This window comes from Pelecanus crispus, chromosome 8 (assembly GCF_030463565.1).
Source record: "Pelecanus crispus isolate bPelCri1 chromosome 8, bPelCri1.pri, whole genome shotgun sequence".
In the NCBI taxonomy this organism is placed as follows: Eukaryota; Metazoa; Chordata; class Aves; order Pelecaniformes; family Pelecanidae; genus Pelecanus; species Pelecanus crispus.
In genome coordinates this window covers 43,236,816-43,510,002 of record NC_134650.1, presented here as the reverse complement: position 1 = coordinate 43,510,002, position 273,187 = coordinate 43,236,816, and the positions used below count along the sequence as shown (strand labels likewise).

Sequence of the window (273,187 nt, the reverse complement as noted above, 5' to 3'; positions counted from 1 at the left end):
GCATGTACACCCCCACCACTACAAATACAGATTTCCATCTCTAAAGTCTCAGCATTATGACAGAAAAAAAGCAGGGAAAAAACCCACCAAGAAAGAAGACCTGGAAGAAATACCAAATGGAAGTACACCTGAGTAATAAGGACAAAAGAGCAAACCACAAAGAACGCAAACCACTGAAATGCCGGAGAAAATAAAACCTAGGTCATGACAAAGAGAGCACTTAAGCCTAAATAGAACTAAAGAACACATCAGATACATGGGGGGTGGGGGGGGGGGGGGGGGGGAGGGAAAGGTGTTCAAACTAAAGCATGTTAAAAAACACTTCTGAAGGGGCAATATTTGGTATCTCTGTGGCATTTTCTGCCACATTTTCTACACCCTCTCTTAACCAAAAAGCAGCGTAAATGCAATTATACTGCACAAATTGCTTTGACCAGGGCAGTTTATTTCACTTACTAAGCCTCCAAAATTTTTGCCAGTATAACCAGCAGCCAAGGAAGGATTACTTCCTGGGACGGTTACACAAGCAACTCTTGACTTGATCACCAAAAACGGTACCTAGTACAATTATTAATAGAATCCTTTTCTGTAATATCCAGCAGGTTTTCTGTAGTAAGTATATCACAAATTATACATGTACATCAAATGTAAAATGTAAGCGTAACACACCACACATGCTGTTCAAATGCACTCTTACCAAAACAGCACCTCATAGCACTAAGAAGTAAGAATGCACCTGGGAAGCCTTCAAATAGCTATACTGGTTTTTTCCTCAAAATAGCAACTGTTACTTGTAGGTCCAAAGTAAGATAGACTTCCTCAAAGAAAGTTCCAACCCTGACTGTATTTACCTTGATTTGATGACTTCCAAGAGCCTCCAAAGACATCAAAAAAAATGACCCTACCAAATTCCTTTGAAGCATCAGATCTGCTTTTATTTATTTTATACAGAGTGAGATACCTTTGCTCACACAGACTTTCTCTAACTGACGTACAGACAGAAGTAGCTCTTATCAGAAATCACCATTCCTATAGGAATTTCTTTATTGTTTTAGGGTATTGAATTAAGTTCCATAAAAACTTCATGAGTTCTATGCAAGCTGGAAGTTAAACTTTTCATTCTTGAAACTGAGGATAATTTAATTTCCACTCCTGTAAGAAATATCTGGAAATCCATCTTGTCCTAAGTATTGACAATCTAGGTATCAACACGAGAAAAGAGATATTTGCAGCACTTTTGAATCTTAGTCAAAATCCTTCTACTCTCCCAGGATTCAGGTAACCAAAATGCTGTCCCCATGGTGAACTGCAGCAGGTTTGTTCTTCTTCTTGCCCTGTATTACTAAATAAGCATCACTTTGCTGCCCGAAGAGACCTCCGAAATCTTGGAAGCCTCACAGGCTCTGCAGCTATTGTTGCTGCCTTCTTGGTATTACATTAGGAGGAGCAAAGAAGTGCTCATGATTGAAGCCTAGCAATCCAATGACAAGGTAACACAAGAAATAATGACATCAGCTTGCATAAACTCTTGCACTATATGAGAATTTAAACCTATATGAGAATTTAAGACTAGCTAACTGTCTTTCTGAGAGCTGTAAAGAAAATGAGGGGGAAATACGAGTAAATACAAATACTGAAACAAATGGCAGCTATGTCTAAAAAGTCTCAGTTTATGCACTTTTAAAACTTCACGGCTGTGTTTCTCCTACACAGTCTACTTTTCCTTACTCACATCTCAGGTGGCAGGTATTTGTGTGCATACACTTGGGACGCATGTTGGCACAAAACAGCCAAGAGAGATGCATACTCAGCAGCTCTTACAAACATTAGCAAGTTTCTGTGCTTTGGTCTCCCACACGTTGCATCAAACAGCTAATTACAAGCCTGATCACTCCTCAGTGAGATTATTTACAAACAGCATGCCCTGGAACCTGCTCTTTCATCCATGCACAAAGAAGGAAGTGTATCATTTTAACACGAGTAGCAGGAGCTGCTGCCACACAGTTCCCAACCATCTCCTTAACCACATCCCTGCGCAGAACGTGTTCAAAGAATCTCTGTGCACATGCTGCCACCAGCCACAGCATCTCCTCTGGTTCTCTTCCTCTCTCTTCAGTCCACTACTCTCCATCACAAGCAGTTTCAGTTTTCGTGTTGATAGCTAATTTGACCATGCCACTTCTCGCTTCCCCTTCGTAACTTCTTCCAAACCTCCTCCCCCTCAACCCCGTGTCACTATCTCCTGACCTGCTCTTCACTGAAGAGAGCTCTTTTCTGCTCTCTCTCATCAATGCCACAAAACTGTCTTTCAACATCGTGTCACTAGGTGCTTTCGGTGCAATCTGTCCGACTTTGAAGCTGTCCAGTGCAATCTTTCCAATCCCTTTTTAAGTTCTACCACTTCAATAAACACTTTTTTTTGGCAAGCTAACAGAGAAGTAAACAACAGTGCCTTCTTACCTGCAGGGTGGCCCCTTCTGCATTGCCCACAGTGAACCTGGAGTGCTCTACAGCAGCAACCGTGTCTCACTCCATGTTTTGCAAAACATTATACAGGTTATCTGGTGTTTAATATCTATAAGCTTGTTATTGTAGTAAGAAAATGGAGTACTCCTTCCTTATAATACTGAAAAAATACATATACCCCACTCCTACAATTGAGAGGGTGCAGACAACTTTTAAGGGCAGTAAGCAATGGCAGATTTTAGCCAGAATGTAACTGATCCTTTTTGACTCCCTGGAACTAATCAGATAATCATTTAAATTATCACAGGCTTGCATCTAACAAGACAGCCATAGTCATCTTATCTTGCTACAATGACTTGTAATAACAGAAATGAAAGGAGGGGAAAATAAAAAGTTAAATTAATTAAAATCTTTATACAGTGTCTGGTTTTCTGACAAAAAAAAGAAACTCTGTCTCCTCACTTTGTTCTTTTCATTAAGAATTGTAATAAAATGAATACGCCATGATTTGGAATGAGGTTTAACCATTTTAGTAACACTTCACTGCAATAATAAAACCCTCAACTTTTAAATGAGTATAGTTTTTCAAAAGACTGTAACAAAATATACATCTGCTCCGCCTTTTACAGCGCAAGGCGTAACTGTAAAATGAAATATGACTTAGAACAACAAGAAAAGGAGTTTCTAAATATAGCTATTTAATAAAAGGCAATGCAGCAGTTTTTTGAGATTAGTCCCTTAGTACATAGGAACTGCCTCTGAGAGGTGGCTTCTTAAAACAGTTTCCGCTGAATATAGTATACTGGACTTCCCCTTTTAAAGTAGCTCACTCTTCCAAAAACAGAGCAAATGGTGGTTTTAGTCTAACTTAAATCCTAAGTCATAAGCCAAGTTTTTAACTTACTATGAAACAATACTGTAGCTGAAGATATCTACTTCATCAGAAAAGGCGGAAAGAATATCGTAATATTTGATCAGTCTAACTGACAACTTCTGCACTGTTTTGGCTACCTGCTCCAGTTTAAGAATAACATCACAGAGAGCTTCCTAACAGTAAAACACGTTAGACCTCCCAAAAGAACTAATGGAAGCCCTTGATATTAGACCTAACCTGTTAAGTATTAAAAGTCTTCTTACCCTTACCCGCAGGTGCCCCTCAGCCTTCTTACACGCATCACTGCACAGCTATTTGAATCAACAATGTACCTACCCCTTCACGCAGCAGAACTCCGTAATGACCCTCATCGCCCCATTATCTGGATACCTCTAAACCAGCGGGGTATGAGCTACAAGAGACCCTTATGTGCAATAGAAGCATTGCTGCTCTTCTACTGAAGAGCTACTGAAGCCTAAAGTAGAAAAGTCCAGCACCACTTAAATGATTCAACAAGTGAGCTAATAGTCACAGAAACGTATCATAATAAGCTCTAGTTTAGACACAGACACCGATACGTGACTCTCCCTTTGATTGCAGGCACTACAGGAGCTAAGCTGTGATGGTGTCCTGGACCACATGCAGAATTGGGATCATTTGTTACTGTTTATGTAAGAGTCATTTTGATACTGTTTTTTATTGAAAGCCTGACTGATTTGGACTAGAAAGTCAGAAAGACTCACTACAAGTAACCAAGAGAACATGGACATGGAAAAAAACCCCTACTTAATCTATCCAAAAACCTATGTATTTACTTTTACTTTATTACAGCACTTTGGAGTTTCAGAAACAAACCCTTCTTAGCTGAAGATCAGTCTACAACTCTTAACTCTCCGGTAACACAAAGAAAGAGAGGAAAAACTGCCGTAAAGGCAAACTATAAGTGTACAGACTAGCAGAGAGCATCTCAGATAAGCACTGACGAATCCATAATCCGTTATAACTTCACCCATACAACACAGCAGGCGCTTTTCAGGCACATAAGGTCAACCACGAAGTGGCAATCCAAAGTTTTACTCCAGTCAATTTCTAAGTTTTCCTGCGTGCTCTGGACACTGCAAAGGGTTGTTGCACCCTCTGCCCCTAGCTCTGCCTCCGGATGCATTGAGGATGTCAGCTCACCCGGGCAGGCACCGCCTCGGCGCAGCACCGCCAGCACGGATACCCACCAGCAACAGCAGCTCAGCACCACTGCGCTAATCATTAATAACAACCAACGCACGGGGCTTTGCGCAGGGCTTTGCGGCGCAGCGGCTGCCCTCGGAGTCCTGCGGTCTGGCGAAAAGCAGGGGAGGGGAGCCGCGGCGAGATGGCCGCCCACCTGCCACGGCCTGGCGGGGAGCGGAGCCCTGGCCCCCGGCCGGGGCCCTCGCCCCCGGGGCGGGGCAGAGCCGCGCACGGCGCCGGGGCTGCTGCCGGGCACACGCCGACGCCGCGAAGGTTTCCTTCCTTCCTTCCTTCCTTCTCCTCCTTCTGCGGCAGGCTGGCCTGCGGCGGAGAGCGGCCAGCCACAAGGTGCGGGGCGGCAGGGCCCCCTCAGGGAGCGCCCTCAGGGAGCGCCCTCAGGGAGCGCCCTCAGGGAGCGCCCCGGCCCCCGCGTCCCCTCCAGGCCGGGCGCCCCCCGCCCCGCCCCGCCCTCCCCCGCCGCCCCCCGCCCAGCCCCCGAGCCCGCTCACGCCGCCCGCCCTCGCCCCCCCGCCCCCAGACCCCAGACCCCTCCTCACGCCCGCCGCCCCCGCCGGCTCGCAGCCGGGCGGGACGCGGCCGCCCGGCCCCGGCCCCGGCCCCGGCCCCAGCCCCGGCCCCGGCCCCGGCCCCGGCCCCGGCCCCGGCCCCGGCCCCGGCCCCGCCGCACCTGCCGCCCCCCGGGGCCCGAGCGGAGCCGGCGGGCCGGGGCCGCCCCTCAGCGCCGCGGGCAGCGCCCCGCCGCCGGGGCAGCCCGGGGGACGCGCTCACCTGCGGCAGCGGCGGGGAGCTGCCTCCTCCCGCCGCCCGGCCGTGCCCGCGGCTGCCGCTGCCTCAGCCCCCCGCGTCCCGCCGCGCCGCGCCGGGGCTCCCACTTCTGCTTCTGCCGCGGCCGGGAAGGGGCGGGGTCACGGCCAGCCGCCTCCTGGCGCGCGCGGCCGGGCGGGCCGGGCGGCGGCGGGGGCGACCCCCAGCCCGCGGGCGCTCGCCCAGCCCGGGGGGCCGGGCCCTGCCCCGCTCCCCGAGCGGGGAGGCCGGGCCGGGGCTCTTCGGGACTCCTCGGCCCTTCCCTCCGCCTGCCGCGGGGCCGGCTGCAGGCGACTCCCCGCTGCCGCCGTGCCCCCGGGGCCCCGGTGCCCGCTCCTGCCGCCGCCCGCCCGCCGAGGTGGACGCGTTCCGCCCGGCTGGGGATCGCTGCGTGGTGGAACGGCACCTTGGGAGAGCGAGTTTCGGAAAAGGCGTTAAAACTGCAGTCACCGGCGTTACGCTTCCAAAATTGATGGGATCCACTACAACGTGCCTTATATCACAACCACATCAGCTTACGGTTACTAAAAGTACTGCCCGGTTTGGGATTCAGAAGGGTAGTGATGGGACGTGACCGGCTGTTTTCAGGTCGAGCCCAGATACCGCCGTGGAGTTTGAGGTATCGGTCTTCTCCCAGACCTATTCGATACAGCTGGGGGAAATTCCTACATCCCTAGGCAGAACGTCAAAGCCATCGCAGGGAACGAGTCATGCCAGTTCAGAAGACTACAAAACAAATGCTTAGGAACCAGAGCTAGGGATGGTACAGTGCCTGCGCGGAACAGATTTCCCCATGCAGAGGAAGCTCTTGGCCATTTCTGCAAGGGCTGCTCCACGTTCCAACGGCAGAGCAGAACCCGTGTTCCAAATGCCGGTTCCCAAACACTGAGGTTAAGTCTGGTGGAGATAGCTCTTCATCTCCCCTCCTTCCAACACTGGTAGCTGGCACAAGGGAGCAAAAAGGACGTGTCTTTAACAGACTAGAATCTAATCTAATCTATTGAGAGGAAAGAAAGTTTTCCATAATTTCAGCCAGCTTTATAAATGGTTGAACAGCAGTCAAACATTATTTTTGATTAATACTTTCACCCTATACATGCAGAAACTACTGAAACAAAGTGATACCTGGAATAGGGTAGTGACAACAAGTACTGCAACAAACACCAACAGCGATACTACCTAGATGCTTAAGTCAGAAAGAGAAGAAAATGTCCATTGTATCCAGCAAAGCTGTAGGAGTAATTTGTGAAACTCTTCCCAAAAGCAAACTAACAAGCCTTTATCATGGTTAAAACCTTCAGAGGGTTTCAAATGAGTATGACTTATCAGGAACAGAACTGAAGAGTGCATTCAGAATACACGACCACAAAAGGAAAAAAGCCTAAAACCTCAATGCCTGTGAAGGGTGTGGATCATTTTAAATGCAAAATAAAAAGATGGCCATTACAATCGCGTCATTGTTCACTATTTTCATGAACCACCTTGCTAAAGACTCTTCACATTTTTTCCAGAAAAGTTTCCCTCTTCATAACATGTGTGATGCAGTTACAAATTCACAGAACAACGTCCTACAGGAGACACGATACTAAAAGAATGAGAACACCAGAACATGTATCAATCACACCAAAGTGTCTCTCCCATACTTTATTTTTAGCACTTCATCATTAAAACCTTCAATGTTTCATGCTGAAGCTGCCTTTGAAATTGTATGAACAGTGACAGAATACTAGTAGCCAAGCAGTTGGCCAATACTAGTTGGCCAAGTAGCCAACGTCCCGAATACCACAACATTCATGGGGTGGAAGCCACACAGCACAGAGAGCTGAAGGGTGCAGGTGATCCCAGGCATTTTACAAGCAGGAGATAACAATATTCTCTGAATTCCGGCTGTCAGATCCAGGATTCATCTGGGTATGTTGACAGTGAATCTAAGTTCCAGCAAACAGCCTCAGCAGCCCCTCCTGGTTCTGCTTCACTAGGCCAGGTACCAACAGTCTCGTCACCAGTCACATGGCACAGCTTCAGCACAGGAACCACCCTTGAACAACCCGCAAGCTGCACAGGCACAGAGCTGACCATCTTTGTGATACTCAGAGGCTTTGCTGCAGAAGTTAAGCACTGCTGCAAAGTGTACCAGCCTTTGGTCTAGACATACTTCATAGAATCATAGAATCGTTTAGGTTGGAAAAGACCTTTAAGATCATCCACTCCAACCACTAACCTAACACTACCAAGTCCAGTGCAGTTGTGCCTCAGTGGTTGTCCTGGAAGGAGACTAAAACCTGCCAACTCCCAACATTTCTTGCACAACCTTAGACTTACCTGATAAAACTCTCTCTCTTAAAGCTGAAGAGTCATTATATAGTCAAAGAAAGTCCACTACACCAGAAGTAAGAGTACTCAGACACCCTCGCAATCACAAAAGATTCAAGTTACTGTCAGAATCAGCAGCTCTATGATCCAACTTTCAAACCTCAGAAGCGGGACATTCCAGGCAGACAACAGAATTTGTTGTAAAGAATATGGGCCTTACAGTCACAGATAATTATCAGGTGACATGTTCAGTCCTTCCTTTTTGTAGCAAAAAAGCCTGTATGCGTGTGCTGAGGAGAGGTGTGGGAAAATTAGTTCTCTGAGTGAAGAATCTGGCCCTAGCAAAGCCTGTGTGTTTAAAGAGGAGAAGGTTAGCCACTAGAATAAAATCTTCCTTCCTTTTTTTTTTTTTTTCAGTTTAACTTTCTTCTTATAATTTTAAAAGGCACTTTTTGTTGTTAAGAAATACAATCACTATTCATACTATGAGATCTGAAAAGAGAGTTTTTCAGCCGGGAGTACATTTTTACATTTCAGTCCCTCAGAAAGGGAATTTATGGTGTTGACACTGACACTCTCTTAATTACAGCATTGGAAACTTCAACCCTGTCTTATTGTCGTATTTGGTAATGAAGTGTTGATTACTTCCACTGAAGAATAAAGGCAGGCATGAAAGAGAATCACAGGGCTGGCTGGGTGGCCTCATGGATCTAATAATGGTCACAAAACGGGTGCCACTTCCTCACAGGAGCTACAAAGAAAATATATATTTTGTGTAGAATGTAGAGGTTGAATAGCTTTATTCCATCAATTGTAAGAAATGTTAAAGAGTCATTAGGCAGGACGAACAAATATTTTGGAGACTGTCACTGACAGTCTATCTAACCTAAGTATTGACTGCACCATCATAGCGTTTGTGCTCCTTAGCAGGATGTACATTAGCTCAGCTAGGTTTTCTGGTTAGAGGTGCAAAACCTGTAAGCAGAAGTTTTGTAGAGAAAAGTTAATTTTCAAGCTTTTCTTTTATGACCTTTTCATCTGCAGGACTTTGAAGCAGATTTTGCACTTGTCGTTGAGAGAACTTGCACACCACCATCTCGGGATTAGGTGTCAATTCAGTTTGCTATCAAGCAAGTGCCAATTTGTGAGGGAGAAGGCTGTGATCATTCAGGACTAGCTGAAGACAGTTCCTGTAAGTGGAATGGTATTACCTCCGCAGAACTGTTCACTGCTGCTTGGATGGATTTATGAGCTGGCACTCGCAGACACGTCCACACAAACTGTTTGGTTGCTGGGATTCTCAGGACCAGTGACTGCAAAGGACATGTTGCTTTTTTATAGCTTTTATTCAGAAAGTCATTTGTTTTGTCAAAGTTTTTTCCCTTGCCAAAGAAAATTAAATTGCTTACATACAGGACGTAGTAATCAAAGCTAGGCCTAGACTTGAGGTTGCTTGCGGTGGCCCAGCAGCCATTGCCCAGCTGCCCTATTCCAGAGGTGAGACGGCAGCCACTGCTGCGGTCTGGAGCCAGGAGGGGAAGGACACCCCTTCCAGTGACTCTTGGCACTGGCAGAGCAGTCCTGTACCATCCCAGCTCCTCGTGGCAATAGCTTCAGCTACGCTGGGTTTTTGATCACGTTTTAATGAGCACCTTTAGTGTCCCAAAGGGCCTTCGTAGCATGAGGCTGACCTTTGAGAATATTGTCCAGCTGTAGCAGCACAACTCAATGAACAAACTTTACAGGGCACCCACCTTCAAACACAGTCATACCGTCTGACGGGTCCAACACCCTCAGCACATCTTCTCAGCATAACGGAGTTCAGGCTCCATGCAAAGTGTGTTTCTTGTAAAAAGTGTTCTAGTGTATACTTGGCTCCATTCTTATCAGAGTTTCATTGTAATCTTGGTAAATTATTGTCACTTAATCATAATATTTACAGCAAATATTGATTTAAAGTAAACTACTTAGGTTGTTAGCGGAAAAGCTGACATGAAGGAAGGGAGGTTGTACTTTTAAGTGGCTGGCCTGTTGCCTGCTGCAATGTTTGTCTGAGTCCTAAAACGTTCAGCTACTTCTCATTTCAATCACCCTGCCCCTTGTTATTTGCAAGCACTACATTTGAAAAAACTTCTGAGGAGTTACTGCCCTCTGTCCTCATACACACAATACAGTACTATCCTTTAGCATTCCTGTAACACTTTTCATTTCTAGATGTCAAAACAATTGAAAAAAAAAAAGAATGGAAATCATTATTTCCCATTTTCAAATGAATCAAGGCCCAGAGAGTGAGGTGTGCCAGAGACCTCACAGCAGTAGCACGCCTTGGGCAGAACACGTCTTCCAGGTTTGATACTAGTGTCCTGACTTAGGAATGGTATTTCCTCACAGCAAAGCTAGCTATGCCAGAAGAAAACTTTTCATTTGTCAGAATCACATTTTTTAAATTTTCGGTCCAGCAGAAACTCCGCTGTGTGATTTGGGATGATCAATAAAAACCTAAAAATACATGTGAGGACATTTGAACTAAGCGTTAAAGTGTGGGTTTTTTTATAGGCATGCTAACTAGCTATTTACTCAGTGTCTTGGGCCAGTTTTGCTGGCTGCACAGACACCAGTGTATTTAAAGGGCCGGCAATCACACCTTCAGAGCCACTGCATCCACAGCGATAAAATGACAGCAGCTCGTTACCAGTACCATGAACAGTGAGAAATTCAATGTTACCAAGGCCTCAGCAGAACAGGAAAACTGCAGGAGGCTCTGCAGGGAACCAGGCAAACTTTCTCCTGTGCTTTTTAAGCCAATAAAATGAAAATCTTTCATAAAAACACAGTGATTGCAGGTGGGGAGCACTGGAAAAAAAAAGGGGGGGCATCTGACAATAGTTTTGAATTAAGTGAGTTGCAACTCAACAAGAAAAACCCAGATCTTTCCCCCAGTTACCTTTCAGCCTTTCATTTCTGTCCCAGTACAGAGCAGCACCACGGGTGAGTTTAGGAGAGAAGAGCACTCTGTTATCAGCTGCTGTAGCCTCCCGCCCTCACTCATTATCCCTGTAAGCTCTGAGAGGCATAAGGAAGGATAACTTAAGGCAGGCTGGGCAGAGCGATGAGCAAGGCTGAACTGGAGCATTTAGCCCCTGCTCTGAGCTCGTGACGGGGAGCCATGGTGGGATCTTACGGTGCGCTGCACTGACAGGAAGAGCACACACCGAGCACTGCTGCAACATGCTCTCTTGCAGGTCATTGCCCATTTTCCTCCCGTTCTGCTGAAGTCTTCTTAATGTTGGCTTTGCTACTGCTGGTGGAAGATCTTCTGGGACCATTAAACAGACATAGCCCAGGTCTTTCTCTGCTTCATACATGGCTGATTGCAAGGATTTATTATTGTCTAAGGCTTTCCCTCAGGGCGCACAGGAAGGGAGGAGAAGTTCTTGCATCTGTGCTCGCTGATGCAAAGATCAGCTTTAATCCGTCACATGCAACATCAGCAAAGTTTAGAAAAGCCCTCTAGCTAATCGAAGCACTAGAATTAGCTTATCTGGTCCTAATACAGATAAGCATGCAATCATGTAAAAACACATGTCAAAGATCTCACTAAAAAATCAAAATCTGATTGAAAAATTAATGATGTACTTGAGCGATATTTTCTGAATAGGGGTAAAATGAGAGACACTCTTCTGGGGTACGCATTGCAAATGCATGTGCCTTGGCAGAGCGTCCATCTGGTGTATCTCTAGGATCAGCATATTTGTATAGAATGCAAATCGTTATTGCAACTGCCGTTATCTTTACGCACTGTAGTCGTAACTGAATGAGTCACATAAAAGGGTCAAAACCTTCTGTTCTACTTTTTATGATAAGCATCTTTTTAACATACAGTGTTGGAGACCCTGTGCGTCAACAGATCAAGGTTGGAGTTGGTATTGGGTGAAGTACGACAGACCTTGGCATAGGCAACCAATCTTACTAACATATTGGTTAACAATTTAGAAGAGGGAATGAATGAAGGGGGAGAAAATTTAGATAATATATCAATTAATGGCTAAAATCCTGAATAAATTAGATATTTGGGATAGGCTGCTTAAGTTTTCTGGTCTCTCAAACTGCCTTCTGGCTTGCAGAACAAATCAGAGTAGCGGTGTTGGAGTCTGCTGGGTGCTTTGCTCTGGGGCTGGCGGGTGGAGAAGACATGATACTGCAACATGTGCAAATTTGCTGAGGCCCATGGTCTGTAATAAGGGACTTCTGAGTATCATGCAGAGCAAATTTAACTTTGCAGCTTCAGAAGAACCTCTGTTGACAAAGGACCATTTTTCAGAAACTCAAGGAAATGCCAACCTCCACATGACATGCTCTATTTCTCAAATATATGTTGTCATATGCAGGTAGAGTCATATTATTTCACTGATCATATTAAAAAACATACATAAGAAACCTTTTGCAGCCCCCAACAGATTTTATTTGTGCTACAAAATTCAGAAACTTTGCAATATGTTTGTAAGTACCAGCTACTGACACCTCAATCAGTAATAATTGACTGAAAATCTGAACTTATACCCTGTGTAACCTGTTTAAAAAACAAAGATTAAACCTGAACTTTTCCAACAGAGAGAAAAACTTAAAAAACCAACCAACTTTCTTTCAAAGGAAAATTTCTAACATTTCTCTCATTTAACAGGAGACAATGTCTAGAATGAAGAAAGAACTAGCAATGTGAATTTACAAATGCTTATTTAGTCTGATCTCCAAATTGGAATGAATTAAAAATAGCTCGGTTATCTTCAGCTGAGCATCCAGGCCTTGTTTGTGTGCGTTCCTAATGACATTAAAAATTTCACACACACAAAAATTGTTTTCTCCACCTTTTTTTTTTAGACTGAACTAGTAATTTTAAGATACCATTCCTTCTTTCAAAGCAAATTATTTTTACATTTGCTTTACAATCAAGAAGTCCTTTTATTCTGGAGCTAAGCTACAGAACACTTTATTTTACAGGAGAGAAGACAAAAGCTAGAACACAGAAGGCTCTGCCAGGTAATTTAAACCCAACTGTCTTCTCTCCAGAACCTTTCTGCTACACATCAGGAATTATTTAACCCCATTTCTGCAAAGGATAGCTGCCCTGCTGAGTCTCAAAGGCAGCAATACAGAGCTTACCTTTAATCCTGTGCAGAATAATGAATGATATACTGCTGAGATTAGCGAGTCAGTGTCAAACGGAGGTTTCTTCCTCTTTGTACTCCGATTCCACCTGGGTAAAAGCACACTGTTAAGACCCCTTAAGCATACAAAATTTCTAATCAAGATTTCAGCAGCCTGGGCCCTTTACTTAATTTAAAATTTCAAAAAAAAAGCTGTCACCTTTGATGACACTCTCTTCTCCTTCAGAAGGACAGATTTTATGGCTGTTGCTAACAGGAAAAAAAAAAAAAAAAGGAAGTCATAAGAAAGAAAGTGGAACACTAATCTGAAATATGTCACTTCCAACAAGCAAGACTCTCTCCTCTTCTACCGTCTTGATGGGCTGACCTGTTTTCATGCTGTGTCACTTGCAGCACACATTAATTATGCCGTAATGCATTAATAATGCCTCCACCTGAGTTCAATGCAACAATTGTTACGGTTTCTGGTTTGTCTTAGGCAAATTTTGAATTCTTTGCTTTCTGGTTTCTGAACCTTTGGGATGCCCTCTCTTCCTGTTTTTAAGTTTTCTCTGTAACCAAGGGAGTTGATAATTTACCGTTTTCAACAAACACTAAGAGTCTCATGGACTCTGCCGATTCCAGCAGCTGGGCTTTAAGGTAAACATCTAGTATCTTTAATCCTTAGGGAAAAAAAAAAAGAAACATGAGATTTGAAAGCACTCATTTCTGTTTTGAGATATGCATGTATAATATATATATATATATGCAGCCTGTGTTCAGCCACGTGCTGTCAGGACAAAAATGGCTTACATGTGGAACTGAGGATTTAAAAGTTAGACCAGAAGACAACTCCTGTTTTATTACCCCAGAGGGAAATAGATTAAAAGAAGGTTCTCTTTGTCAACAACTGCTAATTTGCACAAATTTTAGGTTTTATTTTTAAAATAATGAAAATGTTGAAAATGTTGAAGCTGAATAATACCAGAATAATCTATTTATAAATAAGTATCATGTTTAACAGATTAAAACAAATCCAAATATTTGTATCAAAACAGTGTTCAAATATGGCAAAACAGTTCATTTTTCAAGTTATTTTATGAAAACAAAACAACACAACGCCATTTGACCAAAAAGAAAACGTACAAAACTGAAAAAAAAACCCAAACCCTGAAATATATCTGGAGGTGTGGATCCTTGTAGGACCTCTAAAGAAAGTAAGAAAACCCTCCTCCCTGTATGTGACAGGCACCAGCTTCCACTGGTCTGGCAGCACAGATGGAGGTAACATGCAGAGCTGCTGACTTGATGACAGAAGTCTTCAGCGGGACGAGACCTCGCCTACTCCCGTGGAAGGAAAGCCTCAGCTTAAAAGCAAAGACAAGAGCTCAAGTCGCTCTTTGAAGATTTCTGTAGTCTAACAATAGCCAGACCGTAGCACTTGGCATTGCAAGAGCAGTATTGTTGCAGAAAGGATACTTTTTTCTAAGAAAATAGCCAAACTAAAAAAGCAGCAAAAGAAAATTCTTGCTAATACAGAAAGAGAAAAACAAAAGGTTTTCAGCCTCCTCCTATAGTGGATGTCAGCGAGGTACTTTGATGTCAGGGGGAGACCAGTCAACAGAATCACAAAAGACCGCGGCTGGAGAAGCGGATGTCTCAAACCCTTCTCATCATGCATCACACATATGCTCTGTCTTTAGCTTACCTTCTTGGTAAGAGCAGCTTGCTACCCCCAGAAGATGAGAGATAAGGTCAATGGGAAAGCAAAGTATTGCCAGACTGTGGCTAATTTTTAATTTTTTTTTTTTCAAAGAGAGGAAATAATGTGTGCAGAGCAGCAGTGGTTCATACTGGGTCAGTCAGGAAGTGTGGGGCTGGGTATTTAAAAGACATATTTTTGTTTCATGTTTCTCTCAGACAACAAAAGCATACAAGAGAATTTTTTTTAGCTAAAAAATGCCAAGTTTGAGTTCACGTATAGTTAGCTAAGTTATCAATGGCTGTTGTGTTTCACACTGAAGAATGCCACTTCAAGTGGAATACTTTGCATCTGCGACTGCAATTATTATAGAAATGCAATTATTGTAGACTGCAATTATTAGAGAAATGCAATTATTATAGCTAAAACCAGTGCTCCTTTGGATTATAGCACAGATAATAGCAGAAGACGGGATGGGAAAACAGTGAGAGATTAGTAACTCTATTCCCACAGGTGAAGAGCTGAGGCGTAATTGGTTTAAAGCTGAAGTTTCACGTACATCTTCATCCGGCACTTATAATGCAAAAAGGCAGTCCCCACTTCTGCTGTCCTTGTCTGCCTCTTGCCGTCTCTACCCCAACTTGGCCCATGTAGGTAAGAAAGAAGAGGGCTAAGGCATTTGAAAACACGAATCCAAACCTGACATTGTGAATATTGCAAGTAATGGAAAAGAGAGAATCAGATGGAGGTATGTCTCTTTAAATTACAAAACAGCTTTTACTTTGGCCTTTCATGATCATTACTTATTAGCAGTAAACTAGCTGATAATCTGTACTGCTGCAAATGTTCATGAAAAACTAATGCAAGAAAACCACTCAGAAGCTCACAACAATAGTCCTTGAACAGCATAGTTGGCTGAAATACCTGGAATTTGATCTGCATGGTTACACAGTTAGTTACATCTATCTTCTGATGAGGAAGCTGAAAAAAGTGACTCTGTAATTAAGCAAAGCATTGTGTGTTTTGAAATTTGTTAATGAAAAATCCACCCAGCCAGCGAATGGCTGATTCTTGTGATGACAAAGAGAAAAGGAAAAATCTATTGTGCCAAGACATCTATGAATACCTTAAAATACATTAAGACGTATCACAGTTGATTTGCAAAAAAAAAAGAAAATAGAGTAAGAAATTTGTCAATGATACACTAAAAGAAGAGCATTTTGCAAACAGAAGAAGAATCACCAAGTTTTGTGAAAACCTCCATGATTAAAAAAAAATCCACGCTCATAATTTCTGTTGAAAAAAAATGTTGAGAGCAGAGCTGTATTGGAAAAGCTTTTTCTTGCTGACATACCTTTTACAAATTTTTTTAGACCTTCAGACATCATGGCTTTATTTATGTGTGTGCTGAGAACAAATTTGCTGCCTTCCCAGGCCTGTTCAAAAATGTGTTTAATCATTCTATCAAAAATCAGGATCAGCTGAAGATAAAACAAGCTGCAATTGCTCCTCGGTGTTTGTGGAGCTCCTACATCATGCTGGTTTAACCATACCTTCTTTTCAGTTTTACTGTTCAAAGGAAAGATGACTGGTTTGGGGATAGGCTGGTTCTACCAGCATAATGAAAATGTTTTCTAATTAGTCTTCCCTCGAAGTGGAGAAGATCAGCAGTCTTTCTGGATATGTTTTAGTTGAGAAAAGAGAAGGAAAAAATGGCTGTACTTCTTGTACAGAAGTGCTGGGTTACTGCAGAAGGAGAAAGCCCAGGCAGGGTGACAATCCTAGCAGATTTTAGAGGAAATGTTTTTTTTTAAGAAATTACGGACACATTTTTAGCAGCTGATTTGCAACAACTTGTTAAAAAAAAATACCCTAAAATCCCAAACACAGGCACTGTATCTCTGTAGGGTTTGCTACAGGCCCTTGAGAAGAGAGAGCATAATAATAAAAGAAAGGACATGTCTGAGGCTGTGCTGTGGTTTTGCAGCATCAGGTCACGTTTCAGACACCACCATCGGACGGGCTGCCGTTGTGTGACCGCTGCCGGGCCATTTATATTCACATGAGAGTGGTGGTGGCTCATTTGCTTTTTCATACCACTACAGGCAGAAGTCAGAGTAGGGCTAAACAAAACTCTTGCAAATCATGCAGAAGAAGCCAGGGAACTCTATGGAAAGCAGCTGGCCCTTCATTTTCTTTCCTCATTTGACCTCAAACTGTTTGGACAGCAAATATGCTGCAGGTCAATACAGCAAAGAAGGCAGGGACAGCTTTCTGCAGAAAGCGCTGCATCGGCATCCTGAGACGACAGCAGCACTCAAAAAGACTGTGAGCCTTTTCCAAGGGACTCAAAACGTCTTATCGCAACGTGGTCTTCCCAGTCCCCTGGCCAGAGACCCTGCATGGGTGCCGACGGTCTGCACAGCACGCGTTTTGCATGTCGGGGCAGACTTCCTCCTGGGATCGCAGCCGCAGCTGCACGCTTCTCTCCTCAGCTCTACAACTGCTCCTCGGTGACTTTGGGCAAGCCACTCTGTGCCTCAGTTTCCCCAGCTGCAAAATGGACGATACTTCTCTTTGTTGAGCTGTTCTTGCTTCAGGAGTAGGGAACAGGAGGCAGTATCTGTGAATACCGTATTTATCAGCAAGATAACACCGCTAATGCTAGCACTATTGTTACTATTATTTTACTACTGGAATGGAATCTACGCTAACAAAAATTACATTGCTGTATTTAGAAACTAAATCTGTGTGAATGTAGCACTGAAAAAACAATTTGTAATTCTGAGGCCAATATGCCAACTATACTTATCTATATTTCTGTTTTCTCAGTCACCACATGATAAAATCATGTTGGCAAAAAAAGAAATGTATTTTAAAACATCAGTAGTTTATGGCAACTTTAACATCTTCTATACTGGTTTCCTGAAGGCAAAGGATTATGTAATAAAAAGAAAGTCAATATTACAGCACTAAGGTTTGAAATTAGCACGATAAATCAAATTTTAAAACAATACTGGCCCTATCATGTACTTACAGATAATAAAACACAACAGAGCAGATGATTTATAGGTGCTGCCACTGAGAATATAACACAGGAAGAAACTGCCAAAGTAATATGCCTATTCATATATGTCACATTACGTTTATATGTCCCTTCTGTTGCATTTCCTCAAGCCGGAGGCTGTGGTGTGTGGCCTGCAAGCCTCAGTCAGCAAACTTGCTCCAGCTCCAGGTCCACTCCTCCTGCCTCGAGCTCTCGGTTGTGACAAATCAGCAAGCCTTCCGTGAGCTCCTGCCTGCCGTGGCTTCAAGCCAGCGAGCCAGAAACACCAGTGAGCATCTTTGCATTACTCAGATCCCTGAAGTTCTCCTCTCCCAGGGGGTTAAAATATCAGCTATGCTGTTTGTGAGCACTCTGACCCTTGTTTTGTTACACATACCCGGATTCAGGCCCTTTCTGCTAGTGCCATCTACACCCTCCCCGCTTTTAATGTTAAACTAATAATGAATGAGCGCAAACGTACCAGGTGTTTCCATCATCAAGATCTGTCATTTATGCTGTGCATTTCTGCGAGCCATGAAGAAGGCACAGCAGTTCACAGGGGGAGAGGAGAGACGTGACTGCTTTTCTTACTGCTGGGGACTGCGGGGCAGAGAGGAAGGAGCAGCACGAGCTCCACTGGCAAATGACTTTAGTTCCATGAGCTGCAATGTATACTTATCATGTTCGGGCATATGAACAGGTCACTGAAATACAGGTAGGATCCCCATCCTGAGAATAACCCCACCTAAATCTCTCATCTGTCTCTCTGCTGTGTCTAATCTTGGTTTTTTGCTCTGCTGCTTCTTCTGTGATACCACGATGCCACTCACTGCCTACATCCAGTATTAGCAGACTTTCTGCTCAGGATGCATTTAGTAGAAATGTTGCTACCTCAGCAGAAGCGTACAAGATTCTGGCTTGGCTCGTACGCACCTTTCTTCGTGCCACGCACCCACTGAATCTTTTTGACTGGTCTCTTTCAAAGGGGAAACATAATTGAGCCGCTATGCATCAGCAAAGTCACCTCCAGACACCCCAACAGCCACCGGCACATGGTCTACTCCTGCTCTCTGACAGCCATAAAACCTTACAACAACCAGAAGACACTCTCTTTCTGTCTGTGCCACAGACCTTCATCCATCCATAGAAATGAAATTGCACAACACGACCAAACACTTTCATCCCACCTTCACCGGTTACATCTGCTCTTCCCAAAGGTGCTGCAATTGCATGGACACGTGGTAAACCAGATCAAGGAACTAATGCAGAGTAACACCAGCTGTGTTTTGTTTGCCTGGCACCAAGAAAAGAGGGCTGCCTTTCTTCTGCCTTGCACTTTATACAATTATGCCATTACAGTAGTTTTTAGGCTTCAAAATCTTGACTTTCTCAGTGATTTTTCTCAGGTTTTGTCATTTAACTCATCCACACAGACTACCTAGCGTCTCTTTCTAGATAGTTTACAACAAAGATGGATTAAAGATCAACTTAGCTATTAGCTCAGCTGTTTTAGTCTGCCAGCTTGACTTTCTCCCAGAGATAGGCCAGTTCAGCAGCTTATCTTCTCAAATCTGCTCTTGCACGTGACCTATATTTGAATAAGGCACATATCCCGTGATACAGCGGGTTTAGTCCTTTGCATGCTGTATGTTACTAGCCGTTGTACAACAAGCTTTCTTTTGTTTTAGTAATTGCTACAAGAGCGCACACACAGTTGTGCATCATATTGCAAATATTATATTGGGACTTAACAACAGGGAGGTGAACAGTAAGAACAACCTTGTACTAAAATTAAGCTTAAGTAAAATGAAAGCAAAGGTCTGCTATGTTATAACCAGAAATGGATGCAGGATACCATACTGACCACATTCAGAGTACCAGAGTTTCTCATAGCTGAGAAGCAGACAGAATTCAGCCTTTCTTGATTGTTACATCTATAATTTGGTACTTTTATAAAATAAAATGTTTACTAGTAACAGTAGGAAGAAGACCCTAATGCAAACAAAATTTTTACTATTACCATCAGGTTGGAACATCCTTCTTCTGTGTGTATTCAAAGCAGGGCTCAAGGCTGTGTTTGGTCTTCAGGATGAGTAATATTTTCCTAGGTAATGATTTGCTCTTGGGAGGTCTAGCTGATTAGCTTCCTGATAACCTTGGATGGAGAGCATTAGTGAAGAGCAAAATTACATTATAAAGAAGAAGAAAAAAAAAAAGACGCTTACCAAAGAGCAGACAAGGATTCCGTGCTTGGACAAGTGTAGATCGATTGGTTGGTTGGTTTTAGGTATATATTTCAAGACCTTTCTTGCAGAAAGACTTTCTGCAGAAGCTCAGATTTATTACTGAACACGGCTTTGAACGTGCCGAAGTCCAGCGACAATCCATTGTCAGTATTGTTACTGCAGAAAGGGTTACATCAGCACTTGCCAAACTGCCTGCGAGCCTGTATTAGCACTCACAAATCAAAGACGTCATAGTCAAACCATGCCTTTGAACTTGCCCAGACCAGGTTCATTTTCTTTCCTAGACGTGCCATGCGAGGGCAGCAGAGATTGTGAAACGGGGAGCTGCTGTGCCGGGGCTCTGCGGGGACAGGGGTGGCCCTGACGGGGGGTGGCCCCGGCCACCCTGGCCCCCGCTTGGCTGCCTTGACGGCTGCTGGGGACAAGCTGCAGGGACTTCTGCAAACCGTGCTGGACACCTCACGGGCTGTGGAGGCCATGAGGAACTGGGCCAGCGTCTGGAGAATCAGACGATAACTCTCTGCTGAGGCCACAATAATTTAAACTTTTATGTTTTTGATTTGGTTCTGATGGGAACGGCAAGAAGAACGCACAAAGTGCGGCTCTGCCTCAAGACGGCAAATGTCATGATCCCGAGCCGAAACATTAGCACAAAAGTGGTGGGCAAGGAAAATAATAAAGTCTGAAAGCCTGTTTTAGAACAGGTGCGCGTTCGCATCCCTCTCATCCTGTGTCCACAAACAACAAGTTTACTTTAGCAGCAAGTTTCTCCAAAGCAGGCGCTGGACCTGCAAAGTTTCAGCCTCCCAAAAATTTGTAAACAAGTATTTATAAAGCCATGAAAGCAGAGTAGGATAATGGGAAGCATTGGGTGGCCTTTACGGCAGGCAGCACTACTCACCCCACCTGCAACGCAGAGAGGGGAAACGACACAGAGCAGCCAAAGCCCGCCGGCCACTTTCACACCTTGAGTAGAAAAAGCTCCACACTGAGATTTTGGCTGCACCTGACCCTGATTTCCAGAGTCTCGGTAAAGTCTGTTAGACTTGGTGACACTCGGCAATTATTTTACGAAGAAGGAAACAGTGTCATTCACCACCCCATAAGGCCAAACCACAGCGCCAATTCTTTCCTTGCATATTTGTGCGGTTGCCATGAGGTGGAGCCATGCACCAAATCCCAACCACGAGTAAACGGCTACCAAAAGCTTTTAGTTCTTTTTTTTTTTTCCACTTCAGCCAGGTTGATCCTAAGCCTCCATCCACAGTCAGCTGACTGCTTACAAGCACGGATAAATCAAGCAGAAAGCGCTGATGATAATGCTGCTCATTATTGATCGGGTGCTATAGGTGATGTTCAGGGGAGGGTTAGCCGTTCCCACCAGTCACTAGGTAACGGGGCTGCCTCGGGATGCAGCCAGCTACCGAGAACAGAGCTGATGAGATAATGTTTTGGGTTTCTGTTTCAGTGGCTGTGTTGTGCTGTCCTGATTACCCTTGGAAAGGCCACTTTATTCTGAGGCTTAAAGAGGGCCATACAAGTTTGAATGGATAAACCCCAATATGGAGAGGCACCTACGGGTCCTTTTCTCTCAGCTGCCTCTCGACCTTGTAATCTTCTTTTCCCCTACAAACTGAAATCTTCAGCTTTTCCTGCAAGGCTACAGTGTGCTTCCTTTTACCTCTGTGCCCAAGGGACGCTGTGTTTGCTGGCTGCCAGGGTGGATTGCATTGCTCCAACCAGTAGCTGACTGCAGGTGCCTTGGGAAGCCAAGCCTGGTTGCAGAAACTGGTGGGACAAAGCATCTGAACATAAATCCCACAGATCTGGCGGCAGCACAGGCAAGGATGGCTGGATGTTTTAACTGCTCCAAGCCAAGCACTGTGATTTGGTTTCGTTTGGACCACTCCACCTTGAAATAGCTGCTCCATTCCCAGTATAAATTTCTTGAAGGAAAATTGAAAACCTGCAAGATTTTAATTTTGCAGAGATGCTATTTTCCACTTAAAAACAAACCTCTTGGAAAAATTCCCAGGAAGGTCTGAATAATAAGGCTGTAATACTGACAGGCGTAAACCCTGCGATTCTATGTCTTTCAGTGCCTGGGGTCTATTTAAGCTATAAATCCCATCTGTTATGCACAAGTATGGCTACTGAACAGCCTGACAAGAGAGGTGCAATTTCTCTGGAAGCAGATCATACAATAATGTTTTCTAATATTTGGTGTAATAAAGGAAATATTGTCATCGGTTACCTCACTGATATGTAACTTTCTGTTGGCAAGTCTTTCACAGTAAGGTTATAATAACATCACTCTTTGGCATCTCTGCCAGATACTCAACTCTTTATTTTCTGTTCTGTCATATAAGCTGAGTAATTTATACGCCTGTTCAATACAAAAGGTGGTTATTATATGTTTGAAGAAAGAGATTTGACAATACCTGCCTTGTAAGAAATACCGAGTCGCAGAGAGGAAAGGCAAAGGAAAATGCTGTAAATCAAAAGGTGACAAGGCAGTTTTCAGATGGAAGATTAGAACATTGTTCAGGGTTCCACAAACAAATATGTTGAATTATAGACAAAAAGCCACTTTCTAGCATTTGTCCCCTGTTGCTGCAGTCCTTTTAGGGACATAAATCCCACTGAAGTCAAATCATGTCTATAAACTAAATTCCAAAATTAATCCATAAGTAGAGTCTGTCATGAAAATGCTTATTATTAGTTTGATTTGTACAAGATGTATAGATATGATTTCAAATAAAAGCAACATTATGGAAAAAATTACGTCAATTGCAGTTTTGTCTGAATAAGGACTGCACAGTATGAATGCTCTCCCAAAATAACACATCTGCAGTGATCTAAGCGAAGCTTAGCTAACATTCCCTGCACTGTATTTTTACACAGGTAATTTTTGTATGAGTGCTCAACCACAGCTCTAAAATGACTTCAGTCCCCAAGCCCTGACAAATGTATAGCAGGAGAGCCCCTTGCTCTGCCCAGCGAGACAGAGCAGTGACGGACGCTGGCCTGGTGCCAGCGCTGCTCTTCAATCCATATAAAGATGCGAGTAGATGTATTTCAGCTGAGGGAGTAAAAACACTTCGCCATTTGCAATCGCACAGAAACGTGCCATTACAGGTCTGCCTTCTGCCATACAGGCCAGCAGCCGGGCACACGCTTGGAGAGCTTAAATAAGGCAAGAGCAGGGGGTGACAGAACTCCATTTGGGTGTGGGACTGGGTGGCAACGCAGCTGCAAGGGAGCTGTGGAAAGCTCCTGCCCAGGTCTGCTTTCCTGCAGATGACCAGGCTGGTTAACCCCAGCCCAGCAGGCAGGATTCAGTGCACAAAATATCAGAGCTGGTAGGTTGGGTGCCAAGAACTGATCGTGTGAACTGCCTTAATCCCCCTGAGCAAGGCAAAGGAGAATGCCTGAGCACCGTGGGAAAGAGCAGCTCGTCGTGGAGAAACATCCAACGTTGTCTATCTAATGCTGAGCTCCTCTTAAGAGGCTCATAGGACAAGCCCACCCTGCTTGTGCTGGTCCTTACTGTCCTGCTTTCCAGGGCAGTGCTGCTCTACCAAGCAGCCAGCTCCTGGGCCATCTCCATGGGGACCATCCTGTTGTCCCTGGGCCCTGGACACCACCGTGCAGCCCGGTGGCCCCCGGCAGCCGCAGGGAGCAGGGCCTGTCCTCCTCCTGGGTAGCACCTGGCTTTCATGGCATCGCAGAAGATCTGCAGACCAAGGCATGGGAGGAGAAATTCATCCTCCTTCAGCTTGCCCTTCCAGCAGAGACATCGTTTCCCACTCTGAGACTGGAAGTCGAGACCCTGATTCAGAGAGCAAGGCGAGCTTATCATTAGTTCTCAATTAAAACAGGAAGATCATTGCCACTGAAGACGGAAGGGGAGATTCCCTGTCTCAGAGCAGTCCACATGGAAAAGGAAAAGCACTCTCACGTTGCACCGGGGAGAAGAACGCGGGTCGCTGCTCTTTTGAAGAGGCGGCTTGCGTAGGAGCCTGGTGGCAATGGATGCAATCCCTCCTCTGGAGGAGCTGCTGAACTGTGAACACGCAGAAGTGGATTTCCAAGCTGAGCAATACCTGCTGTCTCGAGTGACCTACTTTTTTGCACGCTACATGAACAGGGTTAGGCAATAGTTAAATAGGTGCTGAAAACTAAAACTGCTGGGTGGCAACAATTATCCCATCTCTGATGGACCCCATGGAAAACCCGACTGCCCTGTGACGGCAGTTACGGGATGATACCCCATTTCAGACCTATGTTTTGGGTACATATCTAGCAGGAACACAGCCATTTTCTAAATTGAGCATAATCATTCAAATTCATTTATCAGATCCAACAGGAGTTTTTCTTATTACTATGCACAGTAATTTACCAAATGTAGAGTTTCTAATGTTACCTCATAAATCACAAAAAATGACAGGCACTTTCATGCTGAGGATCCAAGCAGTCCTGTGCCTCTGGATGAGCCGGGCAGAGTGAGTGAGGCTGTCAGCAGGATGAGCACACCAGCAAATCCAGCTTTTCCAATGGCCTTGCCGCATATCACAGATCACACCAGCTATAACATCCCACCCTACGTCACGTATCACTCTGCGCCTGGCCCTGTGCTCGCAGGTCTCTCACGACTCTTCCCTGCCATTACTTCATCTCATCCAGGCCAGGGAATGCTCAGCTAAATCCGTACTGAACCATCACTAGCTGAGTTTTAACTGAGATTTTAAACATCATGATCCATTTGGGGAAGAGAAATAAATTAACAAGTTCATCACTCATTTGGACTTTTAATTAGTTTCTAATGCCTGTGCTAAATGACTAACAACTGTTTCAGACGTTGGGATTTAGTATACTTGCTGATACTTTGACTCTATGCAGATTTTTATTTTTGAACAAAGTCTGATTTCTTGATACATTTGCCAATTAAATTAAACAGCTCTCATCAAAACGACCCCCAGTTACCAGCAAGAAACTTGACCTGATGGTTGCAGCTCAAAAACCCAGTCTGTTTTATCTCCCTTTTTCTCCCAGAATGAGATCCTGGCACCCTAATTCACAGGCACCGGAGCCGATCTCCACAGAGAGTTGCAATCAAGTCAACTCTTTCTTTGCAGCACAAAGGAAATCACATTTCTTTGAAACACCGAGGAAATCTGAATGTGTGTTCCTGTTTAGCATGATTAAGGTGTCACATAGCACTCCCACGCACCCCGACACAGAGAACTTCTTGCCGGCTGCTGATGTCAAAGCAAATCAGCTGAAAACACAGAGGGGTTCTAAGAAACACAACTAGGACACGCCAGGCAGGCTGCCAGTGAGCCACCCAGCGTAGTGGGGACCGGGCAACCTCAAGGGTCACCTCCACGCAGGGGATGGGGATGATACAGTAATGTCCCCTGCCCTCCCAGCAGGTTTTTAATACAGGCATGGGGCACATACCTTTCACCATGTATGAATTTCTGCACGTGAGCTGCTTGTTGCTGGTTACCCTGATAGGTAACAGCACATGTACCTGTAGCATTTGGGAACATCTCCAAGGGGTGCGCTTCTTTGCTTTTGGATTTGCCCCAAACCTTCTTTGCTTGTGCTCTGTCTTGGTCCCAGTTACCTGGGACATTTCTCTCTATCCCACTTCTGTCTCTCATCATAGAATGCTTTGGGTTGGAAGGGACCTGGATGAGGTGATTGAGTGCACCCTCAGTAAGTTTGCAGATGACACCAAGTTGGGTGGGAGTGTCGATCTGCTGGAGGATAGGATGGCCCTGCAGAGGGACCTGGACAGGCTGGAGCCATGGGTCGAGGCCAACTGTATGAGGTTTAACAAGGCCAAGTGCCAGGTCCTGCACTTGGGTCACAACAACCCCATGCAACGCTCCAGGCTTGGGGAAGAGTGGCTGGAAAGCTGCCTGGCCAAAAAGGACCTGGGGGTGTTGGTAGACAGCCAGTGGTGTGCCCAGGTGGCCAAGAAGGCCAACAACATCCTGGCTTGTATCAGGAATAGTGTGGCCAGCAGAAGCAGGGAGGTGATTGTTCCCCTGTACTCGGTGCTGATGAAGCCGCACCTGGAATACTGTGTCCAGTTTTGGGCCCCTCAATACAAGAAAGACATTGAGGTGCTGGAGAGTGTTCAGAAAAGGGCAACAAGGCTGGTGAAGGGTCTAGAGAACAGGCCTTATGAGGAGTGGCTGAGGGAACTGGGGTTGTTTAGCCTGGAGAAGAGGAGGCTGAGGGGAGACCTTATCGCTCTCTACAACTACCTGAAAGGAGGTTGTAGTGAGGTGGGTGTTGGTCTCTTCTCCCATGTAGTTAGCGATAGGACGAGAGGAAATGGGCTCAAGCTGTGCCAGGGGAGGTTTAGGCTGGAAATCAGGAGAAATTTCTTCATGGAAAGGGTGGTCAAGAATTGGAACAGGCTGCCCAGAGAGGTGGTGGAGTCACCATCCCTGGAAGTGTTCAAAAAATGGGTAGATGTGGCACTTGGGGACATGGTTTAGTCTAGTCTACCCTTGATTGGTTTAGAGTGGACTTGGTAGTGTAGGTTAATGGTTGGACTGGATGATCTTAAAGGTCTTTTCCAACCTAAACGATTCTATGATTCTATGACCTTTAGAGGTCATCTAGTCCAACCCCCCTGCAGTGAGCAGGGACAGCTTTAACCACATCAGGTTGGTCAGAGCCCTGTCCAACCTCACCTTGAATGTTTCCAGGGATAGGGCCTCCACTGCCTCACTGGGGAACCTGTTCAAACCATCACCCTGATGGTTCCCGCTGCCATCCTCTTGCTTTTCTTCAGCTCTTTCTTCTGTATATTTTTGCTTGTGTCCTGTGGTTTGTCTACTATTAACATTAATAATTTAGGGAATTGTCTGCTTCTGCTGAAATCAATTCCTGTGCTACTCCTGCTAAGTGCTGGGCCTGGGCACAAGAACCGCAATGATGGGGCCCAAACAAAGCAAGCAAAATGAAATGAAAGCAAAGGAAAACAGGTGCTTCATCCTCCACCACCCAATGAATTTAGGTGGGGATGCCCAAAGCCTAAGAAACATGAGCACCAAATTCCAATTCAAAACCCATCTTTCTCAAAGCTCTCCCACATATGTGTTATGGTCCTGGCGCTGGAAGAAGTCAGCCTCAATGCAGGAGCCCCACAAGGTCCGTGTTACCCCCAAAGGCAGAGCTGCTTAGATACAGGCAAATGGGACTGGCTCAGTGGAAAATACATCGCTCTGTGCCTCTGCAGGTGTTCGCCTAGTGAAAATGGTAAAGGACCAAAGTGCTTGTGCGAAGCTATTGATCCAAGTAGCGCTCTCTAAGCCCCCTGTCATACCTCCATCCCACTGCTAGGGACCATTTCCAAGAGCTACACCAAACTCATGCAGAAGACCTTAATTTTAGTCTGTTTGCTATCTTGATGGCAACCCATTTCCTTGCAAGTGGCAAAGGGAGAAAAGCACCTTGTGTCTCAAGGCTTAAGCCAGTGGGAGCCAAGTTCTCCTTCTTATTTCCTTCTCTGGCATACACAGCTATGCTGCTGAGGGCCACACGTGGTGAAACTGTCCACAGTAGAGGGCACGGACTCTTGTCTTGGAGAGACATTTTATGTTCTTCAGCCCAGGGCTTTAGTAGCTCTGTGAGGGAGACAGAATAAATAACAAGACAACACAGACGATGATTTAGGGACCAGGTATGCAGACAATTTGACTAAGGCTGAGAGGATAAATTCATCTGATATAACATCACTGAAGCTCAACTCTCATCCATGTCACTGAGCCATACAGCTGGGCTTCTCCATCCTTCCCTGAGCAGCATTTTAGCAGAAGAAGGACTTTTTTTATTTTAAGTGGCCAGATTAAGACGCTGCCCCCAAACACATGCGGGCTGCAGCTCTCCTGATGGCAGCAGATGTTGGCTGGCCAGGGGAGGACTTGTGCAAGGTCTGGAGCTCAGCTCCCACCAGGACCTGCTAGCACCCCACAAAGGGACCCAGCCCCAGCGCGCTGCGTAGCCTGGCTCTTCCCGCACCCCAGGGCCGGGAGGATTACCGGGAGCACAGTGAGGACGCCAGCGCGCAAATCCCAGCTTGCGCACCCAGGGAGCAGGCATGCCGAGGAGGGTGTGGACACCCAACACCTCCGCCCGCCTCCTCCTCAAGGGCTTGGCTGAAGTCCCCCTGGGGCCACAGCCCTGGGGACCCAGCACTTCACTCACCGAGCCCTCAGCTGGAGTCAAGTTGTGTCCTTACTTCGGTGTTTGCCAACCACTCACAGCACCTGATAGGTAGAGATGCGAGGACGCGCTTCCCTTTCCCACTGGTGTTTGAAGTACTTGGAGGCTGGGCAGGAATGTGGTGCCAGTTGTGATGGGTTATGGACAGAAGCCAGAGCAGCGTACCATAGTCACGTAATTAAATAACAAGAACAGATTAGGCAATCTCTGTGCTTCATGTTGACAAGCCTGAAGGAAAGAACAGAACATGTAATCAAATGAGGGGGGGGTTCTTTCTTTCTTTGTTTTGAAAGAAAGACAATATTACAGCAATATAAGAGGTGGCATTGCATGCAGTAATTATGCTGCCATGGATATTTCTCTCTTGCAGGTTTGAGGACAAGACTGAGATTTTTATTGAAGCCCAAGGGAGCAAAGAACTGGAGGAGCTGGCATTCACTGGGAACACCCAATTCATTTAATGCTTATTCAACAGCTATTGCCCCTCCGCTTGGCTAACCTGCGCAAGAACACGTTCAGCTCTCTCGCATCAGCAACCTGCAATAGAAAAATCGCCTGTAATCCAACTTCCTGCAGGAACAGACCGATATCTACGTGGTCTTCTTAATGACAGATCAGGCTAAATAAAAAGCACAAATTCACAATCTGCTATCAGGAGATGTCTAAGGCTTCCTTCTTTTGGTGATTTCTGCAGAGAATCCTGCTGAGTCACTGGGTTTGCAGCATCATGTGCTAGCGGGAGCTGTGAGAGCGAACCCAGGGCAGGGGCTGCCCGCTGCTGCTGCCTGCGACCGCCGGCTGCGGGGGCTGAACGGGAGATGCAAGGAGCACCCGGGTACTTTCTTTGGGCTTTTTTGGCCAAAGCCACAAGCCAGGACTGGAGTAAAATTATACCAAAGAAATCATCTGACCTGCACGTGAGGCTTTTTAGCTGAATTGCTTCACTGGCTTAACGGGCAACTAGACATCTAGTTACCTGGCTACCCATTTCCCCAACCCAAGGGTGTAATTTGGTGACTCACCCCATTCAGGTACCAGTAATGACAGCTGGAGTTTTTCCCCAAACAACTGATTTCAGATATGTAATTCGTTTAGATCCCGTTAAAAAATCTGTTCCTGATTTCTGTCTCTATGGTACTAAACATCAATATCAAGCAATGCCTTCTGCAGCAGTGACCTGGCTTACCCTCATTTTGGGAATCATCCAGACAACCGAGGCTCTTTGCCTTTTCAATCACCCTTCTGAAGCGATCTGCAGAGATAGCCTGAAAAGTGACAACCCCAGATTGCTAATAAATGTCTCCAGGCTTTAGCAAACCTGCTACAAAGCTCGCTGAAATTAGCCCAGCATCTTTGGTTTAGTAAAGACCTCCTGCGACGTGCAAGACAGCAGGTACCCGGGGCCGCAGCGAGACTCGTGGCATACGTGCAAAGAGGCATTTTGCCCTATTTAGGAAATTGCTGTCTAAGTTATAGGTGACACTATTGACTGGCAGCGTCATTTGCCCGACACCTTTTCAGTGGGGAGGCAACTTGTCACAGCCGAGATGTGTGTGGAGTTGCCTTATTTAATCTCCTGGGGTGGCATGAATCAGAGTTGAAAAGTGCAGTATGTTGAAGCCAGCCCGTATTCCCATGGTGTGCGAGCGTGAGTCACTCAGCGGGGAGATTCTGCCAGGGTCCCTCCTGGGCGACCCAGCTCTGCTAAACGTGCCGGAAAATCCGTGGATAAAAACAGGCCCGCTGACGCACAGGAGCTGAGTGGGCTCCGTGCCTTTTTGGGGAAGCTTCTGAAACGCCGACGTTTCCTCTTGATCAATAATCTGGCTGGCAGAGCAGGGCTTTGAAGCAGTCCAGAAAGCACAGCTTCTGCTTGCACGGTCACTGCTGTTTCTCTCCAGGAAGGTGACAGGCTGGGTAAGTCCAGGCGCAGGCAGGGGAAGGATTTCTCTTCCATCTATATTTAAAGCCGGCTCTCCTGTAAGAGCTCTTGCTTACAGAAAAGATAACGCAGGATGTGAAAGGGCTTTCTGTGGCATGTGCAAAAAAAAAAAAAAAGTCCCATCCCAAGGTCCCACACCTGATTTCTGTTTTTCCTCATCATCTCCTTTCTCTCCCCAATAAATACCACTTGTGGGTTTATGGTGGGAATTAGGGAGCAAACAGGGCTGCGTTCTGCAGCAAGTGGGCCTGAACATTCAGAATGGGGTTTTTAGGCCTTAAAACCCATCACCCATCTGATCCTACACTTACCAGAGCTGATCCTTCTGTCCCTGCAGCCATCACAGTGCGTGCCGCTGTCGTCGGTGATGATTTCCGCGCTATTGTCCTGACTTGGACTACAAAGAAAAGCCACTGACAGGAATATTTCCAGATAAATATCTCATTAATTTCAGCCACAGGCAGCCATGAGTCACTTCCCCTTGACTACACGCCTCTCTTGTGACCAGAAATCGGGTAGTGGAGATCTGGTACTGTGTAAAATTCGTAATTATTTTGAAAGGATATCAATAATTCGATAATTAGTCTCAAAAATTCAGGCCTAAAAAAATCCTTCATTTTCTCCAGAGATTTGCTATTAGTTAATCGCCTTTGCTCCTACCACAGCTGTAAAATAAAACTGAGTAATTTTACTGCAAAACTATTACATGTTTTTTTTAAAGCATCTTTTAGAGTTCAAGCAGTGGGTTGGGCTTTCCTTGAACTGCAGTTCTGCCTCCTGGTAAATTGTGTCTTTTTCCCCCCAAAATAAAAAGAGCGTGAGGCGACGCTCACCCTCGGGCACCCATTCTGCAGCCGCCGCAGTGAGCCCTTGGTGGGGGCTAACCCCACCGGCAGGCCGGCTCCCGTGTGCCATGCCAGATTTGGTGGCTGTGCCGTGCAGGATTTGGTGGCTGTGCTGTGCCGATGCCCAGCAATTCCTTTCCTTTCCAGCAACCGGCTCAACTCGGCCATGCTCTCGGCAGCAGTGCAGCTCAGAGCCTGATTAATCGCAGACCCTGGAGCCTGAAAGCCAGCAATGTCTCGTGTGCCAGCAGATGTTTCTCCTTTAGACGGATTGGTTCTCCTTTTTTTTCTCCCCTGAAATAACAACAGCTTGACCAAATTCCAAACCCCCAACTTCTAAAATAAAAGCTAGAGCAGTACCTCAGCGTGCAGACAGGCAACCGCAGGGTCTCTGCTGGGGTCGCACGGGGCTGGCCGCTGCCCCATTTGGAATGATGCGGTAGCGCCATTTGCCATGATAAATCACTGGAACTGTTAAGTCTGTACTCAATATCCACTTAAAAAACAAAACCAAACAAAAGTCCCCAGACTGCTTAATAACCACTCAGGCCTGCTTTAAAAATACGTTGAAAAAGAACCTTTTCCATCAACTTTGGTAGGCTTTGCGTTCTGCTGTTGCAGTGGAGGTGAACTGACAGCAGGGCAGAAGCCCCTGGCCAGCAGCCACCGAACAACTCCAGCGATGCTGGCGAGACCCCGGGGGTCCTTCCGGGCCGGCAGAGCCGCGGGGGAGCTGGGGGAGCGCTGCTCAGGGTGTTCACGCTTGGCCAGGCTGAGCACGGCACTGAAAATGGGGCTTTATTCAGACCCAAACTTCTCGCCAAATGTTTTCCTCACTTCAGTTGTGAAGTGGTTCACCCTGGTGACTAATGACTGCTCTTGCCTGAAATCCGTGGATTAGGAGGGAATAACCAAACTTTAAAGTTTCTCATTTGTACTGATGAAGAGGGGGAATCTGTGCTGTGCTGGCACAGCCTCACGGCAAAGAAATGGCTGCAGATGGGCTTGTTTTGTGCTGTGTTTCAAGTCACTGGGGAATGCAAAATGTCCGACGCGCCTCCTCCTCCGTGGGTCACCCCACCGGCCACTCGCTGCCGCGGGGACGGGGCCAAGCCACGTCGTGCCTTGTGGCTGGCGCTCGCCTGGGAAAGGAAGGGGCCCCATGCCAGGCTGGGCTTCCCGCGGCTCCTGAGCCTGGCATCGGACCAGACCAGGCCCCAAAAACTCAAGTAACTTCGCCCGTCAGCAGGTGGAGGTCAGCAGCTTTGTCTGGGCCTCCATGAAGACGCTGGAGTCCATCAAGAGACAGGAGCGACTCGCGGTGCCAGCGACGGCTGGGTGCAGAGCCACCGCGTCCTCACGTCTCTGCTGACGGCAGTTCTCCCTCGTCATCCTCGGGGCGTGCCAGAGCTGCCGGGACAGCAGCAGGGACGAAAAGTGGAAGATTTCTCCAAAAAACTTCCATGAGGGACAGGGAGCAGGGTGCAGCCCAAAGCCCCCCGGCGGCAGGGCAAGGCAAAGAGGAGGAGGAGGAGGAGGAAGGCCCCAGGGCCGCCGCGATGGCTGTGTGCTGGAGCTCGGGCGGGTTTCCTTGGCAGCTGCAGGCTCAGGGCGCTCACCATACCTAAGTGAAGATTTTGTCGCCATGGCAACATTGATGTCATCGGCTCTGCGGCGGAGAGCGGCGTTAACCTCAAGTGCAACTTTTTTTTCTTTTTTTTTTTTTTCCCCCCCCACTCTGGTTTGGGGGTTTTGTTTCCTTCTCTCAGGAGCTGACCCCGCCGCCGGGGCCTACAGCAGCATCCATGGGTGTCTGCCAGGCCTGGACCCCTCCTCACGCCATTTTGGGGTGCGGGGAGCCCCGTCGCTGGTCGTGGAGGGACGGAGCTCTATTTCAGAATCCGAGCCGTCAGGACCGCACTCTGCCCTGCGCACACCCACCCATTTCCCCATCCTCGTAAACTGACTGTATTTCCAAGGAAGATGGTTTGGATGGTCCCGAACTGTGAAGGAGGTGACCAGGGGAGAGGTTTCACCCTGAGGAGGTGCCTCACGCCGGCAGACCTCCCTCTTCAAATGACACCTGGCGCGTTTTTTGGGAGAAAAGATTCCCGGGGGAGTGGGACCTGGCTTCTTCACCAGGCTCGAGCAAGGAGACTCAGGCCTGTGCCAGCCCAGTTCCAGGGATGGATACAATCCCGTCTGACAAATCCTCGGCTCCCCTGGAGCCTCCTTTAGCTTCCACGTGTCAGGGCTACTGCCGCTATAAGTGGACCACTCGCAGAAGTCTGGGTCAGGCTGTTCCAGGCAAAAATATTCTACACGTTACCCAGTTCACCGCAACGTTAAAAGCCAAGCATTTCACCTAATTGACAGGGCAGGAGCAACGCTGCAGCTGAGCCTGGCTTCCCTGGCTGCCCCCCTCATACACGGCCCTTCTCCCCGCGTCGTGGGGAGCCTTATGTTTTAGCTGTGGCTGGAATTTTTATAAAGGTCTGATTTGGTTTTGTTTTTTTTTAATTACACTGGATGAATTCTGCTTCTACAGTAGCTCATCGTGCAGAGAGAGTGGGATCTGCTCTTTTTCTTACCGGGAAGGAGATCTCGATGAGCCTCATCCACCCAGCCCTGGGCACGGGGACGCTGACCCAGCCCCGCCGCCGCTCAGCCCATCCGTCAGGACTGGAGAAGGCGCCACATGGAAGGGAGATGGCTGGTAAAATAGGATCAGAGAACGACATAAAATCCTAGTTAATAGACTAGTTTTAGAATATTTTTCTCTCTTTTATAAATAAACAACAATCAACCCAAACTTGTGTCTTTCTAACATTAGGATGCTTAAACTGAAATTCAAAGCGTTCCTGACAGATGTGTTTCTGCAACCTTCAGGGTTCACAACCCTGCCTCTTAGTGCAGCAATAAATAACAAAACCTAGCTCCAAGATCTCAAAGCACCTGGCAAATGAGTCAGTAACATTAGTTACCCTTAATGTCATCATAATTGGTAAAATATGGAAAGAAAAGTATCCCTGAGCCAAGGTTTCTGTATTTTAAATATAGTGAGATATACTGCATACCAAAGACACTAGCAACACTTTTATTTCAGTGAGACAGTCGGCAGGTTTCTGACCCCATATTCAAAGCAAACTTTTCTTTTTAAAAGAACTTCATCTAATTTAGTACAAAGGCACTGATTTTACAGTAAAGGCACGTGTAAGAATGGGAGATTTGGGGTGGGAGAGACTCTGCTTGGATTTAAATGTACCTCAGCTGCTGTGAACAATTCAACCTCAAATGTATGCTGTGCTAAAATTAAAGGATTAATGTTTGATATTATAGCCTGGCTGGAACAAAAATTAGGAAGAAACTGCTTACAATATCAACTGCCAGATCTGTGAAGCAAACTGGTTAATTTAGGTGTTGAGACCAATTCAATGCTAGTAACGAACTGAACTTGAGCTGCGAGCTGTGTGCTCATATACAGACCTCTGTTTTGGTCTTTGTAGAGATTGGTAGGAGAAGGACACGTATTTACATTGGCAGCGCTATATTGACGAGGTTCTTGCATGACCATTGGAGTGACTGTGAGATTTTTGTACGTATATATTTAAAATCTGATAGGGCCTATTTTAAAAATACAAATATATTACGGGTTTCTTCTAGCTGGTTGATGAAAAGCATGCAAGTCAGACCGCCTAAAAATATAATAATAAAAAAAGCAGGTACCAGGCTAGCAGGAAGAATACCTGCGTGTTTAATATTACTGGCAAAAAGGATATTCCAAGATCTGCTATTAATAAAAATGGCTCAGCTCAAATATTTACTTAAGATGTTCCCCAGTCAATAGAAAAGAAAATGGAAAAAACCTGGATGATAACATCCACTTGAAACAAGTATGTTGATGTGTGTACTCCATTTAGTTGGAAAAAGTCATTAAAAATTGAAGGCACAGCAATATAGTTGACTGATGTGTTCTAATAGGTACAGCTGGTTGGCTTTACAGAGGCTGGGAGAGGTCAGCATTGCCTTTAGCGTGAGAACGATGGTAGCACTACGGTCTTACTGCTTCTAGATGTGCAGGAAGTTTCAAGGAGCTTTTTCCACATTAGAAAGCTTTGTACATGTGAGACAGGAGGTTAATCCTGCTCCCAGCTGTCAGGGGAGTGGAAATCCCAAAGATGGGAACAGCCCCAGCTCCTGCTGTTGTCCAGAAGACGGCAGTCCTGGACAGATTTGGTGTCCATGCTTTGCTTTTGAGCCCATCGTTGCTATTTCCTACCGTTGTTGCATTTAGAGATCGCTAGTCCGGAGTCCAGGCCCTACCTCCGTCTACCAACAAGGTCTTTCTGCTCGCTCCAAAGACCTTCCCACTATGTTTCCAAGAGGACTTTACCTGAACAGAGGCTTGTTGCTCTCTGGGAAGTCTAAGGAGTGAAGAATATCAGAGACTTTTTGTGCTCAGCGCTGAGGCTCAGAGATGGAGCCTCTCCCTGCTTGGCAGGGGCGGCCCCGACACGGGGACAAAGCTTGGCACGCCTTGCCTGCTCTGGGGACACACAGATGGCTCTCAGAAGATCAGGATACACAAGAGACCTCAAGGAGCAACCTGCAGATCTGCCCTGAGGACAGCCCAGGTGCTCCACACCCACCCTGGTGCCACCATCTCGCCATGAGGCCCCCCAGCCAGGGTCGGGCAGATGGTCTCAGGTCCTCACCGACACGACTTGTAGATAAGCCAGGCTCCACCTTGTGTGAAAGGCCCATATGAACATGACATAGCAAGCTCTTACCTGATAACAACAGGACCAGACGGCTCTTCAGGTCAGCAGCTGTTTCAGCACTCCCCTCCAAGCAAATCCACACTTAATTGTTGGGATTTTAGGCATATATTTTACTCTCTGAGCAACAAACAAGCTGCACCCACCCAGCTGGGAAACTGGAGGCGACTGGTACTTTGTGAGATTCATCTCTGCATTTGGTCTTCTGAAACTCAAAACGTAGCTGCGAGTGGTGGAAGAAGCAATAGGAAGGTAGGACAACCGCAGGGTTTTAACGAGGACATGAGAAAATTGCCCCTGAAAGAAGGCAGTGCTGCAGCTTTGTGCTCTTTGGACTTGCATCAAAGCTATCGCGCTAGTTCGGGTTGAAAGCCAAAAGCTGTGGGTTAGACAAACCCCTGGCATTCAGTCCCTGGGAAGACGGGCTGCAGTAACCTCCCAAATGAAATCGGGCAGCTTTTTAACGGCTCATATTATCAGCAAGCAGCAGCTGAAAGGCAAGCAGAGGCATCATTATCCAGGTGAGACCGCCGCAGCCCACCACGAGCCCTGTAGCAGAGAAAACTCAGAAAAACCTTTCCGAGCGCAAGCCGCGATACCGCATCTCTTATTACACCACGTCTAATCCTCCCCTTTTGTAACCAAGAATCCCCGGCCTGACGCAATCCTCAGAAATTTCTAACAATGCCGCTCTCTAATTGCGGGGGCTGGAGGCCAAAGGCACCTGCCCTGGTGCAGAGACAACTCCCGCCAGGTGGGACGGAGCACAAGTACCGTTTTATTTAATAACACATTGGTCATCTTGGAGCTCGCTCCGGTTTTGTTTAGCCTGCTGCCGTCGCAGGGATGAATTTTTGCTGGTTTCGGAGAGGGGACGAAGCACAAGGAAGCGATTTGTTGGGGGTCGTGGCAGAAGGCAGGACCGGGGCAGGTGCTGAAGGGGGAACCTCACGCACGCCGTCTCCCTGCTCACTCGTCACCCGCGTGGCATTACAGCGAAAGCGGCGCACCGGGGACGTCCCGGCTCCTTCCGCTGCCGGTGAGCCAGCTGAGGTTGCAGAAGCCAACCGGTCGCCGATTCCCCAGAAGGCAGAGCCTGGGGAGCCGCAGGAGAGGCGCCCATTGCCCGCAGGAGGAAGAGAAGCTCTCCCCAGCGCGTGCCTGCGCTTCACCAAGGCCTAAAGCTCTCCTTCCTTGGGCAATTTCTCAGTCCCTCGTGCAACTACGTGAGACTCATTTCTGGCCGTTCAGGGCCCAGAAAGGCTTTGTGAAGTCCCTGCTGTTGCCACGGAGGACAGCCCACAGGCAGCAGTGACTGCTCAGGGGGAAAAGACTCAAAAAGCCTGACAGCCTCAGCTACAGCTGTCTTGTTTCAGTGGGGGAAAAAATAAAGGCATGGTTTATTCTCTTTATCAAAGGCCATCCTGTGAGCACCTCTTGCCTTGGCTGGAAACAGGGTACAAACGCTTGTGTTTCTCCATGTCCTAAAGTCTGTTTTGTGGAATAGGACAGAAATACAGATAAAAATATGAGTACAGAAGCCAGGTAACATAGGTGATGAAGGTGGCTCTCAGAACATCTGTGGGAATCGGGTTCAAGTGGGGCCCATTTGTTTAAAAGCTAAAGAAGTTTAGTAATTGTCTAGACGATCAAAGCGGAGTTGTGAAGCTCCAGCTGGATTTCCTGCTGGTGTCCAGCCCACAAACCAGCGTGCTTTATCAAGGACAGCGAGCAGAATGCAAACGCAGCAGATCCCTCCATTTGCATACTGCCCTGAAATGCACCTTAACATACAGAAACCCCTCTCCAGTCTGGAAATGGCCCAGCGCTTCCAGTACTGCCTACTTCAGGCAACCAGTGCAAAAAAAAAACCCCAAACCCACCAATGCAACTCTTTTGATGGCCAGTGCAAGAACTCCTGGAGCCTGTGAAGGGCTAGGAATCGTGCAGAGATAAATGGTCTCGGGGAGGGATGCAAGAACCGGACGTGCAGAGACTCGGCTGTCCTCCTCCTCCTCATCCCTTCTAGGTGACGGTGCCTCGAAAGCCGGCGGCTGGTGGAAAACACCCCCGACGGCTGCCTGCCAGTCCCCCTGCGAACAACGGGAGGCACGGGTGTGCAGAGCGGAGCCGTGGCACAGAGCGAGCTGCGAGAGCGCAGCTCTTCGGGACACCGTCCTCGGACAGCCGTCGTCCTCCGGCTCTGGCGGCTCTGCACCTCCCGCAGCATCCCCGCATCATCGGGCCGGCGAAAGCTTCCTTCAAAGAAAACACAAAGCACGCAGCTAAAAGATATTCACTTACAGTTTATTTTTGCCTGAAATTATTTCACATCTCTTTGTACACAGCTACAGAACAGTAGTAGTAAACCATTGGTAAAAGCAACAGTGCTAAGGAAAATGTTGGCATAATTTTTCTTCTTTTTTTTTTTTTTTTTCTTTTTTTCTTCTTTCTTCCCATACTGCATCCACATACAGTTTGGGATTTGAAGGGGAAAAAAAACCCTGGCACACTACATGAGTTAAGACTCAATTTCTGTTTCATTTATTTAAAAAGAAAAAAAAAGAAAAAAAAAAAAAAGAACATCATTTGGGTAGGGGTTGTCTACATAGCAACAAAGTTAAAAAAAAAAACAAAACCAAAACCAAAAAACAAAACCAAGAGCTTGGCTTCCATTGAATAAGATTAAATATATATATATTTATATATAAAAAATTACATTGGCTGTATGTGAAACCTTGAGGTGCTGAAGAATAAAATAAAGGTGTTAAACAGAGGAAAAATTTCTTTTTGTTTTTTTTTTGTGTGTTTTTTTCATTTTTTAAATAAGCAGCTCTGTACAATGAAGGCTCATTATGAAAAAAACAAAAGTCAACAGCATAGTTATAAAAGAAACCACAATTTTTAAAAAATCATCTTCTAAGCAATTGTGGAATTTGAAAAATGTAGCAGTCACATTTACAGACAGGTCAGAGCTATCGGATCAGCAACAACGCTATTTTTTCAGTCTCCCCAGAGGAACATGCAGAACAATGCGTGCACAGAACAGGTAGGGGGAGGGAGGGGAGGGCGGAGAAGAGGAGGGGAAAAAAAAAAAATAGAAAAAGCTGACGCACAAAATGGAGGGAGAGCTTTTTTTTCTCTTTTTGAAATATCGGACGTAAACAGAAAACCGAGGCAACTTGTAAAATCTACAGAGTTTTGCGAATAGCCCATTGGCAAAATAAATGATGTCTTTTCCCCATCTCCCATGTTTAAACCTGACATGGTTTGAATGACTAAAGAAAGTTTTCAGACTTCGGAAGGAAACGTGACTTTTATTAATCCCTGCACCCTCTCCCCCACAGCCATACCCCCCTTGATAGATATTTTCCTTCCTATTTGATAACGTTTGAGGCATTTTGAAATCAAAAAGACAACGCGATGAATGTTGTGACAGAGAGGGAGTATAATACAGTATGCATTACTAAAAGGCAATTCTTCAAGGAGGACATTTCCTTTTAAAAAAAATAATAATAACAACAAGACAGCAAACTAGTTTATACAGTACTATACGCAAAAAAAGGGTAAAAGAATTAACAATTCATAAATAAAAGACAGGTCCCAGACCTGTTATTTGTGAACCATTTTCTTAAATAGGTGCATTATGTAAATCTTATGTACAACAAAATTACTTTGCATAACAACTGCAAGAACGCGGGGGGAGGTGAAAATCATATTGGTTTTGGTTTTCTTCTCTTGAGATTTTTGTAAGTTTGATTTTCTGGAGCAAAACCGGTGAAAGAGTTCTGACTGGATGGGTGCCAGCCAAGGAAACCCAGGTAAATAATGACAAATTAACGTATTTTTTTTTTCTCCACACAGCATAAAACACAAAGGCAAATAAAATCCACAAAGGTGGTTTTTTCCTCTTTATAATCCTCTTGCTGCTACAAAGTCTTTTTTTTTTCTTTTCTTTTCTTTTTTTTTTTTTTTCCTTTCCTTTCCTTTTCTTTTCAACTTAAATTATGTTGATTCCGAAATCACAAAGCTGAAAGAATCCGGCCGAGTCCAGGCTTGCCCCGTCCCCCCCAACACACACAACGTCACTCCTCTACCCCACAACCACGACTCCTACCACCAAGTCCCAGGATTCGTTGCTCTATAGGTATTAGCCAAAAGTTATTTTCCGTTTTGTTTTTCTCTGTTTTAAAAATCTTTTCCTTCTCGTGAGAAGCAAAAGAGAAGAGTCAGAGGCAGGGAGAGTTCACCATGCTTCGGTGTAGCGGACATCCACTTCTTTCAGATTGGGTAGTTTAGCCTGTGGAGATGGTAAGAAAAGGTCAGAATTAATGACATGCGTTCAGGACTCAGGGAAAAAGTTCCTGTCAAATCTGTACCATCAGCAAACCGGGAGGATTGATGTATCGGCCACAAGCTGCAGCAAGATGCGCCACGACCTCAACCCTGCGCAGTACCAGCGCCGAGTTCAGCAGCGAGCCGGAGCATACAGGTGTTAATGAAGGAACAAGACGTTGAGCCTTTACAGACACACAAGACTAAGTCACACCTGTGGCAAAAACGAGTGGCTCTAGTAAAACCCATGCATCAGCGATCAGGTCCAGATCAGACCCTGATCTTTACTTCTGACACAAATGCTGAGCAAAATTTGTTTGTCAAACTCCAGCCGTGAAGGCAGTGGACTCAAACTGCAGCAGCAAGCCATATGTTCCTTCTTCAGCCTCCACGTTAAGTCATTGCTTGATTTTTCCCTCCACGTATTAAAAAAATTTGGAGTGTTAGCAACTTTTGGTGTCTTTGTGGTCTCCTTTCCATAACTGGACTGCATTCGGATGTATCGTTCCTGAACTACCCTGCACGAGGCAGATGGGAATCGGCTGTTTGCACTGTTCCTACTTGTCGATCCCTCTTCCATGCTCTCTGGCCATAACTGTATGGCTAATTTTCTCAAAACAAATAAACACGTTTAATTAGGCTAGGGCATAATTGAGGAGTTGGAAGTTTCTAGGAGTCATTATTACCTCACTCCCTGATTTATGTGCACGCATATTTTGATAAGAGCTAGTCATAATCCTACAGACACTGCCAGCAAATAATTTTTCAGTTAGGCAATAATGACTTCAGTAGTGGGTGTTTATTTATTGTCTGGTTCAGCCTGCCTGGTACATATGTGGGTGTCTGTGTGTGTGCAAGCGTGTTTCGTGGGGTGGGGGATGGAGCGGAGAGGAAATGTCATCACTGGCTTGTGCCCCGAAAGCTCTCGCAGACCAAGGGGAGAAGAAGGAAAGATTTGTATCAAAAATACGTTCTTTGAAGTCTGAGCTGTTCTCAACAGACCTACAACCATGTGCCCCAGGGAAAGAAAGTATTACCCTCCCTTTGAACACACACAGAGCTCTCAAAAAATGGCCACCAAGATAAATCTCGATGAAAGAGGTGAGAGGGGAAAAAGTGACGCCCGCCTGTTTTCTCAGCTTTTTTAATTCTCTGCAATCATCGGGACTTTGCTCACAGCCAGTTTTGCTGTTTGCCCTGGCAAGTCACTTTCTTGTATTGCTGCTAAGGACTGTTAATGCAATACCAGAGCAGAGGGAACCGGTTAGGAAAATATGAGTTTTGGTCTGAAGTTGGTGGCAGAGGGGCTCAGAAGCAGGGGTAGGACTGGAGGAGCCTTTCAATAGACTCGATTTCAGAGCCCTGGGCCAAATACAGCACTGACCTTGATTGTCTGTAAATGCTTGGGGCCTGATACAAGCTCCATTGTCTGAACCCATCTGCAAGCCAGCTGTTAATTCTGAGGACTTCTTCTTTGCATATACAATTGTGACACAAGTTTTGAAAACTTGATCTTGAAAAATCTGTGCTAGCAGCGTTGCAACCAAGTCCCTGGGGGAGCCCTGGCTCCACAGCCAAAACCGAAGATACACATTTGCAGTGAATTTTGAAAGCAGAGCAGTTTCAGGACTTGCCTCAAGTTTGAAACTCAACCCAAGGTTGTGACCTTTTTGAATAAACCTGGCACAATCTAAGGTTTCAACACACAAGACAACATAATGTGGAGTTTCATCTTGAGCGCTTGGGTTTATAAGGTAAGATTTTGGGAGATGTGACTCACGCAACGCCAGAGTGAAGACGAAGTCCACGTGAAGTCATGAAACCCAACGCATCTCAGGCAGTCTTTGTCTGAAACCACCTGGGGCCATTCCCCTCCCACAGCTACATTCTAGTTCTTTACACCATTTTGCAGAAGTGGTTGTAAATTCACAGTACACCAGACATCTTACATGTCAAACTTGGGAACTTAGCATTTGTGCAGGTGTTTCTCTTTCAAGACCAGTTCCAGTCCAACAGGTGTCAACATCAACTTGCACCTTCCTCAATGCGTTTAATTCTCCCTTTGCATTCTGAATCAAAGCTCCGTAATGCCGTTCACCCACGTTACTTTTGGTCCTGTTAACAGTACAGGACATGGCTTTGGAGGTGTGTGCTAGATTTTACCTCTCTGTGTATCCTCATCGGAAACAACCAATATGTTCCTATTTATGAAACCTTTACTGTTGATAGCACTGGCAGAAAGATTAAGTTTCTGATTGCATCTCATACTTGTCCATTCAGCATATTAAATGCTTCTTGAGTCCATCAAAGCCAGCAACCCCAGAATGCTGTTTTCAGTCATTATCTCCCCCAAATAATCCACTTTACCCTCTTCAGATGACTTTCATGCTACCCATTGCATGGGACCAGTTCTCTCTGCACTAGCTAAATCTGCAAGTCCTCCTGGGCCAGCTACTTCTCATCTTTAGTGGATGCAATTCAGAAATACCTTGAGATCTTCATAGGTGTCTGCTGAAAGTTTGGTGCTGTTCATATTTAAACTACACAGGCTCTTCATGGCTAAAAGAGAAAACACACAGGTATTTACTATCATGCAGCATTTTCTTAAAATATCAGGCTTACAGTCGGCCAAAGCATAAACAAGACATGACTATGTGCAGCACACTCGGGAAAAAGCTGAATAGTGTAAAATATAGAAGTACGAATGGATAAACAGCTGTTTGGGCCCTCATCCAGGAAAAAGTCCCCATTTAGGAAGGGCCATTAAGCATATGCTTAACTCCACTGGCTTCAAAGGAGTTCAGGCAACTTCTCACAATCGGTCTCCTGAACATTATTCTGAATAGTGCCCGTTCTCAGTGCTCTGCATGGGGCACGCAGGGGCCATGCTGATCTAGCAGTCCTCCCTCTCCCCTCCCTCCCCCCCATTTCCATTTTAGGCTCCAGTACTTGGCAGAATAGTTTCCTAAGGTGAGCCATAACTACTGGCCTGTCTGGCATGTCTGTGTAGGATCAAGCCTATTAAAGGAGCCACTTAAACCCAACAGGCGAGGTTTATAATACACTGTTGGATGTAGGAAAGGGTCTCGTTCTGGCACATCGAGCAGCTCTCACTGCACAAGGGAATCCTGAATGCTACTTAGATGGCCCCACACTGCCTTCCTTATTTAAATTAAGAATAGTGAGAGTTTCACCTCCCCAAAAAAGAAGGAACAAAAAAATGCCCAAGAGGGTACGAAACCTGCTGTGCACGGTTGCTAAACTCACTAATAAGTTGCTACATGGCTTTGCAATCTTCCCCTCCCGCACCACAAGATCAGACTCCCAGCCAGAGGGGACACCCATGGGAGGGCATGTGAAAAAAGCCGGGAAGTCCCAGGGCAACAGGTCACCACGTGAGATTAAGACAAGTGCCATCCATAAAGTCAGAGGCAAGAGCTAGAGTACGGTGTGGGACAACAAAGCCCACACGAGGCCACTAAGCATCGGCAGGCTCAGATCACTGTCCCGCTTCCCTTGCCTGCAGCTGAAAGGCCACTTGAGTGGGCAGGGAGGAGGGAAGTTTAAACCCAAACACAACCACGGCCTGTCCTAAATCCCTGCGGAAGCAGCGCTGTGGCAGCCAAGAAATCAATCTTCTGTCTGAACCCACGTTAAATTCCTCCAAACCCACGTAATTTTCTTCCGTAGCTTATTTTGGTCACTTACAACTAAGTGCCAGCAGCCCAGCATCCGTGACAGGAGTTTCGCAGAGGTTGAGCACTTGCAGCATCGTGAGGTGTTCAGACAGAAGCCGCAACCCTGCATCTCCGAACTGTGGGGTGCAAGCAAAGTTGTTTTCGAACAATGCATGAACATCATGTGCAAGTACCTCAGTGCAAACAGGGCACATTAAAACGAGGTTTGCAGATGAGCCCTCAAAGCCACACTCTGATTGCCTACCGCAATCTCAAATGACAGGAGAGAAAGCAAACAGTTTTATCCCTATTTTGCAGACGGGGAACAGAAAAATTAAGTGACTTGTGCGCACTTAACCGCAGGCCATCATTTAATTAGAACGGTGCCTTTGAAGTCTGGACTTTGTATGAGAGCGCTCCCACCCAGGCTATGCAAGATGGTTATGGCAGTCTCAGCCAGTTCCCAACCACATCACACACACACACAAAAAAAGCATAATGCAAGTGGTATTAATTAGCTATTTTGGTCTCAAGAACAATGTACTATTGATTGGTAATTGTTCTATTGACCCACTTTGTTTCTGCTGTTTCTAAATTCTAGATTAATGGAAACCAGGATATCGCAAAATAAAATGAATCTAAACTCTTTTTTTTTTTAAATTAAAGGGAAAAAAAAGGTCATACAAAAAGCAGGCTCTTTGTCCAGTGAAATCAAACTGATTTTGAGCAAGAAGCATCAAAGCTTTAAAATCCAAAAGTCACATTGTTAGGACAAATCTGGAGGAGATACAAGACAGTCTTAAAACAAGCAAGCAATCAGATTCTACTTCATATTCCCCACACAAAAAGAGGAAATTTCTGTGATACAAAAGCAGTTAGGAAACCAAAACAAGATATTTACATGACATTTGAGTGAAAAAAATGCTGCTTTTTGTGGTTGCACTGAGAATAACCATATTTTCAGCAAGCACTACAAATAGGTGCTAACAGAAAATGGAGAAAACCTATTCAGTGGAGAACCTCAGAGACCAAAACCAGCAGGGAAATGTAGAAGAAAAATTTAATTTTAAAAGCTCTTTCAATTAACATCTGAATAATTTATTCAGTTAACTTGGCCTCTTTTTGCTTACAAAATAACCACATTCTCATTATAGTTTCCTTCTATTTATTCACTATTTGAGTTTCTTTTTGCTCCTGTTGTTTTAAAGAAATTCTAGCTGATCAGCATTCAGGGCAAATCACTGCCTACACTGCACAGACTCTGTGTTTTGCTTGACCAGATGAGCTGCACAGCACCATTTTTTTTTTTGTCCTAAATGGGTGAAAGCATAAGCACTTCTCAGATGAACAGCAGCACATATACTGTAAAGTATGCAGTATCAACAAATGCCTAACTGGAACATTCAACCCAAGATAACAGCAACCCTTTCATAATTAAAAATAAAATAAAATTTAAAAAATTTTTATAAAAAAAAAGAAGAAAAAAAAAATCAGCCTCCAAGATGAGCTAGACCACAGAAAGGCCCTGTAAAAATAGCACGAGGACAAACTCATTCTAAGCAAGCCTCTTCACACACTCTTCTCGTGCTGACGTAATGTGAAATTTCAGAATTAGTCAGCATTGGTTCTCTGAGTTCAGTCTGCAAAGCACTTACCTGAGTTGACCACAGGTTCAGCTGCTTGAGTGAAGGCAGTTTAATGAGGTGCTCAGCACAAGCACTTGTCACATTGGTAAAGGCCAGGCTGAGGTTTTCCAAATTTCCAAAAGATCCCGAGCTTAGCAAGCGGGCCAGGTCTGCATCCTGAAAGCAAACAACAGACTGATAAGCAAGATTATTGACTCCTCAGCCTGCAACCATCTGCAGTGGTGTCACTGATACTGTTAACCAGCAAGAGTTGCACAATTATACCACTTGTTTACAGTAAGACAGAACCACACAGAGAAGTTTCTGTTTGTTTGGCAAGCAGCTGGGCTCTTGTGGCAGCGTTGCTTCACACACCCTGGGAAAAATGTATCCAGACATTAGGACAAAAATTTTCTTTGCGTGTGTCTCCTTATGAGACACGAAGGCTTCAGTGTCAGAACAAATGTCAAAGATGGGGTTTTTAACTTAATGAAGATTTCACTGCAAGTTCTAGATCCGAACTATGTTCAGGACCGTTACCTGGCCTCAGTGAAGTTAGCTCATGTCTACATCAGGCTTAACTGCAACAGTGATGAGTCTCTTTCAGACTTCGATGTCTAAGATCCAGAACTGGACATTGTGCAGTCTGCTTTTTTAATGCAAAATTCTGTCCCCAAATCTACCATTAGATCCTACTGTAAGTTCCAAATCTGCACACCAGTATAAATCTGACAGTCTGATGCTTGTACTGGCATTGGAAACTGCTGCACAGACCCAAGAGCAGAAATGTGCCCTTACTTGTGTAAACTCCAGTTGTGTTGACAAGTGGAATGGCTTCCCTCTCAACTGGCCAAAACTACTGTGCCACATGGCAAACATAAATCAAATGTTTAAATATGGAAAGATAAAGCTTGGTTTTTTATTGACACGATTAACTTACTGTAGATTTGGATGGCAGTGTTAACCTTGTGGGACCACCTTTTCTTTGCTGTAAGAGAGAAGATATTTTGGTCAAACAAGTTGCCATTCCACATTTCAGACCAAGTGAAGGATAGCAAGCTCTTCACTAGAGCAAACCCTGCTCCGATTTCAAAGCTCCCTGCCAGCCCTTCCACCTCTTCCCTGCTTTTTTTGCACTGACAGATTTTTTTCTGAGTGTGCTAGATGCAGGCCTGTTGCTACCCAGGGGACATCCACTAACCGCAGCTAGCGGTCTTCGTGCCATGGGTCAGCCTTTTGACCGATTCAGCCTGCCATTATTTGGTTACTTTCACTTTAAAGGAAACAACCTTAAAATGCTGGACTACAGTAGCAAAGGGGGCGAGACTGCACAGCTGATAAAATCATTTGTTTGACTTCAAAAAAAAGCATATACTTTTCATGCTGGGAGCAGGGGTTAAGGAAGACAAATATAAATGTGAAAGACGGAAGAGGAAGACTGTGGGTATTGTTTGCATAGGTGAAAATGTGCTAATTACAGCAGATCTATCTTCAATCTGTAGATCCTGTCTTTAAAATCAGGAAAAAAAAATTTTCTCATAGGCTCTAACTCTGCGAGCTAGACCTAAAGACCATCTCAGCGAAACGCTGTGAATGTCAAAGCATTAAGAAAAGCTGGCCAGCACTAGACCATTTGCTACTCGTATGTCAAAAGGTGGCAGAATTTGACAAGCTGACTTGTAAGATCTTAAGACAGCAGGATTTCACCTTTATTCTTTCACACAGATTCTAAGCAGGTTATTGAATATCATTCATAAACATAGTATGGGATTAGACACATCAGTAAATATCACACAGTATATATATTCACAGTAAAATCCTCCAAATACTGCTCCCATCCTGTTGTTAACTGGGAATTTCACACCCTACTTGTCTTTCTTTTGTACCTCCATTTCTGGAGAGTACAGACCACAATGTGCTATGGCAATACTGCATGCAGGGCGACATACCAGCTCTTTTAACTCCCTCTGCCTGTCACACAGCTGTTCATACATTCTCTTTCCCACGTCTGTGCTTTCCAGGGTAGAGATGATCTGGAGCTGGGTGTCGTTATTATCGATGATGTTGTATTCCAGCATCAAACACAAAATCTAGCAGCAGAATGAAAGAAGAGTGGTCACTGCAGTGCTTGCATTCAATTTCTTCCAAATATCCTATACTGGGCATGCTAGTTTCAATTAGTGGGTAAGTTTTTAGAGCACACATTAGGCAAGCTAGATTAGAGGATCTTAGCAACATTTACTGACCTACTGACAAGAAACCAATTTTTTATTCGTAAAGAATGAACTCTAATCTCAAAGTCAGCCTATCTATCCTGTCTTCCATTAGTGCTCATTCCTTCTGACTGAGAGGTGCAATTACTTTGCATCAGTCCGGGAAGATGGCTTCATGCCACAGCCCTCTTCAGAACAGGTACAATCGATCCAGTGTTTCCCAGGTACACCGGCTAGACTGCAGATTGGCAGACTTGGGACATTACACGCAGGAAGAAGAGCCAAGCAGTTCCTTAAGTGCTGGACTTTCTGTCCCTAAGTGCTGGGGTTTCTGTGCAAGCAGAATGCATGTGAAGTGTATCCCATCTATGAGGCAGGATGGTGAAAGGCCAGAGAGGCTCCAAGAGGAGACGATGCTGGAGCTCGCTGCCGTGGCCAGGACACCCTCCATCTCCTGGGGAACACGCCTGACTCGCCCCTGCGCAAGGGTCTGCCAGGGGCAGGTTAGGCACCGGGGGATGATTCTAGTGGGTCACAGGGGCTTAGAACACAAGCTGCCCCCTCCATGCTGCCTTTCCTTTTCAGCTACATATCATGCCATTGCAATTAAAATGCAAAGCTTTTATTCCCTCCATAATTGTAATTATTTTTAATGAAAAAAAAAAATCAAGCAATATTATATTCAAATTCATGCAGCACACTCTTTTATTTACTGGATTAAATTAGCATGCACAGATCTAAGTCAATGAAAAATTGTAACTCTTCCCACCTATTTAACCACCCTCTATTTTAATTTAAAATATATGATGACTTTTACCAAGAAACTTCTCTAAGGAAATCCAGAAAAATATGTATAAACTATTAGTGCAACAAAAATAACCAATCATAAGCACAAAAAAATGTGTATTAATGGAAGTAAATAAGGTTTTGTAAATGCACTTCTTGTGCACTGCTCATTTTGCAGGTGGCAAGACAAGCATCAGGCATTTAGTCATGGAAAAACCTGGTGGTTCTGCATTCTGACCCCTCGCCACAGCCTATACCATCATGGTCACTTATTTCCTGTCTTAGCCTCTTCAACTGAATTATAGCAAACAACCTCTCTCTCAAAAAATTCTTGCACCCACCTTTCATGTAATTCACACTCGTATCTGCAGAACACCAATATTCCGCTCCACTTAAGAGAAACGCAACTGCCCGCTGCTGGTGTTTGATACGACACAAACCTGAACTCGTCTTCTCTAGTTCCACTAGATCTAATTCTGGGAAAGGCAGTGTGAAACCAAATCTGAATACTGCTCGTAAACCCATATGGCTACGTATGTTTAGGGCTTACCTCTACCATCGTCTGGTTACCCCTCAAAGCCAGTAGCATGCAAGGTCCTAATTTATTTTCAGCCAGTGAAAGCAGGAACTTCTTTGTTTTATAGCAGGATCCCATTAAAATATGAACCTATTTGAGAAACAGAGCTAAAATTAGAGGTGTAAACCTAAGAAACACATATACCTCTGGAAAGGACATTGTTACACAGTCAAACAAATGTAAGTATTTGCAACAAAGCTAAAGAAAAGGAAGCCCTCATTATGATTACAGTTGCAGTCTCTCAACATCTTTCTTGCTGATTGGAAGTGACTTTTTGAAAAAGGCGATGCCTAGTGAGATCTGAGGGAGCGGGTAGTTTTCCTCCATAAAGGAGCTCAGCTGACAGCCCAGAGGCCTGATACAGGCTCCCCAGGAAACGTCAGAGCAGCTGTGCAATTGCCCCCATCCCTAGTAACATGATGAACCCAGCCCCAGGGGAACCACAGGAGATTTTGCTTTCGCATCTGTTTGTGGTTCAGTTTCTCTGGAAATGCCAGCTGGTGAGCAAGGGTTGTGGGGGCTAGATGTCTAGGTAAAAGGCAGCGGGGCTGGCAATCTGCTGGCTGAACGCTAGCCTTGGTTAAGGGTTCATGTTCCAGAATGAACAGACAGGAGCTGACTGGGAAAGGATGGAGTGCCTTAAGAAAAGTCCTGAGTCCTAAGTCAGACATGACTTCACGTGCTTTCATGCTCTTCGGTCATTATCTTGCTTTCCCCTTTGCTCAGTTTTCCTGAGAGGAAAGAAATGCTGAGAACACTGCCTGAGTAAGACTCCTTCGAGTCCACTGGCTGACAAAAGTGATATGCAGATTCTCTCCTAGCTCCAGAAAGCATCAGATGGTATCACATAGTAACACCTATGGCAGAAATGCAAAGATACTTGTACAAATCAAATATAAGAGTCTCCTCTCACAAAAGAGGTTGGCAATATTCTTTCCCATTTAAAAGCCCTAGAGATTAGCTGCAGAGAATTTTGGGTTCCTAGGCGAAAGTCTTATTTTATGGCCTAGACGGCTGATTCACCAGCTTGCTGGCAGAGCACTATGTGAGAATTTGTAGTTTCCAATGACCTGGGCAGTAAGAACTCCATTACATAGACTCAACATCAGTACTACTCTACGATAAGCTTGTAAATACGTTCTGTGGTCCCCCTGGTTCATGGTGTATTGTGTGGACTATGTTTAATACTGCTGAAAAATATTGCAACCATGCCATGACGGGGTCAATTCTACACAGATCATGTGCTACCATGCAATTCTTCTTCCTTGTGGCTTCATTACCAGCAAGGCCTTTAGAAAAAACACAAAATCTTTTTTTCTTAAGTATCCATCAGCTCAGGTGGCCTTTAAAAACAGTAAGCTTCAAGCCGAAAAGGATTTAATTTCATGCTGTTATCATTAAGCTTTTTTGGAGGTTTTCTGGAGTGACCAAAAATACTGACACTAACAGTAATGTAAGGTTCATCTCAGAACAGGATGTTTTTCAAACTTGATGGTTAGTCGTTAGTAGCTCTTTAAGTATTTATCAACATCCTTGCAAAGGGCACAGAGTACTGCATATTAATGTGTGTTAGCATTGTGCTTTCTCATGCACGCCATCTCCTGATGCTCATAAATATCTTGGACCACAAAAGCTCTCAGGAGAAATGATACAGTTCTGAAGAAATTCTCTTTTCAAACACAGAAAGACATAGAACCAGCGAAGAGGGATGAAACCTTTTGTGAATAGTCTTTGTCCGTTATCTGTTTCAAAGGTATCTGGATCCATCTGAATTTAAGAGTATAGACAGACATGCACGTTCTTTATGTCCCAAAATGTTAAGCATGTGGGAGATGCACAAAACGTAGATCCCCCTGCCAGTCACTTCACTGCATACCCAGCAGCCAACTTCAACAAATGGTTTTCCCCTTACCAGGGAAAGGAAGTAATATCACTTCCATCTTGTTATATGGAGAATTAAGACACAGTGAGACCTATGTGAGTTGACCCAGGTTGCATAGGAAGACAGTGCCAACATCAGTGATTAAAACACGTTCTTTTCTGTCTAGTCCTCCTAAGAGTTACAAAAGAAATAACTGCAGGAAATGGAATGCTGGTTTCTAATTATACCTCCCCACAACAATGTAATTGGGCAGAGAAACTGCTAACACATTTTTAGATCTATCTAACCATCCTTTGATTAATTCAATGTTACTGTTGTTTTTAAATTCCAGGGTAGCCAATAAATGAAAACTGTAGGTGTGGATGTGCAGAACAGCCTGTCTCCCCTGTCTGCCAGTATTCCATATTCTCTGAGAGAGTTTTTTATACAGTCACACAAACACACATATTTATAAATACAAAACTACATACATACATATGCACACACATACATAAATGCATGGTTTTGTGCATTACATCACTGGTGAAAAAACATGCCAAAGTTCAAAAAGAGAAAGCTAACATGTTAACCAAATTGGCAACTGCAAGGAAGTTCAGTGGATTTGGTGATAGAAAGATTTCTATTTCCAGGTAAACACTTGCGGTTTACAGAACCATGGTTTTGATAATTTTTTGACAAAAGCAAGTAAATCCTGTTACTGCTGACTATGCATTAGCTACTTACTGCAAAGTTACTAAACTCACATTATTGCAGACACGTACCATACTGGCAAACAGCTCTCCATCATCATCACATGCCACTCCTCCAGGGCTGTAGAGCTGGAACCAGCCGTCTTTGCCAGCCCGCACACTCAGTAAACATGAGTGGACCTGCCAAAAAGTGAAGACATTGGGAAGGTTACAGCTCCTGCCAATAATCACCAGCATCTCCCACACTGGGCCAAAAGAAGTAACTCTGCAAAACCCAGGACTGATGGAAATTTCATGGTTAATATTCCAATCTACAGAGCTGCAGGCAAGTCTCCACTCACAAAATCCATTCTTTCAGTATAAACAAGAAGGGAAGCTGTATCATCGCTAATTGCATGGCCTTTTTCATTCCCTTTACACAAATCAAACATAAAATGGCTCTAATCTAGAACAGCTTCTTTCACTGGGAAAAAAAAAAAAAAAACCACCAAAAAAAAACAAACAAAAAAACCCACCCTCAAATTTATGAGCTTCTGCCATTTTCTCCCCATCCTCCCAGCATGTGTGTCTATACTTCTGATGTGATCTGCATACCAAATGCAGTGGCTGATGGCTTGCTCATTCCAATCATTAAAAATTCCTATTATTCCTGCTGTAATAAAACTAGACCAGAGTCAGGGTGAAGGAAGTCCACAAGGAAAATTCAACAGGGATATGTAAGGCAGAAGTTGCACACAAGAACTGGCACCAGTGAGCAACCATTAGTCTAAATTTGGCTCACTGTAGAGATTACTATATCTAGTCCCACAGTTTAACAGAAGTCATAATTAAGACTTCCCCCCCTCCCTTTTTCTTTTTCCCCTTGAAGAGACAGATGTTCTATTTCAATTTGCAGGGAGGGGAGACAGGAAAAGTCCATGTTCTTTCCTTTGGGCATGTAACACTAGTGACAGACGAAATCCTGGTGCCATTCTAAGACAAGAAGGTGTCTCTTATCTGAGAAGGATTAACTACTGCTCACAAAGGCTAAACCCACAAAAACCAGGAGTTCTGGGCAATGATGATGATGACACAGCCTCCTCACCCACAGTTTGAGGGAGCTTTCTTCCCTTTATGCCAACACCAAAAATTAATGCAGAGAGGTTCCCTCTGACTCAGCCAAAGCTGATGATGTTGAACAAGCTACATGTGCAGCTATGAAGCAGTCAGCCGCCATGAGGCTACAGCTATGCACTCATTCCAGTAACACACCTCCCACCCGCTTTCTCCTGCTAATTCATGAGAATTATGGTCATTTGCACACAATGTAACTGAAACGCAGCTAAATAAAACCTGTTATTTTGTAAGCTGTATGGATCCATGGATTTTGCTTCCCCTTTTTTGTACAGAAGAAGAAAAGCTTTGAGAGATTCAACAGAGTGGGAAAATCTTGCTGGTTACAGTTTACTGTGGAGCAAGGACATCAACTGATGCCAGACAAGGAGGTCACAACACACGTTTATACATAAGGCACAAAAGCATTCATACTAAGACCGTGTGCCCCGAGTGGCTATTACTCCCCAAGAGACTTAAGCACAGCAAAACCACACCGTGTTTTGAAACAAACTACTTGAGGAGAGGTCTTCTGAACAAGTATACTTGCAATCCCTCCAATTAATACTCTGTAAACTGGCAATAAACTCACTTCTTGCCTCGGGTCTTCTGCAAATCTCTGAATCACGTATTTCAGCTCCCTGAAAAAAAAAGTTAGAAGGACAAGAATAAGCAGTTGCCGGTTGCAGTATTCACAGAAGTGTCACATTTCTCTTGGATTACACTTTGAACAATATATATGCATGCACTTTAGAGAGAAACAAGTTGAACTGCTTCCACGGGAAGGAATCTAAAAGTGATTGCCAAGGACAGTGTCTATTCACAATAGTCTAGAAAAGCTTTCAGAGATGTGCAGTGACGAACTGGTTTGTAAATTCTATCAGCATCCAGTGTCTTTGGTCCTTGGGCTCCTGCCGTCACAGTAAATTACAAAGAAAACTACATCTCTTTATTGCTAACAGAACATGCTCACAGCCTCTCCTCTCACAGCTAAAAAACATTAGAGGTACAATATTGAATAATGCATCATTGCTATTATTGACTAGTACAAGTATTTTAAGTAATGACCCCCTTTAATAAAAAGAAAAAAAAAAAAAAAAAGCCCCACAAACTTACTTTGTGAATTTCTCATGTGCAAGAGCCCTGAAATTTAAAACAGAAAACAGAAGAAGAATATGAGGATTTGGGGTGGGGGGGGAACAACCCAAAACCCCAACAACCACTTTTTAGTTCTTTCCAGATAACAAAAGGATTTGATAAGCAACTGCAGCACACAAGACAAAAAGAATAATCTTTCCAAAAAAGATCGGGTAAAGTCTCCTTCATTAATCTAGGGGGAAGAAAAATGAAAGGGAGGGGTATGTAGGGGGGTGGAAGTCACTCAGAACAAATCTTGTAGCTCTTCTGAGTCCTGTCTTAGACAAGGCTCTGACTAACGTCAGTGGGAGCTTTGGGTCAGAAGAAAGTAAGTAAAAGACTTACAATACAGCTATATAATTAAACCCAGAATTTTGGCTACCTCCAAGAGCCAGGTGAATTCTTTAATTGCAATGCAATTAAGGCATGGTCACAACTAATTAACATCATACATCAGTAAAGCAATTAATGGTCATTCTGTGAAGTGCCTTGCATCATGGTATGGTTTACACCTCCCCCAGGACTCCCATTTGACTTGGGTAAATGATGTCTCTGTTGCCTATCTCGAAGCTCTCGCTGTAGCCCAGGTAACCTGGCACAGAGGATTAGACCTCTCTGATTCAAGACATCAGGTCATTAGGGGATGTGATAAGCTAGCAAATTGTACAATTATAGGTTGTAATGTTTGTCCGTGGAGGTCTGCATTTTATAAACACTACTGTTCATTAATAGGTTTCCGAGGGAGCTTGGCTGATGTGTAGGGTATCTTCTTCATTTAACACAAAATACAAATGATACAAGTCTCTGTGACGCCAGTAAAGCATCCTCCTCCACTAAATCTCTTACTTTACTCTCCTCCTCACCAGCTTTCGTTCCTTTCTTGTCTGCCTGTCTCTAGTTAACTATTTGTCTCTTCAGGATCATCTCAGAGAAATGGGGAAAGAAGAGGAAGATGGGGAAGTCTTTGCGTCCCTCTGCATCAGCCAAAATCAACTCTAGATTCTAAATCAATACTAGAGGCACAAAGCGCCTATTACCATCAGTTTGTAGATGACATTACATTTCCCCATAAAACAACAGTAACAAGAATAACCCAGTAAATACTAAGACAGTGCAAACTTACTCCTTGGGAAATGGGATAGGTTGAAGCAAGCTGGCCAGTGCTGGTCTCCAGTCATCATAGTCTGACCTGAAAAATGAACATTTTATTAACAAGATACGAAGTATTGAATATGGTTTGTCAACAGCTAGTTCAAGGAGTCAAAAGCTTTTTACGGCAGGCACCAACAACCCTTCTGTTTTACTGAGACACTCTAAAGATCTATGGTGACATTTCCCTTTCCATTTTCAGCACATTCTCCACTGAGGCACGATAAATCTGGTATTTACAATGACCTCCAGAGAGGCCTTCTTCATGTCAACTTAAAGACATTCCCTGCTTATGAAACCTGTTGACATTTAATCACTAAGTAATACTTTCGTCTAAGTTGGTACAGCAATTACCAGGCCATTGCTATTTACAGCTCTGCTCTGCATTTAATTGGAATTTTTTTTTTTTTTGATAAGACATAAGCCCATTTGTAAATACAGACACCCCCCCGCCCATTTTTGACCTTGGCACAAATGAATGGGTCAGTTTAAACAGTATAAAGCTGTTACTCATGAGGGCGGAGACTAGAGAAGGAAGCACTGTCAAAATTATTAAGAGTGAAAGAGGACAGATGAGGATAATCACAGCTGAGAGCTCAGACCAGTGGACCCTGTAAGAAGTGTCTCCTCTCTGCTGTGTTAGCACCACAGATCCCAGCTGATGCATTTTGTTTTCATCTCTGCTGTCAACATACAGAACTGGCCTTCTACAAGGAGCCATCTATAAGGAGATGCTCATGTGAACTAGGATAAAGAGAATGTTTTGCTTTACAGCATGCACTGGTCAGTGCAAACTAATCAGCAGTGTATCATCTCAAAGTACCTGCAAAATAAACGCCAGCTGCCTGAGCACACGTGGTGAAGCAGGTACAGCTTCTCATGTAGGAATGGCACTTTGCACACTGCCACCGCTCCCCTTCAAATGATCTCAAACATTTAGCGGTTAGCACTAATTAGCTGCCATCCCAATGCACCGCACAAAGGGTACAATCATTCTAAGATGGATGACGTGAAGAACACAGAAGATAAGAGAATTTGGCAAGTCAGCACCAAAACAGGGCACAGAACAAACCAGCCAAAGCCCAGATCCTGGCACTGCCTGCTCGGCCACTCTCACTCCAATTAATACCAATGAGTACACATGGAAGTAAACGTAGTAAACTTCATACAGGGTGAAACACCTTGGGATGTCTGTAGAAGACAATGTAGAAGGGTCTACCATCTCCTCTTACTGTTTACCCTTTGGATCTCAGTTCTAAAAGCCAGAGTATTGGCTGCAGCTTACTGCAAACTTGGCACAAAAGTATGGTGTTTCTTTAGGAAGGAACGAAGTGTAATGTTCTCAAATGGACAGTATCTACCGATAGCATTAGAAACAGACAACACGCACAGGAAGTGTTCCAAAATAATGCAATTTTTGCAAAGAGAAGGTTCTAGCCCAGAGAAATGGAAGATGGATGCATTTCCAAAAGTCTCATCCATTTTTGAACACATAAAACAGAGCTTTCCGTAAACTAATAACACACATGATGTTGGACAGTCCACAACTGTTCGTAGACACATTCATAGACACGTTCATGGACACAAAGAAAACTTACGAGCATGAGCAGTATACTTAAGAAGCAACATGCAGAGAAACTTTAATTGAAGGGTTACTCTTGATGTAAAAATCAACCAGGGAGGCAGTTATCACTTGCCCAAGGGTAGTATGAGTTCAGGTTACAAAAATATGTAACATCTCATGAAAGAAACCAATTCACAAGAACAACTATGATCTGATAGTAGCTTAACGTATTAAAAGAACAGATGAATGCTGTACAAAAGCACTGTGGGATGGGTTAGTAGCTCTTCTTCCATACTGCTGTGCAGAAGTCCCAAGTTCAATACAGACAGTTTTGTTTTCCATGCTAGGTGGAACCTAGCACAAAACTGAATGCCTGTAATTTTGGTAGGCAACTTCAGCAAGTAGTCCTGCCCTTTTCATGGGTGCATTACCAGATAATCCTTGCACGCACTTTCCAGTCATTTCCTGCAATGCCTTTACCAACAACCATAAAAGCACCTACGTACAAGGCTGGGGCTTAAAGACAGGCAATTCAGCAACGGAGGTGGCACTGGCCAAGCAAAAATCTCAGTGCTGGTTCTCTTCAAAACACCAAACAAATAACATTTGAGAGTCTTGGCTATGTCCCCTAATAAACAAACAACTTGTTTGCTTGTTGTTGCTAACAACAAGTTAGCACTTGCGGCACAAAGCATCGCTCATGGAAGCTACAGTAATCCAAAAAAGAAACCTCATGCCCATGCCAGTTGCGCTAGAAGCCTAATTTTCTCCTCCATCAAGAATTCTTGTTCTCTGGTCTAAATTAGCAGCATCTCTGAGATAAGGGGTGTTAACACTGACCTAAAGCGAATGCAAGTCCATCGCAGATAAGAGCATTCTGTGATCACCTATTCACAAGGTTCTTTCCAGAGACAAAAACCCCTTATGTGCTTAGACACTAAACAAATAAGGAAGATGACAAACTTTCTTTAGTGCCTCAGAACAGCAAGACATGAAGTAGGACTTCATTACAAGGGGTTGTTTTTCCACTTTGTCTGTGTAAAGTCAATACCATGAAACACCTGAGGATGGGGCTTGTCTCATAAACTGAAGTAAGTCAAGGAAACCTCTGATGTAGCACGTCTAGGATGAGCGATCTGGGTTCTTTTAACAAATCTTTGATTAGTTAAGGCTCTCTACAAGACTATTTGTTGTTTCTGACCTACAGACAAACTGAATGGATCAGTGACACAGAACTCTGACCTGTGTTCAGATTCATCTGAAAGTCTCCTGTTTACCTACCAGGTCTCTGCAGCAGACAGACAATGCAACATATCTATAGCTGCAGCCATGAGAAGTGCCAGAGGTCTCTGATCCACACAGCCTGAGTTTCACCTCGTTTGTTAGGTGCGAGAACACAGTCCAGACAACAAGAAGTAGTCTGACTTTGAGCCAGCACCATACTTCCACTCAGACATCCATCTCTGTACTCAGGATGTTGTGTGCTCCTCCTGTTACCATTTACATCCGCAGAAGCAGTCAGTCCTGCAGTGCTGTCCTCTTCCGATCACTGCTGTGCCCAAGCCTCAACTCGCCCTCCACATCACAGCCCTGCTTCTCGCAAGAGACCGCTGGGTGCAGCCTGAACGCTGGCCCTGAAGAGCTCACGCATGGACCTCAGTACCAGTGCTTGGGTCCTCAAAGAAGTCTAACGGGCAGTCTTTTTTCTTTCTTTTAAACATACATACCCTTTGGAAAGTCCTACTAAACCAGTAGCTGATTTTACTCTAAAAATGACACATTTTTATTGGTAGATGTGAACAACTTTAAAAGCAGATTTTTGAGCAGAAGATACCTGAAATCCAAAAGGCCGAGTCAGGAAATTCAAAGGTATTAAAGGTGTTTCACATCATATGAGATAAAGCACCCACAAATAGAAGCTTAAAAGCTGAGACCCACTTGGAGGCTGTGACATCTCAGGTTAAGTGTTACACCACTAAAATTCCTCCTTGAGGAATCTGGACAGTTGTGATTAGTAATAATGTGAACCAATCAATTTTTCATGGCTGATCTTTAAACGAAATTGCAAGAGGAAGAAAAAAGCTGCTTTGTAATAGACTGAGTGAAACACTGCAGACAGAATTGGACTGTATCACTCTCTGACTTTTCTTGAAGCTGGGAGTTACGTATGGCATCCATTTGCAGAGCAGGTCTCTGAGAGGGCAGTGAAAATAAACCATAGCCTGTTTTCCCAGGAGAAGAAGAAAAAGAAAACCGTCTCCTATGAAATATATAGTTTGGTCACATGAGTGGGACCTGAACATAAAATCTACACAACCTGTAATCCCTTCAATCTGAGCCAGGAAACACGAAACAAACATAGCACAAGAATAAAACTAAACTACTTATTAAAAGCCTACGGTGTGTCTCCTCCTCCCACCTATTCCCTTTTCAAAAACATTTTCCTTCTGTCTGTGCTCATCTCATCTGCACTCTCATTTCAGACAGTTGCTTTTTTCTTTTTTCTTTTTTTTTTTTTTTCCCCTGGTCCATTCAAAGCTCTAACACAAGACAGAAGTGTTTGAAGCAGGGAAAGAAAGGGAGCTAGATTAGCTCTGGCTGCAGTGAACAACCACCACGATGAGCCAGACAAAGAGACCATGCCAGGAGGAGGAGGGAGCACAGAGCTACAGGGAACACTCAGGAGAATGCCTGTGACAAACTCCCTTTGGAGCTCTTCAAAGGGTGCTGGGCTGAACGCTCACGCTCATCACACAGCTTAAATCCCAGGATTGGCCTTATAAAAGCAGAGGGGGAGAGCGACTCCCTAATGTACTCACTGGCTCTGATTTTTGCGGGATTTGCAATTTTAGGTGAGTAGCACAGCAGTCAACCTGCAGCCCGATCTATGGGTTCCTGGGAAACGCGTGCTAGGCTGGAGGTCAGGGTGCCAAGCAGGTGAAGGCTGTCAGAGCAGTCACCTGCTACTGCACACAGCTTTACTTACCCAGAAACCTTTTTTAAGGGATTGGCCAGAACATTGGCCAGCCATAATAATTAAATAATCCCCAACTGCAGTGACTTTGCCTTTGGGCCATCGCCGCTATTGGCCTGCCAACATAATACATTTTCCTTCCCGGGGATCACCTTTCACCAAAATGAAAACCTGCCCATATGTCATGTGCGGCACAAACAATCCAAAACATATTAGCAGCCCAGGGCAACCCTGATAAACATGACATAAGAGAATCCACTTGGGATATTCAGAGCATGCCACTGACCTATTGGGGAATGCAGAGAAGGCAGGGGAAGCTCCAGTGGCCGCCAGTGTTCGGAAGGCTGTCTGTCTTATTACCGAGAGAGTGCAAGCCCCGAGTCCTCTCGTTTTAGAGGATAATAAAGAAACACGGAGCAACTGCTTGGAAGCAGCTTGTTTCTCCAGACTGAACGGCTTGACAAGATCAAAAATCTTTTAGGTAACTCCTCTGTTATCAAATAATAGTAAGACGACCCGGCACCCCAGACCTGTACCTTATCCCTTCTTTCCCTGGCTCTAGGTCCAACTCCTCTGAATTGCAGGGCACAAGGTTTAGCTCAGGGCTCCAGGGCAGGCTGAGAAGAAGCCCCATCAGACCCCCTGTCATGTAAGGCATAAACCGGCTATCTGCAACACAGCGAGATGTCTTTTCACATTCAGCTTTCTTTTGAGCTGGGCTCGTTCATTTTTTTAAAAGAAGAAAATTTAGCACCACTGACAGGCCCTAGAAAGGTCCTGCCCTGGCCGCCGACAACAGAAAAGGCCTCCACTGCTCGCAGTTGGCATGGCAGCGTCAGGGAACAGCAATGCAAGCTTGCCCAGAGGAGCCGACTCTACCCTGGTCACACAGGCCCCAGAGAAGGGCACAAGTATTTGGGCATCTGGAAGGACCCTCGACACTACAGGCAGCCATGGAAACAAAAAAATAACACAGACGAAGGGTGACAGCTTACGACACAACATCATCACAGCCACAGCCTCCCTTCTTGCAGCCAGTTTAGTTTGCTATTTGTTGTTCAGGATTTCACTACAGGCGCAGTTTAAGTGTTCTCCCCATACACTGGGTGTTGCCAGGGGAATCAGTGGGGTCCTTCAGGTGACACGCAGACTGTGAATTTACCCGGTCCAAGGAAGAGGACACACAGCCCCTTTTACTGCAGCTTTCTCTAACTGCAGTTGTGCTGTTCAAGCACAAGATTGGCTGTATAAGAAATTCTCTAATGCATGGAAACATTAACATGCAAGTAGGAGCTGGACAACACTAAGCAGCTCTCAGAGCCTCTGATTTAATATGACAAACAGAAGGATTTCAATTAATTTCGTGCATTTTTGACACACCAGTTTAAGACTTGTAGCATTCAGGAGGCACTGACTGGCATCGAGAACACTATCAGAGCCCAGAATGCATTAGAGAATATTGACACAGAAGTTCGATTCACTTTTGAGTGCAGGACAAAAATACCATGTTCCACTAGAGATTGTCTCCTTTAAGATCTGCCCAGACTTTCGGTCATCTACCAACACCTTTAAAACCACGATCTCCTGTTTTCCTTTAGAATGCAATAGTTGTGTTCTGTTACTTAACTACATTAGAAAAGGCATCAAAGACGTTCTTGGTGCTATGATAACAGCCACGCCGATGAACTTTCTAATCTGCACATTTAGCCTTCCGTGCAAAAAGTGAGGTATTACAGTGGTTATTAAATAATTGCTGTTACATTTTTAGTAATATTGGAAGTGCTTTTTTTCCCAAAAAAAGTAAGTATTGTGTAGGAGTTAGGTGAACAATAAAATGTCCTCTGCTGAAGATACTGTTAAGAATTCTTATTTGCTAGACTTTCAATAATTAAAATCTGCCTAAATAAATTACTCCCTGCTGCCCTAAGTTAATTATGTAAAAAAGATATCATTGTTGGTGACTCTCTTGTTTTGATGATGATATTGAGTCAGACACCTAAAAGAACAATTAAATTCAATGCTAAGCAACTTATTTATGTTTGGCTTACCACTGTTATTAATAAGAACATTATTTTAGTGACTGCCTGCTGAGAGCTCAGCTCCTGGATAGCAGTTGTTTTATAATTAATGTTTTCTTCCTACTGGCATGTTCTTCAACTCTCTATCTTCATTTTCTTAGTTTTTCAAAGTACAGTAATAGTATTTAGTGCATCAGAAAGCCTTTGTTCTAGAAGAGTTTCAGCATGCAAGGAATCAGCATCATAACAGCATTATCTTTCATTTTTGTTAATAACTACTAGTCTTTCTACAATGCTTTTCCATCACTGGTTTCAGAGTTTAAAAAACAACATTCAAAATCTTTACATATATTTTATGGATAAGGAAACTGAGGCACAAAAAGAAGCAACTTATCGAAAACCTCTTAGTAAGCCAGTGGCAGAATCAGGAGCAGAACTCATTTATGCATTACAGCTTTCAGGTCCAAAAAAAAATCAAGGGATGAATAGGAATGGAAGGGAACCCAAATCAGTGGAGCTACAATATATACCAGACATGGCTCTGCCTTAGAAACTGTCCTATATTCTCATAGGTTGTGATTTCTCATGCAGGGTATGGGCTCTGGCAAGGCAATCTGAGGAGAGTTGCACCGATTTTGTTGTATCGCTGGTCCTTCACTATGCACATCCTGTGGGTTTCATCCCTCAGAATCACCACTGTACAAGCCAAAAAAGGGCACAAAGCTGCTCCACACCTACAACTTGTGTGATAACCGTAACAGATTCCCATTTTCACTGTTGCTATTGAAGAGCTTGATTTTTAAAAAGACAGCAAACACATCAAAAAAACCCCGTTATTTTAAGGTATGGAGTGAAATAAGAGCTCTTTGTGTAGGAAACTATATGGGAATTGAGACTTTGCATATCAAATGCTTAAAATGTGGAGAGACCGCGAGGAAGAACATGCCCATTCGTGAATTTGTTTATAAGTGTGTGTCAGCTGCATGGTGAAACCAAAACCGTCAATGCTTAGTCAGTCAGCATCCAAGCCAGCATCAGGACTGAGTTCACAGTGTTTATGGAAAATATCTAGAGTCAAGGGGACAGGCATAAATACATGATGTGTTTAATGTAGCATCTGGGTGCGTGAAGACTCAGAAGTCACCAGGCGAAGCAAAGTCAGATGCTGTGCTTTTTTAATGCAAACATTTTTAAAGGGGAAACTGTTCTAATGGGAACAGCATCTTGGATTCACCTGTCCCATCTCTAGTTCCAAGTGTGTGCTTACATATGTATTTGCAAACCAGCTCTGCAGTGAATGAAAGAATTATGTTGAAAATTGGTACTATGTTTTTTGAAATAAATTAAAATGTGGGACAAAACTTTCACAAAATCCTCTATCACAGCAGTTGGACTTCATTTAATTCCTTGAGAGTGTACACCCAGATTTGCATTTGACTTCAGTGTAGCCACATGCTCACAGTTTACAGCAGTCCAAATTTCACCCACCATGTCTTGTATTCTAAAAAACTCAACTATTACTTCATTAAGCCTTACATTGTTTAAAAATAATTAATGTAGAAATATAACAGTTTGCCCAAAGACAAACTGCAACTCAGCAGCAGAGCTGGCTGTCAAAGTCAACAAAGTTGTTTTGCGTTGTTTTACTGCACTTCTATTATAGAAGCACTTTACTGCTTCCATTCTGCAGTCCACCTTCTGTGTTACTCCTTTTCATTTACTTATCCAGGACAAAACCAAGCTTTTCCCAAAGAACTTTTTGTTTTATGTTCCTCTGGAAGATATTCAGAGGATGTGCCTCCCAGGAAACCATGGAGCTATCATTTTGTAAAGGCTATTGGAGCACTCCTCCACTAATACGGGTCCGCTGTACCAAAGCAACTGGTCAACAAGTAGAGGCTCCACTCTAATACAAGTAAATCTGAACAAGGCATAAAACTTCTACAAATATGTGAAGGGAGAACACCTAAGCGAAAGACACTGATCTCATCCAACTCCTGCTGAAGCCAGGGGAGCAGCACTGCCTATCACTGCACAAGCACTGAGCCTAGCACAGACCTGTCTTTTCTAGCTCTGTCTCGGGCAATCCCAAGAGCCCTGGAGGAGACAAATGGATTTTTTTTTTTTTGGTGGGCAAGAACAAAAGAGAAGCCACTGGCAACAACATCCCATCTTCCGTAATATGCCTGAGGCTCACTGTACAAATAAGCTTTCCGTTTTCATCTTCCTAATGCTATTTTTAGAACATATTGGCAGTGCCAGATGTCTCTTTCAGAGGCTGAACTCCAGAGCTAGAGTTAGATTTATAACCATGTGCTTGCTGGCCACAGATGTTGAAGATGACAGGCCTGTGGGAAAAGCCCCTCATTGTTAAGATGACATTGTTCAAAAAGCTGTTTAAAATAGTTACTCACAGCATCTTGAGTATTTCAACATAACAGCCAAGGATCCTGTCTGCCTGGGCACTCAGCTCAATGCTCATGGTGCTGCAGGTAGGACTGACCATCAAGCAGTCAATCAGGTTGGGCTCGCTGTCATTGCCAACGTTGGCTGTCATCTTCTGATTAGCTGTGTTGTTGCGCTCCACTTCCACGTGGATCTCATTTGAAGTGACAATAACTGGTTTGAGACGGGATTCAGTCAAGGTGGCCTCTTGAGAGACCAGGTCAGGACTTGTGTGAAGAAGGCGAAGGGGGAGATTAGGCTTTCGGTCACACTGCTGCTGACAGCCATTCCGAATTTCCTTCAGGCTTGGCGAATTGTCTCGACTGAATTTTAAAAATAAACCAATAATTTCAATAGACAGACATAACAGCAGAGAGCAGGGGAGAGAGTGCAACACTCAGAAGTCAAGATCTTTTGCAATCTCCCACTGCATTTCACCCCAGCCCACGAGATTGCTTTCTCCTGTGTAATCGGATTACTGAAATCAATTAAAAACATTAAAAGGCTCCAATAGGACTGTTCTGCAGCCCCTACTCTACAAAGATTCAAGTTTTCATTACTCTAATTAACACACCAATTTAGTACAAAGGTGAACTTTCCCATCCAAGTTGTGCAAAGCTGTAACAGAATCCATGCCCAAGTATGTATCTGGCTACAGTACATGCCCAGACATTTGTCTGCAGCCCTCGCGTCTGGAATTTTTGCTGGACACTAAGCAGCCCCTGTCCGTGCTCTACCATGAGGAAAGTCAGATAGGCATAAACAAACAGGAAACATAGCAGAGGGGAACCCTCAGTGTCTACTGGAAACTGGCTCGTGTGTCAAGAACTGCGGCATCTATTTTGCAGTAAGCCAGGAATCAAATTTTCCACAATAATGGAGACAGCATTGTGAAACCAGCTCAGGTTCAAAGCTGTAGATACACAGGGATTTACACACAACCCCTTCTTCAAGATCTCATCCTTCCCTTTGCTTTAGGTGTAACACACACTTCATGGGCCAGAAAAGGAGCAAAATGGACACTGCTCTGGGTAGTGCTTAATTCCCAGAGACTCTTGTGTAGCACTTTCATCTTTTGCTGGCCTGAAAAGGCTGGTTACAGCTGCAGTCTGTCTTACAGGAATATCTCAACAGTGGCCAAGATCAGCATGCAGCTGGTTATTGAGCTTCATCCTGGAAGTTACTGCAGCTTGCAGTACTTCTGTGCTGGGAACTGCTGTGCTTCTTGCATCACCAGCGCTGCCCCCATTTCCAAGCATGGGAGCCATAGATGTGCAATTACAGATTGTCATGCTCTCTGCCCCAAATCAAGCCACAGTGAGTACAAATGAATGAAGGTTCATCATTTTTCAGGTTTTCAAGCACACAAAGTATAACAAACGTAGTCACATATCTCCAAAAACATGCATGTGATTGACCAGAACTCCCACATGTAACACTAGCAATGAGCAGAGTGAGAACGAAGACATGCTCTCACATACCCACACCCATGCTCACATCGATCTTGTTTACAGATGCCATGGGTTTGGAAGTGAGTAACATGCGGTCAGCTGGGAATTCATACTGACCTGTTGATAAATTCCTCGTAACACGAATAAATGGCTGCTAAGCACACAGCTACAAGATTTGGCAGGACCCTGGGATGGGGGCATTGTCCAGTTGGACCATGCATGCTGAAAAACAAAAACCAAGATGACATCATTGTGAGGAAGCTTTCTGTGGGCAAAAACAGTCAGACAGAACGGGGTGATAGAACTGGATAGACAGCCTTGGGGAATCTTCAGAAGGGCCATAACAGAGACTTATTTTAACCCTGTAAATCCCTACCCAATGGCCCTATTTATGAATAAGGCTAAGCTGCATCCTCAGCTTATTTGATGTGGTATCTCTACAGTCCCCTCAAAATCTCACACATGACTGAGCATTATGTGGTCTAAAGTTAATGGGAATCTCTCTGTAGAGGTTCTGAGTCTAAATGTATAAAAAGAATATACACACAGCAAAGTCCATTTGCTTCCACTGTGTAACTAAGCAGAAAACCCCAGCCATATTTAAGAATTAGGTTTTTTTTAAAAAAAAAAAAAAAAAAAAAAAAAAAAGAGAGACTTCAGCAACATTGCCTCATGGACTCTTCTAACTTATTTGCTGTTTACCAGTACCAAAACCCACCAGCTACTCTTAACAGCCAGTAAAGAGATGAGCAGGGTTGGGAGCAGTAACACAGCAAAGCATGTACAAAGGACTGGAAATATGCCATAAATGAAATGTAACTAACCTATGAATAAACTTCTTCACCACCTCCATTCCAGCATTCAGCTCATTCAAAGCCAGAATATACTCCTGAGTAAACAGCCGCAACCGAGGGCACTTCCCAAAATCCTGTCCAAAAAGGAGAGACTCAGTGAAGACGGTGAAACATGCCTGCAATGTACATCGAAACTGTGGGTTTTCAAAAGAAATCAACTCAGACACAACTGAATTCACTTTGTTATTATGCTGACAGCTTCAAGAGCACAGTATCACTGCATGCTGAAGTAATGTTCTTTCCACTAATAATGACATGCTTTCAAATTATCCTCTTTCCCCCATGCCCACACCTTGAAACAAAAGACACATTTAATGAAAAAGAAAAAAAATCCTACCTGCACTTACATTTCTTTTGTACATTTCACTTTATGCCTTTATTTTGAAATGCATTTTTTGTTGTTTGGCATTTCTGCTTCCACTCATAACTGCAGCTTATTAGAAATGCAACTCTAAAAGTAATTTTGTACTTCCATGTTTGACATCATATCTGTTCTGGTTTTAGAGAAAATCTTTTTGGCATGCGATCAATTAAGTGATCAAGTATAAAACCAGAGATCAGTTCTTCCTCCAGGGATTTACTCCAGCTACAATGTGAGTTCAACAGGTGAGCTCAACAGTCACTTTCTTTAAATCCTGCAGTCGGAAAGGCACCTGCTAACTGAAATCCTGCATCTCCTCACATCACCTGCTATTTTTAGATGTGAAAGGAGTAAAATCTGCTGTGTTGTGAGTGTTACTCCACAGCACATTTCTTCCCATTTACACAGGTGTAACCTTATTACACAGGTGTTACAGAACTGCAAAGCTACATTTCCAAGCGGTGAACAAGGCCCACTGAGGACAAACAAGCCCTCCCAGTTATCCTTCAAGCAGCTGACTGTGGAAGAAGAGTAACATTGAAAAAATAAATGGCAACTGAAATTTTAAAGAAATGCCACAAGTGGTAACGAATTGGTGGTCTGTGAAAGGGAAGATACACTCCCAAAGCACTGAAACCTTCTATTACTTGTTTTGGTTTCAGGCACTTCTATAGCACAACCTATATTAACATCTCACAGGTTTTGCAGCTAGAGAAACTTACCAAAAATGTGGATACAAGCCTAGGCAGAACAATGTCTCCTTCAAGTGTAAAGTGTCACTCTTTGCTAGTACTGAATGGCTACCTGGTAACTTCACCCAGCAAAGGGACTGAGGGCGATTCCACAGTTGGTATTACAATTAAAATCATTAAACTTCTAAAAACTTCTTCAGGCAGGTGCAAATACACTTGGTTCAAGGGCATGAGACCATGTGTGCTTCCTATATCATTTGGTGCCATTTGATTTCATGAACACTCCTTGCAAGACAGCTTTTGCAGTTGCAATTTTTTAATGAATTTTTTTCAGCCCATGTAGGTTTCCTAACTCAAGTTAAATGAAAGTCCAAGAGATCGTAAAGAGGATGTCATTGCTGACCTCTCTAAAATAAAATAGCTCTCTAAATACAGTATGATGCCCTGTCACCATACCAGGTACAGAAAAATACATACAATCAATATTGTTTGCTCAAAAAAAAAAAAAAAAAAAGAAAGAAAAAACCCAAACCCCAATGCAAACCACAATGGTGCTTATATTCAAACATTTGGGCTAAGCTTACAGCCAGCTGAAATCCAAAGGTACTGAGAGGTTGCTGAGCCCTCCTCAAACAACTCAGCATATAATAGTCTCCAGTCTTGCACGTAACCGGTAATATCAGCAAGACAAAAAGCTGTCCTCATTCTTTTGAGATTTCAAAATGATAGATAAATGAAGCACTCTTTCTCCATTTTATAGGTGGGAAACTGTGGAACTAAACTTGTCGTGAGCTTATCAAAGACCACAGAGCAAATTAGCAGCAAAGGTGGGAACACACAGCTAGGTCTCCTGCTCCAAGCACACCGAATTGCATGGGGCCTCCTAAGGTTATGAAGTTTACTGCCAACAACACTGTCCCCCTAAAGGATAACTTTATTTACATGCACACACACACACATTCTCTAAAAGACTATTCAGTACAGAAGTCCCTGGAGAGCAGTAAAGTGCCCAAATCCACTCCAATTAATATATGACACCGTAAATTCTCTGACTACACACTGCGGTACAGACATGTTGATTTTCAATCTGCAAATGTTAAGTATGGTAAATATACCCAATTCTCTGAAGCTAATCAAATACAAGCATTACACTATGCATTTAGATTTTATTTGAGACCCCTCAAGAGCTCTGGATGCTTTAAAAAAATCAGTCCGGAATCCAAGAACAACATTTACAGAATATTTCCTTGAACACTACAGAATATTCAAAAATGTTTACATGTCTGCAGAGTGCAGGCACAGAGCCAGGAATATGACCTTTTTGCCATCTTGGGCTTTCTACTTCGTTCTGTAAACTCAAGGAGTTAAATAATAATAACACTGTTGTAAAAATAAGAAATATGAACTGTTTTCTACTGGGTTCATGCTGTACACAGCAGGGCAGCAGATGGTCTCTAAAATTGTATCAGTTAGTGAAAAGAAGTTGATTTTATAGTTACAGAGGTATGAGACCCTTGAGATCACAGCCAAGTCAACTGTCTTAAATATTTTATTTTATTTATTTGTTACTCTGCCACAGCATTGTGAAGTAAAATGTCTTTATGTAACCTAAAAACCATGGCAGAAAACTTAATATGCCACAAAGGATGGAGGGCTGGTAAACACCCAGACCTCTCTTAGGAAAGGAATATGGATCATGTAAGAGCATCTTCAGACTCTGCAGGGGGGGAAATCCGGTATACGGGGTAGAGAGAGAAAAGCTGGTAGGGCAGTCTCCTAGCATTTATTTCAATCACTAGCAAGGAATTGATCAGCAATGAGAAGAGAGAAAGCAGCCTGGGAGAGAACCACCATAAAATGAAGAGTACACAATTCCTGGAATGAGAAGGAAGAATAGCAGAAAAGCATAAGGAAATTCAGGAAAACTAGGTAAGAACTCATTGGACATGAGTCTAAAGAAAAATGGAAATCCAAAGAGCAAGGGGTGTCTTACAGAAAAAAAAAACGTTGAGGGCCTCAGCTTAAAATCAATGAAGCCCCTATTCTGATTTTGTTATTTAATTGATTTTAAACCATTATAGCTACAAGGATGGCATGCGGGGAGTAAATAAGGAGCCAAGAGCCAGGTGGGAGAGAGATGGAGCTGCATATGCTGCCACTGCTGCCAAAAAAAATGTTCCCCAAATCATGGCTTTGCCTAGATGCTTTTGAAAGTCCCACCGAACGCTTATTAGTTCTGCATTTACCAAGCAACACACAATTACATGCAGCATTCACAGTTTGGGGGGTTAGATTTAGATATCACAGTGCTTTGTGCATTACAGGCAATAGAGCAGCTGCTAATTACAAAAGGTATCACAGTAAAACTTCTCCAAACTGACACATACACTCACCATGTTGTGTTTGAGAATCCTCTGTACCACCGGTGTGAACACTTCTATCACAACCATGGACCGCGGGCGCTCTCGGCAGTGCTGTAATGAGCAACAAGTCATTTTGGTGAGCTGCAGAAATTATGAAGATGGGTCTCCTCTGGCTTCACACCCCATGCATGGATTACCCAAAGGTTAACAAGATCCAAGGGCTAAATTAACCTTTCCTGGGATAAGGGTACTCATAACACTGCTCTCTCCTATGTATTTGCTGGCATCTAACAGAAGATTACCATGGGAGCTCACGAACTACACGAGTTCCTTTCCGTACTGCCTGTTCTTCACAAAACTCACTGGAACGTAGTATTTTTGGGACTTCTACCCCTTTTGTCAAATTTGGTTGAAACTTGCCAACAGTTTTAAAAGTAAAGGGGTTGGGGACAAAAAGATATGTAGACACAGGCAGTGTAATGGCACAGACCTCCTTTCCTTGGGATCCAGACTAAAAACCTGTGGTGGATCTTGGAGGGTACCAACAAGCCACTCTCCCATCACAAGCTAAAACATACAATCATAATATATCAGTCAGAGTAATTTAGGTTGGGAAGGACCTTTGGAGGTCATCTGGTCCAACCCCCCACTCCAGGCAGGGTCCATTTTGAAGCTACATTAGCCTTCTCATTAGCCTTCTCCATTTCAGTTCTGAGTATCTTGGAGGAGGAAAAGTCCATAACCTGTTTCCCTTCCTGCAACTATACACAGCCCATCTCACACATTTAAAGATAATTAGGTGCCCACCTCTGATGAAGACGAAAGGCAAAAAAACCCAGGAATAAAAGTGCCTTGAGTCCGAGGCTAGACATGACCCTAAGAGTGGCTTATAAAAATGCAACGGTCAGAGGAGGTTCTGAAACTTGATTTAATTTCTGTAGGAAGAAGCTGCTGAAGAATAACTCTGGATGGGAATTATAAGCAGCATCCAGAACATTTGACAAATGTATACCCAGTCATCAGTAAGCAAATTTAAGCAGACTTGAAACTGAAACACAAACAGGCCTAGAGGAAAAGTAGTATTTTCAAATCTAGAAGCTCTGCAACCCAAAGTACTCAGAAGTTTACGGAAAAGATGCAAAATGCAGCACAAGCATGGATTTACCAGGAAAGGGAATGGGTCCTTATGATCTTTCCACTGCCGTTACCCAATTACACAATACCATTAGGGCTGAGTTGTGCATCACATTACCAACTCCTCTGAACACAGTGGCTCCACTGATGTTTGCACTAGCTAAATAGAAGATGCAGCAGGACATCTCTTGTACCCAGACTGGGGTGTGGGAGTCTGAAGATTTTAATTCTCACAGAGTATCAGGACTATGCAGTCTGATGTACTAAAGATACTGTTCTACTTATCATAATGGTGCTGTTAGCTATTCCAATATCATTGGTTGTTGACAAAAACTGAAATCATAAGATAAGGAATTAAAGAAAAAAAACAACCACCCCCTCAAAGAATTACACTCATATACAACTACGAGATTTCAGAAAGCAAAGCTGTTCTGATACCTTGCAGAAGAATTCACAGAGGTCAGGAGGAGGATGGTTGTTTTCCAGCAAAGGTGCAATTGCCTTTAAAAAGAAAGAGAAAAAATTAATTAGAGGACTGCAACTGGAGTAAACATTTTGCAGGGAAATATTTTTCTTGAAAAGCTCACTTTTAAAAAAGAAGGACAAAAGCATCAATAGAGAAATTAAAGGTGGACTGTGTCTTTATTTTACATGTAAGCTCAAGCACACCTCTGTTATGAATCCTCAGGAAAATTTTGCTTTTAACTACATCAGTGTAAATACATAAAACACAGCAAAGGAGTACAATTTTTATAATGGTTTAAATGAAAACAGGAGCAGACCAATTGTTTTAGGATGTAAAACAGCAAGGATGAATCTGGCTCACTGTTTCAGTTACAACATCTCCCTAAAAGAAAAAACTGAAAAGCACCACACACACACACGTCCTTTACAAAAGAGTTCGAGCTCTTTGTGAGAAATAACTCACTGAAAGTAACATAGCACCGTTCTTACCTTGGAGGACCCTATTCATCAAAATCAAGCATCTAACTTTATGAAAGTTGAGATCAACCATTCCTTCTTTGTTGCTACGCAAACCAATGTGCTTATGCTCGGTAAATAGATTAGAGGTCATATCTGCCACTGAGTGTGTAATGAACTTAACGTTGTTGTTACTTCCTTTGTAAATTAGAAAATGGTACTAGAACAATGTATTCTCTCTCTGTGATGGGTGCCTTCGGGCTTTTCCAGTCTTGAGCTAAAGGGATTCCCAGTACCCATTTAAAAGTAAGACTCTAAACACAGCAGCTAGGACATTTTGTATCAAGCAAGTGAACACCAGATATTTTATCTGGATGGCATCTGGAGTTTTACTAAGGCAGCCTGCTTTGGTTTTGCTCTCCCTCTCGTCTCCTTAAGGACTTCAGCCCCGGTGAGTCTGCTTGCAATGACTGTGTTTCACAATAGCCATTTTCACACAAAAACAGGTCAAGATTCATGTAACTTTTAACAATGAAACCGCAGCACATCTGCAAAGATCTGTTTCTGGTTTGGTTACACGTAACATCTGTAAAGTTTCTGTTCGTCACTGTGTGCCATCTTTCTGCAACTGTTCACTCTTCCTCTGGTGGTGGTCCAGCGACTGTGGACTGATGGAGAATGCGACACTGTTCAGTGAGACTAGAATATCCTTGCTACCCATCCAACACCTGAGCTAAAGATCTTCCTAGAATCCATCTTTTGGAGTGTTTGCTATAGGACCTGCCAAACCACAGGAGCCATGCATGGCAAGATCACCAAGCGTTTATACCTGTCTGCTAACTGTCAGAGGATCACTGCATCAGAGGTGTAACTGGCTGGTTGTCAGCCTAAGAAAAATGAGTTTTACTGTTTCAGCCCAGTCCTTACTGAATGTAGGGAATAACCACAACAGACACTATCAAGTGGATCACAGCTCCACCTGTACAGTCAGCGTGGAAGCGTGACAGCATGAAAACAGACTCTATTCTCCTTATGTGCGCTGTGGTTAAAAGCAGAAACTTGCATTGCCCAGTCATGGTAACACGTGCTTCCCCTTCCTTACTGGGAAGGGATCAGTTGTAATATCGACCTCTTCCAGCACCATCTAGAGAAGGAAAGGTGGTTCCATCTGCATGGCAAATCACTGCATACTTTTAAAGACACTACATAAATACGCAGTATTAGCAATACTTCCTAAGAACAGTACAGGTTAGCTGTGTAACAGCAGCGAGCTCTGAATGCCCAGAAACTGCCATCTCCTTAATGGTTTGGGCACAACCTACAGAAGGGCAGGACTTGAACTGAAGAAGCCATCACACAGAATTGCTGAATAATGTAGGCTGAAAGGACCTTTGGAGTTCACCTGGTCCAACTTCCCTGCTCAGAGCACGGCCACCTTACACCTTTTATTAAAAAAATCCTTCCCCCAAAACGACCAGTTGTAACCAGAGGCCTGAATTACTCTTGGCATTAGAGTAAAATGAAAGCTATAGCAGATCTCAGAAAAAAGTAAATGCACTTCAAAAACTTATCTCGGTGACTGATTCTAGCTAAAATGGTATCTTAAGCAGCAGTCAAACACAATTCACACCTACTGGCAGCTACATATCACCTTGTCATTTTGCAGAAAGAGTCACGGAAATGTGATACGATCAGGTGGTGGTGAGGTTCTAGATTGGATTACTGGGAAAATCTCCTGGAAATTGCCAGCAACTGAAATTAAATTACAGTGATGGGGAACCAAATTCCACCTCTCTGACAAATTGTTGAGATTTTACATTTTGTTGCACAAGGAAGAGAGCTGCCATTTGATTCACTTATTTCTATGTCTAAATAAATGAAACCTACAGAAAAGAAAAAAGTTGAAGAGGGTATTTTTATAAATCAAGTAAGCAGGGGGTTAAACTGCAGTGACATACACATATCCACACTGAGAAAAACAATCATTTGCTCACATACCATCAGCAATGGAGACATTCTGTATATGGCAGCATTGGCCCCTCAGGAAACTACTAAGCCTAAGGGTTTTATATGGCACATCTGGAAATGATGTTTTTTCACTGTTTAAAGTACATATATAGATAGGAACATTGCACTGTGTAGCCTAGTAAGGAGGCCATTTTGGGACACGATTAACCCTCAACATGCTGTGCTGTTTCATATAAGTCGACAAGGAACTTTACTGTTACTCATCTATGAAACAAGAAAAGAGGAATGACGAAACCACACAAAAAACAGTAGAACAAGTGGGTTTGATCGTGCCTAAGTTCACCAGCATTGGTGGAAATGCTTTCATATCTGCCGTACTTTACTGGGGCAGAGGCAAGCATTAACAGAAGTGTTATCAAACAATACAGATTTGTCCTCAGATTTTGACAGAAAGATACTCACCACAATAATGCTCTCGTGGTCTTGAGTGGTTAAGTTGTTGTTCTGAAAGAGTTGAATAGAAGAAATGAATGAGCAGAGTACTCTGAGTTGGCACACCAGCATACACAGTTCCTAGCTATCACCAGACACAGGCAGAAAGGCCCAAGACTGCAATTCCTTATTTTCAGAATAAAATTAATCAAATTAAAATCATTCTCTTAAAGAAAGTAGTACACTGTCTGCTATGAGGGGTTGTGCAAGCTTCTGTTTCTCCTCAGCACCTTCTGGTTCAAGCCACCCCAGCCATGAAAGCTGAGCACACAAACACCAGGATGCCAGAGGTCTCAATCAGTTGGAAAATTAAAGCTAGCAATAAATTTCTTAAAAATGTTTTCTTAAGACAGCCTGTATGTTTCTAAGAAAATTACTAAAAGGATTGTTGTGGTGGTGTATACCATTTGTTGGTAGTAAACTAACTGCTGCAGTTTTCCTGAAATTCCTTCTTCAAACACAGAACCAGTAAAAGCCAATAAATTTACTGAAGTCACCTATGCTACCACCTATGCAAAAGAGTTTGCTTTTGGCTTTCTCAGCAGCATGACCCATTCGGAGGTTACAAAGTTGTGAGTTGCTAAGATCTTTGCCTACTGCAAGAAAAAAAGCTAGCAACTTTTTTCTTATCACAAATCTTTGCACATCAGAACTAAGACATGAAAAACCTGCTTGGCATTATATTTCTTGTCCATGAAAAGTTAAGTATTTGAAATAGATGCTACAGAAGGAGGATAGATACCTCTGAAGAAGGAAAATATTTTTCTCTGACAGAACTGGTAATAATAAAATAGCTGCACAATAGCTTTATTGGCATATACATATTGCTAACAAGACTTATCAGTCATGCAAACAAAGCCAATGGAATATAAGTCAAGGCAAGCCTCACCATTGACTTGAAATAAGACAGGAATCAGACCCAGAGTAAATTTACCATAAATAATCAACAACAACAACAAAAGGCCTCAAGAGGAATGTGGTTTGTTTTGGTTCTAGAAATCTACCTAACATGGGTCAAATTCTCCTTCTCCCCAGCAAGTACAAATTCCACTCAAGTCAGCAGAAGTCACGAGCAGACTCAAAGGCAGAATTTTGACAGCCCAGTTAAAATAAAACCCAGCCACAAGCTTTTAACTGTTTGTCTCTTGTCTAAACATGACTGTTTTGCAGGAGCGCTGCTGAGGTCATACCTCTGAGAGCAGTTTTGAGACGATCTCCAGTGGTGCTTGGTGAATAGAGTCATCCTGAAGTGGAGACGTCAGCGCCATGTCCACCAGCGTCCTGATCTCCTTCAACACCACCTCCCAGCGGCTGGGGTTACTGAGCACCTTCTTGTACTTGTAAATCTTTTTCTGCACAAAAAATGAAAGGGTCACACTGACACTACCATAAACCCCTTGAAAAAAAAGACTGGATATGTGCTTCCTACATGCAACTGTCAAGTGGGTTGCTTTGTATTTTGAGTTTTGCCTTTTCTGTTTGCTGAAAAGTTGTACTTAAAACATTTAAATGGAAAAGAAAACCTTGTATGTCTAAACCAATGTCTTCTGTGGAAACAATGAAAAACTGTGACTCCCTTTTTTAATTTTAAAATAAGTTTTTAAACTCCAGAGCATCTTTCTTTCCATCATCTCCTCTTGCGAACACCTTATTCCTCAGGCTAATAAGAGATACCTGCTATTACACTGTTTCCAAACCTGTAGGTCCTTTTAGAGGGAGTTAGTCATTAGGAAAGGGGGGGAGAGAGGGGCCATCAAAACATCGTTCTACAGATACTTTACTCCGCATTGCCAATTGGCGAATTCACATTCAGAATGAATTAAAATCAATTTCAAAGTGAAAAATTCCAGTAGACCCACAGGCTTTCTTTTCTGTCTTGAAGGATCTTGAAAAGTTGTTGTTGTCACCCTCCAGTTGTAACAGAAACTAATTCGTAAAGTCTCCAAGGTTCCACACAACAGCATTTCCAATCTCAAGGAAAGCATTCCTGACTGCCTAATCCCATCTGCCCCGGTCCTCTGCAGGCCCCTGCATTACTTCTGGCCATGCCCAAGCTATTTCACCAATTGCCCCGTCCACACACCAGCTGCATAAGCAGAAGACAGTTCTTACCTCCTCAGCAGCCATTCTGCCACAAATGACTGGAACAGAGGCTGCTCTGTATTATAAATAGTATTCTTTAGAGAAAACCCACCCTCCCAAATTCCCCAAGGTGGCTTGATGAAACCATAGCATTTCAAGCAAACAATGACGAGCATTAAAACAGCACTCCCGACAACACGAAGCGTGTGCTAGCACCAGGAGAGGCGTGCCAAGGCGGGCAGCGCTGGAGGCAGCGCTGGAGGCAGCGCACGGCCCCGCAGCTGGCAGGGCGGGAGCTGTGCTGGCTGACGGAGAGCAAGCGCCGGGACCGCAGCGTTTCGGTTAGTTCACGCGCCCTTCCACTCCTCTCTGTGTGCCAAGCTGGTCCTCTGGTCAAAGGGATGTCAAGAAGTCTGGGTACATCCTCAGGTTTATTAAACAACACAGGCTGGGCACTTCTCCGTTTCCATGAAGCGTTTTGCACTAAAATAGACCTTACATTCCTCCGCAGCATTGCCAGGGAAGTGACAAAAACTACCCATGTCATGCAGTTTGCAGATTCAGCTGCACATTTTGGGCTACACATCATCAGCGTAATAAAGGCAGAGGACTTCGCAAAGGGGAGGTCTGCTTTGTTTTGATTTGGAGCTTTGCCGCTACCCGGCATTTCCCCCTCCACTCGCGCAGGGCAGCCCCTGCAGCAGCCGTCTGCACAGGCCGGCTCTCTGCTTATCGGCCGCTTCCTTCCCACCATGGCAGCAGATCTAATGCTCAACAGAAAACACAGTCACCTCTGTACCCTATCCGAAACACAAGAGAAGAGAAAAATACAGATTTCGGATGCCTTGGGTTTGTCGACGTTGTTAGAGGGGGGGAGAAGAGGGTGGCACTGGGCTGACATGTAAAGGCTGATAAAGCAATCCAATTATCTTTTTAATTCAATTCATGCAAGTACAAAAGCATGCTGGCAGTAGTTCACACTTTCAGTGCATTTTAAGCCACAGAAAAGCTAAAGGAACATAAAAACACACACTGCGGACACTATCAAATGTGTTTGGGATTTCAGAACTGAGCAAAAATCGTTGTACTTCTGAGCTCCTCGGGGCAGAGAGGGTCCACCAGTGTTTTGAAGCTACCAGCACTACTTCTACCATCATCACAGATTTCTTGGAGTCTTTAGGAAATTTGAATCACAGAGTTTAATTTCTCTTATTCATGTAGTGCCTTTTCTTAGGGTCTTTTTGTTAGACCCACTCCAGCACTAAATAAAATCTAAACTTCAAAGCCAACCAGCCAGCTTTGTAACTTGAAGCAACTCCTTTCTGATTAATTGAGGACACTAAACAAAGCTAGCTCAATAGATACATTTTCCATGCTGACATTTATTCCTTGGTTCTGTACAATGAAGAAATCAAACTCAAAGCAGGATTCAAAGCTGGATAAAAAGTGGGGGCAGGGGGAGCACGAGAGCTGGACCACCGGGTTATTGTATCCCTGCCTGCTCCGGGCTGCCCCCTCACTTGGGCGAGTTACAACATGATTTTGGAGAACAGCTCCTTCAGCCTAAGAGACAGCTGCTGAAGGAAACCCTCTTGCCTAACAGGACGCTGCTCAGACAACCCTACCACAAATATCTTTCTTCCGCTGTCAAATCCATTCTTGCTTGGGGGAAGGGAGGAGCAAGGGAGGTTTCCTTTCCCTTTTAGAGATGTCCATTAAAAATTAAAATTCTGATGATGCTGACGTCCATCGAAGACAGCAGGAGCTGCACTCCCTGCTACGCAAAGGAGACCTACAAAAGCTGCTGCTCAGACCAGGCAGGCAGCGACTCAAAGGGAGCATCAGGGGACAGCTACCTTTGCAGACACGCTGAGCCCACTGCAAGCTGAAAACCCAGACTTATCAGTCTCTGCTTCACGTTTTCAGCACAAAGGATTGGACCACACTGACATACTGAGCTGTAATCTGCAAGCAACATTACAGAAGTCTTGAATAATGGTGGGAAAGCAGCAGAAAATAAATAAATAAATAGAGGAGTCATCCCCAAGAGGGTTGAACTCTGCTATCCTGAACCTTTGCCCATGGTTACGCTGCTGTTTTTCTCAGCAGAATGCTTTTCACTGCTGAGCGCCTTGCTGAAAGCCTCAATTAAAGCTTGAAACCTATCAGTCAGTTACAGAAGCAATTTGCTGTGTATCAGCAAGCACTCAGCCAACACGGAGCCATCTGCTCCATTCTACCTGCGCTGACTCCGGAGCAAGGAGAAACAATCACTCATGAGCTTAAAAGCAAAGCTGCCTGGTAGAGACCCATATCGGAGAACTGGCACGGCAACACGTGCGAGGAGTTTGTTCCCCCTGGATGTAGGTGTAAAAGATGCCTTCAGTTGCTGAAAATACTCACACAACATTCATCATTAATAGCATGCACAAGAAAAATACTGGGGTGGGAATCCAGTTTCACTGGGATTTCACTAAAAGCAGCAGCTCCTGCAACAATTTATGTGAGTGAAAATAACACATGCCAACTTGGAATTTGACCCTCCTAGTTACTGACCAGCCAGAACCACACAGCTAGCATCGTTCCAAAATCTTGCTCTGCTGACTTTAAAAGCAAAACCACTGAATTTAATAAGTACCCAGAAGATGCAGCATGGGGAATAAGTGACACTGACAGGGCATCCTTCATTCTCAAATCACTCTAATTAATTAAGTCTTGCAGAAACCCAAACACCTAAGTCTCAATCCTCTTTTAGAGGAGGAACTGCAGTCCACATGTGAAAAATTACTTTTCCAGTGTTATTAAGCAAGCAAATGTGACAAAAATCTGTAAGCAGTGGTTTTTGCCACCAGTGCTCAAAAGCTCCCGAACACTGCTGTGAACAGAAAGTTCAGGAGAGCCTAGAAACTTTCAGCTTTTTTAAGTAACATCTCCATGTGTTTTTCTGTCCCATAATGGCCTCATGCTGTAGTGCTTGCTCATACACCACCTCCTTGGACAAGAATGATAACACTGATGTAGTTGACATCTAACAAAAATGGAATCTAATGCACAAAATTGGACAGCATGGGAACAACTGCCTTTTTCAGCCCTAGCAAGACCTTGCCTGTTAGGAACATCTCAAAGCAGCCAGCACACCTGATCCAAAAAGGGCAAGATGAAGTTAGCCTTCCTGATGACCAAATTTCATCCCTGCTTTGCTACTGGTGGCAAGGAAACGTTCTGTACTCTTGGGAACCTGTCTTCCCGTCAGCAAATACTATCTTTGTTACATTAAAAAAAAAACTAATTGCCAACCCTAAACCAAAATAGCCTGTTAAATTCTAGCTCTCTGCTCTTCAGCCCTTTACTGCGCAACAGCATGCAACTAATCGCTTCTTTATTGGAGAAGCTAGAGCTACTGCAGGAACATACGCTGACTTTGAGGGTTGTGTGTGCCAGCAATTGTTTATTTCTTGCTGAGCAACGACGGCAGTTCCAGCAAAAGGGAAAAGGTCAACCTCCCGCACAGAGGTCCTCCCCAGCTCATTGCGGGGATGGCTGAGCCAAGCTAGTGTTACAGTTTAATGTTGACAGCACTTATGTAAAATGGAGGTGCCTCTTGCTAGATGCAAACGTACAGAGGAAAAAAAACCAGAGAGAGCAGATTCCTGAACAGTTTTCTTCACTGCAGCAGAATATTTTGTTAGAACGCTGCATAAGAAGAAACAGGAAGAGTTGCTTGTGATGTTCAACACATGTGCATGGCTCGTCCTACAAAGCCCAGGAGCTGTACCATGTATTCTTGAGCACCACCTGCTGGCATTTTGTCTATTAACTCATTACCTTCATGAAAACAAAGACAGCATGGCATCCCCAGAACTCAGCGAGATCCATATTCTGCATTTAACACTAGCAGGCATCACTTCCTTCATGGTATTCTGAAAAGTACGTAAGAATAACTTGTTGCTAACAGAAGTTTCCCTGATAGCCATAGGTGGGCTTAAATCACCAGGTGGATCTACCGAAAGCCTTCTGAACTAAGTTCCTACCGGCAACATTTACCAATATGAAGAAAAACAGCAACTTACCTGAAAAGACTAAGTCTATAAAAAGTCCCATTCTAGGCAAAGGACTGGGGCCAGGATGAGATTAGAGAAACTTTTCTAAATGAGGGACTTCAGACTGCTCATACGGCAGTAATCAAACTCTTCACGATCTTCTGAAGGTTTTGCACAGGAAGACTAATGTGCTGCTCTCTAAAATAGCTGCGAAACAGCAGCAGCAAACTTTTGCACTCTACCGTGTTTTCAGGTCAAGGCATTTTCTGCATTTTTCATTCTACCCAGTGCTACATGCAGAAATACATCAACTTCTCTGTTTCAGTTGCTTCTCTGAATGCAATCGCCTTGGTCAAGGCTCACTTGCCCACAGGCTCCTTGCCACCGGCCAGAGAAATTGAGGGAAATATTGAGCTAGACACTTCCTGATTCTCACTCAGTTAAGGTCTAAATAACACTTCATTTTTTGCCAATTCATTTAAAAAAGATCCTGACGAAATCACCATAATTTTTTGCACTGAGATTGGCACCCATGAATCTATGCCCTGAATAAATACATCAAGTGACAGTCTCTGCCCTGAGCAGCTCACAGTCTTGATGATTAAAGGCAAGAAGGAGAAACGGAGCAAGAAAACTGAGGTGATTTCCTTGAGGTCATATGGCAAGTCGACCAGAGCAGAACTGAGGTCTTCTGATTCTCAGGCCTCCAGGCTAATCGCTAGATCATGGCACCCCTAAGTAAAAGCACCACTGACATGCGCTGGGGCCGTAGCAAGCAAGCTGAATGTTGATACCCTCTTGCTGTGCTTCCCCATCACATCGTCTTCCCTCACCTCCTTTTTCAGTCTACATTTGTTAACATATTTTTTATCCCACCAGTGTTTACCACCTTGCTTCAGACCTGAGCTAATCCAGGCAAGAACCCCCAAACACTCAGATAAGCGCTGTTTCAAAGCCAAGGAAGTTCAAAGGGTTCAGCCAGTGGTGATCTGGGTTCAGCTGTTACTAATGCACAAGCTGGAACAACCACACAGGTACTTCCCACAGACGCAGAGTTTGTCCTTTGCTCAGATACCACTGGGACAGTACCACTGCAAAGTAGAAGAATGCTGAAATAAACAAAATATTACAAGGATGAAACACATTTCTGCTTGGACCAAGAGAAGTGCAAAGTGGAAGTGGGACCAGGGGGCTCACAGGGCAGCCTTCTCATTCACCTCCCAACATGACACTGGGCAGCTGCGCTGAAGAACTTGCTCCCAAAGCGTATTATATATCTATAGATATATATATATCTCTCTCTCTCTCTCCACCTCCTTTGCACACAGCTGTCACCTGACTGACTATCCTTCTGGGCTTCTGCTCTCCGAAGTGCTCAAGACTACTGCAAAGATATCCTTCAGCAGCAAGGGGGAGATGAGAGGATGGGAAGGGAAGGATATTCTATCCAAGGGGAAAAAAGAAAACTAAAAACACGGGACAAGCAGATCTTAAATTTATGGGCTGCACTGAAGACAAACCTGCATGCAAATACAGTGTGTGTGCCTCCAAAAACTGAAAGCTACTCAAAAATTGTGGCTTCCTTCTAGTCCCCTAAGCGGGGAGGGAAGAGGTCATCTTTGGTAGACCCTCCCGCTACCAAGCGGAGAAACTGGGCTTTGGTTTTGCCGGTGTTTTGCCTTTCTCTCAAACCCCTGCATACAGCCCTTTGGTCCCTAAGATGCAGGAACACAGCTGGCTGATCCAAACCCAGCTCTCCCTTAGCTGTGCATTCGAGATGCCGTTTCCCCAGCTAGAAAACGCAAAAGGCCAACTGTGGCTCCAGCTGCACTTTGCATGGGCTAATGCGGTTACTGTCGTAATCAGACCTGTCCACAGGGGAGACATTTTTTGGCACGGCCGACGTTGATGCATTCCCCGAAACCCTCCATCCCTGCTTCCATTTCCTTTTGGCAAACACTCCCATTCTTCAGGCCCCAGTTCCAGCACCAGCTTTACACTTCAGGTTGGCAAAACATCAGCTTTCATCCTGCACACAGCAACTGCTGTTCCGTATTTTTCGTATTGGAGCCAAGCTGGGGTTTGTTTTTAATGTTGCTTTGGCTATGCGGAATTTCACTATGACTGCAGATACATTTCTAGCAGAAGCACAAGCCACTCCCTACTTGCAAAAAGCATAGGTAGAGACGCAGCTGTGATCTTGGGTCACAAATCCCATGTAACATCTCCCCAAAAGCAGAAATATTTTAAAATATGTTGTCCATGGGCATTTAGGTGTTTTGGTTTGTTTGGGTTTGGGTTTTTTTTTTTTGTGTGGTGTTGTTTTTTTTTTTAAGCAAAAGTCACACACCACCTTTTCTTCCTGATCTTGGGCAGGAGGAAAAACTTCAACAACTTCAATACAGTTGAACAACACAGTTGTCCCGCATGTACAGGAAAGATCTGCTGTAACTACAGGCGAGTGGGGTTTACAAACCCTCCTGAGTCGCTTTAAACTCTTAGGCAGAATGAGTGAGAAAAACCTTCACACAGAGGTTGCTGGACTCACACAAATAGGGCAGGAGCCAGCCACCCTGCTTGATCTACAACACTTCAACAGCCTCTGACTCATCATCAGACGGAAGGTTTCAAACATGTTTAGGCACAGCTACCTCCTCCTCTCGCAGGACCTCACTGCTGCCTGCTGCAGCATTTTTGGCTCTTTTCTCCAGAGCAGCAAATGTTCAACATGGACACTGTCTGGAGGTCGGGATCTCTGTGTTCTGGCATAACCCAGAGTTTCCAGAGGGGTGGGAGTCTGACGTGTCGTGCTCCTGTATTTGAGATTATGCAGTATGAACTGGAGTCAGCAAAATCACGTTCCATGTGAGGAAAAAAAAAAAAAAAAAAAAAAAAAAAAAAAAAGGCAGACTACTAGATGAAAAGCAGGAATATGTGTACCATATATATTCCACACTTTCCAAAACCTTCAGTGGACTGACTGCATTGCAGTGCATGGGGGGTGGGGAGAAATAGTATTAAATAAACTACAGCAGACACTGTATGACTGTGGAGTTTAGCATGCATCAAACAGAAAGCAGAAGACACACAGCACCGTGACATTAACTGCCACCTAGGTGCGGTCCTTGCTGTGTGCCTCTCTGTGCAGACACTTACCATTACTGACTGCATTACAGAATGCCTCTGACACCAAGCTGAACTGATCCAGGTTCCTAATACCCTTACGTTCACGCACTTTATATTCCACACATGATGGCTGTGTCTGTAGAGCCTAGTCCTTGACATCCACCAGCTCTCAGCCTGCGGTGGGAATAAATGACTTTGCCACTGCAGAGAAGAGACAGTGTGTAGGAAAAAAAGAACACACACAATCTTATAGTCATTGCACTTTGACCAGGTCTGCCAAAGAAAAAGCTGTGCACAAGGCCACCGTGGAGAATAGCCAGGCAGCATACCTGCTGTGCAGAACCCCCCCACTCTGACACTACACCCTTCAGATCCCACTCAGGCACAAGAGAGCTGGTCGTCAGCCGGAAAACAGGACGCTGCCTCATCTGCAAGGCTGCAAAACATATGCCAGTAATTTCAGGCATGTAAGAACTCTGATCGGAAGAACTTGCCACCTGAGAAATCACCTCAAATTGGGATTAAGCAGCTACTAACGCTACACATCGTAGTAACTGCTAACAAAAGATAATCTCTGAAAGATAATCCATCCCCCTTCTATTTTCCGGGAAATGACAGGAAGCTTTAGTAGCACCGAGTAGCACACAACGCAATTACTTCTTCCCAGATATGCAAACCGGATTAAAAAGCCACGTCATCCCTTTTCCTTATTCCACTGGTAGCAGCGGGCACCCTCGGCTTCTCCTGCCCTCCTCCCCTCTCACCAGTCAGCAAAACCTTCTAAATGGACGTTTACCCACCTGCTTCACTTTCTCCTCCTTGGCAAATGTATTATTTTGCTGAGTTTCTAGCACTTCAACACCATAAATGGCTTTCAAATTGGCTTCTCTCTCTTGTGCACCTGCATCATCAGTGTCGTCAGCAGGAGAGATGTGCACGGCTCGAGGAACATGTTTGTGTCAGAAAGCTGCTGCAGAGCCTTAGGGAGAGCACAGATACTGGATACTGATGTGATGCTTGCAAGCATCTTAAAAGGGACTTCAGAAAAGCAGGGTATTTCTGTCTTCAGCTCACTGGGCTTTGGAGCTCTGAATTTTCCAGTTTCTCACAGGGAGATATCAGATTCAGAGCAGCATTTGCATCTGAAACAGTCCCATCACTATGTTCCATGTTTTTATATTGCATCTTATTGCACCACATCAGCACAAAACCCCAAACCTCCTGCAACTCTTCAGCCTACCAAAATGCCACTGAATCTCTGCAGTTTGCTTGTTTTCTTTCTCCTTTGTACAAATGCTGCATGACAGGCAAGACTGAACCAAGTCTCGCAGTGTTTGGTTTTCTGATCCCAAGGCTAGCTTCCTCGCAGAGGATCAGAGATTGCTGGGATGCTACCAAAACCGCTGCCCGCCCCACATTCAGGGATGGGCCAATGCAAATAAGTCATTCACAACAAGCCCGCTGTCCTTGATAGATCTTGCTCCGGTCACACAGCCTAATCTAGTATTCCCATCTTAAAATACTACAGTAAAGAGCACTGGCGACCAGGCTATGGTAAATAGCTGTGATGCAATGGCTTCTGAATGAAGACAGAAGAATGAAGGGCATACTTTTACTAGCATTGTTTTCTGTTACTTTTTTTTTTTCTGACTTCGAAACAATCACTATTCTGGGGAAAAAAGAGAGAGGTGTGACAGACAAGCTGAACACGTGACTTACAGCAAGAGCTAGGGCAGGTGATACAGGTTGTGACACTTGCAACATACTGTTTCAGGTTTTCTTGTGGATATTAGCAGCAGTTTTGTAATCTTTTAATACATTATGTAGACTATGATGCACTCAACACACTAATTATATTGGAAGAAATAAACATAAGGACAAAACTGTGCAAGAAAGGAAAAAGAAATTTAAAACACCACCTAGATCCCCTTTGCTCCTTCAGGCTCACGTTGGTCTTCTGACACCGAGAGTCCTCATAACATCCATAATGCAGAACTGGGCCCCAGGACAGCAGCTTAACAAGGGTGTCAGCTCCCAGAGTTAGGCTTTCACACCCCGGGCATCGTGCGAGGAGGATAATTACACTCCTGGGAAAGACTACCAGTCTTGTCCTGCCTTCATAAGAGATCTCCTAAAACCAGATTTTTCTGCAGCTAGGAATCTGAACGAGACACAAATTTTGGTGCAGCTCTATATTATGACAGCTATAGAGGAGAAGTTGTAATTTGGTGAAACTAGTGGTCACCATGACCTGGAAGTCCTGAATTGCAAAGAATTAGTCATAAGGTCAGCCCTGGAATAATGAGGAGGAGCAATTCGCCAGGACAAAACCCAAGGATCCTTCTTGGCCAGCAGTTCAGCATTCCTGAGAAGCAACATGCTCCAGCAATTGTATTTATTCCTCTTCAGAGCTGAGACCTAAGTACACAATAACAAGCTGACCTGTTTATTCAGCTGTTTTTGACACCCCTCTATCTTCAGACCTAATATTAGTTTGAATAGGATAGCATCCAAGTCTAGAGGGGAAAATTTAGAGCTGGTCCCGACTTGGCTAAAGCAAGATAGAAAATAACTATCTAGTTTCCACTCAGATTTCACCACTAGACCATCAATTGGCTTGAGTTGTGTCTCCTTAAAAAAGCCTGTTTTGGCAATGCAGGAAGCAGCTACGGGTATAAAAACCACGCGTGTGTATGGCTAGATGAGGGCAGAGCAGCTCAGAGCAGCAGCTCAGATCCAGGCTGGCATCTCAGCATGTTGCCGAGAGCCTCTTTTGGTTGGACAAAGTGCTGTGCTGACACAGATATGCAGCTCCCAGATTTAAACTGATTCATGTTAAGCCAATGCAGAGCACAGACGGTGATCAGCCGCCACCGCTGCAGACGTACTTTATGGGAGGAACCTGCTCCAATGTCCCCCAGAAAGAGTGAGGTGTTTTCCTAATGCAAAGGCAGTGAAAGTGATTTTGTTCAAAATGCTTGAAAAAACCTAACCACACTACCTGTTCCAGTTCCTAAAATAACCACCAGTGATTGATAAAAAAAAAGAACCACCTTTCTGTCTAGATCCAGTTCTGTCAACATCTTGTCTGTTTTCATCTATTCATTTCCGCTTCCCAAAGTGAGATCAATGCCCTTCTGCTGCCGACAGCAGTTACCTCTAGCAAACTGAGATCTCAGAAACAGAAAAGAAGGCCAAGATTTTTCAAGCAACTTCTGATAACAGATGGCCTAAGACCATCAAACTCGCATGGGAAAATGAGGGAACCGATGGACTTCATGCGCTCATGAAGATGTCTTAAGCCAAAAAAAAAAAAAAAAAAAAAACCACCACCAAACCACCCTCCTTCCCCCAAAAAAGCAGTAGGGGAAAATACTTAACTACAAAAAATAAGCATTATGGAAATAAAAGTCTGTAAGCATGACAAGATTTCCATGACATAGCTCCTGAATTTGCAATGAGGTTGTTCAGACTACAGACCGGGCGGTATTATCAATCATTTCATGAAGCAAGGGGACGTCACTGGAGAGCCCCACGCAGGCAGACACAGCTGCATTTCACATTACCTTTTAAATACAAAAGAAGAACAAATCTTGGCAGCAAACATCAACCTAACCAAACTAAGAAACGCCAAGAAATCTTTTTAGTCCCACTACGTTAACTAGAAAGCTCTAACTGGTACCAGCTTCTCTTCTTGGCAACGCAGATCCATTAACACACCACTTGGACCCTGCATCTGTTCCCTATGAATTACGAAGTCCAGTCTGAAACTCCATCAGGATGCACAAAGTCCTGCAGGGGAGAGGCTCTGGCTGTATTAAAAACCTGTTCATGGTCTCCCACAACGGGTACCCATGCATTCCCCAGGAAGAGTAAAATCACCAGCGAAAAACTTGTGGCCTGCCTTTTCTCCATCAAAGCAAGAAACTTGTTCCTCCAAAACTTGTGTGTCGTCAAAGCCCACAAAGCTTTCAAAACCCTGAGGCTTTGAAAGGCAAAACTTAATTCCACAGCTTACGTTCCCATCAATATATTACTGACTCATATACAGACACAAAAGGAAAAAGAAAAAATACAAAGAAAAAAAAGCCATCATTGGCTTAACTGTATGATAATTATTTGTTGTTTCACCTCAAAATAACAGAAAATGGGAACTTCTGTGTTCTGTGAAAATACCTCAGGTTTTCAGCTAAAGAAAGCAAAGAAAAAGCCAAGACAACTACGGTTGCATGTGCTGTGTAACCACCAAAGAGAGGGCCTGAAGTCCAAGAACTACCACTCCAAAGAACTGCTGAGCTCTTCAAATAATATTTTCACTGTGCAGTACAGCACAGGGCAATTGAATTGTCACAGGGTATCAAAACTTCCTCTCTCAAATCATAAATTAGGTGATTAAATACAAATGACAGGCACAGGCCTTTTTAACCATAACCAATGTGATTTTTTCCTGATCTCATAGTTTTAAGGCATGATTTACCAAGATTTAAGGCAATAAATTTCTTTAATGTCATCATTTAAATTCTATATAAACTCCACTCCTGTATCAGCACTATTTTTAATCATTACCATGGTGACAAAACCATAAAGGTGCTTTACACAAGGAAGGCTTTACCACATTTTCGAGAACAGTTTCTCTCAACTTAAATTTTGCAGTTTTAAAGCACAGAAATATAACTCCCTCTGAACTTTCACCATTATATACAGAAACTGATACTCACCCACATCTATTGTATAAAAAATATTCGGTACTAATGGACAAGGAATTCATAAACTGGACAGAGTAAAGACCAGAAAGCGTATCGTCATTCAGGTCAAGTATGACTTTATAGGACAGTCAATCCCTTTGCGATTAATAGGGCTGCTTGTGCATGGAAGTATCTATTTCCTGAAGACACAGATACAACAATCCCTATGAGAACCATGGAAGTATTACTCCAAAATTAAAGTTTCTGAATGAAGGCCAACATTGCTTGTTTTAGCATTCAATGAAAAATGTTTGCAAATCCCAAATGACAGCATTGTTCCAGTTTCCCAATTCATGGGAATCAAAACATGGAGTCCGTGTAGAAAATGCATTTTAAAACAAAGGTTATGTGATTGTTGACTACAAGACAGGGGTGCGTACATGTGCTGGGCTGCACGAGCACAGACAGCAGGATGAGAGAGGTGACTGCTCCCCTCCATTCAGTGCTTGTGAGACCACACATGAATACTGTGCCTGGTCTGGGGCTCCACAGCTCAGCTGTAGAGGCTCTCAGCAAGCTCATGCAACTTCAAAGTACACCCTTCACTGAGTGAGGAAAAGGGCGGCATGGGTGGGGAGAGGACCAGATGACGTTCAAAGGTCCTTTCCAACCCAAACAATTCTACAATTAACGCATTTGCACTGTTCATGCTAACAGATGGGTAAAACCCCTAACCAAGCAGCACTACTCACTAAGGAACAGTTGAGGGACTGGTTAACAGCATTCAGTAGGAAAGACAAGGTATAGGCAAGCCTTTCTAGAAGATCCAGGTCAGAGGCGCACAAAACTCAGCTTGAGTCACGCTTCATGCTTTACTGCAGACCTAGGTCTGTTCTTTCCATATTGTGTCAATTCAGGACATTCCCCCAAAGGCCATCAACTGACACGTTTCATTGCTGCATCATTCAGCTAACTAGAAAACACAAGCAACCCACATCCCACAATGAGGGCAGTGTTCAGAGTTTACTATCAAACATGCTAAAAAATGCAACATGTCCTCTGTAACCCTTAGGTGTATTCACCTCAACAAAAGTAAATCTATACCTGTAACCCGTATCACAAGAGAAGACCTAAAGATATCCGGAGAAGACCTCACTGATGTCTTTTTTAATTTAAGTGCAACATGGCACTAAATTAGGCAAGCTGGTCTTTTAATGACTAATACTTTAAGCATGTGGTGTGGTAGGGCTCAACGTTGTCTACAGAGGATCGTACCTCTATGTGCTCAGGACTATACAAATACACAGAAAGACTGTGGCCCAAAGATGGCAGGATATAAACAGGCAACAAAGTAGATGGATGCTGTCTGGGAAAATGCCAAGGGTACATATTTTCTTATTTGTGCATGTCCCAAAATTACTAGTCACAGTACCCCTCAAAGCCAAGCTTAGTTGTATTCATCCCCTACAGAAGTGGTTGGTTACCACTGTATCTAACCTAGATCCAGAAAGGGCAATGAACTGCATGTGTTATTCTCTTTTGTATATTCACAGAAAGTGTTGTTATCTTTATTGATACACTGTTGTGACTTATCAGCTTCCAAATACCAAAGATCACATATCATGGTTTCAATCCAACCTCCTTGGTTAAAAGGAACATTCCTTACACAATGGATTAATGATTTGTTTATGTTTGAGGATCTGGACAGTTGTTAACGTGTTCTGTTTACTCTCTGGACAAAGATCGCTTGGCTTAGCTATAACCCGAAGGAAATCAGGATTTCTAAAAATAGGCTGAGGTGGCCAATAATCCTTTAGGAGTTGTGATACACACTGATATCCAGATTAAATGAGGAATTATGAGTAACCCTTAGTGGGAGGGTTTGAAATGGAAAACCCAAAAAGAATATGACTACCTCAGGAACAGTCTGTTCCTACATCCATGCTCTCTTCAATGAACACAGTACTCAAGGAAAAAGTTGCATTGAAAAAGCTGTGTAAGCAACTTGACAGCTAGTTAGTTGGATGACACATAAAACCTCTTGGAGCTGGATCTAAAACACGGATAATTATGTGTTTGGTTTTCTTTTATTTCTGTTTATCTGTAGCATCTCTTTTATTATTCTCTGGGCTGTAGAAAGAAATCATTATTGATATTTATTTCAATGTTTGTCTCTAGAACAAAAATTATTTCCAGGGTGCTGGCTGGCAAATTGAATTCCCACAGCATGTTAATCCTTAAAACTGCACCACATAAAAGCTCTCTCACAGACCTTAGCACCTTCATACAAGACCAAAGGATAACCAGTATGTGCTTGAACCTAAAGAGCTTCCCCAAATATTTAACACCACAGCTATTCACTGGACCTAGCCATTTTCCAGGTAGCTCAGGTTATATGCAGCACCTGACTCCCAAGGCTTGAAGCACAGGAGAAGGAGCCAGGAGGACACTGACAGAATACGAATCTGCTCCCACAACCACAATTTAAGTATTCCTGTTTTAAGATCAAGAGGGGGCAATCCCCACGGCTGGAAACTCTCAGAATATCAGTTTGCCATCTGTAAAACGGGTTCCTCCAGCCTTGTTTGGGCAGGGCAGGGGAAGTGAAGGTCTCCTGCTCCACCTTACATCTAATGCCTAGAACAGCAGGGCTCTGGGTTCAGCTGGAGCCCCTAGGTGCTTCCACCACACATATACAATAGCAAGCTCATCTCTGTTGAATGTTTTCCCCCGAATAACTGCTTCAGCTATCTGCACCAGTTTGCATCTGTGTTCTACATGCCCGCAGAAATGTTTTGACCTATTATTTGTAAGACCACTGGACAAATATATCATTCATCAGCACAACCACCCAATTATAATACAGCTGCGGCAATCTCTCTGCCAGCTGGTGCTTTGTGTAAATGACCCATTCCAGAAGAATAGGCTTCCTGTTTTTCTGTGGGTTCCCTCACTACCTGCTTAATCATCAAACCATACAAATTATGGAGTGAGACGAACCTTGGCACCTGGCTCTTAAAGTCATAGTCTATGGTGCTAGTAAAGTGATAAACTTCACTAGGGTAGACCACAGAACTGCACTCCTCCACTCTCCTTACAGATACACCGCTGGTCTTGTCTCTTAGTTCTGTTGTGATTTCACTTAAGCCTGCCAAATATCAACCAAAGTAAAGAGCAGAAAGTTACCAGGTGCTCTTCCTCTTAACTATTAAGCAACAAAACCCATCAAAACTATCTCCATTTTAGCAAAGAGGAATTTGTTAGTGTAAAGTACCTGGGCAGTGACTAAACCCTGTCACTGTTCTTATGGGGAAAAAGCTACTTGCTATTCTTGGTAAAGGGAAGGTCTTTCAAATCAAGATAATGTTTCACTTGTTTTTCAGAAACAAACTTAATGGGGGTGGGGAGGGAAGCAAGGAAGCAAAAATAAATTCTACTTTGCAACAAGTTAAATTACTCAGAGTTTCCCAAAATGAGAGGCTTGGTCAGAAGCACTGGAAAGTTTAAGAAATACTCCTTTAAAAACAACTCCCACAGAGCAAAGCTCCCTCTCCATGACTGAAAGGCATGTGAGCAAGCCAGGTCATTCTGTCTAGGCTTCCCCCCCCCCCCGTCCCCCCCTGGAATTTAATTGATGGGGTGGGTGGTGGTGGGGCCAGGTTGCATCTTTACCAGTCCTTAGTTTCTTTTCAGAGTTGCACCTCCGACCCCGATTTTCCCCTCACTGCAGGAGCCAAGTGGGCACGTGCCACCAGCACATTAGTACCTCAGCCATCGTGGTTGGGGGAGAGGTAGAAAAAGAAATTCCATGATCATTTCTGTCCATGCTTTCTCTGCTCATCCTTGCCTGCCAAAGCAGGAGGGAAAATAACGGCCACATGGAGATACTGTCTCTGCATGCTTTAAGCTCTTTGTTATCCTCAGGAGTTGCAAAGAAAGCAAGACTGGCTAGGCATTGTGTCAGTGATACTGTCAAGAGGCCAAAATAAAGTGCCACACCACAGCCCAGCCTTCTGCTATCAGCACTACTGTCCCACGCTCATTTAGGCAATCAGGGTAACAGGCTGGAGAATATGCCAGTGGTCTGGAAAAGGAGATCCACACTTGGCTCTTACTGATAAGAACCTGGATCCGCTCAGAATACGATTCTGCCAGATGCTGATGGCTATACAAAGCACACCAATACTGTAGTTTTGCCACACAACTATTTTGCAACTATCAAACACACCTACAACAAAACCAGTTTGGTGGGAGGGACTTCCTTGTATTTTCACATGTGGTTGCTGTCAGCAGGCTGCAATCTTGATAAGCTACACAGTCAACCTGGCTGACTTCACTGAAACCCCACCAAAGACAAGTCCTGAGCTGAAAAGCTACTGCTTGTGTTTCCCACCACAAGACAAGAGAGGACAACCATATTCAGCATCTGGCCAAAACTTGTTTCCAGCTGCAAAGATCCATACAGATTCCATCCAAAGGTCAGCAGCTACAGTTTTCAATGAGGAATGTGCTGCTCTTGAGAGACAATGTTGTCACTGTGATCCACTTCCCCTACTCGGGGCAATCAGTCCATTGTTCAAGCTGAAAATGAGTAAGGGCTCGAGACCTCTGCAACGGAAGCTGCCTTTAAATCCAAATCATGCTAAACACAGACTGATGCATAACAGATTGATGCTATTTACAATAAGCAACTCTAAAAGACACCCCTTCTCCCTAGTTTGTCAGAAAAAGAAAAAAACAAACAAACAAAAACCCCAAGTATCTCAAGAGTCCAGAGCATGTGATTAGGCTGCAGTCATTCTGTAACATAATACACTTCATGGTATAAAACCAAAACCATTTAATCTCCATACTGTTTAAATGTGAATTTACTGGCTATCTACTTTTTGAAGCCGATCGCATGTTGATAAAGCTGGGCTATGTAACAAGTTAATTTGTCCACTTCATTCATGGTATGAGCAAGTTGAAACTGCACACATACTCTGATTTGGAGTTTCTGTAAGAAAAAGACTTTGTCCACTCAGGACTCTTACAAGGAATGCTAAAAAGTATTCTTAGAGGCAGACAAGGAAGACAGTGAGGTGCAGAACTTACCTTCCACTGCAAAGAATGGAACCACTGATCCCTCAGGTAACTGTTTGCAGCCTGCAATAAACAGAAGTTACAGAGAGAATTGTTAGTTTCTACCAGTGTTTCAGATCACCCAGCCAAAACTAAGCAAATGACCCATGTGTGCCCTAAAACCAATAAGGCTGCACCCACTGTATTCTTCTGAACTTTATGACCCTGGCTAACTTCACCCCCAGCCTCATCAGAGGGAGGGAAACTCTTTGCTCAAAGCTACAACTTTACATTATAACCAGTTTATTTTCACAGAAAGCAGTGACACAAAGACCTTGCTGCAAATGTAAAATACTGATCCAAACCCTTACAAAACATTAACCTCCTATGAAACGGTGTCCAACCCAAAGACTTTGAAAAATCCTCCCTGATTTCAATCAGGTTTTGGTCAGACCTTTAGTGTCTGTAGGACATTTGCCTTTGCTATTAATCATCGGAAGCGGAGTAAGAAGACGGGCTGACATTTTACTAGGAGGGGTGGGTTTTTTCCATACTCTAGTTTCCCTTCTTGTCATGTTCCTCAGCTGGCCCCAAAGCAATTCAAGTCTTAGCTCTTTCAGCGATATTATAACAGAGTGAAAAGCATAACACACACAGACATGCAGATACATGCACAGACTGTTTGCAGCAACGGCATAAATGTTGCAATAATCACTCCCAGTGATCGCCCATTTTTGTCCGTATTAAGCAGAGCTGCCAGAAATTCTCAGTGTGAAGCCAGGTTCGTAGCCAACAAAGGAATAGTTCAACACTCCCAAAGGTCAAAAGGCTCGGTGTCAAAAAATATAAAAGCATCTACAGTGACGTAAATATGCATGCCTTAACAAGGTGACATAAGGTTGAAATATTTGAGTGGGTAGAGATGCCCTTTGGCTTTTCCAACTCTTATCTCATCGCTGCCAATGGGCAATTTTTACTTACAATTCAAAATGTTTCACACAATCAGTGAAAATTACAGTATAGCCCATAAATCCATGGGGGGGGGGGGGGGGGGGGAAGGAGGTGATGCTCTTCATGAGCTAAAAACCACATGCTTCTTGCAAATTAAAGCATCCTTCAATAAACTTCACTCCCCGACACCTTTTCAGGTAAGTATTCAAAATCCACACCACAGAATGAATTTTATTTCCTGACACTGTTTCAGTTCACTGGTAATGGCAAGAATACTAGAATTAAAAACGTTGCATGATTACCAAAACTGTGTTTTATCTCGAAGTCAGATACTGATGTCTTAGTGACATAAATTTGGACTGATTTATCTGAATTAAATGGAGTAATGCTCTTTTACATATGTATTACATATTATTTATTTATATATTAATGAGAATCAATTACTCCTCCAGTACCTTTATTCTGCTTTGTTGCCTAGAGGTCTATCATAAATAATCTTGACTGACCACAGAGTTTATCAAAAACAAACTCTCCATTTCATGAAGAATGCTGACATATCAGAATATGAATTTGCTACAAATGGAAACAAAACCCGTAACTTCCTTTTCTTTTTTTCTTTCTCTTTTCTTTGCATGCAATGAAAAATTGTAAAAACTTTTAGAGTGCAGATCTTCGGGATATTTTGGTTTGCCAATATTTAATGATTTTCTTTCTGTTATTTACACAGTATTTTCTGTATATGTGTGCATTATAACATATGATAAGATAGACCTTTTACCTATATATGTTGTAGAACTGCATTTCAATTCAATATACTTTATACTATATTTTAATATAATAAAAAGGTCAAAAATAATTTGCCACAAAAAGCCTGAAGAACATTTTTAACGTAATTAAAAAGGCATTAAGTAAATACGCTTAGATATTTCTTATCTTTGTCCAGACAAAATGCTTTAAAAACCCACCAGATTTCTTTGAAAGATTCAATTTCAAATTGAACCTTTTTTCTTTTTCTTTTTAAAAGGAGAAAACTGTTTCATGGAGGGGGGGAAAAAAAACCCCTCATTTCAAATGCTAACATCAAAGCCCTTTAAAGCACAAGTAAAACTGATAGGTTTTGGAGGCTTGAGCATGTATACTAAGCAATAGCACCAATAATATTGCAAGTCACACATTCATTACTTCCTTAAAAAAACCCCTATGCAGATTGAGTATATAGGAGCTATGCAAACTAAGATACTGTTATTTAAATTGATAAAATCCAAAATATTCCAGGGAGATGAAGTACTTCTCTCAAACAGGCAAAATGTCAACCTGTTTTAGTCCCTGGTCTGACCAGTACCTGACTTGAATCAAAACACGCACTGAAGTCAAAGTAAGAGCAAATGCTAAAGCCCTAGATAAGAACTGTTGAGAACTGTTAATTATTCTCCTACTTTTGGGATGTCAGTAGCTACAGATTGTAAGACCACTACAAATAATTAGAAAATACTATGTGTAGATAAGACTGTGCAACCAACTGAAGCCTTACATAAACTGGATGACAGAAACTATTAATGAGGACAACAGCGTCAGGCAGAGGTAGAGACAAACGGACTGCAAACACTGGAGGAGAAAACAAAGAAAGAATGCTATAAAAGACAAAACCAAAACCAGCAGAGGAATGACTTGTTTAACTTGACAGCAGCAATATACAAAAAGCATTTAAAAAGTAAAATTAGCAAAGTGACAGGTCCCAAGTGCGGGACCAAGCACTGTCTACACGTAGTGTTAGCTATTGTAGAGGAGAAGTGATCAAGAAAACTTGCATCTGGATCTAGGTTAGGAGTTGGAATGACTTTAAAGCTAGAAACCCTCAGAGCTCATGTTATCGTTCAAGACCACTTCCAAGGAAAACAAAGACGACAAAGTGAACACAAAAGTGGAAAGACAAACCTTTAGGGAATCCACACGCTTCTATTAATGACCAGGACTCAATGTTAAGAGGAACTTGGAAAGTCAACGGTCATTTCACCGGCACTCTTTCCACAGTGTTCAACACAGATAGACGGAATGCATTTAACCCAACCACCGTTATCCGGATGGGGCTGCCTGACAGCAGCATTCCCCACTTCTCCCAGGCAGCAGAAGCTAATCCTTCCAGTGCACCCTTCCGCCTGCCTGACTCCAGCAAGCTGCAAAGCCACAGCGATGTGCAGGAAACGCTGGATCTTTTGCAGAGGACAATAAAGAGCTCGCTCTTGCACAGCATCCCTTGCTCCTCCCTCCTCTTTTTCAGGCTTACACTGAGAAAGGGACTACAGGGACTAGTTCGTTCTTACCAAAAGAACTGGGAGCTTCATAGCATGCTGGGCTGACAGAGAAGCCATCAGGCTCTTGTCAGTCCTCATCCAGACAGCTGTCCCGCCGATGGCCACCTCTGCGCCCACTGACTTACTCAAGCATGCAGGTTATTGCGCATAAGATTTCTGAAGTTTGGAGCAATGAGCACCAAAGTGTAAAGCGGTGGAGAGAATTACAAGTCATTTATAGGGGCAGCACACGCACATTTACAGTTTTATCTGACGTGCATTCCTGAAGCCCAGCACTTCCACACTGAAGTCATCACTCCCAGGGAATGGATACCTACATTTTTGCACTCCAGCTGAGGGCATAACCTACTATATTTATTCTGCTCTAGGGTACAATGAAGAGGAGAAAATGAGACACAAAAGACTTTAAAACAGGCTTTCCTTAGGCATTCTGACTGCACAGGGAAAAGTTTTTCTTACTCTCAGCCTTGCCCACATGGAGGATCCAGTTCCACACCCCTAATCTTACAGCTACCTTTCCAACTTAAAAAATTTGAATCTGGAAATGTTTTGCCTGCTGTTGTTACAAATAGTCAATGAGACAGGAATGAAGTACAATGGAGATTTTGTAACCTATCTATGTAAAATACTAGTTTGGGCCCTCTGTGTGTTTGGTATGTTTAGGCACCAATTCTGCTAAGAATTTTGTTCTCAAATGCAGTGCCTTTAGCAGGGTGCCGGGTGCCACACGGTCTAACTGATTGGAGCTCCTTGCAGAATCAAGGCCTCCTGTTGTTTTTGCACAACCACAACATAGTAGAAAAGTACTTTAGAAAACAGGAAAATGTGACAGTAAAACTCTTAGAATGTACAAGAAGATTCAAACTACTTCTAGCTTATTTATTATTAATCCAATGAGGAAGAAGAATATCAACTGCAAGAATGCCTACTATAGGTAGTACTTTTTTTTTTTTTTTTTTTAAGATTAGTTGATCCTGGAACTGTGTTCTGAAGGATTTTATATTCTAATTTTCGGGTTGTAAATGTTCAGCCAGAGAGGAAAAGCCACCTGGGATCAGCTGCAGTACCAACTTTACTCATCGGATTAATTTCATCAGCTTCAAGAAGACTGCTCACAGGGAGGAAAACTGTGCAAGAGATTAAATGCCTGCATATACAGAGATTTGGTCAACGTGAGTAAATTCACATCTCTGCTCAAAAAGGGAAGTACTTTTCTCTGCACCCAAACTACTTCATTTCTTAATCAATGAGTAGGAATACACTTTTTCACTAAAAAGCAGTGAACTTTTTAAAAGCAGATTTTCTCTTTGCTCACAAAAATAGGAAACTAAACACCTGTTTCATGCCAGCGTTACGGCCCCTGCAGTAATTTCCACCCAGGCGAGGAGGAGACATAATAGGAACGAACGTGTGTGCCGCTGAGAAACAGAACACCTGAAACTCTGCAAGAAACCAACCACTCCAGAAATGATGGTGAAGACCTTTAGCTAATATAAATCCCCACAGCTCCACCGATACCACTATGTCTACAGCAACAAATCTGTCATTTCCACCACACTGCACATGCCATGCTACCAAGTTCCTTTAACGGTAAGTTAGCACTATGGCATCTCTTTTTACTGGCACGTGTTACTCAGAAGAATGCAACAACAGGCTTGTCCACGTAGCAAAAAGTTCCCAGGTTCTTCCTTACCACAGCATCCTTCATACATACCCTCCTAAGGGGTTTTGCCATCTGAAAAGATACGGCAATAAATGGGATTTGATGATGCAGATTCTGTTTTTAACTCTTCCTGGGTTTATTCTATGTTTCTCTTTCTCTTGATTGCTCTCTGGTCAGCAGGATGGAGTTTTGTTATGCTTTCCTCCAGCTGATATTCATTACTGGGACTCATAAAATATTGCAGGCTTCTCTGCACCAATTTATTATCAGCCACAGGAACAGCAGAGCAGAGCGGCTCAGGGCCGCAGGAAGTCGAACCCGCATGGCACGCACGCTGCTGCCGCATGCAGACGGTCCAAAACCTTTACACTGCTGGTGCACATCCCAGGGCTGCACCTCCACAACATGGGCAGGCCTGCAAGTGAAACCTGCCACTCTTCTGGCTTAACGCAAGGTACAGAGTTGCTGGTAATTGCTAGAAATGCTATTTTCCTCCTGAAAATATTCCCCGTCTCTGCTGGATTCTGGTTCTTGCATGACCTCTCTGCACCAGCAACATTGGCTGGACTCACACTTAAAACAAAAGCCAGGTTCTCTGAGGAGACTAAAATAAAATGTTACTAAAACATTTACCATGGGGACTCCCTGGCAAAAACAGTGTGCTCAAGCACCGAGCTGAATGTGTGACTTGTGCTTGTCAAGGCTTCCTGTTCTGTTTGTTTTTCCTTCTGATTACACTTGATTGCCAAGAAATGAATAAAACAACACTAGCAGTAGGGATGGAAGTGGTGGCTTTAAGGCATTTAGGACCCATCCAAAAGAAAGGACACCATGGGAAAGCAGGCAGTACTGTCATGACTGAAATACCAAAGCCTTTTTCCTGGGACTCTTCCTACATTTGGCACTAAGCAGCTTGTGAAATTCTACTCCAAGTTGTTTTCGATCTCTTTCAAAAGGTTATTCCAGTTATTTCACTATCAGTAGCAGCATCCTCTTCATAATCATCCACACAATACCATAATGGCACATTGTGCTTTACAAATGGAAAGCAGAAGAGCTGAAGTTTAGCGCAGCTCAAGGAGGCCCAGCTATTACGATACTAAAGAGCTCACGCTTCTTCAAAGGCTAAATTCAGCTCCTATTTCCTGGTCTAAAGAGCTTACGGCCTACGAGCCACCTTCAGCAACACCTTCTTTCACACCCGCTATCCCAATTATAGAAAGAAAAAAAAATCTGCGAGAGCCGATCGCTGCTCATCAGAAGAAGGACCAGGGACCACATCATTTGGCAGGAGGAAAGAAAGCACAAGCCACCAGCATGCCTAGAAACCTGACTGTCCACGACTCCCACAAGGGATGATGAGAATCCCCAAATGCCGGGTGGTGAAACACGCCTTGTGCTCAGACAGTTGTGCTTATACAACAAACACTGAGTGGGAAGCACACACACGGAGACGACTTTTCGATGCGATCCCAGCCCAGATTAAGTTGTTCGCTGCCTGAGAACCAAATCCTCCTCTGAAACCCAGGTGGACACGTCCTGTTGTCGTGATCCGATTTCCTAAGAGGAGCTGCATCACCTCGGGCACTGCTTGTCAGATTTCATGTGTTAAAATAGGTTGGGATGGGTCAGTATTGCTATGGGAGGACATCAGGATGATGTAAGGAAAGGTAATGGCACTCTTCCTTCTCTGACTCATTACTGTGCAATAATAAGCCAGAAATAGACCTTGGTGACAGCAGACTGGGGGGATGAGAACTTCAACATTGACTCGGACTCCCTTGTGGCATTTGTCATGCCTAACACAGACAAATACACGAAGGATGCTCTAACACCACATGCTGACATCCTCCCACAAGGATCGCTGGAAATGAATTTCCATCTGACAGAAACGCCAGTTGTCCAAAATTTGCTTCTGCTTCAAATCAGTGAAGCAGAAGTTGGAATTTTAAATGAAAATGAAAAATCGGGAAAGCCTGTGATTCAGAACTACTAAAATGCTCCATTTCATGTCAAACGATGTCAATAGCATCCCATAGTATTACAAGAATTTACAATACAGCACATGCAAGAACACATATCAAAATATAAAACTGAAATTAATCAGAAATATGAAATAAATCAGGGCAGGGTAGTCAAAACAGTTCATTTAAACATTTTTCTATATATCAGCCTCATATAGATCAAGTCTTTGGGGGGAATTAAAAAAAAAACCCAACAGATTTCACCAAAGGTACACTTCAGAAGAAACAGTACTAGGAACATGTTTTGGACTAGTTTGACTTGTTCCGCTATCATACACTTCCTGATACCAGAGTTGGATTATTACACCTGAGCCTGCTGCTGCTCAGACTAGCAGGGCAGAGTGATTTTGTAACAGATCAGAAGTCCCAATTTCCCATAAATGCATTGAAGTCTCTTGGAAATCTGGAAATAACTGAAGTACGCAAGGGCTAATTTCTCAGCATCTCTGTTTCCCGGCACCTCAGTGGTCTCTTTTGGATACTTAGACTTTGTCACGTATACTAGAGAATTTCTGCTGAACTCAACTACTTGATAAATCCAGTTTTTGCATCTTGATTTCTGAAGTGTACTAACATAACTTTTAGTACTGTTTTGGATTTGTGCATCCACATTACAACTGTATAAGGGAAATCTATTTTTATACTCCCTCCGATCTGGCCACATTTGATGAATCGAGACACTACCATGGACCAAGTCATACTAAAAACATTTTTAAAGTTTGTATATTCAATTATGTTGAAATTCCGATAGTTATAATGTAATCTGATCCAGTCTGCTCAGCCAGTCAGCAACAAACATACACAGAAGCCTAGCTCATTCCACTTCTTTATCAGTTCCTATGAGGTTACATAAAGACACCGATCTTTCCGAAGAAAATACCAAAGCATCCACGCTAAGATATTATTTTCTCACAAACTTAATTATTTGTGTGTTTGGTTGTTGGGGTTTTTTTTAAAGAAACAAATGGCAGGCTCCTCCAGATTAAACTCTGCACACCCTACCAATTTCCTTTAAACTCAGCAGGGAGCTGTGGGTTCAAACTTTATCTTGTTTCCTATTAAGCAGGCCCGTAAAGGCAGCTACCATAAACTACAGAATAAAGACTTAGAAACAGAATTTGGAAAGGCAGATGTAACTATTCTAGCTCTTGAAACAGATATAAACAGAAATACTAGCACCACTAAGGAAATTGATGGGAAAAACAGTCAAAATTATCACAAGAAAAAAAATCAAAATCTTCCAACTTGACAAATGAGTTTCTTTCTAATTAATTCAATTAACAGATCAGGCAAGAAGATTTCATCAATAATGAGGACCTTAATCTAGCTGTTGGGAAACCATGGCTCATCTTCCTGCCTTCCCCAGTGTCATCCACAGTAGAGGCTTTTCAAACCACAGAATCGGGACTTAGGTGGGCCTGCAGCAGTCTGCCTGTCTGAAATTCAGACTCCTTACACTCCCCAGTAACGCCTAAAATTGGTAAGTCATTTTGAGCCACAGAAATTTGCTAGGCACCGAACAGAGGCATGTATGTATGCTCTGTAGGACACATGCCTATGCTTCAAGGACATGTGAAAAGACACACAAATGCCACCTATGCACCAGGAGAGTCCACAAAGTTAGATATTCTCAGGTCATCCCAAACTCACTTAGCTGCACCATTTTCGGATTAAAATGGGTGAATGGCTGCAGCCCCCTTTTACAGGGCTACAAAACCCCAGGATTACACCAGTGAAATAAATGAAAGGGAGCTCCAGAAATGTACTCAAGAAAGGATGTGGCCATGAATGTTTCCATGTACACCTCTAACCATTTCAGAGTGAAAGTGTATTTGCTATATTGAAAATCATCAAAACCTCATGATATTTTTATGACATTCCAAAACCATCCTGAACCCCAAACACAGGAACCGTGCGAAGGGCTGAAGTCAAGTGCTGTGTCCTCTGACCTGCTGGTAAACAGCTCTGCGTACGGACAGACCCATCAGCTTGTCTGCAATGAAGGCAAAGGAGAGCTGGACGTAGCTGGACCTAATATTAGCACAACCTAGTGTTAGTCATATTGGCTTCCCAATTCAAGAGTCAATTTTGCTGTTCCACATCTCTACAGAAGTCTATAGTACGGAAAACATGGACCAGCTTGGCACCTAGCCTTGGGTCACTGAATGATACCACTTGGGTTATTTTTCTCACGATCTGCAGGTAGAGCCATTTCAGAAGAGCTTTGACTAAACCCTCCCTGGATACAGGTGGTGCCACATACTTTATGGACCTACAGGGGCTTCAGCAAACAATTGACCACCAGAAATAATGAAATTCCTTCTGGAAGAAATGACCTATAAGGAGCAGCTAAGGACTTTGGGTTTGTCTAGTTTGGAGAAAAGGAGGCCGAGGGGCGACCTCATTGCTCTCCACAGCTTCCTGAGGAGGGGATGTGGAGAGGGAGGGTGCTGTGCTCTTCTCCCTGGTATCCAGTGATAGGACGCATGGGAATGGTTCAAAGCTGTGCCGGGGAGGTTTAGGCTGGACATTAGGAAGCATTTCTTTACCAAGAGGGTGGTCAAACACTGGAACAGGCTTCCCAAAGAGGTGGCCAATGGCCGAAGCCGGTCAGTGTTTAAGAGCCATTTGGACAATGCCCTTAACAACATGCTTTAACTTTTGGTCAGCCCCGAATGGGTCAGGCAGTTGGACTAGATGATCCTTGTAGGTCCCTTCCATCTGGAATAGTCTGTTCTATTCTAAATGCTGGACCGTGCACTATGGATCAGTGCACTGCATAGCATGATTCTCCTGGACAAACGATCCAGCAGACATGGTCATCACAGTCATTAGCGTATCATTCGGTACATTTCCATCTTTTTATCTACTGGACTACATTTTGTGCAAAAGTGGTACAGTTAAAAAGTGCATGTGTGTGTGTGTGTACACACCCAAACACACAAGCTCTATTATGATCAATCCTTTGAAGTTGTTCATACTTTTTCAAGAAAAAATATCCTTTTTAATTTTATCCACAGTTTAAACAGATCTTTTCTTCACATTTTCTGCAGAAATTGCTCACCCAGTGTGTTTACAGTCCTACCTGCTGGAAATGCACATACAGAATAGTCATGGCCATATATTCAACTGAAAAATTAAATTCCCAAAGGGTAACAGGTAACAAATTGTCTTTGAAGCGATGTTAAGAACTACGGTAAGAGTTAAGTTGGAGCCAATTCAGTCTTTTTCGAGTTATCACTGTTCAAAGTTCTCTGGGGGCCAAGCAAGTGGCTTTTCAGTTGCTTTTCTTTTCCGACTCTAAACTAGTTCCAAAAGCTCGGTGCTGTTGAGTGCTTTTCTGTCACTAAAAATTGCAATGACCTAAGGAGTCCCACAAAGCCTCACAAGTGGATGAAGAAATCTGGAATAACATAAACACAGTGTCTTCTGTTTGAAAACAACACTTAGAGAACTAGCATATGTAGATATCCACACAAATATACTGAAATCTTCCAGTGAAGATCAAATATCTTTTAAAATAAAAGATACCTGTCCGTTCCAGTGCAAGTTATGGGTTTCCTATACGAATTGAAGGATAAAACTTTAAACTTGTTTCATGCAGGAATAGGACTATATCTAAAAATACAATTGTTCCAGGCCTGCATCAATGTACCTTTCCACAGAGCACTATTTTGATGCAAAAAATCAGCAAGCGGGTTTAATTACTGTGGCCCAAAATTTTCAAACAACATGAAGAGTGTCAGAGCTATCAGCCTGAGCAAATTTTCTGGTGGTTAGATAATCTGTCAGCACCAAGTTCTCTACCTTCCTGAGTCCATCTAATTAAGATTTCATGCACAGCAAACAGAAGTTGAAGGAGATTCATAGTAAAAGAGAAAGAAAATTGTACTTCTGTGTTTACTGTACCTGCAGTAAGACAGTACCCCCTGGGATTGTGAGCTGTAAACAGTACTTAGGGGCATTCTCCCAGGACAGCAGTTGAACATCTTCAATAGCACTGTAGGAAATGGAGTTTTCCATGTACCCAGTTGGCTGCAAGAAAACAAAGAAGAGGAAGAAAAATGTTTACTTAAGTCACCAGAAGTTTCACAACTTCGAAGAGAGAACAGCACTATCAAAATCACTCTTGGTGTTGAAAATATCTGGAAAATACCTAACTGGAAAGCAAAATTCCTATACAAGCCAATCAACAGAGAGACCCATCCAGCCACCTTCATCCAACTTGTTCAAGTGTTAAGATCGCCCACATAAAACCAAAACCAGGCCAGACCTAGGTGCCTGAAATACAAAAGTGTCATACTGCATTTGTTCTGGACCCCAAATCAATGGAACCTAATCTCACATTGAACCGAGCTATGAAGGGGTCTGGCCATGCATGTGCTATCCATGTACGAAGAAGCATCTCATTCATACACGCAGAACAGCAGTGTACTCTATTGAGGTAGTTTTATTCCACACATTCTTGTTGTTCTCCCTGGCTGCAAGGTTGATCAAGCACATCATCAAAATCTAGACTGCTACATTTGGCAGTGGTTCTTGGGGCTCCAAAGATTCAGCCCTCAGCTTTTAGACTCAAGCAAAAGCAGCGTAACCAACCTACTCATCTCGGCCTATATGTAAGTACTGGTTTCCTGCACAAACTGCTGATGCCCAGTTTAAAGCGAAAGTCACAATTAAAACATAAATAAGTAACTGTGCTTTGCAATTACATGTACAACATAAATCGACAGAAGCACGGAAACAAAGTTAAACATGAAACTCCTTATTAGTATCCCCATAATTCTTAGGCATCACAGAAGTACAGTTATCTCTGAGTTAAGCTGAAATATAAATGTGTATATATATGCAAGCACACGTAAAATTATGTCCTAAACATAAGTAAAAACACACAGATATAGCTGTGTATCTATCAAGTATGCATACATACACCGTACTTTATACAAGTCTTCATGTTATTTAAGTAATTTGAGTATTTAACAGAGGTCCTCAAAGATGTGAGATTTATTTCGCTTTCCTATAGCATAAGCAAACTGATCGGTATTGCTATGGCAGAGAAACTATTTTCATGCCAAAATGCTGATTAATCCCACCATGTGGATAAACCCTTGGGTTAGCCATGTCTTGCAGGAGAACAGAGCTCATCACGTTTATGAATTATTTTTTCACTATTACTGGTTTGCATGTAACTTAAACTTCGCAAACTTACTCCCACTGCGCCCAATACATAAGTTATTTTTAACTGACAGTCTTGAAATAAAGAAGGCAAGGGAGAAACCACATTTATTTCAGGGTCAAACAGGGCCAACTTAAAATCACAACACAGGATTCGTGGGGGCGAGCGTGAAGTAAGCAAATTGCATTCGGAACGTCTCTACTTCTTATTGGTACAACTTTCTTCCATAAGTTAAGTAGGTGGTGCATCTGGAAATTGTACTTTGAAGTTATACATTTCATACACGCGCATAAGGCCATAAACATCATCTGCCAAAATGCAGTGATGGCCCTCTCATCCACCTTTGCTGCTACAGATCAGCGGCCTTTTCAGCAAGAAAAACCCAGCAAGCCAGGGAACTGAACTTTAATATATTCTTCAGTAACATTTGTTGCGGCAGCGTTCATTTTACACTAGCCCTCGCTGAAAACAATTTTCACTGTCTCTTTAACGAAAACCTTGTTATGCAGGAAGTATGATAAACTTCTGCTTATTCATTTACCCACAATATTGTTCTACAGTAGTGACTGGAATCCCAGTGGCTTAACGCTGATACTGTACGTCATGCGTTGCCTACTGGAGAGTAATTATCTCGTTCTCACAGGAAGCCAAAGGCCCAAGATCCTTCGGTAATCAGCATTACAACACTCAGGGAAAATATGAAAACAGCCAGCATAAAATCTAGTATGCTCAGGAGGCAAAGTTATCAAAAACATGCTCTGAAAGACTGGAGAAGGGAGAAATCCAGAACCAGCCGACGCAAATATAAAATGAAATTAATCAAAGCAATTTAAATTTCTCTCTTAAGAAGGTGCTGACTGCCCTTAATACCCTCCATTAACTTCAAAGAGGATTTGAAGAATTCTCACAGAATCCGTTCCCAAGAGAAACCTCTTCTATACCTTAAACCATCCATTTAAACAGCATTAGAGGTAACTGATCTGGTTCAGTCACAGCTCTGTAGCCATACACAAGCGATTTCATCTCAGGCGTATCTTCTTCTCATAGGACAGTCCTTTTCATTAAAGAGAATGGAGGAACACCGAGTTCTGCAGTCTGCAGAGGATGGGAAGACTACCTAAACCATAACATGGAATTACACAGATGGTTAATCTCTCCAAATGGAAGTGTAATGCCAATGAGGTAGTTTACATAGCACTCATATGATCCCACTTCCATATCTTCTATCCAGCCATACCTCACACGCTGTACCTTTACTACAGTTGTTTGCTATCTTACTCAAAAAATTAATAACCAAATCTACTTTAATCCCTATAAGCAACGTTATGTGCGTTGTTTCTGTTTTCATTAAAAACACCATGTTCTAGGAAGTGAAATATTTTCAGTTCTGAAAACACCAGCTATAGGCAGCTTCACCTCTGTTTTGCAATGAGTCTAAAGCCAAGTGATTTATTGCTGCGTAGAGCTCCCTGAAACTGTGCTTCTAGATGCCGTCAAACGCTGAAGACCACGCTCACGCACTAGGGCTGTGCAGAAATGCTCTGAAGCAGCACTAACCAGAGCTGTCCTAGGACCCGAGGCTTCCCGGACCTCAGAATGCTATGGTGCTCCTCACAGAGAGACCATGGCACTAATGAGGCAAAGGTCAGCCCCACACAAAGGTGTCCTTTCCCTAATCCCTGCACACTCACAGATGCGGGGACAGAGCGGTGTTCCCTGCTTGTGTTTTCACAAGACCGAGCACAGTTCAGCCGTGTATCAGGAAATGGCCTGAGGTAAAACCATGGCTTGAGTCACTGGTTCCTCTTAAAACACAGGCTATTTTGACATTCAGGCATGCGAACGTCGATCACGGTGAATCATTGTGGTCAATAAATAAGCAGCGCAAGTGTTGCACGTTCTCATGTTCCAGCTGGTCTTGCTTTCACACACCGCCAGAAGCTGCATCCTCACCCCCAGGTCGCTCCATGGGAAATTCAAATTAGAACAACACGCAAGACCAGAAATGTGGATTCAGAGATTTGAAAATACCTAAGATGACACCGATCCTCAGTGGGTCACCACGAAGCAGCTGGCACCACTAGTCTTAAGAAGCATTCCCACCTCCATCTTCCCACTTTGCCTCTGCCCATGCAAATATTTGTCCGGCTGTGGCGTCAGGCAGATCAGGGAACCCCTCCAGCTTTTGCCAGATTACTTTTTAGCTCCTTCGGCCCCATTTCTAACGTGAAACAGAAACTAGTATGTTAACATAACTTAGGGGGCAGCATATCCCATATAGGATGGGAGTGAGCAGTGAGGACCTGAACATTTCAGTCTAATTATTGGTATGAGACAGTCTAAAGCCACAGCATCTTTGAGTAGTAATACATCAAGTTCAGTTGGAAATGCCTTTATTTAAGAAAACAGTAATTCTTATTTTTATAGCTGTCATTTTTGAAAGGAGATTTATATTTCTTGGCAAAGTCTGAAATCTATCAAACGAAGCAGGATAATGCATTTTTCTCATTCACTCTACAAAATTAATCCTGACTTAGAAAACTTTGGCCAGAGAATCTACATATGTCCGCTTACAGATTTACAGTTACAGTTTTAACTTCTGGCTGTTTGCTGTTGAACATGTTCTGAAAAATTGTAAGAGACTCATAAATGAAAATGAAATTTATTATAACAAACAAAAACCCCAAGTCAAGGAAACAATTTGCTCTTCACATTAGCCTTTAGCCTCCTAAGGAAATATGCAACTTCTCCGTTGGGAAATCAGGTATGTTTTAACCTCAGTGAGAACTTTGTCTTTTTTCAGTTCCATAAAGATTTATTAATCATACAGCTTTGAAACAACTTTGTACCAGAACAGCCACACACCAAAACCTACTATAAATCAAATCTTAGGGGAATCCAGTGCTCCCAAAACTGGAAGAACATGGAAGCTCACATATAGGGCTAGTTTTAGCGTTTCTGGGAAAAGTCGGCAGCAGCAGACTACTCAGTAATGCAAAAATCTGCCCACTTGTTTCCATGGGAAATTCTAAAAGGGAAAGAATAAACATGACGTCCATTGTTAATATGAGGCTTGTGTGCACTTACTCATATAATAATGTACTAAATCTTCAGCTGCATGTTTTCCAAAGAAAGCATCTAGAAAAGATTTATTCTACAAATAGAGATGGTTATTTGCATTAAAACATATTTAGACTGACAACTCCCACCAACACAACAACAATGAAGAATGATTTTCCCAATTAAGTACTCCAGATGGTGGGGGAAATGGGGCTATTCCAGACCCTTGCTCTTCCACTGTCAGGTGCTTATTTCTCTCCTTGCTGCTCTTAAGAATGAGCCACGCTGCTGTAGCCCAGAATAATGAGCATACTGTATTACATGTAAGTTTTCCATAGGCAAATAAGATTCAGTCCTGCTGAATAACATGCAGGAAGAGTTGATTGCTCTCAAAACTTCGATGGGGGTGGAGACTATTCAGTTGGCACACTGAAGGGTAATGGACTCTGAAACTGCTGAAAACAATGGACGACTTGAAATAAATCTCTGTTAGGAGACATCCATGGCTCCAGAGAACGCCCCTGCAAATGTAGCTATTTCAGATAAGAGCAATTAACATCTTTGTTCATTAACTATATAACCTATCAGAAGACATTTATCAAGTTAAGCAATTAGTAGTACTACGCCATAATATGCAGCGCAGTACAATTTGTCTCACTCTTGATATGGAAGAATTTACTGCCGTGCTCACTTGTCATAATGACTTGAAAGAGTTTAAAGTCAATGTTAATCTGACGGAGATTAACGTGGTAAGAAAACAGACAGAAAGACTAACAGTGGGGAGACACCCAACTCTGCCCCAAAGCTGCACAAAGGGATTTCTGGGCTTCCTTGGAACAACATGCTCATCTAATCCATCACACTTCCCAGACCCCCGGCCTGCCCATCATCACCATTCCCTTCCCACTTGTCCCAAAAAGCAGGAGGTTTCATGTGTTGGACCATAAGACGACACCTCACTTGCTCTGTGCATCAGTAGGACTACACAGGGTGAAAAGGGTGCTTAATCCAGGGACCTGTGGGGAACGGACCTCTCAGTGCGGCAAACCTAAATTATTTCTGCTTGGAACTGCTTTGTTCCCAAGTGTCTCCAAGTTTGGTAGTGATCCTTGGTGGGTTTTGGTTGGTTCGTTTTGGAACTTTTTGATACATGGAAACAAATTCAGACACAGTGGCCCAAATCTTCAATGAGGCTCTACCCACCCATGCCAGCTGAAGCCCAGAGTGTACTAGTGCATAATTAACGATAGGAAAAAGAGGGAGGGGTTTCCTACCACGTTTATTTGTGTGTGGGTGACTGTGTGTATAAACATCCCTCTGTGTGTGTGTGTATAAATGTACACACACACACCTGTCTGTCTTTATAGCTACACAAAGATAAAAGATAGTAGAAATATATCCCGTATTTCTCTACACAGAAATACGGCAGCAACTGTCACATGCTCAGTGCAAACCAGCTCAGCTTCAGTAAGTGACACTATTTCATCATAAAAGGCCAGATCCTTAGCTGAACTGATCATCCAAAAGACTTCCGTGGAACTTCCCTGATTTATACCAGCTGGGAATCTAACTCAGAAATACAACAGAAATTCAACAAAACCTAGCTTTGCAGCAAAAAGTGCATAAATCTCTTCCTCTCCTCTAAATATTTAAGACAACTGGGTCTGGAGGCTGTTGCATTAATTAACCTTACAAAACTGATAAAAATGTAAGAGCTGTCAGCAAGAAACAGATTACCCCAGACCATGCAGAAAAAAAGCCTTCCAATCTGCAGTATCCTGTGGAGCTATAGAAAATGGACAGGGCAAAACTGCTCATCAAAGAGCTGACAAGAAAAAACTGGCCTCAACATTAAGACATATGAGCTACAAAATCTGCAAAATCGGCCCAGCAGACACCAGCAGAGGGAAAAACTTCAAATTAATTCAGATCTTAAATAAGTTTAAAGCACAGAACAGAAGTTCATCATTAAGAAGAAGGGAAAATAAGGTCATATTACAGGATATGTACCGTGACAGTAGAGTCAAATAAGCAGGAAAAAAATTTATTAATGATGTTAGCTGAAATGCATATAGAATGACTTTTTTAAAAATGAGGAGATCTTCCTCTTTTACTGCAAACCTAGCTGAACGAGCACTTATGAATGTGTTCAGTTTATTTTACCAACAGAACTATCTGAATTTCTGGGAGTAAAGTAAGACACATATCTTGAAGACTTTCTGAATATGTCCATCACCAAGCTGACCCTGTCTAAGTAGCCCATTAGAAATGAACCCTTTCTCCCTGGCTAGCTCAGCATGACAAAGGGAACTCCACCAGGACTTCCAGCAGTGCTGAACGCTTAATTGGACATGGTGCTGGTGTTCAAAAAGCCCTCTGTGAGGTCAAGCCTATATAAGAAACCTACCTCCTGCTTTCAAACCTCTGCTAACAGGGATGAGAATGTGCTGCAAGGTGCACCTGCCCCACTGCAGAGCTAGAGGCTGGCCACCGCTTGCCACTGAGATGGTGGCCAAATCCGCCAGATCACCGCCCATGGGCGGGAAGGCTGCTCCCAGGCCAGCGATGAGGAGGAGGAAGAGGAGGGAGCTGTGTTTGACGCAACCTGCCAGACACAGTCAGACTTCCACAGACACCGGCCCGACTCGCCTGCCAGGTGGAGTGCCTCTGCTTGGAGCAGCAATTCTCCAAGCGTGCGCTGCAGCCTCCAACCCCTCCCAATGAACATAGGGAACTTGGAGAGAATTACTCTCCCCCACATACCAACCTACAAGAAGAAAATCTCATTTAAGGTTGTAGCTGCATCATGCTCTTGATCATGCCTTCAGTGACATGAGAAGCCTGAGAGATGTGGGAAAAGAGCTCAGACTTCCTGACTCCAGCCATGTGAATCAGCTCCAAACACATCCTCCTCCTCCTCCAAAACTGCATAACTGATTCATAAGAAGGAGCATTCCTTAGCAGGGGTCATGTTCTCCATCCCTCTGCACTTACCACTGCACTCCATGACATCCCTCCTTGGGAGGAAATAACCGATAACCTTGACGAGACGGGTAGGTTGTTTATCCACCTTCCTTGAAATTATTTCAGGAAGGAAGGGATACCACGAGCCAAAATACAGCAGGTACACACCTGCTCACAGAAGAAGCAGTAAGTGACAAGAGGAGCAAGGACTTATTGCAGAAGACTATACATGCACGTACTTCCGTAAAACAACTGTTAGAGGAATATTGGAAATTCCCTAACTTTTGCCCAGAACATGAGACATCCAGTGACTGCTAAACAGATCTTTGCTAAGTCACCATAGCAACAGTGATGTGACAGAAAACAAAACGAATCCACAAACTGTTTGAGTTGAGGCTGCTCTCTATTTTCAGTTCTCTTTCAATAAATCAGCTGTGTCACACACCATGAAATTTATCAAATGCTGATAAACCAGAGCGAGGAGAAAGGGTTGGGTGTAAGGATTTCAGACCAAGACAGACACAATGTATGCTAAACTAAAATGCCACTCTTTAATGACTACTTTAACCAGGAGCAGCCCTGAGACCTGGAAATGAAAGATCATCAGCTGATTTCAAATACAAAGTTGGCACCCAGAAAATAGTCAGTCTGTTAAATAACTGGAAACGTGGCCAAACTGACATGTACCACAAACAGATCTCTGTTCAGTTGTGTTTTTCAGAACTGGTTTAAGTAATGGCAATAGTGTGTTTCTATTGCATACTGTCCTTGCACTTACAGTGGCTTTTACTTCTGGTTTACAGATCTCCAAAGGCCTGTGGTTCATTATCTCTCTAGTAGGTCAACAAAAGGTGAAGAAGGAAACCGCATTTGTTATCAGTAGGGTCACATCCGCTGTGCAAGGATCTGCACCTCCCATAGAAAATTTTAGGGTTTTACAAACTGAAAAGCCTGAAGGCAGCTGCAAGGGAAGTAATACATTTGCCTCTATCACCTGTGCATGTGAAGTCTAACCTGAAAGGTGATCCAGGTATAAAATACTGAATTGGTAAGAAGCTGAGCTATCCAGGATCCCATGTCCCATTAGAAATGTAGAATTTGACTCATGGACTCCGCAATCCTGACAGTCCTCACCACCTTCTTAATGCACACCCCAGTTCATTTCTTACTACACTTGATTTACAAGTTCTAGACATTAAATTGTTGCAAAACTAAACATCGCATAAATGTGCTAATATATTAAGTTCTTGTTCTTTATTTAAACAAGCATTCTCCAACACTACTTATGTCCATGCCTTTTATCTGTAGAGCCACAAAACCCTTAGACACTGTAGTAGTCAAATGGTTTCCATTAACATTTTTTTTCCTTTTCTTTCTAATGCGCTTTTAACTCTGCAGTTTCCAGGACACCACATCCAATCTCAATCTCAGAAACAAGCACAGGACAGGGAGTGCTGTAACCCAACTACGCTTCTGAGCTCCCAACAGGGAATGCCCTATTCCGATCTTTTTTGGAGAAAAAATGATCAGGTCTTGAGTTCCCAGCAAAATATTAATACAGGCCTCTGCTTTACATTACATATGAGAAAGGACATGTAGCAGAGCCTTCAAAAAAGCTACAGATATTCTGTTAAGGATGATCTCTCACTGAACTCTTGCTGTTATTAGGCGAAAAAACCAGGGACCTCCTGAGGATGAGTCACAGCCACTTGGAATCACCTTCTGCTACAGGATGAGGTGGGAAAACATGGTTAAAGTGCCAGTGTTTTGTTTCACATGTCTTACCTTCAATAATAATTTGGACAGCTCTACATAATTTTAAGTGAGATCCAGCTCTCATGTCTGCAGCAGTGATTTCCTCTTGATTTTGTGTCTCTCTCAGCACTACAGAGTAACACCCTGACACTAACGGAAAGCGTCCTTTTCTTCTCTTCAGCAGGAAGTCTTCTGCAAAATTACACTTGCACACTCCTGGCCCCCACCCATAACCTCCTCCACCGTTGGTCTTCCTCATTGTTTAATGACTGACTGGCTGTTTGTACGGGAAGGGAGTGTTGCTATTTAAATAGAGGGTAACTGAAGTAGGTGCAATACCTCTGTGGAAAGGAGATGGTGAGGGAACAGAGAAGGAGAGGGCAAGTGCAGTGAAATATCAGAGTAAATATTTGAGAAAAGCGTCAGTTGACTGGTAAATGCATAATGGAGAGGACACAGAGCACCAGTTAGAACCTAAATTACCTTCGTAAGCTCCCTTACTATGCGAAAGGATGCAATGAAGTATCTGAAGTGACACTCTTTAATTTAAAAAAAAGAAAAATTTAAATTAAATATTTAGCTAACATCATAAAGGCGTTGTACTCACGGAGAATGAAGTGGTATGAAACTGGCATACCCAACTAGCAAACTTTTTGTTTCAATACAACATTTATTAGCCTAGCAAGTTATTTTTCAAGACAGCTAAACAAGAGTGCCTAAAGTGAAGCATGGGCACCTGCTTATGAAAGGTGTCGTTATCATCACCATCTCAACATACGCACTCTGAAAAGCAGAACAAAGAGCAACCCTACAATCAGGCACTGTGAAACTGGCAAACCCTTTAATCTGGGCGGCTCCTGAAAGGCTGGAGAAGAACTGCAAGGAATTGCAATAGTCCCCCCCAGGGATCACACCGCATGCGGCTCCAAAGAAGTGGGTTTCCAGAGAAACCTTTTTTTATCAGATGCTAATGTATCACACATTGCTCTTCTCTCTCACACTGTTTTTTGGAAAACTAAACCACCTTAGTCCTCCAATAGCATTTTCTGTTCCAACTGGATGATTCAGCCCTCAACAAGACACAATCACTTATTTCCTGTGTATCCTCTGATACAGGGCTCACATATGGGCAACGAAACAGAGGTACATGCCCTCCCTGCTACTGTTTCGAGAGACCAGGCAGGGGCTCGCACAACACAACACACCAGACCATGCAGATGTGTCTCTAGGTGATGCAATTTTGGAAAAAAAACAGCTACTTGTCCAGCCAGCAGCTAGTGAGGCACATCTGAAGGTAAGAAGCAACACAAGTGCTTCTCAGACTGTGGGAAAAATCAGATGGCTTCCTGGATTTCCTCTGCCTATTTACTTGGCCTTACTTATATTCTCATACCATAAAGATGGCCACAGTGCTACTGCTTAAAGGGAAAAATGATGTAGCACACCACCTATCAACATAGAGATGGCTTATACAGTATCATTTGAGTGTCATATACGTTCACTGAAAAAACACCCTCCCAACAAAACAGCTTCACATACTAGACTAGGTTGACTCCCCTCCCTTCCACTTTCCCTATCAAAATCTGCTTTAAAATAATTCCAGCCTTTTAGACAAGCTAGACCTTCAAGTTGTGTCAGCACAATGGCTGCAGGTTTCACTCCCATCCTTAGCAATTACATTTTGGTTTTCAAGCTCAGTTACATTGTCAAGTCAGCTTTCCTGTGCATAATTATACAGCAACATCCTTGTCCTCTGTCAAGATTATTGTATTAATTTATTTACTATCTCTAAAGGAAATAGCTCATTTCTATAAAACCTCAAATATTGCAAACTTTGTAGACTGGGTTTTCCACTCAGGGAGGAAAGGGCGAGAGAAGCGTACTATTTCAGAACTTTGACCTCAACAACCAAACAGTTATTAGTATTAGTCCAAGAAATTTCTACCAAGGAAAGCTGAATGGTCAGTGAACTGTTTGCCCCAAGTTAAGCTAGCCACAGATTTTCCAACAGAAAGCTATCAGAAAGCCAACACTAGCCAAGTACATTAACGTTTAATGGTAAATCTGAATCCAAACCACCACGGACTTACAACTACCGCTGAGTGTTATGACATGGACTCCAAACATCAATGAAAACACAAAGTTGCTTCCCCTCTATGGCATTTTGGTTTTAGCAGAATACAAAAGCTCCCAAATTAGACGTATGTTTGAACTCTATACCTGAACACACATCACGGGTTTTGCCCACTTCTGCTTGCATCAGTTTTACCCAAGGCAGGAATGGAAAAAAGGATAACCGTTCCTGCCCTCCTCTATGTAATTAAAATCCACAAATACCACCACGCCACTGTATGACACTGCCGCTGCACAGCAGAGTCATAACGGTGAGCGAGGAGGAGTCCGGCTCCCTCGAACCCACGAGTCAGGCCCCCTCCAGCTGCGGCCAGCTCTGCGTTGCACTGCGTTACCGGCCCCGCTTCCCCTCACGGCAGAGGATCGACGACACAACAGCCCAGCCCTGAAGTCCAACCAGCCGCTTGCGCTCAACGGTGCACGGATTTGTTACTCATCTTTCGGTTTCTTAACCTTGTATTCGCTAAACTCAACTCTCACTAAACAAAAGGTATATACGAACTTACTTATATACTATCAGCTTTCTCCCTTCTAATTGCTTTGGCTACATGTTACTACAGCATTAACAGAATCTGATGGCACTATCACGTTTACAACTACCGAGAAAAATCTGGCTTATCAGAAAAGCAACCAGAGCAGAATTCGTAGGCAGGGTTGAGCATCAAGAATAACAGCTTCATTTTCCTACTTACATCTTCCCAGATAACATTTAAAGAAGAATGCTTAATATAGAGATTATTTATCAATCATTTCCCCAGAGACAAAGAAACAGGTTAAATATAAAGCATCTTAAAATAAGGCACAGAATCCACATTAACCTCTGAAGAAGGCCCAGGTGATCAGCGAGCTTCAGCTAGACCTTATCAAGGCATTTTAGGGAAGTGTTATTATTGGAAAGGAATATAAAGCTTGCATAATAAAGTAACCTTTGCCTTTTTCGCTAGCCTGCCTCCTGCTGAGAAAGACCTTTTTGCTTACTGTTTCTGAAAAATACATAATTTAAAAATATATATCCTGGAATTCCGAATGAGACTCCGTTCTTGTTTCCTTGCAGCAAATTACCAGCTCTTACCCGTAACAGAAACTAAAACCAGATTCAGTGCTGTAAACACTGTAGCAGATTATTTCCAAACACTCCAACATTTTGCAAGATTTTTGATCATTAAACCCAACTCAAAAGTTCAGAGAACAACAAAGGAATATGCTTCTCTGCTTCAGATTTAAGTTCAGAACCTTAACCTCAAATCCTGTTCTTCGCAAAATAAAAAAAAATCAGACTCAGATCCAAAGTGCCGATACAAAGTTTCAGTTTGACACACGTCCTAACACCTCCGCAGCCAATCCTAATAATTTTCTGCCAATACCTCTCTCAAAGTACAGATCAAAGGCTTTACTGTACATTCGGAGCCATTCCTGTGATGCAAGGATTAGGCATGCAGAAAGAGCGTCATATTTTCAAAGGTGCAACTGCCTATAAGCGTATCTGGTGCATATCAGAGCATTGCGAGCTCAGCCACAAACGCCAGCGCCAGACAAACCACACCTCCGAAATTCTTGTCTTGTCTCCCATTTTCTTTTTTAGCTCACCTAAGCACGCTGTCTCTACACGCCCAGTTACAAGGAAGATATACCTAGTCATCAGCCCCTCTGTTCTTTTATTTTTATTAATATTTTCATCAATATTTTCAGTTACTTTCCAATATATCATTCATTTGGGAGCTTATTACACAGAGCAGGAAACACGATGTTCTGGCCTGCTGCTGTGACCCCTGCAAGAGGCAGCGATGCAGCAGCAATGCCTCAGTGGCAGCAGATGTACTGTAGATGTCACTGAATTCTAACAGCACTTCTTAAAGCACGGCCCGCACGTGTAATCCTGGCAGTAATCTAGCATTAGATTAAATATATTGTTGTCAGTGTAGAAGTACTATATCCGACTAAATATACAGCTGCAGATGCACACAAGATTCAACAACATTGCACAGAGAGTACTGTCTTCAGGATGAATACAAGCCTTGGTACTTTCAAGAAGAAAGGCTGCATCATGAAGCATCAAATTGATTATTTCAGTGGCCGCACTAGGCTTTACTGATGTGAAGAAAGTGAGACATAACTCTCTCCTTCAGTAACTAAGAGCAGCTTAAACAAGTCATTAGGAAAACTGTTGGTGCACTTCATTTAGAAGTCCAGATCCTGCAGACGCATTTTGAGACAAGCAACCAGTGGTTGCAACAACCTTCATCACATGAGTAAAGAACTGAGATTCAACCCCTAAACTTGTCATCTATTCCCTCGCACTTTCACGAACAGAATGAAAAGCTAATGAACTGCAAATTACAAGTCAATGCAAAACTCACTGGATGAGGTTTTGAAGATGTCAGACAAGACAATCACAATGTTTCTTCTCAGGCATTAAAAACTACGGTCCTTGACTAATGCTGCACGCATTCTGTTTTCCTAGCAGGAAAAAAATCATACTAGGACAAAGAAGAATGGCAACTGTATTGTCCTTCCTGAGAACTAAGTACCACAGGCTCTCAACACTGCCACAACAAATACACAGAGCTATTGACAAGGCACATCATGAGGACTGTCCATCAGCCTTAACAGACACAAAAGCATAAACAGCCCTGTCAGACCATTAAAATGTTGGATGCGAAGAGCTGAAGATGACACTTTTACTGCCAACAAAACGGTGTTTAAGGCATACACACACACACACAAATCATACATTTCACTAATCACTGCAGGATGAATGCTACCCTTGACTTCGTTGGTCCTCTTAACAGCATTCAAACCTGTTCTGAGTGTCCTGATGCAGTTCACAGTTGCTGAAGGTCTAGGGGAAAAAAGAAAACCCACAGTGACCGAAGCTTTATGGAATTTATTTTTTCCTAATAATCTACATCACACAATTGCTCTCCACAACACCTAATTAAAATGCCTTTGAAATGACAATTCTGCAGGAATTTTGGATGCAAGTTATCAGACCATTCCCAGAGATGACTCAGACGCAACCCAAGTCAGACACAGATGATGAGCAGCTTCTATGAACATCTACTTGATGTTCGGATGCCTTGAGATCTTAGTTGTCTCATGAACCTTTTTAATCAATTAATGACATCCATTAATACGCACTGGCATTATTTAGAGACAGAAGTAAGCAGCTCAACCATCCGCACAGCTTTAAGAAGGCTGAGAATGAACCGGGCTGAGGATGGAGATGACTCAGGTGATGCTCTATGTGACTAATCAGAGGCCGACACTTTTGTCGAGCTGTAACCACGTCTAATGCTCTCCACAAAGAAAAGCATCAAAGGTGTGAATTCAGACTACAGACAGAATTCAAGAGGCTAAAAGACATCCCTCTGAGTTATGTAAATATGAAAGTAGAGTAAATCTAGTATAGCCACATTCAACTGCATTATGGAAAATAAGAGGTACAGACTCCTACATCTTCCTTTTCCTCCTGAATGGCCCCAAAATGCTCTAGTTATATCATTTAAACCATATGTGAAACCTGAGAATTTCACAAGATGACATGAGTCTTCGTTTCCCCAATTCCCACGAGCAATCGAATCAAGCCCAGGAAAATCCAACCCCCAGTGAATCAGATGCTAAGGCCCAAAATCAGGTACCCTGGTTTCTGCACTGTGTTCCAGCCCTGGCATTTCACCACGTCGCCAGAACCAAGCCCAGCCAGATCACTGCCCAGAAAACAGACATTCATGTGGCAAAAGCTGCACTTCTGATCTAACTTGCTCAGCTGGCCAGGCTCGTGCACATCCTGCTAACATCCAGTGCTACCCAGGTACAGATTCCTCTGTGCTCATGTTTTGATCCTAACAGAAAAATCTTATAGAATGCAGGATCTCAAAGTTTTGAGATCAAGGGGTTTTAGCAGAATTTCAGCTGGGGTTTACAGAATTGGCAAACAGCAGCAGTAGAAGTCATCTCTCATAGTGTTAACAGGAGTCCTGCCCTCTCCCTAGAACCCAGATTCACTGGAGTGCACGAGACAAAACTAACTCCATGCTGAAGAACTCTATACTTTACAAAATTCTTAGAAATACCCTATGAAATATTACAGGTTTTTCTTATAAGGTTTGTTTGTGGTTTTTTGTTTTGTTTTTTAATACTAATTAGTGCTGTATAATGCATCCGAGATCCAAAGCTAACGGCAAGCATAGCTGAGGACACACAGTCACTCTGCTGCTCTCACCAAGATTCTGCAGTTCACAAAACACGGAACCTTACCAAGTGAACCTGTCAGTTTTTACAAGTCTCTTCTTTCACTACATTTATCTGAAACAATATTTAGAGATGAGTTTAGCACCACACATCAGAAACATTAAAAGCAGATACTGAAAAAAATGCAAAAACCCCAATCAAACAAAAAATTTGCCATGTTGTTCTTTTTTTCTAGCAACATACATCTCCAACAAACGGAACAGTAAACTTGCAAATCCAGTGGGACTTATCAGAAATTACGCCTTCCCAGATGTTGGCAAGAATTCATCAAAAACATGCAACAATATCTCTTTTATCAGAAGAAGGTAATCTAGGACCACTTTCAACGGCCACTGTTCAAATATAAGCCTTCAATTCCTGAACAGGGCAAGAACACTGAACAACTGAAACCACTGATCCGGCAAATGTAACGGCAGGTCTTTTGTGCTCTCATTCTACAACGCTGCACTTTATAACTCGTGCATAACTCATATTCACACAAAACTGAAGAGTAAAACCACCATATGGTGACAAGGAGCAGAACTGAAAATAGTCCCTTGCTGGATGTTTTAATCCTCTTCTGTTAAAGCAGTGTGTTTGTATTATGCTTAATAACAAATTATGTGTCTGCAGAATCAGGCTCCTTTTTCAATTATGAGCTAATTATTTCAATACTGTAAAACAGAAAACCCGAGTCATCTTTCCTGCTCCACTCAACTTCTTTATAACTTATTCTCAAAGAGCAAATGAAATTTCTCATTCCAGTTGTATTCCAACGTGATCAAGACTTACTCCTTCCAGCTCAGAACCTGTAACACTCTTTCATTTTAGGGACTATTAGAAGTAAAAGGATGCCAATATTTTATCTGGCAGTCAAGCAAGCCTTTGAAGTTTGATGTCTACAGTGTCAAAAGACAAGTAACTACAGAACTTAATTTGTGCAGTTGAACAACTGTTTAAAAAAATCAGCAAGGAAAATTTCAGCAACACCCAGTCAGGATCTGGGCTCTCTGTATTCCAGTAAACGCTTCCACTGCCAACCAGAATGTGCTTGTACACAAGGGTGCGAGTTTGAGATAGTGACCTTAAATACACAAGGGGAGTTTAACATCCTCTCTCTACATGTTTAAAAATAATAGAGAAAAAAGCACAGCATACTTTTCAGATTTCAGTGTACGTTTTTGGACGGTCTTTCTGAATGCTCACTTCTTAAGCTCGGGTTTGCTGTGCTTGGCAGTCACTTTTGTGTCTTTTGCAACACTGCGCACACACAAATGGCCTGTGGTTTCATGCTTTGCTTCCCATTTAAAACTAACACTTAAACAGTAGCTTTATTTTTGTTAAATAAAAGCTTTTTTTCCTGAATTCTGACATCTATTTCTCTTTTTCAACATGAGGGAAAAATGATTTTTTACAACTGACACCAATCATTCTTAGTAGTAGCATTTTGTCTTTACCACTTTGATTCACTAACTCTCATTCGTGTTATTGCTCAGCTTTTTGCTCTGTGTTCCACAAAAGCAATGACAGCAGGTAGCATAATGTTGATTTTTGGACAGTAAGCTCTGTCAGAGCAGAGACAGCCCCAGCAAGACGCAGATGACTCCATCCAGCACTCAGCCCCAGAGGCAAGTCCCCTCCGGGGAGAAGTCCCGCAGGTTTTACACACCCACCAAGTCTCCGCAGTCCAGCAATATCAGCTCCTCCAACAAAGTGGCCAAGGGTGGAGGCAGACTTTGTATTTACTACTCCGTATCAGTGTTGTGATGCACGACTTTTGAAGATGTTTCTTTGCAGTGACGTGGTCTGCCTTCCCACTAAAGATTATGAAACCACTTTCAACCGAAGAGCTTCCTCCCTCACACGGCCTTCCAGGACCGGCGAGGGGAGAGCTGAACCCTGCAGCCAGCACTCCCCAATTGCTTCAGCAGAAGCTGAAAGACGTCAGCAACTGGACTTTCTGCTCCTTATTCTCTGAGAAAGCAGAGAAAAGTCTGCAGAGAGCAAGCCTCCGATTTCAGGTTTGGTGTTAAAAGCAGCCTGAACTTTGGCCAGCCATGCAAATAAGATAAAGACTGACCTTGCATGCAACAAGCTGTGCTGCCTGACCAGGGCTCAGCAAGGGTTACTCCAGCAAGCGCAATGTCAGTGAATGTACTGAGAGTGCTACTGTAATCTCACAAACATCTGCAGCTAAACACGTCCCGGGGGGAGAGGCAGACCTTTCAAACAACCAAACCTGAAAAATCAGAATCGTTTTAATTGCATGACAACGGAGAGGAGCCGATCAGCTGCGAAGTTTGACCAGCATGTTATTGCATTTCTGGCAGCTTTGCCCTGGCTTCCAGCAATCTATCCTGCTGATTTTAACAGGTTGTTTTGACCTTTAAGGCTCTTGAGGTTTTCTAGGTTTCATATGCCTTCCTTTAGGCCGTGCCTTAGACTGTATCACCAGCTACCTGCAGACTTTCTTGCTTAGCTCATTTTGAAACATCTCAGACACAGAATCTGCCTTCCCTCTTCAGTTATTTTTATTCTCGGCCAAAGGAAACCAAGTACGTCAAATACAAAAAATAAACGACCCAAACCCATTTGCTGTCACAAAGAGATAGCCGCTTTGCCTTTATTTTGTATAAAATAGCGAAAAAGGCACAGCCCCAAACTTGAAGAATCTGTCAAAATAAAGTAATTTCACACATTAAGACGCCTTATCGCAAAGCAGCACGCAACAGCTGAGCTTAGTTTGTTTTCTTAAACTGCCTAAATTAACGTAGCAAAAGAAAGGACAGCACCACTCGTAGTGTGGATCATACAAGCTTGCACTACATGCCATTTTTCCAAGGCAACCGTCCAGCCTGCAAGTTCCGCATCCTTACAGGCACAGCTAACCCTAAGCGTCTCGACTAACACTGTCCACTTACCAGCAAAGAGAACGTTTCCTTAAAAAAATTACAAGGGCTGCTGGGATCAGCTCTCCACAAGAGTGGCACACTGTCAGAACGCAGTCTGGGTACTAAAGCGCAGATACCAGCAATATCCTGAACGTAGGGCACCCAGCTCATTCCCCCCCGCATGCCACTACTGCTAATATTCCTGTAGGCCACCTACTACCTTACACCAGCAAACAGAACCTCTTATTTTGACCAAGTAGTCAACAAACTTAAGTGCAAATGAGTTCAAACAATGTTAATAGTTCATTTAATTAAATAGCAATCAGTCCATAAATCGTACTGGTGTGAGCTTTTGATGAAGCACAGGCTACAACGTCCTTGGGCCGCAGAAGATGCACATCCCAACTACCACCATGCGCGGCAGCACTGACCATGGGTGCTTCACACAGCAAGAGCACGGACGTTTCACTGTGAATTACACAAAGTGGTGGAGAAATAAGGGAGGAACATAACCCCTAGGACAGGGGACAGCATTCCTGCTCTTGATCCGAAAGCTCGTTACGAACACAACACTGGGGCTTTGCAAAGTGACAGCTGGCTGTCAATGAACAGAAGGAAAGCAACGTCATTCAGCCTCAAAATCTCTTTGTCTATCCCACTTAATTTCTTTGTGCTAAAATCTTGGAACACAGCAAATACAAAGCCACCACATATTTGCCTCTGTAGGAAAGAGACTGGTAATAACCACTACCTAGCACAACTGCACTTGGCGTGGACTGTCAGTGACAAGCAAAGTCAGAACGAGGGCCGAAGGAAAAATGGGGTCAGGACTGTTAAAGCACCTCTGACCTTGTGCACTGTCCCCAGAGAGCAAGGGATGGGATGCATAGGAGTGGGAGACTGTATTTTTAATACTCCAGCTCTGTAGATAAACAGAAAGATTTGATTCTGGAAGCAGATAAACAAACATCTTTCATCAGGACTGAACTAGATACATTTCAGAGCAATGCACAACTGCTACTGATCCCTATCAGAAAGTCCCCTTTTGATTTCAATTTCAGAAAAAGATCAGCTTACACACTGCAAAACAGCACTGCAGCTAGAAATCACTCTCCACTTAGACAAGCAAAGCCTTGGCTAGCCATATGTGGGATTGTTTACCTACGTCACGTATCTGTATGTCAGTGAAACCACTATTTCACCAGCCACTTTCTGAAAAAAGGCATCAGAAAGAAGCTACTGCTGCAGAAAATTAAATGCAACACAACTCTCTTTGCTCCCCTACTATCCTACTGTCAACTGTAGAGAAAATGGGAGGTGTCACAAGCATCAAAGGAAATATAAAACCCAACAGAAAATACACACCTAACTTACATACAACAGCAATCTCCAGAACCACAAACTCTAACAAAATCTGAGGGGCTTAGAAGGACATACGTTACATATGACATTCATTCAGTTAGGAAGAAATGCAAGCCAAATCTTCCAGAAAAAGATGGGCACGCAGTTACACAGCATGTAGCGCAAGGGTATGTAAGCAGTCAGTAACGGTGGGCACTTGTACAAAGAATAAGGGCCACTTAGCCCACTGGGACCCAGAAGACCTGGCTTCCCCTTGGGGTTCAGTTACTGTCAGGCTAGGTAGTTGCTTCACTTCTTTGTGCTCCAGGTTCCCCATCTTCTAATATGAAGGAATTTTCTTTTAAGGTACTTGGAGATCCACAGATGAAAGGCACGGCAGCAGAACTAGGTCAGACAATGCTGATGTATACAATTAATTCTGCAATTTACGTGGCTGGAAAGTGTAATTAAAAACTCTAGATCACTTTCTCAAAGGTTCAAAATAAGACAGGTAGGTTTTGGTTCCAAAATATAAGACATATAAACCAAAATGCAAATGTATGTATAGTTGCATCACAACTTTTCAAAGTAAATACTGCAGTTTATAAGAAAGCAGAGGACAAATCTAGGGATTAGCTAGCAGCTGCGTCATTTCCTATGACCTATCTTTTACTTTACCAAAACCCTTAAGAAAAAAAAAAAAAAAAAAAACCACACACACCCCCCAACACAAACTTCCTGTACTCTAACCACTGAATGAGCAAGCACAGTTACACTTCAAGAGATCCTCTGAGTAGCTGTACTATTGCACAAGCCACTGCATACAACACCCAAAACCCAAATCCCAAGTTGTCGGTTTCTTCCAGCGCTACCTCACCGTAAATCTAAAAATATGGTTGCACGTACCAGTTAGACTGGGCCAAACGGTTTCTCTTGAAAGATGTACACAAGCTATTGGCTTCACGGTGGCACGCAGTGATAATGCAACATACACATTTCTTCCTTTCTGTTCTTATAGAACCAAATCCCACAGGTTTCCCCGATTTCAATTACTAGTAGACACAGCACAAAACCACCATCGCAGTTGGCAGCAGCTGGCACCTTTTCAAAGAGTGTCTGTGGAGAAGCCCAGAAATGACTGGCACGGGATCTCTTAGAGGTGGTCTTGCCACAAGGGTGGAGCACTGCAAGGAAACTTTTTTTTCAGCCCTCTGCCCTCGCTACACGCAGATGACATCACTCGGCAAGGCTGCCTGCAAAGCGCCTTCACCGGCAGTAATTCCAGCCGTAGGAACATACCAGCCACTCATAACCAAAATTATCAGGCTCCATCTCCAACGCAGCAGCCAACACCGCCTTTGAAGTGGAAACTGAAGCCCAGGGCTTTTTCACTGTGTGAGGAGGGTGCAGATAAACAGAGGCAGCCTTGGTTCCTAGAAGAGGGGACAGGAGTGAGGGAAGCAATGCATGGCTGGGCAGGTCTGATGTTCGATTCAGCTCGGCACTCAGTCTCCTCTACTTGCATACCTTTGCACCGAGCATGTTTACAAAGGCCTCTGGTTGCTCGCTGGAGGTATGACGGGGACTGGCAGCTTCTGCTCAGCAAGTGACCAAGAAATGCAGCGCTTGCAGAGGCAACCCACGCTTCTGTAGAAGAGATGGTCCCCCTCATCTGCCCCTCCTTCCCAGCTCCCCAGGTTGCAGGACAAGACATAACAAATGGAGCAGAGACTGATGTTACTATCTTTCTTTTTTTAAGGCTGGTCTTAGCACTGGTGGCATAGTACAAACTATGTTTCTAGACAACAATTTAAAACACAAACTAAGTAAATCTAAGTGAATCCTCCCAGAAATTATTCATTTCAGTGGGCTGAATTTACAGGGGGACACACATACGACACAAAACCAGCTGTGAAGCAACATTCACCCAGAGCTCTTTTTCTTGTCTGTTATACAGACACAACCATAGGTATGGACATTTTACAGGCTAGCAATACGGTGAAAATGTAGGAAAATGGACATAGATAATTGCATAATCTTTCCTACTACCTAAAGGGTTAATGCTAGTCTGGATGATCTCCAATTGCATCAAGACAATATACTCAAAGTGAAAAGGCTATGTAGAAGCTTCTGTTGGAGCCCTGAATTTTAAGGGTTTTTTCCCTCCTCTATCTCAAATATGTCAGCTGTTACTGGAATTTATTGGTGAAATGGCAGCAGAAGACCATTTAAGTAAAAAGAAGCAACATAACCACAAGGGAGTTTATTTTATGATTTGCAACGAGGTGCAAATCCTGCCAACCACTTTAACCAGTCGGAGCAAACCTAATTTCCCCTTACTGGAAGGACAGAGAGTATATAAATCCAGAACAAACAGGAAAAAGGTCTGTCTCGCTTCTGATCCACGCGAACTTTCCTGGTAGCAACTCTGATGAGTTATGGTATCACCCCTGCTTTTTTTGACAGGAAAACTAAGGCACAAAACAGTCATCTCTTCCTATACAGCAAATCAGCAAGACGACTAAAAAAGGATGCCTTGCCCACAGGTACCCAAGATGCCGCAAGAACTTTTCCCAAAACTTTTTTCCCCGCCAGCCCAGATGTCTAGCGCCATTTGGGACACAGCAAGATCCAGTGGCCTCTGCAGAAGAGCTCAGGCCTACGGCAGCTTGTCACATCTGCCAGCCTGTGTGTGTCCGAGATAATCTTTAAGTATATGGATTGCCCCTCGCGCTTATCTACACATAGGTAACTGAATCACATCTTTGGTAACTACTGTTCCACAAGAAGTTAGATAACGGCATAAGACTGTACTTCCCTCTTTTCTCCTCCCTGTTTCAACACCACTAAACTCTAAAGAACATTAACCTAAAATGAAGGTGACAGAACAAGGCTTTCCTCAAAGGGCTGGCACTGGGGAAATGAAAAATAACCTGTTAGAGATGCAGTTGTATACACCAGCTGCACAAACCACCATTGAAATCCTCCTTTTGTACACTTGGCATCTGTCAGAGAACAAAACAGGGAAAATAAAAAAGCAGAGTCTTTAAAAGACAGAGCACTCTCCCAGCGCTGTTTATGGCCTGCCTCTTGTTAAAATGTTTATTTGTGTTGATATATTTAGATGGATTTTAAATGCAAATGTTCCCTTCCTCATGCCGATCTTTCATGGAGTCCACTGGTTACATCTGTTAGTATTTATACAAGAAACAACAACAAAAAATTTGCAGCTCTTGCAAACATGGGTAACCAACACATTATCGTGTGTGTGATTGTGGTGCACTTATACATTCCTTGTGGAGGAGATGAAAAGGCACCAGGCTGCAATCCAAAAGCACCCCGCAAGACCAGCTGCTCCGAAGAGCTCGAACGTCAAGAAGTCTCTGCTGTCCCATGGGAGCTCAGCAGCTTCCCTCGGTGTGCTGGAGCCTGCGGTGCAGCCCACTGCGGCTTAGTCCCAGGAGTCAGCAAGCCATGAAGGTGGTACTCTGCTTCGTACACAGCCAGACGAGTGCTCTTTTAGTATCTCCTTCTCAATCAGGGCAGGACGAGGCGAGGGACACATTGATCTGCTGCTGTTTACGCCAGTGACTAGCTGACCTGGACGGAGGCACGGCATCAGTACGGTATCAGGGAAGTTTGCAGGAACACTGCAGTCACACCCTGATTAATTACTTAAGAAAGCTAGCTGATGTCATAAACGTTGATTTTAATTCAAGGAAAAGGCTACATCAGAAAGGGCTTCTTGCATTCATGCAAATCCTCACAGCAGAGCCAACACCCAGGAGTCCTGTCTCTGCTAGACCTTTACTTCTGTACCAAAAAGACAAGTCTGAAAAGCAAAACTACAAAACTGGGAAGGACCAGCACCCGAGCGTACAGCTACAGCAAGGAACCATTTCTGACCATCCACACACACGTCTGAACTAGCAGATTCGATGGTACACACCACAAGGATGGGGTGCTTCCCCACCATCCAATTCCAGTCTATGAAGACCGGCCACCAACATGCTATCCCAGAGAAATCTTTTTATCTGAGAAAGTAAAGAAGTAAAAAACCAGAGGGCGGAAACCTGTCCTCTTCCCCCTGTGGCCAGGAAGCCTGAGCCAGAAAGGCAGAGGTGGGCCCGCAAGCAGAACCAGAAGGCAGACCTCCCGTGCCAGGGCTGGTTGCTGAGGAACACGGGAATCATTCATAAGCGCGGCTGTTCCAACAAAGGGCCTCAAAAGTGTGGTCACTGTATATTTACACAGTTGCTTTATCTACTGTAGCTAACACGGCATGTTTGCTTCAGTTTTTAAAAGTACAAAGTACCCACAGGCAGGAGCACCACAGTGAAGATAAATTAAATAAATAGACAGAAACCTAAATGAAGACTCACCAAGGAGGAGTCTTCACCACCTCACCTATGAAAACGGGCACTGCGGTGTGCGCGGAGCAGAGGTCCGCAGGTCAACAGTCAAATCCCACTGATCGTCTTAAGAAATGACCCCTTCCCCCTGAAAAGATTTGGGCCTGAAACATGGGCGATACACTTTTACATCTAGCTCTACATTTTTGGGATGCTTGTGCCATGAATCGCTGTCGTCCTAAGAGGTCCACGTCAACAGGAGAGAAATTATCTGAAGGTCAGCGCTGCCCGTAAGTAAACAAAGGAAGAGAGACCCACACCAGGCGGCAGAGACACATATTAGGGTTCCCACTTGCACGCAGCTGCTGCCTCTAACAAAAATCGATTGCTGTGTGATTGGAAAAGGCTGCGTACCTGGTCTGAGGGCTAGTCAGTAAACGCACAGCATGGGTGTTGCTTCTTGCCCAACTTGTTGCAAAAGTTGTTGATTGGAAATTATTTTTGTTGTTGTCCTTGCTGTCAGCCTCTAGCAAAATGTTAGCTAAGTTTTCTGTGCAAAAGATAAACAGGTTCAAATTCCATGTGTCAAAAATCCCAGTAGGAACTGCAAGGTGTTGACAAAGAACAATCAAATGAGCAACGAGCGTGACACAGACAGGTTAGACATCTCAGGACATCAGACTTCCAGGCCTGCAATTAACCGAAACCTCACCGCAACTCCTAAACTAACTTTGGTCAGAAAAACTACTGTTAACCCATAAAAGAAGAACAGGAGGATAAAAGGGAAGTAGAGCGTGTATGCATATGAAGAATAAAGAAAATACGTCAGGGTAAACAGCTAGTTAATTTGATTATCTTGTTCATTCAATCTTCCAAAACAAAGATTAAAAACCTCAAACAGAAAGCAGAAAGACTCATTTGTATTTAGTGCACAGAGATGTGTTCCAGCCTCTGATCTATCAAATACTTGAGATATGACCAAGTTTCTCGCAACCAAATGTTTTTGGAATTTCCCATTAATTCTTGGTGACTAGACATCCATGCTCATTTCAGCCAACAGGACCGAGCTATCTAGGATCCAGACTCCTGAAATCCCCATCACAGTCAGTTTTAGCAGCAGATATGCAGCTCCTCTGAAAACAGCTCACAAGTATCCTACCCAGTCACCCAGAACTGGAGTCACCCAACCAGCCAGCCACTTTCACAGCCTATCTTCCAGCATATCAGTTTCCCCTCAATTAAACCAGGCTATTGAAACTTAACTGTAAAAGGAGCTATTCATTAAAGTTTTGTCACATCCTTGGATGAAAATGCCCAAAACAGATGTGAAGAGTTACAAGATTTGCACTCACAACCAAACCAAAAACGAACGTAAACAATTATGGTACATTTGCACACAGCATGGGAGATTCCCCTCCTCCCATCTCTCTTCATGCTCCAGTGCGCCCTTTCCAGAGGATGGCAGCTGTTAGCAAAACAATGAAGGAAGCGAGAGTACAAGAATATTTACACCAAGAATATAAGATTAGATCTCAGCAAGCAATTTTCTCTCCAACTTACACAGGCCAAGCATTCATGCATATATACATACACACGCACAAAGGATTCTGGAAGAAGAGAGGATCTTCAGCACAATTTGCATCCTTACAAACATAAAAGCACAGATCACTCTTAGTCAAATATCGTTAGAAATTACTAGATGTTCAAGTCCTATTTGTAATTACTATTTATACACTAAACAGTGAAATGATGACAGTCCCCACTCAACCCCTGTATTGGTAACGCACGTCATAATAAAGGCCGCACGCCCCAGCTATGTGCAAAACAGTGGATTATTCTTCCCAAATTTATTTCTAATGTATTTTTTCCAGAGTCAAGTTTGGAACCGGGTAAAAGTTAGTGGAAATGGTATAAATTAGGACATTCTTTTGAATCAGAAGTGTACTTTACGAAGCATAACTTACAAAAATCACCGGTGGGCAGTTATGTGAAAATAAAATATTAAATAGATCTAATTTTGAAAAAAAACACCTCATTACAATTTGTTGTACTTCAAAGGACTGAATTGAGTATGTTCCCAACTATCATAAAAGTGTATTTTTATGTATACTTTTTTTCTCCCCCAGCAAATGTACTTTACCATTGTATTTGCTGGAAAACATGCCTACTTCTAAAACATTAACACTTTCTTTCAATGACCAACAAAAATTACAATCACCAAATTTCCTGACAAACTGGAGCAAATGATGTCTTCAGCAACCATAGAGAATACCACGCATTTCTGTTCACACCCTTCAATCTTCTCTACTCTTTGCTTGGAACTTTGCAGATTGTTCACATTAGTATTAGCTGGAGTCGAACATAATCTATACACTAAACCAGAAATACCATTCCTGAAAAAAGGGTAACTTGCTGTTCATGTGCAACCTTTGTGCAAATCCAAGAACCTTCCCTAAACATGGGCAGACCCGCAGTGCAATGGCTGAATTCATCTCCACCTGCCCTGAATTGGTTAATGGTGTGTGACATGGAGAAGGCAGAGCAGGAGGAAGGGACTGCACTGGAAGAGATGCAGAGTGGTATTTTGAATGTAGCTGATGGAGGAGTTTAATAGTCCCAGTACATGAGTTTGCTGGGAGATCTATTACGCAGGTTGTGACCTTCATCAGCCCAGACTTTTATCAAAAGCCATTTTATGAGAATGTCAGAATGCCACACCACATTGCAGCATTCACATCAAATCCCTTTCTCTTTGCCTCTCTCACTCTCTTGAAAATGAAGTGCTGAAAAAATTGTGAATACGTCTATAGTGCAGCATATACTGGAACACGGAAAACAAATTTTCTGCTCATATTTCAAGGCAAAGGTTCCCCAGAGTTCCCAGGAGATGAATCAGACATATGTGTTAGTGTGTCAAAAAAGCCCGAGAAGTTTGTTCACGTGCCTAGATAGGGTCAAAGACACAGTAAAACACTCCCTGCCCAAGCATATCTTTACTAGTGTGCTTATGCCATGGGTGGTCCTTCAGAAGCCGATTTGTCCATCTGCAGTAATTAACAACTCTTCTGTGCTCCTTTGGTTTTCCACTCATCAGAGAGCCCTACCCAGCAAGGCAGCAGTTCCTGGCAGCCGACGCTGGCACTGAAACCAAAACATACAGATGCCAATTTCTCAGCTCAGTGACAGACATTGAGAGTAAAGCCAGATAAATTGAGCCGTCTTCCTCTGAATGTTCCCATGTGAGGTCTCTTCCCACCATGGGTCTACTGCCACCAGGCAAACCGTTTTACCTTAGCAGAGCACTTTTAGGAAACAAGTAAAATCACTTCTCTGTGGACTAAACTTTACAACACTGCCTCATCACGGACTCCGGACTAGGGAGAGATCCACCACACATTCTCTTTTCACACGACTGCAGATACTTATACTGGCTGATGAAGAACATGGGCCAGTTTGGGGCCCAAACTCCATAAATATCTGCAGATCCTTCCCAAGTGGCTCAGAACAACCATTTGGAGAAAGGCAACAAGAAAAATCTCCCTTCTCAACATATTTACTCGCCAGCCATTTACCTATGTATAGTAAAAACTTCCAAACCCTTGTGTGGTACATGGCACCAGGTTTGGAAAGGCAGTACAGCATCCATGTTAGCAAGTCAGTGAGCTCAAATATGATATTATTTGTGTCAGACTTGCTTATTATTGAAACTTTGCTGGTCTCAGTGTAGGTACTGTCAGTGGGGTTTGCAACAATGAGCAATAAGTTTCCACACAATGAATGGTGGAAAGCAACTCCTCCTGATGAAGTTAGTTCTGTAACAGTTACCACCACTCCAGAAACTGGAAGTACATTCCTCTTTTGAAAAAGAAATACAGCTAGTTAGCAGTGGTTTTTTTTTTCCCCCTCCCTTTAAGGGAAAATTCAAGCAAAGTCTTAGTTCTAAAAATTCCGATTAATAAAACCATAGTTATCACAGAACTCTAGTTAATCTATAATCTTTACAGGAACAGCGTGGCAAGAACATATACCTATACTGAAGTTCGTAAGGTTCATAACGCAGCCAGAACTGGATGAATGCTAGGTAGCCAAAGCCCTATCCCTGCCAAAAAGCTCAGCACTGAAATTCACTGGGCCGATCAGATCGGTTTTATTTTTAAAGCGAATTTGGTGCTTGGAAAATGAATGCGATAGAGCCACTTCTATAGCTTATGTGCGCCAGCACAACATAAAATAAACCTCTGGCCAAGAAGCCAACCTTCAAGTTCTTTATTTAACCTACAGTCACTGAAAATGGACTGTTTCTCTCAGGCAGAGTCATGATCTAACCCTTTCCCTCCTCCTGCATCCCATTTCTGCTTTACCATTGCCCCCTCAACTGGGCTAGTTCAGCCATTTGCAGGCCTGGAAGGTAAATGGGATCAGGGAACTGATCCAGGCCAAAAATAATCCCCCCTCCTTTTTTTCAGCGCTGATGAATTTCTTGACCTGACTCACCAGGCTGCCTGTAAACAGCTGGACCACCCAAGCAAAGGATGGCGTGGGGGCGGGAATGACTGGACAGGAGGCCTGAGGAGCTTCAGCCAGCACTTACACAGAGACAACTTTTCAGCTGACAGCTTTTGTCAGTGCAGCAACGGCCTTTTCCACCAGCTCAGAAACACCTCGTTCCTAACACGGTACCCTCCCCTAGAGACAAGGAGACCCCCTAGATTCACACATTTCCTTTTCTAAAACTTGATTCTGCTTTACTTTTAAACTCAATCTCATTTCTTTGCACAGGTTTATACTATGGAGGATTTGTTTCTATTTATAGTCTAGTATTTTTTTATAAAACACTTGATTTTCAAGCCTTTGATTTGGCTTCACAAGACATACTCAGCTGGTTAGCCAAGAAAGAGTTGAAGGGCTGTGACCTGCAGCATCCATCCTTGCACTGTGTTAAGAATGACCAAGGTATTTTCTCCTGAGCACAGATTTAGAGAATAATGAACAGCCAAATACATATACACTGGATTTCTACATGTGCAGGACCAGATATTCAAAACTGCTGAGCAGCTACCAACTCCCGATGGCAACAACGCTACTGGCAGCATTGCACTGAAAAGGCAGCCACCTAGTTCAGATAGATGCATGCACTGGTTTTCACTAATTGCTCAACAACTCTGACAAGACACAAATTAAAACAAGTACTTTGGGCAACATTTATTACAACTAACTTCATATTTCACAGCTTCCATTGAAAGCTGGTTGAAAGTTAACTAAAATTTTTCACCACTTAGCCAAACTGAACAATCCAATGCAGTGAGGTCAATGAGTAATTTCAGCTCCACATTCACAGTACTCAAAATATTGAGTAACTCCCCAATTCTGCAGTATTTTGTCTTTTTCAAAGAATGCCAGTTCAAAGACTGTGAAGAAATGCAAACCCACCAAGCTCAGCTACATGCAGAAGCACACCCAGGAATTAGCATCAGGGTACCCCACGCTGTTCAGCACTGGCAGCCTGCTACTTCTCACAGCTGTGAAGAGCTTTGCTCAGGTAAATGATGAAAAGCAAGTCAAAGCCAAAACCAGAGCACAGAGTCCATACAAATGTGGAAAAGCAGTTGTTTTCCTCTACAGTCAGGCCTGGCTGTGAAAGAATTTCAAGCAGCAACGACCTATTTCAGTGTTTTAGCCTTTCCAAGCCCAACAACAGCTGAGAACACAGTGATAAAGATGAGTAAACTCTCTATCCAAGTATCACTGGGTTAGTCAACACAGTTCAAACCTGCAGCAATGTGTCAAGATGTAAGAGCCCACTTTAAACTGCTGTTGGAGCAGGTTACTGCAAAAGTAAAAATTACTGAGGAACCTAAGCCCGTATCTGCCCACTTTTTAGAGACAGCACTGCTCTGACTCCCACCAGGCAGGTACCTGTGTACAAAACAGACACGCTACCTGGTAATTTCATAAAGATCATTTAGACACTGTTTCAAGTGTAGCAAAGGAAACTGCTCTCCTTATGCTGCCGATACTTATCTCTGTCCAAACCAAAAACACAGTGTTAAATTTAACTGTTGTTCAAAAGCACATTTTAGCATCCAAACAGGAAACTGGCATAGTTTTAAAACACTTGTCTTCAAACTATTTTAACAGAGAGCAGTTCTCAACCTCTAGTAGCACAAGTAACATTTTCATAAAAAGTTGACTGTTCTGACAGATACATATACATGCTCCTCTATTCACAACTACACAGCCAACTTTAAAAAGTGCAAAAGCAAAGCACATCCAGCAATTGTTTCCATTCAAAATGCCTTTTGTAATCCAAACTTGGGGGGCGGTGCGCATGGAGGAGATGGGGTTTCCAAATAAGGATGTTGAACTAAAAGCCAAATTTGAGAAACATTGAGCATTCTGTAGCGTTCTTCACCAGCATCTCCAAAGGGCTCCACTCTGCTGAAAAACTGGGCATTTGCATAAGAAACTAACTTCAGATTTTTGCCAAGGAGATTACCAGCTTTAGGTACGCTCGAACCATGAGCTAGGACACTTTATCTGCCATTCCGTATTAGCACATCGAGCCACATTCGGCTTCAAAAGTCTCTGCACTTGTGTATTTGTATAAAAGTCTTTGCATTATTTAATAGAGAACCCTGAATTCATATACGCAACTGTTGCCTGCTGACCTACAATGAACTTGTAGACATGTTGATTTTATCTGTTTAACAGATTAGGTTTGCACTGACAGATGGACAATGCTACTATTAAATTAATTAAAAATGAATACCGTTAATGTTGGATGAGCATGAAACAAATTACCTTTGAGGTAAGACACTTCTAAATAGGGGGGAAAGGAAAGCAGTTAGTGAGGTTTGAAGATAACAGCTCCTAGCACCTTTAAAGGTATTTACTCCCGATTTTTCCTTTTTCTTCTGTTTTTCCTTTGGCAGTGCTTTTACTAGCTTATACTCCTGTATTTTATTTGTGTTAGCTAACTGCTAGTGTACTTACTCAAATTTATAGAACATAATGGCAAGCCAAATAATTTCAAACGTCCCTTTCATAGAATATAATGTACTGGTCAAGATTTAGAGAACTATTAAAAATACATCCAATCACTCCATTTTCTATCATTAGCTTTCTGTTAGCAAAAAAATCAAATTAGTATCTCCTTTAGCTTCTCCTAACTGGCATTCTTACAAAGCCCATAGATCAATTCAGTTCTCACTCCCAATCTCCTTACATTTCTGAGGCAGAAGATTTAGGCTTCTGGGTAACATGCAGCTGGTAAATTTTTCTGACATCACTACCCACACAATTTTGTGAGTGCGCCCATTGAACCATTGTTTGCAAGCAAGTCTTCAAAATTACTAACCAGGGTAAAAATTCTGCAGTGCCAAGATGTCAAGCTGAGCTACTCATTTCTTAGTATCCACAACTCAATTAGCTGCAAATACCACACCAGCAGCAAACTAGTGTTTCAATTTCTGCTGGCATATAACTCTATAAACTCGTTTCAGTGTTTAGATTTAAAATAAGTTACCTCTCTGCTGCATAAAACAGATACTGATACTTAGACGTATCTTTCCAAGAGAAAGATAAACGGGGGCGAGGGGGAGATGAGGAGTATTTTAAGATCTGTTATTTTAAATCTGAACTATAAGATCAATTGCTACTGCAAGTATCAGTTTTGCATTTTTACATCCAACAATGGAAGACTGAAGAAAACTGTATCTCCACAATGATACCCCAATATCAGAAATCTGATATACACTGCAAGCCTACAATGTAAAGAAACTAAAGGATAAAACTTTCCAGTGGTCATGCTGGGCAAATCAACCCAAAGAAATGAGGACCCAAGTTATTAAAAAGAATGTTCTTCTTGACTTCAGTGGCAGCACTTACACGAATAAACTTTGGTCATACATATAAAGGGTTGTCAGAGGGCACAATTCACATGCGTTTTACTGTTTATGATGATCAAGATAAACTGTCAATGGATACAGGGTTCTGTGTATTTTGGCCCCAGCTGTAAAATTAGCTCAAATATAATGTTTCGAGTTCAAGGTGGTAAAAGACCTTGTAGCCTACAAGCTGCAAGGGTACGTTAGTGGAAGGCAGAGAATAACAAGCAGGATACAGGTAACAGCATGGAGTGCAGCAGTCTTGATAGCTCAATCCTCATAAAACTTTACGTCTCAGGATGTTCAATGAAATTTAAAGGAACTTTTGCAATCAATTTCAATGGCAGGCACAAGTGACAGAGTGCCACATTTTGGCATCACCTGAATACGTACAACACAACCAGCTTTTTATAGGTCCATGTATGATTCTGGTATTCTGTGTTTCTGCTCAAAATGGCTTAATTTCAGCACATTACTCAGCACAGCATTTAATTAAATACATTTAAAATTACTGACAGGTTTTTTTTTAAACTGTCTTTTCACGCAACTATTTTGCCCTAAGGTTGTATAAAACCCTTCTTTTACATTTCTTCTGTGAGGGCAGGGAAGAGGGAGGAAAGGAGAGAGCACTCAGCTCAGCTCAGTTTCTGGAATATTTATTTTCCTAACTACTGCTTTTCATTCACTTTCTTTGGCTTACACTGCTACGTCCCCACCTTTTAGACAAAGTCCCAGAGCATGAGCAGCTCTTGGCCCAACTGTTCACCCATGCAGTCCAAGGCAAAATGTTGATACTCTCTCCATGGGACAAGCTCCACTGGTAACATTGGACAGGGAGGGCATCTAAAACACTTGTCACGTAGCCTCTTCCTCTGGCCTCTTCAGCTGCTGGACTACTCATGAACTTTGCTGCGTTTGACTTGTGCCACACTTTGAAAGAGTAAGAGAGAAGCTGTTAAACAATCACTATAGACATGAAAGAGCCATCCAGCATCCCTAGTGAACACAGATTAACAAAGCCTGTTTGCGCTCCAGTTGTCTCAACAGAATTTAGACTGGTGACTTGGTTTCAAAGGTGAACTTGAACAACAGATATGAGCAGGTGAAAGGCGTCACGATGAGGTCACCACAGAGCAGCCCCTACATACATAGCGATACAGCTCACGTCCGTCAGTCACATCTGGACCGAGTCTTGCATCCAAGAAGCAGCGATATTTGAACCTCCACTGCTAGTTTGTTCTTTGGCCTCTGATCTAAGTTCTCCAACAAGAATATTGATAGTTGCTGTGGAACCACGGTTATCTGACATTTTGTTTGAATTTTTAGATGGGACAGATTCACAAAGGGACAGAGGTGATACAGCTCTGCAGCACCTGACTTCTAGGCACCCAGCTTCCCCACATAACGCACACAGCACCCAGGACTTTGTTGCCCGGTCATAGCACAGTCACCTCTCTCCGAAAAGGTGCCTGTGTGCAAAAGAGGCATTCCTAGAGAGAACAAAGCCAGCATCAGATGTGACCTGAGGTGCACAGATGCGAGAACACGCTGTAGCTTTCCTGTGAAATCAGTCAATTCACTTACACCCTTAATGCTTTAACGTCTTCTGGGTAGTTAACGGGAGAGAGTACAAATAAAAAGAAAAAATACCAAAAGATGTAATTCAGTTGTCAAAAATAACTAAACCAATTTTGCTGGATCCTGAGATGCACTAGAAGCCAGGCAGGCAGTATCAATGCCAGAGAGATCAATACTCCCACAAAATAGTGTTATGCTATGCCTAGAAAGCAGAGGGAGCAGTAATAGATATCTAACGCAAAACCACCAAACTCTCTTCAAGAATAGCTGGGAGAGTAGTAGCAATGATTGTACCATACGTACAAGTAATTACTGTCAGGACTCCATCTGGATCACAAATTTGGCGACTGTTTTACTAGCAGAAGGATCTCCAAGTTAAACCTGAATTTTGAGTTACAAGCCAGTACCTCCCTGTAATTCTCCCTCCTCCTTCCTGTACAAGCACAGCACTTATCTAAGGATATTTTTTTTGTTTCTTGTTCTTAACCTGCAGGAGAATTTTGATTCACCCAAGAAATTTTAATTCAGAGGTACAAACAATATTGTTTTCACCGCAAACAATCCTACTTTTCATTTTCAAACTGTTCTGTGGCAACCTTTCTGTGTTCCAAATAAATATAAATACAGTAAGATAAAAAGAAAAGCAAACAAACATGCAATCTAGGTTTCCCTCTCTCAGACCCTGACGAAAAGAACAAAAGCAAGCCCTGCACAGCTGGAAAGCCAGGGTTTTCAGGTGAAAACAGGGAGATTCAGGTCCAAGCTTCATTCTGCCCAATTTCCTGCCTTTTATAAAGTTCTTACTAGCGCACAAGTGAGATCATGCAGGAGGAGCTAATTAACTGTACTTTCTCACCACTGTTTACTTTGCAATAACTTACCTATGGAGAAATGTCCTCAGAGCAGAGACTTGAAACGCAGTCTCCCTCAGTCCACAAGAATACCCTGACCAAACTAAATACTCTTTTTTTAGATGACATCTTTCCCAGCATCCACTGCTAGAATTGCCCCCCCATTACTCCCTGGCAGAGAGGGAACATAAGAAAGCCCAACTGATGAGCTCAAACGTCCATCTCATCCTCTCCCTCCAGCACTGTCCATCTATGTACCTCTAGTGAGAATCTGAGAGTAGGGAAAGACAGTGATTTCCCCTGTAATACTTTTGCAGCCTCCAGCAACTCATGGCTCCTCTGGAAAGAAATACCATGTAGATCAGTTCCACTATGAAATCTCTTAAACTACATCAAAATAAAAATAAAATTTAAAAAAAAAAAAAGTAGGCAATAAAAATCAGGATCCAAAAATTAAGTTTTCAGGTTTGAACAGACTTCAAATCATACTCCAGTTCTAAGGTCCTTATTCCTCCTTCTGCAGTAAAACCATCTTCAAGGCCAGAACTACAATAACCCTGGCACAACCTGGAAATTGTGTACCACCAAGTCAAAGGAACAGGCCATGGCTGTTGGAAGAGTTTAGACAGCACATGGAAAGTGACCATTTTGCTTTTATATTTCTACTCCCAGCATGGGGCTTCTTGTTTGGAGTGGCAGGTTTCAAATTAATATGTCGATATTCACCAAGAGAAGCTGTTTTTAATACAAATTATTATTAATCGCTACTGCTTTTTTTTTTTTTAAATTGCCTTTTCCTCCTTGAAATTAACTTAGGAACAGCTGACTGCATTATTACATTTCAGGTTAGGACGCTGTTTTTGAACATAGGGACAAGCCAAGTTCTGTGGAGTAAAAATAAATAATGCTACAGTTCCACCTGTAAAGACTTTTCCTTATCGTATTCGCAAGCTCAAACTGTAACTCAGGTTTCATCTTCACCCCGTAACACTAGTAACTCATCAACCACTTCCTGCTGAGCCAGCCCCTCTGCTCAGCCAGTTCCCTCGCACGGCTCCTGATGTCTCACTCTGCAGTCACTCCCTTCTCCATCCCAGTACTATGACATGAGTGTACTCATTTAAGTGGCTATTGCACTGCAGACAAGCCCAAAAAAGGCACTGCAAGAACATTAGATGATTAACACTTTTACAGTCTACTGTGCAAAGAGTTAAAGGTTAATAGTGTTTTGCAGGAAAAGAAACTAAGGTGGAAAGAGAAGTAACGTTCTGAAGACTACGTACAGGGTCAGCTGCAAATCAAAAAATCTAGCGTATCACTCGGCTAAACAGAAAGTCATTATCGGAAGACACGTGAACGTTACTTATGTCCTAAGAGATCAACTGCAAGTGACCAAAAGTAAACACCCACTCAAAGGTTTCATGTTCAAGCAGAATTAATAACTGATTAACCTAGAATAGATTAATTAGAAAGGTAAACAGAACCACTGCCTATTTTTGAGGAACCATGACTAATTCTTCTTATGTATTGACAACTTGCTACAATATTGTTTTTCCTTATGCATCTCAGCAACTCTTCTTCACCCCTCTGGCATTGTTTTTCATTGAAATCATACCCCATTTCTGGTTCATCTAAAATTAAACCAAACAGGAAATAATGAACATGTGTGTCTGTTATAGACCCTTCAGCGCCTGAGGAGTGTGAGCTGGAGTTAAAAGCAATCACCAAGGTTAGAGCTTTTCGGGACCCAGTTCCACCCTGAGCGAGCATCGCTTGTACAAAATGCTAATTTAAGAGGAAACCACACTGCTCAGTGAGCACCAGCCCCAAGAAGTAGTCAGGATTTAGATGGTAGAGGGACAAATCTGAGACGGTGGGGGCCCAGGCAACGTTGTTCGTTTATTTTTCAACCACCTGCCAAGTTCTCATGCAGGTCAATATCTATGAAGCACATTCTGAGATGCCAGGTAAAACCTGGTTAGTAGTCAATACAATACAGGAACACGCTATGCCTGAAAAGGATTTAGCGGTCTTGTGTTTACTCCTGACACCAAAAAATTACTCCGTTTTCATTTCACAGGCTGGTTTACTAACTATTAACTGTTATCTTACAGTGATGTAAGTTCGTGTGGCTTTTCCAGTAAAATAGGAATAATCTGGACTATCTTCTGTTCTGATCAGAGAATTACCCACAAAGATTAAATGCTTGGCTATTTGTGTGGCATAAACAACCTTATCCAAGGACACGCATTCTTCTAAAGAAACAACCAACCTCAAAACACAAGCGGAAAAATGCAATGTCAGCATCATATTGTTTCCTGAACTGTTCTATATTAGGTAATACATTATTTTCATCTAGGATACACCTAAATTGTGTAACTACCACAATCCCTCACCTAAAAATGGGAAGATGCCCACCCAAGGTCTATTGCTCTTCCAAGATGAAGGGAAGAAAAGGGCAAGCATGTTCTTCCAACAGTACCACCATCTTCAAGGTTTTTTCATGTCTTACCATAAATACAATACCTGAAACAAACGATGAGCATTCAGACTAGACCCTGGAAGTGAGTCCGAGCAGCTGAAGAAAAGCTGCATTCAGTGGTGTCAAAAAGCATAGTGAGAAGGAGAAGCAAGATTAAAATAATAGTGCAAATACTACAAGGCCATTGCATCAGACTGACCCCTTACAAGGCATTAGGTAAAAAGCCACCCTGTGACCCTCAGCCTGAACTGACCAAGGCATCGCGTACCCCTCTGACTGCAAAGCTCTGGCAGAGGCTGCCCCTGGGCTCTGCAGCTGCATAGCCACCAGCCCCAAGACTGGGGCTCACAGACACACCACGATACAGGGAACGCGAACAGAAACTGATGAAACAGACTCCTTTACAGCACCGCACTGAAGACAACTGACCCTGTCTCAGAAGCGTATGAACATCTGAAAGGCTCCCCAAACAACTACATTAGTTATTTCTCGCACGCAGGTCTGCCTCATATTAATCTATTGTCGCATGAGTTGAACAACAAAAACACTACTGTGCTGCCAAACCTGAAAGCCATACATTAGAGAAAGCCAAAGTTTTAGAAAAATGATTTTGTGGGAGGCTGAGGGATTATGAAACAACTCCAATTTTGAGATCTTCCCAACAGTCCAAAAAAACCACTTAATGAATAAGTTACAATTTTTAACTGCCTGTAAAATAGATTGCTCGATGTACAGAACATACATAAATGAATTATGTATGTAGATCACTTATGTGAACAAAAACACATATCATTTACAAACAAGGAAGAGCAGCTAAAAAAGAGGGATTTATTTTAAAAAGTCCTGTCTCCCTGTCATTGCAACTTGTGCTCCAGAAATGCCATTTGCATGGCTTCCATGGTAACTCTGCAGTACTGCTCATTTTTACAAATAATGATCCAGTCACAAAAAGAGCAGCCACTCGAGGCTTATTCTAAGGCCAGTCTCAAAAGCCATGAAGGAAAAGAAGGAAAAAAAGGGAAAAAAAGAAAACCAACAAAGTCCAGAACCAGACAACTTTCTATTGTTCAGCATTATCCATAAGGCTCCTTCAAAACAGAACAAGCTTACAGAGTTGATAATCTCTTCCCATGGTCAATACACACAAATACAGCCTCCTGCTAAGGTCCTTGGTCATCCGCCATGCATCCAAGAACAGCAGCAGCAGCAGTCGTATCACATAACAGGCAGGGCCTCATCGTTTTGCCGGTCAGATTCAAACCCTACCTTAGCGAAGGCTGTAAACCGGCCGATAAAAGGTCTGGGGGTTTGGAATGGGCTTTTAAAGATGGACAGCGACTGGGAGAACCCTGTACAACTTCCACGATACCTCCTTTATGGCGTGCAGAAAGGTGAAAAGGCCTTTGGTCATAGGTAAACTACAAGGAAAGTTACGCTTCTGCTGCCTTTTATGTCTCCCCATTTAAAATACATAATTGTTTTAAATGGCCTCTTGGTTGCATGTTGGGTTCAAACTTTGGTCATTATGCTCAGGTAATGAATCAAATTCCTCAACCACGTTGTTCTTAGCACGTGTTTTTGCGTAATTATTTCTTCTGTAAAGACTACGCTACCACAGAGAGCCCTTCTGGACGTAACACAAACGCTGCTTGCCTCTTTTTTCCAAATAGGTGTTTCGGCTTCGACATTTTTCATTGCAGGATCACTTCAGTTAAGAAGTATGCTTTAAAAGCAAGGTCACTTGAATTTACTGAAAGCACCCCATCGTTTAACGACACTAAGTTAAGGGAGCAGCACTACTCACTATAATAAATCACTTCCCAGCCTTTTGACTAAGTTTAGCATAGAACTGGATTTATAATTCTTCTGTGAACAAAAACATAGCCAAGACTCCCAAGACACTGCTCCAAGACAGCAACATGTAATAATTTACGTTCCTCCAACAGTTAGACTTCAAGTGTTTGCTTAAGAGATATTCTATAGGATGTTTTAGGTATTACTAAATTAAATTCAGAAAAACAACACTCAAAAAGGAGTCCAAGCAGTAGCTTATGGGGAGAAACACCTGCCAAAGGACTGTCATCATCTCCCAGTGTCCCTGTTAACATTTCTCAGATCTGCCCAGGAGAAAATTCGTCAGGCAAGCTACCAGCCTGCTGAGCTGCTCAGTGAAAGGCACCTCCTTTGGGGCACCTCCATAATCAAAATAGCAAAAATCAGAAAAACACTCCCAAACAAGAGTGTTGGTAACAGCTGAGAAGTCTTTACATACTGAAAGCTTCTGGTCACTGTCAGTAGGCCAGACTCAAAACGGGATACAGTTTAAAAGCTTTGTTAATTAGTAATTTCCTCATCTCTGGAGGTTTTCATACAGTGTCCAACCACCTCTTTAAACACTTTTAAAGTATACTTGCCTTACAAAGAATGGTCCCACATATTTTAAAAACCTTAGTTCTGTCAGCTGGTCTCCCCAAGGTGCTTGGAGTTCAGTGTGGCACGCAAGCAAGTACGGAGCAAACCAGCTGCAGGTGCTGCCTGCTACCCCCAAGCATTCACAGACAGTCGAGTGATTTCAAACCTGTAACCACACGTGTGATGTGTGTGTATTGGGGACTAAGAGAACTCAACATACAGGTCCAATTAAAAAAAGCCCTGTAGCATCTAAATCTATAGGTTACATACACTCAGGACTACCACCAAGACCGTACAAAATGGTTACAGAAAGGCGGCCTCCCTGTAACCTGCGCTGCCTGAGAGTATCTGTGCTCCATAAACGCCTGATTTGAGTCCCAACTACATGACTGACCTTTGGACACTAAACGACTAAACCTGCAGAGTACGAATTACTCTTGGCAGCCACTGAATTCAGCTGACAACAAAAGGACTTTAGCAGAGTGGTTTAATTGGACACCTGTACAACAAGCTTTATGCTGTTGAAGTCAAGTAAGCTGAATTCCATCTCAAGTCTTTCCTCTTTGGTCAGCAGTCTGGCTAAAGTAAACCTGTCCACAGCCCAAGGAAAGAGTGAAGGGAAGGAGAAGAGACCAAATATTCTTCTAGTGGAGATTCTTCTAGTGAAGAAAACACTCAGATTTTTAATTTTTAAACTAAATTGACATTTACACTGTAGGTTATTGCATTGCTCCACAGCATCCACTAAAACAAGGCACTGAAGGCAGTAAATCAGGATTTCCATAGACCTTTCTTCCTTTCTTTTTTTTATATCAGCAATCTGCACTTGGGGAAAAAAAAACAAAACAAAACGTGTAGAAGAGTTGCTATTAGGGAAGATAAGCAAAAGTGATCAACCACTCAAAAAAACATTGTCCTTGATGAGAAACTTGCTTGTGGCAAAATAAGCAAGTCTGCAAAGGCTAGTTGGTCAATGGGTGGAAGTTTCCAAAGCCTGACCCAAGGAGGCTGCAAGGCTGTGAAGAAGTTTGATTTCTAGGGTGGCAATGCTAAAAAACATCGGGTAGTGCAGAAAAACAATCAATTCTGCTGCAAGTTTCTGAGCTCATGATTAGCAGAGCTAGTGCTGAATGCAAAACGAAGCCACATGAGCAGGACCTGCAGGTTGGTACAACAGCCAGAAAAGTGAGAAGGGAGGGAAGCGGCAGGGATCGCATTTCAGCCCTTAAGCATCTCATCTCTTTGACCCTCTGCATCTGATTCCAAGCTCAAATACGGTTCTGACGTCCAAGGTGTCACCCTATCTCCAATTAACCAAAGGAGAGTCCTGTTTAAGTAGCCCTTCTCAGGAATCCCATGGCCTGGCTTGGAATTTGATCTCTGTCATAGCTGTCAACAGATCCACTTCTTGCTTCTCCCTTGCTTTTGTTTTTACCAAAAGCAGCTCAGTAAGCCTGGAATGAAACATGCACGGACAAAGCAGAGGGATACCGGGGCTTTTTAGCAGGAATGAAGCATCAGTTTTTGCTACAGTGAGTAGTGTCTAGCTCATGCAGGTGCTAAGGACAGAACTGCTAAAGGTATGTTAAATGCTCTTAAGTTACCACTTAAGACCATCCATTATTCTTGAAAATTGAGGGAACACGAAGCTTAATTAAACCTGACAGTCAAAATAAATATCTACCACACTCTGTTTCATGAAGCCTACTGTTTTCTGATCTTGGATTTTTTAATTGTTTACCGATCCATCAACAAACCTTCACGCAGTGCCCCCACGAGCGTAAAGGATCTGATCTTTAAACAAACTGCCTGGAGAGACCAGTTTGATAAGCGGTGAAGAAATAATTATGCCATTCAGAAATCAATTTATGCTCAGGCAGAAATGTATTGCAGCAATTATCTTAAATATGGGGTGAAGTCCATGCAAAATCACTGAGCCAGACTTTAACGCAATTTATTTCAGTAAAGTATGAGAAAGCTGACAGTATTATCATCTCTGCGTAAGAGATTAAGAGTGAGACTGACATATCTTTTTCAGTGACTTTTGATCAAAACATGCCTAATTGTGTAGACAGAGGTCTCCGCTCCCTGATAGCTACAGCTTTCAAAAAACATCTTTAGGAAATCAATGCCCAGACTTTTCAACACACACCTAACCTTTGTCCTGTCATTCACTGCCACGCATCTTAGATAAACACCATTTCTTTCCTCACAGGACACACCAATCCCATGCAAACTGCTAAAGCAAAACCTTCACAGCCTGAAGTTATAAGAAATTATTTGAATTTTTTTCTGTACCAGAAAAGCAGGAACTCCCCCACTTTTCCCCAAATAAAATCTTCTACCCAAAATACCTCAGGCTGATCCAAATATGTGCACTGTGCAAATCACCACAGCACTTTGTGGTCTAATCCTGAAAAACACCGAGGGCTTCCCGTAAGGACTGAGTACCCTCAACTCCTACCCACTCACAAGGGAATTTGAGACACATAAATTTTGCAATTTAAACTGAGAACTGAGGGCTAAAAATTAACCCTACAATAAATAAAATAAGAAAAAAATCTGCAGGTTTGTCACATCCTTAATTCAACTATGCAGCTGCACAAGTCAAGCAGCTGTACAAGAGGGATGTGACTGCATGGCAGTTTTGGGGGAGATAACCCTGTTGTTTCCAGTACAGATTAAGTCAGGCTTAAACCATGAAATTGCATCCTCAGGAACTTCTACAGTTCTCAAGCCCAGACAATGTGTGAGAGAAACCCAGCATCGACAGGAGCTTTAGCTGTAAATGTTCAGCTCAGTACCAGTAACTCTCCTTTTGATGTTTTTGGTTATTTTTATTTGTCTATTGAATCAGAATCATCACAACAGGACAAAATAAGATGGAGAAGGATAAAAGGGAAGGCAGCAGTGATCCTAGAAACAATGTATTTGGGCCTGGTTATGATCAACTACTGAAATGAATAAATGAGAGAAAGTTCACCCCTCTTTCTCCAAGCTCATCGTAGTCCCCACGCGAATCTGAGAAAGGAGGAGTCCTAATTAAAGGCCTGAGCAACATCAGAGCTTCAGTTGAGAGAAAAAGCAAAACAAAATGGAGCTGCCTACTGCAGTTCATTCTAGCTAAGACTAAGGAGGGGGTTTGGTTGTTGGTTTTCTTTTTTTTCTTGTTTTTTTAAGTCAGTGAAAAAAAAAAAAAAAAAAGAGATGGCTGTGAATAAGGTTAGTCTGTCTCTCAGTTTGAATCTACTTCCTGAATCTTTTGACTAATAAACCTTTCACCTTGCATATCTCACACAATAGTTCACAAAGCAGAAAGCTGAGACCTATAAAATGAGAATTATATGAAAGGACTAACCCACTTCCTCTCTCCTGACATCTCTCACTTGCAAGCATACGCTTATCCAAACATGCATTCAGCTGGCAACCAGTCTTGTTTTCTTAGTTGTCCACAAAGAAGAATGTAATCCCACACTTTCACACAGCATTTAACTAAATTAGAATATTTCAGTTCTCTCTTCTAGTGCTGTATTTTTATTTGCAATATTTTCATTCATTTTCCCTATGGAAACACTTTGTTTTGTAAAAAACAAAGGAAAGGACTGACCGAAGAATTTCTAACCAGTTCATACCTCAGAAAAAGCTTAATAGCTTTTCCAACCTCACCTTTGCTCTATTATTTCTTCCGGGGGCTGCTTTTGCTTTTGTTTTTCCATTATTCGATCACTATTATTAGGTGATTAAGCATGGATAAATTGCTTCCATTTTACAGACAGCAAATCTAAGATATTAAAATTTTATATTATTTTTATAGCCAAGAACTCCTTGGATCTTGTGGCTGCCCCCTCTCCCATTTTTGCTATTCACCTTGCAGAATGTTAATGCACGTGTAGCGTCACTCTTCTCATCTCAAGGAGGCACAACGCGTGCTGCACAGGGAGGTCCTGAAGCCAAAAATACCTCTTCTACGGTATTTGTCATGGTGAACTGTGAGCCCCTAGTACAGCTGTCTGGAGGTATCCCACCAGAAATCAGTCTTTCCCCATTCCTGATCTCTCAAAGGATACCTGGTACAGTAGCAGCAACCCACTGGGAAACAGAGAGTTAAATTTTGTTAAAACCAGGCATTCCCCTCCATAAAGCTGATTAATGTGCTGAAAACCCAAAGCCAAGACACTGGGAATGGGAAGTAGAATTACCAAACGTGCGTCACCGATTCTAGGTTCCCCTTTTCCCCTGTTGCTGAATTACTGTAGCTTGCATGTTCTCAGGGCACAAACTTGAGTAACAGCAAGAAAGCCATTCTCCAAATCCACTGAGCTGAAGAACTGCCATCATTTTTGTTGGAATTTCACTAATCAGTTGGTTCAATGAAAAGAAAAAAAGGCTACTGTGGCCAGTAAGGAACAACGTACTCTGCAGCATTTTAGTAAGTTAAGTCATTACAACTTGCTCAGCAGAAACGTCAAAAGGTTTTGTTTGCTTAAAAGGAAACAGTTAAAGTAGCTGTTACAGTATTTGCAGTGACTCTTTCCCCAGACTCAGAGCTATTAATGACTGTAATTCTGACTAGAGTGTGATTTAGCAATAGTCACGTTGACCCCGTAAGGCGTATCATGGGACCATACAGCTTCAAAGCACTCAGCAAATATTAACCTGGTTATTCCTGAGGCCTCGGAATTTTTATTTCTATTTTTCAGGTGAGGAAGCCGAGTCTGAAAGAGAAATGGTACTACACCAAAGCATCAAAAGATGGAAAGAGAGAACTAGTTCTGGGAAATAGTGTCACTCTCGCTGATGAAGCATCTGTTCAGTAATAGAAATGTCATATTTTGATTGCAGCACAGCTACTTGCTTAAATCAGCCATGGTATTTCAGTGGTACTCACATTGTGCATGGCTTGTGCAAACCGATACTAAAGGTCAGTGTATTTAACAGCTACATAAAGCTAACATTGTTTGTTGAATGCTACTGGCCTAATGCAGTGAAAAACACGCAAATAAAGACACAACGATTTGCTCAGGATGACCACAAGCACAGCAAAACCCTGTTTAGGGCAAAAGAGAATGAATGCCCTCAATTCTTTAAATACTACAGTGCCACTGAATGTCTGCAATTCTGGTCAGAGCAAGTTTCCCACGTGCAGTAAAATTCTTCGTGAGGAAAAAATGGCTTCGTTTTCAGAAGGTTCCAGTCCCAGTGTTTATCATTCCTCTGCTGCTGTTTGAAAGACCCGGACAAACAGAACAAAAATCTGACTCACTGAAATGGAGAAAACATCACGCCTGACATCATGTTCATCCTGTGAGTTAAAGCAACTTTTCCGACCAGTATTACTCTCATAGCTTTCATTCCTTGCAGCGGTCCCTCCTAACTAGGTAATTTCAGGTAAATCTGTGACACTTGCTTTCTTACTCTCCCTTGAAGGTATACTATTAATTTCCCCTTAGCTTTTACTAGGGGGGTTTCCAATTCATTCCCCAAGGGACAGAAATGCAGACTTACCAGTACAACTCTTCAGGAAACAGTCAACAACAACGCTAATGAAATGGAAGAAACGCTTGTCTGGTACCACATGGAAATTAATAACAACATATTCATCAGGCAAGCTGAAAACCTGCTTTCTAAAATTAATCTCTGACCCCCAGACAAACAATGAACAAGCAGCAACAAGAAAATTATACAGTGTAGGAACTGACAAGTGAGGTGTTTTAGCTGTATTGGAGATAGCAATACTGACTGATGCTAACCTATTTTCCTGGCCTTTATTATACATTTATACATATGAGTGGGAAAACAGATTAATAATGCCACACAAGACACAGACAGAGGATCAGAAAACACCTTCTCCACTGCAGAACCAGTCACCCATGACTAAGAAGTATCCTTTTATTTGAAATTCTTTGGTCAATGAAACTGGAAAGAGAAAAGGTTGAATGAGGCACTACAGTTGAACACTGAACCTTATTTTCCAGTAGCACGTAGTTAAATGCTTTACTTCATGTTTGTACAAGGATTTGAAGATATAAACCTGTCACCAAGTATTAGAAACATCACTTCTCAAACAACCTTCATGATGCGGGCGGGGGTGGGGGAAGGTGTTGGAAGAATTCAGTAAAATTTCTTCAGTGTTTCAAGGAGGGAATACTCTTTTAAGAACAGCTCATCAGCTTTTTTTTTTTTTTTTTAATCTTTGTACAACTCTAACACAGTTTCATTTGAAAAACCTTACACACCAAAGGTGTCTGGAATAACAACTGGCTTGCCATGTTAAGAGAAGGTTGTATCAGGGTTAGAAATGCCTGTACACAAGACAATCTTTTTTTTCAATACTTATCCAGTTCAGTTGTTTAGCTAGGACTTCTGAAGTTCTTTTTCCACTTCTTGCTCTGACATAGACTTTGGATTTGGTTTTGGACAAGAGTATACGGCTCCACTTCCCTGCCAAAGATACGCAGGTAATACTGCCCAATTATAAAGTGTATCATGAGAAACCATGTTGTGATTTATCAGTCACTGGGGTAACAGTCCACAATGGGTAGCTTAAGAGGGTGGCAGAACTACACCGGTCTTAATGAGTACTAACAAATGCCCCTTTATACACACTGCACCAATAAGCAGTTTGCCACTTGACATGTACTACATACAAAACTTCCACAATATTTTAGAAATATTCTTCCTTGTAAATGACACCTCCCAACAGAAAACCAAAGCACCCTCCAGTAATAACTGCTAGAATTCACGCTCTTTAGCATATACATTACTTATACAGTAAGTAAAAATCTTCTCTTCAGAACTAAAGTCTCAAGATTTAATCCAAAGGTCAGTGTAGCCAATTCAAACATCCCCCAATCTAATTAGGGTTTGAATCAGGCTTCTACACTGCAGTTGTGCGTGGCTGCAGCTGAGGACCAAGGCGTAAGGATCCTGTAAGCATTTACCATCACAAATAGCTCTGTCATGATGAAATGAGTGTTTGCCAAATCACTTCCTAGTGCACATCTACCTGGCTTGATAGCTTCTTGGCTCCAATTCTGCACATTGCAGAGCACTCAATTTCCAATGGGATTTCAGAGTATGCAGTATTTTGCAGTATCAAGACCTACGAGTCCTAGCTGTTGATTCCTCAGGATCTTAAATTCATTTTTAGCGTGCTTGACTCCTACAGTTTCATTTCCACTTGGGACTGCCGGAAAGCAAAGTCTGAAATTGGCACATATCTCCAGCAAGCCAATTTCCTAAACACATACCCCAAATAAAAACAAACAAAATACAAACATTAAAATTCAAATGAAATAAAACCATTTTCTCATAATTTCAGAAGCGTCTTTTGTCTCTAGTACAAACTCATCGCCTTAATATTTTCAGTTTACATTTCTATAATTCAAAACATTTTGCTTTTGTTTGGCAGGCTTTACAAATTGAATTCAGTAAGCCATCAGTCACATATACAGACTGGGGCTTCCTAGCGGGTAGCCATTCTTACTTGTGTTATTTGAATTCCCTTCCATTGACCTGAACATCATGCAAAATGATACTAAAGCAATTTTACAGCTGTAAAATTGTAAGGGGAACCCTCCAAAATTCGTGACGTTTTTTTTGTATACATCTACTGCAAGTCATTCAAAAGGTTGTAGTGCAGCTTTTTAAACACCCAAGCAAATTCTCTTTATATACTGCAGGCAAACTGGCCACATTAAGCACAGTTAAAATGGACTAATTTGTGAAAACTGCTGCTAGCATACAGTGGAGGCTTTCTGTTTGCGCGTTAACAGTCGCTGCAAAAGTCTCAGAGTAAATTAGATTAACTGCATTAGGTTGACAGTTTAGAACAAACATCTACAGTTTCTCAAAAAAAAAAATCAGGCCAAAAAAAAAAATTAATTTCACTTCTAGTTTCTCTTTTGCACTCAAAAGCTAAAGCAGACTTCTTGTTATCCTGTCAGTGACCCCCACGTACCATGGCAATGGCTCTGCAGGCAGAGGTAGGCTAAACAGGGTATCAGCGTTACAGTTTACTATCACCGAGATGACTACATGTGTAAGAAGCACATTCTTCCCATCACTGCACTTACTCCATAAGGAAACCAGAAAGGGCACCAGGCCAAAGTCTGGTAGTTAAGCAGACACACTATCAGGTTTCCCACATTCAAAAATCTTGCTGCCAGGGAAGCATGAAAACTGCTTGCTACAGCCTGGGTGGCAGAAGGAAAATTAAGCGAAACCTAGGCAAGACCATCATTCTGCTGATCCGCACAGGGCTTTTAAGATTTTTATCTAGCTGAAGTCCAGCTCTCAAAACACAGGAGCTTCCTCTTATCACCCAGCAGCTCTTTCATTTTCAGCCTCAGTTCTTTTATCATTGTCCCCTGACAGAGCGTTATCTCCAACCATCCCTTTCTCGAAGCCCGTAAGATCTCCTGAGCAGTTTTTATCTGTCTGCAAACAGACATACGAAGGTTGTGCCCACCGCAGCCTTTCTGCCAGTATCTCTGCTAAGCTGTTTGCAGCGAGAAGCTTTGAGCAGCACTGAAGGAAAGAAAACCTCGCGTGACTAATATATACCTCCTGCTCTGGTAGGCCGATTCCCAGTTCGTCCAGGGCAGAGCACAAAATCCACCTTTACCTCTATGTCCTTCCTGATGTGACAAAGAAGGGAACCTAGTTTCACACATCCAGGTGATTTCTGATGCGGGGCATATCACGCAGATGACAGTGTTTAGGCTGAGGGTGCTACAACAATTTACCAGCAGCAGAAGACCGGACTGAGTCAGGAATCGGTTTCCTGATCCCATGCCAGCGAGCTCGGCGGGTCAGCCCTGCCGGAAAGGTCACTCTTCAAAACAACCAAGTCCAGCCCCTGTGCAAGGAGCCAACAGACAGAGCAGAGAGGCTCTGACACAGAGTTCAGATGAGGTCCACGCTCGGGGGAAAAAATCCCTGCACAGTGCACGAGCATGGGAAGCTTAGGGTGAGTGGTCAGTCCATGCCTGATGTTCCATGTAGAAAGAAAACAGTCCTGAACGTCCAAGAGACGAGCACCAAACATGGCGTCTCACAGGAAACATAAAGCCCTGTGTGTACAAAAGCTCTGCTAAGTGATGAAAGAATTACAAGACATACCAGGGCTGAAATCTTTCTTTTTTATGGCATTTCTCTGTAAAAGAACTAATTTACTGCTGTCCCTGGTATTCACTGTTGCATAACAACTTCATAATTGCATGTCCAACTGCTAACACGTAGCATGTGAACGTGCCGGTGAACATTTAGCTCAAGTTAGCAAATTCATCATGAAAATCATTAATTATTTTTATGCACGTGGCTGTTCTGGCTCCTTCTGAAAGGTAAATTTTGTGCTCCCTGGCCCCAAGGCAGGATCTGTTAGTGTATTCACGTGTATTCATGTTTATACAGAATCCAGCCAGAAAGACACACACTGGCTTGAACACCAGAGGGAACAAAACTGATTAATAAAAATAAAGTAATCCTACTGGCCCAGATAATATGTAATATAGTCAGGCAAGTAAGCCTTCCTAGCCGTGTTTCTATCAAATAGGGTCATTGCTACTCCCTTGTTAAAAAAGGAGCTTGCTTTTACTCTACAGAAAAGCTTAATATTAGTATTTCCTGAGTGGCCAAATATGCGTATACAGTTGTAGGGGGGATCCCAAAAACATCGACTGAGGCCAACACAGAGCATGCTGGAAACTCTCATTCCCCACTGCAAGACAGCGCCGTCTGCAATGCCTCCAGACTCCGGCATCCTAGCTGTCCTGACCGCTGTCTGTACCGAGGATGATCAGCTACACCAAAAACACCCAGCAGATCACACACATTTGAGGACCCAGTGCAAAGCCCGCTAGGCCCAAGGAAAGCTTCACATCAATTCCAGTGGAAGCTGGGTCTAACAAAGGGTTGGACAACAGATACGGTTTAATTAAACTTATCTGAACCTGGCCAATTGGAAGATAAAGGCTAAGAAGTAAACCAGCAGCTCTTAAACCTGCTGCTGTTCTGCAAAGAATTTGTGTCACATACTGTTAAGTCTCCTCCAGTGCAGCAACTGAATTGTTGTTAAAAGTAACACTACCTTGCCAATACTTTTTTCCCCATGTAAGCTGCTGTGCTGTCACTAGAATGTTAAACAACAATAGGTGGCCCATTCAGTCACAGTTTATTTGCATGCTAGGCCAACTTCAACAGAGCGCTTAAACACAATGGAGACAAGTGCTTGCACAAGGAAAGATAAATGACAGTCAGTTTACCCTAGAACTTAGTTCTGATGTTTTGGGGGTTACTGGGTTTTTCCTATAGATAATTTCTAAGACATCTAGGCAGAAACATTTGCAAGAGAACACTAGAGAGTATTTCCTTTGGTTGCTACCTAATGGTTGGCACGACGCACGCCTCCAAATAAATCCTTTTCCAGTGTGGTCGTAACGTGCATCCTGACCCAACAATAGGAATCACAATAAAGAATCACAGCGCTGGCAAACATCACTGGTGTTTCAACAGGCACTGGGTCCCAAGTAACGCAGTTGCTTCAGCTGCACGGATGTCGCACAAGCCTCTGTTTAAATACTGCAAAGTGGTAATCTCCTGCTTTTGCTACTTTGAAACTGAGGAGGCAAAGGAAAATATTTGAATGTGCAGTCCTGAGGTCAGAGCTAAAGTTTGATTTGGGTTGGTTTGGATTAAGGAGAAACGTCCAAGAACAACTCACTGATTTACTTTATTTCAGGACTTGGCACACAGCTTGGACCAAGTTCAAAATCCAATGACACTGCGCCAGAAAATGCTACAGAAAGAGCAGAGATAGGAGACATCTGGACTGTGTTAGGAACTTAGAGCCATAAAGTCCTTTAAAAATATTCTCTGCTCATGTTGGGACTTCTCTTGTTTTTGTTTCAAACAATCCAAACGTTAAAACTGTGTTTCAAATTAAAAGTAAAAAAACCAAAACCAACAAAGCCCCCAAAGCCTCCCCACCCCCAAGAAGAGCAACCTAAGCTAATTACTAAAGTAAAACCAAGATGATTTTAATGATCTCAGATGAAAAGCAAATGCTCCGACATTGAAAGTGGTAATTTCCAACAGCACTGCATCAACGCTCCTACAGTGAAAGTGATAATTTTCAATATTATTGCATCACTGGAAACTTCTCACGCAAACAGGACAGCAAACGTGTCCTATAAAAACATGGCCTCTCTGATCATTTAGTATTCCTGCTTTGACACACTGTTTTAACCTAACTAGGGAATACTGAAAACAGTGGCGTTGCCCAAAAAACTGCTTTCTGTCTAAAATACTGTGTTCTGAGTTCTAGGATATAACTGAAAAAGAAAAAAAAATTAAAAATGGTCGTTTAATTGTTTCCAACTTAATTCCACGCATTTGGCAGCAGTCATGCTGATCACTTTATAGTTCCTTAAATACAATGTAATCAGTTGTGCACTCCCTTTCCAGGAAGGCCCTTACAAAAATGAATGAAGGAGATGAATTTGGGAAAAGAAAAACCTCTTGTCAATTTTTGGTATTTATTACAAAACTAGAAGAAATGCAGGATGAATTATTCGGAGAGCTCTATCAGAAAACTGAGTAGTTTTAGAAATGAATTTGTCTCAAAAATTCCATTGATGCCTAATTGATTAAGCCTTAAAATAAACACATACCGTAAGAAAGCCTATTAACACCATCTCTCCAATGGGAAAGCACGCAGGGCTCCCAAGCATTCTGCCCGGTACGGCTGAGCCAGTGGCAGAGCTGGAGAAGCACAGGAGCTCGTGGCCCCGCGGTCCCTGCCGAGCTGACCATCGCCTTGGCGAGAAGGGAACAGACACTGCAACTCCGGCATTCTGCTTACCTCAGGTAAATCAACCGCTTTGTTTTTATTCAACACTTTCCTCATCTGCAGCTTTGCTAACCGACTGGAATTGCACGACAGGTAACGCCAGCAAAGCGCTGAGACCCACGGCACACGGCACGCACGCAGCGTCCTCGCCCACAGGAGCTGCACCTCCACTGACTGTAGTGAACGAGTCCCTCTTCCCCCTCCAAGGATGAGATCAACCGACGGAGCAAAGGCTTTAACAGAGTGCTGGGACCTTTTAAGATCCCACAAAACACAGGTCGGGCTAGCAGAAGAGGAATTTCTCTGCACAGAAACTGTGCTTCCTGAAGCTTGTTGCATGCGAAAAAGAATTCCTCTTACCTTAAACTAAGTACCTTTAATTAAAAGGCAAACCAATTCTACCCCGACTTGTTTTCCAATACAAGTTCAAGCAGGACACTTAAAAGCAAATAACAAGCAAAAATAGAGTATCAAGAGAAGAGTGTGCACAGCTGTATTCAACACTATGACCGAAATCAAGGCTCAAATAAACAGGTTTGAGCGGAAAGTCCTTCAAGTATTCTCCAACAGTGAAAACTTCTGGTAAGGGTGGATTTCATTTAAAAAGATGTTACCTTCCACTTGTTGAGAATATCTTTTCTTTTTTTTTTTTCCCTTTCTTTTTTTTTTTTTTTTTTTTAAACAGCCAGTATTTCATTTATTCCATATTCTTGATTATTTGTACCAATTAATAGGACAGAGCATCCCATTCTTCCAAGTACATGCCTTGGCACAGCAAGGACTATTCTGCATTCAGCAACATGCATCATTTCCGGCAGTCCAGCTCCAGGAATAGAAAACCAAGGAAAGCAAGACAGCCAGATAAACAAATCATTCGGATATCTGAAAACCCTGGAGATACTGTAGCTATTGTCATTTTACACCTAAGCTCCTTTGAGGCATTTTGACAGTGCCAAATGTAGATGAAAATAAAGAATTAATGGGCTTCTTGGAAGTAAAAAGAATTCACAGAATTATGCTCATAAGCAAACAATCCAGAGACTAAATCTTGCAAAGGACATTTTTGCCCGCACTGAATACGGCCCCGTTCAACATAGTACACTGTGTTTGTTGACTGCACTACCTTGGTTTAACGCTCGATGACACACCTCATTGAAGACTATTAGTTGTGTCATCTGCAAATTCTTTGGTATTTCATAGGTCTGATGCTGCTTCTACCATCTGCAGTCATTTGCACCAGCAAAATTTAAGCGTAAACTTCCACCAAACCTATATCACAGCATCTTACGTGCAGCACAGGAGGTAAGACTGTCAGCTCTCTTTCAAAATATTTTATTTCAAAACACAAAGAGTAACAGAAGTACAGAAATGACAGAAAAATTACCTGCTAAAGACTGCACATTAGAGTAACATCTCTGGAACCAATTAACCTCAGCTGTGATGGTCCTGCAAAGACATCTAGGCAGGAAAGTTCTTCCAACCCAATGGAGTTGGGCCAAATATAAACTCATCCACCCCCCCAAAGTCCAACAACAAACAAACCCTCTTTACTGCAGATAATATTCCTCTCCTACTTTCCCATAACAACTCAGACAGCCAAATCAAGGAGGAAAGATGCAGGCCTGAGCTATAAAATCCAGATTTCATTTCCTATCACTCCCCTCCCCCAGGAGCTCAGGGGTGTTTAGATTCTGGGCTGTGGTTTAAGTCCATCTGTGTTCTTCAAGTATAAACATCTTCATTGAAACCAGACTCATCCTGCACAGCCATTCATTTAGTGAGCTCATCTGCGAGAGACACGGACTGGCACATTTCTATGACAACCAAAAAAAAAAAAAAAAAGTAGCAGCTTGACACAAATTAAACAGAATTAAACAGCTTTTTAAAGCCTCCCTATTGTTCCTGAGGGACAGGAACTCTTCTCTTCCTCTAGCATCTATAGTTATCCTGGATATACTGCCCAGAACACCAGCTCTCCCTGAAACGGTCCTCTTTCCGTAGGGAAACAGAGGCATTTTGTAAGATTTTGATGTGGGGAGGAATGCTCAAAAAATAAAAAAAAAATCAAAGCAAAGGGAGTACTGTCCTATCTAGTTCTCAATGGAATTAGACATACATATACGTCCTAAAGACGCAGTCCAAAGAGGGACCACAAGAGTCTGAACCAGTAACTGTTCCCAAAAAAATCCTCTCTTCCAAAATGAGTCCAAGTAGCTTGTTTTGTTTTGTTTCAATATCTTACTGTGGATTAACTCTTGATAAGAAAAAGTAAAAGTACTGTTTTCTCTCCATCAAGAACAACAAAACTCAAAAACAAGTGCCACCATTTGAAAGCCATCATTCTTTCACTTGCTGAATCTCAATCTGGCTTTTTTGTTTTTACACTAGGTCACCCTGATTTAAAAGGGAAGGTGGCGGGGGGAGGCAACAGGGCACAGGAAGATTACTTCAGTATAGCCCGTTCAGGTCAATGGTTTCATTTTCCCACCTAGTAAAACCAGATAAATACAACAGGGAAAACATGACAGCATCTGCTCTTCACAGTGATTTCATGTCATAATACACACGATGATATGCCATTTTTTCAGCCAAGATATAGGCTTCAGCTCAAGCATCTGATACACTTTCTTAAAGCACTGCTTATTTACAAGTCCACACACTAAAGCAATTCAGCACCAGATAAATAAAGCAGTTCTTTCTCTGACATACATTGACAGTCAATGCAGAATTCACACTGTCCTTATGTTTGTTATTCCATCCCCTCAGATGAGTGACTGCCAGCTTACACAATTCATTAATTATAAGTAGTTAAGACTGTTTTTACTAGTATGGTACAGATGCCAAATCACTCTTAGTGCTTCCCAACAAGAAAGAAAGATGCTATGAGTAAAAACAATGGAATGGACTCGCAGGATCTAGACGTGCCAAGCCACAAATATAATGCCAGAAGAGTATTTTTTTTTTCACTCCCATTCTCTCCACCTTAATTTTTTGAGATTTAGTCTCAACCCAGACTTTGCTGAAATAGGCAACCTGTTGGATCTTTCCTTAAGACTCCTTGTGTTTGCAATAGCTTGTGTCATGTGACCACAGAAATAATAAATCACAAGAGAGTTTTGTTTTTTTTTTTTTAAGTCATAGGAACCTCAAGTGCAACTTTGTCTACTATGGTCATTTTTTTTCTCCTGGCATCGTTAAAGGTTTCCCAGTCACATATAGACTATACCCATCAACTCAATGATTTTCATCTTGACAGTGTTTTGACTTGATCTTTTACTCACAAGTCATTTTGTTTGATTTGCTTCAGACATTTTTCCACACACGATTCAGAGTAGTGATACACTGCCAGGCAAAGTACTGAAATGTTCCCAAAGGCATAGATGAAGGAAAACTCAGTTATTAGTGGATCTAAAAGGTACTACTTATTACTTAACCAGCTTGCCACAGACAAAGAGCGTAGCTAGCGCATTATGGCTGTTCATGGTAGATGCGAGCTTGAGTCATGCAACTGAAACCACTGTGACCTCCTGGTGGAATTAGATGCTAAGAAGACAAGAGGTGTCCAAGTCCAGCCCTAAGGTCTCATCGATTCTCCCAGAGCTCAGGACAGCAGTAGCACATAAAGCCACAGGAAAGGGCATCTTCTCTCATCACCAGCTCTCCTTGGTGAAGGATCAGACCAAAAGCTGTAAGATACAATCACCTTCAGAAATGCTTCACTCTTAGAAATTCAATCAAGCTGCAGGAAACTTGATTTTTACTAATTTCTAGTTAAAAAAGTAAGAAAATTGCACACACACCCCCTTTTTTTTTTAACAAGTGGCTATTAAAGTGTTTAACTGTATTTTTCTGTGCAATGTTTCCTATGTCATAAAACTAATACAGGGATAAAAACTCAGGCTGCAGCAGTGCCTTCAGAGGCCATGTGATAAACTATGGCAAATGCCACGGGACTCATTCTGTACTAGCTCTCACCTGGACCTGCAACAGGCAAGAGAGTCAGAAATACAGGCACTTGTGGAAAACCAGAATTAGGCTACATCTGATTCTGAAAACTGAGATACCACACACAGCAAGGCTGATTTCCATAAGTGCAGCACATTCCCTTCTCCAGTTTAAATCTGCAAACGGTGGGCTGCACTGTTTATTTTCTGCTGCCTACACAATGCATCGGATCTGCCTAGTAGGAACACGCTACTATCTGCAGAGTATGTTCCCCAGAGATACGTATGCATCCATCCACTCCGGAACAGGCAAAGACCACACAGTATCACGTTGTATTTCCAGCTCTCTGCAGGGGTATCCTATGCCACGTCCTGTCTCTCGAATATAAAGATATGCCATTTCTTCTGAGACCAACGCAATCATCGCAGATGGTGATCAGTCACAAACAGGAAGCATCCATCCTTCTGCTGCACTTCACTGAAGAAACCGGCAGCAAACAGTTCCCTCCTCGTCTCCACTGCTCACTTCTGTGTACTCCAGAATGCATGACTTTACACTGCTGTCTCTGTCCCCACAGCTGATAAGATGGCAAGAAAAATATTCAAGCTACATGGCAACAGGTTCAATACAGGACAATATGCTGGGCAGCATGTACAACTGCTTTTCACAAAAGTTAAGATTTACTCAAAACCAGAAAGCTCCTGTTTTTTCCTATACAGATGAGACTTCCAGTTCTCTGATGAGGAAATGATGTGACATTAAGCAGCTCATGAATCTCTTCAATTAATGCATTCTGCACAACGGAGACTTCCAGGGAATTATCTGCAACCACAGCAGTGCCTCATTCCCACTGCCATGTCCCTGAGAATGAGTCACTTCAATTCCCATATTCTTGCTGCAGGCAGAGAGCTAAGGACTATTCCCCATCTTCACTAGTCAGGCAAATGGTTGGAATCAAATGCTGAAACTACTTGCACAAAACTTTAATTAGGGTTACCTTATTTTTTGCCACTATTTGAGCATAGTTACCATCAGCTCTCCACTCTTCATGTTGATTAGGGCTTACGCTACCAGAGGTAACATTTCCATCCCAAACGTTTCCATCCCACCACTTTCAGGGAACAACCAAAGAGTGTGCCATGCAACCATGGAGAGAATGGCAAAGAGAATAAAAAAACAGCACCAAGACAGCCTGAACTGCAGGCAGCTCGCAGGCAGCACATCTCCAATGCTGAGCTGTATCACAAATCCACCACAAAGCTATCCTGGCACAGGACCCTAAGTTGTGGGAGGAAATAGGGCAGCAAAGGCTGAAGAAGCCAACATCTGTAGATCACTCTGGGACCCAGATGTACGAGCAAGCTCAGCACCATCCCACAGTAAGATCCAGGGCCACCACTGTCATTTCTGAAGATGTCAGCCCTTTCCCAGAAAGTCATGGGGAAGTGGAAGGGGGAAGAAGAGAGTTTTGAGACAGGCGGTATGCCTTACTGCTCTCCATCATATGAAGGGTCTGGAAGGTCAGCTACGCCTGCAACAGGGCTCTCCTAAGCCGCCAAAGTCTTTATGGCAATACCATGCCAATTTAAAAGAGATTTTATCATTACTAAACTGGTTTGGGGGATATAGGGGTGTGACTGGGGCTGTTTTTACACATTCAGGAATACCATAATTTTCATTTAGAAAAAAAATTCCCAGAAAAGACACAAAATCTGTGTTACCAGTGTTTTCAAACTTGAGACAGCCTTTGCTGAACACAGCTAGTAGTCTGTATGTGCTTCATGTGATTTGCAAACTGGAAACACTGGAATTTTAGGCCAGGAGGGTGTCATTGACTAATGGGGATTCTCCCTTCCCTCTGGAGTATAGGTTTATAGAGGAATAAGATCATGTTCTCCAGGCAAGTTTATATGAAATGATTCATCTCTAGCCAGCTGCAGTCAAGACATCTGCTTGTTTTCATTTCACTACAGGGAGATTCACCCCCCCGCCCCTTACCTCCAGAAGAGGCCAAGATTATATCCAATCATAAAAAGAAAACTTCAACAGTTTCAAAACTAAAACTTAAGTAGCCAGGTAAATTACACAGAGGCCACAGATGCACCTCTGCCCCACTTAAAGCACTCCTAAGAAACAAGGAGTGAGTACTAGGCTGAGGAAGTCCTATTTAATCAACAGTCTATTGACTTTAACGCAAAGACATCACCTCTGTATCCTGTGGTTTACATGCAGATCTGCCCAAATACATGAAGGTATTTCTTTGTTTTGAGAATCCCTCACACATTCCACATGGGATCATGCAGACGGTCCTCGTGTGGTCAAATAAAGTTTGTGAACCCATGCCTTTATAGCTTTTCCATATTAATCTGTGCTCTGGGCATATATCCAATAAAAGCCTCATGTATAGATCACTAGGTTACTAACTGGCTTGCATACTTGGGGGGAGGGGAAATAACAAGCTCATGACTGCATAATTTAACACTGCCTGTGCTTTCACTTTTACATGCACAAGTCTTCTTTAATCTAGTCTTACGATAAATAAAGAGTAATACTGCTTGCTGAAGAGAAACTCGTGTCCCTACATGCTGAAACACACTGTAGCTAATGCTGAATGCATTTACATTAATGCTAACTCCAGTGCAAAGACAAGGTCTTTTCACAAACATGCTACAAAAACAGGAAGCAAAGGGGAAAACTTCACAGTGTTTGGAAACAGCAGAGCATTGTTTGTACAGGCTTTTCTTACAAATGCAAGAGAAAAAAAAATTGGGTAACGTGAAATCTGAGCACAGCAAGAGTCTTAGATCAGACACAAGGGTCTCAAGACAGCAGCTCTCAGAAGATCTCCAGGTACAGACTGTACAGGCAAGAAAATGCACGAGGTAAGGTTTTTTTCTCCTATTTCTGCTAAGAAAATCCAACAAGTAAAGAGACACAACCTCCCAAACCTCTGACTTTGAAGCTAGATAATGTAACACAGCACTGCATCTTTATCTCAGTTAAAGCAGGTATGAAAAATGAAGAGGCATTAGGAAACACATAATCCACCAAATTTAAACATTTCCACTATTTTTAAACTGCATTCAGAAGGGAAGCTACAATGACATAGGCCTCACACACTGTGAGCCACCCCAGAAGGCCATCTTCACCTCCTATCAAGAAGCTGCACCATTGACATCCCTTCAAGATGAGTCAAAAAGCTCCAGTCACAAGCATGCTGCAGTCACTAGCTCGGAGACTTCCCTTTTCAGCTGGAGCACACAGATCCAATCTCTAACTTGAAGCTGTTTTGTTTAAATTTTTCATATCATCACTTCCTTTCTTTCCCTTCCCCCTTCAAGTTCACTCGGGCCATGCTGTAGTACCAGTAAATGCATACAGCCTGCACAATATATAGATAATGCATATGGTTAGTGCTGCCTTGATCCTGACTCACCCAAGGCCTAAAACCAACCAACCTACACACCAGTACACAGGTTTAAACCAACAGAGGATCAGTCCTATATTTGGGAAAGCACCAAGGAGGGCTCAGTACTTTCCCATGTCTTCTATCTCCATGAGGGAGCAGCTTTATATATGGTCAACTCCCACAACAGATTTGATTTCACCAGATTTAAAGTACATTAGTCAACCCAAGTCACTGGGGACATTTGAAATAACTTACAATAAATCAAACAAGATTAATTTCAAGGGAGGCAGTGACGTAGCACCAAAAGAAGCATAAGTTAGTGTCAGGAGACAGGCCGTTAGCAATATTTCTCAGTGCCAATCATTTTTTCACCATAAGCATGAGAGCAAGAAGATGTTACAGTCTTCAGGCAAATGCCGGGCTCCAAAGGCAGAGTGGTTACCTAGAAGGGGTATGTCAATATTTAATACCAAAGTACATGTCTGGTCCTGCACATTTCATTTAATGTCAAGCTCTTCCAGTTTTATTTCCTGTTTCATTCACAGCAATCACAAAAGGTGAATTATCTAACCTTAGAAAACGTGGTTTCAGTCAGAAGAGACATGTTGACTGTGTCCCTACTTTCACCTTCAGCAAGAAAGTTCCGTGCCAGCGCAAGTTCTACGTTTTCTTCAGTGTCCACATTATTTGGTTACAAAGTAGATGGGATTTTCAGCACCAGGACTCCACTCAAGCCGCTTGCTCCTCTGGGAGAGGAGGAAGAGCCTGTTCTGTGCCCCTGGATGTGAGGCTACTTTTTAGTTAAAAACTTCAAAACTTTCCTCAAAAGTCACCACAATAGCAATGACAAAAAAAAAAAAAAAAAACCAAAAACCCAAACCCTGAAGGATCTGAAAGAACCATGAAGAGTTGAAAGAAAAACTAAACAAAGTAATGACTAATAATTTGCACTTGCATAATATCTTTCATCAATGCTCCTCACTTCCATATAGCAGGAAAGAAAATTGGCTGCATTTCATAACAGAAAGGATGGGGAATACCGCTTTGAGCCCCTACTACACAGCTGGAGTTGCTATTCCTTTTGTAAGGAATCTGTGAAGAAGTATTGGTCTTCCTGCACTGAAAGAATAAGCTGAAGCTCTTTTTTCAGTGCCATAATCATGCTACTATAACCTAAACGTAGCAGCTTACAGCAATTGCATAGATTTTCTTCTGGTTTCACCAATGACTGTACAACATCTACAACATGATGTTCTTTTCTCTTTCTCCAGACATCCAAATAAACCTCTCCGTTCTGTGTTACTGTTGGATAAGAAACGTGACTGCTTCAATGAACATGATTCATCTTCCACAAGGAATCAACAGGTACTCAAACTATGGGCGTTTGAATACTGAGCAGTAAGACAAGGACACGGATGGATTTCATTCAACGCAGTCCATTGAAGTAGATGGAAATCTCCTCTGCTGCTAAAGTAAATGCTGTTCTCCAAGGAATCACTGGGCCTTTCACAGTTTGGTCCCCTCCTCCCACTTGCTTTCGCAGAGCCAACATACCAAGCAAACTGTTCAGATGATGGAACACCTTAGCTATAGTCAGACCATCGCGGAGCCAGAGCATCCAGAGCAGGCAGGCACTCACAACTCTCCGTCACTGACATCCAATGCCCTGCCTGGCACTGTAACAGCCAGGGCAAAGAAATCTCTCGTTGTGCAACTACCTTTTCAAGCTGCCAGGAACAACTCGACACCCAGATCCCCAACTCAAGTAACTGCACAGCTACTGAAAAAAAAAAAAAATCTGCAGAATTGCATCTGCTTACACCAATGGCTCATAGATCCACTATTTAAGGGCCCACGTTAACTTTCTACTCTCAGTTTCCTACCTTCTTACAGCTTACATTGTAGTAGAGAGAAATGTGGTGTTTTGAGATGCCTCTGCAATCATGTTCTTCTCAAGTGATTCATAAATGTAAGAGCTCAACATCAAAAAGTTTCTATAGTAAATCCAAGGTATGAGAGGGAGAGAGAACTGCTGATCTTTTTTTGAAAACGGATCACAACACCCTGCTTCTATAGTAGTTCTGCAAGATCACTCTCATCCTGAAAATTTCAGTGCAGACAAGGTTTCCCTGACTTACTCTCTACTTCTGACATCAGTCTTAACAGCCTCTAAAGCAAAAGCAAAGTGCTAGGTTGTCAGAAAGGACTATTAGGAGAACATACAAAGCATGCACACTGCAGAAAGCAAGAGACTTGAACTGATTGGCACCTGGTTCCCTGACAGATATTTTCTTTGCGGGAAGATTGAAGGGTAGCAAGAAGAGCATAACACCCTGGGCCACGTTCTGCTGTCAGTCACCCTCCCACACTTCCACTGATTTTTAATGAGATTTACAACCATTAAAAAAAATGAATAGCCATCAAAATCAGGATGGAAGATGCAGCCTGGCGGCCAAAGCAAAGAAATTTCGTTTCTCCTCCAACTCCTACCAGTGATTTATCCTGAACATTAGGGCAAGGCACTTCAGCTAATGCTGTCAGGACATGCTACTGATTCTTGGCGCCCAACCTAAGACACTCCAGAATGAACCATAGATGCATCCACCAACTGAGAAGGAACTGCAAATTAACCATGAACCAACAGTAGCAGACACATCTGAAAAGTCTGATCTACATTTACTTGTCTTTTTGTTTTCCCCATGTGTAAAAACACTGACCATAAAGGACTTTGAGACAGCTGAAGCACAGTAAAGTTGAAACCCAAGGACTTGTAGAATGAAGTCATTATACTGTCATCCAAAAATCATTTTTTTCTGATTGTTTTAAAGGCCAAAAATAATCCCTCTTTTTTTTGTTCACAGAAGGTCAAACAGACATTCATATTTATGGAAAAAACATACACACCCTTAGTATTTTGATTAACAAGTTGCATTCCACTTGGCAAGTTTCAGAAACTTTTTTTTTAAAAGCAGTTTCTACTTTACTATTAATAATGACCATCCCTGAAAATGGGTAACAAAGTCATTCAGTCTTATTTTAGCTGCTTGCACAGCGAGAGCAAAGACATAGCCTGCTCACAGTACGCACTAATTGTATTACAGTAGCAAACAAAAAACTCCATGGTACAACAGAACCCCATTACAACAGGAACCAGACGTGGTAAGAGACACCTGCCGATCCCAACAGCTTATATTCAAATAGCCAAAAAAGACAAAGACTGGGAGGAAATGCCCACTGCCATGCAAAAAACAGTAATATCACAGCTTTGCCATTGAGAAATATCTGCTCCATACTGTTTGAAACTCACTGTTGGGAACACACCATGGGTATCTTCAGGAGGTTTAGGGAAAAAAAGTTTTCTTTTCAAAAATATCCAACTGCCTACCTGCACATGCAATTACCTAATTTTGCTCAGTTAGATATTAATTGTCTAGACACAAATAAAGAATGAGGTGACTTTTTTGTTTACAGAATTCTTGCCTTACCCTTGGGTTAACATCACCAGAAATATCATCCATAAAATATGCATAGACATCTGTACACACACTTCAAAAATATGTACAACTGATTTATAAGAGAAAAAATACTATTTCTGATTACCACTTGCAAACAGTTTCTCTTCAGGCCTAAGAAAAACATTATATAAAACATAAACTTAAAATCATTATATTTGGGAATACAACTATGTATTCTCAAAACCCCCCTCTGATTCAGCTTAATCTCAGCTTTCTTCAGGCAACGTTTATTGTACCACGTGGCATCTTTGTAAACAAAATCTTACAAAACCTAAATCCATTTCTGTGTGCTTTAAGATCTGAGTTTTAATTTTTTCAAAAGGAGAAAAAGATTTTATTTTATTCAGCATTTCTTTAAGCACTGGAAATCCAAGAAGCAAAAGCCCTTTAGCAATAGTTCCAAGCATCTGACATCCCCATTCTTAATACCATGAAATTAGAGATCTGGAGTTTGAGAAGCATTGGATATTCATTTTTTATTCATCTTTTTTGAAGCCCTGGTTATTACTCTTCTCCTCAATGAGAGTGAAAGCAATTTTTCCTTTTAAATTTTTCATCCAGTGAGAAAATCATGTAATCTCTCAGTCACAGGAACAAGAACTTTATGGAAGCTGCAACCTACTTTGAAAAGTGCAAGAGCTCTTACCCCTGAAACAAGTGGTAATGCTGAGCAGACAAGGCGGAGAGACACTTCAAGGGCCCATAAAAGGCTTATCCCATTTTAAACCTCACACTTTGCCACTTCCGCCAAAGTGAAAATTGCTACAGATGCAAGTATCAAGCAAGACAACAGCAGAAGCAGCAGCACTGTCTTCCTACACCTCCGAGAAACTGGGGGCAGCTGCCCCTGTAGAGCATTCACCCTCATGCAAGCTTCAGCCAGGACCACATACCACAGCAGTATTTTGGCAAATTTCAAGACCAAATGGGGGAAAGAGACCAGTTTGCAGCGAGCAGCATATTTTTTTTCTTAATAAACCTCTATTGTCCGGGGAAGAGAGGCAGGAAGGAGCCGGCACATGCCCTGCGGAGCGGTGGCAGTGGCTGGCAGGACCTTTCTGGGAATCCTGAAGAAGGCCATGCACCCCGGTGCAGTATGACCTGGGGCTGCTCAGCAAGCTCAACCACATTTCCCTACACCACTGACCTCGGCTCACTCTCCTCCCACGGTACCTGCACTTTTCAGCTACGGGGCCATAAATTTAAAAAAAAAGAAAAAAACCACACCACCTTTGCCCTGTCGGTAATTACATTTGCTGATCCACCACGACTCTACCGTATAATTAAACGTTAATACACTGCAGCAAATATGCGTTTTCCCCAGCTTTGCAGGATACGAAGGTGCAGAGGAAGCACTTGGTCCCATGGTCTGTTATGTCTTGAAGATGTTCGCTGCTGTCCTTGCCGGGGCTTTTGGATTGTGGTGAGCAGTCCTCGTTAGCATCTCTGTCCTCAGCCCCGGTCTTCCCCATAGAAGAAAGTAAGGTCACAAGCTAACTTTGCACCAGGACAGCGCTGTCTAAATGTTGGCATAAAATGGGTGAAATAGCAACAGCTTCTATACCAGTTCTGTCTAACAGGGAAATTTTCAGCAAGCCTCTCGCTCATAAGAGAGCCGCTCCTGCTAGTGCAGGCTGCTCAACACCTTGAGATCTGCCAACCAAAGAAAAAAAGTGGGGCTCTATTTTGCAGAGAGCTGTACAAGCCTAACAGCAGAGTCAGCCATCTCTCCCAGCCAGCAGCCAACCTGAAAGCTGCACGGTGATCTTTCACTGAACCTTTCTGGCTTTCTGAACAGCACATCCTGCCATTCATGTTACAAGCAATGAATGGTAATCCCCCTCCTCAAATTACCTTACTGATTTCAACAGAGCGAGACCAAGAATGTACGTGACCAAGTGTACTTCCAGTTCCGATTTTAGTCATTGCAACTTGACGAGTTTCTTGAGCTCAATTAGTAACTGGCACACATCTAGCAGACACGCTCAAATCCAGAAAAAACAGATGCCTTTTTTCCTAAGTTTCTCAAAAAAAGGAAAAAAGACTTAAAATTATTTAAAAACATACTGAAAACTCAGATTAAAGTAGAAGGAAATAGCCTTCACCATAAACGCATGCCCTGGACACTACAGTCTGCAACCTGGCATGTTACCTGCTTTTGTATTTCCCACTCTATTGGCCCTGTCCCATCCGTCATGGGACGGCCCAAGAAGCAAAGTCAAGAAATCACTTTAAGTACTGGAAATGCCAGTACTGCTAACATCAAAAGTCCACAATCCCTGCAACAAGACCCCCTCCTCCAAAACCTGGAGAGTATTGTTAAATTCTCCTAATTTTTAAGCATATGAAGTGAAGGCCTTTTAATTTAGCATCTGGTTCTGACTTCTTCGTGTTTTCCTCCACAACCACAAGAGCTAAAACTTCACTCACCATTGACGTGTTTGGTTATAACGTATGCTTTTCAATTGTCTTTTCCCTTTCCTGGTATTGCCCCTGCGTTCTTAAATATTGTGCAAAACAGGAAAATTTTACGCAATGATTTAATAATACATTGTTTTTGGCAGCAATTCCAGCCTACCATGTTTCCCTCTCTCTTCTTCCTCAACAGCCTGGCGGACTATACACTGAAACAGATCAGTTGCCTGATCCAGTTAAAAGACAACAGATCTGCAAAAGGTTCGAACAGAGGAAGTGTTCCCCAGCCAGTTCACACACATTTTCTCAACTTGACCCTGCAAACTGTTAAGTGCATACAAAAGACAGATTGACACGGCATGGCACAGATGCAGAAACGAATGGCACAGGCCAGGACTACCTACGACAGCACTACTGCCAATGACCCTGCATCATCAGACCGCGCAAAAAGTTATTTTATCGAGTGCGCATACACACACAAGCGCTCTGTATGGATTATACATGCTAAAGTATCAATCATCTTCAAACACAATTGTTTATGGAATTAAGCACTACATATCTATAAACACATGCAGATGCAGAACAAAACTGATGCAACTAGCACTGCTCAAAACACTAATAAACAAGCCACAATCTACCCATGCAACCCACAATCTAATTACTTCTAAAGATTCCAAAAGGCTTGAACTATTTGAGGTAGGTCTCCTCTTTCATAAATCCTATGTGGGGAGATGAATAAAACCCTATTAGTCCAGCCATGCTTACTAACAGAAGGAAATGAGAGAAGCCATTTTATCGTATCACATTAAAACTCATCTATTTAGGAACGTCAAAAGTGTGAACAAATTATATGCAATAAATTAAACAGTTAAAAAAAAAAAAAAAATCACTCCTCTCTATGTACTAAGCCTACCACCTTTTTCCTCCAAAATGTCCCTCAGTGTACACAGTTCTGTCAATGATTTTGGTGGGACCAAGACTTCAGCCTCTGTTCTCCCACCCTTGCTAACAACACAAACCTAAGCTTGCAAACTGAAACGCCGATGCAGATGGGCCTCTCAACCTAGCCTTTCACCTCTGAAAAACTAAACACCCTTTTTGCATTACACAGAATCATAAAACTGTAAAATAGTTTGGGTTGGAAGGGACCTTTAAGGACTCAAAGTCCAGTCCAACCTGACCTTGAACACTGCCAGTGATGGGGCATCCACAACTTCTCCGGGCAGTACATCCCTTCCTAGAAGGACCACACCCCGACTTCCATGACCTAGCAGACTTTTCCCATCACTAGTTACAATGTTCCGCTACAAAAACCATAAAGGTGATCTCACAGCTCTGCGAAGGCCCAGCCCCTTGAGGGATGCTGAGCGCCTCCAGTCCCGGCTCTGATGCAGGATCAGGTCCATCAAGGACCAGAGGCAATTCACAGGCTTCCTCCGGGGAATTATTAGCACCACGTAGTGGCTAGCACCACATCGTTACTCTCCAGCCAAAACGAAAAATGAGGCAGAAGTATTTCTGAGTATCCTTCTTATTTATGCCCCTCAACATGTAAAATTTACTGGCTGGGTGTTAACACTAACAGCCTTAAGAGCTCTCACTCTATCAATGAATATAGCTTCTGTTTTCATATTTTATATAAGCTCTGTGACATATAAACACGTACCTTAACACTACTCACTTATAAATACGCTTTTTAACCACTGTAGGAAATATATATTCAAACGTATGTTTGATAGGCATTAAACAACTTTAAGGAAGTATCATTTTAGGTTTTCTTACGTCGAGCTACAAACTAATATAGTAATAAAATAAGTTTGTCACAACAGAGTAATATTCCATTAAATCATCGAGTCTTCAGAAAAATTTGGGTTTCATTAATGCAGGTGCATGCCTGCCTTCACTTCTGAAACAGAATCTCAATTTCAACAGCATAGATAACATGGAGCAATTTGTTCTCAATTTACAGATAATTCGAAATTATCATGGGTTGTATGCAAATTATGAGATTCGATGCTCTTTCTGATGTACCCGAAGAAAATACCTGATACATAGCAAGATGGTAACCCAGAATAGGCAAACATGTATGCCCAAAACCCATAGGTACCACTTCTTGTCAAATGAAAACAATCATTTGCAACAGTAAACAATGAGAAATATTATTTTTAAATAGTAATTTAGCATTCCATTGTTATAATGGATCAAAAAAATGATCTTAAATCGCTTTGTTATTTATGTGTTCATATGTATTTACACACGTAATGATGGTAGGCCCATCAGGCTAGTTTTAAGTCACGTTCGTACAGCCCCATCAATGGCACAGGACTTAAGGACAGCATTCGGTTTATTGAACAGACTGTTTACTTCACTTTTTATTATTATAGCTAATTCATAATCATTCCATTTGGAATCTGGATAATGCTACGATATTCCTTTTCCAGGAAAGTTTTAAAAAAATTCTTCTTAGACTGTTTTGAAACTTCTAAGCTCTGCATAATACTTCCCACTTGAGCTAATTGTTTTGCAAGGGAAATTTAATTTTAAAAAGTGTGTTTTTCTAACTGATGGAAACCTGTGCTAAAGTAAACAATGAGTCCGGCTTGATAGGAATTTTTGCTCTATCTTTACCAAAAGAAGGAAGGAAAGACATGTAACAGCATGCTGAAAGACATGCAGTAGCAGAATTGTTGAATTTTAAAAAACAATTAGAAGACAATTTTCTACTCCACTTCTCCTATTTGAAACAGATCATCCTGCCCTGCCTCATTTAATATTAATTGGGTATGTGCTTGTCTCTAGAAGAAAATAGAAATGCAGCTCCCTAACCCACTTAGGTTCTTGTTTCAAATGTGTTTCTGATAGCTAGCTTGTCAATATGCTATTGTCCTCATAAATCACTTCTGTACGGAAAAAAGTTTAACAGACACTCAAATCTTTTCAGGATTGTCACCAGCTTTGAATATAACATTACATTACACTCAACTGCCAAGGCAAAACCGAGAAATGTGAAATGGGCATGAAAAGCCAAAGTTTCCACCTCCTTGAGGGATATTAATGAGTAACTTCATGGTTTCAATTATGTCTTATCTTCCCAGGTGGGAATTAGAGAGGTCATCCCTAGCCAGCAAAAATGAATCGCTTATTTATTCTTTCCTTGTCTGCTGTGCATACATATGTATGTATGCACAAGTCCTCCTTGCAACCCAGTACTTTAAAACTCATTGTCCTAAACATCTACTCCCAACTGGTGCAAGAAAAACAATGAGAGAGAAAAGCAGGGCAGAGACATGAAAGCGACAGGGCAGAAGGATATTAAAGGCACAGAAGTTCAGTTATGAAGGCTACCTATTAAACTACTGAAAACTAAATTTTAACATTTCTGCTGAAGACAGCCATAGGTTTATTCTTCACACCAAAAAAAAAAAAAGAAACCATCACACAGGAATATTAAATTGGATTTTACTGGATTTTATTTCTGTCTTTGTTTTTACTATCACTGCCCTTCAAGCTGTGCAAGGACAGATCTCACTGGAAAAAAAAAAATTAGTAAGGGCGCTACATTTGAGTTTGGTAGGTGTTTATAAAATAAACATTATTCCTCCCATGGGGGAGAAAGTCAGATTCATCCCCAGGCAAGCTGTTGTCTAGCAAACAAAGTTTCTAAGTATCAAAATTTCCTACTGGGACTTTAGCATTTACATTAAAAAAAAAAAAAAAGTTACAAATCTGTATTTACTTTCACCAAAAAAGCCTTAACAAGAATGAAAGCTTGGACAAGATGCGAGTGAAACTGTAATGGTGAAACTGTACTATGTTTAACCCATTCTTTGAGCAATGAGAAACATGAAGCAAACAATGGAAACAACATGTAAATCAGATAAAGTCCCAACACCTACAGTTATCGCTCTCTCCGCTCCATAAGCTAATAATCTTTCCATTTGTTAACTGAGCGCATATACCTATTCAGAATACAAGTATTATTTTTCTTATTCTTTTTTGATGAACATGGACTTACTTTAATTGAAACAGTCGCTTGTGATAACATCAGAAAAAGCACTTTGTAGAAAACATTATTTTTTTCCTCCCTAAATTTTGCTAGAGTAAGATGGCCTAACACTTGTTCCATTGCACTCTTGCATAGTGCTTCTGCTACGGAAAGCTATCTTGTCAGCACAAAACATGTAACTGCCTAATTAAACAAAGGAAGTAGTTACCTCTTGCAAAAAACCTGTAGGTAGGGTCTCATTATTCAGACTTGTATGTGGGCACCTACAGTGTCTACCCATGGAAAAAACCTACAGATGAATAATCCGTACACAAACTAACGCTAACTCCTATATTGCAGCCGAGGCTTTGACAAGTAAGAGCTTGTGGGGAGAAGACTTTAATTCAAATATATGTCTCCAAGTGACATTAAAAAGGATAGAAAGTGCCTAGAATCAACAAATAACTTACCCGCTGTACTCAGGGACATCATTTGCCAGATCTGGATTTAGCTGTCATTACAACTTTTGCTTTCAAACGCAAAACATAGTGATGTTATTTTCCTGTTCAGTTTTATTCATGTTATATAGAATGCAGTAAAACTCGTCATGCCAGAGAATTTGCAAAGGGATGACGTGAAGATTAATTAGTGGCTGCTCATAAAGTACCCTGCCTGTGGAAAGCCCTATGTGTAAAAATGACCTTGTTATCAAAGTTGTTGAGCGCTGCCAATGCTCACTTTCAGTGGACGGTATGGATATTTTTCTACAGCTCTTGAAAAGCAAATGAGTTACATTTAAATATCTACCTACAGTTTCAGGAGGGTTTGGCATTGTGCCTGTACCCCACTTCCGTAGGGGGTGGGGGTTAAAGTACCACGTATTTTGCTTAAATCACATCTTTTTGGCTCCAAAAAAACCCCGAGTAAAATCACAGAACCAATGTCTGAAAGATACCTGCTAAATGTACCCATACGTTCAGGCAACAAGTGAACGCGGATCTTATCCTAGTGCCCTAATTACTCCCTGGAAACCAAAGACACTACCTGAAATAATAAAGCACAGATATTTCTGCGAACAACGGTATTTACTTGCTGAGTTAGCGCTGGAAAAAAAAAAAAAAAATGATAGGGCGCAAGACCAAGCACGAAGAGCATTGCTTAACAAAATGGAGCCTGCAACGGTACGTACAATGTGTTAGTATCTTCTTGCTATTTATACACACGAAATAATTAGGAATGAGAACACCTCAACGTTAATTAAAGCACGACCCCATAGGACTTCAGAAATTTTTTGAGAGATGGTTTCTTTGGTGACAGCTTTGGCAGCGAGCAGAGTTTGACGTCTCCTGTACAAATACAACTTCATGCCTAGTATTGCCACATTGCAGAGATTAACGTCTGAAGCGTGATCATGCCTCTGTCTACCAGTATCCTGCTCCTCTGCTCAGAAATAATCGGCTACGGATACTGCCGGGAAAATGCCTCATCTCCACCGACAGTCAACTTCCCCGCTACGCTGACGGTATCTTAATAAAATGAAGAACTGCAAAAACTCCTTGCGCCCGTGTCTTTCAGGGGTTTTCTCCAGCAATGCTCGACCGAGTGTTCCTTCTCCCTTTACACAGTAGTTCTATCAAAGAAAGAAAAATATTCCCTTGGAAACATCCTCGACAGCCCGGTGGAAACTGTAAGCAGAGATGTCATTGTGGCACAAAAAAGAGCTCTGTGAGGACAGGCAGCTGGCCTACCTGAAGGTTAAAGTAGCTCCCACTGAAAACCTGCTTTGAATACTCCACAGCAGAGCATGATGCCAGAGAGGCATTTACACACACTATGTCTCTGCGTATCGAGGTGTGAAAAAATCCAACCTCCGAGCACAGCACAGACTGGATGAAAGCCATTTAAATACACCGTTAACAGAAATCTACACAAAAGCCAATCCACTCTCTCATATCACAAGTGTCCTATAGGAAGGCCAGAACGAAGCCATTGAGAAAAAACGAGACATTTACATATAAATCAAAAAAGGATACGATCGAAGTACTGAATGATTAAAAATCAGCGTAAAGCATGTTTTGTGAGCTGCGTTAATCGCTATTAGGCAAAATTAGGGTGTAGTCACACCACACGCTACACGAATGTTCAAATAATAGTGGCCGTGAAATTTTAAGTTGTACACGAAAATATGAATCATATTTTTAAAGACTACGTCCATCTGCCGTACATCTCTTGTACTGCTGATACCACCACCTTGCATTTTTCTCTTGCATCATTTTCCATTAGGAAGAAAACCCCGAAGGAATCTCCATGTTTTACGATCACATTGCCCGTGTCTGGGCAGGGGATGTGACCGCCAAATCAGAGCCCCAAAAGCAGGCCTAAAACAAAGCAGGGCAAAGCCCGAGCCTTCGCTCTCGAATTAAAAGCATCCTCTGCCTCCCTCACCTCCAACTTGGCCAGCGTGCCAGCACATATCTGCCGGCTTCGGTTTCGGGTAGAAATGGCTCAGTGTGGCGGTTTCATGTCGGTGTCATGTTGAGAAGGGAGAAATTAAAAAATAAATAAATAAAAATGGTAAAAAAAAAGGCCAAAAAAAAAAAAAAACACCCCAGTAATAATGATAATAGAGGAAAACTAGGCTTGCTCGAAAAAGCCACCGAAACTGCAAAATTAAATATCCCTGGAATTACAAAGAAGGGGGGAAAAAAAAAAAAAAATCCCCACAGGCATTCGGGGCTTCACCCGGGCCGAGCCCCCCTCAGGCGCCGGGCGCCCCGGGGGTCCCCGCACGGGCCGGCAGCGGGGCGACCGCGGCACGACGGCACCGGCCCCCCCCGGGACCCCCCCCCAGCTTCCCCGGCCCCCCGCCCCAGCCCCCCCGGCCCCGGCCCCGGCCCGGTCCGTCGCCGCAGATGCCCCGCGGGGCGGGGTAGCCGCGGGGGCCGGGGCCGCGCTGGGGCCGTCCCCCCCCGGCGGCGGCGGCGGCGGCGGCGGGGCCCGTCCGGGCTCTTACCGTGGCCGAGGCGACGCTGTTGTCTGCCAGGGTCAAGTGGTGCGGCTCCCACCGCCGCAGGAACTTGGAGGTGAGGATCTTGCTGAGAAACGTCCGGGGGTGCCGGATGACACACACCTGGATGTCCCCCTCCTGCAGCAGCTTGTACCTCATGCCGTTGCAGTGGAGCAGGGCTCTCCGGCACGGCGCGGCACCCATTTTATTCCCCTCGGGAGCGGACATCTCGCCCAGCAGCGGCTTGCTCTCCTCGGTCTGCCTGCGGTCGCTGCCCCCGCCGGAGCCGCCGGTGCGATCCATGGCAGCCCCGCGGCTCGGGGGTGGCGCTCGGCGGCGGCCGCCCGGGGAGACCGGTCTCTACGGGCGGTAGAGACGGGTATAACCAAATAAAATTTAAAAAAAAAAAAAATGTACCCAAAAAAAAAAAAAATCCAACCCCACGCGGCGGATTTAAAAAAAAAAAAAAACGCTGAAGGGGAAACAAAAAAAAAAAAAACCTGTCAGGGAAGATGGGGGAAGGGATCGAGAGCGGGGAGAAAGGGGAAGGGGGGAAAGGGGAGCGATAAAAATCCTAATTCAAACTTCAAAATCCGCCCCCGGCGGGTCCCCCTCGCGGCTCTCAGAGCGCCGCGTCCATGCTGCCGGGCGGGCGCCGGCCGAGCGGAGGGGTCGGCTCCCGGCGGGGGCGGCAGACAAAAGCCGGCGGCGGGGGCTCCTGAGGGCGGCGGGGGCTGCGGGGCGTCCGGCCGCGGCTCCTTCCTTCCCCCCGGGGCGTGCGTGCGAGAGCGCGGGGCGGCGGCGGGCGCGCGTGTGCATGTATGTGGGTGCGGGTGCGCGGCCGTGGGCGCGGGTGCGTGTGCGTGTGGCGGTTGGGGAGGGGGCGGGCGGGGAAGGAGGGGGGGGGGGGGGCGTGTGTCTGTCTGTCTGTCTGTGTGTCTGTGTGGGTGTGCGTCCACGCGCGCCGCCGCGGGAGGAGGCGGCGGCGGCGGCGGGAGGCGCGAGCGCTGCCGATCAGCCCCTCGCCGGCGCGGCCCCGGCGGCAGCCGATTGGTTCCGACGGGGGTCATGTGCCCGCCCTCCCGTTTGACGTCAATGAGCTCGCTGAGGGCAGCGCCGGCCCGTGCGCGGGAAGCGCCGCGCGCGCGGCCGTTGCGGCCCTCCCATTCTCCCTCCTCCGCCCTTTTCGCCTCAGAGGGGCCGCGTCGCTCCCGTCCCCTCCTTCGGCCTCGTCCCTCGGCGGGGCTTCGCCCCGCCGAGGGACGAGGCCGAAGGAGGGGACGGACAAAAGCACCCCCCCGGGAGGTGTGCGGGCACACCTGCGCCGCGTACCCTCCGCCATGAGGGGAACCCGTGAGGAAAAATGGGGGGGGGCGGGGGAGGGTCGTCGTGTGGTAAATCGCCCTTCCTTTCAGCCCCCGCGCTGACAGGAGCCCGGGGTGAGGCGGAGGGTCGGGTGGTCGCCTACTCGCGTGGGGATGAGGGAGAAGGGAAGCGGTACGAGCGTGGGGTGCTCGCAGGTTGAGGTTGGAGCGTCTTCGCGTCGGCGTTAAGCTCTTGGGCAAGCGCTGTAGAAAACTGGGGAAGCCCCAAGCCTGGTCGTTGCGGCTTCACCGTTGGCTCCCAGTGGTGTTCCTTTTCCTCTTTTTCCTCTTTTCCCAGGGGATCGGGAACTGCTGCGCTCCCCTGAAGCACCAGCATGGGAATGGCAGGGGTTGGCGTACGAGCCCAGGAGGAGCGGTGCCCCGCTTGTACGGTGCTGAGCAGGATGTTGAGTATCCTCTCATCGCCCACGAAGCAGAACAATTGTTTACCAAAAAAAAAAAAAAAAACCCTAATGAAAAAAAATGAGCTCCCTTCTAAAAAAAACCAAACCTACCCCGAGTGAAAAAATGAACTCCCTTCTAAGACCTCTAAATCGCTCTAACAGCTCAGTAATGCTGTGTGCAATGTGGATGCCATGTCAAGAGAAATGGTACCGTTTCTGCCTGCTTTTTTTCGCAGCAGTTTAAAAGGTAGTGGTAGATCTCACTTCCAGTTTCCTCATTTGAACAACCTGGTTAGGACCAACAAAAAAAAAAAAAAATTACATTTCATGTAATGTGTGCACATGCCACTAAACTGTGGCACTCGTTGCAGTGGGTATTGACAAGGTCCAGAATTTAGAAGGGATTTACAGGGCTGTTTTACTTGGTGCTAGCAATAAAAACAACCTTCATGCTTAGAAGTGTAAGCTTGCCTCTGAGTGAGGTTGGGAAAGCAATGATCTGCTTTGTGACGAGCCGGTTCTTTCACAGCGTGTACCTGCGGCAGGGTTTCTGGCGGCATCTCCCAGTGCCGTAGTTCTCAAACGAGAGGTCACGATGCCAAGTGAGGTGCCAGCAGTTACGAGCTCGGCCGTGAGCCCGCTCAAGAGAAAGCTCTTTCATCCAGTACGTTCGCATCACGAGTCGAGTCGCACGGGTTATCTGCTGGGGAGGCGAGCTGCAACTGGAAAGGTTTGGGAGCCTTTGCCATAAAGCCTTTTGTAGTGGCTGCTGTCAAAGACAATACATGCCTGGCTGGACCACAATTACTGCGAGCACGTCCATCACGTGTGTTGTTATAGAGCTGTTGTGTTGAAATAGGCTTGCATTTGACAGGAGAATTGCTGTTTCAACACTTTCAGGAGGGAAGCTTTTTGTAACCTGTCAATTACTAGCAAATTCGAGGGATACTTTTGTTGCATGTTAGCATCAAAATTATTTATAAAAAGCTAGGAAGTCTCCAGAGTGCTCCTAAGTACCAGTTTATAGAACGATGCACAGAATTACGCAATTTGGCTAAGGTTAGAAGACATTCATTCATTTAATGACATGGATAATACAACCAACAGGAAGACAAAAATCTCTTTTATAGAGGTTCAAATTGTCAGTATCTCATAGCCTTGGTAATTACTTACCTCCTGAACTTAAACAAACTGACTGGTCATTATGCACGAAACATTACAGGCGGTTCCCACAGAGCTTTGTACACCATATACTGCTGGGGTGAATGACGCACGCGTTTACGCTGAAATAAACCCAGATCTACTCATACCTGTAAATATGCGTGGATCTGCAATAAAAATAAGAATCGAAAGAAGAAGACTTGCAAACCAAATTTTAAAAGGACAGCTTTGTTTAGACGTAAGCTTTTTACTGCAGGAACTGTGTGTTTCTAGGAGCTCCTAGGGTGCCTGGTACAAGGGAGACCTGTTCTTGTTTGACCTGAGGCACTGTTCTGGTACAAACAATAATAGTGTCAATAGTAGGACTATTCGCATACACTGACCTGCACCAACATTTCACTCGGCGAGAACGGCAACCGGTGTGACTATTTTGGTGAAAGTTTGCGCAAACTAGCCACCTGCTCAAACCACTGCTTTAAATCTACCGTAGTTGTCGTCTCTGAGAGCTGCTCGCCAATGGGAGGACAGTATGTAAAGAGTCTGGTGTTCTTAAGTGAATTTCCTGGCAAATTAGAGCAGATGTTCTCTACTTGTGTTCCACAGAAAGTAGCAAAAAAAGCAAGGCCGGTCTACAGCGGTCAACCCACGAGTTACCAGAAAGGATCCAAGCCTCCGCTGGAAATCCACCGTTCGAAAGTGTTGAAATCCATTGGGATATTGCAAAAGCACAGCGCATCAGGCAGCGCCGCTGCTAGCAACCCCTGTCAAGGTGTCAGCCTCCTTGGAGGTGCTCTGCGTTTGCAGCTCACGCTGAATCCACGCTCTCAGGCTGCAGGTGTTTTCTCTGAAGTAAACTCAGCACAGAACGATAAGATCAAGGTATGAAATCTCACACTGCCTGCCAGAACGGGGCAACCGAAACCCCTGTCTAGACAAGTAAAATTGAAACACGCTGCTTGCTGCACAGATTTTGCTGCACAAAACTCACGTTAGCCATCCGACCTGCAGTAAATGGTTGGTATGTGACCCAAGGCTGGACACATTAAAACCAACACCCCTTCTCGTGTCCCATAGAAATTATACCAAGCAGAAGTTGGAGGAATTGCATTTCTGGCTTTGTGTTTGTCCAGACTTCCTCTTCTGGCTCCGTGCAGACCAATAGACACCTCAGGTATACATGCTTAGCAGTATTTCAAGGTGGTGTTTGGGGATCGCTGTATGTTTTGTTTTCCTCCCCAGAATCTAATTTTTGTGAGCAAATCCAACCAGAAGTTTATCGTGAAAGTGGGACATAATCATTCTTTCATATAATAAACACTGAGCAAATAATTCATAATAAATAGCACATCAGTGAAAAAATGTACCTCTAGCGACTCACAAGGTGCTTATGGGCATGCTCTCAGTTTTGAATAATTCAAGAATTTATGAGGTTGTCAATGAAATACCTCATTCCTATGTTAGAACAGAAATGTAGGCTTTGGAAGTGAAACTTGGGTGGTTTATTTATTACCCTTGATATTACTACCAAGTAGAAGCTCTTTTAAGTCACAACCTGTAGGTACAGGTCAAGTTTGAAGGGGGAATGAGAGAGTCAGAGAGAGACTTGTCCTGCTCTGCAGAAATACCTGGGCAATTGGACCCAAAGGAGAGTGGGGCTGGCAGGGAAGCAGGCAGAGGTTAAGATGGTTCCTCCAGAAGAGAGGTCAGTGGTAGGAGGACAGTCAGATCCACCTGCCAGTCCTGTGCCCTGCTCCTGAGCTCTGCCCTTTCATTTGCAGTTCTTTGTGTCTTGCTCTTTTTTATTATTCACTGCCGTTTCATAGTAGGTTTTGTAAACAGAAGCATCACTTACGGAAAGGCACCGTAACCTGGAAAACTGGGATATCCCCACTGTGCAGTTTAAGACAGACTTCTGGGTAAGCAACGGAAGAATAGATTGGGACTTTTTTTTCCCCTCCTCAAAACTAATTCAGTTGTGATCTGTATTATTCAGAATATTCATCTGCTCAGTTATACGCCCGTAAAACCAGGAAGGCCCATAAACACAATCATTTGCAAATTCCAGCTGGGACTCCAATCTTAAGTAAAAACACTTTTCAGGCATTTCCAGCATTCGGTCCCTTGCCTGTCTACGCTCAAGTCCTTCAGGTGTTCTACAGAGTTTGGCATTTCTGGGTGCCAAAACAGAAGCACTGTCCTGACACACCTTCTTAAGCTTGGTAACACCCACTTGCAACCATGTGCTAGAACCAAACCAATGTTATATTCTGAAGGCAAAGACGACGGTGGTTTGTGAGTAGTGCTCAGTTCCAATAACACAGGTTGCATAGCAGTGGGGGGCTTGGAAAACCCATGAGAAAATACTCGCGATGCCAAAACCTACGCAGGAAAAGAATACTGCCTAAAGGCACCTTGCTTGAGAGTAAATCCGTGCAGTGGCATTATCTGACAAGCTATAGCAGGGCAGTAACGGAGCAGCTGTGGCAAGGGCCAGATAATAAATATTGAGATGCCTCAACAGGGGATGCGCTTACCAGGGGACAGGGCACTGTCCCCAGAGGGGCTTTGCTGGATTTGTAGTACGCTTTCAAAGGGAAAACAAGAAAAAGGAATAAAATAAGCCCTTGCTCCACCTTTGAATTATTCCTAATTTATTTTACAGAATCTGTTACGGTATTAACAGGTGTTTTGGCAAACTCTTTCCCCAGTCGATCAAAGAGGGAAGAAACGAAGTCTCCTTTTATTGTCTCTCGCTGAAATTTTCTGTCGGAGGCTGTAAGGGCCTACAGCATTCATGCTTTCTGTAAAAAAAAAAAATCCCGCTGCTCTTGTCTACTCAACATGTCCCTGAGAGTTGTCTGCACAGAGATGCGAGATACAGTTTTTCCAAGCCGAGAAGCAAGCACCAGGAATTCCCAACTTGTACTCAATATCCGTTTAGACTCTTACACAGCAGCTGTCCCTCTCATCTTTGAATCCTCGATGCATATTAGAGATAATGGAGCTTTCTTCCCTTATTCACAGAGGTGCTGCGTGGATTATGGAATTCATTAGTCAATGCTTGCAAATTGCCACTGTTGACTCAGAGCAAATTCCTGCTGTCAGACTCACTAGTCAGCTCATTTTCATAACAATGCTGTATTGTTAAAAAAATACTTTAAAACCATTCTGTAGTGAAACTGGGGGATACAACACATTCAAGCAAACATATAAAACATAAAAGAGATGCTGTATCAGTAATGCTAGATGTCCCGCGTTTGAAGTTTGTTTAAATTAATCAGCATGGCGGCGTTAAGAAGATTCAGCAAGTCATAAAACTTTGGAAAACAGAATTGCTTCCCAAAAGGAGTGATGGACATTTAAAACCTAACTAGATAAAGATTAAAGAAACCCACCCTGCAAGGAGCAGTTCTCTAGTTGCCCCTAAGGGAAGGAAGGGCTTGATTAGGGCACCATTGATCACAGATGCATAACATTAAGATTGCATTTGCAAGCATCTTTTTCCCAAATTTCTCATCACCCACTTCTCCTGACCCTAACATCAATTTTGGAGGATGCCTCACAGGTGGAGTAGTAAGAGGGAAATCAGACTCTGATGTGAACTTGGAATTCTCTGACATCTCTGACATTCAGATTTCTGCTGTTCTCAGGCTTACTCAGTCGCTGTGTTCTTGTTTTCCCAGCTGATGCATGTTACACTACGGGGCTAAGTGCATGCCACGCAGACTCTGGTGACAAATACATCTTTGATTCCTCGCTGACATAATGCACACTTTTGAGTGCATGATGCAGAAATCATACTTTTTTTCTGCCTGTCATCATCAGATGTTCTGATGTAGGGGGATGTAGGATGAAGCTGGTGGTATCAATTGCTAGAAGGAGTCTGCCATCTGCTGATCTGAAGAGCACTCCAGCCTGACTTTCACCTGATCTGATATTAGTAGGATGGAGCACTATACACAGTAGGTAAAATAGATCTCAACAGCAGCAGCATTGACAGACTTGCTGTGGTGAAGGAACTTAAATAAGCGGAAAGAGGAATTCTCAAGTCTATAATTTCAGGTCTAAGTCTGAATTGGACAAACAGAAAAAAGAGGCAACTAAAATAAACAAATGAGCAGATAGGAAGGAAACAAGCAGAAGATACAAAGAAGAGCCCAAAATTTCTTTTCTGCTTTGGTGCACCCGATCAGATAGTGCAGCGAAGGTATCAGCTGTCCTTCCCACATATTCACCCTTCTAAGTGACAGCAGCTCTAAGTGGTAAACTTCCTCCCCACCAGCCTCTACCTTCTTCCAGGGCCACCCACACTCCCAGGCGTAGAAAAAGCCCTGGAAAAAGAAGAGCTCAAGATTCATCAGGCTGCCGTCTCCTTTTCCTTTAGTGCTTACTGCCATCAAGATATATGTAAAAAACCGGCCTTCGGCAGGACGCAGTGAAAAGTCACCATTTCCGTTAGACTGGCTGCATCATTGTTCCCACCCCCAGCTAATATTTCCTATTTCATCAACAGGTCACATCCTACCAGTCATTCCAAGTTGTGAGTGCTCATCAGTCCAAAATACTCTATTAGCTCTTAACATGTATAAAACATCACCGTAAGACAAACAAGCATTAAAAGTCAAAGGGAAGCGGGATATCATGCAGAGCTATGAGCTTGTCACAGTAAGGTGAAGTTTCCCCAAAACAGAGGAAGAACAACTAAGAAAGAAAAAGGTAGTCCACAGATTAGGGAAGTGTATCTTCGCTCACTGAACCAGCACACTGGGGAAGCGAAATTAGAAGTGGATGAAATGCTGAAAGACTTGGATTATTTTTTGAAAGACCAGGGGGAGAAAAAAGCAGAATGGGAAAGAGCATCAAGTAGTAGCAGGATTAGTATCTGCAGATTCTCTGGTGAAGAGGTGTCATAGAGGAAGTAAGAGAAGACAAAATAACAGCCTTAATTATTGTTTTTATTATTAAATTCCTGTGTTACATCGTTTCAAAACAGTGTTACACAAAAGGCAGATGAAACTCTCCCGCTTGTCCTCAGGCCTTTCCTTACCTTAGTATGAGCAGGGTTATAAAGCGAAGTATAAACTCCCATCCGATGACAGTGCGCATCAGCCAGTGCTTGCGGCTTTGTTGTGCTCAGCACCATTTAGATATACTTAACGCAGTCCTTGACCTAAGAAGTCTAAGAAGACAAATGCAAAGGACAGAGAGAAGCATCAGTTTAACATAGTTGTCTTTCATGATTTATAGATTCCCAGATACAAATACAGAAATCGGCTGTTTGGGTATGCTTTGGTAATTACACACCTTGCAATTTTTACCTGTCCATCAGCTAAGCATAGCCGATTTCTTGAAAGTGCAATATCCTTGGAGGCTTTACAATCCAAGGGGAAACAGAAAATAAGAGAATGGCAGCAACTTGCTTAGGACAGTGCCTGGCTGACATGCAACAGAGCAAGATGATGACAAATCCGAGAAAATTCTCTGAAAAGAACAGATGGTCAGTAATGGTAGATTTCACCCACATGGACAGACTGTACCATATACCTAGAAGAAATGCATCACACATCATAACCAGGGAAAAGAAAAAAAAAAAGAAAAAAATCATGCATGTAGTTTTGATAGCACCCAAGGCTGCAGCTGACCACAGAAATCAGAGTTTGTGAGCTACTGTAATATTGCAAAATGGAGGCATTTTCTTTGATATATAAATCTGGCTTTCAGTATATAAGGCTATTTTTCCATAACATGAAAAAGAACTAAAAAGAGTACACCTTGATTGAGCTTTTCTTTGACGCTCTGGAAAGCTTTAAGATACAACTGCAGAACAAGGCCCTGTAGGAAAGAACCACCTATCTAGCACCACCTCTTGAAGCCTTTAGTAAGACCTTGAGAGCATTAGGGATGGCACAGCTGTTAGTGAAAAACGACGAGTGAATTGGTTAACTCCATCAGCAAATTGCACCAACGTAGCTATCAATTTACATTTGTTTACCACATCCACACAGGCGATGGGAGGAAAGGGAGGAGTTAGTGGATGTAACTTGGGCAGCCTGGAGTTGGGCTGGGTTATCATTATCAACAGCAGCAGAGTAAAGGCATTCTGCGGGTACCAGGTCTTGTTTGTGACTACAGACAGGGGTTTGGCCTCTTGTTTGTCCTGCAGTCAAGAGCAAAGAAGATCATTACAGTTCTAAATACTGTCCAAATTTTCACAGTGAAACGAGAAATGAAGAAAATGTTGGGTGAAATTAGCAGGACTGGTGCACTGGGTAGAAAGGTGCAAGTAGGGATCATGGGGCTGGTTTAACATGTTTAGAGGCCTCGTACCATATAACTCAGTATAAGCGTATTGAAGATACAGGTGAATCTCATGGTTCACGGACATCTAAGGAGATTACAGTTACCTTAGCAGTTGTTTTTAATGAGAAAAACCTGCACGTGGGCCGGGAAAGCCAGACATTCAGCCAGTTTACTTCATGCAGCTGTTTCAGTTAACTTGTATCTGTGGGTAAAATGCCTCCTTAAATGGGGGGGGGGGGTAACCAAGTACCAGCCATTAATGAACTACAGTATTTTCTAATGCCCCATACTCAGAGGACATTCAAGAAAAAGTCCATTTAATACATTATCAGCTGTGTAGCTGGGTTCTGGAAATAATTTTTCCCATGATTGTACGCAGGGAATTCAGTTTGCTTCCACATCTTTTATAAAGAAAAAAAGGAAGATGGGGCTGCCCAGAGCGATCAAAAGAGGGAGTTTAGGGATGCAAGTTCCAGGAATCATTCCTTGCCTGGGAACAGGGGATGATTTCAGGGAAAACTGCTTATGCTGTCTGCACACTGATTTCGATGATCAAAGTGTATGGGTTCGTACTTGCTATGCAGCAGTTGCCATTTCCTAGGATAAGCCAATTAGTCTGAAAGAGTGAATAAAGCAATATTATCACCTTAATATCTGGTGCTGCTACTGCCACTGCTTTCCCAAAATACTCTCCTGTGGGCATTAAAGTGATGTTTTCATTTATCCACCAGTAAAAATTCAACCTTAACCCATCTGCCTGTCCCTCTGTGTATATATCTGGGTAATTTAATAAATGCTTCTGGGTGTTGATTTACGTCATTGTATCTCTATATAAGCATGCCTCTGTGAGTACGCTGTTGGTTGTCTGTGAGCGCTCATTGTTCGCGCTTTGTGTGTGTATGTCTGTGTGTCTGAATGTGGTTTTGTTTAAAATTTTTCCCTAGAAAAACCAAGGAGTCAGACATTTCATGAGGTTGTTAGTTAAAACCAAGAAAAGGAAGGAGGAGACAGTAAGGGATAATTTACAGAGAAAAAGGGGTAGATTTGGCTACAGTTAATCATCTGCCTCAGTGTTCACTGGAGAAGATGGGGGAGTTCATTCCAGACATTAAAATGTCTCAGGGGAGGATCGTATAGATCATGCTGGAAGAGAGATAGAAACAGTAAATTATCTAAAGGCTGACAAAGCGATGGAGCCAGATGTCATCTGATCCCTAAGCATGGATAAAAACAGGGAGAGAGAACCTTCCCGAGGTATGCCCAGGATTCCCTTGGAAAATGTAAGCAGAGAAACTTGTAGGTAGAAACAGGGAACATTTCTAACCCCTATTGGTGAAGTAGATCTCTGGGATACTGGATTAATTTTGAACCCATAACCTGGTTCCAGCTGTAATTCCAGCTCACAGGGAAAGGTATTATTCTGAGTCAGAATGCAGAACAAAAGAACATTAAAATCGAAGTAAGTGCAAAGTTTCCCAACATGCCAGCATCCCTTGAAAAATAAGCCTTAATAATGGCCCAGGAACGCTTTCATAACATGAGTCTCCTCAAACCAACAGCAAAAGGGTTCGGACGGATTTTCCAGCTCCGGTGCCCAGATCACTTTGCACACACAGCTTGTTTTCCTGCACTTGAACAATCGTGGGCCTGACTCACCACCCCTTCGCTGCACTATTTGGCCAGTTCAACTGCAGCGTAAACAACTGAACCCAGTGGCACCTCACCAGGGTAAACACGGGGAACCAGCGGTGGCCCTGTATACGAGACAGTGACATTCTCCATTTCTAACAAGAGAAAGGCAATTCATAGATTCATGGAATGCTTTGGGTTGGAAGGGACCTTTAGAGCTCATCCAGCCCAACCCCCCTGCAGTGAGCAGGGACAGCTTTAACCAGCCCAGGGTGCTCAGAGCCCCGTCCAACCTGGCCTGGGATGTTTCCAGGGATGGGGCCTCCACTGCCTCTCTGGGCAACCCCTTCCAGTGCTTCACCACCCTCATTGTGAAAAATTTCTTCTTTATATCTAGTCTAAATCTATCCTCCTTCAGTTTAAAACCATTACTCCTTGTCCTGTCACAACAGGCCTTGCTAAAAAGATTGTCCCCATCCTTCCTATAGGCCCCCTCTAAGTACTGAAAGGCTGCACTAAGGTCTCCCTGCAGCCTCCTCTTCTCCAGGCTGAACAACCCCAACTCCCTCAGCCTGGCCTCGTAGGAGAGGGGCTCCAGCCCTCAGATCATTTTTGTGGCCCTAATTCCTATTTCAGAAGCTGGTACACATCCTAAGACCACGGATACAGTCACTGGATGTGTCTTGATATACCAGAATCAGAAAATTTCGGCATTGGTGGCCAGGTGTTCAAAGGACAGCAAATCTGTTCACACCAAGCTTGTATTGCCCGTTGTTAGCCAGGCACTGTGAACACAAAAATGTTTGTACAGGGAAGTGCTGGGTATGTTACCTACGTCCTCCATGACATTTTGGCTGCGATCCAGTATAGTTCCTGAGAAGTACCTGGGACATTTTCTGTATATCCTCTGTTTGCAGAGGGACTCCTACGCAGCACAACTCTTCCCAGTAGTGCTATTAGACGCACATAACATCAGCTCTGATTATTGCACGCATTTCCTAGCAGAGGTAAAACTGAGGAAATTAGGGCTTATATCCCCACATACGATCCTTCAAATGAAAACCACCTAATGAGAATATTTGCTGCAACAAAATAGTATCTTCCTCCTTCTTTTTCCAGAGAAAAGCATGACGCAGATTTTTGAGACAGTTGGACACTTGCAAACTAGCTTCCCTATAGAAATTCCCACTAAATTCCTAAGCCTTGGATAATCCTGTTCACACTTGTTCTTTTCAGGAAGTTTTCCCCACGTTCCCAGATACATTTCCCCTAATTAACATCCTCCATAAAGTCATTTCTTGCCGCAGCACACTATCAGCAGCCCCCACATTTTTCTCCAGCCTGCCGCCTGTGCGGGGCGCAGGTGGCGACCCCTCTGCGGGGACCACCGGCGGGGCCCGAAGCACCCGCAGCCCCAGCCATGGGGCCCGCCTGCCCGTAAAACCCACCCGGCCGTTCCCCGGCACTTTGCTTCGTGCATTACCAGGCGATGTGTCAGCCAGGGCTATTGTTTTTAACAGGAAGCAAGTTTGGCCGCCTCTGTAATTTAGATTGTGGGCAGTAAGCAGGGGTGTGGTGTGCAAAGCAAACAAGGCAGGATTAACAGTTCTTTTCACTTCTGGACAAGGAATCTGTACAGCGGCGGCCCACAGGATACCGTCCCATATTGGCTACGGCTTCTCCTCGTGACCACAGCCAGGAGTGAAAAACCCGGGTGTCCTCCAGGTTTTCAACTGGAGAATGAAGATAAAAGTCCAGGCCCCACGTTCTGACAGACCTTTATGAGCTACACATCTTGAAATGAGATTACAAGAGAAAATTAAGAACAGTCTTCTCCTTTCAATAGGTCTTTAAAACAATAACCAGGCTTTACTGTAAATTCATTTATTTACCCTCAGCGTGCCAGTTCCCAAGCTGATATCTCCTCTGTGTACCAGGGATATATATAGATCTAAATGTGGCAAGAAGACAGAAAGATTTTATTTATTTTGCATAAGGACAGCAATGTGGGGAATGCTTTTTTCCAGGAAGAACTCACATCAGAGAGCTTGTTAAAGAAATACTATGAGGTAAATAAAATCCAAATTATATTTAGCTTGTAAGAGGTGACAAATACTAGTCAGGTTGACTATTGCCTTGCTGGAAGTCAGTCAGAAACCACTGTCAAACAGAACACAAAAACAGAGAAAAGAGAAGAGAGAGCATGTATTCAAGATGGCTCTTGCATTTGCTAAAGTGAGCAACATTTTGCTGTTTATTGCCAGCATTTTTTTCAAACTAGTTGTGAATGCAAAGAAAGGTACCTGAAGTCAAATCCTGGCCTGTGTTCTGCTGAAATCACCTGAACCATCCGGTTCGGATCTCCACAACAGTCCGAAAAACCCTTGCGCTATGCGCAGGACTGTTAGTGGCAAACACAAAACCCATGTCCCTCGCCCTGCCACATCACCACCTCCGTGGGGCCGCACGCAGCCTTCTGTACCTTACCATAGCCAAGCGCCGACATCGTTCCCCACCACAGCAGCTATGGATAGGGCAGGTTGGATGAAGCATGGGCAAATGGAGGAAACCTGGAAGTAAGTTTCCGTGCAAAAACCCAACCCTGTGACAAAATCGGCCTAGACGTCAGTGCGGCAATGTGTATTACCCAGGAGTAAACTCAAAGTGAGGATGAGGCAGCCATAAGCGTTCGGATCCCTGGATCCAGACATGCGTTTAATCCGTGAGACTTCACATGCAGGGCTGAGCTTTGTGGGGATGCCCTAGATCCATCCAGTGATCAAACACACTTTAATTCGCTCGTAAGACAGAGGTGCCTCCTCTCACCAAGCGCTCCCTACCCTCTTCACAGCTCCCTTCTGGGTCATCCCTCCCCACGGGGCGAGTGGGTGCTGCAGGAGGATTATCCTTCTTTCCTGGCACAGCAGCTAATCCACCCAGCCTGACTGTGGAGAGATAGCTGGCTGTTTGGGAAGGAGCGACCATGTGAGGGGAGATTTTTTAACCTATTCTTGCCTTGTTCTGTGTAAGGAAGCCACGACATCTCTCTCACTGAGGCAGCTGATGAAATTGCCTCCTTTGTTCAGCAGTAGAGCAGAAAGGACATCTAACCAGAGCAACTGGGATGTAACTTCAAGAGTTATTAAAATTTGCAAGCACTTGCAGTCATTTATGTGCACTCTATCAAATGAACATATAATTATCAACTGATTCTCCCACCTCTTCTTGGTTGTTGGGGTTATTAAGTGAAAGCAAAGGATTATACTGCTCACCTGAGATAAAAGAGCCTGTAGAAAGCAGCCTGTGTTACATTAGACTTTGCTATGCTAACAGTGCTGTCTGCAGTCAGAGTTCCTTCTCTAAGCACTTGAGCACTGTAAAGCGCTTGAGGGGACACCGCCTTTGCCTAAAGATAGATTTTGGGTGAGATTTTGGAAGAAAGGTTTGCATACAAGTAGCGTGTGATCACCGCTGGAATGCCGCTTTCCTGCTAGACGCATACAGAGATTTCGTGACCCTGTGTTCTTTTACAAAAGAAAAGTGACCTGCAAAACCCCAGCGTTTCATATCTCAAAGTGTGGGGCAATACAACCTACATAACAATAATGAGTCATTGGGAAACAGAAGGATCAAGCTCCAGGGATCTCCTCCTCAGCACAGACCTGCAAATACACTGGAATAATTTGCATTCCACGGCTTGCCTTGCAGAATCCACAGATAAAAATCAGGCTTGGCATGGCTAGGATAACTGAGCAATATTTAGCAGCAGAACAATGAACCAGCTGGGAAAGCACGTACTTATCCAAATTCAAGTGGGCGAGTCACTTTGGGCAAGATGGTTTCTTAGGGATTGCCTGCACAGTGAGGTTGGTACGGAGTAAACTAAGGTTTGAATGCACAGTATGTAAATCCACTCCAGACAAAGGCGGTGTAAAGAGGCCAGTTGTTCTCAGTGGATGATGATTGCCTGTGGCTTTTCTGGCTGTATGAGAGTGGAGGTCCCCAATAGCTGAGGAGCTGGCACAGCCGCTTCCTACCTCAGCCCATGGCCTGACACCTTGGCTTGAGCAGCGACTGTAGGCGTTGCCTGTCCCCTCACCCCTTGCAGAAGTTACTGCCTCCGTAAGAGGAACTGGAGAAGCAAACCTGCCTTGGCTCTTCAAGCCCTCCAGCCTTTCTTTGCTGGCATGATTACAGGAAGTGACGTGAAAGCTGCACCAAATTTGGGATGAAACAGCAAGACAAAAGTAGCCTGCACAGAACTCCCAGTGCAAGCCACCAGGCTGGGAACTGGCACAAACAAAGCGTGGATCCAGGGCCTGTTATTTAGGGCTTAGGCTATAAATCACAACCAACCACTCTATTCCCAAAAGCCATTGGTCTGGGTGACACTGCAGTCTCCTCCAGCATGGCAACACAAACAGCGATGAGCTTAGAGGAAGCTAAGAGAGGGACAGTCCCAGGGGGTGCTCACTGATGGGATTTGTAGGTACAGCTTTGCTGAGCCCTTTTAAGGGAGAGAAAAAAAATGAAAGAAAGGAAGAAAAGGCTAGAATAGGGCCCAGGAGGAGCAACAGAAAGGGAGCAGACCCCAGCAAGATGCACAGAAAGCTAAAGGCTCTGATGAGACTTCCCTGTCCCTGCACCCACCAGACATATGACCTGGCATGCTAATACTGAAAGAGCGTCAGAGGAAGTGGGATTTGGCACCATGTGCAAGCAGCGGGGAGCCGGATGCGCTCGGTCCATAGTACATGACCAAGGCCATGTGTATTTGCAACACGCCAGCATCCCCAGGAACCTCTGGCCTGGGCTGTGTCAGCTCCTGTGTGCAGGCTGGGGCTTGGCCAGCGCCACCAGCCAATGCCAGACAGAAAGGATGCGTGGGGCTCCCCTGCGTTGCCCACCCAGGCAGCTCTCCATCCCCCGTTTTGGGAGCAAGGCCATCTCTGCCTATGACAGCGGCCGCATATGGAGTTCTTCCCACTGAGCGGCTGCTGTGGGTTTGCCTGTGGCCTGTGTGAGGGCAGCTTCTTTCTGGACAGATCCACGATGATGCTGATGTGGCAGAACAATGCCGCTGTCACATGGGAGGGCTGGATGCTGCAACAGGAGGGCTTTCATGGTGTAAGCTTGAGCACAGGAGGTTTGGGGAGCCACCAGCGCTCCAAAATACTCTACCCCTTGGGCATGCTCCAGGTTTGGTGCATGCCTCGGGAGGACCCCTGGTAGGACATGGCACTCAGCCCCAGGACATCCATCAACAAAAGTGGCATTCAGGCATGACTTAGCTCACATGGTGAGAGTAAGTTTACATACCATTTGCATAACACTTTGGGTGAGAAGTCTCAGAGGAGGTTATGGTCACCACTTGTCACCAACTAGCCTTGTGAAAGCAAATTGAAACATACGAGTCTACTGAAGAGGTTTGTTTAAATTTCTAAGGGAAGGGACTCAGCCTTCCTCTGGAAGCACAGGGGTATTCTCCCTGGAGAATATCGCACAGTGTTTCTGCTGAGCAGCAGAAGAGGATTAAGATGACCGGAAAAGCAAAGAGAGTGAGCAGGGAGGCCTAAAGGTGCTGGAGCAGTTTCATCTTGTTCATACTTCCTCCTTCCAGCAGCATCGCTGTGCACTGAAGCATTAACGGCGAGACTCTTTGCATCTCGCTGGGCCCTATGGCAAAAGGAGATATCCATCTGCCCCTACAGCTATGGGAGAGTTTCGGAGCAGGAGTAGTGCAAAAAATTACACTAATCTCACTGAAGAAGTCAGCTGACAGCAGGCTTTTGTGTGTGCCAGAAGCTCTAAACAAAGTCCTTCCAACCACGATGGTACCTCTATGGGTAGCCTGTCCTCCCTTCCCCTAGTCTACGCCCTGTCGTGGTGGCTCTGCTCCCCAAATAATGTCCGGAGCTAGGTGCTTGAACAGCCCCCGTTAAGGAGGGGTGAGAGTCTCTCGGTCATCCCAGATTAGCACCGCAGACCAGTCAGTTCTGTTTTCTGTCTAAAAACAGGGAACAAGACAGAAGCATTTCCTCCAAGGTATGAGACGACTTTGAAGTCAAGAGATCAGAGGATGATCTTGAACGACTTTCTGGCACCTTCAAAGATCTGTCCCTCCCTAGCCTGCCAGTCACACAGGTGGTGCAAGGAAGGACAAGGACCAGAGCTGAAGCCACCGGGGACCGATTCTCCGTCCTCGTTGCTGGACCGTTTGTCTTCATCTCTGCTGAGTTTCTTGTAATAGTGCACCAGCATTATTGCTCCTAACTGCTGCCTGTGGTTCACTCGCTGATAACTGATAATAGGTTACTTGTGGTTGGCCAAAGCAAGAACAACAATTAACTGAGGGAAGCAGGTAAGATTTTAGATGATGCTTTTCTGGCTCCAAACAACGTATTGTCCAAACAGAACTACTACCTTTGTGACATTTGTTTGGCATGGAGAAAATTTAAACTACCATAATTTCAAGTTTCTAGGAGCTTTTTGTTTATAGGAAAGAAAAGAAATGGTTAAGGTTTGAGGCCCACAGTATAAATAGAAACAGATCATATTTATGAGATTAGGATTTAATATTTTTAGGTAATATTTGTGAATTTGGTGACATTCATGATTTACTAGGACTGCAGTGCAGAAACACTAAATCTGCTCTGTGCTTTGGACAAATCACTTAATCATTCTGATTCATAGCATCCAGCACTAATGAGAAGAGTCTCTTAAGCTAAACTTATCACACATGCAAACTTTGTTTTGCCAGTCAGGACTGTGCCAGGAAAGTGCAAATACCAAAAGACTATAGGCAATGGTAGCGGGTGTAGCAATAAGGATGATCTTGATAATTACGTACCTTCAAGAGAGAGGAGAAACTTGTTTTGACTTGCAAATGGAATAAACCTGTCATAGCTGTGATAGGAGTCACCCAGGCTGGCAAGAACTAGTTCTTTTTCAGGTCTCTAATAAACTGGTACAGTGGGGGAGTGGTGGAAGAATCTGTGAGAAGCTCTGCTGAGAACACACTCCCTTGGTCCTCCAAATTTTCAGATTTCCTGATCTGTTCCGCTTTCAACCGTGTGTCATTCTAGGTCCAAGCAACACTTCCCTGTCTAGCAGTCTGCTACGTTCACAGGGGGCTCGCAAAGTCAGACCAAAGATTTTGCAAATACAAAACCTAAGCATAGCTCTAAATATTTGTTGGATTGGGGCCTTACTTTGCAATCTTAATGCTGCTTATAACTAGGGTCAACCCCAAGAGCAACACTGACATCGCGTGTTGGGAACAGGGTGTTGGAAGATTCCTTCCTTCCAGTTTTCTCTAAAAACAGCACAGGGGTATAGATGCCTGTGGCTGTGATGACGGCCGTTTCTTCTATTGAACTACATTATTCTAGTGTTCTCCAACTCAGATAACTCTCTTCTCCAAATGGTTAAATGCAATCATAAAGAAAGAGAGGACACTTTTCTGTTTATTTAACCACAGATCTGAAGTATCTTCACAGAACTGAACCTCCCAGAGAAGGTCTGTAGGAAGATGTTCTCTCACCACACTGCCAATGACAGCGAAAGAGGGGAAACAGAGAAGAAGTCTAGTTCAGATTCACCTCTACAGATATGAAAAAATTTGGAATAACATTATACCTTCCTTTTCAAACTTAAGGATAAAGTAGGCAACAGCTATGCTACCCCTAAATTATTCTCAGCATCTGTTCAGGCAACAAAAAGTTCATCTTTAGGACCTTCATAACAACACATTTGTACAATGAAGAGCAAATCCAAGGAGCATCTGTCATCTCATAGCAGGGTCTGAAGGTGGTGCCATTTTAATTACTTCAGCTCCAAAGAACGGGTTAGGTTAAGGAAAAAAAAGGAGCCCAGAAAGCTGGGGTAGGCAGTGAATAGCAGGTAGCAGGAAATTATTAGATTTTGGTTGTCAATCACCAGATTAATATCTGGTGGATATATCTGGAGGATATAAAATGCCATTCAGCGTGGAGCATAAAGTTGGGAAACGCTGTAAACATTGAACTGAGTAGTGGTGCCCTTGGTTCTGACGCTCACACTACATCTCTGAAAGGAGACGAATGGAACGTGTCTGCGTTGAAAGCCACTTTCGCAACTTAGGAAAATATTACGATGGCATCACGTTATTCCCGTACCAAGTAGTGAGTCCAGCACATTTCTCTGAGCAGGGACTGTTTAACCTCAGCCACTGCCCCACACCTGAAGGGTTTGTTTCAGAATGCTCTTCCTCAGCCCTTTCCCCGTCTCTCTTCTTAACATGGGGGTTACACAATCATTCAGCTGCAAACCAGCTTTGTTTTCAGTTTAGCTTGCACAACCTTCCTGTTCTCTTTAAACAAGGACAAGGTAGTGGGGGGGGGGGGGTGTCTTTTCCAACTTTCATTGAAATATTCATAATAAGATGGAAAATTCCAGGGAGCAGTTATAAAAATGAGAAGGCTAGATTACCGTACATCAAAGGGAAGCAGCATTTGCTAACTCCTTTGTTTTACGTGTGTGTGATTCACAAACTGCTTTTTGAAAATGGAAAAATGATTGAGGAATCGCTTAGGTCCTGACAAAAAATAAACTAATAGTAACAACCTAATTTCCATGAAAATGGGCTGGTCTCCAAAGCATCTGCCAAGACCAGACAACGTGGTGCTTGCAGCTTTCCTTTGTTTGCTCTTCAAAGCAGGTAGAGCCAGGAACGTTCCCGTGCCTCATGGCAAGCTCTAAGATGTGGTACGTGACTTTCAGAGGAGGGAATTTCACATTTCTCCCTGAATATTTCACACTACGACAGCAAGGAGAACAGCACAGGCGCAGCTGAAATGAGGAGGAGACGAACTGCAAGGCCGAAAATGGATTCTTCAGTATTACTCTGTAGTATGGGGAACTGAGAGGGCAATTAAAACCAACATGAAAGAAGATTTAATTGCAAATCAGCAAAACTCGCTGAAGCAGAGATAGCAAGAGGCAAGGAATCACCCGACCTGATGTCCAAGCCCTTCACAGAGGAGAGCATTGCCCTCAGCTCCCCGGGCAGCTGATGGGAAGAGATAGGCCCTTCCCAAGGAGACACGCAGCTCAGAGTGAGCAGTCCCCGGCGGGGGGGGAGCGTCTCCCTCTCCCCAGCGCCCGGGGTGAGTCAATGCAGACGCAGGCATATCAAGGAGCAGGAATCTGGGACAAACCCACTCAGCCGCTCCGCCGGGAGGAGCGGCGCGGCACGGCACGGCACAGCACAGCCCTCCCCGTCCCCGCGAGGTCACCGCATCCAGCCGTGAAAGAAAAACCGAGGTGAACTGTAAGCGGGCGCTGACGGCAGGCCATGAGGTCACGCCTAACCCGCTGCCCGGCCGTCTCACCTTGCGGAGACTGCAGCCAGCGCCACAGCGCTGTGCAATTATCTCGGTGTACGGGCTGCCGCTTTCAAATCCGAGGCTGCAAAAAAGAGCGTGAGCAGGAGCATTAAGGACTCAACCGTCCTTAGAGAAGGGGGCACTGGGGAAGGGCGGGAGGGAGCCCGGAGAGGGGGGAGAGGGGGGTCTTGCAGCTGATGAGAACGCCCGCGGGAGGACAGGGCGAGTCTGGTTTTGAGGAGGTGGGCAGCAGCGCTGCTTGCACGTGGGAATGGTACGAGGCACCCTGGTAACACCCTCGGCCTGTCTCTTTGGTCAGGCAGCTTTTAGCATTTCAAAGCGTTTCTGTTCTTTGTGACTCCTACCAGTGACTAAAACAGGCAAGCGGGTATTTATGGGATCAGCAAAACCCCTCCTGCCTAGGTGCCCTGAAAGGCATCGTTATTGCCTGTCCTGCAAGCAAATTGCAACGCGTCTCATTTAAAGGCTTTTCTAGTCCCGGAGCGGGATTAAGGAACGGGAGAGCAGCGCAGGCTGCGGAAAATGTCAGGGCCCCGCTGCCGATAAGGTGAACCCTGGGCTGGTGTCCTGAGCCGAGGGCGGGCGTCCCTGGGTGCAGGTCGGGAGGGAGCCGAGAACAGCCGCCTGCGCCCAGCGGCCGCTGCCAGGGGACGCAGCCCCTTTCCGAGCAAAGCACCCAAGCCAAAAAGCAGCCCACGATCGCAGGCACCTCAAGTGCCGCTTGTTCCAGAGGCAGGAGGCTCGGGTGGAAGACTGCGAGGGGAGTCTGCTTTCCTCTTCAAGACAGAAAACATCAAAGTTGCCCTGAAAAATTAAGAGCTACCGGACAGGTTCTTAGTATATTTAAAAAAGGAAAACAGACTCGTTTCAAAGCACTCTTTCCAAAGGTCTTTCCTGAACATACATCACATGCAATGGAAAAACACTGCATGCCTGGCATTTAATATTTTTCACCTGTGACCCGGGATTGATGTCGATTTAACTCCCCGATTTAATCCGACGACATGTCTCAGCAAGAAAAAAAACCCAACCTTTCGGAGTTTGGAAAGGAGTTGGACTAAAGTCACGCTCAACACTTCCCCTTCCCTGGAGAGATAGGAGCACTGCTTGCCCTTTCCTGACGATAAGCATATCCTGGTGGTTAAAAATACATTTTGCTCTTACCGTAAATTCTCCATGAGCCAACTCCTTCAGCCCAGCCCGCGGTGTTGGGGTTCACGATTCCTTAGAGGCCACACGTGACAGAGCTTGGCCTGTGCGCGTCCAAATACACTGGAGAAAAAGCAAAAATAGTAGATCTGATCCTGCTGCCGTTGGCTTCACCTGGAGCAGCAGTCAGAATCTGTTGAGCAGCAACAACGTTCATCTCCAATGACTTGCACCTTTCCCAGGAACCCTGCGGACTCTGCATTAATTTTTGACTCTGACTTTACAGGAGCTTCCAGACAAAAAGCAAAGGGTTGTGTTGAATTCTGAACAGCAATTAATTCTTCAGTTCATTTTACTGTTCAGTTTTCAATTTTCAGTTCAGTTTCCAGCGATTGTTGGGCCGAAGGGCTGACTTAGCAACGCAGAGCTTAGCAAAAAGCAGGGCTCGCCGCTTGATTTGAGGTTCTGGAGGCCAGGAGCCAGTTACCTGTTCTGCAAAACTTCTTGTCCTTCCCCCATCACCTCCTTTCTCTTCTTTACCTGGAAAACTCAGCCTGGTGAAAGCCTGCTCTGAGGCCTGGACTCTGCAAAGGACATGGATGCCGCCTCTTACCAAGGAGGCACTGGCCCCGGGAAGAGCCCGGCTCAGCAAAGCCGGGGCTGCTCACGCACCCGGCCACCTCCCCAGCAGCTCCGCCCTGCAGGGAGCCTTTGCCAACTACATCCCCTCTCCTGGCACGCTCCTGCCAGGAGAAAGCTGGTGGGACACTCTTCTCACAGGTTGGGGTAGAAGCTCATGGGCAACCGTGATTCCCCGTGGCACAGACACAGGAGTCACGAGCCCCGTTGCGTAAGCTCAGGACGCAGCCTTCTCGACAAGCACCTTGCAATTAAGGAGGCACAGGGAGGCCTTGCTCCCAGGCATCGAGAGCATCAGCTGAAAATCCTGTTTAAGGAACCATTTCTGGATTTCTTCTGCGATATTTTAGAAAAAGATTGAGGGGGTAAAAAGAGGAAGAAATGGAAACATCGAGTTATATCTCCTCTGTGCATAAAAGGTAAAAGAAACCAGCCAGCAGCCCTCTTTTCCCTTTCTGTTAGGATTCCAGGCTGTGGAATAAAGATAAATGCAAGTTCACCCTCCTGTCTTTGTTTCCAAGACTCAGTAAGACAGGGGAGATATGGCAGAGCCCATCTGCGCAGCCATAACCATGGGAACACCAGCAACAAGGGTAAATCAACACGAGATCCCCTATCATCAGCCCGCGTTTACGCTGGAGGCCTCGGGCTCTCTGCACCAAACTGGCTGGCGGTTCAGGACCCGTGCTTCACTTGGTACGGCTGTTGAACGAAGCAAGAAAAAGTTTTTATTGAGCAAATATCCACCTTGCTGCCCTAATACCCACCGTCTCTTTTAGAATACGTGTTTACAGCACCCAGTTTTGCACTCTGAGGCTGCGGTGCTGCCTTCCCCCTTCGCTCCCCTTGCCCAAGCTACCCCAAACCTCAGCTTTTCCTTGACTCCTACCTCACATTTGGCCTTGCCTCAGTGTCCTTTTATTTAAGAAAAGGTAGACAGGCCTCCGGGTGAAATCATGTATTTTCCCCGAAGATCAAAAGGTATAGGACTACTGCGGTGCCCGAGTTTGTAGGTGGGAGCGCGACGACGGCGATAATCGCAGACGATGGTATCCCTGCTTTTAACAGTCAGCTGCCCTTGCTCCGACTCTTCTGTCTCAGGGGGGCAGCGCTAGCAGAAGCGATGGCCGGTACATCAGCAAAGGGAGGAGCGCAGCACGATGGAAGAGTGTTGCTTAATTTGAGTTGCAGCTGCTTGGCATCTTAAAAAAGTCCAGATCTCTGAACTCGAAGAGGTTACGCACGCACACCGTGGCGCAACTGAGGGTCGCCAAATATCTGGCAGCCCTGGAATGAGCTGTTCGTACCCGCCCTTGGGAGCAGTTATGCTTCACATATTTTTCTCCTCTGCTTTTAAAGGTCACATGAAAGCAGGAGTGTTTGTGAAGAGGAGAAGCGAAGGTGACTGCAGGGGAGAACGGAGACCTTCAGACAACTGCGAGAGCTTTGGCAGGTGAGCAGAAGCTCCGTCCCGCTCCCGCTGCTGCCGGAGCGGCCGTAAGCATTCGCTGCCCCCACAGAGCCGGAGAGGGACTGCTCCCGACGCCCCTTATTTCCTTAGCCTTTCCTCCTCCATTTATTTCCTTTGGGTTTTCCCCTTCGATTAAACTTCTGGCATGTAGGAATGTTTAATAATACATCAGATAACTCATGGGAGATGATATTTATAAAGTCTACTACTTTTTTTTTTTTTCATTTTTCATAAGACCTTGAGAGAAAAGCTTGAACTACGTTCTTCCTTGCTTTTAAAAATAGAAAGAAAAAGCATAAGGAGCAGTTAACAAGTTTTCAAACCATCAATCAATGTTTTATTTGGTTAGTTTATTAAACACCTTTAAGACAATTAATTTTGGTCTGTACCTTTCTATAAAATAATTCAAGTTCTGGACAAACCTCCAATACAGAAAGCAAATTTACTTTTACCATACGCAAATTTCAGATCAAAATACAACACTCTGTTTTCTTACATTTATAAAACCCGGTCAAATACAAACGACATTAAAAAAGATAAAACACTTTCACTGATCCTTGGTACAATATTACAGCACAATTTGCACAGTGGCAACTAAGTCCCCAAAGCACAAGTCAAATACTTTAAAAAGGGAACCTCCCTTTAGTCACCCAACATTATACTGAACACGTAAACGAAGCGAGTGCTACTTAATCCAGGAAAATTCTCGTGTCCCTTTTCACACCGTGTGTGAGCTGCAAAGCAATGCTGCCAGGGAGGTTACGGGTACGTAACCAAAGAGCGTTCCTGCTTTGCTGTTACAGTTCTGTGTGCGACCACTCCAAGAAAATAAACGGATGGAAGTGGACCAGACTCTGCACTGGGCAATTTATGGCAACTAAAGTAAACCAAGAAACGTGGATTTTTCCAATAATGGATCATAAAACTGTTTGGTTTTTTTTTTTTTTAAAAAAATCAATACCAAATTATCTGTGGGTACAATTGGAGTAACTGCCTTTTTCTTCACTTTCAAGACATCTAAGGTAGACACAGAGTGTTTTCAATTGTTGAGAGTTTGTTTAATTGCAAACCCCAGTGTTTCACCAATAGGTCAAAGTGCCATTAAAATTGCACATTTTTCTTCAATTATGAGAATACATGGTAGCACACAATGTTCGTTTCTTACTACGCCTAAAAGCTTGCACTTACACTAACCTATGAAGGATGTGGGATCTCTTACGAAACAGGAACAAGAACAAAAATTAAAATACAAGCATAAAATGATAAAACTGAAGCGTCAGTTGGCAAACATTCCCGGGAAGGTTACAGTAACACCTTGAGAAGAGAAAGTAAAATCAGAGCAATAACAGAAGGGTCCGATGTATCCAACTTGGGTTATGCTTTGCATAGGCAGTCAAGGCAATTGCACCGCAGTGCGGCTAAAGGGTATTTTTGCCTGCAGTTGTGCAACCCCCTTCTTTGTTTCCCCCCACCCCCAAACCACTAATTCCACTTACAATTCAATTGTAAGTCCAGTTACTTTAGTCTCAGCTAATGGGAAAATGTGCACATAATTAAATGGAAAAATACACTAATGGATCTAACTTTCATCTCCTCCCTCCCCCAAACTCGTATCATACCCATTAGGATACCACACACTTTCCGAAACTTTTCACATCTGTTAACATCAGTATTATCCCGACAGAATGAAGAAGTGCGTACTGCACAAACAGTCCATATTTAAATAATGTTCAAGTGTAAACAATATAGGATGGAAACAGCTTAAAAAAAATCCCAGTGAGGTACAGCAAAAGCTTAATTTGCTAATTTAGTCTTTCAAGTGCAATTGAAACGCCGTGTACCGCCCTTCTCCTAAAAGATCTCTCCGTAATTAAGCTACACTACTAGGCTTATTCCCTTAAAGCCACATTCCCATGCTATAACTCATTATATTGACTTAATGCAAATATTTGTGGGGGAAAATTAATTTACAGGGTTAATTAAAATCCTTGTAGTATTCAAAAGGAATGATAGTAAAGGGATCAACCATGGAAAATGTGGTAATACACATTTTAAAAAATATTTCCAATAATTCTAACACAAAACAGCAAGTATATTTTGAAAAATGCATAGAAACCCTGTCAATACAAAAATCCCCACTAAAATTACACAACTAAGCAATTTTACTCTAAATATTTTATGTGCTTTTCCTATAAAGGCCACTTTGACATATAAATACAAAAAAATTTACATTTTTCCCTAAAATAAATTATTTGTTCCTCAATTAAAAATACTGAATAGGGAAGCATAACAACCCTCTCGCACGCCAGCTGCCCATCTGCAGCGGCTACTTCCAAAGAAGAAAATCTCCAAATATTTTCAATTACCAAAAGAAATAAGAAACGCCTTCAGCCTTTGTTCTGCCTAGCACTAGGAAAAACCTGGGGTTAGGAATGGAATAGGCTGAACCCCTTACACTGTACGTGCTGGGGAGGGAATGAATAGACACAGATGTCTGCAGCGAGATTTTCTGTTTGTCTCCCGTGTTATGCACTGAAATCCCTTTTCGAAATCAGAGAAATAAATCAAGGTTAACCTGAATTAAAAGACAAAATAGTAAACGGAGTTAGGAGGGAGAAGCAGCATGAGGTACAAGGTGGGTTAAGTTAACGACAAACACAGGCGAACGACTCTGCAGAATGTACGTAAAGGTGAGAAGACATGGTCAGCTGGTAGAGAAGAGCTACTCACGGGATGCAGAACCAGGGCAAACGGCGTACTGGTTTTATTAGTATTTAATAGGGGGAAGAAGAACACAAGGAACAAGCTTCGCTGGAAAAACAAAGCGACGGGAGGACAAGGAAGCTTTACCAGCAGTCCTGACCACATGGGCATTTATCCCTGAATTGCCACGGAAGCAGCAAAATCAAACTCACGTACACATGCGCAAGCAGCGGAAATGAAAACTTACCGGGGTGGATTTGAGACGTCACAGGTAGTCTTTACTGTAAGCACCAGACCCACAACTGAACAACACAGGAACATAACAGCAAGCCCTACCATCTACCCGGAGGGGCAGGGCAAACCCAAAATGCCTGACAAGCTCTAGAGCAGAGATGCAAACGTCGTATAGAGGCCCCTAACGTACTCCAGCGGGTAAGCCCCACCGGCGGGTTTACAAGACAAGCTCCAATCGACAACAATACGAGACTGACAGGAGGGGCACACTTTGACAGCACGCCATTCCGAGTCGAAACACCTAATAAACTGACGGGCGAGGCAGGGGGAAGGAGGAAAACCAGCGAACAAGAGTCGATTTGGATGTGAGATTCTTGGGCAGCCATTGAGTACAAGTTCTCCTAACCTCGGACCAAGGACTGGATTTGGAAGGACACAAGAGCCGTGTGTCTTCTGTATCACAAGGAATTCAGCGCTCTGGTGCGCTACGTTGCATAGTTTGATTGAGGCCAGAGAGCATTTGTGTCTTATTTTTCCCTGGTTTTAACAGAAGTAACTCAACATACTCAGGTCAGAGCATTCCAAAACCAGGCCCCAAGCGATTCAGGGATTCATTTCTAAAGTAACACAGGAAGATTTTGGGGTGGGCACATAAACAAATAAAAGCAAAAACTCCATTCCCACACAAAGCACAAAAAGACCCACAGAAAACATACGCCCATAGAAAGCCGGTAACAGTAAACACATCTGTAATACAGAAGTCAGAGCATGACAGCTGGATGATGGGAATAAACCTTGCTGCCAAGCTGCATGCCAGCAATGGTAAACAAGACCAGGTGAGTGTTTCTACCACACCACACTGATGTATTTTTTGTAGAAAAAGTGGCAATATATTCTGACAATATCCTGGTAATTATCAAGATCTTAGATTTGACAGAACGCTGAACCTTTACAAGAGCAGCAGCGATGTGGCATTACATTCCAACACCCTCCTATTACTTGGCTCATGGAATACAGATATCATAATTAGATTAACCCATGTAGCTCTTATTTCATTCTCTTATGCTCAAATAGAATATTTGTACAGTACAAAGTCAGACTAAGTATATTAGTCATCATTCATATAACATGTATGTAAATTCTTTAGCCTAATCCTACAAGATTCATGGTACTTAATAAACATGGTTTACAGAGGGAAAACTCTGAAGGTAGAGCATCTAACATGAAGAAATTTTGCTTTTTCCTTCTGAAGGCAAAATTAAAACAATCTCAGCTTGTCAGTCTCCCACTTCAGATTATTAAACAATAAGCATACAAGCTGGAAAGCAGTTATATATTTCTGTTTTCTCAAAAAGAAAAAAAAAAGTGGAGGGGAAAACCAGGTGGCCAGGAGCTCCCCAGTTATTTAGGCCAATACTTGCTGTTCCACCTTGCAGAAATAGTTCAAGGTCCTCCAATATTTTCAGATTTAAATACAACAAATGCAAAATATTAGATCTCCTCTAACACTCAGCCCATAAACCTTTTTATCTTACCCTTATGCAAGGGACAGGGTGGACTCATCCTTACCCATGCTGCCAGGGCACAGCTGCACAGCTCAGACTGTGCACAGGCCTGGCAATGAACAGTGCTGCTCTTCACCCTTCCCTAAAATAAGAGGATCAAGGATTTGCAAGCTCCGTGGGGTTCTCCGTGGTCCCTCATTTATTGGCCATTTTTCAGACAGTAACACAGGTAACGCAGATACTCCTCATGAAGGCCACCGGCCCGTGGTTCCTGGACAACAACAGTCTGGACAAGTTAGGATGGTCCAGAGGGCAGCACCCAACACGTGAAGTAGGAGAACGACAAGGCAGTCTCTAGACTCTTTTCAAAAGGTTGAAGGGCTCTTAGATCAACAAGCCTGAGAAATGCTACGCCACTGGCACTGTGAAGCCTACGAAAAGGCAGTAACCTGATGTCTGGAGATGGGACAAGTTCAAACATCCACCCCCTGATCCTTCCTGCTGCTTCAGACAGGGCAGGGGTACAATTTTTTACATCCTCTACAGCATGAAAAACTTTTACAATGTTAACTTACCAAATCCCTAAACCGAACCGATGATACAGATTAAACAAAACTAAAGACAGCACAACAAGGATGACGACAAAGTTCCTACACAGGACTAAAATTCAGCTCTCTACTCCATGGCTTGCATCTACAAGAGCCTTCTCCTCAGATCTACCAAGCTGCCGTCACTCCCGTGATGACAGCAGTCGGCGGCCTCCCTCCTTCCACGTTCCGACCACCCGCGGCACAGGGCAGCTGAACCCTCCGGGGTGAACAGACCTTGCCAGCCACGTGTGTGCCTCAAACAAGGGCTGAATAGATGAGGGCCGGGGCAAAAGCCATACCCGGCCCACCATCCAGGTGCTCCGACAGCCACCTGCGTCAGCGTGTCGCAGACACGCAGGGAACAACACACAGCCAGGTCCTGGGACCGAGCCCAAGAAGATTAATATTTACGGAATAGCCACCGTGATGCCAATAGAAGGCTCTGGAATTAGCAGCTAATTGGTACAGGCTGCAGAGACATGAATAGCTCCTTGTTTTACCCCTACTATTTGTGCATGGCCAGTAAAACATTTGCTACATTTAACTCAAAGTTAATATGAGCTGCTACTTAAAATTTTAGAGGAAAATGTTCCCCGTGAAGCATTTCTTCGTTTTGCCTTTACAAAGAAAAAAGGCAGCATTTTCCCATTACATTTTGTATTAAGGCCTTTTAACAGTTCGGAAGCTGTCTTTATGAAAAAGGATGTTTTTTAAAAAAAGGACTGAATACTCAAAAAAAAAAAAACAGAGAACAAACATGAGCTGATTATCAGCTTACATTGGTACTTTAAGAAGTCGAGCACAGTGTAAGGAATTCAAAAATATGTCAAAATAGCACCTTTAGAAGCAGAAGAAAACACACTTTTTTTTTTTTAAATTCTTCAAGCTAAGCAAAACCCTGCATTCTTGAAGATCCCAAAAAAATGGGCAAATACATAATCTCAGGTATGGAACGAGGGCATTTATTTTGACAGTTTTTCCTCTGAGTGTGAGTAAATGGGGAACTCCATGAAAAAAAAATTCAGATTAGACATTACAGAAAAAACGGTGACTCTCGCTTTTGAGACAATGGATCAAGTTCACAGGCAAAACAGTGCACAGTAGAGGCAGAGAGAAAACTATCTGATCTGTCCTTAAAAGAGCAGAGAGTTCTTTTTTTTAAACAGATTTTTTCCTATTTAAAAATGGTCAGGACAGTCTTTCAATTGCTTCTCTCATTTACAAGTATAATAGTTATTTTCAAGTAATATAATTTTTTATTTACTTTTTACAGCAGCTGCAGGTCAACCTTGGTCTTTTTGTACAGAAACATGCATTTAAAATGAAATTAAAGTAAACTGTCCTTGGACAACAGCATCATTCTGCCCTGCTTCTTGTCTGCTTTTAGTTTTTCATTGAAGGACAAAATGCAATTTAAAACAAAACAAAAAAAGATTTCACAAAGTGCAAAGAAAAAAAATGAGGTAGCTGGGAATAGGGGCTTTTCCCCACGGACAAGGTGGCAGACTTCCAGCCACCAGTAACGTGCGTACACGGGAGCGGGCTACGCGTTCTACCTACGGGATTGCTTACGGATGTTCAGGTGATCTCTAACCTGCTGACCTTAGTTTTACAAGCTTGATGAAAAGTCATTTCATCATGTATTAAGTACTCTCCCCACATACACTGAGTGGAGTTAAAGGATGCAGAGATGTGCAAAAAGCACAGAGAGATCAAGTTGGTGTGGACGGCCTCCGACCCACAGGAGCTCTTCCTAGTGGTCATCGGCAAAAGCAATGCATTCAGAAATAAGTTTGGGGCAAGAGCGAAAGCAAAATCTTGTTAATAAGAGCAAAAGACGCGACAACTGAGACCAGAAAGCAACGTTATGCATGGGGTATGCCCAGGAATCTGCATCTGTTGGTTCGACAGGGCTCTGGGGGTCAGCTCTCAGCCAGCCACAGCCTCGAGTCCTCTGGCACTCGACATGTCTGCAGCTGGGCAACATCCCAGCCACGTTCCCAAACACCGAGGGCAGCAAGGGGTGGCAATTACATGAGCTCTGTGCCAGAAATGGCCTCTTGCCCCATCCGATACACACAGCAAGCCCATGTGCAGTATAAGGAGAACCTTGTTGTTTTACTGATACTTTTCCCCACTCCTTAACACTGCAATGCTACCGTCTAGGAGTCCACCAGAACACAACTTGCTGTTTACATCGATTAAACTAAGATATGATAGAACACTCACCATACATTGCAAAATACAGTCTCAGACCCTTAAATACAAAAAAGTTCCAATTACAAGCAGCAAATCATTAGGTTTTGGAAGACAGGGATTAAAAAAAAAAAAAGCTTAAAATTGACTTAGCAGCTGTTTCCCCAAGCAAACAAAAGCTAGACCAGATCCCAGTTTCTCTAAGCAATCTAGAAGAGTCCTTTGGACTAGTTTAAGACTAGTTCTGAAAGAGTTTGAGAGCATTTCTTAAGAGGCTACTCCCTGGCTTCCCTTCAGAAAGAAACTTTAACAAGAGCTTTAAAAAGCGTCAGCTCTGTTCAGCTTGACCACCTCGCCAGATACCCCAGTGTACTTATTCTAATAATTAAGCAGACTTTGCTTTTTAAGACCTAAAAATAGCGAAACAAGTGACAACGATGATAACGCTTTCCTGCTATCATATATAAATTAATAAAACAGATGCTGCCTGGCCAAAGCTTTAGCACGTGAGATCATTAAGGTGAGAGTCTCAAGAACAGCCAGGGATAAGGTTTCTGTAGCACGCTGCCTGTCGCATACTGAAACTTAGGCTTTCCAAAATGGCTCTTGCTTTCATCAGGTACAATACTTTTCCACAGTTTTTTTTTCTATTCTGAAATTAGTAGAGGTGGCAGCGCGCTGAAAGAATGCACAGGATTTATATTTGCAAAAGCAGCCCACTGTACAACCTGCTTAAATGGTATCTTTCAGGTTCTGACTGGGTTTAGAACTAGAGATGAAAGACACCTGCCCTTGACAAAAACAGAGGATGTCTTAGCATTAACTGAAAAGAAAGGAAGGAGGAAAGGCAAAGAAAAAAAAAAGATCAAGGGCATTAGGTGGTGATTCAAAAGCACCTACTATTTAAAAAAAAAAAAAAAGAAATTACATTTTCATGTTTTATCAGTAAAATAACGTTACTTACACCGGGGATGCTTCTTTCTATCCTATTATTGTAATCACATCCATCAGCTTTTACAAGGGCTCCGTGCAGTCTCATTTCATTATGAAAATTCAAGGGCATAGGTAGGCAATGGCATTGAGCGTGTTCATTTACTGATGTGCTCTGGCAGGTGTTCATTATTCACATGAAACCCTGGAAAAATACTGGGCAACAAGATTTAGCCTTTTACATTGAGAAGTTCCAATCTTCCAGCTCACTGTTCAAGACATTTCAATAGATTATTTGAAATAACCTTCAAATATTATTCTAAACAAATCTTTTATGTCTTTTAATTATTTTTATAACTAATAAGCAGCTACCCAGAATAAGCCCTTTTTAAAAATACCTTTAAGATTTTGCAATCACCAACAAATTTACAACATAATCATCTGTTGGTAGCAGTTTATAGTTTAATTCTCCTATTACCCTTAATCCTTTTAGCAGGTGTTTATCTAGTTAGGCACTTCGCATGGTTTTAGTCTATTCTTTTAGCTTACCTGTTAATCAAAAATTTGAGAGAATTGATTACTGGAGTACAACAGCAGTTAGATTACAGAGTCACAAAGGGCATGGCTGATCAGAGACGTCACCATAAAGCCTGGCTACGATCCTTTCTACAGTAAGGAATTTCCCAGGAAAAAACCCAACAAAAACCATAGGGATGCTGGAGAGCAGATGCCCAACCTATCAATAAACTTCAGAGCACAGGGATGTGACCCCTACAGAAAACAAGCGGTGCTTCACCCAAATCTTACTGGCTTTTTTTACAGTGATCTCTCCAAGACAGCTTTTACTGGCTCACCTTCCCAATCTGAAGTGATCAGACAGATCTCCTTACTCTTTTTTCACGAGTAGCGTGCCACAGAAACACAGACTCTACTGACGCAGCTCTCAACTCCAATAGCAAACAAGGAAGAGCAACAGCAAATGGCAAATGTCAAGAGGCTGCAGCACTGACGGCTGAAACGCAGGCCTGTACTCGCTCCTCAATGGTAACAGGAAATAATCCAAGTTAAGATGGAAGTAGTAGCTTCTAACTGCAAAGCGTCTAACTGCAGAGCAAATGAGGGTATAATTAACACCCCCCACACCACCTGAAGAAGCTATTTAAGTACTCCAAAGAGATAAGAGAACACAAACCCCCAAAGCTGGATGCTAACACTTGAGGCAGAAAGGATCCATACGCCAAAGGAAACATAACTCCCTGGAAAGCAGCGCTGTGAGCGGCACCGACGCACACCTTAGTTACAACCTTCAGTATGCCTGTGTCCCCGGGTACAGTCGCACTTCCCGAGACACAGCTTTCCTTCTGCAGATAAGATTTATTCAAACAAATTGCACTTTAGCTAAAGATTTGTAATTTTAAATACTAAAACTGTTGTCAGCTGCCATTTATTATATACTTGCATGGCACCAGTGCTCTAATAAAGGGCAAAGTGTCCATATGCATCACACGGAGTGATGTCTCAAGGCAGCTGTGAAGAGTAACACAAACCTGCAGAACAGTCAAAAAGTAAAGATTTACACTGTTTTAAATAGCATTCATTTAAAAAAAAAAAAAAAGAAACACTGCTCTTTTCTGGAACACAGTGAATTTTAAGCATCTCTGTATTTTAACAGAACAGTTGAATTATTGTTATATACAGAGGAAACCAAAAGTTTGGCACTTGTTACAACTTGCATTTGTTATTGCATCCTGCACTTGCGTGGCACATGCGCGTTACCAGAACCCACGCAGGCTGTACGGCTACAGTATTTATGGAACCAACTAGAGAAACTGCAGAAAACGGAAGTTAAGCTTCCTGGTGTTTTCTGGAAGGGGAGTTTATAAAGCAAGCCAGGCGCTTCAGTAGCTTTGATGAAAAATTCCTATTTTCAGCCAGAACTCTGCTTCAGAAGGCAAGGCTGTGTGACATGCAAGTTTTGTGCAGTCAAAAGCAAAAGGGATGCAGCCTGCCCACAGTTATTAGTGAGCCGATTGTGGAAATTCGCCTTTGTTTTCAGATTCACCACTATCCTTTTGTGTACTCTCAGATTAATTTGCCTTCAATTTAAAGATGAGGTACCCCCAAAGCTACAGAAAGTCACTTGACCCGGAACAGCCGAGTTGATACAGCATTTTCACAATAACTAAAGCTTAAGGAATAGCTGATAAAATATTTGAGGACAGGCAGACCTTCCTGCAGTATAACAAAACAGAAGATTCTTTAGGATGCCTCTTGTTCAGGTTATAAAACCAGAAAGGAAGAGACTTTGAAATCCAACACTGACTCTTTAGGAACACGAGCATCTCACAAGGCCAGGCGAGGAATGGAGACCAGGCCAGGTGTGTGCCTCCCCAAGACACCAAAAGATTTATCTTACAAGAGCAACAGCACTTCACGCCTTCGCTTCCGTAATCACTCTTTCTGCTGCGCGGAGCAGTGCAAGACCACACGCGTAAAACGAGCGCAGAGGACACTGTTATGTGCTTACGGTATTACCTCTTTTTTGCTCCCATTGGTACACTCCAACTTTTGATTTTACCCTTAAATTAGCAATTCCAGAGTTTTTCCAAAAATAACCTGTGGCACATGGGAAAAGGAAGAGGGAACTTTTTCGGGGGGAATTGTGGTAAGAGGTGGAATGAGGGGAGAAAAAAAGCCACCACTATTCCCATCTTCTACAACCCCTACCCATATTTAGTGATTTTCTAATTACAATGGCTGGGGTTTGTCCAATTCTACAGCAGGGGGAAGGAAAGGATGTAGATGGCCAACCCGAGTCACCCAAGCCTGCAACGTGTCCCAGCCAGGCCTCGTTTGGGATTGCGCTGAGCCTGACTCAAGACCCAACCACCCGAGACCTGCACCCAACGACCCAGCCCTGACCAACATGTGGTGGGCACCAAGTCGGCAGCACTCTTCAGCGATACAGACAGCCATCTCAAAACACCGGCATTTCAATGCTGTCACAGACTCACAACCCCAGCGAGGCACCCAGTTTGGTAAATCAGTAAGGACAGTGCCTAAAATCCTCATGCTTGGAAGCCAGCAGACTGCAGAGACAGCTGGCTAAGAAAATCATTCCAAGTCACCTGTGGGGCAACTGGCTGAATTTGAGTGCTGATTCACAAGCTGGAAGGAATTAAGGCTACTGTGCCAAGCGAGGACAACTTAAAACAAGTTTCTAAACTGCAAAACCACCTAAAACCCCTGGATTGCAAACGGAGAAAATTCGTGAGTAGCTTCCCATGCGGTTCAACCATCGCACACAGGGTACGCAGCCGCCAGGAAAGCAGGGACAGCTGGCGTGGTGGCATGTACCAGTGAACCCAGTTCAATCTATAGCTGTTCGCACATTCAACACGCTCGGGAAACTGGTGACCTCCCTCCACTCAGCACCTCCGGTTCCAAAGCCTCCCTTCCTCTACTGAAGGCGGCCATGTCATTCCCAAGAAAAGTCAGAGGTCAGCTATCCCTCTCTCACACACCATCACGTGCACAATCAGGCTCTCCCTGGAGAAAGGAGAGCTTTGGCTTCAAAAACCTTGCTCCAAACTGGGAGGCAACTGAACCTGGTTATTAGACATCCCAAGAGATGCACTTGTCACCAGGCTTGCAGATCAGAACTGGAGAGACAGACACACACAAGTCAGACTCCGAAAGATGCATCCCTTCCCTCCTACGCACACACAGAGGCTAAAGCACCTCCTGGATCAGCCCCACCGACAATGCAGATGGGGAATGATCCCCATCCCCTTGAAGCAAGGCCAAGGAAGCCAGCTGTGACATCTCGGAAGCGCTTAAATCTTCAGCTTGAGCATGCCCCCAGAACTCCAGGAGCCAATGTCTCTAGAGACTTGGTCCCTAGCCACCAACCACGCAGAAAGTGACAGGAGTACACGCGTGCTAAGAAATCATGTTTGTAACCGTTTCAGGTGAAGAGGCTTAAACTTCTCTGTCAACTCATCCTGAGTGCGTTCGCACCGCACTCCAATTACCAGCAGATTTGTTTGTTTTATTTATGTTTAAAAAAAAAAAGTAAGAATACATACCCTTAATCCTACTTTAAGTGTAAACATTTGGTTCAATAACTTTAACTGCAAAACACTGCTAGAGTATATATGATTTGTATTTATTATGTGCATTTATTACTTAGGTTTTCTGGATGCTGAATGCCCTCAAGTGCACTGGGAAGCTACAGGGACTCAAGAGATAGCAGCCTGCAATATTCTGAATAACATTTTCGAAAGTTTTCTAAGCCACTTAGAAAACTGAGCTCAAAAGTGAAATAGATACTTAGGAACATTCATCACTTTTGAGTATGGGATCTTGGCACTTTGTCTAAGAAAAAAAATTGAACGATGTAAGATTTTCAAAAAAGGGAAGTTTTACAGATAAACTAACAGCACTTGATTTACTTCAAGACAGCCAAGGATGGAAATAGTGGTTCACATTTCTGTAGTAAAGCACTATATATAAATTTAAAATCTTAAAGACATATATATACACACACACACCAAGTTTACTGCAAGGCATAAATATATAAACTTTTTAATACGCCAACTAATATAGGTCAGAAAATGGATGTATATAGTTCAAGTTTTGCAGCACTTCAGCATTGTAAAAAATAAAAAAAAAAATAAATAATGGTCAATGATTGGCTGCTGCCCTCTTTTTTTTTTTCCCCCCCACCCCTTTGCTCAGAATCAGAGAAATTCCAACCACACATCAGCGCTATGGAAGGACTGAGCACAAATAAGTTTCAGAATGTGTCTCTTCAAGGAGTATTTAGTGAAATATAACTATTTTGTACTAGTTTGGGATTGTATTTCAGCATATCTAAGATGATTCAATAAAGATGACGAAGGTTTATACTAACACAACTGAGGGCAGAGATTGGCTTGTCTGAGGTCCACAGAGTTGCAGAGCGGAAAGTATTGTATGTAGTTATAATACTGGTTATACAAAGTCTATTTTTCTGAAGGGCATCTCTCTCATTTTATTCCTTTTAAATAAATACAGGCTACGTCCCACCCACCACAACAAAAATGAAATCAAAAATTGAGGTAAAAGTGTTCTACCAGCTGGTCTTGACTATGAAAAGTCAATTACACATCGCTACTGATAATCTCAATTTAAAGTCGCTGTACAAATTTTCCTTAATTCCTAGTCCAAAAATCATGTTTTCTGCAAAAGAAATATATCCTTATCATATTTCACCTTTGTTCTAACAGAGATAAAAAACACCTTTCTATAATCCTCAGTCTTAAAAAACATTCTTAGTTTGCAATCGGTCTGAAGTAAAAAAGGATAGCAACCTATTTTCTTTAATTTGTCAGGTTTTGTTGTCTTTAACCAAAAGCAGCAATCACCATTAACCGTCCCAAACACCGTCTCCCTTTTTACTTCAAGGAAACAGCCACCAAAGCCCACACAGAAACACACGCCACCCCTCTGTACACCAGCTCATCAGGCTATTCAAATGACAGCGTAGAAAAAACAGTTTACTTCTCTGTAGTGTACTGCATCCATTTCAGATTAGTCCATTTTAAATATATTAAAAATATCTGTAGGAATGAAAACATTGCAAATGAATGAAAAACCATACCTACCACCATTTTTAGGCACAGACCTTAACTTTTGAGGAAGGACTAGAAATAAAAGGTGCAACAACCAACATCTCCTACGGCATTACGGTCAAACAACAGTCTTTGCAGTATACCAGGGAGGTTGGTTATCATATAGCTTCTTGTATTATAGCTATCCAGTCCAAGATAGCACATTTATTCTTATCAGTTCCCCTCAGGGGAAACGCATCTTAAATCTTTTTTTGCTTTTCAATAAACTTTGCCAAAGGAATACCAATTCCCACCAGTTTCAGACACAAAAAACCTCCTTCGATAACATGGTTTAAACTCCAAATGGTTACGGCTGAAGGTATTTCCTTGATCCCCCCTTTTGTTTTCCCCCCCTCTCTTCTTTTTAATGTACACTTAAGTTATTTGTTCCCGAAACAAGAACTGAGACTCAAGCTTTTTAAGCATTTAAAACAAAAACAGTTACCATACCAAAGCACAGCATACAGTGTAAGTTTCAGCTGTAATTTCTCATATTTTCCTTTATATAGAGCTATATTATGGTGGACTGCGCAGAACTCTTCCAGTCTCCTCCACTATCAGCATACGGATCACGGAGAAGGTACGCGAATGCGGAATAGTCCTTGTTGAAGCTGCAGTCGAAAGAGCTTGCAGTTTGCGATCCGCAAAGCTGCACAGCCAGTACGGCGAAGGTCCGATGGAAATAGCGGTTTAGTGCGCTGCCAGGTTCCCGTGCTTCTTTTAAATTCTCTAACATAGTCATAATTGGTACCTGAATTCACACACGCACAAAAAAAAAAGATAAAATGCTTAAGCCATACTGTAGCTGTCACCACATTTAGCAAATACATGAACAAGAGCGTGCACAGAAACACAAATCAATTTCTGGATGTATGACTGAAATCATTGTCAAAAGGAAATTACTATGACATTTCTTATCTACTTAAACCCACCACATTTGGAATTCTGCTCTTTCATATTCTGTAGAAAGCCCTGTTACACACTCAGATACGTACGTATGGCCATGAAAGCATGTAGTCTCCCAAATGTTTTTTACAGTATGTGGCCAGATGCTGAAAGCCGAGTACTGAATACGTTTGTAACTACACATTCATTTGGTTGGGATTTAGAGCCAGGAGCCACTATCACATCCATATGAACTACTGGATGATGTCCCCAAAATGCAGAACCACCTGCTTACCACCGCAAAGATGGGAGAAACTACCTCAGGTGCTAACATCTTTTCTTATATTTAGAAAAATGCAGTAACATACTCTTAAGTCTTGATCTCTTCAGATCTTCAAACTGCTAATCAACCAAACGCTTACAGCAATGACTTTGTTTCTGAAGAGCTCCAATGTACAAAACCAACCTGTACATTTCTGTATGTCCAGCATTAATTCCCCTGAAAACACCAACAGCTTACCAGAACATAGTCCCAGCCTTTTATTAAAAAAAAAAATTCAGTCTCATTAGTGCCACGTATTTCAAAGACTGGAAGAAGACAAGCAACAGGAGATTATTAGTTCTAATTCTGACCTGTATCAAGATCCCCAATCACATATATGCTGGCTCCAATGGGCACAGCTCCATACACGAAGGAAGAACTAGTTGGGATACATAGGTTCTGGTCATTTAGATAAATCCACCTGTAAAAACAGTAATAAAGAAAACCGGTATGCAATTTTTATTGAGCACATCAAAAGAATTCCACGTTCTTTTTGCAACTGCCATCTTTGAATCAAAAGCAGAGTGTACAAGTTAATTTGTTGTGTAAAAACTGTTGGGAACATTGTCTAGTTCAGAAGAGTCTTGGCTTTTCCTAGTCAGGAAAAGCAATTGGTACTGCTGTTTGGGAAGCTCAGGATACTTTATCCTGCAGTTACTTCATTTCAGAATTGCTCCACTCATCTGTGTAATCTGTCTGGAATAAATTCTTCTTGTACCCGCCCACTGTGACCTTCTGGAAGAGAGCAGGCATGGAAGAGAGCCTCTTCTACAACAGCTACACCAGTCAATTTTCCCTACAGAGAAAATTTTAGGCAGCTTTGTCTTAAAATCAGTCGAGTCATAAAAGCATGTAAGTCTTAAGACTCCATGCTAGGGGAAATAACAGATTGCTATGTAGCAAGGCCTCATTATTAAGCAGCGCCTTCCCCCATATAATTCCCTAACTTCTTTAATTGCACAAGAAACCCCCAGTCCAGTAAGAAAAATGCAGCATTTGGCAATGCTTAACTTTAAACAGGGGACAGAAGACTGGAAATCAAAATGGTAAGGGATTTTGGGAAAGAAGTGTCCATTACCTGGAACTGAAACAGCCCTTCCTGGTCATCTATCGGGCTCTTTTCAATCACTTTCTAGCTCCTACTGTAATCCTGCAAGTCCCTTATGTTCACTTCAAGCATATTCCCATTTCAACACTACATCAGCCTGATCCTTCTATCAAGTGAAAAGCAGTTTTCCATATTGGAGCCTTTGGAAACCAGGTAAATATGTACTCATCACCCAGATGGGACACTCGCTTATAAAGATGTCCCATTTATCTAGAGTTGTCAGCATCCTCTCTACAGTTCTGAAATAAATTTCTACAAAATGTTGCTGCGCTTTCGCAGATGCTGTCACAGTTACTATATATAGACACAGAAGACAAAAATCAATGCTATTTTAGGTGACTGCTCCTAGATTTCTCATTAAATAACTTACAGAAAACAGGAAAGTGTGAAAAACCTTTAAAAAGCATCCCATGTATTTTCATGGCCATACCCGGTTAATTTGAGTGAAAAAGATGGGAAATATCCTCACAGACTGCCGATCTTTGAAAATTCTGTATTATCTTAACTCACGATTTGTAAGTAAGCCTCTCTTCTGGCACTGAAGGAGAGGCTGCTACATATCAATTATCTTGGAGAGAGAGATCAATTTTTAAAGGCCAAATGAAAGGATTAGCTGTCCACTATTTTGTCTGCGCTATACATTGAAGGATTACGATTCTGCAGAAAGCAAGGGAATGGTTTGTAGCTGTCAGAGGATGACAGACGAACTAGAGAACACAGAAAAGCAGAAGTTCTCTACACTGATTCAGAAACCGCGTTACAGAGCAAAACACCTTTCACCATATTTCATTAGCTTCCTTTCTTTACTGTGGGAAGAAGACAGTCAGTATTTTCACTGCCTTTGAGCGCCAAGTTACCTAGAATTACAAAAACCAAGTGGCAGAGAAATGCAGGAGGAAGACTGCATTTGCGGGTTTTTTTCCCCCTCTTCTTTTTTTTTTAATAGTAAATATAGGACCATGCTAAAGAAGGGAGAAAAACAAAGTTAGATGAGTTTAGTCTAGCTACTAATCAAGTTTGAGCTTGGAAAACATGTGAACTTCAGGGGTTTGTCTGCACTAGATATTCAAGGTTTCAGGGTTTAAATAGAAAACCCCACAACAGTGTAGGACCCAAGCATTTTCCTACTGCACATCAAGAAAGGACAATATTAAAGTATCTGTAGTTGTTTGTGAAAATTAATTCCCAACCTTTCTCAATGCATATACTTTAAAAAACAGGCACAACTTTTCAGGAACGCTTACAGCAGCTTTAGCGGTTAAAACTAGGAAGGAACAAAGACAGGAAGGGCAAGGGGTCACGTTTCATCAGAATTTGACTAAGCTCCAGCTTAATGTGGGTTGTGCCTGCTGTTTGAACAGTATGGAAAAAACACCATGACAAAAAATTCACAATCTTCAGGAATTTGAAAACACTCCTTGGAACATAACTCTTGCGTACTTCCCTGGGATGGCTCTACTCAAACCGAATCCAAGAGTAGCGGGGGAGAAGGCATGTACCTCTGTAACCACAGAGAGAAAGGACTGCTCTGAAACTGCAATATGCTTCCACTCAAATTGAAAAAAAAAAAAAAAAAGGGGAGGGGGGGGAATCCTGATTTTTTTTAGTCTTAAAGCGATATAAACAAACAAAAAATCTATCCATACTGCTGTAATTAATAAGCAGGACGCCAACTGCTTTATTTCCAAGTGGTAAGTAAATAGAGATGCAAAACAGAACCAACGTATTCCACACACGTCACCTCAAGCTCACACCAGCTGTGAAAGGATGCCGACCAATGAATGAAAGTCTTCTCCATGCTCCTCTCATCCAACAGCACTATCAGCCAGCCAGTTAGTTTTCTCATTACATTTGCATAAGCACTTTCCTTTAATGAAATTCCTGCATGCTGAATAGGAGAATCTTCCTAATTACACATACTATGTTACAAGATTGTTTAGTTTACTACTTACATACTGCTGAAAGCATTTCCTCATTTTTATGATGTTCCAGCAGCAAAAAGAGTATTTTTAAGGAGTTTTTACCAAGTATTGCTTCTGAACAAGTCTCTCTCACTTTTATCCCCCTCAATACCTGCAAATTTTGATAATGCTTTTGAAGCAGGAGCTCGTGAAAAGAACAAAAAAAGCCTACCCCACTTAGAGACCACCAGTGAAAGGCAGCAGTGGCTATACTCAAGGACAGAGCTCCACCAGCAGCTCTTGCAAAGAATCCTAAAGCCAATTTATGTTCTATTAAATATTTCCAAATATGCACACTGAAAAGAAAAAAAAAGCGTGTACAGACATCATCCAATTCTCCACACACCTACATGATGCAAAAAGGCATACTATAAATTATGACTCTGGCAGAAGGAAAGCGTGACCCATCAAGGTCCTTAATATGTAGCTAAGGTTTCCTGATTTTTATGGAGTAGACCAACGCTGGATCACTGAGCAAAGGATACCCTTACATCTCCATCTCCCACTTTCACATTTTTTTAGATCTATTTTTAGCTTGATCAATATTTTAAAAGAGGATACAATGCACACAAAGCTCTATCTATAGCCCTTGGGGAAAAAAAAAAAATCTACATCCTGAAAAAACCTGCAGTCTGACATACATATTTTCTATCCTCAGTTCACTTAAATTCACTCATGCACATGACTCTGAAGACAGGCTGACAAAACATTAATTAATTGAAAAATCTCAGTTACAGAAGTACTTCAAATATGAAAATTATTTTCTACATTATCCTGTCCACATTTCATGTGTACGCTACTATTCTGTCTCACTTCATTTATTTTATTACTTGTTTATACAGTATAGCTTAACAGGAGTCTCAATGTTTATTTTTTTGCTAGTGTGAAGATCTCGGCATATTCCTGGTCTTTAGAAAAGTCTGCGTCATAGTTAATAATAACAATTTTGAAAGACTGTGCACTGTGAGTTATTCTGGAATAAGTTACTGTCAAAGTAAGCAATATTAATCAAGTTAAATTTCAGTCCTTTAATCCAATTTAAGCCAGAATTATGCTGGTTTATATGAATTAATGTGTTTATATACTGATGTAAGTACATACTTAGACTTATACACTAAAGTAAAACCCGTAACTCAGATCTTCATGGACTCTGGATGCCTAGGGTGATGCTAGATCCCGTATTCTCAGGTAACAAGAGCTGAGGCACATGAAAAATGGTGCAGATGACATACGTGTGCATTGCTGCATGTACCTGTAAACCAACAATATCCGATGGCTGAACTCGCAGTACAAAAAAAACCTCTTTCCCTTCAAAAAGAAAGTGAACATGGAGTTCTGCGCTTAAAAACCACTGGAAAAGTCTGTAGCTCATTAGGAAGCATGCAGTACTGGTATGTAACCATTAAAAAACCACTATGAATTTTGGTTTGAGACTGCTAGAATTTATACACTGTGCTTTTGACTCACTGCTGCTAACTGATCTTGCAAAGATGCTTCTCCTCTCCACAAGTCTCTCAACCCAACACTTGTGGACTTCTGTCAATAATATACACATATGCTGTCAATGTGGTATCTCAGCTTTGATAGTTCAGCATTATTCCTTCGCTGTCACTACAAAAAGAATATGCGCTGCGGAGTCTGAAGGTGCTTATATCCTTCATGATAACTTCTTGAAGCTGCTGATTTGAAGGGGACTAACTACCTTTATTACCTTTGTTTCAGAAACTATTGCTAAGGAAATAAATGCACTTATCAATTAACCACCTTGTAGCAACTGCATAATGTTTAAGATGAAGAATCAGTCTTTGTATATATATTACATTAACTATGCACCAAGGAACCGGGAGAGAGATATTGTCCACCTGGGTAAAATCTATAGCATCGCTTATGCTTTATTCTTGAGTAACGATGCACTGCAGAGCATATGATAAGCAGTTCCACCTACACTGGGTAACTAATCAAACACACACATCTGTATTTAGCATAAGGTTTTCACAGACTTAAGAGAAGCATATTATTTAAGCTTTTATCCTTCACTCAAAATAAAGGGATTTAGATTGGCTTTCTGCTACTTCTAAATCAATCCAGGAAATAATACCCTCATGTTTTCCAGAGAGTCAACTTGCCTTCATTTGGCATTCATTTGATATTTGTGAAACAGTATTATAATGAAATTATGATAATTTTCCAGATTCAATCTTACTTCAAAGCAGAGTACCAGACAACAAAGTATTCTGTCTCAGTATTTGGCAGGCAGAAATACTTGCTAACTGCATTTTGAAGGGAAGTCCCTTTATGGCTATTTTCTCTTTTCCACATAGGTACAACTGCTCAAGTCTCACAGTCACTGCCACAGCCACCCTGAAAGGCACCCATCCCGCACAGCGCTCTGAGGGTACCGAAATTCAGGGTGACTGTTAGACCCAGGAGCTAGAGTGCTAGAACATAACGCAGTAGCACTGCACCCTCTTCTGGCCAGTGACACCCTTCCTGCCTCCCTGGGCTGGAGCCGCGGGCCTTCCAAAAACGGAGAGCAGAGGCACAAACCCCAAACCCCAGCCAGCAGCGCTAGCAGCAGAAGTAGCCATCGTCCCGGTCTTTGCTGGCCCTCCGTTTCCAAAGGAAAACACACAACCTGTGAACTGCCTGCAGTGCAAGCACAATGTTATGCTGAGCTAAATTTCTAAGCTCGAATTCTGTGCGGTGGCAGAGCAGAAAGGCAAAGTCTGAACATCTCAGCCACCCTCAACACATGCCTCCCCCAGCAACTTGAGACTCACGTTACTTGCTGCTGCCTCACCTTCCTCTCTGCCAGCACAGCCCTCGTGCCATGCGCGCAACATATGGGGTGCTAGAACAAGACCTGAAGCAACTGATTTCTATTATAATTTTACTTGAATCCTGTAACACCTCTAGGATGCCACCAAGCAAAGACACAGACACACACATTAGAAATACTGCCGGGCAGGCGTCTGTGCTGCAGTCAGCAGGTGGCACCAAGGACTCACCTGCAGCACCTAGGCTGGAACCTCCGGGCTTTTTCAAACTCCACTTTCTGACAGCTCAGTCTGTATCAACCAGTGAAACAGGTTTAGAGCTGCTGGCAAGCAATCATGAGCTACTGTATACCACCTTTTGAGGAACAGAATCAGCCTGGAAATATTTCAGGCAAATCAACTAAAAATAGCAAGCAGGAGATAGGGGAGCACTTCTTTCCAGAATTCTTTCCCTTTCAAAGACCTCTTGCCAAAAAGTTTATCAGCTTTTAGCATTTCCCTGCAACCCCATAGGGCTAGAAAATGCTAGAGAGCATCAGCAGCAATAGGCTTTCTTATCTGGCTGCTTCCTATAACCACTTTAAACAGTATTTTTTCTCCAGCTTCATTTGATTATAGCTAGTTTGGACATCACTTTGAACAATGCAGAAGACCTCTTCATACAGAAATTAAAGTCTCTTTACATCTACATCTTGCAAGAAAATTATATAATGAACTTAGATCTACTACTCTATTTTTGTGTGCTTTTATACAGGTCACATCGTAAGTCAGTCTTGACTTGTAATACAGATGCATTAATCTCCTCCACTGCCAATGAGCCTTGAAACATCTGACCAAAGTCTTACTTCAATTTAGTTTATAAAAAAGAGAATCATCCAATTTATAGTTATATGCAAGAAAAAAACCACTGGAGGAACCAAAGTGTGTCAGTTATGACTGGAGAATAACACACAAAATTCTGTCTAAAGTAACATTTTGAATAGTTACCACATGTAGTAAGGTGGATCCCAATACCAGAGCCAAGAGATAACAAATGAAGTCAAAACAAACAAAACATTAGCCCTGCACAGCATGTCGAGGTGGCTGTGGAATGTATAGCATCCATAGTGTCTTTCCTATGGCCTAAAAGCCTACATGGGTTCAAAAAGCCAATCAGCTATAAATGTTTGGAACAAAAATGCATAACTTTTTTTATCTCTAGCTTAGGAATTCCCTAAACTGCAAATCCCTGGAGATAGGACTGGATCATGGAGGGGTATCCCTGTCCATACTTACACTCCCCCACGAGCACTCATGAGGAGCCTAGGGCACGAGTACAGGAGGGGGGCAGCAGCACCCCGCACTTGGGGAAATTGCAGAGTGCCAGGGAAGAACCAGGCAAACTACCTGCATGATCAAGGCGTTTCTCCTGTTCAGGGGCACTCAAGACTGACACAGTAGGCCAGGGCTTTAGGCTTGGTATCTTAGAGGGACAAGCCACTGAAGCAGACAGACATTTGGAACAGCCATACTGGATCGTAAAAGGTACAATGAGCAACAGAGACACATGGCAAAGATCTAATATGCTTTGAAATGCTGGAGCAAAGGAGGGGCAAACAGACAGGTGAGTGTGTAAGGCATGTATTTTCTATGTTTATAGCTACAGCTAGTTACCTTTTAAACTCATCATGATAAAATTCAGATTTGCACGTCACCATCTCACTGGCTTGACTGTCATCACGACTCCTGACCCCACCAAATACATAAAGCTCAGAGGCAACTCCACAGGCCACTGCCCCAAATCTGCAAATCCAAAAGAAGAAGAAAAAAAGAAGAAAAAACAAAAAGCAACATATCAAAACCATTTCATATATCCTTCTGAACTTTCTCCATTTGTTTACTTTTTTTTTAAATTCATACACACCCCTCCCCCTTTATACGTTCAACAAGATTAGATGAGTCATGAATATGAACTGTAAGCACTTAATTCAGACCATGTAAAAGAACAAAACAGCAAAGTATCTCTGGTCAAAATCTGAAATTCCAATTGAACTACAATTTCTGGTTTGCATCAGGGTAGTATTAATTGTAACATCAGGAGTGTATTTCTACAAAATTCACATTTATTGCTGGGATGCTTATCTCTACGCAGCCCCATGTTAACTACAGGCCACCATGATTCAGAAAGACATGGTGAAATCCATAGGGCCTGACAGCCATCTTCAGGGATTCATCAGAGAAAGGACAACTTCCTCGCATCACTGTTATAAAAAAGTTGTACACAGCAACCTAGTTCCCCCCTTCCATTCCCACTCACCTTCTCTCTTTCAGAGGACAGATTGCTGTCCACTGCTGAGTCCTAGGGTCGTAACACTCAACGGATTCAAAGAGTTTTCCGTAGGAGCCTCCACCCATTGCATAGATTTTCTTCTTCATAGCTGCATAGCAGCCAATCTTGTGGAAAAATTAAAAAAAAAAAATCTAAAATTACACACAAACACACAGTATCGAGAGCGCAAAACTAACTATATCCACATACACCTGTGTATGTATTTGGGTTGCCTGTTACGCAAACAATGGGGTGCATAAAAATTCTCAGCCACATTTTTGTTTTGGTATATAAATAAAGAAGCTGCTCTCCCCCATTTCATTTTGAAACTATTTGTTACAGCTTTACTTGACGCAAGAGGTTGAAAAGTATATACTTATCTATATAATGTTGGTATTAACTATTTAACAGTGAGTGACGTGATAACGTACGATGTAGTTCTTACCTTTCTAACCATGGTCAAGTCTGGCTGCTTGGTCCAGGTCCGGTTATAAATATCATAGCTCTCCATTGAGATCAGCTCCCTTTCACCATCCTCACCTCCCAGAATATACAGAATTCCATCAATCTCTACCACACCAAAATTATGTCGTGCCTAAGGAATTCAATAAAGTCAACATTGTAGAACATAACTGCCATTGTGAATAAATCAACACAATCTTTTCTTCAGCATATCTTTCTGCAAAGTGATATTGGTATTATGCCTGGGTTTTGTTTGTTTGGGTGTTTTGTTTTGTTTTTTTAAATGGTGAAGTCCTAACCTCCAGAATAAAATTATTAATTTATTCAACTAAACAAAACAAAAGGGTATTCAAAAACGACAGAGCAGCAAAAAGCCAGAAGAGACCACACAGAAATCTAAGAACAGAGCTTGGCCGTATTTCAGTTTGCACAGTAGTGGTCTCCACGATGAAGCTCTTGCTTTCAGGTCTCCACAGCAGCAAAACTCAGACCCATTATCTGTGAAAAGGCAGCTCTTCTATTTTGTATGCAGGAGCACAGCTACCCTCAGTCTCACAGTAAACAGGAAACATAATGTATCGTAAAGTCTTACTCATAGTAAGCAGGAAACTTAATGCATCACAACTACAAATGTGGCCAAAACTACAGGCCTTTGCCAACCAGACACTGTAATGAGGAAAATCCTGTGGCAAACAGTTTCTTAATAAACACCCTATGCCGATTTAAGAAGATAAAAACACAGGTGTATTAAGGATACATGTTTACAAATAATAAACAGGGGTTTTTTTGATGGAATGCAAATATGAAGAAGGAAGCATTAACTCAAACCAAACCTAAATATATCTGTGCAAGCCAAGTTCTGTATGTTTGCCAGTCCTCTGTCCATCTTTGCTGCACAGTCCGATCCCTTTGTCCATTTAAGAGTTCTCTTGTTTCAGAAGGCCAGTATATGCAGAACATTAAGTATACTATATGACTGATTCATTATGAAATTCCTGAAGTTTTGTAGTTCATCTTTACAGCTAGCTCTTCACTAATTGTTTCGTTTTTCCAGATCCGGCAGTCAGTATCACACCACAAGTATAACAACAGGATATAAACAGGAGTCAGTCTGTAGCATGATTTTGAATGTGTAAGATGCAAGTGACTGGGGATTCAAAATAAAACTTTGCAGAAAAAAAGGAACATTTTGCCAAAATAAAAACTTAAATCCCAACAGTTAGAGAGTGATCTTGCCTCATTCATTGGTGGTAAGGAACTCCATGAATTGGTATCTGGATCATACTTCTCCCCAGAGCTTAGCGTTCCCTTGTTTTCATCCTGACCACCAAGCACAAATAAAAATCCTTCTGTAAAACAAAATGTAACATGATCTTGAAAACAGGGCTCACACCTGTACACTGAGCAAGACAACGTGACTGGTGAGCTGTATCCTGGAATTCGCTAAGAGATTCAGACCAGTCACAGGTCAAACTCTGGACTGGAGAAGGTAAAGCACATATTTACACCTGGGCTCAAGTCTACGTCTGCAGAGACTCTTAACATACTCAGTGATGCAGCAACTATAATTTACTTAAAACACGAAATACTCCTGGAGACACAGATGTAGCAGATTCCCACAAAATGCTGTGGGAATAGTGATTTTAAGACACTTAGATGACAGGGGTTTCCACAGAATCAAGTAATGTTCTGGGCAGACAAAGGGGAAGCATGAAATAACCCCAGTGCAGTCAATCTTAAAGAAAAAAGTATTATTATAAGCTGTATCTCAGATTTTGAGGCACTGGTAAGTTTTCATAGTATTGACTTCACAAATACAAAGTTCCCCTTTACCTGCTGACAATACTCCATGATTGATCCTTGGAATACTCATAGGAGCAAGTTCAATCCAGAGCTGTCTATTGGGATCATAAAGAGGACACATACATCGCATCACTGAGGTTGGTTTCCGTGATCTGAACACAGGGTAGGGAGGGAACAAACAAGAACAGAAAGACAAGACAGAGTTTTACGAGTTCACTGTTAACAACTTGTGTCCAAAGCTTGCTTGTTCATGTTTTAATATATATTCATAAAACGTGGCATTTCCCTGGTAAGGAGAAGACCCCCAAACCAAACGTGTATAAACTGAGTTTTGTACAGACTGGAGACATAAAAAGCAGATACACTTCATTCGTACTCTATCTGCCTGTAACATTTTTTACGAAGGAACTTTGAACAGACTAAAAAGAACTGATAGGGAGTATTAATAATGTCTGAGTAAAGTGATCCACAAACTGATATGCAAAATATTATTTGAGTATTTTATTACACTTCTAAGTGCTAAACTTATTTAAACAGGACAAAACCCTCCCCTCTACTACAAGAGGTACTCAAGAAAAGAAAGGGATTATTGTGTGGAACAGAACTTTTCAGCCAGCATCTCAGATGCACCAATAATGACTTTTTTTTTTTGGAACCACAGCTATTATAAACAAAACAGTTAAAGTATGCGTTCATTGTTTTTAAGATTTATTACAGATGCTTTTCAGATCATTACAAAAGTGTTTCTCCAACGTTCTGTGTTTATTTTGAGTAAAGTCTATTCAGTTAAAAAAAAAAAAACAACCCAGCCAACAAACAACACATCCTACTCAAAGTCTACTATATGATGAATGTGAGAAAATTATCACAAAATAACTATTTACTGCTGAATCATTCACAAAGGTATTTTAGGTGTGTCTGGACAACTTAAAACCAAACTCAAACAATAGAGTAATAAGCCCATTAGGCACACATATTCTCTCTGCACTGTGTTTTTAGACATGCCATGAATGCTAGACACTTGTATTTTTACCAGATGTGACAACCTGTGATGCCACTTCATACTTACACTCGTTCTTCTCCACCAACAGTCACTATACACTCCGAGTAACCTCGGGGCTTGAAGGAGGCCAGCATTGCCTCTCCCTGCTGGGGTGGCGTGAGGGGGATATTATTGCATTCTTTGACGATCTCCCGTACCAGTGGTTCACTCATCATCTGCTCACGTAAATACGCTGCATCTAAGCCCGAAACCCACACTGCTGACATGACATCCTTCATGTGAACCTACAGAAAGAGATAAATGCCAGAAAATCCCCCAACCTTCACAGAACAGCATTAAGGCACTCGTCCATACAGGTGCATCTATATTTACCAAAACCTTAACAGAGTATTTTTGATAATTGAAAGTAATAACGAAATCTACAACATGATGTTACTAAGAAAATACATCAAGTCTTCAGAGTTTCACTACAAACGTGCTACTTGCTTTCTCTCTACAAAAACAAGATTATATCATCAAATGCCAAGAAGGTACTTACTTTCTTAATGCCTATTAAATAATAAAGACAGCAGATGATACATCATCAACACAGCTTTCACCCTTTTACTGTAATCCCGCTGTCTGCATTTCAGGCAAAATTAAACTAATTCTGTAAGTGCAAGATTAGCCCGGAAAGAAATGTATCTATTGTAAGTTCCCACCGATTAGAATACACACGCCAATTTGCACCACATTCAAAACAAACATTTGGATGTCCTGACCTTTCTCGATTCTGAATCATGAGAAATCCACCTAATCACTGCTTCAAAGACGTATCTTTCATTTCCAACATTGAGCTTTTCCATTGACAGCACTTCTTTCAGTTTTTGAGGAGTCAGTTCCAAGAATTCCTCTGTGCTGCTGACATCTCGAAAGTGAGTTTCCAGATACTCTGAGGCAAGGTAGTGAACATGATGCAAGCAATAGTGCAGTGCAAAGTCCCGAATACCAATACAGTTCTCAGCAGCTATGCAACCTTCTAAAAACTCACAGCAGAGAGTTTTTAAGTCTGTAAGCAGCAGGAGATCAGCTGCCTGTACCACATCTTGGATAGTTTCTTCATTTAGCCTGATCTGCAAGAATTAATTTAAAAGTTATAGCAACTATCACTCATTAGTTTCATGACATGTCCACATTCATTACACTCATTCTCAGTGACTGAAAAATGGAGTATTAATGCCAGCATAAAAATTATGAGAAATTGATATGACTACTATGCGTTTATAAATTAACACAGGGATGGAAAGGCACTTGCTTGACAGAAGGTGTCAAGCAGAATTTTATGCCTGAAGTAACCATAAAATTACTCATCTGATCTGGGAACCGAAAATGAATTCTGCTGCAATAAATAAATAATTTTTTAAAATGCGTGTCCAGAAGAGCCTTTTAAGTCACATCTGCCTTTTCTTTTTCTGCTGAAAGTTAAACTCGTTCAGCTATCTCAACCTGGTTCCGAATAAACCGGATGCACCAACTTTAATTCCTGCTAAGGCTACTGGCACAAAGATCTGAAGGGGCAGGCTGTCAGCAGCAAGAGGCCAGAGAGGTGGGCACAAGGGTCAGTAAGGGAGGGTGCCTGATGTATGGTAATGTTCAGTGATGGGGGTCTCAATCTCTATTGAAATCAAACCAGTTCTCTTCTACGGCTGTCAAAGACTGCACGTTTTAAAGCAGGTTACCGAAGGTAGCCACAAGTTTTACTACAAGCATTTGACATGGACTCTATTTTAGAGTCCTCCCCCACTGCACAAGAAGAGCAGAGACAGCTCCTGCAGAGCCTATTGCCTCTACTTCACGTGCACAGCCCCAGTGTGACAGACCGCTTTGTGGAAGTTTTATCACAAAGCTTTAAACCTCGATAGGTTTACTTTTCAGGATAGCAGTGTTAAAACCCAGGTTATTTTGCCAAATAGTTCAATTTCTGTCTAGTTTTTTTTAATACCATACCTGCCCACTGAAGATGTAATCTAGTATCTCTTTCATGATATCAACAGATATCCCTTCAAGTTCAATCTTGTACGTTGAGCCATCATCCTTTGGAGGATTATAATTCAATTTTGTTCTAAAAGAGGAGAAAAGAAAAAAAAGAAAAGCTCACAACCTGGGCATTGCTCGCTCTCTGTTTTCTGAAGAAACAAATGCTAGCTATGGATCACTTGAGCTGTAACAGAGATGTTAAAGCCTTACAATATGATGTGAAAATTGTCTCTCTTGAATTACCATAAAAAGGATGAATGTATGGTCTCTAATATCGCTGATCACATTTCCAAACTGAACAAATACATTAGTCTTGCAAACTACCCATAGCATCAAAGAGCCAAAGGAATTTTTTCTCAGCTTGTTCATCACAAGCATTCAAAAACTTCACTCAGAACTTCAAACAGGACAGCAGCTCTGCTGACAGGTGAAACACAAGAATTTGCTTTGATAAAGGTGGAAAAAAAATCCAAAACAATACAAAAAAATACTTTACCAAGAAAAAAAAAAATTACGGTGAGCGGATGTGATCAGAATATACACTGGCAACACAAATATTTGCATTGCATTACCCTTTTGTGTAGTTTATGATGTTATCAGCCTAATGCTATGCCTGGCTGTAACCGAACTGTGTGCTCACAGTTGTCGGAAACAGCCCATGTGCTGCTCAGCCGAGCTGTAAATACTCATCTAAATCAGTGGATGCTTCACTTATGAGCAATTTCTTTAAAAATACCAGGAACAGTTTGATGTGCCTTTGAATAGAATGGAGGGGGACTGGGAGAAAAAAGATGAGAAAAAAAAAATAATAATGATGATACAGCAGACAGCTTTGGTTTCCATCATCTATTACTACAAACCTTTTCCCCAGGAAAGACAACTTCAAGTGTTCAAAAGGAAGCAGCGTCCACCAGACTAGCAAAAACAGCCACAACAGCTCATAAAATACCATTTTGAACATCTTTTTTCCATGCTTTAGGTAACCAAGAATACATTATATAAAGATGAGAAAACTTGTTTCACTGCCTCTGTGTGTGTATATATGTAGATATCTATATCACAGTACATTTAAATAAAAGCCTTTAAAACCATTTTTATATTCATTTGAATATATTCTTAGACAGAATTAGTTTCTTAATGTGAAAAGCTGTGGCTTTGCCAAGCTGAAAGCGTCCAGTTTGTTGCAGCCATCTGCTATCCACACTCATACTAAGTAAATACATAAATAGGACTTAGCTAAGGGCAGATTCTGCTTCACTTACTCATATCAGAATAAATTAGTTTCTCAGAAAATAAGACATAACTCACATCAAATAAAACCCTAGTCTATAAGGAGTTATTTTTAAATGTGAATAAGGACGGTAATTTTAGCCCTGAAGTTAATCATATTTGTGGTCTTGTTTTCACATCGCTTTTCTATGCTGCGAGAGACCCATCGCCAGCGAGCAGCACACTGGGAGATGACACCACTCTGATGCACACGCACGCCTGTACGAGGGCTGAACCTAAGCTGCTCCACTCTTGTGTCTGTACAGCACCTAGCACAAGTTACAATACAAATAAGAACAACAACGTAACATGGATTAGGAAATTGTTTATTTCCTAACACTTGAAAGGGGATTAGAAAAATTAAGCCTGTTCTCTAAACAGTCTACATGACTTCCAGTAAAGCACGTGCTGCAATAGCAGACATTGATTTGCAACTTGACAGCTGAAAACTAAACCAAATACACAGCTCAAGCAATCCCATACAACGTGCATCTCAACTCACGCCATCCTCGCCCACGTGGAACGTGCATTTTTCATGCCTCCAACTCCAAATGAATGAAAGAGCATATACACACAGAGTAACACGTGTTTTCAACTCTAACCCAGTATCAAGGCTTCGTTACACATATTTTCAAGCCTATCCAAACTACCTCAATTTTAATTACGCCAACTATGATTGAGTTTTGGCTTTCTTGGTTTGTAGTGAAAGCTGCATCTTGTTTTCTGGGATGAAATGGTGCTTTCTTTTCATTTAACATACAATATATCAAGGTTTGCAGCGTCTGGCTTCCTTCACCAGAAGAGAGAGACAGTCAGATGGTATCTATGTTTCATATGTATCAGGTACCTATGAGTAGCTGGCATGGTCAAATACACAGTGACATCTACACAGAACCTGGGTAGTCCAACACATTGTGGACACATTGCTTAAAACAGATGCAAGGCATGTAATCAACATCTCCCATGCCAGCACTAATGGAGAGATTAGGGAAGGGACTAGTGCTACTTATCACTCACTTTCATCTTAACATCCCCTGTACACACCCAAGCTAAATCACCTCTTGTGTGGACTTCACAGGCGCCTCCTAGTAACAAGAAAGTGTTGTTCAGAGTTTTTGGGTCTTATCAGGCTAGATGTTCTAATTACTGTGTACTTTTGTAGGCATCAACAGTTGTTAACTTGAAAAGAAACAAACCAACCACTGATGCAAGCCCAACACACAAAGCAGAAAAATAACCTTGAGAACAAATAGATTGATTTCAAAGTTATAGATACTTGTATGTGGGCAAATATTCACCTTATGGAAATGCATCCGAGTTCAGACTAAGCTTTGTTCCTGCCATCTGTTCCAAGACGCAGTAGTTATCCATATGTCACACAACCTTAAACTTAGTTTATTAACTATGTCATTTATTTTGGTACAAAGATTTCTGAGCTATGACACAAGAACCATTCCCAAACAGCAGCTGGAGGTACTCCTTGTCACACACGTCAAGTACTGCAGGACAGCTACTGGCTGTTGGGAAGAGGGGAGGGGGAAAAAAAAAAAAATCACGCAAGAACACATTATAACCAGGTTTGGGGCTGGAAAAGTTTAAGATGGAAAACTGTGAGTCTAGTGTGGAAACAAAGCTGAAGGAGGAGAAAAAAAGCAGGAGGTATGTAAGTGGAGGGCAAGGAGCCATGCCTCCTCTTGCATCAGCCAGCATCAGCTGTTACCTGCACCCACACCTCGCCAGCAAACTGAGGTCTGGGCACCCTTGCCGTAACACACGCAACACATAGAATGAGAAAGTTTCAAAACACGTTTGTTCCCAGTTCAGAAAGACAGAGCGGACAGCATGTTGTGAAATACTTAACCCTGGTCCTCTATCAAATTTCACTTTAGAAAAAACATTTCTAGCTATGCTCAAGCAGAGATTTTCCAATCTGTCAGTATCCCAGGAAGGAGGATGTTTTCTTCCCACCATGCTCTTCCTCACGGCGATTCGTTCAGCCGATGATTTCTGTGGCAGAAAGCTAGAAGTGGCCATCAGCAACCTAGGTGCAGAGATGTGCCCAGCTGCAGCATGGCTGCTTCTAACACACGCATATGGGAGCTTCCTACTCTGGACAACATTTGTAATTACTTTAAAAGCACTCTAAGTTGCCAAACCACAGCAGAAAAGGCTGCCTCAATCTTCCTTAATTCAGATGAAAGACCAGAACATCCAAGATTTAGAAGGAAACAATCCCCCCCAGCCAACCAGAAAACCCATTAGCTGGGAGCAGAGCACAGCTGAGATGCATACAGAGCTGGGGGAAACAAACCAAGGCAACTTCCTCCTGTTTTCTTAAGTAATTTAATTTTGAGCAGCTTGACGCCATACATGTTTTAATTAAAAAAATGGAAAACTTCCTTTTAAGAAGATCATCACTGTGAGTTGAAACTGCTTCCAGTAACATAGTGTTCTATAAATGCGTAACATTCACCCCAACGTCTCGCACCTGGTCAGGAAATCTGCTCGGCACATACTACACCTTGAGCAAGTGGCATAAGAGCAACTGGGTTTATGTTACATTTTGATGTTGTGTGTCTGTGTGACAAATTTAGAATCTGCTCTTCCACATCACTTAAGGAATACAATCCTAATGAGTCAGCTCAAATGACACTACATAAGGCAGAATGAGGAAAAAAATTCCAATACCTCTTCTGTATATGTAAGCAGCAATATAAGCAAGGCAAATCGTTAAAATGAGAACAAGGGCTTAAGAACAAATGTTGATATTGCTAGGAGTCACAATTCACATCTAATGGCATAAAACAGATTCAAGCAATTAAAAAAACCCCAACAGATAAATTTAAGACTGTCCACAGTTCTTGTTAAAATTAAGAAGGATCTTCCAACTTACCTCTCATTTTAAAAGAGCAAAACAAAGAAAAACATATAGTTATACTTCCAACCTTACAGCTAAGTCCATATGAGAGCACTGTTGTGGAACAGTTAAGATGCACAGGAAGCAGATTCAGAAAGGGTCCCTGTGCCTGAAAACTTGTTTTTCCTACGTTTTACAGGTAACTGTTTACAGGGGATGGAATAATAATTTTAAAACCCAACCAAACAAGACAACAAACAAATGAAAACCAAAACAAATAATTCATCCACCACCAATAAAGCTTGTTTTCCTGAGTCAGACATAATTCTGTGGGAATACTTTTATCTTTAAAACCTCTGCCTTATTTGTGAACAATTACGAAGAGATAACCCATGTATTTCAACAATGGTGACATAAAGGGAACAGTATAACTCTTGGATTGCTTTAATCCTTAGAGCGCTGGTATATTGGTATCTAAACAGGTAGAGAAACCATCTGTCTGCAAAGATTGTGCCTTTGTAAATGGGAATGCTCTAGACCGCATTCACCTCAAGCAGGTTTGCGATATTTACAGTGAACAACAACCGAAACATCTGGGAAACAAAAGACAGACGCTTTGTTTTTGATGCTTTGCAACATCAAACTTTTACCGGCTCTCACGTCATCGCATTGCAAGCAACGCAGTTCGCTGACCTACTTATGCAGCTGTAGCAGGGTGTCAGGAACAAAACTGCAGGAGACGAGAGGGAAACACTGGAGCCTTCTTTCCAAATTACTGATTTTGCCCCAGATTAACCACAAGAGCTAGACTACACAAGCTTTACCAATATTGCCACACTAGCAAACCTTAGCACTAGAGTAGCAAAGCCATTGTTCCAAACCAAAGAGTAATAAAATTGGGTTTTGATGGTATATCCTCTACCCGCACCAGTGTTTTGGCCTCCTCCAGAGAGCACTAGCATTTTAAAATGAAGTTATCCCTCCAACAAATGTTGCCAGCAAAGACATGCACCAAACCTGAAACACGCTCACAGGGATGACTCAGTCCCAAAAGCGATGAGCAAGTACTTTGAGATTTTGCATCGGGAAGGAGAAAACTTAAAAATTCTGCTTTTGATGCAAACATAAGGTCAATTTAGTCTCCTCCTGATCTGGGCTTCCTTAAGTAGGTTTGAGTCTTTCGAGTACAAGCTTTTTATGTTAAATCTAATTAAGTCCTACTTAGGATTGACCATTTTAATGGTGAAGTCTTTTCATTTGTCTGCCTTTATCCCTGCAACATTTTCTCCCATGAAAGTTGGTCTTTCTGCATGCAAAAAAAATTAATAATCGCATTATTAAACAGGTCAGACACAAAACCATGATGCAGCAGTTCACTCCACCCACTGCCATCCTCCAAAAAGATATTTTACAACCAAATCAGAAGGTTTTCTTTGAGGTCGCACCCTGGCCTTCAGCAGCACACATAAAAGACAGTCTTCGCCACACCCTGCAAAGGGTGCCAGCTCTCAGAGGATTTTGGCTATGCTTCTATGCCTCTCACATGTCTCTCGTCTTAAGATTATCTGTAACTGCAACTTCAGGTCTCAAGGCAAAGTAGTCCACCTAACAGCTCAGCACAAAAAGAAGTTGCTTTGCTTGGTTTAAGAGAAACAACAGCAACTAGGAATAACCTAACTTTTTCATCTGTTGGAAAGATTGTCAGGCAAAAACATGGGGCTTCCCCTCCACCCCCCCCCCGCATAAGAAAGAGAGCAAAGGAATTCCTTCAGCAGCAGCACAGGGGACATGCACGGGGCTCATGGGCTTCGCTCAGTGAAGAGCTTGTTTACCCTGAAAATCTGAAGTTACTCTGACTACACTGAGCTCATCCAGAGCTACATTGTAATCTAAGTTGGAAATCTACCCTCAACCAGCACATCTTGCCTAAACACGTGAGTTAGCCCTAAGTAGACAGAACACACACTTGACGAACACGGTCCCTAAGAACAGACTCTTGGAGCTTCTCGGCAGCAGTAAGTACCTGCCATTTCATTTTACTTTGGGTTTTTTTTTGGGTTTTTTTTAGCCAACTTGGAAAACAACCAACCAAGTGTACTATCTGAGCTTAAAAACAAGTCAATTCCAAGCAATGCCGATGAGCTGGCTGTTGGCAGTGACAGTTCGTGCCACGCACCTCGTACGCGGCATGAAACACAGCTCGGCCTCATCTATACACGTAGCCAAGTAGACCTGGTTCAGCAGTTGGCTGTTCAGCTCTTCTCACATGAAGCACAGATCTATTATGTACCTTCTCATATTAGAAATACCTGACACTGGACCTACAAAGGTGGGTTTGAGGTTTAGGATTTGGTTTTGGGGTTTTGTTTGTTTCTTCCTTTCTTGGTTTTTAAAAGGTGGGGGAAAAAATATCTAATCGCTGTTCCTCAATGGGCAGCAGGCTAGCTCGCATGGAACACTCAAAGCACCTCCTTAAGTAACTGAATCTGTATCATATTTATGTCATTTTCATGCTACCCGTGACACTCAAGTTCACTAAATAGACGATTCACAAGATTTCCAGTCCACATCAGTTGAAAATTTAGCTTGCTACTAAACAGCAGCATTACACCTATTAGATAGCAAGTTGGAACCAGGACTTCCTTGGAAAAGCAAAGGAAGACGTTTCTGCAATACAATTTTAAACCAAGAAATTAACTGTATTTTACTTGAAAATACATCTTCTTTCAAATGAACTCTGCTTTTAAACTTGTTAAAAATGCTTTTTAGAAGGAACAAGTACAGTACCATACCCATGCTGTTAAGCTTACCATTAAATACATTTAAGAAATGCAGTGCTGTGTAGTGTGTCTCTAATAATCCAAACATTCCTGTGACTTACTAAAATCGTATTTGGATAACACCAATGAACCTGCTGAGAAAGCTTGGTTTAACCAGGTTTTTATACCTCACTTATGCTTATAGCACAAGGGAGAAATAAGCATCACAGTCAGAGAAAGATTTTCGTAATCACTGGTAAGTATGAAGCTGAATTACAAGCACACAAGTGGGACAGCTAGAAGATGTGACAAGCATTGTGTTTCTTTGGGAATCCAACGAAGGAAGGCACCAGAACTCCAGACACACTGCGAGCTGGAAAACAGAGATCTGCAAGACTATCACGGAACATGGTGACACAGCCAAGAGGAAAAAGGAATGAGGAGCATGGATTTCACCAGCACAAGAAGGAAGAGCCAAGACTCTGCAATTCAGAGTACTAACCGTGTCCATAAACAATAACAAGAGCTGTACTAGGCAGCTTAAAGTCGTTCAGGAGATGTAAACCAACGTGCCTGAGGACATAAAGCAGCCACTAACTACATGGTATTAAGAATGTATTTCCTTGATAGGCAACAAGCAACTTCAGAGCCGTCCACAACAGTGATTTTTTTTGTTTGTTTTCTTGGAAATATTAAGCAGTGGCATAGATATACTATGTGAGACACATAGGAGACTGGATACTCCCCTATGCATAGGGAACGCTACACTGGTACTCAGTACCAGGACAGACAGAAAGCTTTGTACAGTATGTGAAGTAAGAGGTCTGAACGCTTCTGCGTGAAGAAACAAATTCTTTAAAACCACTAGTTACTTTTCATATTTGTCAGTCCACATGAGGAGGAAGTTCCTTTTTTAACTGCAGCTGAGACCAATGCAAACAAAACAGGTTCAAAGAAAAAACAAACAAAAAATCAAAACACAAATCAAGAAGTCCAGACTCATCAACTCCAGATCTTTCTCCAGACACATGAGCACCTTCAGAACAGCCCTGCTTCAGCCACAAAATACATTTTAAAGCCTGCAAGAAAAATTATTAATAAAAAAGTTCTTTTAAAAATAAAAGTTTTGCCAAACAAGGCAATTAATGCAGGTGTAAAGGCAACCTACAGAGTATGAATTACCCAGACATCCCAAGCATCTCCATCCTGCCACACCTCCTTCCACCCCAACTCGCCTCCTACAGCAGCCACGCGTATGAACTGCGGCGTCTTCAGATACAAGGAAAGGCCAAGAAATTTCATCTCAAGTTCTCCTGCGTAAACAAGATGCTCTGATTTTCAGCTCTCCCTTTGCCTGACATGTGGGAGCAGCCCTACTGTATTTTCTTACTCTTCTGAGCTGGGTAAGAGCCTTACTGCTTCCTCCCTTCAGGCCATCTTTAGGGGCTTGTTGGAGCAGGAATATGATTAACAACTCCCCATTCAAGCCTGGTATAGTGATTTTTAAATCCCTTTTTAAGCCATCAGCTGTTAACATACCTTTGTCACTGTTGCCCCTCAACTACTTACCCAAACATAACACACATTTAGGCACTTCTCCTGAGTTATGCCAAGTAGAGAGTTACTGGACAAGGCAACTGTTTTGATTTATTGCTTCTCAAAGTTACAGAGACTTTACAACTCAGTTATCACTACAACATCACGGGTGACATTTTTGTTTCTTTAAAAAAAAAAAAAAAAAACAACCAACAACCCACAAAACCCACTATGGCTAGTTTAAAAAACACCTTTAAAAGTCTAGAAGCAAATTCTGGCCTGATTTGTTCCTGACTTCCTACTGCCAGGGCAGCCTGTAAAGTTCCAAGGAAACTGCCAGAAACAAACTTCTCATAAGAAACCCTGAAGACCACATGGCTTTAGATCCCTCCTCGATAAAGCAGTTACCACAACGCTGCCCTGCACGTCCAGAGAAGAGGGAACAAGGCCTGGCACAGCACGATTCAGCTAAACCAGAACTTGAGAGCACAGGGTCTTGACAACCAAACACCTCCCAGCTTCAGCAGTCGTTTGTATTCGTGACTTCAGTACTAGTCACAAATGAAAACAGTTTTAAATCACTATAAAAGCTCTCTATAAATGTCAATAAAAACCAAAGAGATATCAGGAAATAAGCAGCAGAAGCTACTGGCACGCATTGGCTTCCACCTCACCTTGCTCCACAATATTTATTGCCTAACAAGTGTAACAAAACCTGCCAAGTCGCACCTTTTCAGTGCGCTGCAGAATGGACGTCCCGTCCCACTTTTCATACCGGCACCTAGGGATGCTCACAGCCACAATTACAGAAGGACGATGTCTCAGCAGACTGCCTTCTCACGGTTCCACAACAACTCAAAATGCTCCAAGTGCCAGCACGCAGAGGAAAGGACAGGAGTTCAGTGACAAGGGGACACGTCCCACCACATCTCCACAGAAGTCTATTTTGGCACTGGCAGAGAGGTTACACGGTTCTGTGGCTGTGCGAGGGTCCTACAAGGTCCGCAATGTTTTAGGGACGTCAGAAGGTTGAATGGCACAAGCTAGAAGATGCAAATGCTGTCAGGTTATTTCTGACCAAAACCAATTTCTGACGAAAACCAATTTACAAGAAGCACAGCTATTTACAAGTAAATGGAAAACAACTTAATTTTACAGTTTTTTTTGGTTTAGCTATATTATGCTCATCTGGAAAAAGATGAAAATATGGTTACTGGTCCATTACTAAGTTAGAAAAGTTGTGGGGAACAGTATAGGATACATACACCCATCTGTAATCTGTTTACGTAGATGTGTGAAAACCCAAGACAAAACTTGCTGAGATAACAAAAATACCTTAATTTAATTTCTAATACAGCAGCACAATCCCTGCGTAAAAACATTAAGTTCATCTAAGAATTTGAGCTTAAGTATCTTCTTTGTTCAGGTAGCTCCCGCATGCTCCCTGAGATACAGGCAAGCAGACAGTAAGCTAGCAAAATATTAGGAGTTGCAAGTTTCAGCTGGCCAGGAACGACTCATGCCAGACGGTGACAGATCTGTTCGGATGAGAACATCTGCTGCTACTGTTGAGGATACCAGGAATACCTAGACCAAATCTATCCTATAAAAGGCTCATAAAAGGATTTATACTACAACTTAGGCTAAACTTACTGGTGCAAGCATGGTTTATTCTGCTAAAAACACTCTTATACCACCATAATTCACACTAGGCTCTCCAACTAAATAAATTAAACCAGGGCAATAGAATTGCATCTACATTACAGCAAGTGCCAGGACAAAAAGTGCTAAAAAAAAAAAAAAAAAAGTGCAGGCTTCTGGCTGATTTGTTACAGAAGAGAAAATCAAGAGCTAACCTGGCTCGAATTTAACTTCTCTGGGATGCACAGCAACATCACTTTGGGCCAAACCACACTTTGTCCTATGGCAGTCTCTTCCTGAGGAATCCTCCTTTTCTCAGGCTCAGGAACATACCACAAGATGTTAGAGATATACAGGAAGACTTCTGTGTTTTGTAAATGACAGGATTTGCTCCGGGGGCGCGCAGAGGGATTAGATAAACCTGTACACACAAGGCAATTCTGTAGGAATTCACACAACCACCCCAGACCTCACTGCCCTCAGAGAGCTATGAGCTCTCTTGAGGCAACTGGCATTAAGCAGTTGAGGCAAGACCTCAAGAATCAAACTACCACAAAAATTAGAAGTCTTACTGTTCCCACAGACTGAAAATTTATTCATGAAATGGGCATTCTTTTTTTTTTTTTTCCCCCTATACTTGCAGAAGGTAGCCTATGGACAAGAAAGGCAGATGGGACCCACGACACCGTAACACTTCCATGTGTTTCTGCGTCCCCTTCACGTCTTTCAACCTCTCCCCGCTGAAGCTGCCATTTTTGAGCCGCATGGATAATCCAGTTGCCAAATAACTAGAGGGAAGCCACACCACTATAATTTACAAGTGTCCTACTCACAACCAGTCAGCCAAACAGCTTCCATGCAAAACTAAAAAGCAGGTAACGCTCCTCTCTCTGTGGCTGCAGAAATCCTTCAGCACACAGACTCTGCTCACACCCAACCACCCCCTCAGAAAGTCCATGCCTACTTATTTTCCTACTCACACCCTAAACTAAGCATTCATGCAAACCCTACACAGCTTCTGAACTCACCCACCAACTTGCCCACAGCCACAATACATAATGACACAGCCAGATACAAAAAACATCACGCCAACTCATACTTCCACTTCTTCACTGCCAAGCATAAGTTTTACATATCTACTCATTTTTCTTCCAAGTTTTACTTCTGAAATTAGTTAATGGATTTTTCTGAGCTTTCTATTGGAATTTTTCAAATGAGAGTGACCCAAATCAATAGGCATTTGGAGAACATTAACAGTCTCTGGTACTAGAGCACGCTTTGGAGTCATCTACCCTTAAAATACAAGGACATAAAATTCTTGAGTCTCCTGCAATATCTTTATATAGAAACCTAAGCTGATCATTTTATTTGAAAAACCAACACTCAAAATAAACAGGACTTACATAGACTAGGTACAGGCTGGAGATTAATTTTATCTCCAAAAAGAGCCACTGAAACATTGCTTTTGGCTGGGAGCATAACGCTCCAACATTGGCAACCTACCTGACCAATTCTACCCAACGTGAAGACCAGCTGGACTAAGAGATAGATCCTGGAGTGATAAAAAGAAGAGAGATAGGCAGCATGTAAAAATCAGGCTCTGCAAAGGTAATACAAATGTGTTTCTTAACGTGCCATACAAGAACTAGGTGCATGTATTTTTGGTTCTTTACATCTTGCAAGCCTGAGGAGAACAGATGAGTAAGCTTTAAAAAAAAAAAAAACCAACCCAAAAACCTAACTTAATCATATTTATATATTAATGCATGCAACCTACTTTCACACATAGCTAATGAGTTCTTTCATGGGATTTGAACCTGAACAATTCTGAGTTTAAAAAAACCACAACTCTAATGACTACAGGTTTTGTTGCTAATGTAGTTATGTCTGGCGCTGTTACTCCTCACACATGCTTAGCTCATGTTTCCCCAGTACATTTTTCAGAGATGAACAAAATGCAATAGTTAAAGATGAAATTCTGTGAAAAGGTACTTCCCCGTAGAACAATATCTTTTAATTAAGCAGTCTTTTTCACAGTAAAAAATTGCACATTTCCTGTAAACTCATCTTGCTGTTACAGCAGAACAGCAGTTTTTCCAAGAATATGACCTCTTTCCACCTAGAGCAACCCTTCCGAACCTTAATTTTGGATATGGCGTACGGTCATCTGAAATACGATGACGAACAACCTAAAAAGCATTCAGGCGTTTTGAAGAGTATCAGATCAATGGCTCATTTCAATTTCACGTCTTTGATATGTCTTTCACCACAGTCTTCTTCTCAAGATAAGCAGTGAAAAAAATTATTAGTAGTACATTGGCTCCGTGGTGTCTTTTTTGCAAATTCTTGCTGATCCTCCTTCTCTGTGAATTTTATTTCATTTTATATTTCAGCTCTGCTAGCTCAACCAGTGCAGAGAACTGTTTCTTTAAGTCTGTCCACGATCAACACCCATTTAAATGTTAATCACCAACTTCATAGTCTATTTATTTTTAGTTTATTTTTGCACTTGAGAATATCAAAGTTGCACTACAGCGGTCACCCAGAAATACCACATTGCTTAAAAGCAGATGATAATATGATACTGAAGCAGGTTGCATTTTTTTTCTTTGGACAGTAGCATACAGACTCCCCATCCCCACTTAGCGCAAATACGCAGATTTTATGACAACTTCACAGGAAGCTACAACTGGAAGGAATGCCCAACCATAACAAAAAGTCTGCTACAGACTTATAATAATCCTGCGTTTAAGTAATACTGAAAGGTCTGCTCCTACTTCACAGGCTAAACCAAAATTAACATCTTTATTACCTGCAAATGATAGGACTTCAAAATAAAAACCCTTCAGAATTAACTGCTTGGATGTTTCTTTTACCCTCTCTGATACGCACTGTAAAAATCTTATGGCGGGTACATTGTTTTTACTTGATCTCATCGGACTCATCGCCACCGAGTGCAATGGAGAAGTTCAAACCGCTGTCAATGGCTGCAGCAGGACCTTTCATGACATGGGTTCCAGTGAAAACATAGTCCAGAATAAACTGTTTGCCGGGCCACCCCAGAACCCATGACTGTGCTAATGCAGCTCGCCCTCCCCAGCACGCACAGTCAAGCTGCATAGTTTTGACTGCACATGCTGCTGACACCCGCTGCCAAGAGCGGCCGGCTCTCCTGGCACGGCTGGGCTTCCATACCTCTGGCAATTTCCGAGTTATGTTCTTAGATACTGTACAGGCACAAGGGAACAAGAGATGGGGAGACAAACCCATGTGGGTTTTTAGTTTAAAAACTGATGTGCTTCAGAATCCATAACCACCATCTGAAGCCCCTTCTTGCTAAAAGACATTAAGAAGACAAAAACGGATCCTGAAGCGCTGACTCGGTGCAGCCGGCGGTCACAAACCCCAGCGTGTACGAAGGCAGCGGCGGGCGCGCTGCACCAGTGCGCGGCTCCCGAAGCCCCGCAGAGATGCTGCCCCTTGGCCCAACGCCTCCCTTGCGATCGCTGAAAGTTTATTTTTGCTGGGTCGCTTGTTTACGCCAGGCACTTGGTAGCACTTTTGTCCGGGGCATTCCCCACCCCACCCCCCAGTGGGTTAAACAGCCTTTCAAACCTGAAAAAAAGCAGCAGCTTAACGCAGGGCGAACCCGACTGCTCCCCCGGAGGGGCCCGGCGCGGCGGGGGAGCGCGGGCGGGCCGAGCCGCTGCTCCCACCGGGCCGCTCGGGCGAGCTCGGGGGCCGGGCGCGCAGCCCCGCTCCGACCGGCCCGGCCTCCCCCGGCTCCTTCGCCCTCAGGGGCAGCCCGGCCCGCGCCTTACATAACCGCAACGGCCCGCAACGGCCGCCCCCCCCGCGCAGCGCGGCCTCCCGCCGGGTCGCCGCCCGGGGACGGGGTGGGGGGGGGCTGCGGGCCCGGGCCCGGCCTTGGCGGCCTCCCCGGCAGGCTGCGGGCCGCGCCGCCGCCCCGGCCGTACCTGATGTAGGGGCTGGCGGCCGCCAGGATGTTCTTCTGCACCGGGATCTCCTCCCCCTCCAGCACCAGGTGCGCGTCGCAGAAGCGGCTCTCCTCGCGGAACGAGCTGAGGGCCCGCAGCAGCCGCGCCGGGTGCTGGGGGTCCGACACGGCGCTCGGCCCCGACATGCTGCCGGGCCCCACCGGGACGAGCCGAGCCCCGCCGAGCCGGGCCGGCCGCCTCACTCGCTGCCCTCACACCATGGCTGCCCGCCCGCCGCTGACATCATCTCCCTGCGCCGCCCCGCCCCGCCCCGCCCCGCCACCACCACCGCCCCCCGGCGGGGCGGAGCGGAGCGGGGGCGGCCCCGGGCACCGCCGGGCACCCCCGGGCACCCCCGGGCACCGCCGTCGCCCTGACTCGCCCGGCCCGGCCCGGCCCGGCCCTTCTCTCCCTCTCCCCTCTCCCCTCTCCCTCTCCCCTCTCCCCTCTCCCCTCTCCCCTCTCCCCTCTCCCCTCTCCCCTCTCCCCTCTCCCCTCTCCCCTCTCCCTCTCCCTCTCCCCTCCCTCTCCCCTCTCCCCTCTCCCCTCTCCCCTCTCCCTCTCCCCTCTCCCCCTCTCCCCTCTCCCCTCTCCCTCTCCCTCTCCCTCTCCCCTCTCCCCCTCCCTCTCCCCTCTCCCCTCTCCCCTCTCCCCTCTCCCCTCTCCCCTCTCCCCTCTCCCCTCTCCCCTCTCCCCCTCCCTCTCCCCTCTCCCCTCTCCCCTCTCCCCCTCCCTCTCCCCTCTCCCCTCTCCCCTCTCCCCCTCCCTCTCCCCTCTCCCCCTCCCTCTCCCCTCTCCCCCTCCCTCTCCCTCTCCCTCTCCCTCTCCCTCTCCCTCTCCCTCTCCCTCTCCCTCTCCCCTCTCCCCTCTCCCCTCTCCCCCTCCCCCCTCCCTCTCCCTCTCCCTCTCCCTCTCCCTCTCCCTCTCCCTCTCCCTCTCCCTCTCCCCTCTCCCCTCTCCCCTCTCCCCTCTCCCCCTCCCTCTCCCCTCTCCCCCTCCCTCTCCCTCTCCCTCTCCCTCTCCCTCTCCCTCTCCCTCTCCCTCTCCCTCTCCCTCTCCCTCTCCCTCTCCCCTCTCCCCTCTCCCCTCTCCCCTCTCCCTCTCCCTCTCCCTCTCCCCTCTCCCCCTCCCTCTCCCCTCTCCCCCTCCCTCTCCCTCTCCCTCTCCCTCTCCCCTCCCTGCTGCGGCTGCAGGTCGGGGACCCTGAGCTCAGCATCGCCTGCGAAATTGTCTTCTTTTTTTCCCCTCTTGGCTTTGAGATGTGACTAAACCCCGCCTTTTATTCGTTTATTCTTTCCCTTAGCAAGCTGGAGGTGAAAATGATAGGCGTTAGCATGACAAAAACTAAGTGAATGAGAATTACATACAGTGAGGCTGGCTGCGATAGTGCCGCTTTCCGTAGGTGCCAGCTGGAAATGCGCCCTTCTCAGGCAAAAGGGCTTTCTTCAGGACTGTTAGGCCATATATTTAACGCGCTTCGTTGCACATTAAGAGATGACTTGAGTCCGTCTGCTGCTGCTTTCCTTAACAGCATCCAGCATTTAAGTAGTGCAACTATCTGCGCCGAGTGAAGGTGTTCCAAAAACTGGGACCTGCTTTACCGCCCGTTCAGGCGGCGCTGTCAAGAGGGGCAAACGTGGGGGCTCACCACGGCCCCCTGCTCCCGCAGGCAAGAGTAGACTTGGATTCTCAGCCTGGGGAACAGGCAAAAGGACATCACGCTTTCTGTTCCTCCCTCGGGAGAATAAAATTCTCGGAGGGCCTCATCTAGTGAAGCTGCGGTGGGTCACGTGCTTTTATTACTTGCATTTCTTTAAATCAGTGATGTCAAAAATGTGTATCTTTGAAATGTGGACAACTTAAAATTTTATTTTATAATTCATCCTAATCCAGTTTGATGGTGTCTCCAAATCATTTTACCGCTAGGAAAAAGAATAAAGGTACCCGGAAATGTCCCCATAGGAGAGAGAAATGACTGACTTTACAAGGGCAACATTGTCCTTTCAAGCTAGACACAATGCTGGTTTGTTCTCCAGATGGAGATTTCGGCTGGGACATCTGCACACGTAGACCCCAGCAGCCAAAACCCCACACCCAGTGCCTGCTTGCAGAGAGCATGAATTGCGCCATTTAAGCCGGTGTTTACAATCCAACCCTTGCCCAAGTGCTGGCTGACGGGGGTCACGGAGAGGAGTCCCGTGCTCTAGGTTTGTTGTGCAACTTTTCAAGAGTTTTAGAAGCAGAGGATGTGTTTCACATCCGGGTACAATGGAAGGCTTCAAAACATACTAATCTGCAGGAAACACCAGCAACTTTGCATCACTTCTCGTTATAACATACCCATTTAAAAATATTAGAAGGCCACTTCTTCTGGCTTGGGTATAATTACCCAGGATGTCAAGTGTAGAACGAGGAAGAGCACAACAGCTGCAGAGGACACGTCCCCAGCTCTCTTTAAGGGTAATGAAAGCAGAGAGCGCACTGCATCTTGCACTGCTGGTGAAAGATGTATTTTGCTTGCTATTAATACTTTGGTAATTGCATACCCAAGGGAACAGTGGTTTAAATTATTGCGAAAGCTGTCATTGAGTGGCCTGGTTATTGAAAAACACCGGTTTGTTTCTGTGCCTCCTGCATAGATTGTTATGTAGGAAAACATAGTTGTACTTCTGGTTTTTAACTTGTCCTAGTAAACAGTGTTTCTGCTTCCTCCTCCTGCATATGTGGGCCAATAGGACAAGGTGTAACAGATAATATCCACTTCCAAATTAATTATTATGCTTTGTTATTTGTTCCATTTAATGAAACCCGTTGATAAAAAAAAAACAAAACAAAACAAAAACAACCCAAACCACTCTACGAACTAGAGGGTCATTTGTAACATCTTTGAAGTAATTATATGTATGCATACCCATGGCCTGATTCTCTTGCTGAGCTGTGGTTTTTTTTCCTTTAATGGAGCTATCTTTCCGTACTATTTTTATTTGCAGGCACTGAATCTAGATTTTTTTTTTAAGCCATTACAATACCTCCATTAGTTTTACTGGGCTGATTTATGACTTAAATCGGTGCAAAAGAAAAATCAAACCTTTCTGTCCCTCAAGATTTCATTCACAGCGAAAGATGTCAGAGAAGCAAACCAGACGACAGACTCGTTACAGTGTGCCATCTTACCACAACAAAAAATACCCACAAGCCTTGCAGCCACTTGGCAAAGTGTATGTGCATTCCCCCTTGCTACTGTCAGCCTCGAAACAATACAGTGTATTACCATATTTAGGGTAAATGTTTCATCAGATCACTATTGCAACTGCTAAAAACATTCTTGAACAAATTTGTGATTAGCCATATGGTTTTATCCGTATTGTCTCTGCCACAGGAGGCTACTGGGATCAGCAAATCCAGGTTTACATCACTGTTTTTCTCTTCAGGTTAATTACAAACTTGATGCTAATCAAATCCTGTGTAATACTGACCAAACGAATACGGCACGCTTTGTTTAAAAAATCATACCCAAGACAAGTTCTTGTCATTTATTTTCTACAGTATTTCTACATGAACATAAAACCACATTTGTTTTCTTAGACTGCAGATTGTTTTTATGATTAATATTCCCCTATCATGTCATCTCTGCCAGTAGGAATTAGCTCCTCAGAAGTCAAGTAACTCCTGTATCCAAACTCATGATCATCCAAAAACATAACACTGTGAGTTCTACAGAAGTTCTGGAGACAGACTCTAAAAGGAGGTCCAGAATAATGGTTAGACTTTTGATTCATTATCACCTTATAATTCCAGAAATATTTGTGGAGACTCGTTAAATCCAGACTTTTTCAGATTAAAAGAAACAACCCCACAGCTGGTGTCTTTTGCCAACATCAGAAGTCAGTCTTCCATTCCAGTACTGGTTCCATATTACTTACAAAAATGGAATTCAATTTCTTCTTTGGAAGATAACAGTTCTTTTAAATAGCAGTGCTAATATGCCTTGAAAACACTAGAGGTGACTATTTCTGCAGACCCACCTTACTGAAGTGTTTACTTCCATTTTATGGAATACTTTATGTATTCCATATGTTTATCATTTGAATGCCCAAAACTGCATATTTGAACTCTAGACCTGACCACAGTGACCTTTTTTACACTAAAAATAGCCTGTATATTCTTTATACTTACAAACTGCAAAGACTTAAGCGGAGAAAGGGAGGCATATCTGTTACAGAGCAAACAAGAGCTGTGGATGATGATGGTTCAGTTCCTGCTCTGCCGTAAACATCTTACGTAATCACGAACAGGTCACCAAAGCCCAGATTGTCATGTGATGGGGAGACAGTAAATGACAATGATTTCATTCTGTTCCCTACCTGTAAAACACAGCGAGTGGCAGAGACGCTGTGAGAGTGCGTATATAAAAGAGTGAGATACCCCCGAGTAGTGTGGTGATACGTACAGACCAGATGAACACCTAAAATGGACGGATATATACCTAGTTTTCTCCATCAGTAAAGATGCCTCCAACAGTAAAGGTATCTACAACAGGAAAACATAATTCAAAGAAAAAAAGCTCTCCCTTAAGGAAAATCAATCCCCCAAATCAGAAAAAAGAAGTACACTCAGGGGATTAGGAAATACCATTCCTATAACAAAAACCAGTCACAGTATACTTGGCATTTGAACTCTCTGTTGAAATGTGCTGTTTTGTGAAATTTTTGTTGAAATGTGCATTCAGTTGTGACTATGAATGAGAGTTGTGTACTTGTGTTAGGAAGCATCTGTTACAGGCAATGATAAACCCCCGTCAGAACATGGTTGCGTTAAGCAGACAATAAAGCAAATGCTTAGCTATAGCAACAATAGCTTGCAGTTTCAGCTACTGTGGAGTTCAGAGGTCTAAATTAGGTCTTTCACTTTTTCACCTAAACAACTTGTTGCACACATTCTGCTTCGACTTCTGCTCAAAATATACTGCTCTCACTCATATACATACTGTTATTAACAGTGACTATTAGCAATGTTAATACTAAATTTCTGTTTATCTTTTACATAATTTAGTCATCTAATTACATGAAACTCCATGTCAGATATTCTCCTCAATGAAAACTGATTCAAATACAAAGTACTTAAGATTGAATCACACTAAAGTATAATTGAGTCTACATAAAACCATATACTCTATTTAAAGTTACTTGGTTTTGTCAATATAAAAGGGAAAAATGCACCATGAAATTGTCAGCAAAGCAGGTTTTTTTTAGGTTCGAAATGAGAAAGTTGTAGCACCTCAGTGTAATGCTTTGGTTATGGTGGAGTTTAAGAAACGAAGCACCAAGCGAATGCGTTGCCATGAATTATCAGTATCATAGCAGATAGTTTAACGTGAGGTTAAACTATCTCCTTGTCTCCTCCTGGCAGGAGACAACGTTGATCGTGAACTGCAGTCTTGAAACAGTCCGTGAAAGTTACATGACCTGCAGACATGCGTGACTCATGCTATGCATCACCCTATAAATACAATACTTCCTTTGCTCAGAAAGCTACATTCTACTCAAATAAAACATCTCTTGTTACCTTTGTCTCCTAGTCCCTGCCCCATCAGTTGTATACAACGTTAGCACTTAATACTGATCATTCTTCTTTTGGAATAGCTGTGTAACAGTTGTGCATATAATTATTTGTCACTAAAGTTATTGCTACCTCTTATAAGAGATTATATATAGTTATTGAAGAGATTATATTTAGTTATTTCTTGCTACAAGATTAGGTTGTTCCTGAATGTTATTTTCCCACATTCAGTAGAAGGTTGCCTCGGTCTGTGTAATAGGGTAAGTAGCATTTTACTCAGTCTCAGTCTTCAAATCTTTCTCTGGTATGAACATTCCATGAAGGTCCAGATGCATGTCTACATCTACTGTGGCTCGGCCCAATTCTTTGAACGTTTTAGCATCCAAGACAAGGAGGAAGGGTGCTCCCTTTGCATCAGACATCACGACACAGGTCAGAACAATGCCTGTGACATACAAATGAAGAATGAGAAGCACGTACTAGTTACACCAAGCACAAAAGATAACACCGTCAGGAAACAATTCTTGTTTCCTAAGAATTTTAGGACACAAACTGAAAGTGCTTACTACATCAAGAAGTCTACTGGGAGTGCTAAAGGGCTAATGAGTGCTTCTCTTCTGTGCTTTTTTCTGGTCTGCCTGCTGTTCATTGGGAAGGAAAAAAGCAAACCAACACGGAATTGTGTGCCTGGCAGTTTTGGGACTCATCCTGTCAGCTGTTTGCCATTTGCCTGTGCAAGGAGTCACCTGAGAACAGAACTGGATCAAGATTACAGGGATACTTGCAGTGCCACTTCATGTTCTCATCTGTAACAACACCGACTTCCCACAGCTGCAGCTGCCCCAAACTATGGATAAATCCAGCTCCGAGTGGCTCTCTGGAAAGTCCTAAGCGTTGGTTTTATTGTTTATGGCTACCTTGGGACACTACACAAGCTGATTTTGGTCTATTGTTGCTTTGTGGTTTTTATCTGCGGGAGTAAAATGGCTGGTGCTCATTTCAACCTCACAGTGGAAGCATCAACCCAGCTTTCTGGACTAAGAACAACGAAACTTGTAAGATTTAATGCAAAATTCATGTAACCCCAGCTTTCAGAATGTTGTCATTATTTTACCATCATCCTCTTCTCTTGCATCAGGGCTGGGAACAAAAATGGGCTCAGATGGCCAGCAGTGGTCCTCTCCCCAGTAGAGCATTTCCTTTGTCTGGATATTAAATTTTACAATCTAAATTGTTGTGACCAGAAAAGAAAAAATGTCAGTGACCCAGGCAGTGGTTTATTCCAAAGGTACAACATGAACAGACTGCAGGCATGGGGGACCAATGCTAAGAGTTAAGGAGCAACAAGGCATGTGTCATCACAAGAAAAACACCTGGAAAATGTTAAACTTCGGAGTCACATTTAGTGGCTGCATAATCACATGAAGTTCTTTTAATTTCATTTCATTAGATTACAATTGCATCTTTCATTTATGGGCTTTAAGTATTTTACAAATACTAACAGATCGTGAGAGAACCTTCACTATAAATAATGCCCTCGCTATACAGAGGAAGAGTCCAAGGCCCAGAACATTTAAGTGACTTGTGCCCAATCGCTGCGATTCTGTAGTAAAGCAGGAAACAGGATTTAAACCTTCTGTTTTCTAATCCTGTGAATTATTTTCCTTTTATTGTGACCTCAATATTTCTCAAGAGTAGGGTATATATCCCAGAACAAAGGCTATTAATAGTGAAGTGTAAAGATTAGACCAATGGGGCAAGAATTCCACACAGATGCTGGTATTTACTGAAGGAACAGAGTACAGATTTCCATCTCATTAGTGGGTCAAGCGCCTGGACAAACCAATCGCCAGTGGGGATGCATGGCATTTTCAGTTCAGTTCTGTTAAGGCCTTTTCTCTGCCCATACCGATGCAGTTTGTCCTGGTTTCAGCTGGGATAGAGTTAATTTTCTTCCTAGTAGCTGGCATAGCGCTGTGTTTTGGATTTAGTATGAGAATAACGCTGCTAACACACTGATGGTTTAGTTGTTGCTCAGCAGTGCTGACACCAGTCAAGAACTTCTCAGCTTCCCATGCTCTGCCAGGTGCACAAGAAGCTGGGAGGGGGCACAGCCAGGCCAGCTGACCCAACCTGGCCCAAGGGCTATTCCATACCATATGGCGTCATGCCCAGTATAGAAACTGGGGGGGGCTGGCCGGGGGGCAGCGATCGCTGCTCGGGGACGGGCTGGGCGTTGGTCGGTGGGTGGTGAGCAATTGCATTGTGCATCACTTGCTTTGGATATTCTTTTATCATCATTATTATTATTACCATCATCATTTTCTCTTCCTCTGCTGTCCTATTAAACTGTCTTTATGTCAACCCACGGGTTTTACTTTTTTTCCCCCCAATTCTCTCCCCCATCCCACCGGCGGGGTGGGGGGGATGGTGAGTGAGCAGCTGTGTGGTGCTTAGTTGCTGACTGGGGTTAAACTGTGCCACAGTTATATTCTTTTCCCTTTTGACCCTTAGCAAAAAAAAATATGTTTACACAAAAATGGAAGTATTTAAATTACTGAAGGAAGAATTTGGAAGAATTCTCCCTTCCAACCAAGATGACAGCAATTTTGCTGACAGACTTTACCTAAGGATTATAGATGGTTGTTATTGTGCCTGCATTCATGAAAGAGTAACTGAAGTGAAAAAAAAATCTTCTAACAGCATTTTTTATTATATTTAAGTCAATCAGGGATCATCTACACTGGAAATCACAAACTTGCAGATTTGTTTGAGCACCTGTCAGATGTGCTGCAATAAATTTTCTTGCATCATGCAGAAATCCAGCTTTATTTTGTAATCAGTTGTGGTAATTATATACAAGAACCAACAGTGAACTCAATTTGCGGTGCCTTATAGTCACAGAACAAGAATTATAGTCAGTTTGTCTGTACAATACTCTTACCTTCAACTATTAACACTTTTCATCTTAATCTATTTGTACTCTAGGCTGTCTCCTGAAAAGCTGGCATCATGCATACACGAATAAAGCATTTGCTACCCTCTAATACAGAACTAGCTAGCAAAAGATAAAGCTTTCTGAAAAATTTGACATTGTTTTAATATATTTAATTGATTAGATACTGTTACAATAAGTTTTTTTTTTAGTTAGGTTTCCTAAAAGGAAAAAAAATATTACAGGTGTATATCTGTCCAGTACTTCTTTTTCCTCTCTCCTTTGTAGCTCTTGGCACATTACAGAAATTCAGCCCAATTTGGCAGAAAAGTGAGGGTCTCAGTAACTTTTGTGTTCAAGAGACTGTGAAAATACGAACCTGGATAAAGAAGCCTGAGTTTATTAATACTTTATGAGGGAAATGGTACAACATGAGCTTACCCTTATAAGAATTTAGGCATTTCATATTTCTTTGCATATGAATGACCCACCAACGGGAAAAGGTTTGACAGAAACACATACACTATTGAATATTCTAGAACCCAATCTCAAGTCACATCTGTAAGAAAGCATTTGTTCTGCTGCCTCTGGTACTACATGTTTTTAACAACTGATAATAATGTTCCAGATAATAACTGATAATAATGTTCCAGCTAGTAAAACGAAGATATATTGTTTCCATAGTTTGGCCCAGTGAGGCTGTTTTAATCATACAGGTAAGCTAATATATGCCCAACTTTTCAACTCCCCGCTTTCAAGTGCTGAAGTTTATGAACATAGTACCCACCTGCAGTGTCGTCATTTAGAAGCTTTAACAAAAAGAGTTCAGTTTCTGGCCTCAGAGCCACACACTTTGAATTTGCATGTATGAATGCAGATTAGGCTACATTTTGGGCCAAACTAGTAAAGCATGGTCTACTTATAACTGCTTAAATTTGATCTGTGTTCTATAAATACAGTTTCTGACTTCGTAAATGTTAATTATACCTTTGTAGGAACTGGAGTCCACTGGGCTTCCGTTGCAAAGATGTACTTGTATTTTTTGCCATTATAGTCGTAGTTGATGCGAGGCTGTTCCATCCCTGGGTAAAATAAAGTTTGAGACTTAGGAACAAGAGAAGAAAAATAACTCAGATGTACATTTACATATGCCAATCTTCAGGAAGTTTTGCCCTGTGAAAAACCTTGACAGTATTTAAAATGGGTGTTGCATAGATTTTGTATGTCTGAATTTCTAGAAAGCAGAAGATGGATATTAACACAACATAATTAAGCCATGGCTGTTAGTTCAAAAATGACAGTTTCTCATTCTTAGGGATTCATTATACTGGAACTTATGAGGGGGTTTTTTTGTTTGGTTTGTTTTTTTCTTTCTTCATAAATACATGAGATGTGAACATCTGAGATATAATTGGAAGCTACCATTCTAAGAAATGACTTTAAGTAAATATATACTCTTTTCATATTCCTGTTATTATCCACTGAAAAAGTTTAAAAATCCACTTTCAAAGGCAATCTTTATAAAATACAGCAATAACTGAATTTAGTATTTGTACCAGACCTATTTAACTAAAATTAGTCTTGTAACAGGTACATTTGCAAGCCATATTAATAGTTATAAGATCAAACTTGGGATCCTAATTAATATAAAACTGATGTAACTTCAGATATTTAAAGGATTTCACTCTTGATAAATATATATCTGAGAGTTCAGGGTCGTATATTACTGGATAGACGCAGAGGAGGGAAGTAAAGAAGAGAAAGATATTGTCAATATCTACACTAAACAGATTAATTAAAAGTTTTGTTTCTCTTAGTTTCATAAAGATCTTACATATATGAACAGCTAGTAGGCATTATTAGAATGCACCTATGCGTGTGTAAGAGAGTATATTTGAGATTTGTATAATGGATATGTCTCACCTTCACACAGGATTTCAGGTTGGCAGTAGAGGCTGCCATCTTTCTCTTTTACAGCAGTTGCGGTAGATGGAAGTGTGACTAAATTAGAACCTACTTCGGCATCCTGAAAGAGAAATATGCTGAAAAAGTAATGTCTCTCGAAGAATATGCTTCTAATTTAGATCTTTCATCAGGTTTGATATTAATATAGACAATTTCGGGATTAAACAAACAATCCAGCTTCAAGAAGTTCCTTCTTATGGTGTTTATCTTGTAATATTAGATTCTGACCTTTTCATTAGAAATCGTGCTACACTCAGAGGATTTTAATATATCATAGAGTAATCATTTTGAAGCACACCAAGCCTTTAGAAAAGTTTAGATAGACATGGCTATGTTTCAGAAGCACAATAAATGGATTACATAGTTTTTGAATTTAGTTCAGGAAGATTGGTTTCAAGGAATTAGGTATCAAATTCCCACTAAAAGTCACCAAGGTTAGCTTTTTTGCACCTGCTATAAATCAAGTGCAAAAATAGGTGTAATGCACTCTTGCTTTTAATATGCTTTTGCTGAATTGTTAGGATTATAGGGTAGTTTGGACAGCTGGTGTGATCGAACACATCTGTTGTCACTGCGGTGTAACTGTTTTTGAGACATGAACAAAGCAGCAAGGTTCTAGGATGTAGAGAGAAAAAGTCGTATCCATTCCAAATGTATCAGGCAGAAACTTGCCCAAGTTGCTGGGCAGTATAAAATCTTCCCTGCAAACAATGATGTAAAATGATGTTTTAAATTAAACTGAAAGATAAAATCTTTCCTCTTCCTGGTAAATCTCACACTTAAATGAAATCTTCTAATTTTATTAAAACCATTGCAACAGTTGGGAGCATGCGTATATTATATATAGGCTTCCAGTAAAGTGGAAGAAACAGATTGTGCAAAACCTCATGCACGCCCTTCCAGTCAACAGCCAAGCTGATATACCTGCTCGTATTTGATAGCATTTTACAAATAATCTCACTGGTAAGGAACTTAACGTAGGCTCAGTAGCCTTGCTCTCCATAATGGATGGAGTCAGAACCTAAATCCATGTCACTGTATGTCCAGCTGCTCGTTGCCGTTTCTTACAACACATACACAAAACAAAACTCCTGCACACTTTGTGTATATGTTATTTTTAAAGAATCAGAAATTTGCACATAAGGGCTGGCAACTAATAATTCACCCACTATTGACACTGATGTATTTTAAATTACTGATCAAAGAACAGAGTAAAAAGCCATTTTCTTTCTACCTTGTCATACTGCAGAGGAACAACAAATCGTTTGCAGGTCGGCATGGAGGTAAGCTTGCTGCTCTCTTCAGAGTCTTTACTCAGGTTTTTTAAATAGAATGTATCATATAAGCTATTGTCTGTATAGGCAATAATATCAAAAATAATGTGGCCATCCTCTTCATAAGCATTTACATGGTGAAAAAGCACCATAGCATCAGTATAAAACTTGGTGGATACTTCTTTTTTAGTCTTCCTGTCTACAAAGTGAAACCAAGTCTGAAAGATAGGAAACATTATTTAAAAACATTAATGATCAGCAAATAGTTATTTAGGAAACTTTTCCAATGGTAGCCATCAACATTCTAATGTATTGTCTGTTTCTACTGAAGCATGTTAAGATCTCAGGATTTGCCGCTAGGAAACAAGAGGTTCCAACCTGAAGACTAAAAAATGCAGGAGTAAAATGAGTGTGGAAGTGCTTTAAACTCATTTTACTGTTGCGAATTATTAATTGGGCCAGGCTGAGGACTGAAGTTTTCTGGTAAAACCTGGAAAATCCCCTGCTCTATTTTTAAGTTAAATAAATCTGCCTTAGGCCAGGGTCTCTGTAATGCTCTGTGCTGGTGTCCTCTGCCCCAGCATGCCCCGCTTATTGATGGCCACAGCATGTGGAACTAAGGTCCTCAGAAAACAGCTTTTTTCCTCAGTTGCCACAGTGAAAGACTCCCCTTTTGTTGCATGCAGGCTTTTCCACCGGTCTGGCTCTCCTATCCGATGCAATGGATCTAGAGCAGATCTCACCCACAATATACAGTATTTTGTTTGGACCAGGAACAACTGTATGTGTCTGGGATGCTAGTGCGGTTTTGAATTTCTCTGCTAGCACACAGTATTTGTAACAATTCCAAACTATCCCCTGTCTCAAGCACTTCAGCATCAGATATTTATTTGTGAAATTTCTGGAGATGGGTGATAGTATTAAAAAAATACAACTTCTAAAAAATTGTGCAACATGAAAGTCAAGGGTTGAAAAAAAATGAGGGATTACTGCAATTAATGAACCAGATGAAAAACAGAACAGTGTGGAAGAGGGCACTGGCCTAGCTGACTCCATTGCTCAGCACTAGGAAAAATACCTTATCTTCCTTATGATAGACAAGGCAGGAAGCCCAGTTCACACCTCGGATGTAAGCAGTTGCCATTTTGATAAGATCCAGTTTGAGTGGCTGCTCTATGAAGACAACGTAATTTTCTGTGATTCCAAAGCTATGGTAGTAGCTTGGGTGGAGCAGAGAGCGAGAAGGGATGGAGCATAGCACTTCCAGATGTTTAAAACAAGAGTTCTTCTTTTCTTTTTCTGAACATAAATGATAAAAAATAAAATTATATTTATAACAAATTCCAATCCAGTCTTGTGCTTGGATTTCTCCCATGTATGAAGTAGGAAAGAACAGGTTCCTCTCAGTTTTATTTGCATTTTTCTGTTAAGAAAGTGGTTGTTTCCTCCTGCAGAATTAACATAGAAATTGGCATCTGAGTGAAGCAACGCAGTAATATCACAATGCTGGATCCGTTTAGACAGAGCCCCCTCATCTTACTATTTGTTTCCACTGGTTACTGTCTTCAGAAGTTCCAGCATAGAAGAGAAAGATGTTCAATTAAATCGGCAGCTTGTTAAGGGGGTTCAAATGCCCCCGTGTTTTTGAACTTCTAAGGAGACGTTCCTGTTTGATCTATACAGACTTTGTTTGAACCCCAGCTAGAAATTACAAACTTATCTTTCAGCAGTGAAAGGCCTCTTGATTGTTCAACCAAGAGGACAGACATCACATTAGCAGCTGATTTTAAACACCACCACAAAAAAAAAAAAAAAAAAAAAAGATTGTCCTGGAGGAAAAAGAGCAAGTGATTTGCTCTGTGAACAAAGGACAGTATTTCAGCAAGGCCTAGTGTAGGCCAGGTTAGAGAGGAATTAACTCTAACTCTATATTAGGTATTACTTGGTATTATGCTTCCTATAATCACAGTATCAGCATTTTAAGAGCATTTTTATTTATGAAGAATATGAAAATTTATGACTTCAAATTATATATACTGCCCTAATAAAATCGTTTCTGTTCACCCTGCCTCTACACATCAGAATACAGGGAATGGAAATTCTTCTAAAAGAGTTAGTTCGCTCTCGTGGTATTGGAAGTAGAATGCTTCTAAAAGCAAATTCTTCTAAAAGCAAGGTTCTTCATACTGAAATATCCTGTTTCCACAGTATTCAAGATGAACCTTTGTAATAGCACATGCCCAGACAGGCTAAGCAGTTAACATTAAGTTCACAGTAAGTTAAAATTAAGAAAATGAATGCCATCCGTTTCTAGAAGAGCTGCATCACCACCCCTTAACCTCAGAAGAAACAAAATTGCTAACAAGTTTCTAGAAAATACTGATAAAAGACCTATCTTACCTGGCACAGAGGGAGGAATCTTAAATAGAACGTATTTTGTTTTCCCTTTATCAGCTATTGAAGTACCTATGTTGAGAGTATTTCCATCACTGTCATAGTGCGGGTGAGAAGTTGCCATATTTACAGCTACGTATTTGCTGTAGTCAACCTGGAAAATGATACAATAGGAGATTTGAGAGATGTGTAAGAGAATTAAAATTGATCTCAGCTAACACCACAAATGCACCAGCTTTTTAGCACTGGCCTTGAAATTTAAACAATTAAGCCAAATGACCTATGTAGGTCCTCAAATGATTCCCTAATTCAAGGCTAAAACAAGTTACAGCATCTGAATTATATTCACCTCTCCCTTGCAGCCACGTAACACAACGGGAGAAATGGCTAAAGCAGTTACTCTGCAAATGCCCATTTCATCCTGAAAGCAGTTTATTTAATAGGGCTATGAGTCGAGCAATCTTCTGGAGCAAAAAGATTTCTATGATTTAAAGCTTGGAAATTGTACTCAAACTGTACTGCATGCTAGAAAAAAACTTATTGTATATTTCAATATGTCAAGATTTCATTTTAATAATTAAGTAATATCTTGCATAAGGTACTTGAAAAGTAGTCATATAACTGACCTACTGAATTCTTAATTATGTAAATCACTTGATAACTACAGATGCGTAATAATGGCAATCATCCAAAATAATCAGGTCATAAGCGTGGTATGTGGTAATATTCCTGCAACCTTGCTAGATTATGTATAAGTGAAATTGCTCAAAGCCCAGCTTTTCCCAAACTACCTGGAATTTAATTTTGAACTCATAAGTTCTTAAAAGATCTGGTGTCTTCACTAGTTCACTTTACCATGATTTCAAAAGTAAGGGAATAGAAGAAGAAAAGTATCTTCCCAGTTTTGTGTCCTGCACATGTTAAAGGATCCTTATGAGTCAGCCCGAAACTTTATTCGTTAGCAAGATGAGGAACCAGAACGACAGACAGTCTGTGTACCTTCTCTAATGTCTCCAGAGTCTGCGGATTAATTTTCCTGATGAAGTTAGTCTCGCTGGTAGCATAAAAATCATCCCCAGTTTTCATAATGTTGATCAGGCAGTTGTCTGTGAACTCAGGAATGGCGTGAGACAAGTACGAGAATGCCCTGTACAGAGGGAGATTTGGCATGGGTTCATTAGAGCCGCAGCAGCTGTAGCAGCGTCACCCCGTGCGAAGCAGGCGTCACCCCAGCCGCGCGGGCTGCGCACAGCAGCCGCGCCAGCCGGCGGGGTCCGTCTCTCCCTGCTGTGCCCTCTTCTGTCTGCTCCTACGCTGCCTCGGTGGAAGGGGTGGCCAAGCGGAGGAGAGGGACGTCTTTGACGCCCTTGGCCTGGGCGAGGGTTAAGGACACGTGTGCAACTGTTTTTCCATACACAAATGGGCATCCAGGTCCAGTCCTGCTGTCAGCTGTAACATATGCACTGGCTTATCAGGATGGGCAAATGACATGCTCTCCTGTGCATACCCTGTGAGAATTTGGCCTAATAATTTCTACCTAAATGCTGGTAGGTTTTTCAGGGTATGCCTTCATAAAATAGATGGATCCACATACTCCCTGATGGACTATTTTTGTTCCGGGTGTTATCCCGTATCACAGTCATGATTTCAAAGAAGATCCAACTTCACATGTGGGCTTGCCAGTTTTCCTTATTAGTGTAGGATTTTATCATATTCACTTGAAGCAAGACAAATTTGCTTATATCGCATTCGAACTTAAAATGCCAGCATTACCCTACGTGCTGGAAGAGGGAAGGAAACGAACTATTTTGCAGTAACTATCCATGCACATGCTCTTAGCAAATATCAAATTCAAGGTCATTAGAGGTCGTTCAGCCAGGAGGAAGAGACGGGTAAGCTACTTGCATTTGTCAGGGAATATCCACAGCCAATTTTACGAGACAGGCGACAACATGATGGCTTACACCTTGCCTCTCATATACAGCCTATCATCCTTCCAAACGGTGTGCAAGCAGCTATTGCAGTGATCCCAGGCGGTTCTGATTTTGAACATAAGATTAGCTCAGGCCTATGGGTGCAGTCCTTCAAAGCAGTGCACATGCCTCAAGAAACAATGGAAATTTTTCACCACTTCCTTTTTTTTTTTTTTGTAGAAGTGGTCTTTAATCCAGAAGTTTTTCTGATTTTTTAAAGTGATTAATGCTTTTCTTCTTTTTGTTGAATAAACTTTGCATTAATTCCTTCCCCATCTCTTCGTCTTTTCCTTTTTTGCTGCTCCTCCCCTTACAGAGTGTCATTTTTATTAACCTCTGTGAAAGACTTGAAAAAGAAAATATTTGCTTTTTCAAAATTACAACAAAATCTACTTGCAATAGTGAATAAAACAGCCAATATTGCTGATATAATGAATTTAAAATATTTGCCTTAGAATAACCCATAGAGAGTACCGCGCTGGATATATCTCTTGGCCTTTTCAATATTTAGCAATTGTAAATTTACAAAACGAATTTTGTATTTGTAAATATGTGTCAACGGCAAACAGGAAGACATCTGTGCTGGAGAGAGAAGTAGATAGAAGAGTCCTGTTGGAAAAAGCATTGCTTACTTGGCAAATATGTTTCTGCATGGATCTGGATAAGCCATAGTTCCAAACTCAGACACCACAATTCGGTTTGCTTCTACATTGGAGTTGAATGTGTCACTTCGGAGATACTTACTTCTGTAGTAAACTTCACCTGACAAAGGCCAAACAGGTTTCAATCACATTTCATACCGAGTTCTTTACAAAATCAGCATAAGTAAAGTCAGAGAAAGCTTCTCAAGCAGATGTCCCTCAGCTGAGAAAAGTTTGCAGTGAGACCAGCAATGTTTTGGAAGGCTTTTTCAGCTCTCTAAGGAACCCGGGACTGTTCTTGCAGCTGCTGAGATAGATAACCATTTGTCTAGCTTCCTTGATTCCCAACACATTTGGACAATACTGGGGAACTGGGGAGAGGAAAGGAGAGATTTGGATAAACTCTTCCAGTAAAGCAAAACAATCTGTGTAAAAATGATTAATTATGCCTCAGTGTGTGGGTGGTGATAAATCTCCTGTATTGGCAAATTTTAGTTATGAGAGAGTAACAAATTGCTTGAAGGAATCCATGTCTATCCTAAGCAATTTAATGGACCACTATACTTGCACTAACTGAGCTCTGTTTGCTTTGGGTAAGTAAAATGTAGTGGCAACTTAAAAAACACTGGTCATTTCTTTACTGGTTGTTTTGTTAAGGATGTAGAGCTGGACAGGCAAGGAGATCCTGCAGTTGCATTAAATGCCTCTGATCACAGAAATGGAAACTAAAAAGTAAACTCTTGGAATGGAGGATGGCAGGAGTAAAACCCAGCTCTTTTACAGATACGTACTTTTTTGCAGCAAGAATCTAGGTGTAAAACATCCTGCCTCTCACTGTAAAACAGCTGAATGGATAAAAATGCTTTAAGTGAAAACAAAAAATGAAATTGTTTTGGATAGAGGAGCTGCCTGTTTTCCCTCCATAAGGATGACAAGTAGGAGGACTCTGCTGGGGTGTCAAGTATACATAAGTGAGGTTTGATTCGTGAAGTGACACAGTGGCCCAGTTTCTCTCCTGGCAGCTGTTATAGCTGCCACCAAATCCCAAAAGGGGAATGTTAGTCCTCCCTGAAACTAGGTTGTTCATCCACCACAGAAGAACCTCCGGATATTACAGTACTTTTGGTTGATCCAGGTTGAAACAACACAGGTTTTCTTGCTCTGGGTGGAAGGCAAAGGCTGCCCTGCAGCGACCTGCTCAGAGCTGGCTGCGGGCTATCCTGCAGCGCAGACAATATTGAACTTTGGCACTCCAGAAAAAAGGACAACGTAATCTTATCTCTGCTAACAGCCCTGCAGAGATACTCCGGATGCTGCTGTGGAGAGTGAGGTGTGAGTGTATGTTTGGAGAGACTCTCCCCAAATCCACGACCACCTCACCACACATGCCACTCTGCGGGTGAAACCTGCAACATCCTAACGCTAATCAAACTCAGAATTAGCAACATAAGGCACCGGCATTTGGGTTGTTGAGCTTTTTTTAATCTGATGTGCAACAACTTACCATTTTTAAATGTAAAGCTATGCAGCAGAGCCAAGCCATCAAAACAGTGGTTATACTTGGTGTCCCCTATTGTGTGCATCCCTGGGCCATTTCGGAGAAGTATCCCTTGCAGCCAAGGGGGCAACTGACCTATAAACAAAAAGGAGATACCAGGATCCATTAATTTAGGTGAGGGTCATGTTACGGGACAATTTTACTACGGGCAAAGGCTTCATATAGGCAGACAGACTATGGGTGTGTCAAGATTTATAATAGTATACAGTTACGTTGGTTTGGGTTAACTAAAATATGATCTGCTCAAAAATGTGGCACTAGTAATATTCTGCATGAATATTGCCATATGAGATTACTATAAGACAATGAGATCGCTGGAATGTAATTTGCTAAATGTCAGGAAGTCAATAAAATTGGACCTTTCTTTCCTGCACTCGGATTTTAAAGTGATACATTTAAACCCTTTACTCATGCCAGGAAAAGCTAGAGCTTATCAGAAATAAGCATATTTTATAAGTTATATAACTTGCATTGGCCTTCAGTACATCAATTTAAACTTCAGGCTAAATGAATTCCAGTAAAACTTTCATTAATTACTTTACACAGCACAATATGGTGTTACTTTGGGAGTGCTTTTGTGACACTACTCATAACGTTGGTGTTTTGAACACAAATAAAGAGTAGGAGTATTATACTGAAAATATATAAGTACTGTTGAAGTTTGAATGAGAAATGTTCCTCATCAAATCCCTGCAAGAAATACATTACCTACCATTTGACACGCAGAATAACAACAATGAAAGAATGTCATTAGGGTTAAAGAGCTGAACAAAAGCGTATCAGATATTAAATTAAAAGCTTTCTTGCTTCTTTTTGTGTATACTTCCTGAGGGAACATTTAAGATCACATACTACTCTTCCACACAATTCCTGCACTGAACATTGTCTGCATAAAAAGCTATCAGAACTTTTAATTCTCTGTATCATTTAGTTTGTGACCCCATGTCAAATATGTTGACACACCTTCTTATTAATACTCCCTTTACAACAGACAGAAATGTCCTCCTATGGAAATGCGCAATTTTGTCAAAGCTGATGCAGTTGCAGCGAGGTAACAGTTGTTTTGCTGTAAGACTTTCTGAGGTCCTAAAGGGACTTTGGCCACTTTCTAAAAGAGTATTTCCTGAATTTTGACCTTTTCAGGTAAGGGAGACAAGGACGTTTGCCATTTCTTCAAACAAATGACATTAAGGACACAAGGAAAAACCATCCAAAAGCAAAGGAAGGGTATGGACTAAATGTGAGCTTTACCCAAGATACATTCTCAGTCAGGCTAACCAACTAATATTGTATGCCACAATACTCACACAACTGCATTAGGGTTACAGTTCTGGAATACATGAGGAAGGTAAAAAATTGTTGACACAATGGATGGACTTTCATCATTATTATTATTACATTCTAGAAGAGCCTTGGAAACCAAACCCTTCTTGCCTTTCTAATACAAGAAGTTTCAAGGCAGTAATTATAGTACTTTTTTGTATAAGATGAACAAGGTTTATCCCTTAATGCAGATAATTGCACAAAACTTAAGTAACTAAAAATAGTTGGTGAGGAGACAGTGAGGAAATCACAAGTTAGCAAAAGAAAAGAATCCATCAAAGAGAAGAGGATTATGACCTTAAGAGAGTATATATTCAAAATAGATACATAATTTTTGTTTGGCTGACTACTGAACATTAATTGCTGAACAAGTTTAGTCTGCTTATACGCCTACAATAAAAGCGTTTCTTCTTGTCACTTCTACAGTTTTCTGTTATTGGCAATAGAGGATTGTAGGCTCTGCTACTTCTCCAATACTATGGGCAACGAGCTGCAGTGTAGTCAGTGTAGTCTTCTGTGCTCCTACCCTCCTACCAATGCCATTTATGATTGCAAACCTGTGCAGTGAGCATGGGCTGCAACAAACCTTTTGCTAACACTGAGCTGGGGCTGACTGCATGTGGTCTTGCTGCAACCAGTCCTTCCTTCTCTGCGGTGAAAATGTAATACTTCTGCATATGAGGTCTCGTGGGATTCTGACTCAGTAAAACCGTCTTCTGCTTTGGGGCCCATCATTCAAGAACAGCAGATACTTCTGCAATTCAGTGAACATCTTGCAGCTCCTAGGGCTAAAAATTTTGTTTAGAGATTATTCCTCTATATCAGAATAATGGTGCTCCAAAAGTTCCAGGACAGGCCAATAAAAGAATTTTGATGGAAGAGATAAACAGGAAAAAAAGGGGATCTTCTTTTTAAGGCACTGTGGACTCAATGCAGCTTCTGAACCTGGTGGTGTAATTCAGTGTCATTTCTGGCAGAATTCCAGTATGAAAAGCATGGAGCAAAGGGTCATCTAGTGAGGTTTTCAGATGAAAACTCATCTTAGTGGGAATTAAGTTCTGTAAATCACAGTGGGTACCAATCAGCATCCTAAAGTGTTTAAACAGCTTTAAAAATCTGGACCTTGTATCTTTTTTGCTTCAGAGTTTTATCTGAAGTTGAAATAATGGGTTTTCTATACCACATGAGGACACAAAAGTGAGACAGTAAAATCTCCAAATATTTGGAAGCTTATTAACTGTCATAGCAACATAGTCTCCTATAATCACATGGCTGTACAGTGTTTAGGTGAGCATGGGTGAAATTACGGCCGACGTTAGAAGTATTTCTACTTCTATTCACAGGTCGTATTTATAGTTTACGTATTGAGTAACAAGGAGCGAAAGTACTGGCAGAGCTCAGGGCTAGCAGAATATTTAGAGGTCAAGGTTCTCTTGCAGTTTTCATAATTGGTAACTACAGAATCATTATTACTGTCCTGGTTTTGGCTGGGATAGAGTTAATTTTCTTCCTAGTAGCTGGCATAGTGCTGTGTTTTGGATTTAGGATGGCAATAACGCTGATAACACACTGATGTTTCAGTTGTTGTTCAGTACTGCTTATGCTAGTCAGGGACTTTTCAGCTTCCCATGCTCTGCCAGGTGCACAAGAAGCTGGGAGGGGGCACAGCCAGAATAGTTGATCCAAACTGGCCCAAGGGCTATTCCATACCATATGGCGTCATGGGCAGTATAGAAACTGGGGGGGCTGGCCGGGGGGAGTGATCGCTGCTCGGGAACTGTCTGGGTATCGGTCGGCGGGTGATCAGCAATTGCATTGTGCATCACTTGCTTTGTATATTATTATTACTATTATTATTATATTGTTATTATTACTACTACTGCTACTATTTGACTTTATTTTATTTCAATTATTAACCTGTTCTTATCTCAACCCAGGAGTGTTTCTCACTCTTACTCTTCCAATTCTCTCCCCCATCCCACCGGGACAGCGGGAGTGAGTGAGCAGCCGCATGGTGCTTAGCTGCTGGCTGGGGCTAAACCACGACAATTACCAATGAAGGAATATTTTGTATACATGATTTTATTTACTGAAATATGCAGTCTTTGTTCAAATAAACCATTTCATAATACAGATCAGGTGTGATAAATGGTTTGTTTGCAAACAACTCCAAATGTTTCAATAACAAGGTTTTATCCTGAGCAAAAAAAACATTGAGGCATAAAACCACCACAAATTATAACAAAGCACTTTGGCTGACTTGAAACAAAATCTTTTCCCATTCAGTCACCAAACTGAACAACAACAACAAAGTCATGCGAGTCTGAATTGTCGTCTTTTTAAGTGTTGCGCTTGGGAAGTGACTTTAAAATTGGCATTAGATGCCTACCGTTTCTCGCACTACACATTACAAGCTATGCAGCAGGTATTTACTAAATAGGGGTTCTCAGCAACAGACCTCTCCTGCGGCTGTAGCAAAAGCCTCTTCTGTAAAGTGAAGAAAGCAGTAAAACCAGTTGATTGATCAAGCGTTCATCCCTAGAGAGCCCCGTTGAGGTACCGGCTGCAGCGTACCCCGCAGTTTCCACTGGATTAACTTCGGGACCCGCTGGGTAACGGGGCGCGGGGGCACCTGCTCCTGCCACTTTGCCACGTAGGAACGCTGCTGTTGAGGGGCCTTGGGGGTCTTGGTGCCTCTGCAGCAGGCAGGGGAGGGGAGCAGAGGGAGGGAGGGACGCAGGGGAACGGAGCCGAAAAACCGGAGAAACCAGAGAGAGCGGAGAGAGTGGAGAAACCCAAATCCCACGGAGTGGGGGGAAAGGGGGGTGTCACAAGATTAAAGCACGAGACTCCGTCCCTCACCACCAACTTGAGTGAACCCTGTTCAAACAGACTTTTTGGGAAAGTACACAACAGAAATGCCCATGAAGCGAGAAGAATCCCACTGGCGGAGCACAGATACTATCTGAGATCAGCCCTGTAAACAAAACTCACGTTTCGCACTTTCCCTTTTCAGCGCTGCCTTGGGTGAACAAGTGTTCAATGGCATGCAGTAGAACAGATTTTTCTTTCGCTTACCTTGCACCTCAGCTTTTATGGGCTCTGGGTGTTCTTCTTTATTTCTACCAACTATTGTATCCATCACTCATGTAATAAAGAGTTTCGGCGGCCTCTCCCCAGCGGCTCCTCGCCGTCCGCTGCCGTCTGGGCTGCCAGCAGCTCTTTCCTGTTACGTATGAAAGATAAGGTCAAAGTGCAATGCGAGCTAGCAGCAGGTGGCTCAGAGAGTCACAATTTGTAATAGCTGCTCTTTAATCCCGGGCACATACGCTACAATTCTTGCACATTCTCATTAAAATTAACTCTTTCGCCAATTCAAAGGAGAAATAGGAAAAATGTAGCTCGCCTGTTCGCTCCTTATGAGCCCGTCGGAGCGCAGCCAGGCACATGCAGGGAGTCAGGTAGAATGACTCTGAAACATCACCTTCAGCATTTCAGTTAAAATTTGAGACCCTGCGTAAGGGTGCTTGCCCCATTTGGCAGGCAGGGAGAGAAAAAGGAAAGAAATCTCTACCCACTGTTCTGAATTTGGCTCTTTGGGAGTGACAAATGTTTCAGAGCAGGGTGTCATCCTTTTCTTTCCATTCCGTGAAATTTAAACTGGGCTGTTCTATTAATTAACAAAATACCATTGCTGAACAGTCATGCGCTGTATTTCTTTATATACAAGCTGTTCCAGAGTGAACTGAGTGGCTCATCTTTGAATTAAACATCTTTCCACAAATAATCACTATAACATATTCTCCCATATGTGACCTGAATCCACCCTGTGAAAGTATGGCAGGAATCATTAAAAATAAGGGGGATTTTTAACTTCATGCTTTTGTTTCCAGATAACGTACTTAACTGAGTTCAATGTTGTTAATTTTAAAATCCTCTGGGAAAAGAATTATTTCCAAATAAAGCATGTGATTGCAGAGCAAATCATAGGCTCCATTGAACATGAAGGATAATAAGATCCGTTGCACAATAATATATTATGCAACTTCATATGAGGTTACCCTAAAATCCGATTTTTTTCAGCTAAATCACCATTGTTCCCAAAAGTTGTTTTCATCATGCTAATGACAGATAAGCAGTTAGTAAGGCATGGAGAGATTAATTTTCTTGCTAACTGTGTAATTTCCCCCTTTTTAAAATTGAAAGGGAGAAATATCAATGTATTGATTTACAATTATAATGTGTAATTTTCAGCAGAAGTAGATGTGGATAGGGTGACTTTTCTAATTTTATTAATTCAAAACGTTTCTTCTCCCTTTGTAAAAATGCGTGTTTGATGGGAGAGCACAGAGGCGGTTATAGAACTCCACGTTCAAGAGAACATTGAGGAAACATAACCTTCTCTGGAGACCCGTGGCTCTTTGATCTTGGGTGTACTGGACACACTGTAACTCATGTTTTCCAAAACATTATAAACTCAGGGACACTGTGCTGTCTTACTCTTCCCAGTAAGGAATACTGAAAACATAAGCCTTGATGCAAATGATCCCATCCCATGGTTTGAATAGCCTCTCCTGATGCTTGACCTCATTTACAAACACTATCCAGTTGCAGAATCTTTCAAATACAAATCTTCCCCCACCCATATCTAGCATCTCTCCCCAGTTTCCTCTCTCTATTCACCCCTCATGACAACATTTTTGAAATTACCAGCTCCCCACCTCAGGCAGGTTTTCTTCACCGTATTTTTTTCTGCTTTGCACAATTGTGGTGAAGGCTACAAGCTGTTTTGTTTTGGGTTCTTTTTGCTTTCACTCCCCTCCAGTCTCTGAGTGCCTTGAGCTTCTCTCCCAAACTTAAAGAGGGCCATGAAGACATCTTTGGAGCAAAGCACTACCTGGCCCAGCACTGGTCTGGTTGTACCCTGTGGCTGTGCAAGGCTGGGGATGACACTTAGGGCGTGATCTCTGTGCTCAATGGAAACAAAATTTCTCAAGGCAGAGGAGCTAGGTACCTAAATTTCTAGTTTAACAATCATGTCATTGCCATGTGTCTACCTTTGTACTTTTTGTTCACTTACACAGGAAGCAGATCGTTGCCTTCAAATCAGAGAGAGACCAATATTATTCTAAGGGTCTGGACAGCAAGTGATGAGGAGCAGCTGAGGGAACTGGGGTTGTTCAGCCTAGAGAAGAGGAGGCTGAGGGGAGACCTTATCGCTCTCTACAACTACCTGACAGGAGGGTGTAGTGAGGTGGGTGTTGGTCTCTTCTCCCAAGTAGTTAGTGATAGGATGAGAAGAAATGGCCTCAAGCTGTGTCAGGGGAGGTTTAGATTGGATATTAGGAAAAAATTCTTCATGGAAAGAGTGGTCAAGTATTGGAACAGGCTGCCCAGAGAGGTGGTGGAGTCACCATCCCTGGAGGTGTTCAAAAAATGGGTAGACGTGGCACTTGGGGACATGGTTTAGTGGGCATGGTGGTGTTGGGTTGATGGCTGGACTGATGATCTTAGAGGTCCTTTCCAACCTTAATGATTCCTAGTTTTTACTTTCATTAAAAAATAATCCAGCCACCAAGCCAGGAAACATTAAATTATTACTCTGCCCTTAATTGGTTTAGTGGTGGACTTGGTAGTGTTAGGTTAATGGTTGGACTGGATGATCTTAAAGGTCTTTTCCAACCTAAACAATTCTATGATTCTATGATTCCATTCCTTATCTCTGTATTGAAATATAAGTACTTAATTTAGTTCAACCTCAACCTTTCTCTTATAAAATTCGAGTTCTAATTAAAGCCCATTAAGAAAGGTCAAATTACCTGAATATGACTTTAAGCTGTGCTAAGAACTTTCAACTATCATTTGTTATCTATTATTACCAAATAAAGACTCCAATAGTAAAACTGATATGAACTTGAGAGTCATTCTTGCTGAAATCATGCTGATTGCTATCTCACTGCGTAAGCTCTAGTCTTTCTTAAATATTGTCTTATTGGCATGATCTCATTTCAAAAGAAATACCACCAGCACCAGGAATACTTCTCTTGTGCTGTCCAAGTATAATTGCAGATGCAAACTACTAATATAGTTTGTTCGAAGTTAAATAGCAATAGTTTCAATATTTTTTTCTGACCAGGTTGCATTTAGATCAAAACAGTTTTGATGCAATACTGTTTTGATCAGTGTTGTTTGCATCAAAGTAAGTATTTTTGTGAGATTTTAATTTTCTTGGTGAGATTTTAATTTTTTGAGAGATTTTTTTGGTGAGATTTCAGGGGTTTTGGTGATAAAAATACTTCTTTGTTTTGCTACAGTCACATTTTTAATAAATATCACCAGAAATACTGATTTGTTCATTTATATAAAAATATAACATAACTTAGTATTAAAACTCTTCAAGTGCTGAGGCACAGAACTGCTGGCCCACCCATACTCGTATCCAGCCAGACTGAGCTCGCCCAGTCGTCATAATGTCCAAGTATTTACATGCCTGAACATTTAAACATTAGACATTAAGACAAGTAAACAGCCACTGTATCCACATAAAATTCCTCACCGTAAGGCTTTTATAACCTTATCTGCACCTTTCAACATCCCAAGACTATTTACATGTTTTAATATTTAATATGTTATACAATTCGGTAACGTGTTTTCAAGCGGGCAGAATGACAACATGAAGGTTGGCATTCACTTCCATGACTGAAGGTGTAGAAATGGTGTTACAGACATTTACAGTGACAGAAGTTAATGCTGCTACATATTGTCCTACCTTTTAGCCTACTGTACATATTTGGGAGAACATTAAAGAAAAACTAAAAAGAACTGTTTTCTGGTTTTAGTCAGGTGGCATCTGAGAGTGGAGTGCTTAACACAAAAGCAGTGTTCCTGAATGGAGAGACTGCTGGACCTCCAGTCTTCTCATTTTGGGGACTGTGAAGCTGATCTCTTTGGTAACGTGTTGGATATCCATTGATTAAAGACATTATTAATGAAAACAGCTTGTAACACAGCTTTTTTCTTTCTGTTTTCATGTCCTGTAAGCTCAGAAGTAGCTCATAACAAGCAGAAGGAAAATGTATAACAAAATTAGATAAAACAAACAAGAGGTGGAAGCTGGACTGCCTTAGAAATCTGGCCACTCTTACGCTTATGGAAATCTGGAGTGACTGCAGAGACACCAGTGGAGTTGTGACGGCTGTAGCTTCAGATCCAAGCAAATTTTTTTTTGCCTCTCTATGTGTGCTAGGAAAAGTTCAGTTCATTTGTATCTACCAGTCAATGTTTTACCCAGAGAGGATACCTTTAATCTCTAGAACAATTCTCTTATTAAGATATTAAGGTAACATCTAAATTGCAGCACTTAGTCACGATCATAAAAACACATGAGGCATCAGCAGGTGCTTCAGACAGCTTTGCTACTTTCTGTGTGAATTTAAGGCTAACCTTAGCCATCAATGACCTTAGCTCATTTAATGTTCTTACGGGGCACACTTATTGTCTTCTTCCCAATAGTCAAAGTTGTGGTGCAGAAGGCAATAAAATGTAGGAACTAGCTGGGAAAAGGCGGGGGGGGGGGGGTATTGAGGCACCAACAGTATGGCAGGTGAGGAAAGTCAAGGTACAAGCCCAAAGGCAATACTAGATGCTTGCAAAGGGACACTTCCTAGCAGAAGATCCTCAGGGCTTTATCCAGGCAACAGTTGTGCCAGAAGGTAACCATACAAGTCCTATAAACAGGAATTATGTCCAACCCAGCAACTCCTGAACATAGTGCTACTTATCTTTATCCTGACCCCATCATGCCAGGCATGAACGTCTAATTTAATTATTGCACCCTGTAAAGATAAGAATTGTTTTCCCTGTTTTTCTAAACAAGACAACATCAAAATTGCAACTTGGCAGGGCTCACTGGTAAGTTCACTGTGTTGCCACATGGAAAATTAGACAGTAGAGCAACAACAAAAACAAACTGTTTTGAGTCAGCAAATAGCTGGGTCTCACTATCAGGACAAGCAGCACAGCAGAGCAGCAAGGAAGGAAGGGTGGTTGTGACCCACCTGCTTAAACTAATTGGCAGATGGGGTTTTTTAAAGCCAGCTGGAGAGATGGAAGATGTAGGTGTACCTAGGGGCTTTTCTCCATCCCTTTCCAGACAGTCTGCTCAGTACTCAGTACTTCCTACCTATTTGAGTAATAATGAAACAGATCTTTCCAAGATGCAGTTCTGCACACTGCAGAAGTGTACGTGACACACTGAAGTGGACCACTCATGATCTTGTCTCAAGTTAATGATACCTGAAAATCATCTTTTTTCTACCTCAAATCCAAAGTAATAGAAATCAATTTTCCATTTATATGATTATTCAATTCATAGAACAGAGATATATTTCTGCTCCTGATAAAATCTATACATTACATTCAGTAATATTCAGGAATGTAAAGATGGTAATATCCGCCTATAGAGAGTAAACTTACTTGCTCTTCCTCAAGGCAAATGAACGACAGCCAAAATGAACGGAGGTGTGATTTATTCCTTCCCATTGGCAGCTCTGCATTTGCTTAACTCTTCAAATCTAGTACTTTCTGGCCTCTACTAAGGATTGTCAAACTATTCTGCTGTGCTGCAATGGCCTTTTGAATCACAGGGTGTTCTCAGGCTGTCACGATGCAGCTGTCCTCTGCACTAGGGTACAAAGCAGGACCACCCTGAAGTCAGCGGCAGCACCATACCTCTCCTTGTCTGCGCACCAAGCTCTCCAATAGTCCAGTGAAACTCTGGAACTGATTTTTCTCAGGTCTGGGACACCAAAGTTCAGAAATAGAAAAGCCTTATGAATGAGCCGTGTTCTCCTAATAGCAGCAGTTGGTCATGCAGAAATTTGCAGCTGGATTCAGGGTGCCCTGAGCTATAGAGATATTGATTATGTTGAACAAGAATTCAGGCTTGTATTTTTCAAAAATTGCAGTCCAGTGCCTAGTGCCTGATTTGGGGCATGAAAGGCTGATTTGCAAAGGTGTCAAGGCAAGCCTACCACACCTACATAGGCTAGATAAGCATTGTGTGTGCTCATCTCCTGTTCCACAAGAATTCAGGCATATAAAGCTAAACTTTCCAAATGGCATATAATTTACATATATAAGCTTAGATTTAAAAAAAAAAAAAAAAAAAATTAGTGATTATGAGTACTTTGAGATTTGGCTACCAAAACTGAGCTGGTTCTAAGGGGTTCAATTTTTAGCAGTGGTGAACACCATCTAGAAGGCTCCCTTACAGAATCTCGGTGTAGGCCACCATTATATTTTTTAACACCTATTAACATTTTCAGCATTGTAAACAAAATATGCTTTAGATTTCTTTCACCTCAACGGCTTCTACTTCCAACAACCACAACAAAAAAATTAATAAACCTTGAACAATCCATTTGAAAACCAGGAATAAATCATTCATCATTGTCTTCTGTGATGTTTTATATAACACAATGCTTTTCTGAAGAAACTTTCCCTTGACGGCCACCACCTGGTGTAACTCATAAGGGCAAGTTAGGACTCTGTAAGAGATCTGCAGGGCCCCCTAAAACATTTATGAGAAAAATGAAAGACTTATTCCAACAGACACAAGAGAGTTCACAAACAAAGGAGTTATTCATAGCTTTATCGCAGCTTGGAGTGAGGGTGTGAAAATATTGAGAAAGATTTGTCACTAATTTCTAGTCAAAGCTTGCAAAACACAATTGCTTTGCAAGCCTTATTTTAGCTGGTGAATATGTTTTAGTTTAAGTCACTGGTACCTAACACGTGCTGTAAGGGTGGTTGCTCTACCAGCCTTTCAGGCAGATGGCTATAACCCAACAAGGATTAACAAGTCTTGGCTATATGCGAGGGGCTCATAGTTCCTTAAAAACAATGCTTATGCGCAGACTTTTCTGTTGTGAGGCTGCCCCAGTTCTTCAGAACTATGCAAAAGACAAACAAAAACCAGCAAGTGAATGGTTTTGGCGTATCCAAAATCTAGATAGCTTCACTTCCTGAAGGTACTGGAGTGGCTTTACAATACCTGTTCAGGGTAAGGTACACTCCCATGGGCAGCCAGAAGAGGAGAACTTGTAATTGCCAGCCACCCCCTTGAGACAACGAAGGAGGCTTAATCAAGCTCTTCTATGATTCCCTATTGAGACATGCAAGATGCGATTACACAGCCAGGTGCACCATTTTGTCTCTTCCACACTAGCATATGTGACTATTTAAGTAACTTCTTAAACTATTTCAATTATTGCAATTCAGCCAGCTACACAAAGGCAAATAGCAAAAAAATTTAATAAACCATTATGCTGTGAAACTTCCATGTGGACTTCTGGCATAAAAAACCTCTTTTTAAAAATGCCTTTCTGTTGAGGAAAAATGCAAAAAGCATGTTTCCTACAAAATGGTAAATTCAAGGAGCACTGTTTATTTGAAATCAAGCCATTTTTCAGTTATGAGTGAAAAGGGCTTTCAGGAATTTTCTCTCTTCCTGAGGACACTACTTGCTAATTTTGATGCTTTTAAAGCAGTAATTTATTCTGTAAATGCTTTTCTCTTCCTTGTGGTAAACAGAATAAACTGCCAGACTGCTTTACTGGCACTATAATATATGAAGTTAACAAACTGCAAAAGAGGGAAACTGTCTTTCTTCTATTCCCCATCTGCTGCAGGCAGTTGAAGGGTTACTTATAGCAACTGTAGATTAGGAAAAAAATTCACACTGCTGTAGAAATTGCCAACAGTAGACTCACTTGGAGAGCTTGGCTTTATTTGTAGACATTTCCAAACATTGTTTGTTCTTTTTTGGGGCCTGTTTCAAAATCTGTCAAACCAGAGACAAGACTTCTATTAATTTCAATGGCTTTGGAGCAGATTCACAGAGAATAGCCTGTGGCACCTCCAGCTCTGGCATTTTTAGCAGTACGTTCATGCAGTCAAATTTCCAGCTGCAGAGAGAGAACTGGACAATGCTACAGAATCCATTCATCACAAATGTGAGTCAATGGCACCTACTGGAAATGCATAGTCTGTATCACTGAGCCAGATACATCTAAGTGCAGTCTCCTTCATCACACCTATGTTTTTGGAAACAGGCTGTGTTTCTCATACCTAAGAGGAGAAAATGGGAGGGCTGGCTGCCAGCTTCTCCAAAGCCTGGTAAGTCAGCACAGCCCAAGAAGCAGCAAGGATTCTGATGGAAATGTCATGAAAATATACAGTGGCCAACTAACTGAACAGCAGCTGCCCTCAGCTCTGACTTTTGCAATAGCTTGAATATAAAACAATTGGGTTGGGGGTTCCCAAACTGAAGCCTTTGAAGTTTTGTATGCAGCCCAAAAGGGTCTCCTAATCTGCAGACATCCTCAACAGAACCAGCTGATAATCATAGTTCTATGGTCTCTTCCAGGAAGGGGATGGGAAAAGGATGGGTGTCTGGGCAATGACTGGGCCAGATCCATCAGCTAATTAGAATATGGATGGGCCTTCCCCAGAGCCGGGAAACCTGGTCTGAATATTCACGTCTCAGCTGCTCCATCAGCCCTCCCTATTAATCAGTCAGAAATTAATGTGGGATCTGCTCCAAGGGTTCCATAGCTGAGGCAAGTCTTGATTTTCCAGTGCGGTGGGAAAGGGGACATCCAGCATAGTGTCCATCCTTCCATCACAGTGCATTTTCTTCCCCTTCCCTCACCTCCCCCACCATTGTCTTACCCATTAAACACTTTCCCACGAACTTTATCTTGAAAACCCTAATCATAGTCCTGCTTTATCCAGCTGAGCTAGGTGACTATGAACTGGAGGTCCAGAAAGGTCTTGGGATTGAAGATTACTCTTAAATGCTTACTGGATGCAGTACACATACTTTACTTTGCAAGAAATCTTTAGAGAGTTAGAGCTGGACTGCCATACCGCCCAAAATGTGCATTAGCTTCAGCTCAGGAGTGCAACGCAGGTGGCATTTCTGCAACGCGGGAATTCAACCAAACATCACTGCTTCCTGCATCTCTGTGATGCAGTATTTGGCTCACTGATCCATGTCTAAATATAAGTGCATGTTCTTTCAGTGTCAGGGTATGGTGGTATAAAGCAATGATAATTGCTTCAAATTCAATGGAGTTAATGCCAAGGACGGGAGGATTGCAATAGCTAAAGATCCTTATTTGTACTGTATTTCTGCTAATCCGGTGGCCTTGTAAACCTGGTGGATATCTTTTGTAAGGAAGTTCAGAAGCATTTAGGGATTTTAGCTCTTAAATATTGCTGGGCTGGCTTCCCAAAGTCCAT

General features: G+C 42.9%; 3 protein-coding genes across 6 annotated transcripts; all 3 read right to left on the bottom strand.

Moving 5' to 3' along the window:
• Positions 1 to 39,619: 39,619 nt before the first annotated feature.
• Positions 39,620 to 175,542, bottom strand: CMIP (c-Maf inducing protein). 2 transcript variants are annotated; one of them, XM_075714933.1, is made up of 21 exons: positions 175,246 to 175,542; positions 103,911 to 104,036; positions 93,085 to 93,135; positions 75,248 to 75,409; positions 74,028 to 74,069; positions 71,115 to 71,177; positions 69,573 to 69,653; positions 66,097 to 66,200; positions 65,390 to 65,494; positions 63,791 to 64,144; positions 54,795 to 54,860; positions 53,651 to 53,677; positions 53,127 to 53,175; positions 51,515 to 51,622; positions 48,845 to 48,961; positions 47,245 to 47,385; positions 46,236 to 46,283; positions 45,326 to 45,472; positions 43,702 to 43,807; positions 42,482 to 42,552; positions 39,620 to 39,958 (listed from the first exon to the last, which is right to left on the bottom strand). In XM_075714933.1, the coding sequence occupies exons 1-21, from the start codon at positions 175,540 to 175,542 to the stop codon at positions 39,905 to 39,907; spliced, it is 2,319 nt and encodes a 772-aa protein (XP_075571048.1). In that variant the 3' UTR covers positions 39,620 to 39,904. The 2 variants fall into 2 exon arrangements, with proteins under 2 accessions (XP_075571048.1, XP_075571049.1); XM_075714934.1 differs by lacking the exon at positions 175,246 to 175,542 and adding an exon at positions 109,193 to 109,210.
• Positions 175,543 to 210,323: 34,781 nt separating this feature from the next.
• On the bottom strand, positions 210,324 to 241,405 carry GAN (gigaxonin). Its single transcript, XM_075714985.1, has 11 exons — positions 241,239 to 241,405; positions 227,170 to 227,284; positions 225,945 to 226,295; positions 225,250 to 225,467; positions 224,211 to 224,332; positions 223,614 to 223,726; positions 222,361 to 222,510; positions 221,904 to 222,040; positions 221,261 to 221,389; positions 214,073 to 214,182; positions 210,324 to 213,305 (listed from the first exon to the last, which is right to left on the bottom strand). The coding sequence occupies exons 1-11, from the start codon at positions 241,403 to 241,405 to the stop codon at positions 213,124 to 213,126; spliced, it is 1,794 nt and encodes a 597-aa protein (XP_075571100.1). The 3' UTR covers positions 210,324 to 213,123.
• A 3,373-nt stretch (positions 241,406 to 244,778) lies between these two features.
• Positions 244,779 to 264,080, bottom strand: BCO1 (beta-carotene oxygenase 1). Of its 3 annotated transcripts, XM_075715932.1 has the most exons (12): positions 263,960 to 264,000; positions 261,468 to 261,669; positions 259,505 to 259,633; positions 257,992 to 258,121; positions 256,386 to 256,533; positions 255,393 to 255,540; positions 254,071 to 254,291; positions 252,953 to 253,210; positions 251,677 to 251,779; positions 250,741 to 250,835; positions 247,933 to 248,044; positions 244,779 to 247,263 (listed from the first exon to the last, which is right to left on the bottom strand). In XM_075715932.1, exons 2-12 carry the CDS (start codon positions 261,556 to 261,558, stop codon positions 247,091 to 247,093), a joined length of 1,608 nt encoding a protein of 535 aa, XP_075572047.1. In that variant the 5' UTR covers positions 261,559 to 261,669; positions 263,960 to 264,000; the 3' UTR covers positions 244,779 to 247,090. The 3 variants fall into 3 exon arrangements, with proteins under 3 accessions (XP_075572047.1, XP_009490337.1, XP_075572048.1); XM_009492062.2 differs by lacking the exon at positions 261,468 to 261,669 and having other exon boundaries at positions 263,960 to 264,080; XM_075715933.1 differs by lacking the exons at positions 244,779 to 247,263; positions 247,933 to 248,044 and adding an exon at positions 250,014 to 250,132.
• Positions 264,081 to 273,187: the final 9,107 nt, after the last annotated feature.

What these genes read in the sequence shown, in the direction of transcription:
- CMIP (XM_075714933.1), bottom strand. Translation starts at nt 175,542, where the DNA reads ATGGATCGCACCGGCGGCTCCGGCGGGGGCAGCGACCGCAGGCAGACC. An exon ending in ACAGCGTCGCCTCGGCCACG is followed by an intron (nt 104,037 to 175,245) that starts GTAAGAGCCCGG and finishes GTTTTCTTGCAG; the next exon opens with CCAACTGGGTACATGGAAAA. An exon ending in GTGAAGAAGTTTATTCATAG is followed by an intron (nt 65,495 to 66,096) that starts GTTAGTTACATT and finishes TTTGTTTTTCAG; the next exon opens with CATGCATGGTCCAACTGGAC.
- GAN (XM_075714985.1), bottom strand. Translation starts at nt 241,405, where the DNA reads ATGTCGGGGCCGAGCGCCGTGTCGGACCCCCAGCACCCGGCGCGGCTG. An exon ending in ATTACATCTTCAGTGGGCAG is followed by an intron (nt 226,296 to 227,169) that starts GTATGGTATTAA and finishes TAATTCTTGCAG; the next exon opens with ATCAGGCTAAATGAAGAAAC. An exon ending in ACTTGACCATGGTTAGAAAG is followed by an intron (nt 222,041 to 222,360) that starts GTAAGAACTACA and finishes TTTTTCCACAAG; the next exon opens with ATTGGCTGCTATGCAGCTAT.
- BCO1 (XM_075715932.1), bottom strand. Translation starts at nt 261,558, where the DNA reads ATGCAGAAGTATTACATTTTCACCGCAGAGAAGGAAGGACTGGTTGCA. An exon ending in CAGCTCAGTGTTAGCAAAAG is followed by an intron (nt 259,634 to 261,467) that starts GTTTGTTGCAGC and finishes TTTTGTTTATAG; the next exon opens with GTCAGTTGCCCCCTTGGCTG. An exon ending in CTCTGGAGACATTAGAGAAG is followed by an intron (nt 255,541 to 256,385) that starts GTACACAGACTG and finishes ATCATTTTCCAG; the next exon opens with GTTGACTACAGCAAATACGT.